This window comes from Sminthopsis crassicaudata, chromosome 1 (genome assembly GCF_048593235.1).
Source record: "Sminthopsis crassicaudata isolate SCR6 chromosome 1, ASM4859323v1, whole genome shotgun sequence".
NCBI lineage: Eukaryota > Metazoa > Chordata > Mammalia > Dasyuromorphia > Dasyuridae > Sminthopsis > Sminthopsis crassicaudata.
In genome coordinates, this window is record NC_133617.1 from 389,239,393 (window position 1) to 389,483,185 (window position 243,793).

General features: G+C 37.5%; 7 protein-coding genes and 1 long non-coding RNA gene across 15 annotated transcripts; 5 read left to right on the forward strand and 3 right to left on the reverse strand.

Annotated features, from left to right (window-relative positions):
• Window positions 1-24,723: 24,723 nt before the first annotated feature.
• Window positions 24,724-28,775, reverse strand: LOC141554431 (uncharacterized). The gene is made up of 3 exons (XR_012485872.1): window positions 28,307-28,775; window positions 26,978-27,052; window positions 24,724-26,571 (listed from the first exon to the last, which is right to left on the reverse strand). It is a non-coding gene; the product is annotated as an uncharacterized LOC141554431 (long non-coding RNA).
• A 75,356-nt stretch (window positions 28,776-104,131) lies between these two features.
• MEIOB (meiosis specific with OB-fold) lies at window positions 104,132-150,032 on the forward strand. Its single transcript, XM_074286329.1, has 14 exons — window positions 104,132-104,162; window positions 108,416-108,492; window positions 111,088-111,145; window positions 112,959-113,090; window positions 118,992-119,064; window positions 126,482-126,677; window positions 135,058-135,158; window positions 136,778-136,830; window positions 136,926-137,021; window positions 143,099-143,200; window positions 144,121-144,274; window positions 145,769-145,958; window positions 147,050-147,136; window positions 149,901-150,032. The coding sequence occupies exons 2-14, from the start codon at window positions 108,424-108,426 to the stop codon at window positions 150,030-150,032; spliced, it is 1,443 nt and encodes a 480-aa protein (XP_074142430.1). The 5' UTR covers window positions 104,132-104,162; window positions 108,416-108,423.
• Window positions 150,033-150,795: 763 nt separating this feature from the next.
• On the forward strand, window positions 150,796-179,901 carry HAGH (hydroxyacylglutathione hydrolase). Of its 4 annotated transcripts, none has more exons than XM_074279575.1 (9): window positions 150,796-151,002; window positions 166,122-166,297; window positions 166,815-166,879; window positions 172,126-172,243; window positions 173,003-173,111; window positions 175,486-175,589; window positions 176,134-176,235; window positions 178,231-178,310; window positions 179,572-179,901. In XM_074279575.1, exons 2-9 carry the CDS (start codon window positions 166,193-166,195, stop codon window positions 179,669-179,671), a joined length of 783 nt encoding a protein of 260 aa, XP_074135676.1. In that variant the 5' UTR covers window positions 150,796-151,002; window positions 166,122-166,192; the 3' UTR covers window positions 179,672-179,901. The 4 variants fall into 4 exon arrangements, with proteins under 4 accessions (XP_074135676.1, XP_074135674.1, XP_074135675.1 ...); XM_074279573.1 differs by lacking the exon at window positions 150,796-151,002 and adding an exon at window positions 162,060-162,198; XM_074279574.1 differs by lacking the exon at window positions 150,796-151,002 and adding an exon at window positions 162,128-162,366.
• Window positions 159,790-162,036, reverse strand: FAHD1 (fumarylacetoacetate hydrolase domain containing 1). The gene has a single exon (XM_074279576.1). It carries the CDS (start codon window positions 161,990-161,992, stop codon window positions 161,327-161,329), a length of 666 nt encoding a protein of 221 aa, XP_074135677.1. The 5' UTR covers window positions 161,993-162,036; the 3' UTR covers window positions 159,790-161,326.
• A 12,607-nt stretch (window positions 179,902-192,508) lies between the features above and the next one.
• Window positions 192,509-198,003, forward strand: IGFALS (insulin like growth factor binding protein acid labile subunit). The gene is made up of 2 exons (XM_074279577.1): window positions 192,509-192,728; window positions 195,169-198,003. Exons 1-2 carry the CDS (start codon window positions 192,713-192,715, stop codon window positions 196,980-196,982), a joined length of 1,830 nt encoding a protein of 609 aa, XP_074135678.1. The 5' UTR covers window positions 192,509-192,712; the 3' UTR covers window positions 196,983-198,003.
• Window positions 198,004-202,477: 4,474 nt separating this feature from the next.
• Window positions 202,478-214,807, reverse strand: NUBP2 (NUBP iron-sulfur cluster assembly factor 2, cytosolic). The gene is made up of 7 exons (XM_074279583.1): window positions 214,539-214,807; window positions 209,639-209,757; window positions 208,431-208,629; window positions 206,846-207,000; window positions 205,512-205,622; window positions 204,466-204,535; window positions 202,478-203,327 (listed from the first exon to the last, which is right to left on the reverse strand). The coding sequence occupies exons 1-7, from the start codon at window positions 214,552-214,554 to the stop codon at window positions 203,182-203,184; spliced, it is 816 nt and encodes a 271-aa protein (XP_074135684.1). The 5' UTR covers window positions 214,555-214,807; the 3' UTR covers window positions 202,478-203,181.
• SPSB3 (splA/ryanodine receptor domain and SOCS box containing 3) lies at window positions 214,346-230,446 on the forward strand. Of its 5 annotated transcripts, XM_074279582.1 has the most exons (8): window positions 214,629-215,128; window positions 221,306-221,374; window positions 221,938-222,078; window positions 227,469-227,646; window positions 228,268-228,455; window positions 228,566-228,668; window positions 228,976-229,101; window positions 229,460-230,446. In XM_074279582.1, the coding sequence occupies exons 3-8, from the start codon at window positions 221,950-221,952 to the stop codon at window positions 229,792-229,794; spliced, it is 1,059 nt and encodes a 352-aa protein (XP_074135683.1). In that variant the 5' UTR covers window positions 214,629-215,128; window positions 221,306-221,374; window positions 221,938-221,949; the 3' UTR covers window positions 229,795-230,446. The 5 variants fall into 5 exon arrangements, with proteins under 5 accessions (XP_074135682.1, XP_074135683.1, XP_074135679.1 ...); XM_074279581.1 differs by lacking the exons at window positions 214,629-215,128; window positions 221,306-221,374 and adding an exon at window positions 214,346-214,470; XM_074279578.1 differs by lacking the exon at window positions 221,306-221,374 and having other exon boundaries at window positions 214,761-215,128.
• Window positions 230,447-238,684: 8,238 nt separating this feature from the next.
• MRPS34 (mitochondrial ribosomal protein S34) lies at window positions 238,685-240,737 on the forward strand. Its single transcript, XM_074279584.1, has 3 exons — window positions 238,685-239,143; window positions 239,807-239,849; window positions 239,999-240,737. The coding sequence occupies exons 1-3, from the start codon at window positions 238,823-238,825 to the stop codon at window positions 240,274-240,276; spliced, it is 642 nt and encodes a 213-aa protein (XP_074135685.1). The 5' UTR covers window positions 238,685-238,822; the 3' UTR covers window positions 240,277-240,737.
• Window positions 240,738-243,793: the final 3,056 nt, after the last annotated feature.

The window sequence follows — 243,793 nt, forward strand, 5'->3', positions numbered from 1 at the left end:
AGATCCCTGGGTTTGGAGTCAGGAAGCTCTGAGTTCAAGATGCTTACTATCTGTATGACCATGAACAAGTCACTTAACCCTGTTTGCCTCAGTTTTCTCATCTATAAAATGAGCTGAAGAAGGAAATGACAACCTGCTCCATTATCTTTGCCAAGAAAATCCTATCTGAGGTCACATAGAGACATACTCTACTGAAACCAGTCAGCAACAATAACAACAAATTCTTATAGTCCTCGAGGCAATGGCAATACCTAGCTGATGATTTCAGACATCACTGACCAAATGGAACATTTGAATGCTGTACATACACAAGAAGAGTTGTGATAAGAATTGAGTAATACTTATAATAATAAATAATAATAATAATATTTATATAGTGCCTACTCTAGACACTATAATAAAGTTTCACTTGTCATCTCATGTGATCCGTATCACAGTCCTGGGAAGTAAGTGCTATTGTTAGCTCCATTTTACAGAAGAGGAAATTGTGGCAAACAAAGGTAAAGTGTGTCTGAGGCTGAATTTGAACTCAGGTCTTCCTGACCCAGAGTTCTTCCCATTGAGCCACTTACAGTATTCTGTAAACCTCTTTAGTTTATTTATCAGGACCTGCCATCCTGGATTTCTCATACATATCAAACATGATACCCAATCAAGGTCCAGGTACAGAAGATGGAAGGAAAAACAGGTGACAACATGGCTAAAAAGGCATGGTGGGACCCTGTAAGGACAGGATGGAGACCACTAAAGCTCAGAATAATCTGAGGCTGGTAAGAAAAGTCTAGGACAACAAGAAAGGGCTATTGTTTTTGTAGCCATAATCAGGGAAAAAGAAGGATCAAAGACAGGGCTGTGCTACAGCTTGAGGGTATATGGTGCATTGCTAATGGATAGGAGAGAAGACAGAACTACTTACTTCTTATTCTTATTATATTTCCTTTTCCAAGGAGAATACTCTTTGGATAGTAAAGGACAAAAATAGATAATAGGGGCTTGATAGGTCAGTAGATTGTAAAAGGACCCCTTATGTCCTTGATGAATTCAGGCGATCTGGTAAACTATATCCCAAGGTTCTGGGGAAAATACTGGATGTAATTGCAGAGCCACGAACAGTGATCTTTTGGAATATCATGGAGAAAGGAGGAATTGGTGCATGACTGGAAAAAGGTGATGCTCCTTTTAAAAAAAAATTGTGAGAAAATGGAATTTTCAAACTGCAGGTCATGAAGCTTCACGTTGGTTTCTGGCAAAATTCTATAATGCATTATTAAAAGGATGGTTAATGAACATCTCAGAAAGGAAGTGGTGATCACAAAGGGCCAGTATGGCTTCATCAAGGAACAGGTCATGCCAGACTAACCTCATTTCCTTTATTGACAGGATTGCTAACCTTCTAGATCATGGGAGTGCTATGGGTATCGTTTCCCTAGATTTTAGTCAAACATTTGACAAAGTCCATTGTGTTATTTTTTGGCAAGTAAATTAGAGAGCTACAGACTCCATGAGAGCACAGAATTATTTGAAGAGTAGTCATTAATGATTTTTTTTGTTTTGTTTTGAAGACAATGTTTAGTGGAAGGTCCTAAAGATCTGTTGTTGACCCTGTACTATTTAACGTTTTTATCAGTGATTTTGAGATCTCATGGTTATCAAACTTAAAATCAACATAAAGCTAAAAGGGACATTTCATATGTTCTATGGTAGAGTCAAGATTTTTTTTTAAAGTCTTCACATAATAGTGATTTTACTAGAATACAAGAGAATTTATTAGGATGTCTTACAATTGGGTTAAAAATCAACTTCACAAGTACAAGATGGAGGTGAATGGTTAGACAGCTATTTTAAAACGATCTGAAAATTGAATTGCAAACTATACAGGACTCAGTAGGGTAATAAATACAGCATCAAAAAAAGTGATATGCTCTTAGTCTTTATAACGAAAAGCATAGTGTCCTGGTCAGACAGAAAATTGTTGATTAGCTAGGGAGTATTTTGCTTTTGCTATTGTTTTGTTGAGTCATTTTTCAACTGTATCAAATCTTTATTACTCCATTTGGGGTTTTCTTAACACAGATACTGGCATGATTTGCCATTTTCTTCTCCAGCTCATTTTACAGATGAGGAAACTGAGGTAAACAGGATTAAATGATTTGCTCAGGGTTACATAACTAGTAAGTGTCTGAGGCTGGATTTGAACTCATGAAGAAGAGCTTTCCTGACTCCAAGCCAGGCAGTCTATCCACTGTGCCATCTAGCTGCCCAAGGACTAGTCTCATCAGACCACATATAGTGCACCACATTGAATTAGGAGGGAGGTGGGCAACCAGTATGTGTTAAATCCCTATCCTACAAGAATGGTTTGATGAAACCTGGGCAAGTTTAGTCTGGAGAAGAGAAGTTTTGGGGGGAACATAGCAGCGGCCTTCAAGTACTTAAAAAATCATCATGTGGAAGAGAAATGCAACCAGAGCACAGAAAGAGAAATGTTTAGAAGTTTCAAGTAAGTGAGTTTAGGCTTGATGTCAGGAAAGATTTTATGAATGGGCTGCCTCGGGAGCTGGTGGATTTTGCATCACTGGAGGTCTTCAAGCAAAATCAGAATGACCACTTTGGAAATATATTGTAGAATAGATTTTTGTCCTAAATAGCCTCTGAAATCTTTTCTGCCCTGAGATTCTGTGCAGAATAATAAAAGTAAAACAATCAGACATTACATTATAAGTGCAGCAGTAACAATCAATTCTAGACATTACACACAGAAAATAAATCTGTAATCACTCTGGCTTTTAAATGCCAGTTTAGGACTTATGTTGCCCAAATCCAGGCTACCACAACACTTGCCAGACAATCTTCAACCTGCTCCCACTTTTCAGTTCTCCTTTACTTGTCTTCCTGCATTAGCATACAAACTCTCTGAGGCAGAGATTGGCGGGTTTGCTTATATTTGTATCCCCTGGCTCTTAGCACAGTGTAAACTTTAGCACAGAGTAAAACTTTTTAAAATGTCCTCTCCCTCTCCTTCTCCCTCTTTCCCTTTCCCTCTCCCTCTCCCTGTCCCTCTCCCTCTCTCCTCTTTTCTCCCCCCTCCTTCCCTCTCTCTCACTTTGTTATTACTTTTATTATATTTGCTTTATCATTACAAACTTACATATCCTTTATGTTCTCTCTTCTATCTTATCACTGTGCTTTGCATATAATAAGTGCTTGATAAATGCATGCTGGATTGTGGGACTGGCATAGACATTATAGGTTTGGCAACAATATCTAATTAATCTTCCTCTTTTTTTTACCCACGTCTTTTAAAACAACATGCACAATATTTTGTAATTATGCACCATGTCAACACCTCCTCCCAGACTTTACCAGACAAAGGGCACTCCCACCCCTATCCAGAAAGGCCAACAGTCATTATTATATTTCTTTCACAGGGTATAAGACAGCTTACGTGTCTGTCTCCTTTTACATAGCTATGAAGGTCCAATCCTAGACTACATATTAGAATTTGTCTACAATTATTCAACTATGAACCACGGTACCTAGGAGGAAAACTGATTAGGAGGGCATCGATGTATTTCACAATGATGAAGTAGCTTAAGAAGCAATATAGAAGAGCGAATAGAAAGCTGTCATCAGAGTCAAAAAATATGTGTCCTGCCTCTAATACACACTGATCGTGTGACTCTGGGAATGCCAATGAGCTTATCAGTGCCCTGGGCAACTCCAAGACTGTAACTTGCTGAGCAGGTGCTAACCTGCACCAATGGAGATGGTTGCCTCACTGGGTTTTCCTTATACTGATAAAATCACAGATCTGGTTTAAAAAAAATATCTTGTGGGAGTTAACTTGGAGTGTTTAATTAGCATCCAAGAGGGGTGTCATCTCTCCCATCAAATCCTGGTTGAATTTAAAACAACATTGTGTGAATAGTTACAATTCTTGGTCCAAGGAATAGATCCATTCCTCTTACCAGTAAACATTGTTTACCAGATCCCACAAGACATCCCTGAATAGAAAATATTTATAAAATATTTCAGGATCTGGCAGTGGTAAGAGCCTAGCAAAGTCTGCCCTTGAAAGGTACAAATAATGCAGCTGGTATCATTCTAGGAAGAACAACAGGAAGAAGTTGGGACAGGTAATCAGGGGAGTTCTACGTACCTAAACCAGCCAATGGGAAAACTTTATTGGGGTACTTCTTCTCCTAACAATATTTGACATTGAACACAATTAAGACTGTAGACAAATGACCCCCACTTACATATAAAGCCCTTCACAACAATCTATCTTCCCAAACTTATTATATAGTCCTCCCCTTCTCACATTCTGCAGTCCAGCCTTTGTGCTGTTTCTTTTCTTTCTTTCTTTTTCTTTTCTTTTCCCTCTTTTTTTTTTAAATTTGGAGCATTTGTTTCTTTTATGTCTCTTTCACATGCCACTCTATCTCCTATCTCCATTCCTTTAAATTAGCTGTCTCCCATTCCCAGTATGCATTTCTTTCTTACCTCTGCTTCTTAGGATTCCTTGTTTCCTTTAAAATTCAGCTTAGCAGGGCCAGCTAATAGAATACCAGCCCTGAAGTCAGGAGGACCTGAGTTCAAATTTGACCTCAGACACTTAAAGCCTCTTAGCTGATCTTGTGCAAGTTACTTAACCCCAATAGCCTCAGCAAAAACAAATAAATAAATAAAAAAATTCAGCTTAAATGATGCCTTCCACATGAAACTTTTCATGAGCCTACCTATTATTTTGTTAGTATTATTAATAACTGTTTATATAAGGCTTTATTTGCAATGTTATTTACAAATATCCTCAAAACAACCTTTGGGAAGTAGGTTCTATTATTATCCCCATTTTACAGATGAGAAAACTGAGGCAAATAAAGGTTAAATGACTTGTTCAGGATCACCTAGCTAGTTTGAATTCAGGTTCTCCTGATTCTAGGCCTGTGTCACTTAGTTGCCACTGTATATATTTTGTATCTACTTGTATATGAATTTGTTGTCCATCCTGTTAGACCATAAACTCCTTGAGGGCAGATATGGTTTTGTTTTTGTTTTTATATCCATAGCAACTAGTTCAGTGCCTTTCACAGAGTAGGTACTTAATAAATGCTTATTGATCAAACATAACAGTAATTAAATCTGACAAGCAGGATTAATTCTCAAGCATCTGAAGGGCCACTACCACCTGCAACCCACGTCTTTGGTTTTGTAAGTTTTGGCTTCCTAAGAGCTGTTTTATTTGAGTTTTTAACAGACCAGTCGAATGTTCCATAATGTCATCCATTTGAAGGTGCTATGTGATATGTGGAAAGTATATTTTATCCTATGTTCCCAGGCTTATTCTTGGAATTCCTGAGCAGAAATCTGAAATCTCACATCAGAAGCTACAAAGTGCAGGATTCATGGCAATGTAGCAGACACACTGCTAAGTCCCAATGGTTTTTTTTTCCCCACTTTTGACAAGAAGACTGCTCTTCCTATGGAATTTTGCAATATTTGGGGTTCAAGGTTAAGTCAAGTATCCTGGCAACTAAAATAATTGTCCATGGTGATAAGGTTGGAATTAATAAATGGCATATTGGGATGTAAAGTACATATGCATTCTTTATCCTCTTTTCTATATCCATTCTGTCCATCCACCCATCACACTAGGTCCTGGAAATCCACGCATCTTGCAGTTAGAGCTTCTGTTTTAGTCATGTAAGCTGATAGATCTCATAATACTCTTCTTCAATGGTGGGACTTTTCTAGGTGGACAGACAAGAAGTCAAATGTCAATTTCATTTAACAAGATTCTCCCCAAAATTCCTGTTCCAGATCTCTATCTTCGATTTTCTACCCTTGCATTAGCCATGCCTGAGATCACTCAGCATATGTCATTAGCTATGACCTATAAATCAGTGTAAAAACACATCAAGTACCACTCTTATATTTTTCATGTCAATATATCATGAACTACTCTGAATTTAGCCCCTGGGATAATTTGCCTTCAATCCAAATAAATATGAATTGAGCATTGGGAGGTACCAACTCTGTATGTGAAACTTGTGCCAGTTATTATACCTAGTGTTATAACACATTTAGGCACATATGAGCTGACTATAGGACGCAACCACTGTCTCTGTAGAGAGACATACCCCCCACCATCGCTCCCTCAGTTACAATCCCACAACTCCTCTGTAGGTTCCCAATCCCACAAAGGGATTTTGGTTCCTATTTGGGTCCCTCAGAATCGATATCACTAGGTGGGAACTCAAGACGTAGACTGAAACGTGTTTCTAAACATGGCCAGTGTATGCTTATTTGTTACAAGGACTTTTTATTGTCTTTCTCTTGGGGGAGCGAGAATAGCAGTGCTTGTGATACTAAAAAAATAAATAAATAAAAAGGAAAGAAAAAAGAGTCACTGTAAAATTTCTTTTTCAAAAATATTAACAGACAGAGGTTTAGGGGGCACAAAAAAGTAGGACAGCTTTTATTATTAAAATTATTATTTAAAATAGGACAGAAATTATATTAAATTTGTTACATTATTTTAAAAAGACATGTTCTTGCTTTTATATTGAAGTCCTAATGTTTGCTGATGTTTACCAAAGAGCATCAGATTTGCTTCTGAATTAGAGAATAGGATTCCCTAAAATACTTGGGTGTTTCTCTTGCCTTCAGTGCAAGAGAATGTACAGAATGTACAGAAACGATCTCAGGGAATAATGAATGTAGGTCTGTAGATCTCATCGAAGGCATAATTCTTCCAGTTCCGTACTTGTATTGCCTGGTCATTGCCTCATCCCATCTCTGTTCAAATTTGGAAGTCTGGATAAGTGTCAGGAGGCAGAGGAATCACTGTCCCTCTTCCATGTTTTAGGAACACCTCCCCCAAGTCAGGGCTTGGGCAGAGACCTGACATGACAGAGAGCTAACTTTTCTTTCAAGCAAACATATTTAACTTGACCAGCGGAGCCTGAGCCTGCATTTCTGCTTCTGGTAATTTTCCAAGGATTCTGGCAACTTAGGTAGCTCTAGTTCTTTCCACTGAGTACAATCCTGCTTCTTTTCCTTTTGAACTTTGCTTAGAGAAAGAGACAGTAGCCAAACTGAGGAGGTTCTGAGTGATGTTTTGGAGAGAGAAAGTAAAGAATTGATCCCTGAGGCAAGCAGGGAGATGGCACTGATAGAGATCAGTTTAGCTCTCTTAGTTCCCCAGTCTTATTCATGAGATCATTTTCTTGAAACCATAAATGATCAGAAATTCTCACATGTCATATTCCAAAAGTCCTAGTGCAGTTTGAATCTTTAATAGCTTAAATATTAAGACTGAAGAGATTTCTGTTTCCTACCCTGGTCCTGAAAGCAGAGGATGGACCATATGACCTTCAAAGACTCATTTCATCAGCATGACACAGGGATTCAGGACACCTGGGTCTGAGTCTAGCTTCACTACTTTAGCTGTGTGATCTAGAATAGGTCATTTAGCTTTTTCTAAGCCTCATCTACATAACAGGGACAGAATTGATAAAGTACTCTCACAACTCAAAGTACAAAAATCGTTATCTCTCATTCAAATATTAGCCATTCTTTTCGTTAGAACCTTAATTCCCCCAAAACATCAGTGAAATAGTGCTGGTCCCTCCTGAAGCTAGTCAGTCACTCTCACAGTGCCCAGAGCCAAGCCTGTCCTGGGAAACTGAAGAAGGCCTGAGGTTGGGTGAGAAGCCACACTGGAGACCAGTAGCCCAGAGCCAGGCCTGGCACTGTCATTATCCCATTACAATACCGTAATGTTGCTTTTCCTGGGTCTGTGCCTCAGACTGTCCAAAGGGCTCTCATAGAACTTCAGTACAAACGGGTAGTACAGCAGGGCAGGCGGATATCATCCTCATTTGAGAAAGGAAAAACCCGAGCTTGGGGAGGTTAAGAGATTTGATTGTGGCCCTCCCCCCAACAAGTTAGTAGTGGGGGACAGACTAGAGCCGGGGTGGCCTGAGTCCTAGGTGGTCACCACTGTCACAAGAGGAGCTGGGTCAAATGTAATAGGGGAGAAGTTTGGACCCACAGATCCCAGGAGGACACCCAAGCAGGAAAGAAAGAACTCAGCACCTGGCCTCCTTCAGATAAGGAGCTAGGGCACTGGCCCTACTGTCTCCATTCTCACTGAGTCTGCATTGGAGAAACCTGAATGAACTTGTCCTTCTCTTATTGTCCCTCTCTCTGGGAGAGGAGGTAGGAAATTGGGGAAAGAGGGGGGCAGGTTCTGACTCTCAATAACTCATCCCTTCAGCTTTCCCATGCACTGATTGCTGAGAACAGGCAAAGCAGTACTGATAGGTACCTCCCATTGAAGGGCTACTAGTAAGTCCTTTCAATGACTTAAAGGGTGGATAGCATTTGAAGTGACTAAGAGGAGGGAACAGAGAAGAGGGAGAGGTGAGGGAACAGTATGAGCAGTGACTTGGAGGTAGGAGTGGACTTAGCATATGAGGAGATGAGTGAGGGAGGGTACTGTCAGGGAGCACTGAAGATTAAGTTGGAACCAGATTGTAGAGGGCCTTCAGCACCAGGCTAAAGAATTAGAAAGGTCTTAGTGTTGTTTGTCCTTCATTCTCAAAGAAGGCTAATGGTATCACTAGGGTGATGTCTTAATTTGCAAGTGAATTGGCTTTAAGGGAGGCAGAGCTGCCAGAGTCAGCCTGTCCCTTCCAGAGTCATCATGGAAGACGAGTGTCAAGACAAAAGTCAAGATAATTGGCAATGGCCCAAGATGCAATGGATGACCTTGGCCTTTCTAAATGACCTTTCCCAGGCCTCAGTTTATCTGAAGCAATATACATTCAATGACTAAGAGCTAGGTAAGACTTGAGACCAAAGATGTCTTAGAATGAATATAAATAAATAGTAATAGTTTTCCACTCTGGCCAGAAATTTTAAGGGTCTTCTGTCCTCCAGACTGATATTTTTGTGGTGGTAAGGAGTTTGAAAATGAGCTTGTGGATCATGAGGAGCTATTGGGGATTTTGAACTGAGCAGTGAGGCAATAAAAGGGAAAATGCTAAATGCCAGGATCCTGGGTCTCTAACAAGCAGGAGCTGTGTCTCCTTGGCTAGAGAATTCTGAGCTTCTCCATGGGACTTTCCACAGCCTCTGTGGCCTCTCACCTTGGCTGTGGCTCTGGATGCAGCATCCATCCACTTATTTGGCATTCACATTGAGGGTTGGAAGTTTCAGAAGCTAGAGCAGTTCAAAGGTGTTTGTGTGAGTTTTTTAAGGCAAGAGATTTATTTCCTAGCTTGGATTTCTGTCCAGAAATCACCTAAAGAGTTTTACTCCTAATGACTCCCATTTGTGTAAGAAAACTGCGTTTTATTCATTTACCCAGCAGCAAGATTCCTACCCTAAACCAGAGCCCCCATAGCAGAGAGCTTCCAGCCCCTCTTGCAAAGAGGAAATTTCCAAGTTGGAGAAGCTTGTTTTCAGACATGAAATGTGCTCTTTCGAAATGGTTCTCTGATCAAAGGGCTGGCACAGTGGGCACAGCCAATGAAGGCTCGACTCCTCCGTCTGCATGGGGCCCAGAGAGGGCCCACCAGCCCCACAACAGCCTTCCCAGCAGGAAACACCCCAGTCTGTCAACTCCAATGATATGGTTGGCTCCTGGCTCCCCCACCTCCCCACCCCACTCCATCCCACCCTTTTATCTTCTCCATTCGGAATAAAGACTCGAGTGAGAGTGTCCTCTTGTAATGTTTCAGAGGATGGGGAAAGGAGCAGAGAAAAGGCTTCATGAATGAAGGCAAAGAGAAGAATCATGGCCAGACTCCAGGTCTGGCTGAAAAAGTTTGCTCATAAACTTGAGCATTTCTGAAATGTACTCTTTCTCCTTCAGGCTGTCAGGATCTGCTTTGGTTCTTGAGGTGGAGGGGTGAATGTGTGAGACTCCCAAAATCCATTATGGAGACTTGACAAGCATTTGCCTAGTCCATTGCTATTTACAAAGCACTTTCCTCACAACACTCCTGTGAGGAACCCATGGCAAGTATTATTAGCCCCATTTTACAGCTGAGGAAACTGAGACTTGCATTTAGTTGTAAATCTTCTACTGTCAAAAGTGAGACCTGAACATGGTTCTCTTTTCCCACATTGCTCCTTGGGTAGCCAGAACACAGTTGCCTTCCCATCAGTCCCTAGAATCCCTAATGAGAGCCTGATATTTTTAAGATACCTACTTATGCTAAGAATTAGGTGGTTCCCAAACCCTAAGGACCAGGGGCATATCAAAAAGCATGAGGGGGATCAGTCTTATTCCCAATTTTGGAACAGATTTCGTGGCCACCCTAACCTTCTGCATGGTAGTGGTTTGTAAAGTCTGAGAGAGCCAGAATACTGGCCCAGATTCAGGTTTCACCATAAAAAGTCAGGCCTTAAATGCCTCCCTCCCCCTTTTCCATGACTGCAGAAAGCCTGTTAGCCCCTGGCCTTTCCTTTCCAGTGGCTCTGAGATCTCCACACATTTAGTCCCAGGGGCTTGTTCCTAAGGTCACTGGCTGGTCACAGATTTATTTGAGCAGGGTTGGCTGCTGGCAGAACATGAAATACTCTCCCCCCCAGAACATAAGCAAGTATATTAGGCTGTACAAAGAAGGAGAAGATCTTGCCCTTCTCTGCTTCTGACCCCCAGAATATGCCCCTAGTGCTTCCAGATTGGAGAAACTTAGGCCTTGCCCCCTGCTCTGTAAACCTTTCATCCCCATGTCAGGAACTATCTCTTTCTCCAAAAGATCTGTATCTGCCCCTCCACCTAGGCCTGGAGTTCTTATCCTTGTGTGTGTCTATGTATCTCCAAGATCTCATTGGTAGTTTTATGGAGCCTATGAACCCTTTCTCAGAATAATTTTTTAAAATACATAATATAAAATACACAGAACTACCAAGGAAAGAAATTCTATCCAAATACAGTTATCAAAAACAAATTTCTTTTAAAGTTCACAGACCCTGGTTAAAAACCCTTGCTGTGGGCCAAGTTGGACCTGAATTCTAAGCATCTTGGAGAGGTAGAAAGACAGCCCTGGCTGAGTCAGAAAGCTGCCCCAGTGTTAAGGCCCTGCTTTTTGTAAATGGATTTTCCTTGCCAGCGCTGGCTCTCATTTTCTAGGACATTTTGGTTGTTGACCAGCTGACTCCCATGAATATCATGCTCATTTTCTGTTTGCCCAGATGTAGATGTGCCATCTGGCTCTGCTCTGGGATATTTCTGTCCTCCTGATTTTGCTGGCTTACCTGGCCTGTGACTCATACTCCCCAGGCCCTTTGCCTTTTGTGTGTGGCAGGCTTTCTGGATCATGGCTGATCCCCTGGGCCAGCTGCCACCCACGACTCAACGTAATGCTCTGTGAGGGAGGCCATGGGCTCGATATGAAACACGGCTCAGCTGGGCACCTGCGTGATTAGTTCATTTAGTAAGCAATTTTTGGTCAGATAACAGACTTTACAGTAAGAGTTCTCAACCAGGGATCCAAGGAGAGTGAGCAGACTTCAAGGGGATTGCAAACTTGAAAGAGGAAAAAAGTTGCATGTTTATTTTCACTAATCTCTAATTGAAAGTTAATATTCCTTTCAAATATTAATTTTAGAAAACCCATTATTCTGAGAAGGGGTCCACGGGCTTCACCATTCTGCCAAAGGAGTCTGAGGCACAAAAAAAGTTAGAACGAGCTCAGAAAAACTTGGGATCATAAGATCACAGAATTAGAACAGAAGAGGCTTGAAAAGTCTAGTCCAAACTTTTCATTTTACAGCAGTGGTAACTGGGGCCCAGGGACATTAAGTAATTTTCTCACAAGTAGGAAGCACAGAGCCAAAAACCAGAACCTTGGTCCCCTATCTCACCATCCTGATCTCTATCTAGTATCATGGTGATAGGGAGTCTTTGCCCAGTGCCTGTAGTAGTGCTTAATCAATTGTTAGTTGACTAATTCTAGATATTTCTTTGAGCTTTGTCCAAGACTCCATGTAGGGGAGGTCCTTTTTATCAAAGGGACTAGGAATTGGGAGAAGTTCATGGTCTCTAGGACAAAATGATCAGCAGCTTTAAAAGATTTTTTCAATTGAAAAATAAATTTTCTATAGTATTTTATTTTCCAAATAAATTTTCTCCCTCTTACCCAAGACAGCAAGCAATCTGATATAGGTTAAATATACCTTTTAAACATATTTCCATATTTGTCATGTTGTGCAAGAAAAATCAGACCAAAAGGGGAAAAACCGTGAGAAATGAACAAAAAGATGAAAAGAGTATGCTTTGATTCACATTCAGTCTCCATAGTATTCTCTCTAGATGCAGATGGCTCGTTCCATCCCAAGACTGTTAGAATTGCTTTGAATCTCTGCATTATTGAAAAGAGCCAAGATCATCACAGCCGATCATCACATAATCTTCTTATTAGTTGTGTACATTGTTTTCTTGGTTCTCTTAACTTCACTCAGCATCAGTTCATGTAAGTCTTTCCAGGCTTTTCTGAAATTAGCCTGCTGATTATTTCTTATAGTACAATAATACTCCACTACATTCACATGCCATAACTTATTCAGCCATTCCCCAATATCAGCCCTTTTTTGAAAGAGCCTAAGATCTCTGTGCTGAACCCAGACCTGAGACTTGATCTTCTATCACTATCTATCAAATTAATAATGTATATAATAATGAATATAAAGTCTTTTGCAAACTTTTATGAATCATATAAATGTGCTTCTGTTGTTACTGCTACTATTACTACTACCAACAGGAGAGTGGGAGACACTAAGCCTAGCTCCTTGCTATCTACACTGCCCTTCTCTCATTTCTTAAATGTGTTCTCGTTTGCAAAGATGTCATTCCATATCTGTGAGGGGTCTGAGTGGGAAGCCAGAAAATCAATCTTGCTAACTCTACCCTCAGGGAAGTGCATGGAGTGGGGGACTCTTAAATGGCATGACCTAAATACATTATGTCTACCCTCACAGAAGGGGACCCTCTCCCGGACATCTTTCATAGGGACCTCAGTTCTATTGTCAGCTTTGCACCCAGAAGATACCACACACACAACAACAACAACAACAACAAAACAAACAAACAAACAAAAAAATAGTTAGATGGCATAGAGGATAGAGCACTGGGCCTAGGATTAAGACCTGAGTTCAAATATTGCCTCAGATACTTCCTAGCTTTGTAACCTGGGTAAGTTATTTAACCCTTGCCTGTCTCAGTTTCCTCAACTATAAAATAGAGATCAAAATAACAACTACATCTCAGGGTGGTGGTGAAGATTAAGTGGAATAATATTTGTTTTTTCCCCCAATTATCAATAGTATTTTATTTTTCAAATACATGTAAAGATAGTTTTCAACATCCATCCTTGTGAGATTTTTTTGTATGGAATAATATTTTTTATTATTATATATTTTTTATAACATTATCCCTTATATTCATTTTTCCAAATTATCCCTCCCCCTTCCTCTACTCCCTCCCCCCATGACAGGTAATCCCATACATTTTACATGTATTACAATATAACCTAGATACAATTCATGTGTGTAAATACCATTTTCTTGTTGCACATTAAGCATTAGATAGATTGTATGGAATAATATTTATGAAGTGTTTAATATAGTGCTTGGTCCATAGTAGGAAACTAATAATTTCTTCTTTCTTTCTTTTTCTCCCTCCCTCTCTCCCTTCTTTTCTCTCTCCCTCATTTCCTTCCTTCCTTTCTTCTTTCCTTCCTTCCTTACCTCTATCCCACTTTTCCATTTTCTTTCCTTTCTTTCTTCCTTCCAACCCTCCTTCCTTTCTTCCTTTCCTTTTTCCTTCCTTCTTTCCTTTTTTCTTTCCTTCCTTCCTGTCTGCCTTCCTTTCTTCCTTCCCTCCTTCCTTCCTTCCTTCTTCCCTCTTTCCTTTTCTTCTTTCTTTTCTTTCTCCCTTCCTTCTTTCCTCCCTTTCTTTCTTCTCTCCCTCTTTCCCTCCCTTCTTCCTTCCTTTCTTCCATCTATAGGAAGCCACTAGCAACTGTGGCAATGTGACATGACAGACAAAAAGCAAATATCCTCTTAAACTGTATTGGAAGAAGCAGCGTGATATAGAAGAGAGAACACTGGCACTGTAGTCAGAAGGACTGGATTCAAATCCCACCTCTGACACTTATTACCTAGATGACTTTAAGCATGTCATTTTATCTCTTGGGGGCCTCAATCTCCTCATCTATAGAATGAGGGCATTTGGGTTAAATGTTCTCTGAGGTCTCTCTTCCAGTCTTACATCTATAGTATTATGAACTCAGAATAAAGTCTGAGTCCTCTATTGTCCTCTACCTTGGTCAGACCACACCTGCAGCTGTGGGGTCTGTTCCAGATGTCACCATTTAGAAAGGCAAGTGGGAAAGTGTTCAGAAGAGGGGAACTTGGATAGTGAAGTGAATGGGAGCCTTGCCTTGGAAAGACTGGTTGCAAGAACTCAGGACGTTTAACTGAGAGAAGAGAAGATTTCAGAAGTATAGGTTAGCTGTGTTCAAGTATTGATTATTCTTTTGGACCCCAGCAGGCAGATGTAGGAGAAATTGGAGGAGGAATGATGTGGGGAACAGACAGAATGCAGGAAGGTTTAGGCTGGATGTAAAGAAAAAATCCCTAGTACTCAGCGCCATCCAAAACTGGAATAACGTTCCTCAGACAGCAGATAATGAGCTCTATATCGCTGGAGATGTTCAAATAGAAGCTCAATGGTTGTGCGCATGTTGCAGAGGAGATTTTGGTTCACACGTGGCTTGAGCTGGAGGTCCTCTGAAGCCCCTTCCCACTCTGAGATCTGAGATCCAGCTCTGAGACCTCTAGGGTCTGCTACTCTAGATCAGTCACTGGGTTTGGGGACCTGGGACTGATACTTCCTCATTTAGTCTTGTCTCCATATGCCATAAAAGTCTGCCACTGAGAATGCAGTCAGCCTTGAGGGTCAAACAATTAAATGAATAATTGTACTCCTTCAGAGACTGCCCAGTAATTTCTTTCCTCGGCAGCCTTCCTCAAGGAGCTGGCAAGTGAGTCCTTTCAAAAAGAGGAACCAGGGAGGGCTGAAATGATTATAAAACCTAATTGTAATTGGCAATTTCTTTAACATAAACATGATTGCTCTACTTTATTCAATATTTGGGACTCTGAACAAGAGAGAAATAATTAGGGATTTCACTTACAGTTCAATTTGTTTGCACACTCTGGGAATTTCTTATTCTTTCCAATAATAGTTACATACTGTATGTGTCGTTGGTCTCCACGGGTTTCCAAGTACACCCCACATATTAACTCTTTAATTTCTGAACATTCTTGAATGGACGGAGCAGACCTGATCACTTGGTTTCAAAGAGGCAGGTTATAAGCTGGAATTTCTTAGGGGACAAAATGGACTGGATGAAAACTGATTAGTGGGGGCGTTCTTATTCTGTTCTGGAGTTGAAGGAAGCAGCTCTGAGCTAGGCCCTGGATGCAATCATCTTTCTGGTGATAGACTGATCTCATTCTGGAGAGGGCTTCCAATCTGGGTTAGCCTCTTCCTTGTTACCTACAGTTCTCAAAATGACTCTCCCAAATTACCCCTGCCATCTGAACCAGGATCCACAAATCTAAGCTCTAGTCATAAACCGTGTTGTCCCTATATATAATCTGGGTCAGTTCAGAAAGGTGACCATAGTGGTATTTAGGGTCCATCTTATGCAGTATTGAGTAAGAGACATTGAATTTATATATATATATATATATAGCTACAGACATAGATATATTATACATCCCTCTCTCTCTGTCTCTGTCTCTCTGTCTTTCTCTCTCTCTCCATATATATATATATGATATACACACACACAGACTAGCAGACTCAGTGTCATCCTTCACCCCTCATAGTCTCTTACCCCCACCCCCATATCCAATTTGCTGACAAAATCTATCAATTTTACCTTTATAACATATCTCCTTTATTTTCCCCAATTATTGCAACAGCCTGTTGGTTGGTCTTCCTGCCACAAGTCTCTCCCCACTCTTGTTCATACTCTACTCATGATTTTTCTAAAAACCAGGTTCCTGACCATGTCACTCCCTTACTCAACAAGTTTCAGTGGCTCCCTAGTACCTCCAGGATCAAACATAAAATATTCTGGTGTTCAAAGCTCTTCATCATCTGATCACCCTAACACCTTTCTAGTTTTCTTATACCTCATACCAACTCCCACCCCAAATACTCTTCACTGCAGTAATTCTGGCTCCTTGCTGTTCCTCACACAAGAAACTCCATCTCCTGCCTTTGACCATTTTCGCTGGCTCTCCCTCATGCTTTCTTTCCATCTCCTGACTTCCCTGCCTTCCTTCAAGTCCTAGCTAAAAACCTCACTTTCCACAGGAAGTCTTTCTTGATCTTCCTTAATTCTACTGTTGATTATTTCCTTATTTGTTTGTCCAAGATTGTCTGTATAATGTCTACCCCAGTAGACTGTGAACGATGTCTTTTGCCTTTCTTTGGAGCCCCAAAATGCAGCACAGGGCATGGCACATGGTAAGTGCTTATTAAATGTTTATTGACGGACTGGGCTCAGTGATTGAGTCTGTCCCGGTCACTCTACAACTAGAGTATTGTACTCCATTTTTGCCCTCCTTATAAGGACTTTGACAGAGGTGGTGAGGGGACTTAAAATCATGTCCTATGAGGATGGATTAAAAAAATTGAGGGGGTTTAGTCCAGAGAAAACCTAGAATGGGTATGTTGGTCTCCTAGCACTAAAAGCCGGCCATCTCTTTCCTTTCTTGGCTATGCTTTTCCCATTCTCCCCATCCCCTGGCCCCCCAGCCTTTCTCCTTTAGTATCTCAGAGATGTCCCTAATCTCTTCCAGCCATCTTGCAGTGGGGCTGGGGCGAGGAGGAGGCTGGGAGACAGTGGGTGGGGAGGCCCAACTCCCTCACTTAGTTCATTATTTCGGGCCCAGGTGCTGCCTGGGACCCCAAATGGGCAGTCTGGCCCGGGAAATGCCGCTGTCGGCCGTCACCTTCTATTTCAGAGAACAGAGGCTGGGAAAGCGAAGGGGCCGGGAGGGCGGGAGCTCAGCCTCTCAGGAGGTAGCCCCACCCAGAGCCGGCAGCCCATGTGGCTTTGGAGAAATGATGGCCCCTTTAATGAGATAAATAACAACAGGGAGAGCAAAGCGTTCAAGAAACATGAAACAAGGAACCAAAGCGCCTGCTCCTGCTTCAGTTTAAGCTCCTGGCTTTGAGGGGAGAGGAATTCCTTTAATACTGCTTAATAGAAGCCACATTTTGTGAGCGCTTTGCTGGTCCAACCATATAAAAGAAGGCAGTCAACCAAAGCAGCTAATATAAAACTGTTGCCAGAAGAATTTCATAGGCAAGTATTCTGATTAAGGGAAAAAATAGATATGAAATTGGGCAATAGAGAACAATCAGTGACCTTGTTCTTTCTCTTCCCGGCCCTCTCTGCCTGGCTTCTGCTAGAACTCCTGGGGAAGATTTGGCCGGACTTGATAGCTTTCAGCAGGTCAGATCTTATCATCTTCTCTTCCGTCTTCCAAAAAGGAGACTGGCTATGAGCTATTATCTGATTGAAAACCAATCCAGAAACAAACGCTTTGGTTACCCCATTAAAAAATGAATTGCTGTCTCTGTCTCTGATTTCGTCTCTGTCTCCCTTTCTCTCACACATATCCCACCATCCCAGAAAGGATGATTAGTGGGCTGAGGGGATTCATCCTCCAAATATCCAACATTCCCTAAGTGAAACCTCTTGAGACATGCTGGCTCCATCACGCGCCCCTTCCCTGGGCACTGACCTGAGCTTCCAGCCTCGAAAACACTAGCTGACTCCATAATGAAAGGCCGGGTTTGCTCAGGGGGCTTCTTTCTGTCTCTCAGCCCCATTGGTGCTTTTGGGGGTCCACGGCTGGGGAATGAACATGGAAGAGCCCAGCAGCACTGTGGACTGAGCAGCTCTCCCTCAATCCTGGTGGGACAGAGCTCTGTTCTAGGGTTGTTGTGGAGATGGGGGGGATAACAATTCAGGGCAGTCCAACAGATATTTGCTAAGTGGATACTCTGAAAAACTAAGGATGTATGTTATTCCTCCAAGGGATCCCTCCACTCTAACTATGTGATTTAAGGAGTCCAGAGCATCAGTGTAGAAGTAGAGGGTATCTAATCTTCTCTCCATAAGTTTAACTCCCTCATTTTATTTTATTTTATTTTATTTAGAACTTTTTTCACAGTATATATGCATGAGCAATTTTTTTATATAATATTATCCCTTGTATTCATTTTTCCAAATTATCCCCTCTCTCCCTCTACTCCCTCCCCTTGATGACAGGTAATTCCATACATTTTACATGTGTTACAGTATAACCTAGATACAATATATGTGCGTAAATACCATTTTCTTGTTGCACATTAAGTATTAGATTCTGAAGGTATAAGTAACCTGTAACCCCCTCATTTTACAAATGAGGAAACTGAGTCCCAGCAAGGATCAATAGATTGCCTGGGATTGTGACATAAAGAATTTGGGAAACTCAGGAGATGGTGAAACACAAATAGCTATCAGAAGCAGAGAAAAAGAGAGAGAAATGGAAATTCAATAAGAAGTTTCAGGAAGAGGTTAAAACAAAGAATAAACCTGCCTGGAGAGGGTTTTTGAAAAGCATGGATAGGAACATGAACCTCAAATTTGATATAAAATGGCAGAAGTAAAGAATTTCCTCTGGAGGAGGAATGAGGCAGAGCAGAGATTGAGAGATACCTGCTCAACCCTGGTTATTAGGATCTGGCTCAGCTGGGGATATGAGCAATAGTAATAACAATAACTATATGCAATAAAATAATTATAATATTTACAATGATAGCAACAATTACCAATTATATTAATGATAATGGTAATAATAATGATGATGATAAATGTTATTATGGTTCAGTCATGTCTGACTCTTTGTGACCCCAGTTGGGGCTTTCTAAGCAAAGACACTAGGGGGGCTTGCCATGTCCTTCTCCAGCTCATTTTACAGATGAGAAAACTGAAGTAAACAGGATTAAATGATTGGCCCAGGGTCACACAGCTAACAAGTATCTGAGGCTGTCTGCATTTGAACTCAGGTCTTCTTAACTCCAAACCTAATATTCTATCCACTGGAACACCTAGCTGCCATATTATATATTCTATTCGATTATATTGTGGAGCTTTAAGGTCTATAAAGTACTTCACATTTGAGCTTCTGTATGATAGCTATCAATCATTATTGATAGTTGAAGAAATAGACTTAAAACAATAAAGTGTCTTCACTTTATGGTTCACAGGGTCACAAAATTAATAAGTATCTGAGGTAAGCTTTAAACTCAGGCCTTCCTAGTTCAACATCCAAAATTCCACCCACTCTCCCATGCTGCCTAGACAAGAGCAAGGTCAGAGAATAAGATGGTGACAGCAGAGACAAGGATCATTCAAAATGTGTGAGGAATGAAACATAGAGAAGGATCACTCATGGAGGGAACTCTCTTGGGGGGGAAATCCCTTCACTGATGCAGATAGCAATTGTGCTGCGACTTCTATTCTTGGAGATGGTGGGAAGGTGCTCAAGATCACCCAGCCAGTACATATAAGAGGTAGAACTTGAACCTAGGTTGTTGTAAGTCTGTCTACTCCTCTATCACTACCCCTTTTGCTTAGGACCATACATTAGTTAGAAGATTTCAATTTAATAAACATTTATAAAGTCCCTACTGTGTGCATGGAGACACAAAGTTTAGGTGAGAAGTGGTCTAGATCATGGACCACTTGGGTGGGCAAATCCCAGAGACCACCTACCCCACTATTCCTGCTTACCACCTCAAAAAACCCTCACTGGAATTAATGGGAAGGCAGGCGCCACTCCGGATGAGACGCCAATGAGGTACTGTCTGGTTTTTATTAAATATCATAAGTAAAGTATTAATTCTCACCAGAAAGAACAGTTTAGACAGTGTCACAATATAAACATTCATACTGCAAGGCATCAGTCTATGGGCCATCTGGGGGTCCCTCATGGTTCCTCTGCAGCCCCCAGACCACACTTGGAGATCTTCTGGTTTGGAAGGAGAAGGAGGAAAGATAATGAAACACTATCTCAACATCCCCCCAATGCACTCTTAGCCAAACCCTTGGGTTCTTTCCTCATGAGTGCTATTCAAATGCAGAACCAGGCAGCCAATAAAGATGGTGTTTCTATTTCCATGTGGCAAATGGATGGTGGTGGAGGGAGACAAGGTTGTTGCCCAATGAACGCTGAGCATGTTCAGAACTCTTTTTGGGAGAAGTTTATATTCTGGTGACATGCTCGGTGCAATTCAGTCATTAATCAAACTGGCTTGGTACATTATGAGCATCTCTCTGAGGATCACCTCACAGCTTTCCGAGATATTCAATTAGGCTCAGCAATCAATAGCGTTAGAAGGAAAAACTTGAGCGCTTAGTCTCCCATACAAGGGTTTAAAGTTCTTAAGAGTTAAGAGGAAGGTCTGAACAGACCGTCCTGACTTTGGGGAAGCTACCTCCTCTCCTGTTCCCTTCTTTGGGCCACCGTAGTCCTTAACAGAGCTCAAAACTATCAGAGCTGAGCTGGAATCTCCCCAAGCGAGCCCGCTCTTTTAGGCTTATCCTCACACACAGGCCTGCTGTCTATTCCCAGCTTCACCATTGATTTGCTGGGATGCTCACGCAGTGATTGCTACTCATGAGAATGACTGTATCCCAGCTACCTCAACTGTGAATGGCCAGTGGGCTGCTGCTCTCCCTTCCAGATCTGTGTATAACCCAGTGGTGTTGTCAATACTAATTGACCTCTCCTTCTCCAAAGAGTTTTTCTCTCTCATTTTTTGGTCTTATTCCTTTAATTTCATGTCTGTGAGCAGGGACAAGTTGGTGAGAGCCCAAAACTAATGCTTCTCTCCTGTGATTCTCTGTTTTGTCTTCCTCCCCATCCCTGAAACTCCTACCCCTACCTGGAACCAATAAGGTCCTGCACAGGGATGGGTATTACAATATTGATTGGCTTCCAGTCTTGTAAGTGCTATAAAAAATGACTTAAGAAATCTTCTCATTTGGCTCTTTTAAACAATGAAGTGAGTCAGGCCAATGGAAAGAGCCATCTGCATCCAGAGAAAGAACTATAGGACTGAATGTGGATCACAACACAGTATTTTCAGCCTTTTGTGGTTATTTGCTTTTTTTCTTTCTCATTTCCCCCCCTTTTTGATATGATTTTTCTTGTACATCATGATAAATATAGAAATGTGTTTAGAAAAATTGCACATGTTTAACCTATATTGCTACTTTCTGTCTAAGGGAAGTTTAGAGAGGGAGAAAAGTTTGGAACACAAGGTTTGGCAAGGTGAATGTTGAAAACTATCTTTGCATGTTTTTTTGAAATTAAAAGCTATTATAAAATATCTTATATAGCAGTGTCATTTTACAGAAACTAGGTTAAATTTTTTGGCCAAGGTCACACAAGAAGTTAACAGCAGAGAAGGACTTCAAACTCAGGGCCTATTATTCCAAATCCAGTATTTCTTCTACATGTCCATGCTGTGGTCTCCCCTAATTAGGATGTAAGCTTCTTGAGGACAGGGACTGCTTTTGCTTTTGGTCTCCATCCCTAGTACTTGGCATCATACTTGGCACATTGTATGCATTAAACTAACAATTATTGATGGATTGATTGCCTTTCCCCATTCCTTGAATTACCCTAGGTAAGTCACTTCTGCCCTCCCCCCAGTCCTCATTATTTTCTCACCTATAAAACAGGAAATTAATCCCTGCCCTGTCTCTCCCCCCACTACCCCCACCACCAAGATAATTGATGGGAAATCACCCTAAAGATAAAATTACTCCATAGCTTCAAGGGATGACTAGCAATAACAGCAATAAATCACTGTCTCCTTAGCCTAAATGGACCAGGTCTGGAAGCATTCATGAAGCTTCCCAAGATGCTTAATTTATTCCTGAGGTGTTGCTTGTGTACAAGGAAGCTATGGTTTTTCATCTACTAAAAAAATACACACAGAGCAGGCTTTGGGCTTCAGAGGCTAGAGTGGGGTTGATTAGGAGAGCCATGGGGGTACCCTACTATTGGGCTGTAGGTCAAAGGCCAAAACTGGGGAGCTCACTTAATTATTCTGCTGTTTCTAAATAGCTGGGTATTGAGTGACTTGTGGGACAAATATTTGGATGATGTTTGCCTGAGTTTTTTAGGCCTCCATCCAGATGTTCAGCTCTATGACCAGTTACTTTCCTGTATACTTTATGGTCACCCTCTGTCAAAGCTGGAGCCATTGTAAGGGAAAAGTGGTGTGGGAGAGGGGAAAGGCTCCCAAAACTAGAAAAGCAAAAGATCTGAGGAGATCCAGGACCTCAACAACTCAGATTCATTTCCCCCTGCTATGGCCTCTTCCTCCACTCTCCTCCCCATACCTCCTCTGCCAGCTTTTCCCTTTCCCTCGACACCTGGCAACCCTCTAGCCCAAGCATTTAGTTTTTCTTACAAGGATTTGTTGTTTCTCTTTACATACTTAGAGACCTAGTGAGAAACCCCGACCAGGCCAATTGCTTTCCAGGTAGGGGGTGTGTATTGCATGGGGTCCTCAAAAAATCATTAAGAGACTTTCAGTTCTAATTATAGTATATAGACTTTGTACTAGGGATATAGAATTATAAGCCCAAGGGACTTCAGTGGATTTGAAATATGTATTACCTACTTTTCAGCAAAAATAATATTAGTAACAAGTAACATTTACATAGTACTTTTTTTCTTTTAATATTTTTATTTCCCCAGTGACATGAAAAACAGTTTTTTTACATTTGTTTTTAAAACTTTGAGTTACACTATATGAGCAAAACTATAATACACTTTCCACATAAATAAAGTCAAATCTAAACAACTGGAAAAATATCAAGTTCTCTTGGACAGGTTGTGCAAATATAGTAAAGATGACAATAGTATCTAAACTAATCTATTTATTTAGTGCTATGCCAATAAAACTCCCAAGAAACTATTTTAATGACCTAGAAAAAATAACAACAAAATTCATCTAGAAGAACAAAAGGTCAAGAATTTAAAAGGAATTAATGAAGAGAAAAGTAAATGAAGGTGGTCTAGTAGTACCAGATCTAAAACTACATTATAAAGCAGTAGTCATCAAAACCATTTGGTATTGGCTAAGAAATAGACTAGTTGATCAGTGGAATAGGTTAGGTTCAAAGGACAAAATAGTCAATGATTTATAGCAATCTAATGTTTGACAAACCCAAAGACCCAGCTTTTGGGATAAGAATTCACTATTTGACAAAAACTGCTGGGAAAATTGGAAACTAGTATAGCAGAAAGTAAGCATAGATTTATACCTAACACCGTACACCAAGATAAGGTCGAAATGGGTTCATGATCTAATCATAAAGAATGATATTATAAACAAATTAAAAGAACATAGGGTAGTTGACCTCTCAGATTTGTGGAGGAGGAAGGAATTTGTGACCAAGGAAGAACTAGAGTTCATTATTGATCACAAAATAGATAATTTTGATTATATTAAGTTAAAAAGGTTTTATACAAACAAAACTAATGCAGACAAGATTAGAAGAGAAGCAATAAATTGGGAAAACATTTTTACATTCAAAGGTTCTGATAAAGGCCTCATTTCCAAAATATATTGATTCAACTTTATAAGAAAACAAGCCATTCTCCAATTGATAAATGGTCAAAGGATATGAATAACTTTCAAATGAAGAAATTGAAACTATTTCTAGTTATATGAGAAGGTGCTCTAAATCACTATTGATCAGAGAAATGCAAATTAAGACAACTCTGAAGTACCACTACACCTCTGTCAGGTTAGCTAATATGACAGGAAAACATAATGATGAATGCTGGAGGGGATGTGAGAAAAGTGGGACATTGATGCATTGTTGGTGGAGTTGTGAATGGATCCAGACATTCTGGAGAACAGTTTGGAACTATGCTCAAAAAGTTATCATATTGTGCATCCCTTTGATCCAGCAGTGTTTCTATTGGGCATATATACCAATGAGATCTTAAAGAAAGAAAAGGGACCTGTATGTACCAAAATCTTTGTGGCAGCCCTCTTTGTAGTGACCAGAAACTGGAAACTGAGTGGATGCCCATTAATTGGAGAATGGCTATATAAATTGTGGTATATAAATATTATGGAATATTATTGTTCTGTAAGAAATGACCAGCAGGATGATTTCAGAAAGACCTGGAGAGACTTACATGAACTGCTGCTGAGTGAAATGAGCAGAACCAGGAGATCAATTCTGACAGATATGGCCCTCTTCAACACTGAGATAATTCAAACCAGTTCCACTTGTTCAGTGATGAAGACAACCATCTATGCCCAGAGAGAGGACTGTGGGAACTGAGTGTGGATCACAACTCGGCATTTTCACTCTTTTTGTTGTTGTTTGCTTGTATTTTGTTTTGCTTCACTTTTTCTCTTGTGTGGCACAATAATTGTATAAATATGTATGCATATATTAGATTTAACACATATTTATACCATGTTTAACATAGATAGGACTACTTGCCATCTAGGGGAGGGCATGAGGGAATGGGGAGAAAATTGGAACACAGGGTTTTGCAAGATCTAATGTTGAAGAATTGTCCATGCATATGTTTTGAAAAATAAAAAGCTTTAATAAAAAAATAAAGCTAAAAAAACTTTGTCACAGATTCTCTCCCTTCCTCCCCACCTACTTAGTTCTTTTAAGACTTTACATAGCACTTTACATATATTATCTCATATGATCTTCACAAAAACCTGAAACGTACCATTATTGCTCCATTTTACAGATGAGGAAATTGAGGCAAGAGAGGTTGTGACTTTTCCAGCTAGTAACTGTTCCAAGTAAGATTCAAACTCAAGTTTTCTAAGTAAGACTTAGCTTAACTCAAATAAAATAACACCTTTAAAGCTATGTAATGCTACTTATTTTTATCATTAATTTGGATTCCATTTATTTGAAATCCAGTTAACTCAATAAATACTTATTAAGGGCATTACTTTGTGCAAGCACTTTGTTAAACATGGGAGGTGATGAGATGGAAGGGGGAGACAAAGGCACAAAGTTCCTGCCCTCAAGGAACTTACTTTCTACTTGGGGGATGCAATATGTACCCAGATAAGTAAGTCCAAATGAAGCCAGGACCATACAGTTTCATTAAGATTTATTTTGTTTCCTTAGCCATAGTTTTGCTTCACTGGAACCTTTTCCTCAGTCGTAGGACTGAATGTATGGATGATTCTATGCAGTGTGTCCCCACTACTGGGAATTCAAAGTCCCTATTCCCTGACTGAGGTTAATAACAGCACTTTAGTACAGGATAGAGGCCACATTTCCTTGAGAATCTAATTTTAGTAGCTTTATTTATTTACAAATAATTTGTTGATAACTTGTTGATTTGAAAAAATTGTTCTCACTTCTGAATGAAACACTGACCACCATCCACATACACCTTGTAACAGATAAATACAATTTAAATAAAAGAAATCAGCTTATTAACCATACTTAATCCCAGAATGCCTCAGTTCCCAGTTATATCTCCCCTTTTCTGAAAAGGAGACAAGCTACATTGATCATCAAATTATATGTTTAAAGCTGGAAGAGCTCCAAAGGTCATATCATTTCACAGATATGTAGAAAATGTTTTAATCAGCTTTAAAGAACGAACAATGCAAACTGCTGGTACCCAGTGGTATGATATAATGGAAAGAGCTGAATAAATAGACATGGAATCACAGGATCATAGATTTAGAAAAGGAACTCAGCCTTAAGAGGTCATCTGGCTCAAGTATCCATTATACAAATGGGCAAACTAAGGTCCAAAAAGACTAAATGACATGTTTTAGTAATAAAAGTAATGCTTGAACCCAGGACCTCAGACTCTTTCCATTGTACTACATACACTGCCTCAGAGGTCTGATTCCATTAATAGTCTTTTTCTTTTACATTATTGTAGTAAATGCATAAATTGTTTTCTTGATTCTGTCCATTCATATAAGTCTTCCAAGTTTCCTTGAATTCTTCCTATTTATAGTTGTATGTGTATGTGTTTTTAGTGGTATATAAAATATTTCATTCTGTTCACATCCCACAATTTGTTCAGCTGCTCTCCAACAACATTTTGCTTCCCAATTCTTTCTCTTCTCACAAAAAGGGCAGCTATAATTCTGTATATGTTGCAGTACCTGGAAAAAGAGAATCTTTAGTACTTCTTAACTCAGTCTAACTCCTAGCTCACAGAATGTCTTCTGAGTACCTCAGTCTCTGCCTCTCTCATTCTCTTTCTGTAGGTGACTTTGACCAAAGATGAATGAGTACAAATCTGTCAGCATTGAAGTCTGAAGCTAAGGCCTGCTTCTGCAATCATCAGTCTTGATGGCGGGGTGAGAAGAGTGATGGAGGAAATATTTAGGACAGTTGAGAGACAAGGCTCTGCCTTTGCAGCATTATGCAGATGTTTCTGTAGTTTTCATGTAAGGGAAAAAAATTGGAATTCACCAACCAAATAAATTATACCTATATTAAGAGTGCCAATTGTGAATGGTTTTATTTATCTGCAGATGGTTATTGGGTTCCTCTTCCCCTGAACTGTGCACAAATCACATAAAAAAGATCTTGCACGGGGCTCCCCAGCTTAATAAGGCCCTATTGTTTCTCTGTGAAACCCACTCTAACTCTTCTTTCCTCTCAGCTTCAGACCCCCCACTCTTGTGTTTTGCTCAGTACTGGTGGCCAGCTATTGGGAAAGAGACGGCAATAATACTAATGGAAACTTCCTGGCTATTTCGCCACATTTCAGCTATTGCCTTTTTTCGTCCATAACCTTTTGGTCTTGGACAGCCAGAGGGTCCCATTGATTTGCCTACCTTTCTCCCTTAGCTTCACTGAGTTTCTCATGTAATTACAGAGAAGACAGACCAGCATATTTGCATCTGCTGTTCCTGGAAAAAAAAATAAAGAAAAGAGAAACGAGAAAATAAAAAAAACAACTCATCTGATTCCTAATGCGATTTCTGAAAGCTGAACTAGCCTAAGGGATTGGCTTTATGTGGCTGAAGAAATTCTACTTATTAGTGGCCAATATCATCATGAAGAGGGCATGCAGAGGGTCATATTTGCACACTCTGTCCGCAGGCTCACAGGGAGCCATAGACTGTGACTATAAGTGCCCATTCTTCTAACATGAAAGAAATGTAAACACAGGATCGGCTCTAGAAGCCATTTTCTCCTGAATTTTCTGAACACAATTAAAGGAGGAATTAGAAAAGGAGGAAGGGAAATCGGTCAATAAAATAAACGTTGACTTTCATTTATCAAGCCCTTCCTCCTGAGGCTGGTCTCCATCTATCAAGACCTTTTTCCCCCTCCTGGGTTGGGGTTAAGGATGCTGAACATTGAGATGTAGTCATAGTTCCAGAGACTGACCTCTTCTATAGCTCTGAAAGAGATCCTGCTTCTGGGTGGTCGCAAATGCCTTTCCTAGCCATAGATAAATAATTATAATTCACATTTTTACAGCATTTTAAGGTATACAAAGCATTCACCTCACCACAACTCTATGTGGTAGACAGTGCAAGTGTTATTATTCCCATTTTATAGGAAAGGAAACTGAGGCTTAAAGGAATGAAATGATGGGGTACATGATTATATAGACATCGAGCTAGGATTAGAACCTAGAACTTTTGATTCCAGTACCAGTATTCTCTTCATTATACTATGCTGCCTTTTAGCCTCTGACAGCAAGTCCGTGTACTACCTTCCCTAAGTTTTTGTTTCCCATGTATACAATAAGATGGGTACCCAGTAGTCTGTGGTGTTTAATAAGATAGAACCTGAGGAATGAACTATACAAGTGTACGATACGCTGGTCTCTCTTCTCTGTAATTACAACAGTACTGAATTTGCAGTTAGAGAGCATGTGATCACCCAGGTAATGTCAGGGATGGAATCTGAACTCGAACCCTCTACCCTCAAACCCTGTCTTCTTTCTGTACTGGCTGGCTCCAGGCATCTTGATCCATATCTGGCCACTGGACCCAGATGGTTCTGGAGGGGAAAGTGAGGCAGGGGATCTTGCCCAGCCCTCCCTCCTTTAGTAATTCATTTGCATGTCATCCCATCACCTGCCTGATGTCATGGCCCTTTTCAAGAGCAAAGGACAAACAATAACCATACATGCTGCTTCTGCTACTTACCAGTTATGTTATCTTAGGCAGATCAATTCATCTTTGTGGGCCTCAGTTTCCTCATCTGCAAGCTGAAGAGGCTGACCTTAAGAGAAACTCAGAAACTGTAGAATGAGTGAGATCATGGGTCATTTGTTTTTTTGGTGAGTCATTTCGGAATGCTTTACCATTTCTTTCTCCAGCTCATTTGACAGATGAAGAAACTGAGGCAAACCGAGTTAAATGGCTTGCTTAGGGTCACACAAGTAGTAAGCTTCTAAAGCCAGATTTTAACTCAGAGAGATGAGTCTTCTTGACTGTCCACTAACACCTCTCTAATTCTACAGTCATTATAACAAGATGGCTTTTTAAATGTCATTTCGCTCAGCTCAAAACACTTTCTAGGTCTTGTTGGAGCCCAGAAACATCCCCCTGAGGTGGAAGGAAAAGCAAGTCAGCCATTGTGAGCCGGCAGGAGAACAGCTTACAATATGCACCATTTGATGCAGTGTGGGTGTGGCGCCCAATCAGACCTGTGTATTTGCTATCCTTTCATTTGAAGGCCTAAATTACCTTTCATTTCTAAATTATATTCACCTGTGCAAATATTTGTGGTTGGCCCAGCCAACTTCCCATCCCTTAATGTCCTGTCTTGGGTTGCCTCGGGGCTAGGGGTGTGTGGAGATGGGAGGGAGGAGGGAGGGATTGGGATTCTCTTAGGCAGAAGAACTATGTACTCTGACACAATGGATTTCACTCAGGCTGACTTTCCTTCTCTCCCCTCCCTTGGGAACCCGCGCAGTTTAGGCTGATAGACGCAGCACATTCGTGGACTTTCTGTGCATAAAAGGATACATGTGATGGGAATTATATATACCATTTAATCACGGTGTTTTACCTTAACCTCCCCCCCCCCCAACAATCTTAACAATAAGGAGATTCAGGCAGAGGCTGATGATACCTTGTTAGAACTATTATTTGGGAAGTTCTTGCTTTGGTAGTGTTGGAGAACCCTTCTAAATCTGAGATTTTAATATGGGATTCTAAAATCTGCCTTGAGAAATACCTCTCACGCACCCAGTTAAGCCATGATGTGGTTAAATGCCAGGACAAGGAGATGACAGGAGAATGTTTACAAAGGAGAGGAAAGGAACATTTTGGGTTTCTTCCTGCCTCCCAATATGCCTTACTGAGTCGTTTTATACATTCTCTATGCTTTTGTTTCTTCATCTGCAAAAATTGGGGACAATAATGCCCACCTCCCCCTCCTCCAGAAAAACACTTGATGCTCATAAAGAATTTGAAATGGTCAGATATTCCCACTACATAAATGGTGGGAATTCCTCCTTAGCAACACTCCCTAGAGTTAACATTTTCTCCTCCCCAATCCACAAACTACATGGGAACAAGATTTGACTCAGTGGAGAGAAAGTGTCATTTTTTCCTACTGAATGTAGGTGCCCGTCCCAAACTGAAAGCTGTGTTTCTCTAAGGCTGGCCCGCAGGCCATTCTGGTTATTTGTAGGTGGTGCTGAGAGCATGAGAAAGGAGAAGGGGAAGAGTGCATAAAATCAATGGTTTTGCTCTGCTGACAAAAATTATCTTGACAACATGAATACCAGAGCCCATTAAAACACTACTGACACAATTATTTACTATGAAGATGTACCTATTGATTTCGCAGTAATACGAATGAAATGCTGTGGGGCCAGTGACAGCAGAAAGGTCCTACAGATAAAATCTGCCAACAAGATTGTCTCCTCTGGAGCAGGGAGGCAATAGAGAGGGAGCTAAAAAAAAAGTTGATAGCCTATCCCCTTTCAGTTTCTGCTCCCTTCCTATGGAAAATCAAACTCAGCTCGTCAGCTAGCTGGCTTTAGAACAATGCTTTCCAAAGATCATTTTGACCAAATCTCAGGAAGATGTTCACTACGGAGCCAGATGAAGGGGGCCACAATTGTTGAGGCAGCTGGGAGAACTATCTCTGCCTAGTTGTGGTTGGATGAGAAAGGAGAACTGATTATTACTGCCTGGTCCCGCATTCAGATTGTGAAAGTTGTTTGATGGTTAGCTTGAAAAGCACCTGAATTCTTACCCTCCCATTGCTACAGCTGTGTCACTCATCAAGTGGATTGTGTGCAATTAAAATAGAAGGCAGAGTTGGTTGGAAAAACCAATTATAATGAACACATCAGATATCAATAGTCCAGCACAAACATAGTTCCCTATTGATTAATGCCAATCATTTCTGGCATCCATGTCTCTTAGCTCTTGTTTCCTACACCTTCAGGGACCTTTGTAAAATGTCAGTTTCTGCGCAGTTTGTGAAAGTGCATAGGGCTTGCATTTCAATCCCAGTGGATGATGCAATGTATGAGATTAAAGGAGCATTTCTTCCCTTTCATATTGGTCTCTTTCTAAGGTTTTACTCATGGAGGAAAGACTTTTTAGAAATACATAAGGGAAAAAAAAAAAGAACTAAAGGCTATAAAACTATGCATAGCTTTGATCCAGCAATGTCTCTACTGGATCATAAAAAAGGGAAAAGGACCCAGATGTGCAAAAATGTTTGTGGCAGCCCTTTTTGCAGTGGCAAGGACCTGGAAACTGAGTTAATGCCCATCAGTTGGGGAATGGCTAAATAAGTTGTGATACGAATATAATGGAATATTATTGTTTTAAACGAAATGATGAGTAGGCAGATTTCAGAAAACCATGGAAAGATTTACATGAACTGATGCTGAGTGAAGCGAGCAGAACCAGAAGAATATTGTACATATCAACAGCAACATTAAGTGATGATCAACTATGATAGACTTACCTCTTCTCAGCAATGCAGTGATCCAAGACAATTGCAATAGACTTGAGATGGAAAATCTCATCCACATCCAGAGAAACACAAAATTCAGAGACTGAATTTTACTTTTTCACTTTTTGTTTTTTCTTTCTTGTGGTTTTTCCTTTTGCCTTGATTTTTCTTTTATAATATGACTATTATGAAATCATGTTTTAAATGATTGCACATATTTGACCTATATTAGCTTGCTTGCTGTCTTGGGGAGAAGGAGGTAAAGGAGAAAGGGGAAAAATTTGGAACTCAAAATCTTACAGAAATGAATATTGAAAACTATCTTCACATGTCATTGGAAAAAATAAAATAGTATTAAGTGGGGGAAAAATAACAAAATAGCAAAAAAGAAATAAATGAATCTTTATCTCAATTGCTACCCAGCCTTAATCTCTGAATGGCTGTGGCTTCAAGCTGAGGCCTGTTGAAGACTTTAGCATTAAAAAGACCAAGGTCTCCTATTACATTCAGGGCCATCTCCTGTTGTTCTGATCTATATCTGGGCCCTAGACCCAGGTTGCTCTGGAGGGGACAGTGAGCCAGGTGACCTTGCACAGCCCTTCCTCACCCTTAAATCCAATCACTTCCATGTCATAGCATCACCTCCTTTTTGTCATGGTCCTCTTCAAGAATGAAGGACAAACAAGAAGAAGGGAGGGGATTTTATCAGAGCTGATGACAAGACATTGTGATGTTATTTTTAAGAAATATCTCATTAGTGTAAACTGTTAGCACTACTGTCTTTCTACCCAGGTTACTTATACCTTCGGAATCCAATTCTTACCCTGCAACAAGAAAATTGGATTTACACACATATATTGTATCTAGGTTATACTGTAACACATGTAAAATGTATGGGATTGCCTGTCATCTAGGGGAGGGAGTAGAGGGAGGGAGGGGAAAATTTGGAAAAGTGAATACAATGGATAATGTTGTAAAAAAAATTACCCATGCATATGTACTGTCAAAAAATTATAATTATAAAATTAATAAAAAAAGAAATATCTCATTAAATAATCTCTCAGTTCCTTTGGGCTCTCACATCTCTTTTGTTGAAAATTATTTTATCCAGTCTTTCTTAATGGAAGCTGTTATAGTAAAAAATTATGATACTCAAAACCTACCGGCCAAGCAGGGAAACAACTCTGAGTCAAGTGCATGTAAGCACATTTCTAAGCACTCTCCTTTGTTCAGACTGCTGCCCCAGCTCACTTACTGTACAGGTCTGAGATGGGAGTGGATGTTGGTTAGCTTTGTTTAATTGTGTTCTACATCAATTAAAAAAATTTGGCACAGACTACCTCTCGGGGAAGAACAAGGGGAATGAATGACATACCTACTGAGGTTGCAGGCTGCCCAAACATGGGCCCTGGGGAAATGGAATCCCTTTATAATAGGAATGATTGAACATATGTATGCATATCCTTCTGTTACCGACTTCAAAGGAACAATCTTAAAAGGAAAATTATTTCAGTGACTGGGACACTTGCGTGTTGTTAGAGTAAATTACATATCCTCTGTGAGCGAGTTTTTCAGGGGAAGGGGCCAGATCTAATGGAGCACTGGTCGAGGACAATTGAACACTGCAGGGCATTTAGGAGATGCTGGAGTCGTAGGTTGGAGGAAGTATAAATGAAAGTTCTCGTAAAGTTCTCAAAAGCCCTAGTCCAAAGGATGGAAGCTTTCTTGGTGGAGCATAAGGTAGGGACTGTCTAAAACAAGCTGGGCAGACTCCAAAGTGGCGAACAAAGAGAAGTTAGCCCTCGAGCACCAGGGCTCTCTGCAGTGGGAAGTTAATCTGCGTGACTCCAAGAGCTCAGAATTCCACCCAATAGCTATGCAGCTACACGAACACCACAAACCACATAAGAAGCTCCCTCGTTCCCTCCCTCCTTCTCTTCCTCTCTCTGTCTCTGTCTCCGTTTCTGTCTCTCCCTCTCTCTCTCTCTGTGTCTCTATCTCTCTTTCCTTCTGTCTCTTTTCTCTGTCTCCCTTTCTGTCTCTCTATCTTTCTATCTCTTCTCTCTCTCTCTGTCTCTGTCTCTCTCTCTCTGTCTCTCTCTGTCTCTGTCTCTCTCTCTCTCTGTGTCTCTATCTCTCTTTCCTTCTGTCTCTTTTCTCTGTCTCCCTTTCTGTCTCTCTATCTTTCTATCTCTTCTCTCTCTCTCTGTCTCTGTCTCTCTCTCTCTGTCTCTCTCTGTCTCTGTCTCTGTCTCTCTCTGTCTCTGTCTCTCTCTCTCTGTCTCTCTCTCTGTCTCTCTCTCTGTCTCTCTCTCTCTGTCTCTCTCTGTCTCTCCCTCTCTCTCTCTCTGTGTCTCTATCTCTCTTTCCTTCTGTCTCTTTTCTCTGTCTCCCTTTCTGTCTCTCTATCTTTCTATCTCTTCTCTCTCTCTCTGTCTCTGTCTCTCTCTCTCTGTCTCTCTCTGTCTCTGTCTCTGTCTCTCTCTGTCTCTGTCTCTGTCTCTCTCTCTCTCTCTCTCTCTCTCTCTCTCTCTCTCTCTCTCTCTCTCTCTCTCTCTCACACACACACACACACACACACACACACACACACACACACACACACACACACACACTCCTATCTCTCTGGCTCTGGCTCTTGTCTCTCTGTCTCTGTCTCTATCGATCTGTCTCTTTCTCTTTCCCTCTTCCTCTCTGTCTCTCTGTGTCTGTCTTTCTCTGTGTATTTTTGTCCTTCTCTGTCTGTCCTTTTTCCTCCCTCCCTCTCTCTCTGTTTCTGTCTGTCTGTCTATCTGTCTCTCTCTGTGTCTTGTCTTTTTCTTTGTGTCTGTTTCTCTGTGTGTCTCTATCTGTCCCTATTTGTCTTTCTCTGTATGTCTGTCAGTCTTTATCTCTGTATCTCTGCTCTCTGTCCATCTGTCCCTCCTCTCCTCTCCTCTCATTTCCTTTCTTTTCCTCTTGTTTCCTTTCCCCTCCTCTCATTTCCTACCCTCTCTTTCTCTGTCTCTTTGTGTCTCTTTATCTATCTGTCTGTCTGCCTTTCTTTGTTTTTATCTTTAGTCATTGCCTCCCAAACACCAATGGAAAACATTTGGGCAAAACCAACTTTATAAAAACTGACTGGGGGCAACTCAGTGGTGCAGCAAAGAGAGCACCAGCCTGAGAATCAGGAGAACCTGGTTAAAATCAGACCTCAAATGCTTGACACTTATCAGCTGTGGGGCTCTGGACAAATCGTTTTAACCTGATTGCCTCACCAAGAAAACAAACTCCCCAAAAGGCCTCACTGAGCATACTACATTTAACACATAGTTCCCTTCTCTATTAAGAAGAGAGAAGTATGTTTCATTATCTGTTCTCTAGGGTTGAGATTGATCATCATAATTAGTCAGAATTCAACTGCTGTTAATGATGTTTTCACATTTTCCTGGTCCTGCTTATTTCATTCAAGTTATTCACATTGGTGCTTTCTTATGGTGCAATAATATTCTATTACATTCATATACCATATTTTATTCAGTCATTCCCCAATAGATACCTACTTTGCTTCCAGTTGTTTGTTGTTGGTTTTGTTTTGTTTTGTTTTGTTTTTGCTACTGTGAAAAGTAGTACAATGAATATTCTCAGTGAATGAATTAATCTGTAAATGAAAAAAACATTCAATAAGATTTACTGGGCCAAGGAATTCTAGAAACTTCCTGCTCATCTAGTGTTTGACAAACCCAAAGATCCCAAATTTTGGGATAAGAATTCATTATTTGACAAAAACTGCTGGGAAAACTGGAAATTAGTATGGCAGAAACTAGGCGTTGACCCACATATAACACCACATACTTAGATAAGATCAAAATGGGTCCAAGATTTAGGCATAAAGAACGAAATCATAAATAAATTGGAGGAACATGGGATGGTTTACCTCTCAGACTTGTGGAGGAGGAAGGAGTTTGTGTCCAAGGGAGAACTAGAGACCATTATTGATCACAAAATAGAAAATTTTGATTACACCAAATTGAAAAGTTTCTGCACAAAAAAAAAAAAAACGAATGCAAACAAGATTAGAAGGGAAGTAACAAATTGGGAAAACATTTTTACAGTTAAAGGTTCTGATAAAGGCCTCATCTCCAAAATATACAGAGAATTGACTTTATAAGAAATCAAGCCATTCTCCAATTGATAAATGGTCAAATGATATGAACAGACAATTTTCAGATGATGAAATTAAAACTATTTCCACTCATATGAAAGAGTGTTCCAAATCTCTACTGATCAGAGAAATGCAAATTAAGACAACTCTGAGATATCATTACACACCTGTCAGATTGGCTAAGATGACAGGAACAAATAATGACAAATGTTGGAGGGGATGTGGGGAAACTGGGACACTAATACATTGCTGGTGGAGTTGTGAAAGAATTCATCCATTCTGGAGAGCAATCTGGAATTATGCTCAAAAAGTTATCAAGCTGTGCATGCCCTTTGATCCAGCAGTGCTACTACTTGGCTTATATCCCAAGGAAATACTAAAGAAGGGAAAGGGACCTATATGTGCCAAAATATTTGTGGCAGCCCTTTTCGTAGTGGCTAGAAACTGGAAGATGAATGGATGTCCATCAATTGGAGAATGGTTGGGTAAATTATGGTATATGAAGGTTATGGAATATTATTGTTCTGTAAGAAATGACCAGCAGGATGAATTCAGAAAGGCTTGGAGAGACTTACATCAACTGATGCTGAGTGAAACGAGCAGAATTAGGAGATCATTATACACTTCAACAATGATACTGTATGAGGATGTATTCTGATGGAAGTGGATATCTTCAACATAGAGAAGAGCTAATCCAATTCCAATTGATCAATGATGGACAGAATCAGCTACATCCAGAAAAGGAACACTGGGAAATGAGTGTAAACTGTGAGCACTGTTTTTTTTTTGTGTGTGTGTGTGTGTTGTTTTGTTTTGTTTTGTTTCTCTTCCCAGATTATTTTTACCTTGCGAATACAATCCTTCCTTTGCAACAACAACAACAAAATTTGGTTCTGCACATATATATTGTACCTAGGATATACTATAAGATATTTAATATGTATGGGAATGCCTGCCATCTAGGGGAGGGAGTGGAGGGAAGGAGGGGAAAAACTCAGAACAGAAGGGAGTACAAGAGATAATGTAAAAAAAATAATAATTTACCTATCTATATGTACTGTCAAAGAAAATGTTATAATTATAAAAATTAATAAAAAACAAAATTAAAAAAAAGAAACTTCCTGCTCTTGAAATCATGTTCTGAACAGGGAAGACGGCACATTTAGGAGGGTTCAGCTGCAGAACAGATAAAAAGGCACAGCCTTCCTAAGGTTTTAGCCACCCAGGGATTGCTTCGGTGTACGGCTGGTCAGAGGATGCCCGGTAATGCTGCAGGGTAGGTAGTAAGACTGAAAGGTCTGAGAAGCACAAACATGAGCAGGTTTAATGGTTCTCTATCTTACTGGAAAGACTGTAGTTGGTAGCTCCTTGCTTATCCAAGCAGGGTGAGCTATATTCCCTCCCCATGGTAAAGGGTCTGAAGCAACCTGGCCTACCACTTTCAGGAAGGTCAAGTAGACTTGTGAGAATCATGAATTCTAGATTTCCTTTTGCAGGGGGAAGAGGAGGAATGAGATGGAAAATGTCTAGTTAGGAGAGAAAAAGGGAAAGAGAGCACTCTTGGTACTTATTCTGGCAGGGTTCTAGGTAGCCTGGAGTTTTGGGGAAGAAGGGGAGGAGAAGGAGAGAAGGAGGAGGAGGAGGAGAAGGAGAGAGCCCCTTTATTGGTGACTGCTCCTTCCATATTTGAACATATGTGGGGTCTTCCTTCTGTTTTTGGTCCCCTTGAGGCTTATGGGATATATGGGATCTCGGGGCCACAGTGTATGCATAGTTTAGTGATATTTCCATATAATTGTGAATTGTTTTCTAATCAGCCAGAAACAATATACCAGAATGACTGTTTTCCCATAGTTCCTCCAGCATTGATTATTCTTGTCTTTTGCTTTAATTTGTGAGTCTCTTATCATGTGAGATTTGGATTAGTCTTTTCTATGATTGTAATGATTTGTATTTCTTCTTTTGGAAAGCATGTTTGTATCTTTTGGACGATTAACTCCTAGGATCTTCATCTCTTCTAGCAGTTGAAAGGATAAGGAACATAAAGATGATTATTTAAGATTCTCCTAAGTCAATCTGGAATTTACAGGGGAAAGTTCTATAGTTCATTCTTTTTAATTTTTAAAATTTTCATTAGTATTTTTCCCAAATACATGTAAAGATAGTTTTCACCATTCATTTTTGTAAGACTTTGTGTTCCAAATGTTTTCTCCCTCCCTTCCTTACCTCCCTCCTCCTCAAGACAGAAAGCAATCTGATCTAAGTTAATATTATAGCTCATTTTTTCTGGGCACACACAGTAGGACCATTTATTTAGTCATGACCCCTTGGCTCAGAATAACACATTCAGTCGGTCTTTCCTGAGTATTTGCTCCAATCCAAGTCTTCTTTTCTTATGTATCTACTTCCCTCTCTTAATAAACTCATCAATTCCCATGGGCTAAATTGTCATCTCTGCATAAGATGCCAAGATCTTTATGTATCATCCCTAATATCTCTCCTAAAACTTGCATCATCAGCTACATACTGGACATCTTCTACCTGGGTGTCCTATTGTTATCTCAAACTTAACATTTTGTAAAGAGCTTGCAGAAGGCAAGATTGAGAATCAGAGGAAGTAGATCCAAATCACAACTCTTCTTCTCATGTTGTATGACTTTGGTCAAGGTACTTCATCTCTCAGGACATTTTTTCTTTTGCAAGATAAAATCCCGAACGTTCCTTTTTTTGGTGGGTAAGATAGGGTTAAGGGACTTCTCCAGGATCATAGCTTGTAACTGTCTGAAATAAAATTAGAACTCCAAACCTCCTGACTCCAGGGCCTAATACTCTCTCGAGACATTGTGCCACCTAGATGCCCCTATCTCTACAACATCTCCTGCATTTGTCTTCTCCATTTGGTTACTACCCTTTTCCAGTCCCTCATCGCCTAGGGCCAGTCATCTGAGCTAATGCAAGAGTTTCTCAATTGGTCTCCCCACTTCCAAACTTTCCCTTCTCTAACCCATTCTCTAGGCAAGTGCCAAAATAATCTTTCTAACAAACAGGTTTAATTTTGTCACCTCCTTGCTCAAATATCTTCAGGGACTTTTTGTCGCCTCTAGAGTAAATGAAAACTTCTCAGCCTCTTACTTTCACAATTTCATTTCAGGCTATCTATCCAGACTTATTTTACCTAACTCCCCTTCGGGCACTGAACATTCCAAGCAAACCGTCCTCCTCCCCATTCCTCAGAATTATCATTCCATCTTTGCATAGGCTATGTGAAAGTGGTCTTCCTTCTCACCTCACTTAGAATCTTTAGTTTATGGCAAGCTACTGCTACAGGAAATCTTCACCTATGCTGAAAGCTCTGTCTGGTCTTAGGTTACTGTATATTTATTTACTTGTTTATATGTTGCATCCTCCAGTAAAATATGAGATCCTGCTCTGTCTTTACATCCTCAATGCCACATACAGTATCTTACTCTCTGTAAGTGATTAATAAATGTTCGTTGAATTGAATGTCATTGGTCCTCTTAGAAAATGAAGGACAAACACCAAGAAGAAGTATATTTATTTTATTTCACTTTACTTTATTGTGCTTTGAAGATTTATTTTTTTATTTTTTACAAATTTAAGGTTTGTGGCCATTGAGTCAGTCTATTCGGAGGTACCATTTTTCCACAGCATGTGTTCACATGGTATCTCTGTTACATTTTGATTATTCCTGCAATATTTCAAGCTTTTTCATGATGATTATATCTGTTATGGTGACCTGTTATCAGTGATCTTTAATGTTACTATTGCAGTTGTTTTGAGGTGTCATGCATTGTGCACATGTAAGACAGCAAATTTAATCAATAAATGTTGCATATGTTTTGATTGTTCCACCAACCAGCCATTTCCCCATTTCTCTCCCAATCCTAGGGCCTCCCTATTCCCTGCAATATCGAACAACATTTCATAAACTTAGTTGCTAAAGCAGCAGTAGGGTTTGAGAGAATTGACTCCAATTAAAAAAAAAAAAAAAGTTTTGCTATGGATAAAATGCTATCAAACAGCACTGAATGCTTCCTGTGAAAAGAAACATCAATGTGGCAAACTTTATTGTCTTATTTTAAGAAATTACCACAGCTGCTCTAACCTTCAACAACCATCAACCTGATCAATCAGCAGCCGTCAACAAGATGACAAGGTACTCTGCCAGCAAAAAGATTTTGACTGCTAAGGTCTCTAATAATAATCCTTTATATTTAGCAACAAAGTATTTAATTAAGATATGCATGTTATTTTTTCAGATATAATACTATTGCACACTTAATAGGCTACACATAGTATAAGCACAACTTTTGTGTGTATTTGAAAACAGAAAATTCCCATGACTCACTTCATTGTAATATTTACTTTATTGTGGTGCTCTGAATCCAAACCCACAGTATCTCTGAGGTATATTTATATAAGGGTGCTAAGAACTGGAATGTCTGTGTTGGTATTTTCCAATTACCAACTAATGAGATGAAAGTTCTTCCTCAAGTTACTGGAATTCGTTGTTTTTTTCTATTCATGTGCCATCAGTTATCTACATACACTAGCTATCCAATAGGAATATATTTTTTGTTTTTTATTATTTTTAAAGTTTCTTATTTTCAAAACATATGCAGTTTTAAACATTCACTCTTGCAAAACTTTTCGTTCCAAATTTTTTTCTCTCCCCTCCCCCTCACCTTCCCCTACACAAGTCATCCAATATGTTAAACATATGCAATTCTAGAAGTGTATTTTTGTAAATAAGATAAAAATTCTAAGTCAGAAAGATGACAGTAAAATAGTATTTTCAACAACAGTAAGTAAAGGACAAACAAAAAAAATATGAATAATTTGGATCTGGTTCTGTCGGAAATCTTAAAAATAAGTTTTTTGTGAAGAACCCACTCTGAGCTCGCTCTTCTAGCTCACACTGGACTAGGCAGATTGAGGTCCCAAAGGACAAAAACTACTCTTCCCTGTAGGATCCTAGGGGTAACTCTGAGGATTATATTTTCTAATACTGTTGTTTCCAAGTCCCTGTTCAGCATGTTCCCACTAATATCATTGAAACAGTTGATATAAATTCATTTTTAAAAATGATATTTAAGAAAGAATAGAAAGGAGAGATTATAAAAGCATCCACCAAACCAGAGCATGCTATTCCCTCACAAACACAAGGTCCCCTGGGAAAGGGGGGGCGCAATCAATAATAAATCAATAAAACCATGACCAATAAATCAATAAAAAATTAATATTAAGTGTCAAGTCCTGTGTTAAATGCCAAGATTACAAAAAGAGACAAAAGATTTCCTACCCTCAAAGATCTTATAATCTAATGGGGGAGCAATATGCAAACAAATATATACAAAACAAGCCATATACAGAATAAATAGGAAATAACTAATAGAGGAAAGACACTAGAATTTCGAGGGCTTAGGAGAGCTTCCTGTAGAAGGTGAGATTTTATTTAGGACTTAAGGGAAACCAGGGAGTCAGTAGCCAGACTGGATTAGGGAGAGGATCACTGGCTTATGAGGCAATATACATGGATATGCCTCCTGGCCCTGGAATGCTTTTCTCACTTTGCAGAACCTCCACCAAGCTCACTCCAGTGCGACATCACAATGGACTAATTGTTTTGGTGGATTGGGCTGGCTCTGCTGACAGGTCAGTCCACTGCTAGGCTGGGTCAAGCAGGTTGTTCATCCTTCTGCTGCTGGTCTCTGCTACGGGCCCCTGTTGTTGAGAGGACCTCTGAAGACCCTTTGGCCTGTCAAAGCTCACAAGGTCATAACCTCATCATTTCCAGCTCTGGATATCCATTCACCTAAGATCAGAGAAGAATAAACAGAAAAAAAAAAATAGTCACCTTGCTTTCACAGACACGTGGCAGCCAGGAAGGGAGATAAAGGCTGCTGCTGTCCTTCCCATGCCCACAGTTCACAGTAGTCTTCTTCCTTAGTCAAAAATTGCCATGAGAGAGAATAGGAGTTATTCCACTCAAAACTTGTGTGTGTGTGCACTCTCAGTTTCAGCTCTTCAGCCAACCAGAAAATTCATCACCCCCAAAGTACTAACCCCTTCAGGCACTTGTGGCTGGAAGAAGTCTCACCAAGCTTCCATGAATTGGATTAAAACTAGACAGGAAATATTGCACATGCTCAGGAAAGGAAAATTCCAATCATCCCCCAAGGAGTGATTCCTCATTAACTAAATCTTCCATTATATCAGATATCATTATATCTTCCATATATTAACAGTGCCTTTTGGGTAATTCAGGAAAATACCAGATGGGCAAGTGCAATGAATGCTGGCAAATGGGTAGAGCTGGTGTTCCCTGGATAGTAAGAGTTCAGAAGCTCTATTAACTGGGCCAAAGGAACAAGCTCCAAGAATGTGAGATGATAGTCCAATGTTCCTTGTGGATCTAAAGTGGTAAACATTGATCTGCCAAGAGGGATTTACCTTCCACTTTGGTGAGGTATCAGGAAGAAACCAGCTTGAAGAGTAGCTGTGTGGGAGAGAGTCTAACGTACAAGTCGAAAGACTTGAATAAGAATTCTAATTTATGTCTATGCACTTTCCTTACTACACCTCTGTGAGGTAACTGTGCAAATATTATTATTCCCATTTAAAGATGAAGAAACTGAGGTTTCTAGAGCATCTTCCTCTTCCCTTCCTTCTCCTTCTCTCACCTTTCCTCCTTTCCATCTCCTTCATATTTTTTACAAAACCACTTTAGAATCCAGTTTCCCTGTTTCTGGAGACACTGAATAAGGCTCAGTGCCTTACTATGGCCACTTTGGAGCTTAGTTCCCTTAGAGGCTGTGACATCACCTAACTAGTTCTTTCTAGAGTTGTGAATAATTCATTTGCACTTATCCCAGTTCAGCTCTCACCCAAAAACATTCCTTTTGGGGGGCAATGCTACCCTCTTACCTGAGTGAACTCCCCTGGTAAGCTCTGGCCCATCAGCCAGAAGGCAATGGGAATAGGGGATAGGGAAATACCCAGGTAGAATTCCTCCATTGGCCAAATTGAATATTAACTGTTCATTATTTTGCAAACTCATCATTTTATCTACCCCCATATATCTCTCTGTGAGGATGAGTCAAAGATCCTAAAGTAATGTTTTTAGTTTTAGTTTTAAAACAACAGGAGGGACAAGCTGAGGCAGGTCTAGAGCAGAGTGAAGAGGGAAGTAAAGGGACTTGAAACTATACAATTATTCATTGAAGGAAATGAAGATATTTAGGGAAGATTTTGTAGGTTCAGGGAAGAGAGGTCAGTCAGTGCATGACAACTGCACTCAAATATTTGGAGGACTGTCATATCGAAGAGATATTTGATTTATTCTACTTGGCCTTAGAGGGCAAAACTCAGACCAACGGATGCAAGTTATAGGGAGAAGATTTTGGTTAAATATAAGTGGGATTCCAGTCCTTAAAAGCATTTGTTGTGTGTCTGGTCTGATGGAGGGACCCATTTCTCCACTTAAGAGTATTACAGATATTCTCTGATTGTTTCTGGTCCAGTTACTGGAGAAAAGGGGCCTTTTGGCTGAAGCATATAAAAAAGGCTCCAAGCGAGAACCTTTTTTTTTTTCCCCCTGTTAATGCTGGGCAATGTAAGAATAACCCTCTAAATGCTAAGTTCTCTTCCAATCTTAAAATGATGTAATTCCCCCAAGTCTGCATTATTTTTCCCTATGGCCGGTGACAAGCTCATTCTAGATATTTAGCAAGTGTTTATATTTCGGTACCTCCATATGCAAAATGGAAAAAATTATTCTGGTCACTAAGGGTCTTTGAAAAGACCTTCAGATGAAAGCGTGCTTTCAAAGAACAAAGCCTTACTTTACCTTGTTTTTACATGTGGTCATTGCCAGAAATTAACAGCCAAAAACAAACAAACAAAAAAAAGGACAAAAACAAAAAAACAATAATAATAACCCCAAACCCCAGCAATACGAGCATTTACAAGGGGGTGTTTCCATGCCTCAGTTTGAGGGTCTAGAAAATCCTTTGGTTTGAACTAAGATCAAAACAAACCCTTGGTGGCCAGTGGTTTGAAAGATTTGAAGGACAGTCATGTAAATAAAAGGAAATGGAAAGGTTTAAATGGTGCCTTAGGCAGTTTTATGGAGTTGGAGTGGCATGAAGCATGAATGCCTGCAAGGATGGAACTACCCCCTCCACCTAGTTTTCAAAAGCTGTAGCAAAACGCTGCTTTTTAATCCTTTTTTTTTTTTTTGTATGTCTTCAAACAACCAAAAAGCCCCCAAAAAACAAAAACTATATAATTGGATTGGAAACATAGGATAGGGTTAAAGAAGAGTGTCACTATAATTTAGCTTGAACGGATGCCTATCCGTTTAAACATTAAGTGGGGGAAATAGCAGGATCAAAAATATTTTCCTAGTAAGTACAAGGTTTCCTGTGAATCATCAAATCATTCCTCCCTGATGCCCCTCCCCTCCCCCCACTATTGAAACCAACACTAGGATCAATCTTCAAGCTATTCCCTTGAAAGCAATAGAATCTGGGTTTGTTCCAGCTTTGTGAGTTTCTTAACAGGTAACCCCCAAGTCCAAGAAAGCTCCCAAAAGATTGAGAGTTTCTGAGATTTGCGTCTTCCCGGTTTGAGTCCAACATCTAGGCTTTCTTTAGTGTCAAAGGATCATTCCCTGAAAGTGTTTTTTTAGAGTCTATTTTGCAGGATTTTAAAGACATATTTTACCCATGAAGGCAGGTGCAGTCTGTTCCATTTTCATTCTTGCTGGATCATTTCCTCTTAGTACTCAGCAAAACTCTCTCCTGAATGTGTACCAGATGGAGTTCTGCTTTTACTAAGTTCTTAGAAAAAACATTGCATTAAGAAAGAACAACTGTATTTTCCTCCTTTTACCTGAATTTCCTTGGATCTCCCTAGAGGAGATTATCTCCCCCACAAAGCAAAACCCATCCTGAATTTTTTTTTTAAGCTTTCCACGTTCAGGGGGAGGAAAGGGAGAAGAAATTATAAAGGAAATTTGGAGAGTGTTAAAATTGTGAGAACGTCCAGAAGTTGAAAGTTAGGGAGAGGAAATTTGTGGGGACTTGTAAAAAGTTGGAGGAAGAGAAAAACCGGAGAAGGAGAAGAAGAAAGATTTAAAGTGAAGAAACTAAAGACAGACCCAAGCTAAAAGGAAGAAAAGGTGATGGATTATAAGAGGAAGGGCACTTAAGGAAAATGACAGGGAAATGGAGGAGAAAGTGAGAAGGAAATTATTAACACAAAAGTGACTCGAGGTGTTAACCTAGTGAGGAGAGCAATAGCTCCGGAACTGAATATCTTAACAGACCTTTAGTCATGGGAGTGCCCCAGAGGACTACCTCCAGGACTGATGGGAAGAAGGACCAAGGACTGAGGAGCTCACTTTCAAGAAATATGGAGTCAAAAGATTTTCAGTAACCTACAATAAAGTAGCAGCTAGATGGCACAGTGGCTGGAGTGCTGGGTCTGAAGCAAGAAAACTCATCTGCCTGAGTTTAAATCTGGCCTCAGACACTTATTAGCTGTGTGATCCTGGGCAAGTCCCTTCCCCCCATTTGCCTCAGTTTCCTTAGCTCTAAAATAAACTGGAGGACATGGCAAACCACTCCAGTATCTTTGCCCAAAAAATCCAAATGGGGTCACTGAGAGTTGAACACAACCGAAGGACAACAATCAACAGTAGAGTGAGTAATGCTTGTTTTTCTGACACAAGCAAGTGTTACCTATGGCCCAGGGCCTCACCAAGGACCCTGGGTTCACACGTATTAAGTTCAAACTTGGGGACCTGAATCAAAAGAGTCAGTGTCTCTCTTTGGCTCTTGCCCCCATCCAGGAAACTCTGGGGAAATCTCTTGAATAAAGTTTAGGCATAGCTCATGTTTAGATTTCTCTGAGAGTGGGTAATGGGGTCCACAACTCCCACATAGGTTTCCAGTGTACAATGTGGTTATTGTGCTTCAGAAAATCCTAATTTTACCCACCTTGGAAAAGCATAAGATAAAAAAGACTCACAGGAGACCATGATTAAATGCAGAAACATAAAGCGCCTACAAATCCACTAAACCTATCAGACTCCTCCTGCAAGGTAAAGATATTTTGGAGATCTGATGAACAAACTGTTCCCCTTCACATCAAATCTATACTGAACAATAGCGAAAGTAATAAGGTCCAGATCTCTTGCGCTTCCCTGTCGTGGCTTCTATTCTTCAGCTGTGGGATGATTGTTCCACTGAGGATGCTCTTCTTTTTCCAAGAATGGAGCTATTAATGCAATCTCCCTCTAAGAATCCAGTACCCAACTCTCAAACTTAGTGTAACCATAAAAACTCCAGTGCTTCTCGGAGTGCTGTTGGGCCCAGCGGGGTTGGGAACTTAACCTCTTCCTCTCAGCTCCAGACCCACAAATGTGCAGACTGGATTCTGTCCGGGAGGTGCTTAAGTCCTCTAAAGAAATGAGTTAGGCTTTTTCTCTAACTTTCTGGCTATTCAAACCCATAGTGAAAGCCTTTAAGCTTAGGTTTGGATCATTTCTTCCCCAAAGTGGGGAGCAGAAAAGGTATTCAAGGGACAACGAATCAGATATAGGACAGCTATTTATTTCCTCTACAAATAAAAAGAGATAACATAAGAGATTCAAAAACTTACAATGACAAAAAACTAAAAACAAAAATTATCACACAAATAATATACTCTCCAAAGAAGTAGAGACAAACATAAGAACATGAAGCAGTTTGTGAGGTTGCTGAATAGATGTCTTGCATTTTCAGTCCAGCAAATATCCCACAGATCTATTATATCTTTTGGCAAGTTAGGACAGGAGTTGGGGTTATCCTCTTGCCAATGATCATTGTCAGGGTGTCAATAGTCTCCTAACTTGCTAGCTGTGTGACCTTGGACAAGTCACTTAACCCCAATTACCTAAATAAAAACAAACAAAAAAAGTCTCCTCACACTGCTAAATGAAGAAATCCAAGGGAATCTCGAAATCTCTATGTCACCTGTCAGAGTAAGTCCAGCAGTAATAGCCAAGAGCCCTTTCCCTGCTGGAGGAAAGTTGAAAATCAAATAGCTAGCAATTCCCCAGAAGTTTTACTCCCTCTTCTTCCTGCTAATATGCATCAGAATCAGCTTCCAGGCTCAAGCTCCTATCTCCCCTCCTTTATTGCCTGCTCCTATTCAACCTAGAGAAAAACAATATTGAAGACTTCACTGGGTTGATGTACACAATTCTACATGATACTCTTCCTTTCTGGTATTGTGATAATGATCTTCTCCAAGAAATACTAGAATGCTTCTGAATACTCCTTCTACTACCAATCAATTCCACCTAAAGGAGCCAGAAACTCTTAAAGTTAAAAGTGGGTCCAATGCTAGAAATGCCCATCTCAAGATTATTATTCATTCACCCATACTCAGGAAAATAAAACAAAACAAGCTGAGGCAACCAGAAAAACTCAATTCAAGCTCACCTTAGACAGGATGTATCTTGGCTGCAATTTGCTTGCAGGAACTCTGTTTCTGGGAAAGGGGAAGAACACCAGTCCCTTTCCCTATTCCTTCAGAGAAAGTCTCAAATTTTTCTGATTTAAAGAGAGAGACATATAGTGCAGGGTCATTTCCCTTGAAAGGTTAAGTCAGTGGCTTTTCCTGTGAAGTGACCAAGAAGGCGATTGTTTTGTTATTTCAAAGTAGCAAATTCTCATGGTGTTGAATCACATCTTATCCCCAGAAGTTGTCAGAAGAGCTCCCCCAAAACACTCAAGAGATGAACCCATCCTTATGAATGTTTCATGGGATATAACCCCCACTACATTAGGAATTTAGAAATTAAAGAATTCCCAGTTTTTCAGGAATTCTAGAACTCAAGAAATTTCAATCCATTGGGAGTTCTCTTGAGCTTGAGGATTATCTATCAAGTAAACTACTAGGGTAAAAATATCCACCTTCAGGATCACTAATTTATGACCTGTGTTCAGAAAAAATAAAAACAAAAACATAAAGGCAGAATATAGGAACTCAAGGCCTGTGACCTCACTTTTCAGAATCTGGGTAAGCACAGGAAGCTTCTCATATATTTTTCTTACTGGTGACCATTTTCTATTACTGAGGGTAGGAGACAGGGAAAAGTGAAATCTCTTGCCTCTTCTTGCAGCACTTAGTTGTAGAAATCTAAGGAAGAGAAAACAATAATGCGAGAGAAAAAGCAAGGTGGAAACAGGGGAACACACATTTCCCTCTTACTGATCTTGGAGAAATTATTTCTTTCACAAGAGTGTATTTCCCTTAGTTCTTAGGAGCTTGCACAGGCAACCCCAGTCCATGGCAACCAACTGGAAAAGTTCCATGTGTTCTCTTAACAAGAAGAAAGAAAAAAGAAAAGGAGGAAGGAAGGAAAGAAGGAAAGAAGGAAGGAAGGAAGGAAGAAAGGAAGGAAGGAAGGAAGGAAGGAAGGAAGGAAGGAAGGAAGGAAGGAAGGAAGGAAGGAAGGAAGGAAGGAAAGGAGAGAAGGAAGGAAGGAAGGGTTATCCTTAAACACTGAAAATGTTATCTCATTTGATCCTCATAACAACTCTGTGAGGTAGGTGCTATTATCATAGCATATAATATATATCTATATCTATATCTATATCATCTATAGACATAGATATAGATATAGATATACCCATCACTCAAATTTTGAAGTGTAGTATTCTGGCTAGGACTTTTGAAAGTGAGAATACATCTCAAAGTTGAATCTTTGAGATCACAAATTTCTAAACTGAACTTTACCAACAAGAAAGGACAGGATCCTTCCTAGAAGATAAGATTAAAAAGGTTCAAAGAATGAACATCAGATTCATTCTCTCTACTCTATACTCTCCTTCAGATTAGGAGAGAGGATGAAGAATTCATTTTGTTTTTTTAGAAAGAAGGGTATAGCATTATATCTTCAAATTAATTTAGGGTAATGTCACCATTTTAAATTACAATGATGTGACCCAACCACTCTTTTTATATTTCTTCCTTCATAAAGGAAAAATGTTATCTTAAAGATATAAAGTAAAGAGTGTTTTATAAGTTATATTTATAGTCTAAGTGCCTCAGAGGGTTGGCCCTCAAATATTTTATGCACTTTTAGACATATTAAAACAAATTATTTTAAGTAGAATTTTTCTTACTATCATTTCCTCCTGGTTTGTATTATTTCTCTGTAGAAATGTGGATGATTTTTGTGGACTTAATTTTGTATCCTGTTCTTTACTGAAGCTATAAATCATCTTGATTAGTTTCTTCACTAATTCTCTTGGGTTTTCTAAGTAAACTATGATACAAAAAAGGATAATTTTGTATTTTATTTGCTGATGTTTATGCCTTTAATTATCTTTTCCTTGTCTTAATGCTAGCCTTTTCAGAACTAAAAGTAACAACTAAAGCATCTTTGCTTTATCCCTGTATTTGTTGGAAAAGCTTACAATATTTTTTCCACTGCAGATGTTAGCTTTTAACTTTAGAGATATAATTTTAAAGGTTTTATTGATGCCTTTTATTTTTTACAAAATAGTTATTTCTGGAATAATCACTTGTTAGGTATGTTGTAGAGATTATTCTTCAGGTTTGGATTGACCTAAAGGAACTCTAAGGTCTCTCCTTGCTCTGAGAGTTTGTGATTCTATAATGTTGGAGTTGTCAAATCCAGACTTCCAACAGCATGAGTTCAGGCAAGATCTTTCCTAGTTCACAAATCCCAGGTCTAGCCCTGGTCCTGTGACTCTGTATGGAACTGCTTTCATTTAACCAATGAGCAGGGGGTGATGATAGGTTTTGATTTCTAAAGGAAATGCTTTCCCTTAAGATTTATCCTTCTATGCACACATGTTAAAGACAGGTTTTTAAAGCATTCCATAGGGTATTCTGTATTAAAAGCTATGAACTGTAAAATACTGAATAATTGGTTACTATTGTTCTGCAGAGTAATCATCAGTATATTTTATGTTCATTAAATAATTATATGATAGCGTGTTATTATTGTCATTGTTAATGCCACTGAGTACTTAAACAGCAATTTATGCAGTGCTTGTTGTGAGAAAAGTGCTTTGTAAAACCTTAAAGCACTATATAAATTGATATTTTTATGATAAATTTTAATCATTTAGTGAAGTGGATCAGGAGAACAAAACTGAGGTGGGTAAAAGAGAATAGAATGCAAACGAAATAGTACAAGGATGGAAAGGAGCTGCTGAAAATAGGGGGAGGAATGGCAGCACCCAAACTTTGCAGCCATTCATCTGTAAGACATGGTGTGGTGCTTTTCACTGACTGAGGAGCAGTTGATCTAGGAAGCATGGTATCGTGTACTGCTTTAGAATCAGCAGAGACCTGATTCAGAACCAATTTCTATCACTATGTGATCCTGAGCAAGGTATTCCTCTTCTCTAAATTTCCATTTTCTCGTCTGTAAAAATGGAGATAATGATATTTAGAATACCTATGGTGGCCAACGTTTACTTTGCCCTCTTCTCCCTAATACTATTTCACTTGTTTTCATTAGCTTCCATTGTTGAAATTATCATCTCTGGAGTGACTCTCAAATTTACCCGTCCAACCTTCACCTCCCTCCAGATCTCTTATTGTTTGATAAGAAATGATGGTTGGGAGGGGATGTGGGAAAACTGGGACACTAATACATTGTTGGTGGAGTTGTGAAATGATCCAACCTTCTGGAGAACAATTTGTAACTCTGCCCAAAGTGCTATCAAACTGTGCATACCCTTTGATCCATCAGTGTTACTACTGGGCTTATATCCCAAAGAGATCTTAAAGGAGGGAAAAGGACCCACATGTGCAAAAGTGTTTGTGGCAGACCTCTTTGTAGTAATAAGGACCTGGAAACTGAGTGACTGCCCAGCAGTTGGGGGATAGTTGAATAAGTTATGATATATGATTATAATAGAATATTATTACTTTATAAAAAATGATCAACGGGATGGTTTCAGAAAGGCCTAGAAAGATTTACTTGAACTAAGCTGAATGAAACAATCAGAACCAGGAAAAACATTGTACACAGCAATAGCAAGACTGTGAAATGATCAACTGTGACAAACTTGCTTCTACTCAACCATTCAGTGATCCAAAGCAATTCTAATAAACTTTGGATGGAAAATGTCATTCAAAAATAGAGAACTATGAAAACAATATAAATCAACATATGCAATTTTTTTTCCTTTTTCTTCTTTTTCTTCTCTTGTGGCTTTCCCCTTTTGTTCTCATTTTTCTCTCCCAACATAATTCATAAGGAAATATGTATAACCCCCCAAAATGTTGTTTCTACATGTAACTGGGAAAATAATTTTTTTTCTAAAAAAAGAAAATAATGAACAGGATGATTTTGGAAAGACATGAATTGATGCTGAGTGAAGCAATCAGAACCAGGAAAAACATTGTACAGAGCAACAGCAAGATTATGTGATGATCAATTATGAAAGACTTATCTCTTCTCTGCAATTCAGTGATCTATGACAATTCCGATAAACTTTGGGTGGAAAACACCATCTGCATCCATAGAGGTTAAATAGGGGTTGAAGTGTACTGTTTTCACCTTTTTTTCCTTCTGTTTTTCTCTTTCTCATGATTTTTCCCTTTTGTTCTGATTTTTTTCTCCCAACATGACTTACATAGAAATAGGTGAAAAATGTACAAGTATAACATAAAAAGATAAAATCAAAATTGAAAAAAAAATTTGATCCCTTTTTATGTTTTCATTCTTCTTAATCTTACTATCCTCCATATACTCTGTGATCTAATAATACCAACCACCTTGCTATGAATAAGGCATTCCAGCTTCCCTCTCTAGATTATTGACCATGTAGATTGTATGTATGTCCACATGGATCTGTCTAAATGTGGCAGATATGAATAGATAATTCTGAAATTTCACCCACTCCTCTTCAAGGGAGACACTGTTTCCTACCAAGAAGAGAGCCCAGATTAAAGTCACAATGCTGGCTGCTCTGCTCTTCTCAGAGAGAGGACAGAAGAATAAAATTAAATCTTTCTGCCCCCTCCCCCAAAATGCTATTAGTATAAGAGAAATTTGTTTTGAAATCCACACCATTTTTCATGGTCACTATCCCTTGAGGAAAAGGTATCCCAATTTATATCCAAAAGCTTGACTATCTTCCCACCAAATATAGTTAAACAAGGACTATCACAAGAGTGAATACTAGATAAATTCATTTATCTAAATTGGTAGCCAGAAAAATAAATTATCCAGATTAGAAAAATCATAGAGATTAAAATGTATCAGGCTATATACAGATTGAATGAGTCCTCCCACTGGGAATAAGATCTCAGCTCAACCAAGAGGAAATTTCCCCAAATACAAGTTGAAAATAAGGACATTTTTGAGGTGTTGGGTCCTCTATATAGCAGCTTTTTCTTCGTCTCTTTCTCCATTCAGGGACCCCGGTCATTTGTGAATGCAAATATCCAGGCTTGAATCCCAGATTATACTATCCTAGAAGGGCTGTTGTAAAGAAAGCACTTTGTTTAAGAAAAAGATTACAGGATATTTTCATTCTCTATCCTCTGAATTAGCACCTGAACTCTGGGGAAAATCACCTATCCTGACAAGGAAAATAGGAGCTAAGCTATATTGTCCTTCTCTTTCTGTTTAGAGGATTTTGCCTTTGTCCCAGTCTCATTATTATAGTTTCCACAAAACATTTTTCCAGCTCGAACTAGATAATTTCCCTTAATTTTTTATTCTCCATATCTGCTTAGTCTTCTTCTCCTGAAAATCTTAGGATCTTATCCTGGCCTGAGACTAAGCTAGGAGACTCCCCTGATACAAATAGGTTTCTCCTTTTTCCATCCTATGAGAAATTTTCCAGAATTCCAACAAAAGTCTTCACTTTGTCTACTTCAGACTGGGGCCTCTGCTGTGTTTATATTCTCCATTTTCAAATATCTCCTCTAGAAATAGATTTCTTTGTACATGTGGTAACAAAAGTACTTCTGTACATAGTGAACAAAATAATGTAAATTAAAAGGAAGCCAAAATCTGAGTAGTTACAATGATCAATCTTGGACCTGAAGAATAGAAAATTAAACATTCCTCCCTTCTTTTGGTAGAAAGGCAGGGAACTCTGGAGACAAAATGTCGCATCCACTATTAGTCATAGTGTCAATCAGTATTGTTTAACTGTTTTTCCTTGTTATGGGGAAAGATTTAATACAAGATAGAGTGGTATATCTGCAAAAGAGTATTAAATAAAAAAGGCATCAACAAAACATATATGTACATTATGTATATATATATGTATATATGTCTCTGTGTGTGTCTGTATGTGTATATGTGTCTGTATAAAGACATTGTATACTTATGAATATGTATGTGTATACATATATTTTTATACATACATATATCTTTATTTCTAAATAGTCTATGGTTTTTTTCATTATTCTTTTAGTCACTTGCAGTTGTGATAGTTCTAAGATTATAGTATTTTATGATTTGTGACTGGAAATCACTAGATAGCATCACCAGGAGAAATGCTATATGGGTGTTTGTGACTGAAGGAAATTTGCGATTATTGAAAACCTCTATGCAATTTCACCAAGCATAACCTAGCTTATTCCCTCCTTCCTAAGCAATTTTGGGTCTAACTCATTATTCATTTGCAGTGCCTATCCAATATCTATGTATAGAAGTATTTTTAATATTATTTCTCATACATGTGCATATCTTCAGTGCCAAAAATTCCATTCTTCATGACACAGTTATTTATTTTGTGATAAGTCAAGTCATGTGTTACAGTAAAGATTCAAAGTCTTTGGTGCACAAAATACACAATTTTAAACCTTGCTTATGGCACATAAATGGCTTATCCTGGGTTTGCTGTGACAATCTTTCTAGGGACCAGGACTGGAAATCTGGGAATCATCTCTAGGTCTTTCCACCATCTTATTCCATTTTTCCATCCTTAATATTTTTGTACATGTGGTTCTTCTCTTACTAGAATTCACTTCCTCATCTGTCACAACCTGCCCATTTTTCAGGGCCCAGTTCAGATACTTACATCCACCAAAAGTCTCCCAAGATCTCCTCCAGTCCCCAGACTAAATGTGATGCTTCTCCCTTTCACTTTGCATTTTGTTTCTCCTTTTCTCAGGGCCCTAATCCTAGTCTAGATAATAAGATTTGTTAGATAATAGCAGCCAGGGACTGGGATCCATAAACTTATTTATCTTTGAATGAATACATCCACGGAGAGTCTAGCAGAAAGTAATTATTCAGTAAATGTTTGTTGAATAAATGAATAATCACAGTCAGAGTGGTAGTCTGTGGCCACTAGATCAGACAGAATTTTTCTCTTTGTGAAATGGAATTGAATTCACAGGCTTGGCGTCATTAGCATTGTACTTTATCCAAGTGACCTAACTGCCTGGGCCAAGTACAGGTTATAGGGCCATTACCACTAACACATTTTCATTAATAAGATATACTGCCCAATTCGCTATTCCCCACACACATTTAAGCACTATTAATTTTAACAGGAGCCTGTGTGTAAAGGGAAAGAGGAACCGGGCCAATCAGTATAAACTGAAAATCAGTTCATAATTTATCATTCAGAATTGTTCATTTCCACAAATGGCTGTAAGATTGATCTCTAGTGTTCATTTTCTAAGAAATAAGACACGCTAGAAAAGACCAAGTTGTAAACTGTATCATTAATGTATCTTAAAGAAATATTCTCTAAGAATTCCTTTTGTTTTGAAGCTATCAACAGCCATCTGGGGAAAAAAAATGCTCTAAATTACTAAATAATTAGAGAAATGAAAATTTAAGCAACTTTAACTTTCCATTTAGTACCTATTGCATTGGTAAAGATGACAAAAAGAGAAAATGACAATTCTTAGAGGAGATATGGGGAGAAAAAGGAACATTAGTTCAGTGTTGATATGGAGTTAAATTGATCCTACCATTCTGGAAAACATTTTTGGATCTATATCCCCAAAGTCACTAAATTTTGCATACCTTTTGATTCAGAGATATCACAACTAAATCTATACCCCCCAAAGAAATAAGAGAAAGTAGAAAAAGACTCACATCTACAAAAGTATTTATAACTGTTCTTTTTGTAGTTATAAAGAAGTAGAAAAAAAGGCATGCCCATCAATGAGAAAATAACTGAGAAAATTATGGTATATAAGTGTAATAAAATACTATTGAAAAATGACAAAAGACAGCTTCCTAAAGACCTGTATGAACTGCTGTAGATGAAAAGAAGCAGAAGCAGAATAATTTATACAAAAACAACAACACTGTAAAAAAAGGATTTAAGAACTCTGATTGATGCAATGAGCAACCATAATTCCAAAACACTGTTTATGGAGCATGCTACCCATCTCCTGAAAAAAGTTAAAATACAGAATAAGACATATTTTTGAATATAGCCATCTAGGTAAATTTGGAAAATGGAATAAGATGGTGGAAAGACCCAGAGATGATTCCCAGATTTCCAGTCTTGGTCCCTAGAACGATTGTCACAGCAAACCCAGGATAAGCCATTTATATGCTCTAAGCAAGGTTTAAAATTGTATATTTTGTGCACCAAAATTTGTTTTGCTTGATGATTCATATGTTACAAGAGTTTTTCAGTAAGGGCTGGAGAGGAGGAAGGAGGAAGAAAAAAAGTCAAATTGAAAATTAAAGAATGTAAATTTTTCTTACAGTATTTTAAACATGAAGCATAAAAAAGTATTCTTTTTAAAAAGATGATTCTTGCAAATGGAGAGTTAACAGCATGTAATAGAAAAGGTAAACTAAGAGCAGGGCAGGAATAACCTGCTGACATCTCCCAGATATCACACTATTCCCTACAATTAAATGCCAAATAAAAGACATAAGCTTGATCTTCCTTTAGGACAGCTCAGCTCATCCCCCATGAGAGGTACAGACATATTCAGCTTTATTGTTTTTCTATTTTGAGAACCAACCAAAAAGAGTCAAAAAAAATTTACTTATTATTTCTTTGCAAAAGTGTAAAATCATAGAATAGACTATATTGAATTTCATCAAAAATTTACTTGAATTTCTGTATTCAAAAGAAAGGTAACCTTTCAGGTGGTCTTAAAATCTGATATAGTAACCTAATATTCAAATAATTATTGTGTTGTTCAGTTTGTTTGTTTTTTCAGTCATGTCTAATTCTTTGTGACCCCATTTGGGCTTTTCTTGGAAGAGATAGTGGAGTGGTTTGCCATTTCCTTCTCCAGCTCATTTGACAGATAAGGAAACTGAGGCAAAAAGGGTAAAGTGACATAGCTTGTGTCTGAGGCCAGATTTTAATTTAAAAGTTGACATCAAGCCCAGCACTCTATTCACTGCACCACCTAACTCCTCTAATACTGAAACAATAACTGCAAAGTTCCCTCTCAATTATCTGAATTATTTTCAGTGCGGGTTTGTTGTTGTTATTATTTTGAGAGACAATTGTCCAGAGTCCCACAACCAGTAAGTGTTAAGTGTCTGAGGCCACATTTGAACTAAGGTCCTCCTGACTCTAGTTGCCCTTATCTGGATGATTTTCAAAGAAGATATAGTCTAAACTATTCTAAGATGAACCACAATTATCTTGGTGTTTGGACTACATACAGCTATTCTTTTAAAAATATTTCATTAATAGGTTTTTCTTTTCATTTTAATATCACTATCACTTCACAAAGACTCCTTTGTATCATTAGAACTTTCTATAACTATAATCTTCTAATTGCCAAATCTAATGGCTTTTCCCTTGATCTTCATTCTCCTTGACCTCTGTGTAGCCTTTGGCACTGTTAATCACTGTCTTCTCCTAGATTCTTCCCTTGTTTTCTTCCTACCTATCTGACCACTATTTCTCAATCTCTTTGCAATTTCATCTAGATCATGCTCAGTAACCATGGTTGTCCCACAGAGGTCTATGTAAGTTCTTTTTTTCTTCTCCCCCTATGCTATTTCACTCATTGTTCCTATCAGCTCTCAAAATTTCTCAAATCTACTTATTTAGTCCTAACCTCTCTGATGATTTCCAGTCTTGCATCTCCAATTGTATATTGGACATTTCCAACTGGAGTTCCCACATAAAATTAAATTCACTATATTAAAAACTGAATTCATTCTCTTTCCTCTAAAACCATCCCATTCCCAAAATCCCCTCTTATTGTTGAGGGGTACCAACAACTTCCCAATCACCCAGGTTTGCAACCCAGTTTCATCATCTTCTCTTCACACTCTGTCACCCCCTCCATATCCAATTTGTTGCTAAAGCCTGTCTATATAACTTCACAATGTATCTCCTATGCTCCTTCTTTTCTCTTATGACAGTGTCCCTATCCTGGTACAGGCCCTCAGCACCTCATGACTGGAATACAGCAATAGCCTATTGATTATTCTCCTTGACACATGTTAAACCTATATTGGATTACTTGCTGTTTAGGGGAGGGGGAAGGGGAGAGGGAGACAGGGAAAAAAATTTGGAACACACGATTTTCCAAGGATTATTCTCCCTGACACAAGTCTCTCCCCGTTTCAGTGCCTCCTTAGTCACTTAGTCACCAAAGTAATCTTCCTAATCGGTGATTATGACTGAGTTACCCCTCTCCCTTTATACAGTAAACTCCAGTGGCTCCCTATCACTTCCAGAATTAAGGATTATAATCTCTTTTTGGCATTCAAAACCTTCATATGTTGATCCCCATTTCCCTTTCCAGTTTTCCTACATTTTACATTCCCCTCCCCCTTTATTCTTGGATTCCTGTGACATTATTAGACCAGTGACCCCGGCCCCCTTGCGGTACCTTTGACAAAACTCTCCAACTATTCACTCTAGACATTTTTATTATCTGTCTCCCATATCTGGAATAGTCTCCCTTCTTACTTGTGTCTCCTGACTTCCTCTAAGTTCCAGTTAAAATCCCACCTTTTACAGGAAGTTTTTCCTAATCCCCTTTAATTCTAGTTCTTTCAACTGAGGCTACTCCCAATTTATACTGCACAGAGTTTACTTATCTGTAGTTGTTTGTATGTTGTATCTCCCATTAGATTGTGTGGTCTTTGAATGCAGGGACTGTCTTTTACCTTTCATTGTATTCCCAGCACTTAACATAGTGTTTGGCACACTTAGTGAATGTTTATTGACTGACCGATGTAACAAATGTTATCCAGTAAAACAAACCAACCCATTGACTGTGTCTGAAAATATGAAAAAAACAACAACAACAAAAAAAAAAAAAAAAAAAAAAAAAACCTGGCTTAGAGAAATGTAAATTTAAAAACTTTGAGGTATCATCTCACACCTCTCATATTAGCTAAGATGACAGGAAAAGGGAATGATAAATGTTGGAGATGTGGAAAAACTGGAACACTAATGCATTGTTAGTGGAGTTGTGAAATGGTCTAACCATTCTGAAAAGCAATTTGGATATCCAAACTGTGCATATCTTTGAGCCAACACTGTCTCTACTGTGTCGGTATCCCAAAGAGATCATAAAAAAGGGAAAAGGATCCACATGTGCAAATGTTTGTAATGGCTTTTTTTTTTTTTTTTAATAGTGATAAGGACCTAGAAATTGAGTAAATGCCCAGCGATTGGGGAATGGTTGAATAAGTTATGATATATTATTGTAATGGAACATTATTGTTCTATAAAAAATAAAAAATCACCTCATTGTTGAAAAGAGCCACGTCCCTCACAATTGATCATCACATAATCTTGTTTCTGTGTATAGTGTTCTCTTGGTTCTTCTCATTTCATTTAGCATCAGTTCATCTTAGTCTTTCCAGGCTTCAGAAAAACAAATATTAATGACTGTTCTTTAATGTCATTTTTCACTGATAAAATATCTATTTCAGATGTCAAACCATTTGACAACACAAGGATTTAGTGACAAGAACTTTCTTTTCTGGATCTTCAGTAAGCTGTAAGTATAGCTCCTGTAGGAGCAGTTAACAAGTTATATCCCTACAAGCACTGATTCCCAAGGTAATAGCTAAGAACTGGAAACATTGCTTTCTGAAGGTTTCTGGGTTCAGGATTCTGGGCCATCTCCATCAAGATCTGAGGGAAGAAGGTGATCAAAGTGGCAACAGTTCAATCAGTCTCTGCTGACACATACTATTTCCTTTTTCTTTCTCTCCCTCAAGGTACTTAGCTCCTTCATGTCTTGTATGTGATTGGTAAATGGTGGGGATGGCTGACCTTTTCTCCACAGATAGTGACTATGAGGGTTGGACTAGAAGTAGGAGCAGCGGTCTGGGAGATGCTGTCATTTCCTGGGCTTTTATGTCTATCTGACTGTTAATCATCAATTAATGCCAGTGGTGATAAAGAGGTGGGTTCCCTTTCCACAATGATTTCTCTTTGATGTCTCTTGAGTCTGGGTTAGAAGCCAGTCTGTTATTTTGGGGGTGTCACTATTTCCAAGGTTCTAGGGTTCAGAGTCTGGATTGTCTATCAAGACCTGAGAGGAAGTAGTGGTGATGGGAAGTATGACTTTCCCAGCTGGAAAAAGAAACTGAAGGACCAGGAAAGGAGAGGCCTCTTAGGATTGGGGAAATCCCAAGAACTTTGGTTCCTTGCTTTGGTAGAGTACAAGAGACTTTCACAGCTAGCTACCTCAAACTACATATGATCATTAGCACTTGGAAACTTGTTTGTCTCACTCTACTTAAGGAATGATCTCCTTGGACAGAATTTGCTGTCATATTTGAACAGGATTAATTCATCCCCTTCTATATGTCTTCCTCTCCCATGACTCATTGTTGCCTGGTGAACTACCATCACTGCCTTTAAATCTTCTTTATTAGCTGTCTTCTTTTATAATGGGTTTGTCTTCAGATAAGCTAATTTTCATTGCATTCTGATCAAGGGTTTGCTATAAATGAGTGAACCACATTATGGTGAGGGGAGGGAGGAGGACAAAGGGGAACTACTGGATAAATAGCTCTAGACTTAACTACAAACCTATGTTAAAGTTTATTAAACCCCCTTCTTTCTCTCTGGAGACACAGAACTCGCTGTTTATGTTTGTTTATTTTTCTCCAGAAATTAAACCCTACCAGGACACAGTTTCAATAAGAAAGATACTTCTAGTAAGATTCAACAGGATTTCTTTCAGAGATTGGGACATGTCCAGAGAACTTCTCATCAGTGTGCTTGGCTGATGGGAATTCCCCACATGGAGATGCTAAAGAATCTGATCCTATGATATTCATCATGATGTGCAATGGAAGTGCATTTAGGAGACTTGAGCATGTACAGGCGTTCTAAAACCAGTTTGAATCTGTTAATCATGTGGTCAGAAAGAACCTTTTTTAATTGGCTTTATAGCCAAATCTCAGAGCATCTTCCAAAAGGCTGAGTCAGCCTCAACCTAATCTCTTTGCCTCATTCCCTTTAACTGCTCTTAACTTTAGCTCCTTCCTTCATGGTCTTTGGTGACAATGTTGCAAGAGAAAAGGCTTTGAGGCCTTCTCCCCACCAAGGCTATGCTAAAAGTCCTCAATCCTTAGATTCTGTACTTTATTTTTTCATTTAGGTGAGGGAAATTAGTCTAGAGGTCAGAAGAACAAGCCACGGGAATCTGGAAATTATATTCTAGGCCAATTTTTGTACCTAGTCTAGTACTGATGTTCCAAGGAGCAAGGAGTGATCTTCAGGAGGGGTCTTCAGGGCCTCATCTGTACAAGGTCTCATGCTGCATGTGGATATAAATTTGGAGAAACCAATGTTATGTGAGAATGGTTCTAAGAGTGAATCTACTCTCCCCAGAGCCTGAGGAAGTATAGGAGATAATATGCCCCCAAAAGGTTGGGGAGAAAAATTTTTTTTGCTATATCTTTAAAATAAATATTCCTTAGTAAAAGTTAATTAATGTTAAGGAATTAAAAGGAACTGAGATAACTAGTCATTGGTACCTAACAATAGAAGAACCCAGCTGATAGAGGCTCAAGATGATAGCAGTAGAGAAAGGACATTCCAATCCCTCAGGGTACCCTAGATCCTTGAGGGGCAGATGTGGCCTGTTTAGCTCTGGAAAAAAGAGCCAGAGAATAAACTTACTACAGTTAAATCCAAACAAAGAGTAATCTAATTATCTGTTGATTCCTGGTCCAGACCAGGGAGGTCATCCAAATAATTCAATAAATGTTTGTAGGATTGAATTGAAGGGAGAGTAAACAAATTCTTCCAGAACAATCAGTACTATTCTTCTAGACTAGCACACTCCAAACTGTGGTCTTACAACAGATTTGTCCAATTTCTTCAAGATAGATTATATAAATCTCACATTGCCAAGCACTCAATAGTCATATACTGCTATTACTGTGTGATTTGGAAAGAGCAAATTGGTATATAGCCTCACAGACAAATAAACACCACTTCGTATTTAGATGGTGTGGGGATGACATCCAGTCCCACCTGCCAATGTGTTCTTTGGCTTTCATCATTGATCTTTTCTCACCTTTTTTCTCCCTCTGTTTTTTTCTCCTATCTCTGCTTTATATGCCTGGTATTAAAGAGTTAGATAGCAAGAGTCCCTGAGAAATTAAAGGTTAAAGAAAAATCCTCCCCCAAAACCAAGATCTCTGACAACCCAGAAACAAAAAAAAAACAACAACCAAAAAACCCAACCCCAAAAAAGTTAGCTTGCCAACTGAGAATAGATTTTGCAATGTGTGGATTACAGATAAATTCTATGCAAATACACTAGAGACTCTTTTGGTTCATACATCTGAATGTGGTCCTTGGGAATTTCATCTTGGAAACCAGTCTAGTCAGTTATGAATACATCAGATAATGAGGCCACTTTTCTCACTATAACTATTGAGATAAGTCTGGAGATACCCATTAATATTATACATAGCATAATTCATTCATGGTACAAGAGAGGAAGCATTTCTTAAAAAGAATTTTAGAAATTCATATATCCTAGTGATTTCTATGTTGTTTAAAAATAGAATTTTTGAAAGTTTATTTTTAATTTAAGAAAGTCATTGGCAGTGTACCCTTTGTACAACAGGATATTGCCAATAATGTCTACATATCTACCTTATAATATATTCATGCCTGAAGGACTTTGGGTGTCTAAGAAAAAGTAATTAGAACATAATTTAATTTTAAGAAAGCAATAGAACCTAATACATTCCAGAAATTATCAACATAAATCCACTACCCTGTAAATAAAACTCACATTCCATATAATATGAATTGAGAAGGAACTAAATCATCATGTTTAATTTTAGTTTTGAGTTTACCAAATATTCTATTTATTTTATATTTATTCTGTATGTTTCTTTTCTTACTTGTATGTTTTTTTATTTGTTGAAAAGAGCAGGAAAGCAGACATTTGTGTGAGAACACTGAGAAAAGCAATCCCTCACTAGCTGGGTAGAAACACAGACCACTCTGAGAGAATCTGAAAAAAAGCAACCAGCTCAGAGAAAAGAGCTCTATTGAAGGCAAAGATGGCTCAAATGTCTTGTTTCCCAGCAGCACATTTATATATAACTATTGTATAAACTTTGATGGTAAATGCTGAGTAACCCTGAATACTTACAATATTTGGCAACTATGGGATAATGAACTCTTGTGTTTGTGAGAGAAATCCTTAGGTAAAAGACAGTGACTTCACATCAGGAGTCACTGAGAAGTGGCTCAACCCAACAAGTAGTATAATGATACACACTATTCCTTAAAAATATCAACAGCATCGAAGCTCACAGTCCAGAGTTTTGAGCTTCCCCATGCACATGGATTTCCTCTATTGCGTTTCTCCTAGGAACAAGTTTGTGCCCACTATCCCCACCATGGATCTCATGTTGATAGGTGATAAAGTGTGACCCACATTTATTGGTTGACGTGTTTATTCTTATTTTTGCCTTCTGGCTTGGTGACTGCTTCATAATTGAGTCAATGGTGTCACCTTAACTGATTTATTTAAATAGGAAATAAACTAGTTGGAATTCAGAGGCTAGAGGTGTGACTAGTAGATATCTCATTCACAAGAGAGTTACCTCCAGAATCCAGAGTGAGTTGTAAGATGGTATGACCACCATTTCTGGGGAAATACCTTGACCTATTGGAGTAGGTACAGATAATGAACTAATTCTGGTCCAAAGAGAAAGAAATTGAATGTAGGGAAGAGAAGAGAAATAAGTGCCATGACTCATATACTACATATGTACAAGTTGCCTGTTCCCAGTAGAATATAAGCTCCTTAACAGTAGTTCAAGGGAGGCAGCTAGGTGGTGCAATGGATAGAGCACCAGCCTTGAATTCAGGAGGACCCGAGTTCAAATCTGGTCTCAGACACTTAATACTTCATAGCTGTGTGACCCTGGACTTAACCCCAGCCTCAAAAACAAAACAAAACAAAAAACAGTAGTTCAACATTTTATTTTGTCTCTATCCTTAGTGCCTAGGACGGTATTAATCACAAATTGGGTGCTTAATAAATAAATGGTTGCTGATTGGGCCTTTGAAATTTCTGACAGGAAAAGTTGCTATCAGGTTTAATATTCAGGCATTATGTTAATGAGGTCCCAGAAATAAATGCATATAATTGGTGAGAGGGCTTTTCATTTAGAATTAGGGATCCAAATGGGCAAATACCCCCAGATGTTCTGTACAGGTGTGATGGCAACCTGAATTGCTTTATTGTCACCAACTGAAGTAAGAATTCTATCTCCTTAGTGTATATTCAAGGGCTTTTGTTTGTTTGTTCCTCTTTTGGCAGCAAGGCTGTTTCAAAGTCATATGTTAAAGGAGAATATAGCTAGAAAAAACTTAGTCCAATTTTATGCAAAACCTTAAAAACCTAGCAACTAAAGATGGTTTTGAAGGCTATGTCTGACACACGAATTCATACAATGTGGTATAAGCCCTGATCTCTCAGAAAAAATAAAAGGAGATTGTACAGGTATGCAAATGGAAGAAGTGAAGCTACTCATCTTGAGCAGAAATATTTTTTATCCCATTAGACTAAAAAATACTTCATTTCAACAAAACACTTAAGCTTCAATTGTGTGTGAAGCACCATGCTACATATGAAGGGAAGTACCACTGTCTATAAGACACTGCCTCTGTTTTTGTTGATCCTGTGGTCTAATAGAAGATATGTGCACACATAACTATAGTGTGAAATATGTGCTAAACTCATTAAAAACATTTTTGTGAGGTCTGACATCTATTATCAACTGGGAAAGTTAGGGGAAGCTTCCTGGAGGAGGTGGTGTTTAAGGTAAGCTTAGAGAACCAGGTAGGAATTCAGCAGGAAAAAGAAGGGGAGATAGGGCATACCAGGCATAGGCTACAATTCTGAGCCCAGATATAAAGACTGGAAAGCACTGGAGTGAATTAGGAAGAAGATGGAGAAGAAGGGTTGGAGAAAGGCAGTCAAAAAAGGCAGTCCCAAACAGGGTTTTCCCAAAGGGCTTGGAGTTGTCCAGCTGAGAAAAGATACTATGATATTCAGTGCAGGGATTGTGATTTTCAGTGGAGGGAGTACTCTAGAATCTCTGTTCGCTATTTTAGCTTCATTCACACTCACATCCACTCGGTAGCAACATTTGTTGATGTGATAGGCTAGGAGAGTTGCTTACATTCGCAACATCTTGTAACTTAGGAGCAAAATTGTAACTACAGGCCAATTCCTAGGAAGGTTAAGGGTAGTAGTGCAAATTGGTGAAACCTACTCACTCACATTTTCTCTTCTGTGTCTGGACAGCCCATGCATGCAAGTCTAAAAGTATAGTTGGAGTCTGGGGACCCTGAATTTCAATACAGTTCAATTGAATATTTATCAAGTGCCTACTGTGTGTTACTGCTAGGTACTATAGAAGTTGCAAAATTAAGATGAAAATGTCTCCCTTCATGGGAGATAAAAAGACCATAAATATAATTATCATATAAAATTAGGCATGACCACCTATGCTAAAGAGGTACAAACATATGTAATATTTAAAGCGGGAAAGACTATTTTTAAAATAGTTTTTATTTACCAGATATATGCATGGGTAATTTTACAACATTGACAATTGCCAAATCTTTTGTTCTAATTTTTCCCCTCCTTCCCCCCGCCCCAGATGACAGGTTGACCAATACATGTTAAATGTGTTAAAGTATAAGTTAAATACAATATATGTATACATGACCAAACAATTGTTTTGCTGTCTAGAAAGAATCGGACTTTGAAATAGTGTACAATTAGCCTGTGAAGGAAATCAAAAATGCAGGCGAACAAAAATAGAGGGATTGGGAATTCTATGTAGTGGTTCATAGTCATCTCCCAGAGTTCTTTTGCTGGGTGTAGCTGCTTCAGTTCATTAATGCTCTATTGGAACTGATTTGGTTCATCTCATTGTTGAAAATGGCCACATCCATCAGAATTGATCATCATATAGTCTTGTTGTTGAAATGGGAAAGACTATTAATGACTATTGGCATTTGTTTTCTACTTTTAAAGTTAGGTGAAAGGGGGGAGGAAAGAATGCTCTAGATACAAAGAAAAATCTGAGCAAACTGAAATATGTATGGGAAATAGTATGTAATCACACCTGGCTAAGGAACAGGGGTGTGCCCAAAGAACTATCAAACTATGGATCCCCTTTGATCCAGCAATACCACTACCACCTGTATAACCCAAAGAGATTTTTTTAAATGGAAAAAAAACCTATTTGTACAAAAATATTTGTAGCAATTCTTTTTGTGGTTACTAAGAACTGGAAATTGCAAGGATATCCATCAGTTGGGGAATGGCTGAACAAGTTGTAGTATATAATTGCAATGGAATATTAATGTGATGAGCAAGATGACTTCAAAGAAACCTGGAAAGACTTATATGAACTGATCCAGAGTAAAGTGAGCAGAACCAGAAGAGAACATGGTGCACAGTAAAGGCAATACTGATGAACAGCTGTGAATAACTTAGTTGTTCTCAGCAATACAATGATCCAAATCAATCCCAAAAGACTCATGATTAAAAAAAAATGCTATCTACTTTGAGAGAAATAACTGATGTTGTCTAAATATAACCAAAGTATACTATTCACTATTCTTCACTTCTTTCCTTTTTTTTTTTTTTTTGAGTTTTCTTGCACAAAATTACTAATACAGAAACATTTTACATGATTGCATATGTATAACCTTTATCAGATTGCTTACTGTTTCATGGAGGGAGGAAAGCAGATAGAATAGAATTTGGAACTTGAGACTTTTTAAAAATAGAATGTTAAAAAATACATGTCAATAAAATTAGCTTCAAAAACAAACAAACAAAAATGAGTGTGAGATAGGACAGAATAGAATGGCAGTAAGTTGTGGAGGGCCAGACTATTTCATGGACATTAGAAAGCTTCTGAAGAATTTTAATCACAATAGTGATGAGACCAGGTCTATGCATAATAATAGTTAATCTGATGGTATTGGGTAAAATTTACAAAGATCATGTGATTTAGAAAAGTGGCCAGGCTAGAAAGAGTGTTTTTCTTAGGATGGCCGAAAATATAGGATCATTATTTTCTAAGATACACGGACACATTTGTAAGGGTGGGCACAAAGACTTACATGGCTTTGCTAAAACACGTATATAATAAAAGCAAGAATGAGGTGGGAAGATAATGACCTTTTTTCCAGAGCTTAATTTTCTTTTAATCCCTTTTTTCCCCTCTTCCTAATCATTTTCATGCTCCAGGAGAAAAAGAAAAGTTTGGGAATTGAAAAACATAACACTCCCAAATCCCAGAGCCCTTAACAATTTGCTGGAAGAATTCAATCTAATCTAAAAAATAAATGTTTAGCATCTACTATGTACCAAAGTACTGTGCTAAGCATTGGGACAATTAATAAAAAGAAAGTCCCTGCCCTAAAGGAGTTTACAATATGAGGGAGACAACACATAAAATGGGAGAGGAAAATGGTGGGAGAGATTAAGGAGTACCTGAAATGGGAGTATCTTGTTCTGCAGAATTGAAACAAGAACCTTTTGATTCTCCAGTCAGAAGGGAGAGGAAGCTGAGGGAAATGTCAATCAAGGTTTGAGTTGATAGTGTATATTTGTATAAAAGTGCATTGCATATTTCTGAGAAAAATATTTTTATTGCAATTTCTATTACTGATAAGGTCCTGGGTCAGTAGGTGGGGTTGACAGAAAAAGCCTGAAGTACTGATAAAATTATTCCCCAAGGCAAGCAAGGAAGGGCACTGAAGAAGATCAGTTCCACCTCTATGGAGGTCATGGGTAGCCCCATCTTGCTGTGCCCAATTAGAAATCCAATTTATGTCAAACTCCCAGCTTAAATTTCCCCTACATATCAGCCCATCGCTCATGCTGATATAAACTGAGACCTTTTGGGAGGAAGGGTTAGAGAGGCCCTACTGTGTCCTCTTTAATCTATGGGGGAAAGGTGATTGGGGTCTCAAATTCTCCTCTAGGAGGGGCACACCATTCTGTCCATAAGGGAAATTCCCAAGAGAAGTAATCTCATTCAATTTTCAATTGAATTGAATTGAAAAATAGTCTCCTAGATTCATCCCGTGATAGGCTCCCGGTTTGGGGCCAAAGATCAAAGCAGCCCCAATATATCTAGCGCTGTATGCCCAGACATCTCTGGAGAAGTCCTAACAAGATTTTGCCCACTGGTGAAGATATTTCCTTCTCAGTGCAAACCCATCTTTGCAATAGTCCTGAGAGGACCTAGACCACTAAGAAAGTTGTCTTCTTAGCAAAACTATCCTGCCAGGTTCTTTGCCCATTTAGCAAGCTGTCTTCTTAGTGTAAATAAATCCCTTTTTTTCCCACAGCCTTTGGGTTTTCCAATTCTTTCACAAAGAACCTGCAACATCAACCAGAAGGGATCTCTTACCCTCAATTCTCGCACCCTATCAATGCCATCTTTGCTGAATCCGTTTTAGGTTAGCCCACCATGGTGGCATTCTGCCTCATGGTGTCTTTCCTCTCATCCCCCCACCATGCCTCATGGTGTCTTTCTCCCTCTTATAGTTAACTCTTTCAGGATGCTGTATCCTACTATGGCTTTAGTTTATAGTCAATGGAGTTCTCCCACTTCATGGTACATTCCTTTAATGGATTCTTCTAAACTCTTTTTTTTTTTTTTTTTACTTTCCCAAATCTATTTCATATTTACCATTCCTGGTGTCTACTATATCTCCTCATTTTGTCTATAAGCCTTTCTCCTAAATAAACCTACTTTTTGCCAAAGAGAATGGCCATTGTGAGCAGAACCAGGAGATCATTATACATTTCAACAACGATATTGTATGAGGACATATTCTGATGGAAGTGGATATCTTCAACAAAGAGAAGATCTAACTCAGACCCAGTTAACAAAATCAGCTACACCCAGAAGAAACACTGGGAAATGAGTATAAACTGTTTGCACTTTTATCTTTCTTCCCAGGTTATTTTTACCTTCTGAATTCAATACTTCCTGTGCAAAAAGAAATTTCGGTTCTGCACACATATATTGTATCTAGGATATACTATAACACATTTAACATGTATGGGACTGCCTGTCATCTAGGGGAGAAGGTGGAGGGAAGGAGGGGAAAATTTGGAACAGAAGTGAGTGCAAGGGATAATGAAGTAAAAAATTACACATGCATATGTACTGTCAAAAAATTATAATTATAAAAATAATAAAAAATAAATAAAAGAAAAAAAGAAACATAAGAGAGGGAGAGGGAGAGAGAGACAGAGACAGAGACAGAGACAGAGACAGAGAGAGAGAGAGAGAGAGAGAGAGAGGCCATTGTGAATTCTTCACATGATTGAATCCCAATATTTGGTGCCAATTGTTCTCTTCAGTGTCATTGTTTGATGTCTGAACATCAACCTCATCATTTGATGCTAAACCTCAAATACATCATTGCTATTTGACTTTATTGAAAGGAAGCATGTGGAAGTGGATAGAGAGATGACTTTGAAGTCAGAAAAACTTTGGTTCAGTTGCTGCTTCTGTCTGATCTTGTTTATGTGACCCTAGACAAATCATTTAATTTTTAGGTGCGTCCAGGAATAGAGAAGGTAACAATTTATATCAATAGAAATTTTCTTACCTGGGAGTTCTTTTTATCACAGTCCAATCCCTATCCCTACCTATTTCATTAAATACTTCTGTTTTGAACTAGTTGCTCCTCTGACCAGTAAGAAGTGTAAATACATTGATAAGTTATAGTAGTGCTGTGGATAAGGATACAGAGAGTACCTTAAACTTGGTACAGACAGCCTTGTCTCAGAGATTCACTCTATGAATTGGTGCCTTCCTTCCAGTGCTATATATTAATTTTCTTTTTAAAAAGTTTTATTTAGTTCTTTTGGTTTTTTTCCTCACAATATTTTCTGACATGTACCACCCTTCCAAACACACACAAGAACTCTTCCTTTGTAACAAAACAAAACAGTTAAGCAAAACTGACCAAGTGATTCCATCTGGCAACATTCCATACCTTCCTTCTCTCATGTGTCTACCAAGAGGAGGAAAACATAGTTCTTCATCTCTTTAAAATCCATTCCTCTGGGACACTGATGCATTGTTGGTGGAGTTGAGAAAGAATCCAACCATTCTGGAGAGCAATCTGGAATTATGCCCAAAAAGGTATCAAGCTGTGCATACCCTTTGATCCAGCAGTGCTACTCCTGGGCTTATATCCCAAGGAAATACTAAAGAAGGGAAAGGGACCTGTATGTGCCAAAATGTTTGTGGCCGCTCTTTTTGTAGTGGCTAGAAACTGGAAAATGAATGGATGCCCATCAATTGGAGAATGGTTGGGTAAATTGTGGTATATGAAGGTTATGGAATATTATTGTTCTGTAAGAAATGACCAACAGGAGAAATACAGAGAGGCTTGGAGAGACTTACATCAACTGATGCTGAGTGAAACGAGCAGAACCAGAAGATCGCTGTCCACTTCAATGTTATATGAAGATGTATTCTGATGGAAGTGGATATCTTCAACATAAAGAAGATCCAATTCACTTCCAGTTGATCAATGATGGACAGAAATAACTACACCCAGAGAAGGAACACTGGGAATTGAGTATAAACTGTTTGCACTACTGTCTTTCTACCCAGGTTACTTATATCTTAGGAATCCAATTCTTACCGTGCAACAGAAAATTGGATTTACACACATATATTGTATCTAGGTTATACTGTAACACATGTAAAATGTATGGGATTGCCTGTCATCTAGGGGAGGGAGTAGAGGGAGGGAGGGGAAAATTTGGAAAAATGAATACAAGGGATAATGTAAAAAAAATTACTCATGCATATGTACTGTCAAAAAAAATTATAATTATAAAATTAATTTAAAAAAGAAAAGAAAAGAAGAAAAAGAAAAAAAGAAAAAGAAAATCCATTCCTTTGAAAAGTATTTTAGAGGCTTGGAGAAACTTACATGAATTGATGCTAAGTGAAATAAGCAGAACCAGGGAGATCATTATACATAGCCAACAAGATTATATGATGATCAACTCAGATAGACATGGCTCTCTTCAATAATGAGATGATTCAAACCAGTTCCAATTGTTCATTAATGAAGAGAATCAGTTCACAGACATCTCTGCAGCTTAGCTACTGCTAAGTGCAGCTTGCTAAGCTCTCAGAGAGAGAACTATGGGAAATGAGTGTGGACTACAACATAGCATTTCCACTCTTTCTGTTATTGTGTGCTTGTATTTTTGTTTTCCTTCTCAGGTTTTTTTTCTTTCTTTCTATATCCGATTTTTCTTGTGTAGCAAGATAACTGTATAAATATGTGTATATAGATTGGATTTAACATATATTTTAACATATTTAACATGTATTGGATTACTTGCCATCTAGGGGACGGGATGGGGAGAAGGAAGGAAAAAGTTGGAACAGAAGGTTTTGTAAGGGTCAGTGTTGAAAAATTACCCATGCATATATTTTGTCAATAAAAAGCTATAATAATAATGAAAGAGAGAGAGACAGAGACAGAGACAGAGAGACAAAGAGAGAGAGAGAGAGAGAGAGAGAGAGAGAGAGAGAGAGAGAGAGAGAGAGAGAGAGAGAGAGAAGGAAAAAAAAAAGAAAAGTACTCTTAGGAAAGTACCTTAAAGTTGTTCTCCTTATCAATTTCTCTGATCATTCATTTGAATTCTCTCTTTGTACTCAGTTATGATAAGACTCATCACAATTACAATTTTTATATACCCAAGTTTTCTGAAATAGTTTTGAATATAGCTTTTTGAAAGTTTGAAATAACTTTCTTTTTTAAAGTGATATTTGGCTTTCTGGTGCTATGCATTTCCTTATGTCACACATGGATAATGTCTATAATCTAATCTTCCAAGTCTGTCTTTAATGTAATTATAATCATACATAAATCTATCTAATCAACAGCTCATCACAAAATTCTCTCTCTTCTCTCCAAAGCACTTTCTTTAAATCTTTACCATTCACCTGTTCTCCATGGTAGATGTCAGAAAGTACATTGCTGGACAGGAAATGTTGTTCAACTCTCTAAATTCTCTGGGTCATTAACCAGACTTTATTTTTCTTACCAAGTATAAGTTTGAGTTTTTAAAATAAACATTTTGGCATTCCTGTAGCTAAGCTGCATGCATTCTATCAGCATTCTAAACCAGAAAGTTTGTGAAGTTTAACAATTACTTTACTGAAGCAATAGGGAGAAGATTTAGATTAAATTTCGCCCAATGTACCCAGCATCTGTTTCATTGCATCAACACCTGTATCAATGCTATTTAAAATGCCATTATTATTCAATCAACACTTCTGATTCTCACAAGAACAGGTATCAAATGAAGTCAAAGAACAATGAATACCTTTAAAATTTTCTATTTTTAATGCCTCAGCTGGCCAATTACATTAAATTACAGGTCTGTTCATTTCCCTTTATGTAGTATTCTACATGGAAGTGTGTATAAATATTACATTATTCCATTCAGTAACAGAGTGCAGAATGAGATCTTCCCCCCCCTTATAAAATTTAAATGTAAAAGTTTAAATGTAAAATAAGAGGATTGAATTAGATGATCTCTAAAATCTCTTCCAACTTTAAAGACTTTAAAGACTATGATCCTCTAACACCAAGCTTTTACACTTGGGGAGCTTGGTAAGATGATGGTCTTACAGAAAAAAAATTGGTAGGAATGATAAGTGAGTTAAATTAACACATTTTAGTACTTTCTGTAGTTTTAGTAATTTGGAATCAAGCACTATAGAACATGGTGACAGATCAAACTCAAAGATTAAATTTTTGCCTAGCAAATTGGTGATATATTCTAGAATCACAATAATTTTTACTAAGGGACAGAAAAATCTAATAAATAAATTAAATCTATGTCTAAGTTACTTATGGTAGAGATGAAAACCAGATGAGCTCTCATAAGAAAATTATATTAATCTTTAACAAATTACTGTGTGATTATGAGATGCTACCGGAAACCACTCACTATAGATGTAGCAGCAAAATTTGAATTGATTCCTAAAAACCTATTAGGCCCATTAACTACCATCAAGTGCTTAGGACAGGAGTATCAGTAAAGTCTTTTTTTATTAATTAATACAGGAAAAAGAAATTAAATCCACTTTCTGCTATGTCCTTTAAATAATTTTGTATTTACAAGCTCTGTTAACTTTGATTCTGTTAAAAATAACTTCTGAGAATCTGCTTAAATCCTTATAATTCAAGTGAAGAGACTTCAGTGTTTGCCTGTAGTGAACACTTTCAAGGGCAGCTGCTACACTGGTTGAGTTGCTTTTTTGTTTTTTTAAATAAAGCAATCAGGCTTGCACAGGGAGGAAACCTGGTAGGGAGGGAGAGATTGCAGAGACTAAGCTCCTGGGTGGCTGATAATTAAGATTTTCAGAAGGGAAGAGAAAAGCAGAGTCTTAGAGGTAAGAGAAAGCTGAGCTAGAGCTCTGGATAGCAAAAGAAAGAGTGAATAGATTAGTTGTCAGGAAGCAGAGGCTCTCCACTGAGACTGAGTGAGCCTTGGGGAGAAAGACAGCAATTAGGCTCTCCTTCGGGGGCAAAAAGAGTGCTGAGTCTGTCTTTAGGGAGACAGGCCATAAGGTCTTCCAGGAATGTTTTGGTGGGAATGGGGGCTGAGGAGATTGCTAAGCATAAAATGATTAGAGCAAGCTGTAGAGGAGGTGATGTTAGTACTAGAGTATGGAAGGTCAGATTGGTTATGAACAGGACATTAGTGCCAGAGCATCAGCATGAAGAGTTATCAATGGCTGGTTCTGAAACAATAGCTAGACCTAATATAATAAATGTGACCTCCAAAAGAACTCCACCCCTGGGAATTCAGTGAGTCATAGATGGGTACATTCTTATTGCAATATTATAATTGAGCCATCGAGTTCTTTACTCTCAGCAATAAGAAGCCAGGGACAGGTTTTGTGCAAGGGAATGACAACTCTAGATCTATGCATGAGGAAAGTAAATTCAGCAGTGGTGTAAAGTATTAATTAATGTGGAGAGACTGAAGTCCAAAGGAGACCTGTTAGGAGATTCTTACAATAGTTCAGGTGAGTGGAAGCAGAAATCTGAAGAAAGGAATGCATGTTAGAGATATTGAGGAATAGAATCTACAGGACTGCAATAACCAAGTGCATAAAAAAGATGGAAAAAAAAAGGCAGAGTCAAAATGAGATTTCTTGGAAAGAACCCTGGATTTGGAATTAGGAGTCAGATTTTGGCTAGGACTTTTGAATAAGTAGCTTCACCTCTCTGAGCCTCAGTCTTCCCAAGTGAGATATGAGAATGTTGTAAAATGAGAAGGCTGAATTTAAATCAAAGACTCCCAACTTTTTTGGTCTTGGTTTTCATTAAAGTTTCCCTAATTCAACTTCCCAAAGAGATTCTAGTGGTTACCATACATATGCATAAGGAGAAAATAATTAATTTTTCATAAAGAAAATTTATTTCAGTACATAGCTTTCCCCCCCTACTAACACTACTCGTTTTGTAATATTTCAATTGGTAATATCATTTTTAACAAAAATTTCTAACATTTCCTTTTATAAACATATACCCCAAGTTTGTAACTTCTGAATTGCATGAACTCTAAAATCTCTTCTAGTTTTAAATTATGTTAAATTAAGATTTCAAAAAGGGGAAAGTAGCTTTAATAACAATGTGAGTTACAAGTTACAAGAACATGTTGTGAGACTTTCTCCTATTTTCAATAGTTTGGAAATAGAGTCACCTTTAAAGGCTAATGTTAAATAAGTTCCCTATATTTCAATTCTTTTTCATCAACATGCCTGCCATTGTGATTTAGAATCACTCATTCTATTCCTAGAGTTTCAAAAATTCAAAAGCCATTCTTTGTGAAAGTTGAAATAATAGGAAAATAGCTCTAAGTGCTTTTAAAAACCAGATACTTTAGTTAGTCCAAACAGGAGAAGGAAGAGGAAAGGACACAAAGGCTAAGAATTGATGGTCTTGGTTACCAAGTTATTAAACATTCCAGTCCAGCTGCAGTGTCACCGATAAGTCCTACAACAGTTCCCTTGTTTTACTGGCCTTTTAACTAAACAATCACTTGTTGCCCTAAAGGTGTGGGAAGAAATGAAGTAAGCTTCAAGTTACACCTAACATTTAGGTCTGAGTGCAAACAGGCAATTAAAGCCAGAAAAGGGCCAAGAAGTGGGAACTTTTAGCAGATGTTTAGCACAGAGCCAGAAATCTGGCAGTGCTGAGCATTTGTTATAAGTTTTCTCTCCTTATGAGACAAAGATTATGGACAGTCCACTAAGCTTTTCCTATTGTCCTATTTCTGCTCTAGGCTGAAAATTCAGATCATGTGTGATGGGGATGTGAATCTTTGCTATTGTAGCTGAGTTACCCCCAGCAGTCCCCATCTGTGTTTCTTACCCGACTGATATTTCTAATGTTTTCACCAGACTTCTTTAAATCTTAGAGTAATGTGTATGGTCTGGTCCCGGTTTCTTTTTCTTTTTTGAGGGGAAGATGAAATAGAGAGGGAAAAATGGGAATGGAAAGTGTTTTTTTCTAGTCTCCTCAAAAAACTCAGGGGGAAGTGCTGAAGGAGTTTCTAGATGCTGAAGAAGAGGGGGGGGAAGTACTTATATAACCTGGTTGTCCAAAAGACCGGAATAAAAACAAGTTTTCAGAGTTGAACATAGGGGATTTTGTGTACTCAGTCACTTATGGGTCCTAAGTGAAAAGAAATGTGTTCAGTGGCTCAGAGGGCAGCCTGAAAAAACTAAAAATGTGTCAAGTAGCCGAAAGTCTACATGTTATCCCTGATTAACATTCAAACAAACATACTACTTTGCTGAAATACAGCAGTACTATAATTTAAATGTGGAAGAAAGAAAGGTGGGGGAAGAGAGAAAGAGACAGAGACAGAGACAGAAACACAGAAACAGATAGAAATAGAGACAAAGAGACAGAAAGACAAAAAGAGAGAGACAGAGAGGAATCACTCTGAGGAGCAATGAAATACAACCTTGCAACATGGAGGAGTATATCCCCAGAGATCTTGCCTTTTGCTAGCACTGTTAGCAACATGTACTATATAGATCTGAGTTGAACCTGGAGGTTGACTGCCTGGTGGGACCAAATTTTTTACTTGATTGGAAGGTGAGGCAATGCTCTTAAACTGTAGAGAAAGGGAAAAGAGATTTCTTGACCGCTTACAAACTCAGTTAAAAGTTCTTTTCATATTAATTTTGTTGTGTTGAAAAAAGCATATTCCTTTATTTGATAAATTATTAGATTAATTATTTACTAATCATTAAACAATTACAATTGTTTACAATTGTACTACAATTAACCACAATTAAGATGTCCTTATCATCCTTAGATGAGCAAGAATGATAAAATCCTATATTACAGGAGGAACACACATATAGAAAATAATATATGTATATGTATTTTTCTTTTTTGAGAGGTAGATGGAATAGAGAAAAAAATGATGGGAAATCAAAAGTTTTTATACACACATGCAAGCATTTCATTATGTTTTCAATAAAACAGTTTTTTATAATTACACAATTATTATTATATCAATACAGAAAAGTCTATGGATTTTTCTAAATTTCTAAATTTTAATTTTTTTGTCTTAACAAATTCAGCCTGGTCATTTAAGATGACCCAAATAGTGAAAATGACTTTGATTGTTTTGTTTAGTTTAAATTCTAAAAAAAAAAAAAAAAAAAAGCTATGCTTTATACTTTTTTAAAAAAAAGTTACTCCTTTGCTCATGAAAGAGATCTGGGGCTGTTTTGTGGGTAATAGAACAAGCCATATTTCTAGAATTAAGAATTCTGAAGTTCCTATACTGGGGGCAAAACTTAAGCAAAAAACATTTTCTGACATGCCTCCAGTATTTTACTTAATATATTTTATTTGTTTTAGGAAAGATTCTCTGCTATCAGGGTTACATGCACATTAAAGAATGGAAATGCTATGAAAATCTAGGAATTTACTATCTATAAATATTTACCTTTTTCTCTATCTTATTAACTTCTCACCATGGGATATTTGGTTTTAAAAAAAAAAGTACCATAAGTACTTTTGCTGAGCAAATTGCAATTGAGATGAGTCTTTTATTTCTAGAATCATCATGCCAAAAAAAAAAAAAAAAAAAAAAAAGGCAACAAAACCCTGGTCTCTTTGTCAATTTTGGCTGGAGCACAAGAGTATTTTAACTATAGTTTTGTTAGCACCACAGAGTTATAATTAACAAGGAGAAGAAAACCAACTATTCCAGAATTTCAGTTATATCAATTCCCTTCTCAAGTAGTTTCCAGTCTTGTAAGCCACTAATTTGTTTCTATAACAAAGTACTTCCACTGCCAGCCATCTAAGCCACACAAATATAGGTATCCTTCACTTTATATTTATAGATAGGTACCATCAATGTTGTAAAGCAAATTTATTTTCTTCTGATTTCTATTTTGAAATCAGAAATATATTTCTGTATCCAGAGTGCCCCCCAATGAACTGAGCTATAAGTTTTTGATGAAGAAAAAATTTCAAAGAATTACTAGAAACAGTAAGTTTGAATAATGACACCTACAAAATATTAACTATTTTCTTTCCTGCTTAGTTTGCAAAGAGAAATTCTACTTGGCTAATTTTCTTTTTCTGTATAACATTTTATTTTTCTCAATTATATGTAAAAACAACTTTAATATTCATTTTTAAAATTTTGAGTTCCAAAATCTCTCTTCCTCCCTCCTTCCATCCCTGAGACAGAGGGTGATTTGATACAGGTTGTACATGTGCAATCATGCTACTTGTTTAATTTTCAGGTAATCTTGTTACTTAACATGGCAGGTAAGAGGATAGCAAGACTCCTATTGAACTGTAGATGCCATAAGATCACAAATCTCACACTCTTGGAATTACATATTTTTAGTTTTATGTCACTATGAAGCACAGTCAGCAGCACACTGGATATGGGAAAAATGCAAAGACTAGCATCAAAATCTCCACATCAATTTTATCAATCTGACAAAAACTTTTGGCACCATCAATAGATCAGAAACCTGGAGAATAGAGTGCAAGTTTATATGTTCTGAGATGTTCATCTATTCTCTGACTAGTTAATCAAGTTTTGTGTCTGATAGTCCCTTGTCAAATCACTCCCTACTTAAAATAAGTTCACATCATCAGTCCAGTACTAATCTTTTTAATGCTATAATCTGTAAGGCTGAAAAAAAAAATAAAAAAAATAAAGGAAGTTGGCTCTTGAGAGTCAATATAAATTTTTGCTCATCTGGGAAATTTTTCTACCTCAACATCTTTCATATACCATATTTTAACTGGGATGTGCTGATGACAGACTCCTGGAAGCATACACAGAATTTGAATTACACTGTAGATTCAGCATGCAGTGTCAATCAACCAGAAACCAGCAGAGACTAGGGTTGAGTGCCATCTCACATCAAGCAAACATGACATATAGGAAAGCAGTCTTTGAATTCTGCTACATTGGTGGTATTTTGCTGATTATTTAAGAGATTTTCTGATCTCAGAATTAAAACATTTCAGGTCCAGAAAGGACATCAGAGATCATCTATTCCAAAAGATACCTGAGCATGAATTCTTTTTACAACATCTCCCACAATAGTCATCCAGCCTCTGTTTGAAGACTTCTGGTAACTGCTGAGGCAGCCCATTCACAAAATCTAGGATTTATAAGGGAGTTCAGAGTTTTCTAAACTAATCCAACCTATGCCTGAACAAGAATCCTCTTTACAATCTGAACAAATGACCATCCAACCTTTGCTTAAAGAATTCTAGTGAGAGGGAATTCATTACCTCCTGAGGCAGGTCATATTTTGTTAATATTTAGTCTTACGATGCTTGCGCATGTTGTTAATAGTTAGTCAGTGGTAGAACTCTAACTATAACTAACTTTAGTCTGACTTCTTCAATTTAGTCCTAGTATAGAATCAGAAAATCTTAAGAGTTTCAAGAGACATCAGGGATTACCTAGTCTAGTCCCCATCGGAAACATGCATGAACTCTCTTTATTACATTCTCCACAAATGTTCATTCAACCCCTTTGTGAACTTTTCAGGGAACATGGAACTCCTGTTATAATACAACCCTTTTTGTTTCTAGTTAGATCTAATTTTAGGAAATTTTTCCTAATTTTGAGTTAAATAGGGCGCTATTTGCAACAGTCCAGTCATCTCATTCATACTCAAGAATTTGACCTAACTATAGGAAAAACCGGGCAGACAAAAATGCCTATAGTCCAGATTACAATCTGTAAACACTTCTTTATTTATAAGATGGATGATCCACAGAATTAGTTCATTATTGTCTTTTTTTTTTCCCAACGGATGCTACAGATGACAATGTATTAGAATCAGAACTGAACAGGGTGAGCAGGTTTATTGCCTTTTGGAAATTATATAGTACTTTTAGTTTATTTTTATTGAGGCAAAAGCCTAGGTTTTTAATAATAGAATTCTTTTGGTGATGCTATATGCCTGCAAGTACTAGCATATCACAGCCTTTAAAGAATTAAAAGTGAAGGTATCCCAAAAAGTAATCAGGAGTTACATGATGATTACAAGTAGGTTATAACACATTACTAGTGATTTGTTGAGCAAGAAAAGTGGCATAAGGGATATCACAGAAAATGAATGTGGGTTGATCATGTAGCAAGAGCAAGGAATAGTTAGTGAAGAGTCTATGGGTTCAAGTGATAACCATGTGAAATCAAAAGATCAAGAGGAAAGTCCTTAGCATATTGGGTAGATTCCATGCAGAAGATAATAATAATAGCTAATATGTATACAGAGCTTTAAGGTTTGCAAATTACTCTACATATACATATGTATATACATATATAGCCATTAATTTGATTCTATCATTCGCACCTCACAACTCTATTATTGTTATTCAATAATTCTTCTTAATGTGGTCTAAAACCATAATGAATTATTTGGTTACCACATGTTGATTCACAATGATCTTATAGCCCATTGAGAGCCTAAGATTCTTTTTCACATCAATTGCTTTATAGCTATAACTTCTCAGTTCTGGATAGTGCAATTTTTGAATTTTTGAAACTGAGTGCATTGTTGATGGAGTTGTGAAATAATCCAACTATTCTGGAGAGCAATTTGAAACTATACCCAAAGGGTTATAAAACTGTGCATACTCTATGATACAACAGTGTCTCTACTGGGCCTGTATCCCAAAGAGATCATAAAAAAGGGGAAAAGATCCACATGCAAGGGAGAACAGCAGGGGAGGGAGGGAGAAAAATCTGGAATACAAGGTTCTGCAAAAGATCAATATTGAAAACTATCTTTGCATGTAATTTGAAAAATAAAAAGCTATTATTATTTTAAAAAGAAAAAAAAGAGGGTGAGAAGAAACATTCATCCAGGCTGACAATGAATTATTAATTGCCACTCTTTGGGTCTGGTCATTTGACCAATTTCAATTATAGTCGTGTGGCAAGTCCCTTAACTCCTCTGAATCTTAGACTTTATAAGTAAAATAATGGGGTTGGAGTAGGTACTTCTGTGCTCCCTTCCAGGTCTAAACTTATATATCCATCTAAACTATGTCTCTATATGTAAAGATTTGTAAAAGACTCACATATCTTGCTAAAACCCAGATAAATAATATCTTTAGTATTTTTCATGTTGATCAGTTTAGTAACCCTGTCAAAAAAGGAAAAGATGTTAGTCTGACATAGTTTGTCCTTAATAGATATTTTCAGGCCCATAGCAATTGCCACTTCCTTTTCTAAATATTAATAAATTATACTTTTATTACTCTAATATAGAATTTGTCCAATAATTGGTGATAGATTCACCAGCAAGTAGGCTCTGTTTCTTCCCTATTTTTGATTTTACTATCTTTCTTTGATGAAAAAACAAGCCAAATCAAATGTGCATTTAAACTATGGTAAATGGAAGACAGCATCTACTGTAATAGAATCTTTTCAAACATCATTCACTATTTGTTTATATAGACTCATAATCCTCTAACACCTTTCCTTTATAATTATGGCTCAAAGTATGTGAGTTTTCAAATTTTCTACACATTTTTCATACTTAGGTAAATAAAATGTCTTAAAACAATAAATATCTTTTGCTAATTGGACAGTGGGGCAAAATACTAATGAAAATAATAGCCACATGCTAAGTCTCCTTTTCTATTAATCAGGATCCCAAAGCCTTTGAAACAGACTTAGATTAGTGGTTTGTATTGTATAAAATGGTGACCTAAAAAAAAAAAAAACCGTACTGTCAGTTCCCAGGCATGCCATTTGTCACCAGCACAGTATAATTATAATGGACTTTATTGACATAATAAATATGAGAGCACAGGTGGTATCCATTTTCAGTTGTTTAATTGAAGAAATGAAAGATCCTGTAATGTGGAGTTGACACAGAGAATTTGTCAAGCCACACTAAAATTTTCAATAGCCATGACCTTAGGGTCACAAAATTACTGATCAAGAGGAAAAATTTTTATGATATAGAAGTGAATATTATTGATTTCTTTTATTTTTAGCTGTAACACAAATGGAGAGAATGACCTGCTTTCTACTGATGTTTCATCTGAAACCCACCAATTCTATCTTCAAATCAATACAAATAATGTCTAAAATTGTAAGGTATAATTCAGTTATGAAATGTGGTAGACATTTATTTCATGAGAGGGCTGAAGAATGTAAAGAGTTATGGAATTTTACTCTGTGACCAAGTTAATCTGAACATCCAGACAGTAAAAAAAAAAGAACTACGATAAAAAAAAAAAAAACAACTCTGTAGTACCATGCCGCAGACATAAATTTTCTTTTTTTTAAAGGTCTGAAATGTGTCAGTATAACACTTGATTTAAACATAAACATGAAAGCAGCTGTACAAATTTCTATGACCTTTTAAAACATCATAACCTATGCTGGCACTTTAACTCAAACAGCTGAATAAGAACTTGATCATTTCTAGCCTGTCATTTTTCCTCTTCCTTTATTTAGCAGTAGCAACAATTAATGAAGTCCTCTGTATCAAAGAAACCTTTTGTTGCTGTATTTCTTTCACAGTAACTCAAGCTTGATAAACTTGCATTTAAACACAGCTAATTGGCTTCAAGGATACCTTGTGTTTCCTCCTCACCAAACCAGAGCTTTAAAGATGGCAATTTTGACTATGGAAATTTCTAACTGTTCCCACCACAACTATATTTTGGATTTTCCTAAACTGGGAAGTCCAAAATTCTATAGGTCATAGATTCTTACTAGAATCCTGAGGAAAATTGTGATTCCATTTTAAATTTAAATTTGTCCATTGCCTTTGAATTAAGTATTCTTTTTTTGTTGTTGTTTGTTTCTTTCTTTAGCTCTTCAGAAATATAACAAAAAGGAGATTTAATCAAAGGCAATGAGCTTATTTAAGTAAACATGTACTCCAGTTTTTCTCAAAGTTCTAGCTTTCCTAAAAGGACATGGAGAGGTTTATGGAATATGTGAGAATACTATAATGAAAAGCCATTTAGGAGAATTGTAAAAGATATTATCAAATATGCATGATCACAAGTAAAGAGCAATCATATGGGAAGAGCAAAAGATAAATGGACATTCCATATGCTCCATTGGTTTCCATGTGGTGTCAAGAGGTTAGAGGAAGGTTTACAGTATATTTGGTGAATACCCTGTAGAAGATTTATAGGATGTGGAAGTGTTACACAGGATGAAAAGGGTAAACAGGCTGCAATCTGCACTGTTGGAGAGAGTACCCATGCCAATGGGATTATGGAGGTATCAAAATATCAAATATCAAGATATTTGTTATTTTCATCCGTGGAATTAGAACTATCAAATGATAGAGCTGAAAAAATATTTAGAGATAAAATTCAGCTCTCTCTTTTTACAGATAAGTAAATTGAGGCCCTGAACTTATGCTCTAGTGGAGGTAGGGGAAAAGACAAATATACCAAAAAAAACTGTAATGCAAAACTATATATGATAAGTTACCAAAGAAAAGAATAGCATTTTGATTATGGATCAAGTTAGAGAGAGATCACATCTAAGGGGGTCAGAAAAAGCTTCACAAAGGAGGTGGAACTTTGAAAAATAGGATTTTGGCTGGTAAAATTGAAAAGAAAGAACACTCCAAGTTGAGGAAACAGAACAAACAAAAAAGAGGTAGAAAAGCTCTAGCATTTTTCAGAGAATAATAAATAGCCCATTTTAGCTGAAACTTAAGTAAGAGATAGAGGAGTAGTAAGAGATAAAATTGTAAAGTTAAGATAGGATTATATATCACAGAAATCTTGTAAACCAGACTGAGGAGTCAACACTTAATTCTCTAGGCAAAGGAAGTCATGCAGATTTATGATTAGATAAGTCTTATTATTACTCTTGCTACTTGTATACTTGTCCCTGACTAGAAATCCAAGGAAGGAGTTAATAGTAAAACATATACCCTCAAGTATCTATATACAAATACAAATACAAACAAAGGTTTCAAACAAGAGGAACTAGTGGTTTTAATTCAAGGGGACATAAGTATCATACTAATACTTAGGAGAATGAAACTCAAGACCAAACTATGGTTCTAGATAGATAGGACAGATGGAAAAGAGCTGGAGAAGGTGTGGAAAAACTGACATTGATACTACTTGGAATCAGAGCAAGTAATAACTTTATTAGACTTATAGGTTTGGGGATCATACAATTCCTGTCACCCTCAGTGCTCCACCAGTAGCATAAGAGGCAGCTAGACATATGGTGAGCATATACTCTCAAGGAGAGCACTAGATATCAGGCATGGAGACTTAAATGGGATTCCAGTTACTGAGGAGATTATGTGGGTTCATCGGGTAGCAAAGAAACCAAGAACAGATTTGAGGAATAAAGCATGATAATATGGTTTTGTAAAGAACAGCTTTAGGAAATATATGTTTGGGAAACAGCCATTTTGGGAAAGTTTTTTGTATTCTACTTTTATACCAATCTTTATAAAACTTGCATGTGTTGTTCAGGGCATTCAGGAGTCAATGTTCAGGTGTGATTGGTAGTCATACATATAGTGTGCCTCTACAGGTAGATATGAGTATGGGGTAGAAGATACATTAAAAAGTTACACTTATATGGAAAAAATTCAAGAACTAGAAGAGGGAAACATGACAATGTTTTTGGGTGAAGGTATATTCAAAGACTAGAAAGGAAAAGCAAGTAGGATCCCATGGAATAAAATATGTCAAAGGAAATTAACCCTATAGAAGTGAATGAAGAATGAATTAAGAAGGATATTTTTTTTAAAAAATACATACAAAGAGAGTTGTCAGTATTCACCCTTACAAAACCTTGTGCTCCAAATTTTTCTGTCTCCTTTCTACCCCCCACAAGTATAATCCAATATAGATTTAACATGTGCAATTCTTCTACATATATTTTCACATCTATCATGCTATACATGAAAAATCAGATCAAAAGGGGGGAAAATGAGAAAGAAAAAAAAAGCAAGTAAACAACAAAAAAGGTAAAAATACTATGTTGTGATCCACATTCAGTCCCTTCGGTCCTCTTTCTGAATGCAGATGACTTCATCACACATCTATGGGAACTGGCCTGAATCATCTCATTATTGAAAAGAGCCAAGTCCAGCAGAGTTGATCATCACATAATCTTATTTCTGTATACGATGTTTTCTTGGTTCTATTCACTTCACTTAACATCAATTCATGTAAATCTCTCCAGGTCTCTCTGAAATCATCCTGCTGATTGTTTCTTACAGAACAATAAAATTCCATAATAAAGAATGAAATTCTTAAAGGGAAAATATTCCAATGGAGAAAAAAAAATATGATTTATCTGAAGAGATAAATGAGTTGCACAAGCAACTCATCAAACAATTCAGGTTTTAAAATATATGTGCAGAAGACAAAAACAAATCCAGAAAATGTATGACAAAATCCTGTAAAAATAGTCAGTTAGATACGCAAAAGCTCAGAATGAAGCTCGTAAAGTAGCTGAAAAAATAACAAAAATAGGTATTTTAGATTATACTAAAAAAAAAAAAAAAAAGGAAGATTAAAAATAGGACCTTTGCTTGGATTGAATAGGTTAATTTTAAATTATGAGAGATAAAGCAAATCTTCTTAATTCTTATTTTGTCTCTGTTTTCTCTCCAAAAGAGAAAAACTTTTACAACAGAAGTGATACACAAAAATAACTAACAGGGAATTGATTCCAAAGATAAATAAGTGAATAAGAGAACACTTACATGCCCTTGGCAACTTCAAATGCCTTGTCCCAAATGAACTGCATCCAAGAACTGGAAGATGAGATTGCTTAGCCACTGTTAATGATACTTAAAAGATCATAGGAAATATAGCATATGATTAGAGAAGAATAAATATACTTATTTTAAAAAATAAGGAAAGAGAATAGTCTAACCCTGTTTCCCAAAGAGATCATTAAAGAAAGGAAAAGGATCTATGTGTGCAAAAATGTCTGTAGTGGCAAGCCCTTTTTGTAGTGTTAAGGAACTGGAAAGTGATTGAATGCTCATCAGTTGGGAAATGGCTGAATAAGTTATGGTATATGAATGCTATGGAATATTATTGTTCTGTCAAAAGTGATCAACAGAATGATTTCAGAGAGACCTGGAGAAACTTACATGAATTGATGATGCTAAGTGAGTAGAACCAAGAGAACATTGTACACATCAACAACAGGACTTTAAGATGATCAATTCTGATGGATGTGACTCTTTTCAACAGTGAGATGATTCAGGCCAGTTCCAAGGGTCTTGTGATAGAGTCATCTGCACTCAGAGAGAGAACTGTGGGGTCAAAGTGTGGATCACAACATAGTATTTTTACCTTTTTTGTTGTTATTTGCTTGCTTTTTTCTCATTTTTTTTCTTTTTGATCTGGTTTTCCTTGTGCAGTGTGATAATTGTGGAGGTAGGTATAGAGGAATTGCACATATTTGACATATATTGGATTGCTTGCTGTCTAAGGGAGGAGTTGGAGAAAAAGGGAGGGAAAAAACTTGGAGAGCAGGATTTTGTAAGGTTCAATGTTGAAAGCTGTCTATGCATGTCTATTTGAAAATAAAAAGCTTAAAAAAATAAATTATAGGCCTACAAACTTTACTTTGATTTATAGAAAAATACTAGAAAAGATCCTTAAAGAAATAGTTGGTGAATATTCAGAAAAGGAAGAAGTAATTACAAAAAGCCAGCATGACTTCACAGTTCATGCCAGGCCAATCTCAGACAGAATAACTAAAGGAACAGATGAAAGAAATGCTGTGGGTAGTTTACTTAGATTTTATCAAAGCATTTGATAAAAGTTTCATAGATGGTGGATTAGAAGCAACTACCTACTTGAACACTCAACATTCCCCTCCAAAAAACTGGAAAATAACAACTCAAATCAAATTTTTAAATGGGAGAGGCAACAAAAGGTCAGAGTGAGACATTTTTATGGCCTAAGAAAACTTAAGAAGTCAGCAGAAGTCTGTGACACAAAGGTAGAAGCCTGTGCAGAGCCCACACATAAGGCCATGGCAACAGCTGCTTCAGTGATAGCAACAACAGCAGTTTTAAAAGGTTTCAGCCTAGAGATAATAAGGTAGTAAGGAAATTTGTCAGAAGGTGATTACAGTGACTTTGCTGGCACTAGATATGACTCTCCCAAGATCATACTTCCTTGAAAGCATGGAAACCTTGCAGACCCCCAGAATTAGCTCTGAAAATAGCAGCACAAAAAAGCTTGAAATTTGGGATAGTGCCTCCTCAACCTCAATTGAACAGACCCCAACTTTAGTATCGGACTCAAGGTCAAGAAAGTATTGGGAAAATAGCTAATAAAATATAAATTTGAACATAAGAAAGTTACTACATGTCAGGGAAGACTAAAATATAAATTCAGAAGAAGGCAACAATATAAAAACAGTTACCAAAAAAGCCTTAAAGAAAAATGCTTATTGGACCCAAGTCCAACAAGAATTCTTTAGAAGAGTTAAAGAAAGAGATAAGAGTGACAGAGAAAAAAATGAGGAGTAGTTAGTAGTTAGGTGATGCATTAAATAGAGCTCTGGAGTCAGGAGGATCTGAGTTCAAATCTTGACCTTGGGATTTTCTCAAAAAAGGAACAAAAAAAAAGAAGAAGAAAACTATGAAAACAAAATTAAAACCTTAATAGATAGGGAAGAAAATAGCACCGTAAAAAACAAAGCTGGTCTAATGGTAAAATAAACAAAACTTCACTGAAGAAAAGAACTTCTTAAAAAGTAGAATTGGCCAAATGGAAAAAGAGATAACAAAAATTTGCTGAGGAAAATGATTCCCTAAAAATAAGAATTAAGGAATCTAATGACGCCATGAGACATCAAGAAACAATAAAAGTAAAAAAGAATGAAAAAATGGAAGAAAATGTGAAATATCTCATCAGAAAAATAACTGATATATAAAATAGATCAAGCAGAGATAATATAAAATTATTGCACTACCTGAAAGCCATGATGAAAGAAAGAGCCTAGATATTATATTCAAGAAATTATCAGGGAAAACTTTCCTGACATCTTAAATCCAGAAAGTAAAATAGAAATATAGAAAGAATACATCAATCACCTCTAAATGAGAACCCAAAATGAAAATCCTTAGGAATATCATAGCCACAGCTTTCAGATCAAAGAGAAAAAATTTCAAGGAGCCAGAAATAATCAATTCAAATATAGTGCAATTAGAAAGCAAAGGAGTTAGAATTACCAACCAAGAAAAACCTTACCCAGTTAAATTGAGTATAATCTTGTGGAGGGTAGGGAAGGGGGAAGAGAGGTGGATATTTAATGATATAGAGGACTTTCAAGCATTCCTAATGAAAAGACCAGAGGTGAATCAAAAAGTTGACATTCAAACACAAGACTGAAGAGAAGCATAAAAAGATCACCATGAAAAAGTAATCATAAGGATCTCAATAAAACTAAGCTGTTTACATTCCTATATGGGAAGATGATATGTGTAACTCCCAAAACCTTTATTAGGAAAACTTTTTTAAAGTTTACATAGAGAATTCTGATGGAAGTGGATATCTTCAACATAAAGAAGATTCAACTCACTTCCAGATGATCAATGATGGACAGAAATAACTACACCCAGAGAAGGAACACTGGGAAGTGAATGTAAATTGTTAGCACTACTATCTATCTACCCAGGTTACTTATACCTTCGGAATCTAATACTTAATGTGCAACAAGAAAATGGTATTTACACACATATATTGTATCTGGGTTATATTGTAACATATGTAAAATGTATGGGATTGCCTGTCATTGGGGGGAGGGTGTGGAGGGAGGGGGGGATAATTTGGAAAAATGAATACAAGGGATAATATTATTTTTAAAAATTACTCATGCATATATACTGTGGGAAAAAAATCTAAATAAAATTTAAAAAAAAAAAAAGTTTACATAGAGAGAGGCTATGGGTGTGGGTCAATTATGTTGGAACAATCTCCAAAAAATAAAAGGGCAAAAAAGAGGAATACCCTATAGGGGTTCTCAAACTACGGCCCACGAGCCAAATGCGGCCCACTGAGGACATTTATGCAGCCCGCCGGGTTATGGCAAATGGGCTGAGGGGCTGAGACAGAGTGTGAGTTTTTATTTTTACTATAGTCCGGCCCTCTAACAGTCTGAGGGACAGTGAACTGGCCCCCTATTTAAAAAGTTTGAGGACCACTGCGCCTAATAGAAGGGGGAAGGGAGAAGTGGAATGAGGAAAATTTTCACTTACAGTGAAGGGAATTTAGCAAGGGGATATTGTATCAAGCAATACTTGAATCTCACTCTTATAGCAAGTTCCTTTAATCAAAGCCTCATTTCTCAAATAAATTGAGAGCAAATTAATTTTAAAAATTTTTGAATTATTCCCCAATTAATAAATGGCCAAAGGATATGAATAGGCAATTTTCAGATGAAGAAACAAAAGCTATCTATATCATAAAAATAAATACTCTAAATCACTATCACAATAGTGCAAATTAAATGCAAATTAAAGCAACTTTGTGGCATCACTTTAACCTATCAGAAATGACAAATTCTGGAAGAGATTAGGCTGAAGGGAAATATAGATGAACAAATGAACTGCTAGTGGAGTAGTGAATTGGTCCAACCATTCTGAAGTTTATTTGGAACTATGCCCAAAGGATTATAAAACTGCATACCTTTTGACCTAGCAATATTACTATTAGATCTGTATACTAAAGACATCAGAGAAAAAAGGAAAAGGATCTATTTATGCAAAAACATTTATAGTAACTTTTATATTACTTTAAATATTTTTCCAATTACATATAAAATTCTTAAACATTCTTTTTTAAAAAATTGAAATCCAAATTCTCTCCCTTCCTTCCCTCTCCATTCATTGAGAAGGCAAATAATTTGATATAGGTGAAATACAAGGGAAGCTAGATGGTACAGAGAATAGAGTTCTGGGCCTGGAGTCAAAAAGACTCATATCCTTGAATTCAAATCTGGTCTCAGACACTTACTAATTGTGTGACTCTGGCCAAGTCACTTGGCCTCCATTCCTAATTTATAAAATGAGTTTGAAAAGGAAATGGCTAAACTACTCAGTATCTTTGCCAAGAAAATCCTAAATGTGGGGAAGAGTCAACTATTACTGAAATTACTGAATAATATATGTGCAATCATACTGAATAATACACTTGCAGTCATCAAAGCATATTCCATATGGATCATATGATGAAAGCAAATACATTAATAAAAATCTAATAAGAAAAATAAAATTTTTTAAAGTTGCTTTGATCTGCATTCAAAGTCTATCAGTTCTTTCTATGTAGAGAGATAGCATTTTTCATTGTGACTCCTTGTCTTAAATCATTGCCTTGCTGAGAGTAGCTAAGTCCTATTCATAGTTGATCGTAGAATAATTTTGCTGTCACTGTGTACAATTTTCTCCTAGTTTTGCTCACTCCACTTTGTATCAGTTCAAATAAAGCTTTTTAGGTTTTTCTGAAAGCATCCTACACATCATTTCTTGTAGCACAATAGTACTCCATCACAATCATATGCCATTACAATGTTTAGTTATTTCCCAATCAATAGGCATCCCCTCCATTTCTAATTTTTTGCCACTAAAAATGGACCTGGTATATAGTAGGGGATGCTCATCAATTGGGAAATAGTTGAACAAGGGATGATATCTAATAGGGATAGAGTATTATGGTGCTATAGGAAATTATGTGTACCAAAGGATATTTTCAAAAAAAATCTGAAAAGACTTACATGAACTGATACTGAGTGAAGTGAGGAGAATTATAAAAACACCGTATATAATAACAGTAGTATTGTACTGTGATCAACTGTGAATGATCTAGCTATTTTCAGCAATACAATGATGTAAAACAACTCCAAAGGACTCAAGATGAAAAAAAATGCTATCCACTTCCAGGGAGAAAGAACTGATAAATTCTGCGTATAAATTGAAGTATAATTTTCTTATTTTATTTTTCTTTATTTTTTTTGAACTATGGCTAATATGGAAATAGGTTACATGATTTCACATGTATAAGTGGTATCAGATTGTTTGCCTTCTCAGTTAGTAGGAGAGAACTAAGAGAGAGGGAGACAATATGTAACTCAAAATTTAAAAAGAAAAGAATGTTTAAATAAATAATTTTTAAATTTTTATGATATACTATTCTTTAGAAGAATATTGAGAAGTATGAAATAGGTAATAATATAATCAGATAGATTTAAAACTGCTTGGCCGTACTCAAAGAATAGCTGTCAATGATTCAATGTCAACATGCCAAAGATATCTCTAGTAGAGGACCCCTGGGATCTGCACTTGGCTCTGTGCTATTTAACATTTTTGTCAATGACTTGGACAAAAACATAGATGGTAAGCTCATCAAATATACATGTGATAGAAAGCGAGGAGGGGCATAAAATACAAGAAGGGTGAGAGTGACACTCCAAAAGGATCTTGATAAACTAGAGCTTGGGGATAAATCTAATATGTAAAAATGAAAGAATTGCACTAGGGTACAAAAAAATAAACTTCCCAAATATAGATTATGGATGAAGAGGGCATCAATTGGGAATTAGCTGGATTAATGATGGTACAGCCTATGAATGTAATGGAATATTACTACACCATAAGAAATTATGTTTTAGAGATACATACAATGTAAACTACAAAATAAAATGAGCAAACAGGAGAAGAATTTATACAATAACAACATTGTAAAAGGCAACAACTTTGAAAAAAGACATAAGAACTTAGATCAAGGCAATGACCATGATTCCAGAGTAGACATGATAATTATGCACCTTCTGACAGAACTATTTAGGACTCAAAATGCTGAATTAGATATACATTTTGGGCCTGGATAAATGTTGGAATTTGCTTTGCTCAGTAGGGAATATTTGTTGTAAAGGTTGTATTTTTTTAAATTTCAGTGGAGTGAGTAGATAAGAGAGACAGGGCTAGAGATGGAATTTCTTTCCTTTGCAAATTAGAAGAGAACAGAAGGCCAGAAGGAATAAAAGATAAGGAGGATAGCTTGGAAAGTTGTACACTAAATTTGTCATATACTTTTTAATTTTTTCACAGTATTTTTTTTCAATTACATGTAAAACAGTTTCATCATTCATTTTTGTGAGATTTTTATTTCCAATTTTTTTCTCCCTCCTTTCTTTCCCTCCTCCCTCCCAAGACAACAAGCAATCTGATATACATTATATATGTACAATCATTTAAAACATATTTCCATATTAATCATATGTGAAAGAAAAATCAAAACAAAAGGGAAAAACCATGAGGAAGAATGTATGCTTCAATCCACATTCAATCTCCATAGTTCATTCTTTAGATGAGGATGGCATTTTTCATCAATTGGAATTGTGTTTGGATCACTGTATTTCTGAAAAGAGCTAAGTCTATCACAGTTGATCATCACACAATTTTGCTGTTACTGTATAATGTTCTCCTGATTCTGTTCATTTCACCCAACATCAGTTCATGTAAGTCTTTCTAGGCTTTCTTGAAATCCGCCTGCCATAAATTTCTTATAAAACAAAAATGGCCCATTACATTTATATATCACTTATTCAGCCATTCCCCAACTAATGGGGAATTTCCATTTCAATTTCCAATTCATTGACACCACAAAAAGAGATGCTACAAACACTTTTGCACATGTATATATCATATACTTTATTTTTTTTTTGCAAGGCAAGTGATTTGCTCAGGGTCACAGAGCTAGGAAGAGGGAACTATGAAGTGTTAAGTGTCTGAAGTCAAATTTGAACTTGGGTCCTTCTGACTCCATGCTTTATCCACTGCACCATCTAACAGGACCAGTATTGTAAAAGAAAAGTAAGCTCTACATGGTAGAGATTCATGGTTTCACATACAACCCTGCTATTATATATTTAAAAATTCTTTATTTAGCAAAGTAAAAATAAAATGAAATGAAAAAGTGTAAGATTGGGAAGGCATGGATAAACAATAGTTTTTCTGAAAAAGATCTGGAGATTTTAGCGGACTACAAGCTCACTATGAGTCAGAAGTGTATCATGGCAATTAAAAAAGTTAATATGATCTTGGGTTGCAACAGGGGTATAACTTCCAGGAACAGGGAAATGATAGTCCCACTGTACTCTGACCTTGTCAGACCTCATTTGGAGTATGGTGTTCAGTTCTGAAAGCCCCAGTTTTAAAAGGATATTGATAAGCTGGACAGTGAACAAAGAACCATATTTGGATCCTGAAGGGCAGAGGTGTGAAACCCATTGTGGGCTTCCTTGAAGGAATCTCATTAAAATATAATTGGAAAAATTTAACAAAATAAATAGAATAGATGTGATATTAATATATGGCTTACAAAGTCAATATGTAGCCCATAGGGATTCTTATGTATGGATAGGTGACCCCTTTATATATATATATATATATATCTTACCACTGGCAAAAGTCCTTCAATCCATTTCCTATAAGGACTGTTAAAGGAAACTGAACATCCTTAGCCTGGAGAATAGAAAACTTAAAAGGGAAATGCTAGCAATCTTTATGGATTTTTAGAAGTCACATAGAGGGATGAAATTGTTTTGTTTGGATCTAGAGGGCTATACTGGCAATAATATGTGACAGATATTTTTAAAAAAAAGATTTAGTTTAGCTCTTCCCCCCTTTTTTAAAAATTATTTTTTTTCCTTCTCTGTTCCAGATTTTTTCTCTCTCACCATCTGCTCCCCTCCCCATTGTAGAAAGTAAGCCGTACAATAACCATTATGTATGTGCAATAATACAAAACATTTCCATATTAGCTATGGTGGGGGAGGAGAGAGAAAATTAAAGAAAATGAAAAAAATATTCAGTTCATCAATTCTCCCTTTAGAGATGAATAGCATTTTTAGCATGAGTACTTTGGAATTATCATGGATCATTATATTAAAATAGCTAAGTCTTTCATAGTTGATTATCATTATAATATATATATTTTTACTATCTACAATGTTCTGGTTCTGCTTACTTCACTTTGTATCAGTTCATATAGGTTTTACCATGTTTTTCTGAAATATCCACCTCATCATTTTTTATAATACAACAGCACAATCATATACTACAACTTGTTCAGTCATCCTTTGATAGGCATCCCCTGAATTTCCAAATTTTTGCCACCACAAAAATATCTGCTACAAATATTTTTGTACATATAGGTTCTCTTTGGGAAATAAACCAAGTAAAATATTGCTGGGTTAATGAACATGCAAGTTTTATAGTCCTTTGGGCATAATCTAAATTGTTTTCTAGAATAATTGGACCAGTTTACAACTCTATCAACAATGCATCAGTTACCTATTTTCCTACAACCCCTCCAGAATTTATCATATACCATTTTTGTCATGTAGGCAATCTTATGTGTGACATGATATTCCAGAGTTATTTTAATTTTCATTTCTCTAATTATTAAGGATTCAGAGCATTTCTCCTAACTATTTATAGCTTTGATTTCTTCTTCTAAAAGCTGCCTGTTCAAATCCTTCAGCCAATTATCAATTGGAAAATGGCTTATATTTTTATTAATTTTTATCAGTTCCCTATATGTCTGAGAAATGATACCTTTATCAGAGAAACTTGCTATAAAGGTTTTCCCAGATTCCTTTTAATATTGACTACATTGTTTCTAATTTCATATAATCAAAATTATTCATTTTGCCTTTTATGATCCTCTCAATATTTTAGTCATAAACTCTTTTCTTATCCATGGATGTGACAGGTAACTTGTTCCCATATTCCTTATTTATTTATGATATTACCCTTTGTCTAAATCAAGTGCCTATTTTGATATTATTTTGTAAATGTATGAGATGTTGGTTTATGCCTAATATCTGACAGACTGTTTTCTAGTTTTCCCAGAAGTTTTTGTCAAGTAGTAAGTTCTAGTCCCAATAATTTAGATCTTTGAGCTTATTAAGTACTAAATTAAAGTGATCATTTATTTCTATATATTGTGTAGTTAATCTATTCCATTGATCAATTGCTCTATTTCTTACTAGTGCCACATTGTTTTGATGGCCATCTCTTTATAATATAGTTATTACTATTTAGCTTCATTTCTTTTTTTTTTCTACTGCTTCCCTTGATATTTTTTTCTTCCACATGCATTTTTTTTCCTAGTTCTATAAAATAATTCTTTGGTACTTTTGATTTGTATGACATTGAATAAGTAAATTGTTTTTATTTTATTGCCTGGTCTACCTAGGAATCATTAATATACAAATTTGTTTTGATGTCAGGGAAAAACTTCCTAACAATCAGAGCTATGGAAAAGTGAAATGAACTGACTAGAGAAGTGATGGTTTTTTTCTCCTTGGAGGTTTCAAGCTGGATGACCACTTGATGAATAAGTAATAACAGGAATTCATCTTGTACATGGGTTAGACTGAGATCTTTACAACCTGAAAATTCTGTTGATCAAAGTACTTCGAAAAGTTGTTTGCTTGTCACTGGCAATTAAGTGGACTTTACTGCCAAAGGAAAAAGTAGCAGATTTAAAGTCAGAGGATCTGAATTGAAATCTAAATTGTGTCACTTACTATCACTATGACTTTGGTCAAATCATTTAATCTCTATGGACCTGTTTCCTCATTTTTAAAATGAAGGGGCTAGACTATAATCTTTTAATTATGTATATGTGCATGTAATCTTTTAAGTTCTTTTAATGTCTAAATCTATTATCTTATTAGCAAAGAGGCCTAAGTCATTGATAAGGACCAGGCTCTCAGCATGGTAAGAACTGGACAAGGTCATTGGAGCTGGCTAATCTCCTAGGAACTAATCCTAAATTGGTGAGCACACAATTGGCCAGAGCAGAGACAACCCTTCCATGTTCCTTAAGGACAAAGACTATTTAATTTTTATATTTGTATTCTCGGTTCCAATCATAATTCATAATGATAAGCATATAAGTGCTTATAAAAATGTGTTGGTTCATTAATTCATCTCTCCTCAGGGTTCAGATAAAGAAGGATTTCTTTTTCCTCCTTCCTTCTATCCCTCTCCTCAACAGCAACTTCCTCTTTTACAATATGATGGACACTATTATATTTTCAGAGGCCTAGAAAATGTTTCCTAGACATGACACTTCCTCTAAGAATGGAAGTAAATCAGTGAGAGATAAAAAGTAAGTGTTGGAGAAGAGCAAGCAAGCAATATCTTGTAGGATAGAAAGAGGATCAAAGGAGCGATTCTATGTGATCTACTTGCAGACAAAGCTGGTCAAAGAGAATCATGACTATCAACAGTGACGGTTCAAGATGGCATGAGAGTGAGGATTCATCCACAAAGTAGATAATGAGTCTCACACCCACAGAATCTGGGACTCTGAGAAGTTTTTCTAGAACAAGAGAAGGTCAAATTTCAAATCACCTCTATAAGGAAAATGTCTACCAGGAGTGATAATATAACTTTTCTTCTTCAAACCCCCAAAATAGGTAAGAGAAGATGGGTATTGAAGTGAGGAAAACCTTAAGGTTTCAGAGAACACATCAGATTAATCTGATGGAGTAATGGCAGTTTCTCCTGCTAAAAAGAAAAGGCCCTGTGGAACCAACAAAAATTAAGAGAACCCTACTGATGTGAATGTCCTTAGGCCTAACAGTGAAAGAATTAGAGAAAAAAATTCTCATTGCTTATTTCAAGAGAGGGAAAGCCATAAGTACCATCACAAATAAAACTCTGGAAAAGTCAATGAAAACAGGAAAAATATTTCTGAATAAGATAACCTCAAAGTGAGCCTTCTATCTTTGATAAAAGGAAAGTCCAAACCAAAGAAGCCTATAGGGATATTAATAAAAGATAGAGGAACCAAATAGCATATAAAGTCCTAGTCAATGAAATCTTGGTAAATAGATCTCTAGACTTCAAATCTGGAGATCTGAGTCCAAATTCCACTCAGTTACTAACTTTCTAGCTCTATGATCCTAGGCAAGTCACAACTTCTCAGAGCCTTCATTTGCTCAACTATAAAACAGGGATAATAAAATTTGCACTACCTGCTTTACAGGGTTTCTGTGAGGAAAAGGCTTTGCAAATCTCAAACACTATATAAATGTGAATTTTTATTGATAAAGTGTGTAACTAAAAGGTAGAGAGGAGAGGAAGAAGGGAAGAGAAGCATCTCTCATTAAGGGGACGGCAGAAAGAAGGAAGAAGAAAAGGGGGAGGGGGAGAAAGACACAGAGACAGAAAGACAGAGACTGACAGCTGACAGAGGCAGAGACAGAGAGACAAAGACACACACAGAGACAGATAGGAAGAGAGGGAGGCAAGGAGAGAAGGAAAGGAAGAGGGAGAGAGAAGAAGGGAGGGGAGAGAGAGAGAGAGAGAGAGAGAGAGAGAGAGAGAGAGGAGAGAGAGAGAGAGAGAGAGAGAGAGAGAGAGAGAGAGAGAGAAGAGAGAGAGAGAGAGAGAGAGAGAGAGAGAGAGAGAGAGAGAGAGAGAGAGAGAGAGAGAGAGAGAGAGAGAGAGAGAGAGAGAGAGAGAGAGAGAGAACACTGAGGAGACCTAATACTCATGGCTTCTGCAAAGGAAAGATCCAAGCCAAGACAATCCCCTTATTGCCTACTTAGTAATTAGCTCTTCTTGTTCAAGAGCCAAATAAGAGGATTGTTTTGTCATCTTTTAAGTACCTAGGTCCTTCATCCCTGCATCATACACAGCCAGCCAAAAAAAGGTTCATCATCCCCAAAGCACCCAAGTGCTAAGCTATGTGGCCAAAAGTATGCAGGCAGGGAAGCTCTGAGTATATTCCATGCTCTCCCAGTAACACAAATAAGTATGCTAAAAAAAAAAAAAAAAACTATATTAAGAAATGGAAAATGAAATCCTAAGAACCAGAAATAAATATTAACATCTAAAAAAAATTTTTTTAATCCCAGGCAGACTTGAATTGAATACAGGTAAAACACATTTTTGTTTCTTTTCTGTGTTAATTCATTTGGCTCAGCCCTGTTAAATGCAACGGTTTTATATAAAATGTTGCTCCTTCTTTTATACGTTTATTTGGTTTTGTCTTTACTGTTGGTTATTAAGTTTATAATAAAAACATTTTTAAGTTCATTGACATTCCATTCTGCTTTTTTGATGTGGTTTAGCACCTGGATTTAAGAAGTGAGAAGATAAGTTGCATAAGCAGAGCTTGATGTCCCAGATGCAAATTAATAAATGATTACAAGTTGCAAAGATGATTCATAACTTTGTCAAATTCAGAATCTTTACCTAGTGTGTCTAACACTGTTCAGTTCCTGTGAGAATTTTCTCACATGAGATACTGAATCTGAAAAATACAGAGAATACTAGCTTCAATTATAATCCAAAGACACAGATACATTTGTCTTTATAAAAGTTTGTCCCACACTTGTCCATTTAAATACCATCATTTGTAAAAATCTTTTATATAACTGAAAATAAGTAAAAGTTATTCCTTGTTCTCTGTTTTGCAGAGAGGCATAAGATAAATTTCAGCTTAATTGTTATTCCAGGAAAAAGTTTGTCTCTTCATGCAAATGTGTTTTTCTTTTTTGAGATCATGAAAAAATATTAGTCAATCAATAAACATTTATTTTATGCCTATTCTATTCCAGCACTATGCTAAATGCTAGGCATATGAAGAAAGGCAAAAGTCAGTCTCTACATTCAGGGAGCATACTATCTAATTAAAGAGATAGCATATGCATACAAATATATATAAAAAAGCTTTATGTAGTATAAATGGAAAATAACCAATAGAGAGAAGAGACCAGAATTAAAAGGAGTCAAAAAAAAAAAAAAAAAAAAAAAAAAAAAAAAAAAAAGCTTTCCATAAAAGGTGGGATTTTAGCTTGGAACTAACTGAAAGAAGCTAGGGAAGCCAGAAGATGAGATGAGAGAGAACATTCCAGGCAGGAGGGACAATCCAGAGAAAATGGGCATACCGAAGAGACAGATTGTTTTATCTAAGAAACAGCAAGGAGACCAGTGTTACTGGATCTAGAAGAGTGGGTGTGAAAGGGAGACATACTGTATAAAAAGGACTAGAAAGGTGAAGTGGAGGGGAGGGTAACACATTATGAATGAAGGGCCTTGATTTTTGCATTTGATCCGGGGATAATAAGGTACCAAGATTCTCTGTGAGTTCATGGACCATAACATGCCAGGACTTAGAATATAGAAGGGCCTGGCTTGATATGGTTCTTGGAGTTCCAAAGAATCGGACAAGATTTGAACAATAGAAACAGAGTTTACTGAATGGGGAGAGAAGGAGTGAAAAGAGGGATAGTGTTTGTGTGTGTGTGTGTGTGTGTGTGTGTGTGTGTGTGTGTGTGTGTGTGTATGAGAGAGAGAGACAGAGAGAGAGACAGAGAGACAGAGAGACAGAGAGAGACAGAGACAGAGACAGAGACAGAGACAGAGACAGACAGAGAAACAAAGAAAGAAAGAGAGAGACCTGGTTAGGAGTCTGTATTTTAGGAAAATCACTTTGGTAGCTGAATAGATGATGGATTGAAGTGGTGGGAGACTTGTGGCAGGCAAACTAACCAGAAGGCTATTGCAGTAGTTCAGGAGTGAGGTGATGAGGGCTTATACCAGAATGGTAACAGTATCAAAGGAGAGAAGGAATATTTGTGGGATGTTGCAAATCAACAGGCAAAAGAAATACTGGCTGAAATTTCGCAGAGATGGAAAGATCAAATGAGGATTTTTTGAGGTTGGGAAAAACTTGAGAAGGTTTGTAGGCAATAGGAAAGGAGTACCAGTATACAGAAAGAGATTGAAGATAAGTGATAAGAGTGGAGATAATAGAGGGGACAATCTGCTGAAAGAAGTAGGATGGAATGTGCAGGTAGAGGGGGTTTACCTTGACAAGAAATAGGATTATTGAGTGATACAGGAGGGACAGAAGCAATAGTGAAAGAAGACATCTGAGTGATATGAGATGAGAAAGGGAGAAAAGGGAGTTCTCAGTGAATGTCCTCAATTTTTTCAGTATGAGGTAAGATTCTCAACTGAGAAGATGGGGGAGGAGGTGCCATAGGAAGTTTGAGGAGGGATTCAAAGGTTTGGAAGAGCTGCTGTGAGGAGTGGAATAGTGAGTTGATAAGGAAGGTGTAGGAGTTCCTAGTTAGCAGTGAGGGCTCAGCTGTGGTTATATAAATAAATTCATAGTGGGACTCAATCAGAATAGTTGCATGATTTTATCCACCTTCATTCATCAGCTTGTGTGTAGGAGCAAAGACAAAGGATATTGGGAGTTATCCAAGGCTAAGGCTTACTAGGACATAAGAGATGATATAAGAAAGAAAGAAACTCAAAAGAAGACAATATAGAGTTGACATAGTTCATCAAAGGGTCAAGACAGGGAAAGAAGGACTGGCTAGTACAGGGCTGATTGCCTAGCTACGAATTTTTAAAAAGTCTATTTACATTTTTCTATGCTATTTGATATTGATAATGCATTACATGATCATTAACAGTGGATTTCTGGTCTTATGAATTCAGGGGTTCAAGAAATCAGGACCAAAGAGAGAATTTTTCACTTTTTGGTGTTTTATAAGTATGATTCAGAACATAGTTGTTAGGTTACTTTTGAATAATTAAAGTTAATAAAAAGATAAGTCAATAGAGATGTATTTGAAAATAAATCATTAACAGTAAAATAAATTAAAACATCTCTAAGGTTTTACTTCATACCCTACAAATTGGCAGATAAAAAATTGGAAACAGGGAGTATTTTGGAGGGGTTGTAGAAAGACAAACTTTTAGTGAAGCTGTGAAATAGTCTGACTAATAGTGGCAGTATTGATTTCTTCAAAAGGGAAAAGGAGATGAAGGCATCCAGAGAATATCCATTACATCTCTAATGGAAATTATATGCAAGGTTTTATAAGGATGATTTTGAAAACTAATTTTGTATGTATTTTGAAAAATAACAAGCTATTTAAAAAAAAAAAAACAAAGTATGATGAATGCTATCAAAGACAGTCCCTACACAAACATTAATCTCTGCCTAATTTTACTATCACTGTTCAAGAAAATAAGAGAAAAAGTTCCCTCCAAATATCATGCACTTGGGTTCACTTCTAAAGTATCTTTCTCCCACAGTATCTTTTTTTTTTTTTTCGTATAACATGTACACATTGTGTATAGAAGAACTGCATAGGTTTAACATATATTGGATTACTTACTGTCTAGGGGAAGAAAGGGAGAAAAATTTTAAATACAAGGTTTTGCAAAGTGGATATTGAAAACTATCTGCATGTATTTTGAAAATAAAAGGCTATTAGCATAATATGTGCATAGTCAGATATTTTGAACATAAAAATTATTTTATTTTCATTATATCTGCATATAAGTAAGAAATTTCAAGTATGGTTTCATTACACATTTTAGATTGTCACAAGTTAACATATAAATAAGCTTCTGTTATCTTCATTATTGTGGAAGGAGGGAAACACATTTATCAAGCAATTATATGTTAGTCACTATGGTAAGCATTTTACAAATATTACCTCATTTGATCCATATAACAACCCTGAAAGGTAGGTGCTATCATTGCCCTATTTTACAATTGAAAAAATTGAAGCAAGTAAAGGGTAAATGACTTGTCCAAAGTCATGCAACTATTGCCTAAATCTGGATTTGAAATCAGATCTTTCTGACCCCAGATTCAGAGCTCTATCCCTTGTGCCATTTAGCTTGTCCACACTTCTATTCCCAGTCCAATACCAATTATTTTCCTCTGTTTCTTTGATTACTAAGAAAGCAAAGTCTTCATTGTCTAGGTGGCAGAACCCTTCTATGCTCTGTGTTGAATGTGTTTTTCTTGTATTTACCCAAATACTGACAATTGTTTTCCTAGAATTTGTTCACAAAAGTTATGTTTTTCTGAGGACACATGCTCCTGCTTGGCACCTAAAGTTGCTCCTATTTTCCATTTTTCCTACTTATGTTTTAAAGTCATTTGTTTTCTTCTGTTTTATACTTTCTCATATTTTCTAAATTCATTTACCCTAAAATAGTCTTTTTTCCTTTATAGCTTTTTCTTTTTCCTAAATGGTTTCACCTTATTCTCTTAAATAATGCTTCACATAAAGACCTTTCAACTTCCCATCTAAGATCCTTACACTCTACTCAGGAATTTACTTCTACATACACATTTCACATACATTTCAATTACACTGTATTTTTTTTTAACAGAACCTTTTGCATAAACATTAACTACAGTTAATTTTTTATTATTTTCATCAAATGATATAGTATTTAATATACTTGTATTCTTAGGAACTAGAGTTATACAGTAGAATTGATCTAAAATATCTTGACATTTGGGATACATAGAATAGATATAACTATAGAATTAGAATTTTAGAAAAGAGATGTTTATAACTATAATTTTAAACATAGAAAATAATGTCATAATTCATTATAGTTCCTCTAGTTTCCTGCACACACACATACACACACACATATATATGTATATGTATGCATATATCCATTATTAGTAGTACATGCATAGTGTATTTCCATAGATTTTTCCATATTGTCTTTATGATTGGATATGCACATGCTCTTGTGTTGATTATTTGGCAGCTGGCATGTTTCAAAGAAGTGACAGATATAGCCTGATACCATTTCTTTAGCCATACATGGAAGCTATTTCAGCCCTGACCTTTGTTCAGTCACCCTTGACTTTTTTATCAAGTCACAAGAGCTAGACATTTCTCCTCCTTATTTCTGTTCATGTACAAGCAAACTATATTGATAAGTCAATTCTACTGTTGAGAACAAAAACAATTTCATAGTGTTGTTACAAAAAAAAAGGAAATGAGTTCTTTACACATCAAAGGATACTAATTCATTATTAAAATAATTCAACTCTTTTAAGCTATTTATAGGAATCAAACAATGTTCATTGAAGTGTAATGATTTTTATAAAAAGCCTGATATGAGCTGGTAAGACTGATTATGCCTATTTAATTTCAGAAGTAGTTTTCAGTGAAAATTAATTTACTGCAATGAGTATGAAAAATAATAAAACAAATATTTGACTGTTATTCCTTTTTAAAATCTGCTTTTCATTAATTTACAAATAAAGAGAAACATTTCAATCCTTCAAAAATGCCACTTTAAACAATAAACTTAATTTATCCCATTGTAAAAGATTAATAACTGCTATTTTAAAGCCTATATTCTGATAATATTAAACAAAACTTAACTCTGGAAAATCTCTTGTAATACTGGATCAAAGTTTAGTTTTATAACATCAGGGCTCATTTTTTTAAGGTACTGTCAATAATTATAAACTAGTTTCACATGTATTACATTGCTATTCATTGTTTCAGTTGTGTCCAACTCTTTATGACCTCATTTGGGATTTTCTTGGCAAAAATAGTAGAGTAGTTTAACATTTCTTTTTTTTTAGCACATTTCATAGATGAGGAACTGAAGCATACAGGGATATGTGACTTGCCCAAGATCACATAGCTACTGACTGAGGTCACTCTCAATATTGTTGGTGACAAATTTAGTAGATCTGGCTTTTAAAAGAATATAACTTCTCTGACTCCTGATTATTAAAATATGTTTTAATATAGTAAATATAATATAGCTAAATTTTTGAAATAAATATTGTCAAAAGGTATCATTAAAGACAATGATAGCAATTTTTTTTCAATTTTACATGATTTAAAATCAGATGTTAAATACATTAAAAATACACCCATATTAAATTTCTGGTTGATGGAAGGTAAACTCTCTGACAACAAGAATTGTTGGTGTTTTTTTGGCTCTAGGGCCTAGAAGATAGATATAGCACATTGTTAAATGCTTATTGATGGATTTAATTGAAAGTTGAGCTAAAAGCCTCTACTGAAACACAATCACAGCTTGAATTTATTTCCACTATATATACTTAATTTATATTATCTTCATGTAACTAAAAGGGGAATGACCTAAATGATCGTAACCAATATCTGCATTTGAGAGCACCACAGAACAATCAGTGACCCTCTCTGACATATTTTTCCTTTATTTTTTTAAATATATGTAAAAATAGTTTTCAATATTTATTTTTGTAAGACTTTGTGTTCCAAATTTTTTCTTCCTCCCTCATCTCCCCACTCCCTAAGAAAGCAAGCAAGCAGACTATACAATCCTTTTAAACATATTTCATATTTGCCATATTGTGTAAGAAAAATCAGAAGAAAAAGAAGAAAAAAACAAGAAAGAAAAGGCAAACAAAAAAAAAGAAAAGAAAAAGGTGAAAATGGCATACTTTAATCTACATTCAGTCTCCATAGTTCTCTCTCTGGATGCAGATGACATTTTCCATCCCAAGTCTATTGGAATTGTCTTGGATCACCATATTGCTGACAAGTGCTAAATCGATCATAGCTGTTAGTGTGTACACTGTTCCTGGTTCTGCTCACTTCCTGCAGCATCAGTTCATGTAAGTCTGACATACACTTTGTAGACTGTGTAATAATGAATTGACAAATATTTGTATTGATTGAACACAATAGCTAGTATGTATATAGTATTTTAAGATTATCTCATTTGATTTTCATATCAACTTTATGAGCTTTATTATAATCCTATTTTATTGAAGAAACTGAGACTAAGAGGATCACCCCGCTCCAGTAACTCATAAAAGTCTTCAGCATGGTACAGATACAAAGCTTAGAAGAAAATGCTTTGTGATGCAAAGTACAGATATTTCCTGGGTCTAAGGCTTATAAAGTGGATCCTATTTGTCCCAGCAGCTCCTGGATGTGCTACCTACTCATCTAAGTTTGTTTATGCTTCTACTGCCTTTTTAATTTTTTTTAAGTAGCTTCCACTTGAAAGTTTTGACCAGCTCAAGAAAGAGTTAAACCTAAAAGCTTTTCATCTTCTCCCTAGTTGCAAGGTCTCAGGTTGTCACCCCAGCAGCAATAAGGGGAGGGGGCAATCCCGGTCCTTCCCCTCTCGCTGCCTCAGATTGCCTTCTGGACTTGCACTTTCTGAGGGAAAATCCCTCTCCAGACTATGCAGAAGGGAGTCATGGGCTAGAGTGCGCCTCTTTGGTCTTTAAGACTCCCCACATCTTTGTGGATCAAAGGATGGTATTTTCACCGTTTTTATTTGATTTTTTTCATTCTGGGTTTTTTCCCCCAATTTGGTCTGGTTTTTCTTGCACAACATGACAAATAGGGAAATATGTCTAAAGGAATTGCACATATTTAATTTAGATTGCTTTCTGTTTTAGGGAGGGGGGAGGAGTACGGGAGGGAGAAAAATTTGGAACACAAAGTCTTACAAAAATAAATGTTGAAAACTATCTTTACAAGTTTTGGGGGGAAATTTTGGAAAAAAATTTAAATTAAAAAAAGAGAGAACTTTGATTAAAAACAAAAACAAAAACAAAAAAACCCTCCTCATCTACCCTGATTCCTTGGGGCTTCCTTCTCACAGAAATAAATTAAACAGGTGGCCTAATACTCCCAGTCTGATCTCTCCAAAAATGGACAAGGGGAAAGTAGATAGCAGAGAAATTCCTAGCTGGGGGAACCAAGACCTCTAAAAGCCTTTGAGAAGCATACCGAGGCGCGCAAAGCGCCAACACACATGCGCGCTGGCCGCAGTAAAAGGAAGAAGGGAGCGCTCAAAGTCTCGCGAGGCTGACGGCGCGGGAAGTGGCACGCGGGCGAATGCTAGGCGCGAGCCTCGGAGAAGGCGGGAAGCGTTCGCTGCAGCTGCCGGGCCGTCTCTATACCGATTCCGACCCTTCTCCAAACCGACCCCTACCCAGAACTGGAAGCCCAAAGTGTCAGGGGTGGGTGCGACTCCCTCTAAGAAGCCGAATTTACGGGGGAGGGGACGGGCGACAGCGGGGTTCTCAGCTCAGGGGTCTCATCCTTAAAGAAGGCCTTTTTCTGTCAGAAAAGCAGCCCAGTCTTTGCCCACAGTGTTTCAGCTGAGCGCGACTGGCTTTTTAACAGCAGGCATTTATTCATTTAAATTCGTCAAAGAAACTAACTGTGGAGTCAGCTTATGGATCATGGATGGTTATGTAGGAAACTGTGAGATTCTGCTCGTGCATTTAATTTGTTAAATCGCATTCCGCCATCTCCAGTCGTCTTGATCTAGAGAAAAAAGTGACTGTGACTTTGCACAGCCCGCCCCTATTTAAATCTAATTCACCTGCAAGGCAAGACACTGACATAACATTTGTTAAATGCCTACTACGCATGCTCTATCCCCACGGAGAAAATGATAAATAAGATTTGGTCCGTCAGTATTATACTCATACATCGACTAAAGGCGACTGGGTTTAAAGAGAAGGGGGAAAAAGGCCCCTGTCGGAGGGGGGGAGGGGTTGGGCTGGGGAATGGGATAGTAGAACTCTTAGACACTGGAGAGAAAGCAAGTTTCCAAATCTGGAACCTTCGATTAGAATTCCTTTCCAACAAATAATGGCCTCCTCCCTCAGGGCCTTGGGCTCCTTCTTAGTTAAATGGCGAGTTAAAATAAAGTCTAAGAAAAGTTTGAGCCTAAGTGTCCCCCACTTTTACCCTTCTCCAAACAGTAAAACTTCTAACAAGGAGATGTCCTAATAAAGGAGGACTATCAGGTGCATAACTGTTGACTAACGTGCGCCAGTGAAAAGCATGCTTCAACAGGTCTAAAAGTAAGAGAACCTGGGTTCAAATAATCAGGGTTAGCTCTAAAGCCTTACTCAACACATGTAAACTTTCCTACTCTGAGCTTCCTTATTTTGATTTATCATACCAAGATTCTTCCATTCTCTCCTGAGGCCCAGATTTCAGGAGATCCTTGATCTTGAATTGGAAAAAAAATTTTTTTTAAAATATTGGTTTCCTTTATTATTCTATGTATTTTATGCATCTAAAATGCATATTCTGAGGAGACTAAAGGCTTTACCATAGGAGTCTGACACATACAAAAAGATTTAAAACACTTGACATAGAAATAAATATTCCTGTGAAATTTCTCATTTTATTATGTATCAAGCAAATAAAAATATGTTGAAAGGGGAGGAGTCATTATTATGGGCAGCAAAGTTAAATCTTTTATATCTTTTATCAATATATTTACATTGAACAAGTTGTACAGAGCAAAATTATGCAATCCTAGTCAAAGCATACTTCACATGCATTTTAAATAAGTCCTTTCTGAGATAGGTTTTTAATATTAAAATATTTAAATGAATATATAAAAAATAGTGTACTTTATTACAGAATTCAGAATGATCCCATCTTATACTATTTAAATGCCCTAAACAAGTCAGAATCAAAATTTTATTAGTCACAAATTGATTCAGACTTAGTAGATGGTCAGACTCAAAGAGTAGTGGACTAATAACTTAATATCAACTACAACTACAAGGCAGGAAAGCTATGATTAGCCCACGGTTGCCAAGATCTAGAAGTTTTTAGTGGTTGTTAAAAAAAAAAAAAAAAAAAAAAAAAAAAAGCTAATATGATCTTAGGCTGTATTTCAAAAAATGTTGTCCAGAAAAAGGGAGGTGATAGTACCACCGTTCCCTATCCTGGTGAAACTGGGTAATTAGTTGTAGGAGTCACATTTTAGAAAGTATATTGATAAACTGTAGGACAACTAGAACAAAGGTTCTTACCCTAGGGGTGATGAACTTTTTAAAAAAGAGATTTTGATAACTATCCATCTAATTGATTTTTTTTGTAATCCCATGTGTTTTATGCTTTCAAAAACATTATTTTAGCTTAGACTTCATCAGATTGACACAAAAACAGTTAAGAACCTTTGATCCAGAGAAAGGAAGCCAGCACGGTGAATTGCCTCTCATATAATAAGAGGATTGGCTGAAAGAAGCCAGGATGTTTATCCTGGAGAAGAAACTGTTTGTGGAAAATGATAGCTGACTTCAAATTTTTAAAGGGCTATCTTGCAGAAGAAGGATTACACTTTATCTGCTATGTCCTGGAAGGCAGAACCAGAAATGATAGATGGGAGATGCAAAGAGGCAAATTTAGATTTTCTATGAGGAAAAATATCCCAGCAATTTGTTATCCAAATGTAGTAAGGGTGTCTAAAGAGGTAGTGGACGCCCCCCCAATTTAAGCAAAAATTAAATGACCAGTTATCAATTATTGTAGAGGGCATTTTTGTTCAGCTTCAAGTTGGATTAAATGGTCTCTGAGGTTCCTTCTAATTCTAAGAGTCTGTGATTTTATGAGAAAAACACTAAAGGTAAATTTTATAAAGACATATTAGCATGAATCTTGGAAATTTCTGAGGGCTTTACAAATTAAGTGACAGAACTAGGTTTTGTACAAAGAACTTTAGTAACCAATACTTATCCCTCTACTGTCACATTGTTTTCCTTCAGTTATGGAGATCCCTGTGAAAGAGAGATCTTCCACTAGATTTTGGCAGGGTGCTTCATTGAAAAATAAAGGGGAAAAGACTAACATGTTCCCTGAGTTCTTTGGGGCCTATCCATGTTAAGAGATAGGAGATGCAAGTTATTCAAATAATACAAACACAAAAATGAAATTAGTTGTATGCTTAAATATTATTTAGCTAAGTAGTTGATGCCATCAAACTTGTGTTAATCTCAAATTATAAATAAATTTATTTTAGAACATTTCAAATATTTCATAGTCATTACATTGTAGAACTGAATCTGTATTCTTTGATTAACCTGTTTCTCTATTTCTAAAATATTTGCAGGTACAAACCACTTTAATTTTTTGTAGCTATTAAATAACACAAGCATATAACTATGTTCAAATAAGTTTATGTTCACTGAATCATAAAATCATAAATCTGGAAGAGACTTTGTGAGTTTTAGACCTTCAAGAAGATTAACTACTATCCCTCACAAGACTGATGGTCAGTGTTGGATTTTTTTTTTTTTAATACACACAGAGTACACATGCGTCTAGTAGTTACATTCCAAAAAATTCAGCAACAGATTCACAAATCTACTTCCAGTTCTATGACGTTATGAAATAATATGTTTGAAAAGTGCCAGGGATTTCAGAGTGAAAAAACACAATGAAGTCATTATCAGACCAAGCCTAATCTTCCTTCCAGAAAGATTTCACACAGGACAAAAAACTTAGAAATATCTATTACTCAGTCATTTTTCTCTAGCATCAGAGAACGTATACTAAAAATCATGACACCATTTAAATGGTACTCATGCCATAGGGAATACTCTGGTTAGAAATTTTTTTTTAAAAGCCTACAATAATGGAGTTCTCAGAGGGCTTATTCATAATGACTTGACAATAAATATATGGTCTTCCCTGAAAAAATCTGTGGTTTAGAAAGTGAAAAGTAACCACACATGTTAGTTTGAGAAAGCTAATATTTTCACTGCAGTGAACTGCAGTATAATGACTATATAAAATATAATGAATATAAAAGGTAACCCAAAATATCTTTATTATATTGTTCTCGAAAAAATGTTTATTGAATACATACTATGTAGCAGGTATTGTGTGGGTGATACAAAGATATATAAGATGTAATTATCTTCATGGAGCTTACAATCTAGTAAGAAATATATAAATTCTTTTTGAATGCCTCATTTAGGGTATTATCCATTTCTATGTGTATCTGACATATAATTTGGCTTGTGGTATAACTGAATGCAAAGAATGAAGGTGTTATAAATGTGATTTTGCTATATTTTTAAAAGTTAATACATTTTTTATATTGCTTTAAAGTTCATGAAACATTTTTTTCTTAGCAAATGACTCACTGAATTGTCCCTTACCTGAAAATTTTCACAGTATCCCCAAATTGCCAAATCATTTTTGGATAATAAAAGATCAACTTTAAAATGTAATTATGCCATGTAAAAAATGCAAAAGAATTTTTTCATTATTTTCTTTGTGGTTATATTTCTGGTTGTTTAACCTTTTCCCAGAGAATAGGTTATGTAATCATATAAGTAACATTATTAATATTAAATAATTTTTCTAAAGGAAAAATTTTCACTTTTTAACTATAAATTTTCTTGATGCATTTAAGCATTTATTTACATATCCAAATGATTTTTTTCTAAAATTACAGATAAAAGAATGGCAAACTCCTTTTTAGCACAGAACTTTATTACACTTTCAGATCTGCGACCAAATCTGGCCCGTCCTGTAAGTTTCATTGACATACTTCTTTTGTTATTTTCTATTGAAATTTTATATTACGAGATTACATTACTTCAAAATTATGTAATTCACATGTATATAGATATCCAATGCATTAGTATAATTGTTTGATATAAAGTACCCCAGCTTTTTTGTATATATTCTACAAAATGAAAACTAATGCTTCTGTTATCTATAGGGCAGTCTATGAGCTTGTATTGATTAATAACAATATAATTGGTAATTCATTTTTGAAATTATTAGAAACTTCTTTATATCATTTTAGTTGAATGTTGAATTGAGAGATTTAGTCAAACTCAGCATTATAAAACCAAAATATTTTTTGTACAGTATGTTCTCCAGGTGACTACAATTACAGATTTAGATTATGTTATTATGATGGATTTAAGGAAATATCTCAAGTATTCTTTCACAAGAAGCATGTTGAATTGAATTGTTGGATTGAAACATAAATTAATTTCACACTATAGGAATTCTCAATTTTCACAGAGGATATAAATGGTGGAAGAGAAAGAAGGGGGTGAGAAAAAAAAAGCTTTCTAGCTTGTTAGACTGAGCTCACAGCATGTCTACATTGTGATCCCAGGGTCTGGTCCTTAGCTTTGCAGGTTCTGAATCTTGATTTTATTAGTTCACCCAGTGGTGACAAAGCTCTGAGGAATCAATTCATGCTGACTAAACTCACTAGAGAAGGATTTATAAACCAGAATGCCACTTTATTAATTTATAATGGGTGATATATCAGGCAGGATTACTAGTACTGGTTATTTGCACAGGGCATTCCCTTCTAGTGGGTAGATCTACTCAGGAGACTGAAGTTATAGATCTGAAGGCTAATTGGTGACAATAGAATTAGAGCAAAGGCAGTTATTCTTAAGTGATATTTCTGTCAAGCCTGATGAATTACCTTTCTCTACTCTAGGGATATTTCTGTCTAGATAATTGTTAGTAGTGGTCATTACCATCAGATCACTTTCTCTCCTGGATAGTGCTCAAGAAATACAGAAATCTAACTCTTTGATTCTTTTTTTTTTTTTTTTCTAGACTCCATGAAAATCTCTATCCTTCTTTTGTGATGACATTAACTCAGATATTTTACAATTAATTAGATCACAACTTTTCTTACATTAAATATAATTTCATCTGCTTTGTGAGATTTAAGAGGCACTCTAATCACTTGCTAGGACTTGGGAATCCCCATAATCTTATCAGGAACATATTTACAAATAATTTCTTGGAGTCAATTTCTTCACAAAGCTAATCTTACTGATTTAATTTTGTTTTGCATTAGTGTTAATTTTTTTATTCTCTCCCCAAGTTCTTGAGCTGTATTTAATTTATAACTTGTGCTCCTATGTGCACATGCATACACACATAGACAAATGCACACCCTCATAGATGAATTAGATGGATTTATGGTTTCCTGAAATTTATATGTCAACTAAATGTGTCTATGCGTGTAAATTGAAGAAATTTAAATGTATAAGAGGAATGCTTTTTTTTTTTTTTAACAGAAAAGTCTGGAATGAATACATTTGTAAAGTGAAGAATCTCTCTTTATAAAGCAAATAATGACACATATACCCCTATTTACTTGTTTTCTAACTTTGGTTGTTTAGTTTTCTTAATGGAAGAAGTGCCTATAAATAACTTCCATCTTTTGAATTTCAAAGTTTAATCTTCAAGTTATAAATTGATTCCTAGTTGCTTGATTCAGAAGTCAAAAATTTTTTTCCAATATTTCAGCAAGCTGAGTTTCCCCAGTAAAGTTCAGAGGGGTTCCCTGTATTCATATAGAGTTAAAGAAATAGTAACATTAGTCAAAAATGCAAAGGGGTAGCCAGCAGTTCGGTTAGGATGTGGAATTCTTTAAAGTTTGAGTGCAACAAATTATTGCCACATGAACAACAGCTGCTAGAACTATTAATATAAGCATGGATTTATCCTTTGTAAGAAAAAGCTAGTAATCTTGGCTTTTTAAAAGTGTTTTAATTTTTTATTCTTTTTGGTAGACACTAAAATAAACAATAAAGTTTTAAAGAAGATATTTAATGACCTACCTAGATTTTAAGAACTAGAGCTTATAACTTTGATTTATCAGCTGCAATATTCAGGTTTTGTTACAATCTAATTTATGTTACTATCCAGCACGTTTAGATTAAGGGACGAAGCAATTTTATGTGAATTGTCAAAAAAAAAAAAAATCCTATATAAAAGAAAGCTTTGAAGGTCTTAGGAAATTAAATTGCATTATACATGTGCTTTGAATGAATTCAGTTAAGTATCTAAAGCATTGGACAGTTACTGTGCTCCACCTAGTGATTAAAAATAAAGTAGAAACATGGTTAGTGCTATATTATATTTGTAAGGCAGTTAGCTATCCGACTACTTTGTATTAGTCCTTATGCTATTTAATGTTTATATTGTTCATTTACATGCCACCCTAGAATAAATGCTTTTAAATTATTACTAGTCAAAAATATGTTTGTTATAACCAGTAAAATATAACAAGTCCATGAAATCAAATTTACCATGTACATCTGTGTTTAATATTGGTTCTATAACCTTTTTGTTTTTCAGAGTATAATCGGTATGGTTATTGGGAAAACAGATGTCAAAGGCTTTCCAGACAGAAAAAGTAGAGTTATATTTAACTCTTTATTTTTCATAAGCCGTAACTTAAGTTTGTATGATTAGATCCAAGGATATTTAAATGATTGAATTTGTCATGCATGTTAAACTCCTAAAGGGTAAAAACCATGTTTCTCTGTTTGATAAAGTGCCTAATTAAGAATCATGTACGGGAAAATACTCAAGAAATGTTATTTGATGATAAAAGTTATTTGATGTTTCTAGAGAATAATTATTCAAGCTTGTGGTTATAATACCAAAAACAACTAGCTGATTTGGTCAGTTTAATCAGTGAACTAGTTAATTAAGTGAAAAAAAGTTATTTAGGATTGAGTTATTTAAGACTGAGTTTGGAAAAATTCATTTGACTACATTTTTCATCTTTTAACTATTTCTACTATATCCTGCATTATTTTTAACTTTAATAATTATTCTCAGAACATGCATGAATACACAGTAACTTCTAAATATACTATTCAGATTTCAAGAAATTCAATTTATTTTCTCATATCCCTTGCAACTTTAGTGATCTATACCATCTTTTCTTAGTGATGTAAATTCTATGTAACTATGTCTATATGATTTCAAATAGCTTCTTTAAATGGAGTTGTCAGTCAGTTACATGTTTTGTTTTTGCATACTAAATAAGACCTCCAAATTCCACTAAAAATAATGTTTTTTTAAAATGTTATGCTTTCTTTTGACTTTTTTTCATCATGCTGACTAAACTAAATTTGCATTTTGCTTTTATACAGACATTGTTAAACTGGAATTAGATGTTTGAATATATACACTATCAAATTTTTGTGGATGACCAAAAGATGGCATACACAAATTGTGAAATTTTAAATATATAAATTTCAGGTTTTTTTCTCTTTCTATTTTCTACTTCCATTTATTTAAATTCTATAGCAAAGGAAGGAATAAACAAAGCTAAAGACTTAAATTCGTCAAGGATTCTGGCAGAAAAAGTTCCACTTTTATTTTACTCATTTTGATAATTGTGATTTATATTAATCTAACTTATGTAATCAATCCTACTATATTATATAATGTGCCTTTTATCTTTTATTTTCAGTTTTTTTTCTCCCATTCATTTTAAAGATCTGTAATGAAGAATTTTTTAAACAAATCAACAGCACTAATACATCTACATTAAAAAATATACATGCTTTGTACTATAAATCAGATCCCCAAATTTCACTAAGTATAAAGACAAAAGAATTACTAGAACAACATAAGGAATCCAGGCTGATTCCTAAGTGCTTCAAGGCAATCCTACTGCTACAGGAACCAGAAGTCATTAAAATATTTACTGACCCCTTGTGGTATTCATCAGGCCATCATTCAAAAGCACAAACCCTTTGTTCTGATTCAATACTTTGGAATTAAGACTACACAAAGTGAAAGAGAAAACTGAAGTAACTTTCTGAATCATTCAAGTTAAAAAAAAAAAAAAAAAAGACACACAAACTACACACACACACACACATAATGGACAGAAAATTGAGGAAAGGGAAGAGGGGGAAAAGGTTTGCCATGAATTCAGAATTGGCTCAATTCTCTACTTTTGTTTTACAAGTCAATAAATTACAACATATAATTTCACAGGATGAGAAGGTAGGTATAAATTGGGATCTGTACTAGTATAGGAAATTCACACAAATGAAATCCATCAAAGTATAAAGAATTTGTAATTGGTATATATTAATTGGGTACTGTGTACTTAGCATCTGGATTAATTCACACAATAATAAGAATTAATGGAACCAAACTTTTACATTTAAAAACTGAAAGCTTTATCTTTTTTTTTTTCTTAGATATTGGATCAGAAAGATACACTTTTAACTTCACCATTCGAGATTCACCAACTTATTTTATAAATGTAACATCCTGGGGAAAGGAAGATTATATCAAATCACTTTCCAGAAGCTTCAGAGTAGGTGATAGTGGTAAGTTATTTATTTTTCACCTATTGCTATGACAGTTCTTTCCTGTGACATTAATGTTTGCAGTCTAAATAAACTAGCTTTTCTTCTAAAGACATAAATTGAACTATTTTAATCCAGGTTTATTAGTTATATACATAATATAAGTCAAATAATTAAAATAAAACATATAAACTGCAAATTAGCATTTCCTTATCATAGGACCTCAGGATTGTAAGGGATTTCAGAAATTATCCAAGTTTGACCTTTACCTGAAATATGTATCCATTCTACCACATTCCTAACTGTCTGGCAGATGGTCATCTAGCCTCTAGGTAAACAATTTCCAGGACTAGAAACTCACTATCTATAAAAGATAGCACATTGTACCTTAAAGTGATTCTAAGTTATTAAAACCCCTCTCAGCCTCAGTTTTCTCCTCTGCAAAATGAAAATAATGCCTACATCTCATTGCTGTTTCCAGAATCAATGATATAAGGCTTAAGCATTACATAAAAACTAGCTATTATTATAAAGAAGTTTTTTCCTATGTTGAGGTAAGATCTATTTCCCTGGAGTTTCCATCCTTTAAGTACAATCTTCTCTGGATTTGCAGAACAATTCTAATCCACTTCCACACAATTTTTCCCTTTTCAACTATTCTCTCCCTAGCCCCATCCTAAAATCCACTGAACCTTATATGACATCCAGTTTATCATCACAGTAATTAATTTTAGCATTACTTTATTTGACACACTTCTTACTTAAATTTCATATTTTAGGAAACCTCTATTGTGGCCATGTTGATTCTTCAGTGCTACAGACTGAAGCTAGAATCAAGGAATCTTTTTTTTTTTTTTTTAACTCAAATACAGAATATTATGAATATTCACAAAGGTTTCCCCCTCCAGCCACAACTTACCCCCTCTGGAATAGCTTGCACCCACGAATTTTAAAACTTTTAACATTTTTCTTCCTTTTTGACATGATTTGCTTTAGGCCAGTAGAATTTCTGGCTAGATTGGCAAATTAGGATTTTTAAAGGTAGGTAGGGAAATGTAAGGTAAAGCTATAGGAAAATAACCAACAGATCTTTAGAGCATAGCAAAAAGGAAATTTGGGAGGTTAGAAAGCAGAACATATGGGAGACTAGAATTCTTAGATCTTCCTGGAAATGGAAAACAGCCTGCAGGATTCTGGGAATTGTAGTTTGGCAGTTCCGGCTGTGGAGGTTTAATGTGTGGGGCTAATGTATGTGCATAGCCCCTGGTACCATTTGGAAATATCTATTCTTCCCCCCCCCCAATCCTGTGTACTTATTATTCATCTGATATGGAGGGTTTATGCTTAGGATTTCTTGGTGGGATTATAGCCTGGGTTTGAAAAGGACTGGCCTGGTCTCTTTGTGAACATACAGGTAGCCAGAGTGCATATTACTAGTGTAGTGAGGGCCACCTGTGATAAGGGCTTGTCATTATGTGCCTGGAAGGCAGACAGAATAGATATTTCTAGCCTCTTCTTCCTCAACCCTTCTCCAGGGAAGAAATTCATCTTTTCCAGGAGGTGAAGCAGGAGGTTGGGGTCAGAGGCTGCTCTATTCTCCTTAGAGTGGGGAATGAGAGAAAAATTAGAATTAGATCTACCTGCTCCCTTAAATATTGTTCATCTGGGCATACAATCAGGTTTCCTCTAACTTCTGATCCCCTTGACATTTTTGTTATTAGAAGAAGGGAGACCTCAAGCTCTATATCCAAGACCTGACCTCTTTCCCACAAAATACCAGTTCCATAATATACACACATAGCAAATAGCAAAAAACACATTCATCCATATCTTAGTAAAACAAATCAGAAAAAATATACATAAGAGAATATAGAATAGAAATATAGAATAAAAGAGTTCTCCCATTGGGAGCAAAACAAGTCAGCTCAACCATTAGGAGTTAATATATACACTGTCAAATTTTTGTGGATGACCAAAAGATGGTATACACAAAATGTGAAATTTTAAATATATAAATTTCAGCTTTTAAATTTCTATTTATTTTCTACTAACATTTATTTGAATTCTACAGCACAGGAAGGAATAAGTAAAGCTAAAGACTTAAATTCCTGATTTTTCTTAGGGGGAAATTCCTCAAAATCTGTAGAGTAGCAAGCTGGATATGAGCATGATGGAGACCTTTAGCTTCTCATGTGTCTTCACAGAATCTTTTTCCTTTAGCAACCTGAAGCAAGACTAACCACTTCTATTTTCTTTCTTGAAGCTAGAAGTCAGAAGAACCTAGAGTATCTTGTCATTTGAACTGTCCTGAAGTTTGAGGAATTTAAAAGAATATTACTGGCCTTTGAAGAATAACAAGGGGTACTAATAAAGGCTGAGCTATCTCATATCACCAATTCTACCCAGCCTCTCATTTTCACACAGAGCAGGACATTCAACTCCAACAATGAGGAGAGTTCTATATCAATGGGCTTTGAGCAGGAGGTTACATTTCAATTTTTATTCTGGGATAAGATCCCCATCTAGAAAAATAATGTCCCAAAGTTAGATTATGGTCACCTCTTTGACCTATCCAATTCCATTTCCATATATAGTAGGAAGAATCAGGAAGTGAATCCACAGAGAAAAGATAATCATCCTAGGAAAAGACATATTTAATGTTAAGGTCTCTTAATAAAACTTCAGATTGTTTTAGTACCCAGAAGTGAATGAGCCAAAGGAGGTTAAAGCTTTATCTAAAGAAACAAATTCTAGAGCTGCTGGTGCTAGAGCAATTCTTGACCATCCTATCCAAAATGGTTCAAGATTTGGGTGAAGTCTCAACATCCAAGAATAGTAAGAAAGTGATAATCTGTCCCAAATGCCAGTTCAGCTCAACTTTTCCCAAAAGGAGAATACAAAGGATGATGCCATGAGACCTGAGTCCCTGAGAGCCAATAATCAAAAACCAGAGTCACTCAAGAATGTGAGCATGAACTTTACCTAGAAGGAAGGGAGACAACTGGACTTGGCTCAGAGGGACTTGTATGGGGATGTGCTGCTGGAGAACTATAGGAATCTACTTTTTCTGTCAGCTTTTTAAACAAAGATGATTTCCCATCTAGAGCAAAAGGAAATGCCAATGGATTCAAAAAAAGAAGAAGCCCTTAAAAATGCAAGTCCAGATTGGAAAACTATATACAGGTAGTTAGGTGGATAAAGCTCCAGGTCTGGAATCAGAAAGACCTTGGTTCAAATCTGACCTCAGACACTTACTAGCTGTGTTATCCTGGGCAAGTCACTTAATTAACCCTGTTTGCCTTAATTTCCTCATTTATAAAATTACCAAGAAAAGAAATGACAAAATGCTCCCCTATCTTTGGCAAAAACAAAGACAAAAAAAAATACAACCCCCCCAAAAAAACACCTAAGTGGGATCACAAAGAGTTAGACATAATGAACTGAATAATAACATATATGATGTATATATACACACTACTACACAAAAAATGGAGTAAGAAGTGCCATAAAATTTGTAGAAATGGTAGTTTTCTTAAAGAGCAGTGGAAAGGAATTGAAGGAAAGGTAAATTTGTTGCATTTTGGAGTAAGGCAGAGTTTGGTAGAACTAACAAAGGAGAAAAGCTTAGAATCATCTTTAGCCACTCCCTCTTTTGGAAGAGGACTGACTATTGCTCTCATCTTCCATAGGTTCTTATCTTTTCATGGCTTTCAAAAAGCCAGTAGGAGTATGTACATCTTTTATCTGGGAGCTCTTGGTTCTGAAGAAAAGCATAGGATAATAGATTTAGAACTAGAAGTTGCTTTAGAGGTCAAGTCCAATTTCTTCACTTTATAGATATAGTTCCCGAGAAATTAAGTGATTTGCTTAGGAAATTATAGATAAAAAGCCCCTGAGGCAGATTTTTCTGAGTAGCACTCTATTTACTGTACCACCTAGCCATCCCACAAATGTTCTGACTAGTTCTTGCTGTTCTATTTCTTGCCCAAACTCATGCCTTAATGATGGTTATTGAGTTGTGAATGTTCTTGATCCTAGAGCTCATAGGCTCATGGATTTAGTATAACTTCCTCATTTAACAGATGAGGTTAATTTTCTCAGAGAGGTTAAAGTGATTTTGTCCAAAGTGACATAAGTCTATTTCATCCAGGCTACTGACTTAAATGAAAACCAAATGACAAAACTAACTAGTTCCAGGGAGAAGCCCATGTCTACTCTAGCCCAACCTTCAATGGGTTTTAACTTGAACTCCATGTAATTTAGCCCTTAATAGCTAAGGTAAAATAAACTATCAAGTCCCAAGTTGGCCCCCTGGGCCTAGGGGGCAGTGAGTGCTTCTTGTAAATAACTGCTAATATCAAGACAACGATTACTACCTTGTACTCTGTCTTTTGGATCCTAAAGGGTTATTTTATCTTTTAATCAGTAAACTATGAATCCAGGACTGTGGTTATCTAAATTTTCTACTCACCTAGCTTTTAGCACAATTTTCTGCATATAATGAGTATTTAATAAATGTTGAATATAGATCTCAGCTCAGGCTCAGTTCAGTTTTCTTCATCCTCTCCCCAGTTATTATATATATATATATATGTATGTATGTAAGATAGAATTGTTATGGATGACTGTTAATTGAATGAGAACCAAAGAAAGTATTTGAAGTTATACAAGATTGTTGTAGGGAATCTGATGTTCAATTCTTGAAGTAATATTTCTGTTGGTCCTTCTCAGTTTAGGTACGAGCATAAAAAAATGCTACATGGCTGAAATCACTGTTTCCAACAGCCTACTAGTAGCTCTATCTGTGACAGTAACTCCAAGTAATTTTTTTAAAGAGAACAATAGTTATCATCCATTATGTTATCTTCAGAAGCTCTGAAATTTTAATATTGTCAGACTTCCCATCATGTTAACTTTAATCTTTGTTAGCCTCAATTGTGCTGATCTTTGAAATAAGAATAATAGTTTCTATCCTGCCAACAACAACAATGATAGTATCTTAGGGTTTACAAAGCCTTTTTTATGTTATCTTACTTAATCTTTACAACAGATAGCTCCACGAGCTAGATAGTGACGTATTATTATTCAACTTAAGGTTGAAAGTTAAAAAGCTAATAACAACTAGAATGGAACACAGGTCTTCTCTCACAAAGTTGTTATGATGACCAAATAATTTAACATCTGTGCATTGCTCTATAAATAGTAAAAACACTATGAACATATAAAGTACTTTTTTGTTGTTCTTCATCTTTATCTGTGATTTAATCAGTATGGGAAACTCCTATGCAAAGTCCTTCCACCAAGCTCAACAACTGTGTGAGGCACTGAGGTTGTGACTAGTCCACAGTTATACAACCAATATGTATCAGATGTCAGGACGTGAATCCAGCCTCTCAGAATATTAGTTCTGTTATTATTATAGAGACCCTCACACTTTTTAATGGTATTTGCTATAAGATCATATCTGTGCTGTAAATTTTGACTGAATAATATGACAGTTTTGTGTAAAAAAACAACAATAACAACAAATCTATAACCTTCATGATGTACTTAATTACAAAAGTTTCAAATATAAAGGAACATGTTTACGCAATTTGGGGAAAATAATGTTTCAAATTCACTACTATATGTGTCCATCCTTTATTTATTTATTTGTTTGTTTGTTTGTTTGTTTGTTTGTTTATTTATTTCTGAGGCTGGGGTTAAGTGACTTGCCCAGGGTCACACAGCTAGGAAGTGTTAAGTGTCTGAGATCAGATTTGAACTCGGGTCCTCCTGAATTCAAGGGTGGTGCTCTATCCACTGCACCACCTAGCTGCCCCCCATTCTTTTTTATTAAGAATAATTTCTTGTTGTTTTTTATTTATTTTTACTATGGCTAATATCATTTTGAATTATATTATACCTTTCTCTCTGTTTTAGTGATAATTGAAAATCCATTAGTGCAGACAAAGGAAATAGAAAAAGAAGAAAAATTCAATCCTACAACTCCAAGGTAAACTTAGAACAGAGACCTAGAATCTTTTTGGTACAATTAGGATGACTAATATTGTCTAAATATCAAATTAAACAGATTGCTACAAGGTGGTACACTTCATTTTGAAAACTTTAAGATTAATTCTACACCATGTAATTTCTCAGTGTTTATGTAAGTATGCAATGACTGGTATTGTATCATGAAAAGAAAATGTAACTTTTATTCTCAGAAAGATGATTCTGATTCTTAGTTTTTTACATTTTGGTAATGACATAATATGTAGGAAAAATAACTCTTAAAAAATTTGTCTTCTCACTGCTTCAGTATGAAGTTGCAATAATCCTTACCTTTTTTGGAGAAGTCAATATTAAGGAAACTTTTTGAAAAAAGATAAAAATCTTGTTTCAAGAACAATAATCCAATTATAAGGGCTGAGACATGAATCCCCATTAATATTGCCAACCATTGTACTTAAGATAGTTTTAGTATAACCTTTTGTTTTTAAATTACTTGGACCTCAAAGAGGATAGATATTGTGTGTTGTTCTTATAATCTCAAATAAGTACCTATATTTATCATTTCCTTTTATAAATATTGCCTTTATACTATCAACTGAGGATCATATAAAAATGCTATTTAGCATTCAGAATTTTTCATAACCTATTTCTCCTCCCATCCCTCTCACTTTTTCAGGCTTCTTTCACCTACTCTAACCCAAATACTCTGAAATCCAGTGACACTTTCTCCTGATTGTCCTCATCTCTTAACTCTTGGAATTTCTTTGGCTGTCCCACATGCCTGGAATGCTCTCCATCCTCATCTCTACCCCCACGCCTTCTGGGCTTTCTTCAAAGTCCTAGCTAAGATCATACTTTTTACTGGAAATCTTTCCTCATCCCTCTTAATTTTAATACCTTCCTTGTGTTTATTTCTTTTTTATCCCATATTTGGCTCATATATACATAGCTGTCTGCATGTTGCCTTCCCCTATGGACTGTCTTTTGCTTTTCTTTCTATTTCCAGTCTTTAGCATAGTGCCTAGCATACAATAAATGTTTAGTAAATGTTTACTGGCAAACTGACTAACCAACTAAAGAAGAATGTTACTAGGGGGATTGATGAATGGCAGAATAGCATAGTGGAAAGAACACTAGCTTTGGGGCCAGAGGATCTGAATCTAAGTTCTAGTTCTTCCTTTTATTACCTGTATAATGGGTAAGATCAAGATCACTTAACCTCTTTCTCTCTGGATCTAGTTTCTTAAGGAAATTGTAGTAGGCTATTTTTAAGGTCCTTTCCAGTTCTAATTTCTTTGATGATAAATGTGCAAAAAGCTTTTTTGTATGTGACAAGACTAGGGACTCATAGTGTTTTACAATCTTCCTTCCAACTTTCCTTTGTCCCCAGAATTCTAGCTTAAAGAGTTTACTTATGGACTTGAACCACAAATATCTACACATATTCTTCCTTGCATTTTTTCTCACATCATTTCTCCCAGATAGAATTCTTTAACCTCTATTTTATCCATCTAGCTTCAAGGTAAAATTCAATTATTATTTCCTTCATTACAAATTCATATGGATCTCTTCTTCTAAATTTCTATACCATTAATTTTCTGTACCATTCATTTGACATTTAATTATATGCTGCCTTTTGACTTAACTGTCATGAATTATCTTTAACATCTTATTTTTATATATCTCCTTAAATATAAATTTTGGTCTTTTATTATACTTTTTATTTTCAAAAATTAATAGTATTTTATTTTTTCCAATTACATATAAATAAAATTTTCAACTTTCATTTTTTGAAAGATTTTGAGTTCCAGTCTTTTCTCCATCCCTCCTTTCCTATTCTCCTTTCCAAAGATGGCAGGCCATCTGATATAGATTATACATGTGCAATCAAGTAAAATATATTTCCATGTTAGTCATGTTATGAAAGAAGAAACAGAACAAAAAGGGAAAAAGACATGAAACCTTCCCCTCTTAAAAAAAAAAAAAAAAAAAGTAAAGGTAGTATGCCTCTATCTGCATTCAGACTTTCAATTCTTTCTCTAAATATGTATAGTATTTTCCATCATGTGTCTTTTGGAATTGTCTTGGTGTATTAGACTTTTTTTTTTTTAAAGATTCCTGACTCTCCTTTGGTAGATATATTCCCAAATATTTTATACTATCGACTGTTATTTTGAATGGAATTTCTCTTTGTATCTCTTGCTGTTGGATTGTGTTGGTAATGTATAAAAATCCTGAGGATTTATGTGGATTTATTTTGTATCCTGCAACTTTGCTAAAATTCTGAATTATTTCTAATAGCTTTTTAGCAGAGTCTTTGGGGTTCTCTAAGTATACCATCATGTCATCTGCGAAAAGTGACAATTTGATTTCTTCATTTCCTACTCTAATTCCTTGAATCTCTTTCTCGGCTCTTATTGCCGAGGCTAGAGTTTCTAGTTACTATATTGAATAGTAATTACTATTACTAATATAGTAATTACTATATTGAATAGTAATTACTATATTACTATATTGAATAGTAATGGTGATAGAGGGCAACCTTGTTTCACTCCTGATCTTACAGGGAAAGGTTCTAGTTTATCACCATTACATATGATGTTTACTGAAGGTTTTAAATATATGCTCCTTATTATTTTAAGGAATAGTCCATTTATTCCTATACTCTCAAGCGTTTTTAGTAGGAATGGATGTTGGATTTTATCAAATGCTTTTTCTGCATCTATTGAGATGATCATATGGTTTTTATTAATTTGATTATTAATATGGTCAATTATACTAATAGTTTTCCTAATATTAAACCAGCCCTGCATTCCTGGTATAAATCCCACTTGGTCATAGTGTATTATCCTGGGGATGATTTTCTGAAGTCTATTTGCTAATATCTTATTTAAGATTTTAGCATCAATATTCATTAAGGAAATTGGTCTATAGTTTTCTTTCTCAGTTTTTGATCTACCTGGTTTAGGTATCAGTACCATGTCTGTGTCATAGAAGGAATTTGGTAGGACTCCTTCAATCCCTATTTTTTCAAATAGTTTACATAGCATTGGAGTTAGTTGTTCTTTAAATGTTTGGTAGAATTCACCTGTAAATCCATCTGGTCCTGGGGACTTTTTCTTAGGAAGTTGGTTAATAGCTTGTTCTATTTCTTTTTCTGAGATGGGACTATTTAGACTACTTACTTCTTCCTCTGTTAATCTGGGCAAGCTATATTTTTGAAGGTATTCTTCCATTTCATTTAAGTTATCGAATTTATTGGCATAAAGTTGAGCAAAGTAGCTCCTAACTATTGTTCTAATTTCCTCTTCATTAGTGGTGAGTTCACCCTTTTCATTTTCAAGACTATCAATTTGCTTTTTCTCTTTCCTTTTTTTAATCAGGTTTACTAAGGGTTTGTCTATTTTGTTGGTTTTTTCATAAAACCAACTCAGTTTTATTAATTAATTCAATATTTTTTTTACTTTCAATTTTATTAATCTCACCTTTTATTTTTTGAATTTCAAGTTTTGTATTTGTCTGGGGGTTTTTAGTTTGTTCCTTTTCTAGCAATTTTAGTTGTAAGCCCAATTCGTTGGCCCTCTCTTTCTCTATTTTATGCAAGTAGGCCTGTAGAGATATAAAACTTCCCCTTATTACTGCTTTGGCTGTATCCCACACATTTTGGTATGATGTCTCATTATTGTCATTTTCTTGGGTGAAGTTATTAATTATGTCTATGATTTGCTGTTTTACCCAATCATTCTTTAGTATAAGATTATTTAGTTTCCAATTATTTTTGGTCTATTTTCCCCTGGCTTTTTATTAAATGTTTGGGATAAGAATTCATTATTTGACAAAAACTGCTGGGAAAACTGGAAGTTAGTATGGCAGAAACTAGGCATGGACCCACATTTAACACCACATACTAAGATTAGATCAAAATGGGTCCAAGATTTAGGCATAAAGAACGAAATCATAAATAAATTGGAGGAACATGGGATGGTTTACCTCTCAGACTTGTGGAAGAGGAAGGAGTTTGTGTCCAAGGGAGAACTAGAGACCATTATTGATCACAAAATAGAACATTTTGATTACACCAAATTAAAAAGTTTCTGCACAAACAAAACTAATGCAAACAAGATTAGAAGGGAAGTAAAAATTGGGAAAAAATTTTTACAGTTAAAGGTTCTGATAAAGGCCTCATCTCCAAAATATACAGAGAATTGACTTTAATTTATAAGAAATCAAGCCATTCTCCAATTGATAAATGGTCAAAGGATATGAACAGACAATTTTCAGATGATGAAATTAAAACTATTTCCACTCATATGAAAGAGTGTTCCAAATCACTATTGATCAGAGAAATGCAAATTAAGACAACTCTGAGATATCATTACACATCTGTCAGATTGGCTAAGATGACAGGAACAAATAACGATGAATGTTGGAGGGACTGTGGGAAAACTGGGACACTGATGCATTGTTGGTGGAGTTGTGAAAGAATCCAACCATTCTGGAGAGCAATCTGGAATTATGCCCAAAAAGTTATCAAAATGTGCATACCCTTTGACCCAGCCATACTACTACTGGGCTTATACCCCAAGGAACTACTAAAGAAGGGAAAGGGACCTGTATGTGCCAAAATGTTTGTGGCAGCCCTTTTCATAGTGGCTAGAAGCTGGAAGATGAATGGATGTACATCAATTGGAGAATGGTTGGGTAAACTATGGTATATGAATGTTATGGAATATTATTGTTCTATAAGAAATGACCAACAGGAGAAATACAGAGAGGCTTGGAGAGACTTACATCAACTGATGCTGAGTGAAACGAGCAGAACCAGAAGATCATTATACACTTCAACAATGATAGTGTACGAGGATGTATGCTGATGGAAGTGGATTTCTTCAACATAGAGAAGAGCTAATCCAATTCCAATTGATTAATGATGGACAGAACCAGCTACATCCAGAAAAGGAACACTGGGAAATGAATGTAAACTGTTATTTTTACCTTCTGAATCCAATTCTTCCTGTGCAACAAAAAATTCGGTTCTACACACATATATTGTATCTAGAATATACTGTAATATATTTAACATAAATAAGACTGCTTGCCATCTGGGGGAGGGGGTTGGGGGAGGAAAGGAAAAAATCTGAATAGAAGTAAGTGCAAGGGATAATGTTGTAAAAAATTACCCATGCATATGTACTGTCAAAAAATGTTATAATTATAAAATAAAATAAAAATTAAAAAAAAAAAAAGATTCCTGATATAACGCCTTGCACTGAGTTGAGCAGATAGTATGCACTCAATGAATATTTAATGTTTTGATGTTTGGCTGAAAAATTTTTAAAATTTTTTGTAATTAAAAAATTAATGTACATGTATGAAGAAATTATACATGTACATTAATTAAAAAAACACATTTCCTTATGAATCATGTTGAGAAAGAAAAATCAGAACAAAAGGGGAAAACCATAAGAGAAAAAAAAAAACTGAAGAAAAAGAAAAAAAGTGAACATAGCATGTTAATTTACATTCAGTGTCCATAGTTCTCTCTCTGGATGCAGTTGACATTTTCCAGACAAAGTTTATTGAGATAGCTTTGGATCCCTAAAATTCTAAGAAGAACCAAGTCTTTTATAGATGAACATCACAAAATTTTGCTGTTATACTGTACACAATGTATTTTTATATATCTTATTTTGCTCAGCATCAGTACATGTAAATCTTTCTAGGCCTTTCAAAAATCAACTTGTTCATCATTTTTTATAAAATAATAATATTTCATTACTTTCATATGCCATTAACTTATTCAGCTATTCTCCAACTGATGGGCATCCACTCATTTTCCAATTCTTTGTCACCACAATAAGGGCTGCTACAAACATTTTTGCACATGTGGGTCTTTTCCTCTCTTTTATGATTTTCTTGGGATACAGACCCAGTAGTGACACTGCTGGATCAAAGGGTATGCATACTTTGCCCTTTTGGCATAGTTCCAAATTACGCTCCAAAATGGTTGGATCATTTCACAACTCCATAGCAATGCTTTAGTGTCCCAGTTTTCTCACATTCCCTCCAATATTTATCATCTTTTCCTTTCATCTTAACCAATCTGAGAGTTGTATGGTGCTACCGCAGAGTTGTCTTAATTTGTATTTTTCTAATCAATAGTGATTTAGAGCATTTTTTCCCTCTAACTATAAATGGCTTTAATTTCTTCATCTGAAAATTGTCTGTTCATATCCTTGACCATTTAGCAACTGGGGAATGACTTGTATTCTTATAAATTTGACACAGTTCTTTATATATTTTAGAAATGAGACTTTTATTAGAAGCACTGGCTGTAAGAAAATTTTCCCAGTTTTGTGCTTTCCTTTTAATCTAGTTTATGTTGTTTTGTTTGTGCAAACCCTTTTTAATTTAATGTAATCAAAGTTATCCATTTTGCATTACATAATGTTCTCTAGCTCTTTTTTGGTCATAAATTCCTTCCTTCTCCAAAAATTTGCTAGATAAACTATCCCTTGCTCTCTTAGTTTGCTTATGGCATCACCCTTTACATCTAAATCACGTACCCATGTTAACCTTATTTTGGTATGGGGTGTGAGAAGTAGGTCTATGGCTGAGCCAAAAATTAAATAGAACTTTTGTTCATGTTTTCAAGATTTTTTTAAAAGGTCAAGTATGGAGTGGATGCTAAATAAGTTATGGTATATGAATGATGTGGAATATTATTGTTCTATAAGAAATGATCAGGATGATTTCGGAAAGTACTGAAGAGACTTAAATGAACTGATGCTAAGTGAAGTGAGTAGAAACAAGAGAACATTGTACATGGCAACAAGAATATGTGGTAATCAGTTCTGATGGACTTGGCTCTTTTCAATAATGAGATGATTCAGGCAATTCCAATGGACTTCTAATGGAGAGAGTCATTCACATCCAGCAAAAGGACTAGGAGGACTGAATATAGATCACAACATAGTATTTTCACCTTTTTTGGTTGTTGTTTGCTGGTTTTTTCTTTCTTTTTAATTTTATTCTTTTTTATCTGATTTTTCTTGTGCAGCATGTGGAAATGTGGAAATATGTATAGAAAAATTTCACATGTTTATTAACATGTATTGGATTACTTGCTGTTTAGAAGAGAGAATGGGGCAAAGGGAGGGAGAGAGAAAAATTTGGAACACAAGGTTTTGCAAGGGTGAATGTTGAAAACTATCTGAATACATACTGAAAATAAACTATTATTTAAAGTTAAAAAATTAAAAGGGCAAGTATATATTAATATGTCATAAATGTAAATCCCTCAAAGCTAATTAAATTGTGAAATGTTAAACTAATTTCAAAATATTTATATGCAAAACAACTTGCTAATAACTCATTTGATATGTGTATAATTATGTGTTTGTATTTTTGCAATCTAGCTCCTATAAACTGTTACTCAGTGAGAATCATTCTGTGGTCAGAGTTTGCTCCAGCTATCAAGTGGACATTAAGTTGCTTTCTCTGTTGCATTTACCAATAAGAGATCCTCAGGATTACTATTCACTAGGTGATATTGTTGCAAATGGTCAGAACCTTGATGGAAAAATTATTAATGTGCTTGCAATAGTAAGATCGGTAAGTTTCAAGAACCATGGCAGGTAAAGCTATTTAATCTGGAATCTTGATGACTCAGTTTATTTTTTCTACTACATGTAAATTATGTCTGTTCTCAGTCTTATTTTATATTTCCATCTATAATCACTTGAATTGATTTAGGGAAAAGGAAAAATTCTCATTATGTGTTCATATGTATGAACTTTTTATATGTTTCATTTGAACACGAATCCAAAACAGTCACAGGAACTTAAATAACAGGTTTATGCTTTAAAGAAGTATAAGTTAATAAACAAAGGAAATTGGTAACACACCATGATACATTTATTTCCAGAATCACTCTGAAATAGAGGTAGAAAGGTAATAATACTGCTAATTGGCTTACGGTGGGCTAACAACTCAGTGTTGTTTCATTTTGGCCAATCTCAAAGTATTATAAAAATACACTATAGAAATATATAATCCTCCAAATGTGATCCTCTCCTACAGTATATCAGAACTAATTAGTCTCTAGCTAAAACTTGTATTACATTCTGATAATCACAACTTAAAGCAGTCATGAAGAAATTTAAAACTATTTAGAAGGGGGGAAAAGAAAATTATATTTTCTATAAAAAACAAACTATATTTAGAGAAGGCCAGAAAAATGGAGAAATTTCATAGAACTAAACTCATAAAGAAGAAATAAAGAAATAAGAATGAGAATGACTTAATGATTGTTTTAAAGTATGGAACAATTATTAGCATCTCTTTTTTACAGAAAAGCCCATTGAGGCTCAGAGGCATTAAGAGCTGCCCAAAGTCGAATTGCTAAAGTAGTAGAGAAGTATTAGAACCCAAGTCTGCTGTTTTCTATTCCATTGCTCTCTCCCAATTCCCACTGAATGACTTCAAATTTAGGAAGCTCTATCTAGTGACATGTGTACAAAGAAACTTTACCTATTGCACATAGATATTTTGTTCTTATTGAAAATGATAACCTGACAGTAATTTCTGCTATCAATTGCTCTATATAAAGTTGGAATTATTTATATGCAAAAAACAATGTAAATCATCAAACATATTAAATAGTTTATTATATTAGGTTACTATGCTATAAAATCCTACCTTTTGAAGATCTTATGGTTTGACAGTCAAAAAAAAAAACAATAAAAATAAATAATTTCAATGAGTAATAAAAAGGGTTCCTTCTAAGAAACTACTTTGGATACATAGGGAGCACACTGGTCAACTTAGTTTTTTAAAAGATATTTGCAGATGCAAGTAATAGAGGAAGACTATAAATGAGTTGCAAGACAGTGTCAAAAACTTTAAAACTTAGAATGAGCCAAGACTGGCAAGAAAACATAAGAAAAAAAGGAATTCTTTAAAAACTATGTTGTCACAAAAGGAGGATCAAGGAAAAAATAAGACTATTTCTTGGTATGGTAAAAGATATCCATATTCTTTTCTAATAATAATTCTCAAACAAGGATAGAGAGATAGAATAGTTAGCAGGGAGTTGAAACCCAGGACAAATGAAAAGATAAGATAGTATAAAGTTGTTTTAATTTGCACTTCTCTTCTCGGTGATTCGAAGCATCTTTTCAAATGGCTGTTAATAGCTTATATTTCTTCTTTTGAGGATTCCTTATTCACATCTTTTGACCATTTATCTATTGGGAAATGACTTTTATTCTCATTATATATTTGGACCAATTTCTTATATATCTTGTATATCAAATCTTTGTCAGTGAAGTTTGCTGCAAAGATTTTTCTGAGTTAACTTTCCCTTCTATTTTTAACTGCATTATGCTCACAGAGAATCTTTTAAATTCTATATACTCAGAATTGTACATTTCATCTGCTGTGATGATCTTGTAATACTCAGACCTTATTTGATCAAAAACTGTTCCCCTTTTCATAACTGTAAAAACTATCTCCTTTCTAGTTCCTCTAATATGTTTATGTTTAATAAGATGAAATTTGATAGGACTAAATATAAAATTCTATATTTATGAAGTTTTTTATTTTTTATTTAAAATTTTAATTTTAAAAAAATTCTGAACTTGACAATCATTAACAAACATGAGTATTTCCAGATAAATAGAAGAATAGAAAAAGAACAGTGTACATGAAACTGTGAATCTCTGTTGTATAAAACACATTTTAAAATAATATTGTATATTCAATATCTTAGTATAAAGTTTGCTACTACTCCTTATAGAGAGATGGTGCTGTGGGCCAGACTAAGATATACATTTTCAAATATAGTCAATGTACAGATTTGTTTTCCTGAACTTTGCTTATTTATTACAAGGGATACTTGTTTTTAATTTGGTAGGGAGGGATTTGTGAGGAAGAGGGAAACTGGTGATGGTGGTGCCTCCCTCCCCCCCCAAAAAAAAGAAGATAATTGTAGCATTTTTTAAGCATAGAAGAGAACAGGATGTTCAGGGGACAAACAAGCAATATAACTTTGAAACTAACATACTAAATTTTGAGTACATAAAGTTGCAAGCTTTGGTACACATAATATCAGTGCAGTTACAATTAGATGAAAAACAATTGGCTAGGGGAAGAAAATCTTGAAAAATTTAATCAATGCAATGATCAACCACACAACTCTGGGGACATTTTCATCTTTCTTACCTAGTGTGAGTACATTCTGCATATGAGTACATATGAGTATCTGAGTAGTTTTTTAGTGAAACACTTGTGACATGAGTTGCTCTAATTCATCAGAAGTGGTTGGCTTCCCTCAAATGATTCCTTAAGTCTATTGCAAGACAGCAATCATTCTATTTTATGGCAAGAGAGTATGATAACCATGTTATCCTCTAGATAGTGTTCTAGTCCATCATCAGTACAGTGACATCCTCAGTTTCTCTCTGGTTCAGGAGAGTTTCCCTTAAAAGTTTTCCTATTGGCCACCAGATGGCAGTCAACTGCAAATGCTTCACCTATTCCCCTTTCCTCCCCTCAGCAGTCCAAGCTTTGATTATGGCTCTGAACCATTTGGAAAAATTCCTTCTAGCCAAGTGTGAAAGGAGTCTAGGAGATATAATGGAACCTTGCTCAAAATATTAAACTATTAAATCCACAGATCATAAATAACCCACCTCATCTGGGCTCTTTTTCTTTTATTGTAGTCACCTGCATTCACAATGTCTCAGATCTTAAAAGTTGTGATCTTGTAGTTATTGTGCATAGAATGGGTGGAAGGAAGGAACTAGATCAAGTGCTCCTATGGAACCATCTGCATCTACCTGTCTTCCAATCCACTTCTGATTATTCTTCCAGATATCCAATTATGGCTGAGGGGACTCTTGGCAACACACCAATGGAAAAGAAATTTAAAAAGAGAATTCTATATATCATTTTTGGACCATGAGGTGGATACATGGGAAAGCAGGGAATACTGTGAAGAAATCAAACTCCTCCTTTGTTGAACCAGTGCAATAAGATCCACAATAGCTAGTGGTTTTAGCAATCAGGATATTCTCTGTCTGTGAGGTATCTTTGGATACTGTATCTTCAGGGTAATATTGGTTGTAGTTTCTGCTGATCACTGGCCACTACACCATCATATACATGGTAGCCTAGAAGTTCAAAACTAAAGTAGAAGAAAGGAAGCTAGATGAGATTGCTATAGCATATCATTTTCTCCTACTATAGGACTTGTTCTCATGATGATCAGGAGTTCACTGTATAAGAGGGGAAAGGTAGTTACTTATCCTTTCTTATGCCAAGAACATTCTTTGCCATTATCTCTCTCAGTTATCTCCCCATTTCCCATGTATATAATTCAAAGAGCTAAAAGTAAGCAGGAGTGTGCCACTAATGTTTGACAAAAAACTTTTAAGTTTAATCTGTGTTTTCAACATTTTCTCCATCACTTTCTTAAGTTTAGCTAATCTATAAAGCAATAAATCAATGCCAGACCCATTGTATTTTTCAGTTTTCAGGTAAAGATTGTAAAGGTCCTGTTGTCTCTTCAATTATAATCCTTCTCTGGGAGGGGATCTCTTTTCTGTAAAATCTTTTCCTCTGTGAGCAGGTTTCTTGGGAAGCTTCTGGAGCCTCCAGCCAGACTCTCTTCTTCCAGACTGCCATCCCAACTCTGTCCCAGACTAGCCTCTCCTTCCAGACCACCATCTAAACTCAATCTCTCAGTCAGACTAACTCTCCAGGCTCAATGCTGCCTCTTTTATCCTCCCAGAGAATGGGCCTGTGAGAACTCCCACAGCCAATGAACTTGCTCCTTTTAAAGGTGTAAACTCCTCTAAATATGTAAACTCCTCTTCAGAAGTCCAAAGGTGTAAACTCCCCTTAAAGGCCCGAACCAAAGGTATGAATTCTGAGCTAGAGAATTGTTTAGACAACCTGAGTTATTACCTTGTAATTCTAATAAAAGATGAATTTTTTTCAGTTCTTTGAACTTTGAACATAATTTTGTATGTGTAGGTCCTTTTCCTCTTTATTTGATATCTTTAAAGTACATGCCTAGTAAATCACTGAGACAAAGGGTATTGACATTTTAGTTATTTTAGGGGCATAATTCCAAACTGTTTTCCAGAATAGAAACTAGATCATTTAACTGGATCAATTTATAGATCTACCAACAGTGCATGAATATGCCTATTTTCTCATGACTTCTTCAGTATTTGTCATTATCATTTTTGGGTCAACTTTGCCAAACAGATGGGTTGGTTACCTTAGGTTAATTGGTAAAGCAACTTAGGGTTGCTCTAATTATTTTTCTAATTAGCAATATTTTGGAGCATTTTATATGGTTGTTGATACCTTAGATTTCTTCTTTTGAAAACGGTCTGTTCATAATATTTGACCATTTGTCTGTTGAGAATGGCTCTTATTTTTGTAAATTTAAATCAGTTTCTTTTATATTTGAGATAAGAGACCATTATCAGAAACTTCCTGCAAAAAAAAATTCCCCCATTGATGATTTCCCTTTTAATTTTAACTATTTAACATTATTTTTTGCTTGAACAAAAACTTTTAGGTTTGGATCTGTGTACACAAAATTATTTTTTTCCTTCTGTATTCCTCTCTGTCTCCCTTTTTTACATGAACTTTCTCCCATCCATAATTTTGATAGGTATTTTTTTTTTTGCTCCTCTAATTTATTTATAATGTAATCTTTTATATTTTTATAATATATCCCAGTCTCTCATTTAAAATCAGGTTAGCTACATTTCCCCTCAGTGGTTTTTGTAGGTAATTGCTGAGCTATTAGAGGTGACTCTTTATCTTTTTATTTATACTTTTTTGGTTTGTTTATAATTTCTTTTAGCCTTACTTCCTGAATTAATGCTTTGTGTCTGAATCAAGTTCTACTTACTTTTATAAGGAATGTTGGGGCCTTGTCTAGTCCTGATTTGTATAATCTAGAGAATGTAATGCTACTTTCTCTGATTATTAAATGCTATGTTCTTCAATGATCTTAGGGATGACTCGAGCCAGCTGAGCTGCAAACTTTTGTCATTCCCTAACCAATATAATCTAGGGAATGGTATAATGACTGTCCTTCCAGTCTTATCTTTTCAGCTGACACAGGTTTGGATCTGGCAATACCACTATAGACTTGCCCTTTATTGAAGCTCCAGTTAATAGCTGCTCAAGCATCTTCAGTTCTATCAGTTTACTGAAAAGCTCTTTAGGTTCAGAATGATAGAACTGCAGACTAATCCTTGATCCATGCTTCCTGCCCCATACACAGCTGCAGGCCTACCCTCTGTTCTTTGACTCTGCTTTGGGATCAGAGAGACTAAGCTATATAATTGCTTTGTTTTGCACTTCCAGGTACACAACTGTAGATTATGGCCCTCATCTTTGATCTATGCTGAAAGTTTTGAAAATCTGCTAGAGAATCAGAGCAACATAGTTGAAGAATCTCTCTTCTTCTTTCTCCCTGTCTTGGTATATAGCAACATGCCCCAGTCTTCATACATATTAGACTGGGACCCTGCTCCTAAATCAGAATAACAAAGCTGCCAGCTTACCCTTTCTCCATACTCGCAGGTCCAGTGCATAGACATAGGCCCTAGTTTCCATCTACATTTTAGAAGGTCTGAATGGACGTTTCTGGTTAGAACTAATCTCCAGTAACCACAGTAGCTATATCCTTATACTAATCTGGTTGTAAAGATAATCCACTGTGATTTCTCTTTGATTTTCTCAAGTGCCATTTGGTCTGGCTCTTTTCCTTGATCCTTGTTAGAACAGTTGTGGAAGAGAGTTGCCATTTTGTGCCAGTCTCTTAGCTTATGTTTTCAACAAAGACTCTCTGGCTAGGATATGCCACAAAATTTCTATGACTCATATTCCCATCCCAGTAAAACCTGGGAACATTAATATATTTCTTATTTTTCTCTCCCAAATGTGACCTTAAGTTCTCCTACAAAAAATGCAGGCTAATAAGACATCAATTCTATTAAAGTTTTTATTTAATCCAAGAATTCTTAAAGTGTGGTCCAGGTATTCCTGGGGAATCCTTTGGGAAGGAGTAGGTCTATGAAGTGAAAACTATTTTTACACTAAGATATTTAAATTATCTTTTATGGTAAATATCAATAGATATAACCAAACAGTAACCAAAAAGTCTTGAGTCTTCAATTATTTTTAAGAGTGTAAAGGAGTCCTGAGACCAATGTTAAAAGAAATCCTGGTTCAGGCTTTGCTCTGACTAAAAGGACAAATTCAGGTAAAGAAAGTTTAAACAGTTTTATTTAGCATGCCAAGCATTAAGTGGGACAGCCTTCATTCAAGCTGCACATTTTTATAGACAGCAATAAGCAACTTCCATATAAGGGCAAAAGTATTTTGATTGATTCTTATAAATATGAGAAACCAGTTTAGAGCCATCTCCCTTATTACAATATCATGGGAGACGGGATTAGTGAGCATTTCTCAGCCTTTATTCAGGATAGCCACTAAGTACTCAAAGTTTTAAATAAGGTTTTAAAATGGAGTCACCCAAACTAACTCAATACAAATAGCTGACTTTTCACACTAAAAAATTTAAGTTAATTTAATCAGATTTTAAAAATGAAGAATGGGCTCCTACAAAATGCCATTGCCCGTCAGGAAAATTCTCCATTTTTCAGAGAGCATCAAGCTTTCTTACCTAATGCTGTCTCTACCATCCCTCCTGGACCTACCCACAGTATTTGTGAATATATAAAGATAGATTCATGCATTTGGTTCCCTATTATTCTATTTAATAGCAGCAAGGAAAAAGTTTCTGGATTTGTGTCCATTGAAGTTGTTGGCTTGCTGACATATATTCCCTTGCCTATGTTTCTTTCTGCTCTTACTATCTGATATACTCTTTGAGGCTTTATTTCCCTTGTCCCTTATTCTTATTGAGACTATCTTTATAAACTGAATGATGCTGTAATCTGTAGATATCCTTCATCCATCTGGTTCTATCACTACTTTAGCATCTGTCTTATACTAACATCTCAATGCACATGTATTCTTCCAGAGCAATCTGTATGTGCAAAATGGTAATAGGAGTTGTTGTTGTTGTTTGTCCTTCATTCTTGAAGAGGACCATGACATTAAGGAGGTGATACCATGGCATGCAAGTGAATTAGACTGCAGTGAAGGAGGATTGTACAAGATCACCTACCTCACTTTCCCCTCCAGAGCCATCTAGGTCCAATGGCCAGATACAGATTGGGATGACTAGATAATGGATGAAGATAATGGAAGACCTTGGCCTTTTTAAACTAAGGTCTTCAATAGGTCTCAGTTTGAATAGGAGTAAGTTTTAGTGGATAGATGAGTTGTAGACATGTTAAGTTGGAGATATCAGCAAGCTATCCAGTTGGACATGTCTAGCAATAAGTTGGTATAAAATGAGGGATCTGGGAAGAGGTTGGAGCTACCTGTAAAAGTCTGGGAGACTCTTACATAGAGGTGATGAATGAAGGCACAGTAGTGATACAATCATTAAGGGATAAGAAAGGAGAAAGAATTGAGGAGGCCCAGAACAGAACCTTGTAAGTAATATAATATAAAGAGTACTGGACTTAGAAACTAGGAGTTAGAAGATCTATCTCTGAGTCCCCTGGGCAAATCAGTCTCTCTGACTCTTAACTTTGTCTGCATTATGAAGACAATAATGTCTGCTTTATATCACAGTTAGTTTGTTGTGAGAACCAAATAAGATAATGTCTGTGCAAGTACTGTATAAAGCATACAAAATTTGAAATATTTTATCATGCCAACTATTTTTAATCAAAAGCTTATCATTGTAAAATACTATTTATTAGTTTTAATGTTTTCATTTTTATATTTTAATACATAAGCCTTTTATATTTCAGTCAATCAACAAGTGTTTAAAATATTTATTTGATTATGAATGACATGTAATGGTTTTCTTTATTTTGTTAAGATTGGAGAGCCAAAATATTTTACCACCTCAGACAGAAGAAAGGGTCAAAGATGTGAAGTAAAGCTATATGATGAAACAGAGTCTTCTTTTGCACTGCTATGGTACACTGCTTTTTCTGTTTTGAACTATGCATGAAAGCATAAAATAAAAAAATAAAATCTATTTTGTTATTCTAATACTATATATTACTAAGAAGTACTTAAACTCATCAAGAGAAAAGAAATAAAATATAATAATAAAAGTTTTTTTTTTAATTGTTAGCATAGGAAAGTGGAAATAATGCCTTCAAATTTGAAAGTATTCACATCCTCATATGTTTACTATTATTCTGGATATGTACCATAACACTTTTCTTTGAACCTATTCTGTGGAACTGTCTCATATTGAGGTTCTAGTCAAGAATTAGAAGGAATCTTAGAGATCATTTAGTCCAAACTTATTTTCTAGATGAGAAAACTGAAACTCAAAGAGATTAGGTGATTTACCACAGATCACATAAGTAGGAAGTAACAAAGTCAGAATTTGAACCAGACTCTCTACCTCTAAGTTCATTCTTTCTGCTGAAACACAATAATAATAATAAACACTTTGGTTATTATTTTAAACTGTCATTTTGAGTGAATTATAGTTTATACAAAATAGTGTTTAGTGAAGTGTTTTAACAGGGTATACAATTTTCTTTAGAACTTGTCATTCTCTGAGAGTAAGTTATACTAAGTTCATAGAAAGATAATGCCAAATGTAAGCCATCAGAAATTCCATTCCGAAGATATATAAAGTATTATTAAGAGTTAAGAGATTCTGAAGAAAAAAATCCTGAGTAGGCTCCAGTCTCATGACATATACAGAGGAGGTGCATTAACTCTTACCAGGCTCTATTCTGCCATTTAATTCACAATGGCATTTGAGTCTAATGGCCTGAAAGAGTTAGTAATTGCCCATCATTAACTCAGGGAATGACAAGTTAGAAAAAATGCCAAAAGAAGACATGGTTTTAGAATAAATAAATAGATAGATGGATAGATAGATAGATAGACAGATAGATAGGTAGATTTCTAATTTATGATTTAAATATTTTATACAATAGATAAATAAGTTGCCCAAAATACGTGAGAAAATCATAAGATACTAGGTTAGGTATAACTTAAACATTCAGTAGTTTATTATTAAAAAAAATTTAGTTAGGATGGGAATGAATTTAGTGTGGAGCAATTTCCTTTACACATGTTATTTGTGGGGGTAGAGAAACTGGGGTTTTTTTTAGCTTTAATATATTCTAAACTAAATACTAATGTGATACAGTGGATAGAGTGCTGACCCTAGAATCAGGAGCAGTTAAGTTCAAATTTAACCTTAGACACTGACTAACTGTATGACCTTGAGCAATCAACCAAAGCCTATTTGCTTCAGTTTTCTTATTTATAAAATAAGCTGGAGAATGAAATGGCAAAACATTCCAATATCTTTTCCAAGAAGACATCAAAAGGGGTCATGAGGTGTCAGACTTAACTAAAATGAGTAATAACAACAAAATATTAATATAAAGAATAATTCTGCAAATATTAGTATCAGTAAAACTGCATTGGCTTTTAACAATTATACTAACAATGTAATAAGATGAGCAGTTCAACAGAATTGACATTCTCTAAAGCTGTAAACAGTGTTTTTATTAGTTTTTTCTAATATATTCATTCTTTTATTAATTTCCTTTTTTTTTTAGTTGGGATAATGAATCTATTCTACTTGCACAGAATTGGATACCACGAGAAACAGGTATAATACTCAATAGTTATACTCAGTATTTTTATGTTGTTTTAATCCATCAAACACTAAAATAATTTTTAAAAAATGTCTTTTTTACCACACAGTAATATTTGCTGCAGATTTAAGAATAAATTTTGATAAATTTCGAAACTCTATGATTGCAACTGTCATCTCAAAAACCATTATTACAGCTAATCCAGGTAAAAATCTTTAAAATCCCTTTCTGAAAATCACCTTTTGCAGGGTCTAGTGATATAAATGAAGTTTCATATAAAATGAGTCAATGACATGTGATAATTTTGATTATTTTAACATTTCCATGAGGTCTAATACTGGAATACTAGCGGTAGCTAGGTGGCGCAGTGGATAGGCTTGAAGAAAACTCATCATCCTGAGTTAAAATCTGGTCTCAAACACTTATTAGTGTGTGACACTGGGCAAGTCATTTAATCCTGATGGTTTCAATTCCTCATCTATAAAATAAGCTGGAGAAGAAAATGGCAAACCTCTCCAGTATCTTAGATGAGAAAATCCCAAATGGGATCCTGAAGAATTGGATACAACCAACAACAACAGCAGCCCGAGAATGTTTTAAATTGATGAGTTCATAAGCATTTCTTAAGGATATACTATGTTTTAGGTTACTGTGCTCAGCACTGTGAATAAAAAGACAAAGAAAGTCAATCCCAACTCTCAAGGAACTATTGGAGAATATATATGTATATATTTGTACACATATATACATAGATTATACATATGTATATGCACATACACATATATAAACACACATACACTCATACGTATATATTTGCTAACAAAAAAACAAAACAAAACAAAAAAACAACCCTAGAATAATAGCCCAAACTGTATTAATTGACTATTTGTCAATGACAAAATAGCATTGGGATCCATTTAAATGATCATATAAGACTATTTGAGAGAGAAAGCCAATTTGAATTATTTTAAAAATCTAAATTATATTATTTAAATCAATCCTATCAAAGTGAAATATAAATTATCTTTATGGACTGCCATTGGCTTAGATAAGCATAAAATAAATTATTTAATTTGTATTGTACTTGTTAAACATTTCCCAATTACATTTTAATTCTTGCAATAGTTCAGTGTTCTGCTGACTGAAAGAGCTTGACAACTCTGATTTTTAAATCAACTCAGTTCCCTTATTCTATTTGTTTTATAGCTTTTTATTTGCAAGATATATGCATGGGTAATTTTTCAGCATTGACAGTTGCAAACCTTTTGTTCCAACTTTTCCCCTCCTTTCTCCCACCCCTTCCCCCAGATGGCAGGTTGACCAATACATGTTAAATATGTTAAAGTATAAGTTAAGTATAATATATGTATACATGTTCATACAGTTATTTTGCTATACAAAAAGAATCGGACTTTGAAATTGTGTACAATTATTAACTTGTGAAGGAAATCAAAAATGCAGGTGGACAAAAATAGAGGGATTGGGAATTCTATGTGGGGGTTCATAGTCATCTCCCAGAGTTCTTTTGCTGGGTGTAGCTGGTTCAGTTCATTACTGCTCTATTGGTCAGTTCCCTTATTCTAAAGTGAATGTAGCATTAAGATTGTCCTTTTCTTCCAAACAGTAGAAATTAGTGTGGTTTAGTCCAGTTTTATGCAAGATTCTGTTGTTGAATCATTTTAGCCATGTCCAACTCTTCATGACCCCATTTGGGATTTTCTTAGAAAAGATACTGGGAGTGATTTGTCATTTCCTTCCTTGGAGCTGAGAATATTGAGGCAAACAGGGTAAGTGACTTGCTCAGGGTCACACAACTACTAAGTGTCTGAAGCCAGATTTTTTACTCAAAAAGATATATATATGCAGTTTGAGACAGTACTGAGGACTTGAGAGAAGATTAAGAGGAGCACCTATTTGAAAGTAGCGTAAAAGCACAAGTACTGATTGAAGATGGAGGAATGGCTATAAGATATTGTTGTCTATTCGGTTCATTTATTATTTCATAACTGTTTTCATGATTGTTTTCAGAGATTTGTAGAATAGAGCTGAAATCAAACTTTTTGGTGTCTATGGGAAAATTATATGCAGAGAGTGTGCCCATGTATTCTGTATGGAGGTATCTAAATGTGGTCTTATGGAGGAAATAGATATCTTTAAAGTCTCCTACCCCAACTTTTCCCCAAGGAAGACTTTGACTCCTGTCATAAGGGAAAGGAGAAAGTTGGGACCAGAAATTGGTCACTCTGTTCACCTCAGATAGAGGAAGTGCTATATTCACTAATTGTAGATATAATCCAAGGTTTTCTTGTTGACATCATCAATTCACATGGGTTCAACTATCAACTGGATCTACTCATCTACTCCTAATTTTTGTTCTGATTATTAATTCCACATCACCCTCTAGCTCTTGAACATTTCAATTTGAATATCCCCTAGACATTTCAAACTCCACATCCAAAACAGATCTCATTATCTTTTCCCTACAGCATAGGGCTGGTCATGTTATTTCCCACTCAGCAAACTGTAGCGATTCCCTAATCCTCTGACACTTGGTCTCTTCCTGGCTTTATAGGTTTCTTCTACTTTATTCAAATTCTGCAAGTCAGCCTTATTGACCCACATGACTGTAGATGTTCTCCATGAGTAGAAAACATTCCCTCCTTACCTCCATTTTAAAAAAAATTTATTGTTTTCTTCATTTTTCTGATTATGCATGTATAATAATTTTATATTAACATTTCTTTTTTATTTTTTTATTAAAGCTTTTTATTTTTCAAAACATATGTGTGGACAATTCTTTAACATTAGCCCTTGCAAAACCTTGTGTTCCAATTTTCCCTCCCTTCTCCCCGCCCTCCCCCAGATGGCAAATAGTCCAATATATATTAAACATGGCACAAATATATGTTAAATCCAATATATGAATATTATACAATTATTGTGCTGCATGAGAAAAATCAAATCAAACCAGTTAAAAAAAAAAAAGAAGAAGAAGAAGCAACAGCAGAATAAAATGCAAACAAGCAACAATGAAAACAGTGAAAGTGCTATATTGTAAACCACATTCAGTTCCCATAGTCCTCTCTCTGGGTTTAGATGGCTCTCTTCATCACTGAACAATTGGAATTGGTTTGAATCATCTCATTGTTGAAAAGAGCCACATCCATCAGAATTGATCATTGTTTAATCTTGTCTCTGTGTATAATGATCTCCTGGTTCTGCTCATTTCACTTAGGATCAGTACGTGCAAGTCTTTCCAGGACTCTCTAAAATCATCCTGCTGATCCTTTCTTATAGTACAATAATATTCCATAAAAATCGATGGGCATCCACTCAGTATCCAGTTTCTTGCCATTACAAAAAGGGCTTCCACAAACATTTTTGCACATGTGGGTCCCTTTCCCTCCTTTAAGATCTCTTTGGGATATAAGCCCAGTAGAAACACTGCTGGGTCAAAGGGTATGCACAGTTTGATAACTTTTTGAGCATAGTTCCAAACTGCTCTCCAGAATAGTTGGATCTGTTCACAGTTCCACCAACAATGTGTCAGTGTCCCAGTTTTCCCATATTCCCTCCAACATTCATCATTAGATAATTATTATTATCTATTATTATGATTATTATAAATTAGATAATTTTTTGTCATTTTAGCCAATCTCAGAGGTACATACACATTTCTTTTTTTTTTTCCCCCCCCGAGGCTGGGGTTAAGTGACTTGCCCAGGGTTACACAGCTAGGAAGCGTTAAGTGTCTGAGACCAGATTTGAACTCAGGTCCTCTTGAATTCAGGGCTGGTGCTCTATCCACTGCACCACCTAGCTGCCCCACATTTCTTTATGAATCTCACCTTCATCTTTTAAAATCCCTGATTTTCTTAAAAATTGAGTTCAACAGCTCTTTTTGTGGCAGCAAAGAATTGGAAAATAAATAGATGCCCATCAATTGGGGAATGGTTGAATAATTTATAGTATATGAAACTAATGAAATATTATTGTTCTACAAAAAGTGATGAACAAGCTAATTTTTAGAAAGGCCTGGAAAAGTGTACATGAACTGGTGCTAATTGAAACAAACAAAATCAGAAATACATTGTACACAGTAACAGCAAGATTGTACGATGATCAACTATGAAAGACTTAGTTCTTCTCAGCAATTCAGTGATCTAAGGCAATCCCAATAAATTTTGGATAGAAAACACCACCTGCATCCAGAAAGAGAACTATGGAGATTGAATATAAATCAACACATGCTATGTTCACGGTTTTTTCCCCTGTTTTTTCTTCTCTTTCTGCTTTTTTCCCTGTTGTTCTGATTTTTCTCTCCCAACATGATTCATAAAGAAATATATATCTTAAACATTAATATACATGTATAACAAATAAATGAAAGGAAAAGAGATCTCTTATCACTGCTTGCAATAAAAGATAATAATGAAAAAGTTTCAAATATTATAAGAATTACCAAAATGTGACACAAGACATTATTTAAGTTCATCCTGTTGGAAAAATTGATGCCAATAGACTTGTTCAAAGCAGAGTTGCCACAAAACTTCAATTTGTAAAAAATGCAATATTCATGAAGTGCAACAAAACAAAACAAAAATTGTCATATTCTTCATGAGGTCTTTTCTGGTTCTCTCCCACCTTCCTCCAATTTCCTTTCTCAAACTATCTTGAATTCATTTTACATATATTCTGTATACATTTGCATTTATGCATGTTTGTTTCCCCCATTAGAATGCAAGTTTCTGGAGTTTGGGGTCTATGTGATTTTTGTCTTTATATCCTCAGAATTTAAATAGTCCCTGGCACATAGTAATCCATTAATAAATAATTATTCATTTTATTTTATTTATTTTGAGATTATATCTCCCTATCCTGCCCAGTAAGGAAACTTAACAGCCATTCACAGTCAGGATCCCACTACTGATGTGCTGGGGAGCTTTGACCTATCCTATTTCTGAGCCAGTTTGCCCCATCTTAGTCATTCTAGTAGCTCCCTGCTCCCAAGATTCTCCATATTGATGCAAAACTTAGTATGATAACTAGATCATCTTAGCATACCATAGCTTAGACTTATTGAGACCAAATAGCTTCAGCCTCCTCAGCAGAAGACATTTCAAGTATTGAGCACTACATCTGGGTGTTGATTGGTTTGTAAAAATCCTGTCATGATAATCATTCATTCTACACTGAGTAATCTTTGTTTCAAATAAAACTCAATTGTAATATAAATAATTATATTTTTGAAAGACCATTCCATATTAATAACTTATTATAATGTAGATAGTTATCACAGAATTAGATTTTCTGTAATAAACAGCAAATTATAAATAACAAGTGCCTATAGAGAAAACAAGTAATAATGTTTAGTTATTAACAATTTAAAATATATGGAGAGAACCATCTGCATTCAGAAAAAGGACCATGGGGACTGAATGTGATCACAACATAATTTTTTTACCTTCTTGTTGTTGTTTGCTTTTTTTATTTTTTCCTTTTTGATCTGATTTTTCTTGTGCAGCACTGTAAATGTGGAAATATGTTTAGAAGAACTGCAGATGTTTAACCTATATTGGATTTCTCACTGTTTAGGGAAGGAGGTAGGGGGAAGAGATGGAGAAAAAATTGAGACACAAGGTTTGGCAACGGTGAAGGTTGAAAACTACATCTGCATGTATTTTTAAAATAAAAAGTTATTAAAATATATATCCTATAAATTTAGTTTCATAATCAAAATTTTGTTGCTACAATTTCTAAAAGTTTATTATTGATTTCTTTTTTGAGTGAATATTTTAGGAGTTCTTGAAGCACTTTATCCTTATTCTAATTTCTGCAGTTAATGAGCTACATCATATTTTTTGGATTAGAGAAAAACTGTATGGGAAAGGTAAAGTCCTGGCTATCCTAGGCAAGTTTTCTAGTTGACTCTTGTTAATTTAGCTTATGATTTTGAATGATTTCATGTTTTTACTATCCAGGATGACTCAAGAAGCAAAACGTCTAGGCAACTAAGTAATATAGTGAATAGATTGTTGGACCTGGAGTAAGGAAGTTCTGAATTCAATTCCTTTAGACACTTAATTAGCTGTGTGACTGGGCAAATTTTTACCTGCTTCAGTTTCCTTATCTATAATAATGGTAACTACTTTCTCGGGTTGTTGTGAAGATAAGATGAGATTATATTTGTAAAGTGATTTGTAAACCTTAAAGTGCTATATAGACACTAGCTATTAGTTCTATTTAGTGGGCAGCATTTATATGTTATTTTTCTTTTTTAAGACACACCAGAAGCTAATATCCTATCAAATTTTGCAAGAGAAAATGCAGAAGCAACAGCTCTAGATGATGATCTTGAGGCTCAATTAAAAGAATCTATAAATTGTAAGTAATTCTTTAAATGTTCCTTGAATTTTTGGACAGACCAAAATCTTATTCTTTGCAGCTTGGTTTGATGTAATGGAACTGTTAATTACAGCAAAGGAAATCATATTTATATTTTATAATTATACTATCTTCCCTAAAATAGGTGATGCTACTAGAATCTTTTATTTATTATTATCTGTAATGTAACTTAAGTACTCTATTTAGTCTTTTCTCTCATTTATGCAAAACTGGCTGGGGAAAAGAGACAGGTTTCACTTTGCTTTGAAATGAAACTTCCTAACAAAATTTAATAGATCAAAAGTCTTATCATTTCAGGGAACACTAATTGAGACATGTTTTCATCTCAGAAGACCAATGATTGAATTGACTTAGAAATGAAACTAATAGCTCACCATATAGATATGGTCACCGTGAGTTATGCCCAAAATAGATTTTGTTACTGGTTTTAATTTGTATATTGTAACATGTTCCGTGCCAACTTCTTTTGCTATTGGACTCACAATCACTAATTGACCAATATTTAGCAGCTATCTTATTATCCACAAGTAATGATTGGCATAGCAAGGTTTTATTTGAGTGAGAAAAATAATTTTAAATATATTAGAATATTTTGATATAGTTTAGAAACTACATTAATAAACAACAAAATTGTGAATGTTTTAGGATAGTAATAATTTATAAAGTAATATTCTAGAGAGAAGACAAAGTTAATGTGCATCTGAAAGTGCCTTATTGCATTTTTAATGAGTACCATATACAAAAATGTAGTGAATATTTTGAAATAAAAATATAATAAATTTCAAAACAATTAGTAAATGTTAACATTAGTTTGCTTTTCATTTTATATATGCTATATTAAAATTTATTTTGTTTTTAATTTTGTTAGAAATGAATGATATATGTCTTTTTACTTTTAGTACAGACAATAGTTGATATTTATACAGTAGAACAATTAAAGGCAGTAGCCTTGAAGAATGAGGGAAAAACTTACCCATTTTATGGCATTCTTTATGCTTACATTTCTACACTGAACATTGATAATGAAACTGTGAAAGTAGCACGAAACAGATGGTAAGCAACCAGGTTATTTTTAATAAATATATTTTTGTCTGAAAAAAAGTATTGTTAAAAATATAATGGGAGTTTTAGAAAAGAGAACTAAATTATTTGACATTGGAGTAAATAAGTGAATGAATATAAAAAAGCATTCATAAAATAAATGTTTATTATGTGCAAAGCACTGCTAAGTTCTGGAAATAAAAATAGAGATCATTACATATTTCAAATAATCATTCAGAAAATATATTTATAATGGCTAACTAGTTAAATTCAAACATTGGTCATGTATTTTAAAAATCCTATAATTTTAATAAATTAAAAATAAATAAGTATTGACAGGTTTTATTTGGAGTGATATACTGTTTAAAATTTTAATATGTGGTCAATTTTGTGACATTTACAAAAACTTAATAAAAAATAATGATAATCTCCCAACCTTTATTTCATAAACTATTTTCATAAGCCTTAATCTCTAAGATTTTACATCTTGGTGCCAAGAAATGCTAGGCCTTAGAGGGGGAAATGTTATTCAGCAATTTGCCCATGGATTAAAACCATAGCAAACTTCAGACCTATGCAAAGAAATTTTCTGAATTTTTATTGAAATAAAAAAAAGGGAAAATAGAGTTGCAATCTAAAGGTAGGAATTGTGTCTCTATGTGTATGAGAGAAACAAAAAGAGTAAGTTTAAAACTTTTGCTAAGTTATATATCAAATTATTTAAGCCATACATGTGGGGTTGATATTTTAAGTATTTGTTTGTTTGAGTTTTTTGGTGGTCTTTTGTTGTTGTTTTTGTTGAGGAAATTAGAAGTGATTTACCCAGGGTCACACGGCTAGTAAATGTTAAATGTCTGAGGTCAGATTTGAATTCAGGTTCTCCTGACTCCAGGCTTGGTACTCTATCCACTGTGCCATCTAGCTCCCAGTTGTGTTAATTTAAGTATTACAGTTATCCCTTTCAAATTTTGGGACCTAGAGGCATAGTGTGATTTGAAAAACCTGTGTAAAATCTTTTGACCTTCCCATCATATTGGAGAAGTTTTTTTTTTTTTTATTTGATTTGAATAAGAGATTTCCATTTAGAACAAAATATATTTTGAATAAAATTTATTTGTCAGTCCTTAAGATACAGTAATATTCATTTATCACAGATTTGCTCAATTAAATGCACAAATGTTTTGTTTTTCACAGATATGTTGTTATGAATCTGTGTACGAATCTTTTTGTATGTGTTTTTTTCTTGCTGTCAGTAACATCTTTGTATTTTAATGCCTATAGTGGAAACTCTGGATCAAATACATAGGTTTTTATTTACATAGTCTAAAAATTAGGAAAAAATGCTGGCCATACCTAGCTTTGTGACCATGGAGAGAACGTATAGTCTTTGTATTCCAGGAGTCTCTAAGATTATAATTTCAGAGAAGGTGCCAACCTATATTAAGAGAGAAAGTTTCCTTATCCAGGAGTTCCTATATATTATTTCTATTTTTCTGTCTTTTACAGTTCAGGCTGTGGTTATTTTGTCAGTGAAGCATCTAACACTTGTACATCTCCATTCTGCAACAAAAATTCTTCAGGATATAAATCTGTACTTCTCAGCTTTGATTTGCTGATTGATCTCACTGATCATACAGGCACTCTCCATTCCTGTAGCCTTACAGGAACTGTTGCTGAGGAAACTCTGGGCTTCACGGTAAATAATTTTTTAAAAGTTTATAAATATTTTCACACTGACCCATTTTTCTTAATTTTAAGAAAATTATTTTTTACATTACTATATTGTTTCCACATAGCTAAAGATATCAGTAAGGTTATTTTAACAAATACATTTATGCATAGGCTGGCCTATTTTAAACAAATTCTTTTTAAAGTCACACTGAACCATATATATATATATATATATATATATATATATATATATATATATATATATATATATATATATTTTAAATCATGATCATCTTGATCACAGTGACTGAGGACTTTGGTCAAAGAAGAAAATTATGCTTAAACATAATTCTTAAATAATAGTGGGTAAATTATGAGTTTGGGAGAATTCCATTAATCATAAGGTAGTTTGAAGTATTGATATTACGTTTCTTGAAAATGTTGTCTATGCTGTCAGGACTGAATGTGGATCACAGTGTAGTTTTTTCACCTTTTTTTGTTGTTAGCTTGCTTTTTGTTTTCTTTCTCATTTTTTTTCTTTTTGATCTGATTTTTCTTGTGCAACATGATAAATGTGGAAATATATATAGAAGAATTGTACATGTTTAACAAATATTGGATTAGTTATCATCTAGGGAGGAGAAAGGAAAGAGAAAATTTTGCAAGGGTGAATGTTGAAAACTATCTTTGCATATATTTTGCAAATAAAAAGCTATTATTAAAAAAAGAAGAAAATGTTTTCTATGTAGAAATTTATATAACATAATAATTAACAAAATTTGAATTTAATTAACTAGTGGCACTTGGACAGAGTATTAGTTTCTTAATGTAAAAAGTTCCTAGATATTTTTCAACACATCTTTGTCTCAAATGTTGTTTCTTCTATATGAAGGGGGAACATTTCCATATTAAGCAAGCTAATTGGTTGCCAATGAGTCATTCCTTATTCAGGTTCATGACCTTCTTTACCTTTCTTTCCTTACCACTCATATCAGAAGAACTGGTTAAAGATCAGTACAAATAAAATTCCATTTCCAGTTAGTAATTTTAAGTTTCATATTATCCTCATCTTACAGTTTCTATCTGTATTTAATATGTTTTATTTTTTTAAATTAGGTACATGAATTTCTTGCACTAACAGAAGAACAGAAAACAACAATAAAATGGCAATTTCTCTTGGAAAGAAGCAAAATTTATTTAAAAGTTGGTGAATTTTGTGATAATATTTTATGTTATAAATCCAAACAAGTTCTAGTAAGACAAATTCATCCCTCTTAGAGAAACTGACTTTGTATAATCTTTATATATAAACACAATAAATCAAAAAATTTATTATTTTAATGAAACCTGATATACAGATCTACGTATGTGCTAAAACACAAATGGAAAGATGATCATTGTCCACTACTCTGAAGAAAATAGATCAACAACAACAATGGCAAAACTATCTCCCCAAGTATAATAACCCTTAGTAAAGTAAATAATTAACATATACATGTTGGAATCAGTCATACTAAAATTCTTCATCTCTAGCTCTTATAAGAACACTTTTTATTTTATTTTATATGAGCAACTAATTGTCATTTAGACAATCTGTTATAAGACAGACATCACAACTAACTACCTGGGGAACATAGCTAGATCCTAACTTTTCTCTTAGGTCATTGGTGTGTATTATTAAATGAATTCTTGGTCATGCTTTGTTCCCTTGAGGCCAGAGGTCTCCTAACAAACTAATCAAGTAATCATCTAGTAAATTCACACTATAAACTTCATCTTTCTCTGGCGTGTTTATAATGTGTTTCCCATAAGGTGTGATCAATTTTGCTTTAAATGTTCCACAGTAGCAAGACATTAAAGGAATCTAGACACAGACATTAAAGGAACTTCAGTATTTACCTTTATATTAAAAGTACTAAAATTCAATTCCCAGTCCTGCATTTTCTGTCATAGAATCATTTTCAGCTTTTCATTTTTTCTCATCACCATATCCAATCAGTTGCCAAGTCTTATCAATTTTCTCTACAGGGAGTTTTGCAGACATCCTCTTTTCTCAACCCATGCAACCAGCACTCTAATTCAGACCCTCATCACTTCTTAACTGTACCATTGAAACAGGCTCCTAGTCTCCCTACCTTCTATTGCCACCAGGACAAAGTACACACTTCTCAGCTTAACATTTACAACCTTTCATAGCATGGTTCCAGATTATCTTTCTAGAATTATTTCCCATTATTCTTCTTCTCTTGCCAAACTGGTCTACTTATTGTTTCCTACATTTTTCCTTCTATATCTCCTAAATTTGTTTTTTGTTTTTGGTTTTTTTTTTGAGGCTGGGATTAAGTGACTTGCCCAGGGTCACACAGCTAGGAAGTGTTAAGTTATATCTCCTAAATTTGGAAGGCAAAACCTTACCATTTCTACCCCTTAGAAATCTTAGCTTCCTTCAGCCTAGTTCTTAGAGGTCTTTTCCAAATTCATTATATATACACTTTTCAATGTACATGCTATATCTCAGTGGAATATGAGCTCCTTTTTGGAAAGGACATTTAATTTTGTCTTTGTATAGTCAGAATGCTTGATAAATGTTTATTAAATTATTATGCTCTGTAGTACTTTTAAAAGGGATGTAAATTAAAATAATTTCAAAGCACATGTTAGGAACACGGATAAAGCTCAATATTCATCTAGTTCATATTTTTATTAAGAATTATGTTGTTCAACAATACTGTATGGAGATATATTCTGATTGAAGTGGATATCTTCAACATAAAGAAGATCCAATTCACTTCCAGTTGATCAATGATGGACAGAAACAGCTACTCCCAGAGAAGGAACACTGGGAAGTGAATGTAAATTGTTTGCACTACCGTCTTTCTACCCAGGTTACTTATACCTTCGGAATCCAATTCTTACCCTGCAACAAGAAAATTGGATTTACACACATATATTGTATCTAGGTTATACTGTAACACATTTAATATGTATGGGATTGCCTGTCATCTAGGGGAGGCAGTAGAGGGAGGGAGGGGAAAATTTGGAAAAATGAATACAAGGGATAATGTTGTAAAAAAAAAAAAAATTACTCATGCATATGTACTATCAAAAAAAATTATAATTAATTTAATAAAATTAATTTAAGGGGCAGCTAGGTGGCACAATGGATAGAACACCAGCCTTGAATTCAGGATGACCCGAGTTCAAATTTGAACTCAGACACTTAACACTTCCTAGCTGTGTGACCTGGGCAAGTCACTTAACCCCAGCCTCAAAAAAAAAAAATATCTATATATATATCTATCTATATCTATATATATCTATCTATATATTATATATATGTAATTAATTTTTTTAAATGTGAGGAAATTAAAAAAAAAAAAAAAAAGAATTATGTTGTTTTAGGCAGCTAGGTGTCATAATGGATAAAGTTCTGGCCCAGAAGTCAGGAGGACCTGAGTTCAAATATGACCTTACTAGCTATGTGATCCTGGGCAAGTCATTTAACCCTGCCTTGCCCCCTCCCCCCCAAAATTAGGTTGTTTCAACTTTTTTTTTTTTAAGTTTTATTGATGCCTTTTGTTTTTATACCGATGTTTTCCATTTTACCTCTACTGCCTACTCATTGAGGCTACTCTTAATAAAGAAAGGAAATAGTTTAACAGAACCCACACACATCAACCCTATGACAAGATATATAACATTCTATATAAACAGTCCTCCAAATCTTCAACTAAAGGGAAGAGATACATTTCCTCATCTCTTTTTCGGGGTCAAAATTATTCATTATAATTATTTCTTTTATCAATGACTATGTAAAATTGTGATCAGTTTTAGATTTAATATTGGGATCCTGATGTCCATAGATTTATATTTGCATTGGTTTGAGAACATATGTTAATGTTTATAAAGTTTACCATACAATTCTTCAAATACAAAGTATTAAAGTATTTTTTTTCCTCCCATACAGTTTGTATTATCACCCAAGGCAAGAAGTGGAATGAAAATTAATGTGCTTTCATGCAAGCTCGCTGATCCTGTTGAAGCCAGTAGAATATCATCTGGAAATAGTAATAAATTTGAAAATCTGAAAAGCTACTAGAAGTTTCAAGTATTTTGAAAAAGGAATGTTTTTTAAAAAGTGAAAAATATTTAAATTGTACTTTATTCAAATATTGTATCTTCTTGTTGCAGTAAATTCTTATAATATTTTCTCCTTGTAGATTAAACGACTATTTAAGATCAGTCTTTATAGGGTTGGACTGAGTTGCAGGAAAATAGTCACTGAGCTCACATTTTCTAAGACTCTATTTACTGGATTAGTACAATTTTTTTTTTTTTTTTGGGCAAAATTTTTTTTTTCACTAAGTTGGAACATGGTTCATCAAGACTAATAAACCTTATTGACCTTTCCTACAGGAATGTGTGAGTTCTTTACCTAGCCATTTTGTGCTTCCTATATCTTCCCCCGACAACCCTCAATTCTTTTATCTTTCCAGAAGAAAAATCTTAAAGCTCAAAATCTTATTTTAGAGTAGAGTGGATATGGCTCTCTAAAGTAGAAAAATAATATCTGTGACATGGAAAGAAAATTGTCAATGTCAGAATGAAAGTTGAAGTAGTCCAGTGACAGTATGGTACAACTAGTCTGTCAGTACCTTGGGGATGGGGAGAGGGCGGGGAGAATCTACATTCTATAATGACAAAACAGCATTATTCACATTTTACTGAAGGTTTAATGACTTGCAGATTTACATCTAAGCTTCTGAGTCACCTGGGAGGAGATTGGCTTCAAAAGTTTTACTACTTTAGAGAAGCGTTGTTGTCTCAGGAACTTTAAAGGTTTGGAAATTCCCAGGGATATTAAACTGTAAGCCTCTCTTAACTCTTTTTCTCACCTCTATACCAAAGAAGTTGATCAGTTAGAGACAGGGACAAATAGGTCTTGTGTCCCACTGTATTGAATTCAAACTTGAAAGATCAACTACTATAATCAACATTGTCCTACAGTCTGCAAGAATTATGTCAACATTTGAGGGTCAATAATTCAGCATCAAGACTCAAATTATAAAGTAAGTAAAAATCTTTTATAATCCTACTGTTAATAGACAGAACTTGTACGCAATTTATCAGGAAAACCATGCTTTATCATACTTTAGTAGAATGTCGTATTTTGGGATATATGACTAAATTCAAATCCATGTTAGGAAATTATCCTTTCAATATGGCACACTGGAAAGAACACTGAATTTGGGGTCAAAAGATGTGGATTCAAGGGCCTTTGACTCTCTGTCATTTACTTATATAGGGAACCATAGTTTCGTTCTTAAACTATGGTGATTTCTTCATCTTTAAAATTAATATAGGAATATCTGAATTAACTACTCCATAGTGTAGTTATTAGAAAATGGTTCATAAATCTTAAAGTTCTATATAAGATGTGAGTTATTGTTGTTAAGCTAATATCCTCTTGAAAATACACCAATACAGTAATGAAGGCCCTTAAATAGAGGTCATCTAATCCTGTCCCATCGTTTCACAGAACTGAAAACTGAGGTCCAAGGTAACCCAGGTATTGTAGGTCCTCAAACTATGACTGTGGTGATTCACCTCATAGTGTGGTTTCTATGATTCTTCTTACTGTTTTTAAAGGGATATGTTTGCTTAGAATTTTGAAATTGCAAGTCTTTCTTACTTTGGGAAATATAAATGAATTTTTTATTATTGTGAGAAAATATACTCATGTATGTTCATATTTAGAGATAGCCATATTAATAATAGAGATTGTGGATATTGGAAATTCATTCTCCCTCCCCTATAGAATCTGAATTAAACTCCTATTCTTATGGGAAAAAAAACCCAAACATAAATACCTCCATACAGCCTTTGATCTTTACTTGAGAAATCCAGTGCCAGTCTTCTGACAAAACACAGGCAATTTAAGCAGCAGAATTCTTTGGAAAGACCCATCTCTACCCAAGCAGCCCTAAAACAACTGAGATTCTATGTGATAGGGATTAATAAAACAATGATTTTGGCATTCCAAAGCAAAAATTCTTCATCACTGAGCTTCATGCTACCTCCAGAAGAGACCAGGGAAGCTCAGCTTCATTCATGCTCCATGGGATTCTTTCCTTTCCAGTTTAGATAATATGTTTTACATCTTGGTTTTTTTTTTAATTATTTGTTTAGTATTTTATTTTCCCCAAATTATATTGTAATTATGAATACAATTTTTAACATTTGTTTTAAAAGCTTGGAGTCCCAAATTCTTTCCCTCCTCTTTGAGTAATTAGATATAGATATATGTGCAAGTAATTAGATATAGATATATGTGTAGTCACGGAAAACATAATTCTCATATTAGTTACATCACAAAAGAAAAACATAGATTCCCCCCCCCCAAAAAAAAAAAACTTCATGAAAAATACAATTTTAAAAATATACTTCAATTTGTATTCATATATCATCAGTTCTTTCTCTGGGGGATCATATTTCTCATAAGTCCTCCGGAGTTATCTTGAATCATTGTAATGCTGAGAATAGCTATGTCATTCACAGCTGATCATTTATACAATATTGCTGTTGTTATGTACAATGTTCTTCTGATTCTACTCATTTCACTTTGCATCAGTTTATATAAGTCCTTCCAGGTTTTTTGAGAGTATCTTGCTTTTTTTTTTTTTCTCAAATATATTTTATTTTTCCAAAAACACATAGTTTTCAACATTCATTTTCTTTTTTTTTTTAATTTTTATACTTTTTATTGAAGATTTTTATTTTCAAAACATATACAAGGATAATTTTTCAACATTAACCCTTGAAAAACCTTGTGTTCTAATTTTCCTTCTATCCCCTTCCCTAGATTGCATATAATCCAATATATGTTAAACATGATTAAAAAAATATGTTAAATTTAATATATGCATACATATTTATACAATTATTGTGCTGCACAAGAAAAATCAAATCAAACCAGTTTTAAAGAAATAAAAAAGAAGCAGCAGAATAAAATATAAGCAAGCAACAACGAAAAGAGTGAAAATATGACGTGATCCACACTCAGATCCCACAGTCCTCTCTCTGGGTGTAGATGGCTCTATTCATCACTGAGCAATTGGAATTGGTTTGAATCACCTCATTGTTGAAAAAAGCCACATCATCAGAATTGATCCTCATATATATTGTTGTTGCTGTGTATAATGATCTCCTGGTTCTACTCATTTCACTTAGCATCAGTTTGTGTAAGTCTTTCCAGACCTCTCTGAAATCATCCTGCCGATCGTTTCTTATAGAACAGTAATATTCCATCATAATATTCATATACCATGACTTATTCAGCCATTCTCCTACTGATGGGCATCCACTTTCTAGTTTCTAGTCATTACAAAAAGGGCTGTCACAAACATTTGTCATTTTCCTTTTCTGTCCTATTAGCTGTCTAATAAGTGTGATGTAGTATTTTAGAACTGTTTTAATTTGCATTTCTCCAATCAATAGAGATTTAAAGCATTTTTTCATATGGCTATAGATAGGTTTAATTATTTCATCTGAAAACGGACTGTTCATATCTTTTTATCATTTATCAATTGGGGAATGACTTCACATTTCCCCTTGTTAACCAAACTTGAGTAAATGGGAAACATTTCAGTCCCTCTACTCTTATCCCTTTTAACCAATTACTTCAGTCAAAAATCCCAAAGTATAGATAGGTCTAGAAGCAGAGGTAAGAGATAGCACTTTGGTCCTCATTATTCACTATCCTGGAACCCACGAAGCATCTCTTACATAGGGCAGAGATGGAACTTTTTCTATTCAAAGAAAAAGCAGATGAAGAAAAGAAAAAGCTAGGTGGAGCAGTGGATAGAGCACCAGCCTTGAATTCAGGAGGACCTGAGTTCAAATATGATCTCAGACACTTAACACTTCCTAGCTGTATGACCCTGGGCAAGTCACTTAACCCCAGCCTCAGGGGGAAAAAAAAAAAAAAAAAGAAAGAAAGAAAGAAAAAGCAGGAGTGGGAAGGGGAGGAAAGAGACAAGAAAGCTGAAGCTCCAATTTTTCACCTGCTATACTATCACTTCAGTTTTGACACAGATTTGTAGGACTGCACTATTTTATTCTTTTTTTTTTATTTTATAGTTTTTATTTACCAGATACATGCATGGGTAATTTTACAGCATTGACAATTGCCAAACCTTTTATTCTAATTTTTCTCCTCTTCCCCTCCGCCCAGATGGCAGGTTGACCAATACATGTTAAATATGTTAAAGTATAAATTAAATACAATATATGTATACATGTCCAAACAGTGTTTTGCTGTACAAAAAGAATCAGACTTTGAAATTGCACTATCTTATTCTAATCTCCAATCTGCCTTAAACCACAGGTGGCTGTACAGAATCCCTTTTGATAAATCTCTTTTGGACACGGCTTATATATTAAATTCTTCCTTTGCCTTTTCCCCAGTTTGTACATTGTATTATCACATAATCACTCATTTGGAAAAATTTTCTGCCAAATGAAGGAATTCAGAGAGCCTTTAGCTACATTATGAAAGGCCCTATTTTAACAGCTTATAAAAAGGTAGATCCAGAATTAAAAACAGGTTCTCCTACTATACATCCAGCACCCTTCTTCTGTACTATGCTAGGGATTTGCATTTAAGATTGAAAACATTATAACCTTTTCAATGAAGGGATAAAGATCTTTCTATTTGAAGCTATGATATATAACTATGATATAAGAAGAATTAGTGCTACTAAGTCTAGACACAATTCCAAAATGAATTTACTGGTATATGGTAGTAATTTTTTACAATATTGCAATTTTGTTAATAAATTGATTGTAAATGGATACCTAAAACTCAGTATAAATTCATTCCCAGAACAGAAAATACTATTATCACCTTTAACTGCCAAAAAAAAAAAAAAAAAGAAATTTTCCCATCTTTTGGGCTACCATTCTTCTTGTCTCTATTTCTACTAGGATTTCTGTATTGCTGTCCCAGTCTCATATCATTTATTGTTCTACTTTTTATACTTCTTGAAATAAAACAGGTTAACTTTTGAACTTTGTCTTTCTAGCAGTACTTTTCCACTGTCCAAATTTTTGAAGATAGTCTTCCTTAAAATACAATTTACTAAGTATTCCAGTTTGATGCCTTATAGCCATATTAGGTTCAATAAATATTTTAACATACCTTTATCTAGCTTTGATATATGATTAACAATGAAAATGACATCTTAAAATAATTCATTTTAATCTTGGCTTCATCTAGTTTACTTACTGAATGAACTTAACCTGGAGTCTAGTCACCCAGTCTCAAAACCTTTGGATTATTTTTTCCTAATTCCTTTTCTCTGATAGCAAATTACCTAATTTTGTCCATTTCAATGTTAAAATCTGTTCCCTTGTCTACCACTACTGTGGTACAGAAGATTTCACTACCGTCTTCCTGGACTATAGTTTCAATAGTTTCTTAACAGGTATTTCCTTCCTCACTCTTGCTCTCTTTCAATCTATTGTTTGTTCATTATTAGAATAATTTTTTTAATGTGTCATATTTCTCAGATCATTAATCTTTAGTGGGTGACAGGTCCCTAACATCTATCATGTAAGCAGCCAGATTGTAAAAGGTTTTAAATGTCCAAGTAATTTGTAATTTATTCCAGAGGCATCTGAAAAGCATCAAAGTTCCTTGAATAGTGTTGTGATATGGCAAGACTTGTAATTTAAGAATTCATCTTTTTAAAAACAAATATTAAAAACTGTTTTAAATATAACTGGGAAGATATTTTATAAATTAAAACAAAAAGAATTCATTTTAATAGCTTTTTATTTTTCCAGATACATAGTTTTCAACATTCACCTTTGCAAAACCTTGTTTTTCTCCTTCCCCCTCCCCCATAAACAGCAAGCAATCCAATATAGATTATGCATGTGCAATTCTTCTAAACATATAAGAATTCGTCTTTAGGGAGATAGAGGTCAGTGAATTGTTTGTGCTCAGGAATGCCAAGATGTAGTGCTAAATCAACGTGGTGTCTGCACTGTCTGGCACCAGTATGGTAATCACCAGAAGCAGAAAAGCTATCAAGCTGCCTAAGGAGAAATAAACTAGTTCAGTTCATAAATGGAGCAGGTCAGAGCTCCCTTGACAATCAGTAGTGGGATAGGGGTCTATGATTAAATGTTGATGGGGAAATCCAAGGGAAAAAAGTTACAATCATTTTTCTAGTTCTGCACAGCATTAAGTGACAGGCAGAAAGGTATACAGACACTGGGGACAAGGTGTGGCCAGGAACACCAAGGTCACTCCAGCACGGGAAGAGGCTGTACACCAGGGTAGGAGGAGGTTCCAGACTTATTCTGACAAGAAGTCCCAGATCCAAGGAGGACTGAGGGTAGGTCCTACACCCAGGAGTGGCTCACCAGGGTGAGAAACAGTCTTATCCTGCGTATCAATCAAAAAGCTAATTCAGAATCATGCAGCAGTGATGTGTGGCCTAGACCCTGAGAGCAGAATAGGGTCTGAGTTGCACTTTCTGAAGCATGTAGAGAAATAAGCAGGGCAGCTTGACAGCATTAGGGTCTAGCAGCAGTTTACTATTGCTCAGAACTATCCCAGGTCAAAAAATCGCAGAGCTCAAACCAGGTAGTGGTCTGAGAGCAGTGACCAGACTTTTTTCATGGTCAAACCACTTTGGAAGCACTGAAAGTTTGCAAATCCCCTTTATGAATGTTTCTGAGAGAATGGAATAACATAACATTCAATACTCCAGGAAAAGAAAGAGCAGGACTGGCCCATATCTTCCCTCCAAAAATGCAGAGAGCTTAGCCTTAACATCAAGCCTGATGTCAAAAAGTTATGTGAAATAATGAGCATACAAAAGAATTCTATCATAGGGGCAGCTAGGTGGCGCAGTGTTTAGAGCACCAGCCCTGAATTCAGGAGTTCAAATCTGGTCTCAGACACTTAACACTTCCTAGCTGTGTGACCCTGGGCAAGTCACTTAACCTCAGCTTCAGAGAAAAAAAAAAAAAAAGGATTCTATCATAAAAAGTTAATACAGTTGTAGGGATGTTCAAGACACAAACCAAAAGAAGAGAATTACTCCAAAATATCTATAAGTAAATACTCATGTAAAAACACAGCCTGGAGAAAAATTCAACTAGAATTTTTGAAAGAAATGAAGCCGTTTTTTAAAAAGTTAATTTTATTAAACAAATAAAATGAAAATGCTAAAAGGAAAAAAAATGGGGACAATGAAGGGAAAAAAATAGAAAGGAAATTAGTAATTTAACACAAGAGATTAAAAAAAACTTTGCTCAAGCTAAAAGCTACCTGAAAATTGGGAAGACCAAATCAAAACCGGTGACTCCGTGAGACAACAAGAATATTAAAACAAAATCAAAAGTTTTTTTAAAAAGAAAATAAAAGGTATATCACAGCAAAAATAGCTGACCTGGAGAAAGGATCAAGAATAAAAAAAAAAAAAAAAAAAAAAAGAAAAGAAAAAGAATCCTGAAAATCATGAGCAAAAAAAGCCTAGACACTATTTTTCAAGAAATCATAAATCTGCTTAGATCTCTTAGAACAAGAGGAAAAAATACAAATATAGAGTTCACTGGTTAATTTTTTAAAGAAATCTCAAAATTAAAATCTCCCAAGAACATTATAGTCCAAAATCAGAGCTTTCAGGTCAAAAGAAAAATAGCTCAAACAACCAGAATGAAATGCAATTACTGAGGAGTTAAGTCAGAATCACATATGATTTAGCTGCCACCACTATGAAGAGGAGAGCTCAGAATATGATCTTTCAGAAGGCAAAGATACATTCTGTGAAAATAGAATGAACAATGAATGAGTTTACTTACTAGTCACCTTGATTTGCTTGAGCTCCCTTATTATAAAGGAGAAGCTGAACAACAATGAGGAAATTACCTCACATAAAGAAAATTATCTCATATAATCGGGGGTACAAATAGAAGACTATGTAGATGAGGAGAAAGGGGTGGCAGTAGTGGCTGACATTTGAATTTTTCTTCTGAATTGGTCAGAAGGAAAAATTATGCATATTCACATCTAGATACAGAAATACATTTCACTAAGCAGAGAAACAAGAAAGGGGAGGAGGGAAACACACTAAAAGAGTAATTAGATCAGCAAAACAAAATTTAAAATGTACAAAAATACTTAGTTCTTTTTGAGATGGCAAAGAATTAGAATCTGGAGGAGTATTTTCCATCAAGTGGAAAATGGCTGAACAAGTTACAGTGTAGAAATGTGACAGAATCCTATTGTGCTATAAGAAATGATGAAAGGGATGGCTTCAGAGAAATCTGGGAAGACTTGTATGAACTGATAAAGAATGAAGTGAAAAGAATCAGGAGAGCAATTTATACAACCATAAACAAAAGCTGAAAGGCTTTGGAGCTGTTCAGTGTGATGATTAATCACGATTCCAGAAGACTAATGATAAAACATGTTACCCACTTCCTGATAGAGAAGTGAAAGACACAGAAATGCAAAATAAGATATCTATTTCCTCTTTGTTGAGGCCAATGCAGAAATTTGTTTTGCTTGATTATATGTTTGTTATGAGAGTTTTCTTTATCTTGTTTCTTAAGAGGAAGGGAGGGAGAGAAGGCAGATTTGTGTTTCTTTGAAAAAAAATTTAATGAATTTGATAAAATTTATATCTTATAATATTAATTTTATATTTTATATATTAATTTATAATATATTATAAAATAATAAAATTTAATAAAATAGATGTAAACCTGACCTGTATCCTCAGTTAGTAAATGGTCTAAGAATATGACCAGACAGTTTTCAGAAAAAACAATCAAAGCTAACAAGAATCATATGAAAAACATGTTCTAAATCAAGGGAAAGTGCAAATTAAAATAATTTTGAGGCAAATAGTAGCTAATGTGACAGAAAAAGAAAATGACAAATGTTGAAGTAAATGAAGAAAAATTGGGACACCGATGCATTGTTGGTAAAATTGTGAACTGACCAATCATTCTGGAGAGCAATTTGGAATCATATCCAAAGAGCTATATAAAAATGTGCATATCCTTTGACCAAACAATAGTACTACTAGGTTTGTATCCTAAAAGGATCAAAGGAAAAGGAAAAACATATATATAAACAAAAATATTTGTAATAATTCTTATTGTTGTGGCAAAGAATTGGAAATTGAGGGGCTATCCATCATTTAAAGAATTGCTAAACAAAATATGATACATAATTGTGATGAAATAGTTATGCTATAAGAAGTGATAAGCAGAATGACCAGAAAAATTGGAAAAGACATATATAAACTGATGCAAAGCAAAGAAAGCAAAACTAGGAGAACATTGCACATAGTAACAGCAATATTATATGATGCTCAACTGTGAATAATTTAGTTATGCTCAGCAAAACAATGATCTAACAACTCCAAAAGACTCATGATTCTATCTACCTAGAGTCTGAATGAAGATTGAAACATATTTTTTTTATTTTTCTTTTGTTTGTTTTAGTCTGCTTTTCTTTTCTTTTCTTTTCTTTTTTTTTTTTTGCAACATGGCTAATATGAAAATGTTTTACATGATTTCATACGTATGATCTATATCAAATTGTTTTCCTTCTCAAGTTGGGGAAAGGGAAGGGAGAGAATTTGAAACTCAAAACTTTAGAAAAATGTAAAAATATTTTTTTAATAAAACTGAGAAATATTTAATGAAATAAATAGAAATATATTGCAGAGGATGGGGGTGGAGAAAGAAACCTGACCACATATCTCAAAACACACTAAAATGTATGATGATGTATTCATGTGAATAAAATATGGGGCTCTTGTCAAGAGTTGAGCATTTGAAATAAAATATATTTTAATGTAGCATTTATATATGGTACTTCTCCAAAATCATTTCCAATATCAGAAGTATTAATAAGTATCACAAGAATTCTAAAAGATTTTTAACCAGTCAGCTACTTACAAATCAGATTTCTGTCTTTTTCATTCAGTCAATAAATGTCTTTTGATTTGTCATCTTACAGAAGCTTTAACTGCTTATGCACATGAAAACATTTTTTTCCCTTGCTAACTGGGGAAGTCTAAAAACTCATGAGGGATGTGAAAAAAAATGATTTTCGTAATTATCAATAAGCCAAAATCAATGAATATACTAAAAATCTAGATTTTTCAGAGTTATCAGCAGATTCCAACTTGGATAATACAGCTTGAAATTATCAGTTCTTGACAATGCTGTTCCCATTACAGAACTCAGCTTCCTTTACCACACTCCAGAGATTTGAAACAATCACTTAAGAACTATTCCTATAGGACTGGAAAACACACACATATTGTCCTCCACTCATGGGCTTGCTCTGGAAAACCACATAGGCCCTGAAAATGACTGTACTGTAATCCACGATCCACCTCCCTTCTGACCTAAGTATAAAATCTTTGCACTTACTGCAACAGACAAGGCCCCTGTCCAGGAGAGCTTCCAGTTTGCAAACTGCATTCTTCACTTGAAAGTGATTAATTAAACCACAACTTGATTTTTAAAAACCTGTCTCTATACTTGCTTGGTGTTGCTCCAGTTATTCAGTTTAGAACCTAATACATTAAAATTCTACCAATTAAAACCCAGCCATATGTACATCTCCTCTGTGGTACATCTCCCTACATGCATTCAGAGAATGGAACAGTAAATAGCCAAAGTAGCTTTGTAAGTGCAGCTTCTCTTCAGATCTTCTCTCTTGCTGTTGGGAAAGGGAAGATACTATGACAACTGGCCCACTAAGTTAGAGTTAAAAATATAGCACTTAAGGAAGCTAGTAACAAAAAGTCAATACTATAAAAGTTCTCTTGCAACCCCAAATTCATGCAATTAGTCACAAGGTCACTTGAAAGAAGGAAGTATGGTTAGCTCCACAGGGCACAATTATTTTTATGGCATTTATGTCAACACTGCCCTCATAAAAAAAAACATGTCAATCTCAAAGGGCACTTCAACACATTAAGTCAAGCTAAAAATAAGAAGATAAATGGTTGGTTGGATGATTCTTTAGATTCCTTCATAACTCTAACAATTATCAATGGCTACACACAATTCTGACTATTTGAAGTATGATTCTCAAAATCTTTTTTTATTTCAATGTCTATATAAGGCAGAAATTACAAAATGATCCAAGGGGAGGGGGAATCTTATTCAGAAACAGTAACTCGGCTTGCAGAAAAACAGAGATCCCTGCTGACAATACAGGTACTCACAATCAAATTACTCTATTTCATCAGTCTCCTATCTATCCCCTCACTCATCGAAATTCATTAAAAAGTGAATCCGTTCATCAAGATTTGGCAGCTTGGGAACTAAAGCAATAGGTAGAACCTCTCAATGTTTTGATTTTTCCACTTTAAAGCTCATACTGACAATGCCATCTATTCCAGCCTGTATCTCATCATTTTCCTGGACAGGCCCAACTCCTTTCGGAGTCCCAGTCAAAATAATGTCCCCTTCTTCCAATGTCATTATCTTGGAGACATAGCTGATTATGAAGGGGATGGAGAAGATCATGTCCGACGTTTCTCCCTCCTGTCTCAGCTGGCCGTTGACCTTGAGCCAGAGCTTAAGCTTATGAGGGTCTGGGATCTTCTCCTTGGGCACGAACTTGCTGACTGGGCACGAGGACGTGAAGCTCTTGGCCAGGGTCCAGGGCAGCCCCTTCTTCTTGCACTCGTCCTGCACGTCTCTGGCAGTCATGTCCAGGCACAGGGCGTAGCCAGCCACGAAGCCCAAGGCCTCCGCCTCGGACACGGCGCACGTCCGCTTGCCCATCACCACCGCCAGCTCCAATTCGTGGTGCAGGTTGCGGCTGTAGGGGGGCATAAGGATCGGGGTACCCTCTGGAGCATAAGCAGTAGAAGGCTTCAGGAAGATCACTGGCTCGCTGAGGACTGCGCTCTTCATCTCCTTAACGTGATCCGCGTAGTTCCTTCCCACGCAAACGATGTTTTTGCCCCATTCCCAAAATCGGGGCAACTGACGAGATGCAGCCATGTCTAGAAGTCCGGAGCGAGCCAACCCAAGTGTCAACGTATCACGTGGACTCTGCCCAAGGGCAGTCACCTGACGCCTACGGCTACCCAACGGAGCCAAACTTTCTCGGAACTCTCCGTTCCATCGACGAAAGGAGACACCGTAAACTGCTCTCGACTTTCCTCCCCCCTCAGCTGGGGGCTGGGAGTCGCTGAACCCTGCTCCAGGTGACCGCAGTCTGGGAAGGTCGCAGCGGTGCTGCCCTTCCTGGCAGGGCCTGCTGCTCTGGAGGGAGGAGGACTCCCACGCCGGCCTCTATTTCATTGTCCCCCCAGCCGACGGTTCCCAGGGGTCCCCGGCGACCCCGCAACTACAACGACACTTCTCGGCGGCCGGTATTGGGGGGAGGGGCGAGCGGAGGGGGAGCTGGGGGCCGGAGCTCGGCAGCCGCGCTCTGATTGGCTTCGGTCGCGGGTCGGGGCGGAGGGAGCGGCGGGCGCGTGGCGAGGAGGCCAGCTGGGATTGGCTGAGGCGCGTCGATGACGAGAACGCGATGTCAGGGCTCGGCCTCTCAGAGCGTCCCGCTCCTCTTCCCTCCGGAACATGGTCTGGGGCTTTGGGCACCTGGGCCGCCGGAGCCTCGCTGTCCTGGGATCCACCTGGGCCAGGCGCGTTGTGGGTAGGTGAACGGAGACAGCCCGGCCCGGAGAGGAGAAGCCAGAAAGCTTCCGGGGCTAGCCCTCGGCCCCGGCTTGCCTGACAGGTGCTGCCGGCCGGTTCCCCGCAACTCCGCGACGGCGGACCGGTGGGACTTGCGTGCGGGGCCGGGATCGCCTTCATCTCCCAGATCTTTGCCACGCACGCCCTTGGCCCGGCCGGGGGAGGCCCGCAGATGTCAAGTCTGCTTTCTCCCGGCCCGGGACCCGGCTAGAAGAGGGCTGGCCAGCCCTCCCAGGCATCCCAGGGGCCGCGACTCGGGCTGGCGAGCCCAGAGTGCGGCGCTCTCTTCCCGGGATGGCGGGCCGGGGAGCCCCGGGCAGCATCCCGAAAGTGCCAGGCCTCCTCCGCTGCCTTCGGTTGTCCAGCTAGGGGGTTCAAATAAAATGTCTCCATCCACCGATGAGTCGGTGGCTAAGAAGACATCCCTAGCTTCGGGTTTGGACTCGGTTATGTAATCTAATGAACCTTTCAATGTTACAGCTGGGGGAGGGGACAAGGACACAAATAGAGTGGCCTAGCTTGGGCTCACTCCCCCAAAGTAAGGTACTGGTGAGAAGCAAAAGGCTGGGGCTCCAGTGCCGGGGTAGACAGTAAAGGTCCTGGGTCACTCCAGTGCAGCCCAGCCCTAGCATTGTGAAAGCCACCCTAGCATTTTCAGCCATGGAGGATTGATTCTGGAGAGTTATGCAAACTCCGACACCACAGCTGGTAATGTAATAGTACAAAGTACAGAGAAGCTAGCTTCTACTGGCGTTCTTGCAAGTACTCAAAGTCGGAATGCTTAAATATGAGATAGTCTTTTCTACAAGTAATGCTTAAAACTGCGGTCTCCCTGCAAGGTAGTGATTATGACAGATGCCACTGCTCTTATACAAGATTACAAGATCACACCAACACAAGCTCTTATCTGAAGGAGTATAATAATAATTTGGAATTAATAAAACGGTGTGAAACACAGAAAGATGATAGTGTGAGAAAAAGAAGTATCTTGAAGTCATGCTTTTTTTTTTTTTTTTTTTTTTTTTTTTTAAATCAATGACATCTGCCTCATCATTGGTAATCCCATTGGGATCCAGAATACAAGATTTAAAAAAAGGACTGAAAGTAGCTTGTCCATTAGGGAGAGGAGTTCTGAAGGGCTTGGATTTGATAAGGAAAAAATGTTTGTTACCAAAAGGCTGAAAAGTATTCTGGCATTTCAAGTCCCATTTCAGGAGCTCTTTCTTTCCATTTGGACTAGTATAGTAGCTGAGATCTCTGATATTTTTTCTTTGTGATCCAGACTAGCTAAGTTTTTTCTTTCTGTTCCTGCTTCTATGAAGGTCTCTCTTGCATGTGTAATAATAAAGCTTAAAGCTGCATTAAGATTTTTGATTAACTGTTTAACAACCATTTTTCTAAGTGACTGAAGAGGCTGTGTGATAGTGGATAAAGCCAGAACTTGGAATAAGGAAGACTGGTTTCAAATCCTACCTTAAACACTTCTTAGTAGAGTGAATCTGGGCCTGGGCTGTAGTTTCTCATCTCTGAAATCAAGGATCAGACTTAATGGCCTCAGGGTTTTCTTTCAGCTTTAAGTCTGATCCTATACATATTGAAGAAGGCAGTGAGTGTACTATTGATATAGTTGGGACTTTTAGCTTTTTGGTAACCATTTATGTTTTTATGATGTATGTATGTGCTTAGACACTCTGTCCAGTGGATTGCTGTATATAAATCTCAAATACTTTATATCTTGGAGTTTTTTTTCTCATAGGCAAGAGATTCATCCTATGTCACAGTCTTGCCCCACTGATATATGTGTTGGGCTATCTTACTGTTTTGAAATTGCCCTTTTGTCTTTGTATGCTTAGCAAGGAATTAGAGGGAAAGGCTAGGGCATGAATTTCAGCTGGGGGTTCAATTGCTACATTTCCCAGCACTGACTGACTCTCTCCTTTCATATTTGGCTACAGTATCTAAAAGTTTTTTAGTAGGACATGCAGTAGACATTGCCTTCCTTCTCTAGATATTTACATTTTTCAGGCTAGATAAGTGAGGCCGGAAGTTTGAAGTGGGAAAAATTACCTCATTGTGAAGGTTTCCTAAAAACTATACTTCTTTCTCCTCTTCTTCATGGATGCTTATCAAAACTATGGCATTAGTATTCATGCCTCTGTCAGTGGTCTTTTTCGGTGTTGAGCAGTAGTGCTTTATGTAGAAAAATGAAGGAAATTTTTTGATTGAGCTGGACAGCTATAGATAGATAAATTGCTTTCTTTGAAGTAGATGACTTTCTTTTAAAAGTTCATTTTAGATTAAATAGAAAAGATCTCTAGACTCAGTTGTGAGAAATACTACATTCCCAAAGAATAATCTTAGTTCTAATGGGAAACGTAAATTAACCCATTGAGGATTGAAGGTTTGGATCGAGAGAGAAAATAGTTAAGGGGAACAAGTTATATGTGTAGTATGAGTAAGTGAAATTTAAATGGCTTGGGGCAGCTACATAGCACAGTGGATAGAGCACCAGCCCTAAAGTCAGGAACCTGAGTTCAAATCTGGTCTCAGACACTTAATGCTTTCTGGCTGTGTGGCCCTGGGCAAGTCACTTAAATCCAATTGTCTCAGGGGGAAAAAAAAACATTTTGCTGCGCTGAGGCAAAGAAAATGAGAATTACATTAAAGCTCCAATTTTTTGTAAGGTCTGTAAAGATACTCAACTCTATGGTGCCTGCCTTGCAGCTTCTTTCACAAATGTCACTCTCTTGCTTGCCCAGCCATCATTCACACTGAAAGTTTCCCTATGAGGCATCAGCCCTACTAGTCTACTTTAACTGTAGAACTGACCACATATCAGTGGGACTTGGCATATTTTGCATTTTAAAAATACTTGTTCCCAAAAGAATTTTTAAAATATTTATTTTAGTTTTGATGATTCTTACTCTCTATACCTAAATTATGATACTATGGTGGAAAAAGATTAAACCTTGGAGATATTTTCTGGATTGTGAGTTTCTGCTCTTCTCTAGAATTAGCGTAACCACATTTGAACATTTTTTAAAATTGTTTCTCATTTGTTCTCCACATTTGGTGTTTTACTTTTCCCTTTTAAACTTCAGGTTTGTTTGGTCATTTTAATTATTTAATAAATGTCATCAAATGGCAATTTTTCATTTAATTTGATTCACATTTTGATGGATTGTTTTTCATTTCTTCAATGATTTGGCAATAAATTTGGGTCAAATGAAGATGCTCCTTTTTTACAAAATCCCAGAAAAATAGATAGATGTTGAATGTGTCAGGCCAAGGAGCATCTTCCTTACTCTCTTCTTCAAGATTAATGAGGCTTTATACTGGGGCTTGAAGGATTTATCTTTGATCTTCTACTCAGTTCAGTCATAATAAAATTCTCCCATTGACCTGCATTTGTATTATTTATATCTCCAAGGGTCAGCCATTCTGGGAGCTGTTTGTCAACATACCGACTTCAGAAAGTGTCAGATAATTGAACAGAGCAACATGAAGGTTGAGTTATTGCCAGCCCTAACTGATAACTACATGTACCTGATCATTGATGAAGATACAAAGGAAGCAGCCATTGTGGACCCAGTTCAACCCCAGAAGGTAATTTGAATGACCCTTATTCAAAGTTCCCCAGGAAGTCTTCTAGAGAGACAGGATTGGTGTTGGATCCTATGTAACATCACTGTATATAACCTCACTGGATGCAGAATTCCAGATACGTACAGAATGTAACCATGACACCTCCCTTTTGTTTCCTTCATCACATCCAGTTCCCCCATGTGGTTGACATGAAAATAATTTTGTGTGACCAGTAATTTTTGTGCATGTGACTAAAATGAGAATGAATCTTAGATTTTTATGGAAAAGTTTTACTATTATTATTTATTATTAAATTAAATTATTATTTATTATTAAATTAGTTTTATGGAAAAAAAGATTATTAAATCAGATTTCATAGCTGGGTAAGTGACCAAAAAAGAAGATGAAAAATATGTTTTGTACTTCTTTTTGCTTAATTAGTGAAGTCTACAATGTCATCTACTTCCAGGCTTATGTATTAGAGCTGGGGAGTAATTGGGGTTATGATCTTTTTGTTCTTTCCTGTATTTGGTTACAGGTTATGGAAACAGTGAAAAAACATGGAGTGAAACTGACCACTGTTCTTACTACCCATCACCATTGGTAAGAAATCTTTTTTCATTCTTTTTTTTTAAAACAAAATTTTACTGCTATTCCTTTTTTTACATCATCTAAATTTCCCCTTGCATCCTTCCCCCTATTTTCTTCCTAGATAGTTATCCCATACAACAAAGACATTTTCCTAAATGAAAAAGAGGGGAAGAAATGAAAATATCAGTAGATTGGATCAAAATATTGAAAAAATCTGACAGTATTATCTACAGTGTCCACATTTGTGGACCTCTCCATCTTTGCAAAGGAGAGTGGGGAATTGTCTTCTCAAATCTCTTCTTTAGGACCAAACTTGTTCTCTGTAATTCTGCAACATTTATTTTCCATTAATTATGGTGGTGGTTCTTTTAATTTACATTGTTGTAATCATTATGTTATGTTGGTTTTGGGGTTCTGCTTATTTTACTCTGCAACAGTTCATTTTAATTCTTTCTTTGTATTCTGTATTCATTATATTTATCATTTCTTACAGAATAATAATATTCCACTATATTCATTGACCACATTTATTTGGCAATTCCCCAGTTGATGGACATCTATGGTTTCTAGTTCTTTGCTACCACAAATAGTGCTGCTATAAATATTTTGGTGCATGTGAGGGTTTTTTTTTTTTTTTAATCAAATTTTACCCTTGGGGTATATGCCTAGGAGAATTTCTACTAGATCATAGGATTTGGACCTTTTAGTTGCTTTATATAATCCCAAATTGTTTTCCAAAAGAGTTTTTTTTTAATTTACAACTCTTATCAACAATGCATTAGCATGCCAGTTTTCTGCATTCATACCAACATTGATAATATTTAAGCAAGCATTTCCATAAAAATTGGTTTTTGCCTTTATAAATAGAGACTTTTGAGACTTGGGAAAAGATGTAACTCAGTGAATGTTCATTTTGATATTCCTTTGAGATGTTGAGCACATCTCTAACTAGGAAAGCACAAATTCTTTGAAGGGTCCTGAGGAGAGCATCAAGCAAGAATTTAAAATATCTGAATATATACCTTTCAATCTAATTCAACAAGCATTTATTAAGCAGATGCTATGTGCAAGACAAAGTGATAAGAAATAGTACTGGACTTCAAAGAGGGGAAATGTAGGAAAAAATGTAAACAGATTAATAAATAAATACAAGATAATTTGGGGGAGAAAGAGAAAGCACTAAGAATTAAGAGGAATCAGGAAACTTTCAGAAAGTATATAGCAGCTCTGCTCAACTTTGACACGAGCCAAGAGTTCTAAGCCCCAGAATTGAGAACAGAGCCCATTGCAGGCCTGGAAGGAGGCATGAGAAGGGAGATGGAGTGGTAAGTTCAGGACTGCTGTTGGTTTGGTTGGAATGAAGAGTATATGAGGGAGAGGAATAGGAAAGAATTCTAGAAAAGCATGGAGGAGCAAAGTTGTGGAAGTCCTTAAAATGCCAAGCTGAATTTGTATTTTTTTTGAGTAAAATAATACCATGGTCAGATCTTTGTATTATGAAGATTATCTTGGCAGTTGTGTAAGGGATAGATTTGGGTGAAAAGGGACTGTGAGCTCAAAGTTCAATTAGAGAGCTATTGCAGTAGTTCAGTTATAAGGTAATTTAAGCTCTGGAATAAGGTGGTAACTTTGCAAATGAAAACAAGGCAATAGATTTAAGAGTTGTAGAGACAAAATTGATAAGACCAGGGAACTAAATGCTTATGAAAGATGAGAGATTGGGAAGAGTCTGGAATGATGGAGGTTTTAAATCTAGCCAAGGTGACTGGAAGGATGTTGATACCCTAAAACAAAAATAGGGAAATTTGAAGGAGGGATACATTGAGGAAGAAAGATAATGAGTGTTGTTTTGGACATTTTGATTTTAAGTTGTTAATATAACATCTAGCAAGCTAGCTGTGTGCAGGTGTGAGATTGACAATGTGGGGACTGGTGGTCAGGAGAGAGTTTATAGCCAGAGGAAGCAAAGATCCTCCAAAGTAACTCTCAATGAGGGCAAATGACACACCCCCAAAATAATTGGTATTATCTTTATCTGACATATGAGAAAGTAAAATGACTTGCCTAAAGTCATAAGAATTTGATAACACTCTAGTTTCAGCCATAGGCTTAGATAGTGACTATCAATACAATTTTCTGTCCCTGAAGTATACTCCTGCAGGAGGTCTCTAATGTCCCAATTTTTCAGTCCTGTTTAATTCCACATATAATTGAGTGTGGGGTGATGAGCCTGACATGAACATGGAAAGCTTCCAGTGATATGTCTTAGGAGAATTGTTGCCTAATGCAGAGGGAGAGGAGGAAGATAGGTTCAGGAAATAAGACAATTTGAGGTGAGACAAAAGATACGGAGAAAATGCTTCTTTATTAGTTTCTTTTTTTTTTTTTTTTCTTTTGGAGGCCCTTCCTTCCATAATGATAGGCTCTGCCCTCCCTTATGATAGGCTCTTCCCAAATCATCATTAACTTACATAATGGAACTTTTGCCTTAAATTCCATAAAGAAATAAATTAAACTTTTTTAAGCATTTAAAAAAAAAACACCTAATGTCAAATGACTGAGCAAAGTTTGGAGATCTTCCTTTGATCAGCAAAAAGTGAACAGATCTTAACATAACTGAATGTTTTATGGCAATTTGTCTGCAAAAGGCTTTTTCTTATTTTTATGTAAAAAAAACTTTAGGGGTACTTAAACCTTTCTTCTTTGTTTTAATCTTATTTCTTTGCTTTAGAACAGAATATTTCTTGACTTCTTAGCAGATTGCCAACTTTGGAACAAACTACATAGATTTTTTTTTTCCAGTTATTGAGCCTAATACAACTACCTTCTTGTCTGTTTAAAAAATGTCCTTGAACCTTGTCACTGCAAGATCATACTGCTGTAACATGGCCTCAATTAGACTCCATTGTCCTTGTACCAGAAATTTCATTCTTTTGGCTTCTTTTTATTTTCATTAAAATAAGAACTTCAATCCCTACTTCATGGGAATATGATAAGGATTAGCTAATATTTGTAAAATGATAAGCCTAATGATTGATTTAAACAAACCTGTAACTGAACCATAAATTTAAAACCATCTAGGCCTATCCCCTCCTTTTAATCTCCTAGACTATCTGAGACAAATTATTTATAAAGATGTTAAGCAATATCAGGCCGAACAAAGGAACAAGTATTTCTTAAGCTTTTTTCTATGTGGGTGCTTGTGCTAAATATTGGAAGATACACATACAAGCGAACAGCAACAACAACAAAATCATCCCCTCCCTTCAAAGAGATTACTAATGGGAGGAGAAAACCCAGAAAAAGGAGCTGAAAAATAGGGAAGGACTTGGGGCAAGGGGACCTAGGCAGATAGATACCTCCTATAAGAAAGAAACTATATCATTTCTTTATCTGTCCCAGTGTTTAGCAGCTTTTTCTGTCAAAAAGATTTTCCCTTTGTCAATGCAAATTTGCTTTCTTGTTTAATTTAAATCCATTTCTTCTGATACTATTAGTTCACTTTGTTTCTGTTATCAGTCTTTTATATACTTGAAGAGAATTGTTCCTTTCTCCAGCCTTCCTTATTCCATATTAAATTACCCTTAATTCCTAGGCCCTATTCTTTAACCTTTAAGTTCATCTCAGTGTTCTCAGAATCTTTTTTCACAAAACTGGACTCCAGTTAGTAGCTGACCAAGCATAGTTACTTTTGTATGTCACATATGCCAGGATCAAATCAGTATTTTAAGTAATTACTGTGACCTCCTGGTTTTTAGTTATAATTCTCAGCCTCATTTCTCTGAAGTGAGCTTTTCTTCCCGAAGTATATACTGCATTAAAATATATCTTGCCACTAGACCCAGATGACTCTGGAGGAGAAACTGAGGTAAGTGACCTTTCACAGCCGTCCCTCATTTAAATCCAATTCACTTTCATGTCATGGTGTCAACTCCCTGATGTTATAGTTCTGTTCCAGACAGGGGGGCAGGTAGGTGGCTCAGTGAATAGAGTCCAGCCCTGAAGTCAAGAGCACCTGAGTTCAAATCTAACCTCAGACACTTATACTACTTCCTGGCTGTGTGATTCTGGGCAAGTCACTTAACCCCAACTGCCTCAGTCAAAAAAAAAAAAAAAAAAAGAGAGAGAGAGAGAGAGAGAGAGAGAGAGAGAGAGAGAGAGAGAGAGAGAGAGAATATGAAGGCCAGACATCTATACACTGCATTAAGCTAGCTCACAGTGAAATCTTTTAATTTCTAGCTGTGCCTTTCTGAATTTATGGCAAGAACAGTGCTCTGTGCTACAGTTTCCTCTTAAGGAGTTTTATTTTGTTTTTTAAGAAAGGTGCTGCCTAGCTTATCCCTGTAAATGAACTAGAGAGAAGTTAAAGGCAAGACTTCCAGGATCAAGAGTAGAGATTTCCCCCATCGTTAGAAACATTAGAATTCATCACTGAGACTTGTTTTTAGGTATGAGCATACTAGAGCTTTTCCAGGAATGGCAGGCATAGGGCTTAGAATCACACGCTTCCATGTCATATTGTTTTAGATTCATTACCAAACCCTAGGCAAGTCCCTAAAGCCCTTTTTGCTAATCTTTCACCTTCTCTGAAATGGAATCTAGACTAAATCCTTCTTTGTAAAACTTATGGTGAAACTTTGTCAAAAGGCACTAGAGAACTGTAGAGATTTTTCGTTAGCTTTGTTCAGCTACTCAGAAGGAACTACCTGAAGGCATGGGTCATGATTACCATGTGAGGTCCTACTGGAGATCATTACCATTTGTGAGTAGGTGTAATAAAGGCTTTTAAGATTACACGTGGCTGTTCTTGAGTGCGCTACTGGTTATTAAACTATAGATTCAAGAGATCGTGGCCAGAGACCTTTGAAGGCCTCAGAGGAGGCGAGCCGGGTAGAGTTCACACTGCAAAGGTCAGTGGTCAAAGGTACTCTGTTGGGCCTAGGACAGACTAGTAATTGTAACTGCCAGGAGGGTATTACCATTGATCAGATAAACAAAAAGGTTGTGGAAAGAGGAGTGGAAATCAAACTCATCGTCTCTGGATGAATGGTTTGGCACAGTTCCAACAAGGGAATTCTTCCCATTTGTGCTGAGGAACAAATGGATAAGGAATATATTGTGTTCTGCATTTGGAATGCATACTTACACTGGTTTTTTCTAAGACAAATGCAAATAAGATTTAAATCAAATTTTAAAAGCAAATAGTGTTCTTTTAATAAGCAGCAGGTGGCTATGGGTCTCCTATTTTTACCTTCTAGGGACCACGCTGGAGGCAATGAAAAGCTCGTAAAGATGGAACGTGGGTTGAAAGTGTATGGGGGAGATGATCGAGTTGGGGCCCTCACTCAAAAAGTGTCACATCTTACTATGCTTCAGGTAAAAAGAAACATGGAAAAGGTTTTGAAATGTGGTTTTACTTTGAATGTAGATCAGTGACTGACAAGACCAAAAATAGCCTAGGTAAAATGCCCAAAAAGCCAAACCTGGCACAATGAGCTTTTCTCATACTTATCCTATCAAAAGAAATTTTCCCTAGGAACAGGCCCAACACGTGACAGGGAAGGGCCCTTCTGTGTGTTTGAAGATGCCTGTTTGTTCCTGGCAGCCTTTTAGAGGGCTCCCATGCTGAAGTTTGAGATTAAGGACTTTGGAATTAATTGCCTTCTCTGCCCTGGAATAGGTTAACAACCAGAGAAGTTATACCTGGGCTGTATTTAAGTCACATCTGCCTAAAACTGACCATATTTGATTGAATTCTTCATTCTTGTCCCTAGGACTGCAATTTTCTTTCTCTGATTGATCAGAGGTGTTGGAGATCAAGTGATTTTCATTTAGTTCATTAAGCCGGCCAGAGTTCAGAATAATAAAACGGCCCTGAACTGGGAGTGGGGATCAGTTATCTTTGGATAATCATTCCTATCATCTCTGCATGACAACTTAGGGTTGGTAACCCCTCTCCATTTGTCCTTCCTCTTATGGTCTACATGTGCATCTCTTTGGTGGTGGTGGAGCATGTCAGAATATTTAAGCAAAGGTCCATATATGGACCATGAGAAATTTATATGAGGGTTTAGTTAGGCTTTGTGTGTTTCTTGAACTAATGTTTGGAGCCCACTGTTGCTTGCTTTATTCAAGGTGGGATCTCTCACTATCAAATGCCTGGCAACACCATGTCACACTTCTGGACACATCTGTTATTTTGTGAGTAAGCCCAATAGTTCAGAGCCACCTGCTGTTTTTACAGGTAAGTACAATGATATGTGTGGGCCAGCTGCTATCCCCCAGGCATGTACTTCATTGGCATATGTGCACATTTGAAGATGTCCAGCTGTTCAAGGAATGCCCAAGCTGGGTTTTGACAGTTACTGAACAAACAAACAAAAACAAAACAAAACAAAACAAAACAACAAAACCAGCAAATTTAGAAAACAGACTTATTTTTCCTATCTAATATCATACTAGGTTAGAAAGCAATACTCCACATAGTAAGAATGCATAGTCTGCCAGTCTCATAACACTAAAGATTATCTGCAAACTAGTGGGGGCACTGGGCAAAGAGAAATACCCAGATTTTAGGAAAGGAAATTCTCTAAACTTCTTTACTTCTGTCAGTATTTAGCAGCTTTCCCTGAGGAAAACAGGAAAAAGAAAATATGCTACATCTTAGGGAATATTAGGATGTCTTTGGGATCATACCTGTCTATTTTTCTTACCTAACATGAGAGGTCATCCTAGGATGACCTAGGATCAGAGTTGGAAAAGATCACTTCAGATACAAATCTTTCATTCTATTGAGAAAGAATCTGAAGCTGTGCACAAAGTCACGTAGGTAATAAACAGGTTCAGGATTCTCATCCAAACCCTAAGCTCCAAATGTAGCAGTTTCTAATCTAAGTGCTTTCGGATGAGAGAACAGGACCTATAGGAGCCACACGGCAGAATTGTTGGGGGAGAATGGCTCTCACTTTACATAGGGTCAAGAAGACCAAAGAATAGACAGAAATGAAGTGACTTGTCCAGATACTAAGGAGTCTTCTTTTAAGTTCCATAACTCAGCCAACCAAAAGAAAAGGTTGTGGCCATAGGAAGCAAGGGGCTGTCCTAGAGCTAGACTTCCTCTGGGTTTTTGTCAGTGGGGGATCATTAGTGAAATGAATCTCTCTGAGATCTTCAGCTTCCTTTGGTTTGCCCTCCTGATTAGGCTTTGGCTTTTTCTGAGGGACTTATTTGTATTCTGTACTTTTTCAGACAAATAGTATAAAAGGAAGAGATAAGTGCAAAAATCTCTCTCGAGGAAACATCAACATGCCCTGAGAAACTATCCCCAGTATTTTGTGTTTTATCTTTCTCCTTCTGGAAGAGTTTTTGGCCAAAGTCTTTTTCATAGGGAACTGCAGAATCAAATGATGGTGGGAGGAGTCAATTCTGGGATGTCTTCTTTGGTTACCATATTTGCTCCCCAATTAATGTGGTCCTTCCCAGTCAGGTAGCCATGGAGGGTCTATAGGCATTTAAGCAAGCCTCTATTACTCCCACTTCTCCTTTAGGAACAGAAATTATGTTAGTATCTCAATTGTGGCTCTTGACTTTCTATGAAAGAGAAAGTTTTTCTCCAATTACTGACTTTATGGAAAGGAACAAATTTTCTTGTGATAGGACCTTGTGTCCTGAAATTTGGACATCTGATCTGTATGCCTCTTGTGATCTGATCTCTTTGGTTATATTAAAGGAATGTGTTAATGAAGCGAAGGTCATGAGTCTAGTCTCATGGAGGTGACAGACTTCGCGTATTCATTGACCCCCTAACCCATTCTAACCACCATGTACATTCTGAAGCAGAGACTGGCAGATTTTGTTTGGTCTAATCATATTCTAGCTTTACACCCATTAGAAGAAAAACGATTCAAAGCACATTCTCTATCAAAAGCAGGTCAATCATGTCATTTTCACCTGTCGGCAGAACAGGTTTTATACATAGCATTTGCTCTGAATTAATCATAGGCAGTGTATAATTATAAAGACCAAGTTTGTCTGGAGAGATGAGCAAATGGACCTCCTTTCTTTCCTTGGAACAGTAAGGACCTGGTGGAATAGAACATTGCTTTGCTTTCTACATTTCATATGACTTTTTTGTTTGTTTGTTTTTTGCTATCAGAGTGAAAAACAGTGTTACTCAGTAGTAATGTAGTAGTAATTCTCAGTAGATGAGAACTGTCCTTGAAGCTAGAAAATCCTGGGTACAAGTCTCATGTCCAGTTCATACATACTGGCTATATGACCTTGGGAAATCATCTAATATCTCAGTGTTCTAGGCAGCTTTTTGAGACTAGAAATTTCAGAGAAAGTGCCAATCAGTATCTTCATTTGGGAATTTCCTATACCAATAAAATCATGAGCCCTCCCTATACAGGGTGAATGAGTGGGGGACAGCATGTATAAATATGACTGTGGAATAAAAGCAAAAAGTATCAAAATACTAATTTAAAAAGCATTAAAATAGACAATAACAATAAATAGTGCAGTAGCCCCCAGAGTCCTCAGCTGCTGGGTCATTCATGTGTCTTAGGTCTCACTGAACTTTGGTCTTTGGTCTCACCAAACAAGATTTTTTCTTTCAGGTGATACCTTATTTGTAGCTGGTTGTGGGAAGTTTTATGAAGGAACAGCAGATGAAATGTACAAAGCCCTGCTTGAAGTTTTGGGTCGTCTTCCCCCAGAAACGGTATGTTACACATTCTTAAGTATGTTAGTTATGCTAATATGTCATAAAGCAAGTTGCAATAGTTGCCTGTAGGCTCTGTGGGAAAGAGCTTAGTTACTCTTGCCTGAGACCCATAGGATAAGGAGAAATCCCTTTGCAAATTCTTACAAGCACAATCCTTTCTTCATCATTTCACCTTGGTTCTCTTCTTTTAGTTTCTAGCTATTCCCTCTTTATCCTATTCTCTTTATTTTCTGCTGGAATCATTTTGTTCCTAGGCATATGCATGCCATGCACCAGAGGTGGCCACCCCAGTGAGAGGCAGAAGTAGTTTTAACCACCTGTAAGCATTTCTTGAAAGCATTTCTACATATAAGCCGGCTATTGATGTATTTCTGTAAGGCCTAAAGATAAACTCAGGCAGGATATCACCTTACATAGGAGAAAGAGTAAATTAGTGTCGAATGTTGAATATCTTCATTTAAGAGAGTTTAGAAAGAGAAATTAATTCATCCCTTTGCACAATACCTGTTCTTAAAGATGGCATACTTTGTTCTTTCTGCAGAAGGTATACTGTGGTCATGAGTACACCATCAATAACCTCAAGTTTGCACGTCATGTTGAACCAAACAATGTTGCTATTCAAGAAAAATTGGCCTGGGCTAAGGTGAGTAAGATGAGTTTAGGAGAGGAATAATGTTCTCTCGAAATTGTTGAGAATTATGTGAGGGGGACAATTTGAATACAGGAATGGCCCTGGTCTAGGTATTTCTGTGTTCCCACTGGTACTATTTATTACTTTCAAATATACTTCATTTAGGGTGTGTAGTGTTCAGTAACTAGAGCTCCAACATGCAGTATCCTGGATTGTGTCAAACAACAAGCATTTAAGTACTTATGGCATGATACATTAAGTATTTTCTACGTTAATGTTCCAGACACTGTGCTAGATTTTAGGAATAAAAGTAAAAGATTAAGACAGTCCCTACTCTCAAGGAATTTACATTTTAATTGGGGGAAAACACAGAGGAGTGGAGGCAAGGCAATATTGTTGCCATAAAACCTGATTTCTGTGCAAACCTTCCCTCAAAAGCATGTATTTTTATTTTTTTTTTTTTGAGGCTGGGGTGAAGTGACTTGCCCGGGGTCACACAGCTAAGAAGTGTTAAGTGTCTGAGACCAGATTTGAACTCAGGTCCTCCTGAATTCAGGGCTGGTGCTCTATCCACTGCGCCACCTAACTGCCCCAAAAGCATGTATTTTTAAAAAGTCCATCAAGCTACCAGAGAATTATCTCCACAAAACGTAAATATTTGCTAGTTGTGTAAAAGTCATTGTTGTCTGTATAGAAATGACTTAGATTGTTACCCAACAGAAATCTATATTCTTCTCAGTCATTCTAAAATTTCTTGGATTGGGCTCATAGATGGTCCTAAAAATGCATTAATTTTCATTTTTATTCCCTTTCAGACTATTGACAGTAACTATGAGCCAAACTGTCTATTTAGTTTGACCATTTTTCTTTGCTCACTTTATGGTTAAATATTCAGGCAAGTGATGAATCCTGACTAGGGAATGAGAGCAGGGACCATTGGTGATGATGGATTGGGAGGCTAAGACCTAGTAAAGGAGGTGAGCTTATACCTTCTGAGTATTTCAGAATAACATTTCCTGAGGAACCTTTTCTAACTCATAGTCTCATATTTACTGATTGTTGAGGCAGTCTCCAATATAAACTGAGGCTTCCCTAAAGCACTAAAAGCATCAGATACACAATGCATTGAAATGGTCAAAGAACAGAATTACAGGATTGGAATAGATCTGAGAGGTCAGGCTATCCAACCTCCCACCCCATGTCTGTGGCATCCTGTGGTGTTCCTGTAAGTGGAAAGAGTCCTGGACTTAATGTCAAGGACACTTGATTTTGAATTTCATCTCAAATCCATCATTATCATAGATAAGTCACAGATGTAGGGGATTGTTTTCAGATATCCACTTTGTGAATTTTAAAGCATAATGGATATAAAATAGACTAGTTAATTTTATACAGTCTCAGTGGCTTATGATACTGCTGAAGAGTTCTTAGAAAATTCTTCATTCTAACAGATGATTTACTTTTTAGGTAATAGCTAGCATTAAAGTAATGGGGAATAAGAGGAAGGAGGAAGAAGTCCCTTTTGGGACGTGAGAGCTATTAAGAAAATTCTAGACTTAGAGCTGACAGAGACCACTGAGGTCATCTGGCCCAATGCCTTCATTTTATAGACAAGGGTCCCTAACTGAGGTGTAGAGGAGAAAGTGATTCTCTGACATCATGTGGGTCAGGAGGGACAGAATAGGGGCTTTGGGATGAAAAGCCTCTTATTCCAGATGTGGTCCCTGTTCTCTATGCCTCTGATGGAGATTTAAGAAGACAGTTTCCCTCTAATAATGAAACTCCTCATAAAAAAGGGGGACTCTCAATTAACTTTGTGAAATCTTTTATAAACTTTTGCAGTGCTTATTTCTAAACCCATTGCCCTCCTCTAATTATATTACATTTAAGTTCAGCAACAAAGTTTTTTAAGTCCAGTCTTTAAAAAACAACTACCCATTGTGAAATATTTCTTTCGAAATATTCAAAATACAAAATTCTTTTGAATTGTGATATATTTCTTTGAAGACAAAATGTGCTGTCGGAGAACCAGCTGTACCATCTACTCTTGCTGAGGAATTTACATACAACCCATTCATGCGAGTGAGGTAAGTGTGAGTACATGGACTTTTCTGTATGTGCCTTAAGGAGACATGATGAAGGCAATTCAAAGTTGGAGGAAAAAAAAAAAAAAAAAAAAAAGGATCTCAGATTCAAAGGGAGGAATTGAAGGAGTTTGACCATGGGAAAATTTCACTTGTTTAATCCATTTATATGGCTTAAGAAGGAGGAGCTCTTAGGATATGGCTCCACAAAGTTTTTTTGATCTATATGGGTCTGAACTCTGGCCATTCCATATTCTTGTTTGCTTGTTTCACTCCCAAAAGGAGGTTTCTGCAATATCCCTGAAAACGGAGGAACATTTTTTATGGGAATAAAAAGAAAGATAAATTCTTAACATTTCTGTGTCTGAAAGAGATGTGATGTGACCACTTGCTTATCAATACATTGACATGGAATTAGCAAGATCTGCCCAGCCAAAAAAGGTTTGGCAGTTTTCCTTTAAGTTGAAGAAATCTTTTTTGTGTGTGAACTTGTAGAGCCCTTCTAGATGATGTACAAGTGCATGTATACACACAAGCACATGTGCACACATCCTCTCTTCCCCAAAGGACTTAGGAGTTGGGGCAGCAACCAGTAGGCCTTTAATAATATCACAATGCTAGAGAAGTGACCAGACCTGGAGCTCATTCCCTACCCTTTTTTCCTTACTTGACAAAATTGCTAGTTAGGTCCTGCAACTTCAGAACCCGGGAGTGAAAGGTGATGACAGGAATATGTTGAACTTTAGGTTCTTATAACATTGCTTATGAGGGAAAAAAGGATGCTGAAAATGCCAACCCTCAGACTGCATCATGGAAGAAATCAGTTTTCAGGTGTTTGAAATTTAGTCTAAAAACATGCTACTGAAATAGTATCTTCACTTACTTGTGTTTGGAATGTTGATAAAAGAATTGGCAAGGTTACTAGGCTGACCAAAATTGAGTTGGCCCCCATTTATCCATCTCACTTTCCTCTATTTTGCAATAAAGGAAAACAAAACTAACCACTGAATAACATGATTTCATCTTCAAGAATATCAGCAGATTCCAAGTGGAATATTTTTCTTCATCTGTACTTTCATCAGCCTGGTTGGAGAGAGTGTGCTCTAAGGGGAGAGGGCTTCCCCAAGCCTGCTGCTCTTCCTTGGCATGTTTGGCTGCTTTCTGACCCCTTTCCTTTGGACTTGGGATGAGGGCAGTACCGAAGACAGTGTATGTGCCCGTTGCCATATACTGCACTCTGTGTCTCTTGCTTTGGTCTTGGCAGGGAGAAGACAGTACAGCAGCATGCTGGGGAGACTGACCCTGTGACGACCATGAGGGCCATTCGAAAGGAAAAAGATAATTTCAAGGTGCCCAAAGACTGAAGTTCCCCGCAGAAATGATCACAATGCAAATTTCTCCTGCTAGTCCTTTTTACAGTAACATGGGTATTCTGATGTTTTAGGTAATTAATTTCTGTTATTGTGGGAGAATCATTCTTCTTTGTGGTTTGTGTTTTATTTTAAAATTGTCTTTAAAAGCCCTTTGTTTCTTTTGCCAGACATTCTGTGGCATATTTATGAGATAAAAAATTTAAAGAATATTTATTCATAAATTTTTTGCTTTCAGATTCTGTAAATGATCAGTTGTGATTCTGCAAGCACACTTTCCTTAAGTGCTTAAGGGGAGAGGAGATAAGTATAATGTGGTCAATCCTATGCTTTTGTGAAATATCCTTATCCTGGAAATTGACCCCAACGAAAGGCCCCAGGCTTTGACTGTGGCTCAGCTTGCTTTTTGAGTTCTTTTCAACTCTTAAGTTCATATTTGTTCTAAATAAGTCTGGACAAATCCCAGGAAGACACTTGGGGGTCTGCTTCCAGAGGGAGGGAGAAGAAGGGTCTGGTCCATATTCCAGTTTAGCCTCTCTTCCTTCATTGCTTCTTTACAAAAGAAGTCTTTCTCATTGCTTCAAGTTAACCCAGCATTTAAAATGGGTCCTCCTTTATCAGTTTTTCACTGAGACCTTTCCCTACACTCAAGATAATTTCTAAGGCCAGCTAGTACTTGGAGTTAATGTTTTGCTGAATTATATGCCATTCTTTCTCCTGGCTTATTTGAATAGTAACAAAATTATTGAGGTCATGTCTTCTGTGAGGTTGGCCCCACCCCAACCTGACTAGGACTTAGAGGAGGTGAAAAAGGATCTTTGAGAGAATTATCTTGGTCTGAGAGATTTAAAAATTCAAAAGTTTGAAAACAACTTGAAACATTTAACATTTCTGTATATAGAAATTCAATTTTCAGATATTAAGGACTTTTAACTCCACCAGAGCCAAACAACCTGGACATACGCTTTGCAGTTTGCTCTGTCTGTTGACTTGACACAAATTGCCTATTTAGCCTCTATCTAAGAAGATACCTACAAGTAATTTTGGTCTGTCCAAGATAGTGTTATCATTATTAAACATTAAATGGCCTGACCTCTCGCTTCAGTGATAGACTGAAGTCCCATGGCAACCTGCAGTCCTTTTGATATAGCATTTGACAAAGATAATGCCATGTCTGTTCCCCTATTTGAACAGAAATGTGTCTGGGAAGATGAGAAATGGTTAATCAGCAGTGGCAAAGAATTCTTTGAAAATTCCATCCTTAACCAGTCTACATAACTCCTGTTTGCTCCTTCATGGCTCCATCATGAAACTGGTCTCCGTAACTGTTTTCCTCCAGTTGTGAAATAAGCAGTATTTTATGATGTTTTTCCAGCTATAGTGACTCACCCTGTCAAATGTCTTCAAAAACATATTCACAGGTTTGCCTTTTTATCAAAGGGAACTTGACATTTCTTTACCATAGACATATAGTTGCCATATGCAATGGATGCTCAAAGAGTAAGCCTTCTCCAACTTGGCTAATTGCATTTAAGCCCTAAAGTTCCAATGTCTCTCTTAATAATTTTGACCCAAAACATTGGTTTAGCATGATTCCTTTTGGACATGTTAATTCAGAGAATAAATTGTGAGTTCAGTATTGGCAGGATTTCATTAACATTTAATTTTTTTTTCTATGTTTCTTAGTGGGAGGGAAAAGGGGGTAGGTCAGGGCCTTCAAACACAACATGATTATCAAGTAAGGAGACCTAATTTCCATAAGTTACCATGGAAGTCTGTCTGTCTTATTTTTTTATGGCCACACCTGCATTTTGCTCAAAAGCCGGGCTCACAGAGGAGCCCTAAGAGCTCTCCTTCAGACCATAGGACTGCTGAGTGAGCTCTCCTCCAGTGATGAAGAAACCAAAACAGTGGGCACTTACTTGGGGGCTGTTCGGGTGACTTTTTTTTTGGTGGCAGTTAGTGGGCTGTGTTTTTTGGTTTGTTTTTAATGAGAAAGTGATTGGGAGCCCAGGGAGAGTTAGGTTGGCGTGATCACTTTTTTTTCTCTTTGCCTTGCCTATAAGTGAGGATGTAACCCTAGTTGTCTCCTCATCCTCCACAAAAATCCGACTCCGAGATTGGTGATGATTGAACAGAGCAGGTACGAGCGCTTGGAAGCTCCTTCAGCAGAAGCCAGAAGGAAGAAGTGAGGAAGACTGTCCTAAAGCTAGAAAAGGCTCCCAGAGAAGACACCAGGTCTCAATTTGGGGGTCTAGAAACAGTTAGAGGTGCTAAGCCTTACGACTCAGAGAAAGGGCTTTTTTCTCCTTTTGTCCCTTGCCCATCATCCGTTAGGAGGGTTCTTCAGTGTCCCCCAGCTTTGAGAACATTCTTGCTTTTCTGACTCCTCACCGTAGTCCTTTTGTGCCCAAGATAGAACCAGAACATGATTAGCTCTAACTGGCTGCCCGCCCATTTCTGCCCTCAGCAGTTCTCCAGCGTGGCCACTGTTACCCTGCAGTAGGAGGAGCTGGGGCTTAATACCACCCAAGCACTGACAGAAGGCCAGTAGTCTCAGACCCATTCCCCAAGTGCAGATCAGTCTGTAGGGTTGCTTAGATCTTATTCGGAAAACAGGTCAGGATCCCTGGGAAGTTGGGTAACTTCACCCTAGTCTTTTTAGGAGGTGCCGAGGTAGGGGGATGAAGTGGTCCCTGTTGTATAACTGCCTGTCAAGTGACTGGCAAGAAGAGAGCTTCCAGCACTCTAACTGCTTTTTTTTTCCCCAGCTCACAGACTTTCTAGTTACAAAGATTCATTTCTGCATTTGAAAGGCAGTGGGGATGGTAAATCTTCTGATTCTTTTTTTTTTTTTAATAAGTTTGAGTATAATTTTGTGAAAAATAGGCAGCCATTGGCTTGCCCCTTTTGTGCTATGCAAGGTGATGAAGCCGGTGTAAAAGCCCAGGGGAAGCTGTGAATCAGTGAGCCTGTGAGGGATGTATATCCATTCTCCTGTGGGAGGGGAGGAATTCCTGCTGTTCCCTGTTGGAGGGGAAGATGGAACCTGTGTCTGTTCTGCACTTTGAGCTCCTCAAAGAGAAGCACTGTGGAGTATTATTCTTGTTTCTGAATTAAATTTTATCTTCTGTGATAAGTGTTGAGTAGACATAGCGTGTAATGGTTTCACTAATAAACCTTTCACTGTTGAAAACAGAAGATTGCTGAATTGGATCTGTTGGTTTCTCTTACTTTGCTGTCTAGAATTGGAAATGTTTATCATTTGATTGCAAACCGCCCCCTGCTCTCCTTGTGGAAATCTGAGAAAAGAACCTTTGCAGGTTCAGATGGTTTTCATGGCCCCCCAAATTAGTCCTTGCTCCTTTACTCGGCCAATTAATACATGCAACTTACTGAAGGCCCCTGTAGGAACTATGCTATCTCCCTACATCTTCCTCTAGAATGGAAATCATATGGCCTTAGCCAACAGACATATAGGCCTAAGCATGATGCCTTGAGTTTACTAAGTTTCCTGAAGCTCCTTTCTATTTATGGTAGAAAACCTCCTACATGCCTCATTTAGCATTACAGATTGCCAGAGTTGGGGAGACCTCAAGGATTATCCCATGTAATACTTCCATGACACTAAAGCATTCAAGGATTTAGGATCCTTAGACCCTCTAGTTCTGATCCTAGCTAACATCACTGGACACAAGTTACTAAAATTTTTCCTTACCTAAAATGCATACATTATTTGCATGCTATAGTAAGAAATAACCAGTAGAATAATTTAATAGTGTCATCAAAAAAAATCATCCAAGAATTCTTAATGTTGAAAATTCAGGAGTATGGCTTGTTGGATAGTCTTGCTATATTTATGATTCAGGTCTCCACATTTTGGGCCCCTAAATGAGGATCTAAGGCACTGCTGGCTTTCTCAAGCCTCAGTAAAACTGGCTATTTGGGCTTTTCACGATCAGAACATTCCTGGTTACTCAACTGGGCATGCCTTCAGGAACCAGGTTACTTCCCTCTCTTACCCTATAGGCTAGTAGGCAACACAATTAAGGATGTGACTAATGTTCTGCAACTTCTGAGCTCCATGAAAATGGTTATTTCAACTCTTTTAGAATCCAAGAATCATAGATTATCAGTAGGGGAGGGACTTCTGTGATCATTTCACTCATTTTAGAGGAGAAAACTAAGATCCAGAGAGAAAGTAACTTTCCAATGTCACACAGTGAGTTAATGGTAGAATTGGGACTCCTGGAAGATTCAATATCCCTCTCTGAGAACCCAAGTGTCCTGAGTTCCAGTCAACTATTCTCTTTAACTGCACCACATGTTGGGGGGTTTGAGGTTCTATATCTAGGTTGTTGCCTTCCTGTGGATAGACTTTCAGAGAAGAAAACATGTCCCATATTTCTGCTAAGAAAATTCTCATAAAAAAGATGGCAGGATTTTGTACCAGGAATGAAGGGCTGATTTAATTTTTTGAAAATTTGTATTATAGGGGCAGCTAGGTGGCGCAATGGATAGAACACCAGCCCCGAATTCAGGAGGACCCGAGTTCAAATGTAGTCTCAGACACACTTTCTAGCTGTGTGACCCTGGGCAAGTCACTTAACCCCAGCCTCCAAAAAAAAAAAAACAAAGAAAGAAAATTTGTATTATATAATTGATCATATAAATAACAAAAACAACAAAAATTCTATATCATAAGATGTAACACCTATTCCTATATAAAACACTAGAAAACAAAAAAATAAGTGGAACATTACTTAAAATGATAAGTAGTACCTATCTAAAACCAACAGTCAGTGTTATCTATAATGGGAGTAAGTCAGAGGCCTTTCCTGTTACTATTAAATACCATGCCATAAATGATACTGTGCTATAGTAATAAAAAAAAGAACTGAAGGAATAAGGACTAGCAAAAAAAAAAAAAAAAAACTAGCAAAATTATCACTTTTTGCAGTTGATTTATATTATTAGGAAATCCTAGCATTGTTTAAAAAAAAAAAAACATAGCTAAAACAACAGCTTTACTAAAATTACAAAATAGAAACTACATCCATTCAAATCATCAACATTTCTGTTACTAAAAATCCAGCAAGAAGAAATAGAAATTCCATTTAAAATAACTACAGATCGTATAAAACACTGAGGAGTTGACCTGCCAAGATACATCCAGAAATGACATGAATACAGTAAAACATTCTCCACATAATTAAAGACATCTAAATAACTGGAGAAATATTAACTGCTTGTTAATGCTATCAAGCCAGCATAAGAAAAATGACCACATTTAATTAAAAAATCACTCGGTTCTTCACTTTTTTTCAGTAGTATCCTATTCTTTGGGACCTGGTAGAAGAACTTCAGAGTTTTGCTGGCAGGAGAAACTTGAGAATGATTTTTTTAGAAACTCAGTTTCTTTAAAGTGAATTGAAGATTGGTCTTTTCCTACCAAAATAGCAGAAATTAGTGTCATTTAACAAATAGTAGAGGAATTTGCAGTTTTTTTCTCTCCCTCATTTTACTGATGAGGAACTGGAGACAAACAGGATTAAGTGACTTGCCCAAGGTCATACAGCTAGTATCTCAGGGCAGATTTGAACTCTGGAAGATGAGATCTCCCTGACTCCAGGCCTAGTATTCTATCCACTGTGCCACCTATATGTTCCATATTCAAAAATATCAAAGATTCTCTACAAAAAAAAAAAAAAAAAAAATATATATATATATATATATATATATATATATATATATATATATATATATATATATATATTAAATGCTTACTATAATCCCAGGCATCGTGTTCTTTACAAACATTATTTCATTTGATGCTCATAATATTGGGAGCTAGGTGCTATTATTATTGCCATATTACAGCTAAGAAACTGAGGCAGACAGAGGTTAAAATAAATATATACTTGCCTTGCTAGAAGTGTAAGAGGCCACATTGGTGTTTCTGTCTCTAGGCCCAGTGCTATTCATGGCACCACCAAGCCAATAATTAGAGAAATATGAATTAAAACAGCTCTGAAGTACCACTTCACAGTCATGAAATTAACAAAGATAACAAAAAAGAAAATATAACATTCTGGGAGGGACTATGGGAAAACAAGTACTTTTTTTTTTTTTTTTTTTTTTTTTTAGGCAATTGGAGTTAAGTGACTTGCCCAAGGTTTCACAGCTAGGAAGTGTGAAGTGTCTGAAGCCGGATTTGAACTTAGGTCCTCCTGATTTCAGAGCTGGTGCTCTATCCACTGTGCCACCTAGCTGCCCAAGTACATTTTTCTCTTCCACCCTATTAATATATTTTTTTCCAATTACATGTAAAGATAATTTTCAATATTCATTTCTGTAAAGTGTTGTTTCCCAATTTTTTTCTCTCTTCCTCCTTTACCTCCTCCTTCCTCAAGATCACAAACAATCTGATATAGGTTATACATGTACAATCCTTTTAAACATATTTCCATGTTATGTTGTGAAAGAAAAATCAGAACAAAAGGGAAAAAACCACAAGAAAGAAAAAAAAGTAAAATTGGTTTGCTTTGATCCACATTCAGTTTCTATAGGTTCTTTCTCTGAATATGGCATTTTCCATCTCGTCTATTGGAATTGTCTTGGATCACTGTTTTGTTGAAAAGAGCTAAATCCATCATAACTGATCATCACACAGTGTTGCTGTTAGTATGTATGTTTTCTTGATTCTGCTCATTTCACTCAGCATCAATTCATGTTAAGTCCAGGTTTTTCTGAAATATGCTTATCATTTCCTGTAGAACAATAATATTCCATTACATTCCTATACTAGAACTTATTCAGCCATTCCCCAACTGATGAATATTCCCTTGCTACGGGAGAGCATTTGGTTTGGAGAACACTCAAACAGAATTCTCTTGAAGTCTTTCTTTCCACAAAGCAGAGAGGCCAAATAGCATGGGTGATTAATAGGCAATTAGGGTCAGAAGGAAGAAAGCTTATGTATTATAATTTTGGCTCTAAGCCATGTTAGGAATACTAAGGCTGCTAAAAACAGAATCTTTTTCAGACTGTAGCTTAACCACAGGATCTGTTAAAAACAGAGTTAGTCAAAACAGGAACTTGTTACCTGGGTTCAAGGAAAAGTCTACAGGGTAAGGATTCCTTCTGTGGGCTTAGCAGCTCTATAAACATATTAATGTTCAACTTGGTTATGTGGATTCAAGGAATAGTTTACAAGGCAAAAGTTCCTTCAATGAGCCCAGCGAGTCTAGACATAATTTTAGTGATTTTGCTAGTTTGGGGCTCAGGATTAAGATCCAGTATGTCCTTTATACCCTCAATTTCCAATTCCTTGCCACTACAAAAAGAGCTACTACAAACATTTTTTCCACATGTGGGTCCTTTTCCCTCTTTTAAGATCTCTGAGGGGGGCAGCTAGTTGGTACAGTAGCTAGAGCACCAGCCCTGAAGTCAGGAGGACCTGAGTTCAAATGTGGCCTCCGACACTTAACACTTATTAGCTGTGTGGACAAGTCACTTAGCCCAGCCTCAGGGGGAAAAAAAAAAATTCTTTGGGATAAAGACCTAGTAGTTGCACTGCTGGTTTGAAGGTTATACGTAGTTTATATCCCTTTGGCATAGTTAGTTACAAATTGCTCTCCAGAATGGTTGAATTAATTCACAACTTTACCAATAGCATATAATATCCTAGTGAAAAACAAGTATAGTAATAATTCTTTATGGAACTGTGAATGGTCCAGCAAAGCAATTCAGAACCATGTCCAAATTGTGCATATCCTTTGAGCCATCAATACTGCTAATAGGTTTCTACATCCAAAGAGATAAAAAAAGATCCATATGTACAAAAATATAGCAACTCGTTTTGTGGTCAATTGGAAACTGAGAAGGAGCCACAAATTGTCTGAACAAGTTATTGTTGATGTTATGGGGTACAAATTCTTCCCATACCAAGTCACCAGGATGATGGGGTTAGCCACCAAAATGATGAGTACAGGTGAGACCCCAAAGTATATTAAGGTTACAAGTTGGTGTTGAGAGTCATTCCAAAAGAATTTGTAGCCATAGACTTCCAAATCAAGAGGCAAAGATTTTATTACACTGTTACAAGCGGGCTGAATACATAATCTTAAAAAAGGAAAAGACAAGTTCCTTGGTGGAACTCAGAATTAACCAGGAGTACACCACTGACTCATATAGAAAAGTTAGCTATAATAAGGATATGCCATTGACTGGCAAGTTAACCCTAAAAAAGAATTAGAAAAGATCTACAAGAGCCGATCTTTTACAAGGGGAATATAATCTCCGGTTTGACATAATTTGGCTGGGATTAAATACAATAAGGTGAGGTTTCTGGAGACCTCTGCCTGGAGATGGGACTATAATTGAAAGTCCAGTTGAACAAAAGCCTAGATAAGAACAAAAAGTCTAACAAAATGGAAAGGGTCCGTATAATCCTATCAGTGCTCCTCCAGCTGGCCTCTGGGAGTAGCCAGGCTCCCAGATTGTTTACGAAGATTCAGGCTTTCTCTGTCAAGGTCCTTCTGGCTACTCAGAAATGTGATGGAGTGCTATTGTATAAGAAAGTGTAACGAAGGGCACAGTTTGGGAGAAACCTGGGAAATCTGCACAAATGGATACAAAGTGACCATGAGAGGCACGGAGAGCATGATATAACAAGAGCACAAAGAACTGGGACTGGGCAACATGCTGGCCACCACGATTCCAGAAGACTCATGCCGAACGAGACATACTATCCATCTCTTGATAGTGAGGTCATTATCTCAGTGCAGGCGCAGATTGGGGCACAAGCTCCATTCCTCCCGCCTTCCTCCAAAAAACCTAGGTGGTTTTTTTCTTTCCTCCCGCCCCATTCCACCCACATGTGATGAGCTCATGACATTGTCCTGAAGTTAGGGAGAAGGGCTCCTTGGCTAATGACCTACAAGTATTCTAGGATTGACACAGAATTGGGTTAATCTAAAGGCCTAGGGGAAAAATAATGGGAGTTTCTTTTGTTGATTGTTCTATGGGACCTGAGCTTTAGTGTTCCCTGAGAGGCTGACCTCTGCTTTTTCAGGTCTTAAACTAGAGAGGAAAGTTATGGTTGAAGAACTTTCTCGAGCTGAGTTTCTGAATCCTGAGAAGTCCCTAGTTTCAGTATTCCTGGCCCCAGAATCCCTGCTGAATCTGCACTTTCTACTGTGTAAACTGTCCTCAGGCCTTTCTGGGTGTGGACTTTCTCCCCGTGGATCTATAATTTCTCAGAATAGAAGCTGAGAAATGATCTGGAAAAGAATCAAAGCTCAATAAAGGGAAAAGAGATAAAGTTGATTGCCACTGAGCAATGTGTAGGTGGGAGAGCAGGGGACAAGGCCTGGGATTTTGGTGTGGGATGTCAGAAAAAAAGAAGCCTCAAATATTAAAGAGGGTGAAATAATGGGAGATCTAGAAGGCTTTCCCAGATCTGAAGGGGTTTTTCCCTGCCTTGCTGAGTTCAAGGGATTGATAGGGAGGAACAAAACTGCAAGGACTGGGGGGAGGGAGGCACAGGATCAGGGAGGCCAACAGGGTTGGCCTTTTCCTGGAAACCTGGCCATGTTCTCCACCTGGCTTGGACAAGTCTAATGGAGAAAAGGCCTAGATTCAGAGAGGAATCAGAAACCATCCCTGAAGTTCTAAATGGCCTGGTTGGACTGATCAAAGCCCCTCAGCGCCAACCAGAGGTCTGCTTTATGAGTCCTGGTCCTATTCTGAGTGAAGTAAAGAGCAAGCCTGGGGATATATATCCCCACATTATCCCTTTACTACACCCATTATAGTCATTATAATTATATTACATTATATTTATCTCATCCCTTCAGTTTACACACACGTTTGCAATCTTTTATATTAACTACACAAAGAGGTTCTAAAAATCTTGGGGTTATAGGCTGATAGAAGGTACAGTGGATAGTGTCAGCCCTGGAGTCAGGAGGACTTGAGTTCAAATATGGCCTCGGACATTCAACACTTCCTAGTTGTGTGACTGGACCCGTCACTTAATCCCAATAGCCTTCCAAAAAAAAATAAAAGAAAATTTTTGGGGTCCCTTGGATCTAATCTTTTCCCTTCAGCATCCATAATTCAAAAAATAGAAGGGAATTTGAGTGTTCACCTGCCACAAACTCATGGTTTCCCCAGATCCAAAGGTTCTGGCCAACCGGTATCAAACTTAGAATAAGCAAATTAGAAGAGAGATTGATTCATTTTGAGGGCAGGATCACTAAAGTGGGAAGGGGGTTTGGGTGAGCAATGACTATGAGATCCCGAGGACAGAAATGACCCAGGTCTTTGAAGGAAGTCGAGTTGGTAATCTTGGGGGCAGAACTCAAAAGTTAAAATGAGCATGTATGGTCAGAAGCTCAGAAAGTGCAGGAGGAGACAGAAGGAGTTTTAGGGACAAAGGTGATGAGTTGTTTTAGCCCAGGGTCAGTCCTAGAAAAAGACACATAAGTATTAGATAAGGATAATAAATTAACCAAACAAATCTGGCTAGAACAAAGGGGGAGCTATTAAATGGAAAGAGCCCAGATCTCTACTCTTTTCTAATGTTCCACCCTGCAAGATAATTGGGGTGAATGAATTTACAGCTCAGAGCTGTTGGGAGGACCTAATGAGGTAATAATACTAATTGAAAATTTACAAAGTTCTAACTATATGTCAGACATGGGGCTAAGAATTTTACAATCATCTCATTTGCTCCTCGATATAACCCTGGAAGGTAGTGCTATTGTTAGCCCCATTTTATAGATTAAGGAAAGTTAAAGCAAACTGACCTCTGGGTGATACTCATATCACCTAGACTATATCTTTTGGGACATCCTGCATATAAAACTCTTATGCAAATATAAGATTTCTAAAATGTATTATTATAATGACTAGTACAGAAGTCTTCTGGAAAGAACAGGTTTTAAAATCAAGGAGACTCGCACAGGATGTTTTCTTACATTTATGGTTTTGAGCAAGTCATTTAATCACTAGGCTTTCAGACATCAATCGATAAACATTCATTAAACTATGGATGCTATACTAAGCAGTGGGCATACGAAAAGAAGCAGATGAATGGATGGACTTAGCTGCCTATTTGTCCTTGTGTGGATCAGACCCGGAGGCCAGAACCTGGCCGGAGAGGGAGGGTCAGGTTTTCAGGATCCAGGGCCCAGCTGTAACTTGTGGAGCGCACAGTCCCTGAGCGCTCTGCTCTCCCCTCTCTCTGAGTGAGTCCCAGTGCGGAGAGGGCCAAGCCAGAGGCCTAGCAGGCAAAGCCTGAAGAGCCCTGAAAGTCTATGTTCTCCTGAGATAGACAGAAACACAGTATACACTGATAGAGGGATTGCTGTGGAGAGCGGACGTGTGCAGAGCTTCTGGAAGCTTGTGAAGCACTTACAAAGCTCCTGTGAGTGAAGGACTATAGGTATTATCCCCATTTTACAGATGAAGCTCAGAAAGATTATAGAAATTCCCCAGAGCTAACACAACACAAAAGGGTTGGGATTCATTCTTTTCTCCACTATTTTCATTCCCTTTCTTCCTCTCCTAATAGAAGCAGCGGTAGTGGTTGCTCTGGCCCACCCTCATAGTGTTCACAAATGTTTCCCGAGCTCAAGAAAGAGCCTTCAGCAGGCCAGAACTCCTAGATCTGGGAGCCAGGGGCTGGAGAACTCCTGGAGACACAGAAGAGGTCAGAAGGCTCAGCCAGAAGCTTTTTCTCCCAAAGCCCTGCTTTTATGCTAGGGCAGGTGGGGAAGCTTAGAAGGCTAGACCCGGGAGAAAGCCAGCTCCGGTGAGTTCTAGAGCGAGGGCACCTGAGGTGGCTTAGGAAATGACCCTCTGCCTGCGCTGCTCATGGGGAAAAAGAATCACCTCGCTTGCCTCCCTCTCTGACAGCTCAGCACCCCCAATGCGGGAGAAGAGCCACTGGGGAAAGCAAACATAGATTAGTGAATAACCCTGCCAGGCTTTCCTAGAAGAGGGGGCTGCTTGTGGCACCGGGGCCAGAGCTTGGGCAGCCACTGCGTCCCAGCCAGGAGGGGAGGAGACTGGGATCCTGGGGCTACAGTGGGGTCCCCGTAAGAGGCAGGGCCAGCCCGGGAACAGGGCACTGTCAGTCAGACAGCTCCCTTCTCTCACCTCCTCCAGGGATCCTAAAAAGCCCAAGGCAGCTGACACCAGCAGAACTCTTAGGAAACTTCAGTCTGAGGGCAGGTTGTCCCATTGATCCAAACCAGAAAGCCAGACTCATGGTGAAATACGATGGCAGCTTCTTGACCCCTGGCATACCCTGCCCCATTCAGAGTTGGGAGGAGGGACCTCTGAGGGAGCCCAGCAATCCCTCTTTTCCCAACTGCCCCCAAATCCCCTTGAGGGACCATTTGTCCAAGGCCCAGCATAAACTCTGATCCAATTTGAGAGCAGGAAGGATTCTTAGCTGCCCCCGAGTCACAGGTTGTACTTGGGTTTTTGGGGGTTTGGGGTGTGGGATCCTTGGGAGTTTGTATTAGTAAAGGGAGAGGGGTAACTTTCCAAAGTAGGCAATCGTTTAGCTTCCCAGGGGTCCACGGAACTAGCTGTTCAAGCTGGACTCCCCACACCTGCCAGGTATCTGCATGAGCCTTCCTGAGGCGGCGGAGTTGATCCTCACACTGCCCCCCCAGCCCAGAAGCCCCCCAGTCTGTCCCCGTCTCTGTCGAGCTGCTCTGGGCATCTGTTTTCAGTTAGAGATGCTGCTCCAGGCACTTCTGACTCAGCGGGAAAGAATTAGGGATAAGAAAAGGAACTTGGAGCAGCCCTTCTGCTAGGTGCCCCGCACCCGCCCAAACACACAGCCTCCTTCCACTTCCACCTGGCACCTGGAGGGTTAAAGGAACCTGGGCCAAGCTGGGCTGTGCTGGCTGGGTGTCAGGGTGGTTGCTGCACTACTAGCAGTGAGGAAATCCAGACAGCAGGAGCAGCATTGCTAGACGGGACCCTGCTGCCTAGCCTGGCCACTCCACTAGGATGACCCAGAGGAAAGGTAAGGCAGGGGGGTGGGAGGGTGGACAGGGGTACCCCATGCCCTGGAGACTGAGCAGGCTCCTATGGGAACTTCCTGCAGAGATAGACACCTTCCTCCACCCCCGACTTCTTTACTCCAAAATTGAAAGCGGGAGCATTGCTTGGGTCTCCTGGTTTTCTCCCTTTTCTGGGGAACAAGGGCTCTCTGTATCCAACTTCATCTTTCCAGGGACCCCACACCATGAACGGTCTATCCAGGTGCCTGGGTGCAGCCTCCAGCTCGGGGCTAGCTAGATTCCCATGGCTAGGGTGAGGAGGGGGAAGATGCTAGTATTCAGGCAACAAGCCCCCCAGAGCAGGGGAAGGATAGCAAGACTCCCAGGTGGTAGGTCCAGCCTCTCAGATGGAGAGGTGGCAGTTTGTGTGGAGCCAGGAATGTGGCTGTGGGGGGCCAGGGAAGGGCCCTGGAGGGTCTCTGGGCTGCTGCTTGGTTCTCTCTCCCCCATATACACATGGTCTTAAAGGAACAGAAGTGAATTTGAAGCTATAGGGGCTTATCCAGGAGCAGAGGGTAAGCTGAGGTCTTTGCCAACATCTCAAAAGGATTAAATTCCTATTTGGAGAAAATAGGAGTTTTCCCCTCCCTGTCAATCAGCCCCTTGGCCAGTGCTTTAAGGAGGTCCCTCTCCCAGCCATTCTGAGCCCTCAGAACAAGAGCAGGCTAAAGAGGGGGTAAGAACTCCCCCAGCTCCAGGCAGCGTCAGTGGATGTGCTTAGAGGATAACTGAGCCCCCTTGCATCTGCTGGGGCAGTCCAGGGTTCCCATAAGGGGCTCTAGTTCTTGGCCAGCCTTCCTCCAGCAGGACTGGCAGCTGGAAACCCAGAGTCCCTTAGCACCAGTCTCGTGCCTCAGGGGATAAGGACCCCTTCTGGTCTACAGAAGAAGTAGCATTGCACTCTGAGGCAAGAGATCAAGGTTCAAATCCTGGCTCTGCTACTTAGCTGGGTGACATACACCTAAGCCTCTGTGAACCTCAATTTCCCCATTTAAAGCCTTCCATGAATGGGCTGTAGGCATCCCTAAATACTACCTTGCTTTCATCGCCTTCTGCCATGAAATGATTCCATTGCCAATCCCATTGCCCCTAAAGCACCTACCTGGCTCTTTGTATGCCCCCTGGCCAAAGTTTTTAGGGTCTGAGGATATCCAACACTCCCTTGTGACTGGAAATTAGGAGTCCCCACAAACAATGCCCTTTGAGGGAGTGGAATGAGTTAGATTCAAAACCAGATCAGAGTTCAAATTCCAGTCTTTTCCTTCCTTCCTATTCAGTATGACCACTTCCATGTCTATAAATAAATCTGTCCAGTGCTTGCTTGAGTTTGGACAGATTCCTTCACCCACTGGGCCCCTGTTGCCTTCTGTGTAAAATGAGGTTAAGACTAGATTTCTAGTCTTTGAGGTCCGTCCCACTTCTAAATTCTGACTCTGTGGATTTCATCACTGTTTATTAAGAACTACATCCTAGGCGCCCAAGAGAGAAAATGGGTAACAAGATTTGGCCATTCACTAGGATGGAAAAGAAGTGAGATCCCAGGAACAAAAATGCAGGGAAGGAAGCTCGTGTTCTAGCGTGGAGGGGACAAAATACGTAAAAGTGCAGCATCCTTTTCCACTGTGGACTCCAGCATCCTGCTTTCTGGCTTTCTCCACCCCTCTCCCACTCTGAGCCTCCATGAAGGCTCAGGTCTCCAAGCCCCAGGCGCGAGAGCTAAGACGGGGTATTTTTATAGAACTTCTCAGGCCACATACCCTGAAACTTGGGGCCCCCGATGTCCCCACAAATGTTACAGGGGGAACAAGAGAGAGCCCTGGTCTGAAGAACGAGGGTGGGGATAAGGTGCTCCAATAGGGAGACAGTAAAACGCACCCCAGACTCAGAAGGATGCACTCTTTGTCTCTCCGAGGTATGAGGTCAGAGAGGGGATGGAACAAGGGGCTGACCGGGATGGAGATAGGGCAGGTGTTCTGAGGTGGAGCCCTGGCTCTGGAGGAGGACTCTTGCACAGAAGGACAAATACATGCCCATCAAAACAAGACGTGCTTGGGGCTGCATGACGATGTATGAGCTTGTTTCCTCCAGTAAAATGACAGGAGGGGAAGGTGTAATCAATACATTCACAAGGGGAAAGCGCCACAGAAAAAGAACTGGAAATGTTTGGGAGATTTTTAAGAGAACCAACTCTTTCATTTTAGAGGTTTTAGAAATCGGGAGATCCCAAAAGGACCGTCAGGAATCATACTGAGTGGGAGTGAGGAGAGAGATTGGCTGACTCCCCCAAAGCCGTGTTTCCTTTCACAGCCAAGATGGCTGTTTTACCTGTATTAATTTGAATGGGGGAACAGTAGTTGTTGGTCCTGGAGCCATCCCTAACTCAGGTTTTGTCCCGCCCCACAGGAGCCATTCCCCTGGCAGTGCAGCTGCTGCTGCTCCTCTGGGCAACGCTGGGCCCTGGAGCAGGGAGCTCCTCGAGCCCGGAAGGAGCAGAGGCTGGCGATCCCGAGCTCCTCAAGTGCCCGGGGGTCTGCACGTGCAGTTATGATGACTACAGTGAAGAGCTCAATGTCTACTGCAGCTCCAAAAATCTCACTCAGCTCCCCAGTGACCTGCCTGGCCCCACCAAGGCCCTATGGCTGGATGGCAACAACTTCACCACGCTCCCCACGGGGGCCTTCAAAAACCTCTCCAGCCTGGATTTCCTCAACCTGCAGAGCAGCCAGGTGGGCAGCCTCGAGCCGCACGCTTTCCATGGACTCAGGGCCCTCTATCACCTCCATCTGGAGCGAAACCGGCTCAAGTCCCTGGCCCCCAACACCTTCCTGCACACCCAGAACCTGGTGTCCCTGAGCCTCAACAACAACCACTTCAGCAAGGTGGAAGAGGGTCTCTTTGCAGGGCTGTCCAACCTCTGGGACTTAAACCTAGGCTGGAACTCGCTGGTGGTTCTCCCAGACACGCTGTTCCACGACCTGCCCAACCTGCGCGAGCTCGTCCTGGCCGGGAACAGGCTGGCTTACTTGCAGCCCCAGCTCTTCTGCAGCCTCACTGAGCTGCGGGAGCTGGACCTGAGCGGGAATGCTCTGAGGAGCATCAAGGCCAATGTCTTCATCAAGCTGCAGAAGCTGCAGAAGCTCTACCTGAGCCACAACCTCATCAGCACTGTGGCCCCCAGGGCTTTCCTGGGCCTCCGGTCCTTGCGCTGGCTGGACCTGTCTCACAACCGGATCGGCATCATCTTCGAGGAGACTTTCCTGGGCCTCCTCAGCCTGCATGTCCTGCGCCTGTCCAACAACGCCATCAGCAGTCTCCGGCCCAGGACCTTCAAAGACCTACAGATCCTGGAGGAGCTGCAGCTCGGGCACAACAAGATCAGGAGCCTGGGGGAGAGGACATTTGAGGGTCTGGGCCAATTGGAAGTCCTCACCCTGAACCACAATCAGATCCAGGACATCAAAGTTGGGGCATTCCCCGGCCTCTTCAATGTGGCTGTGATGAATCTGTCCAGCAACTGCATCAAAAGCCTCCCTGAGCAGGTCTTCAAGGGGCTTGGCAAACTGCACAGCCTCCACCTCGAGCGCAGCTGCCTCAACCGGGTCCAGCGGCACACGTTCTCAGGCCTCCCTGGTTTACGGAGACTCTTCTTGAAGCACAATAGCATCTCCGAGATCGAGGACCAGAGCCTGATGGAGCTGCACGAACTTTTGGAGCTGGACCTCACGGCCAACATGCTGGCACTCCTCTCCAGTCAGCTCTTCCAGGGTCTCCAGAACCTGGAGTACCTGCTTCTTTCCCACAACCAGCTGGCCCATCTCTCCCCAGATACCTTCAGCTCCCTCCAACGTCTGTTCTGGCTTGACCTCTCCCACAACCACATAGAAACCATAGCTGACAGCCTGTTTGCCCCTTTGGGGAATCTCAGGTATCTCAGCCTCAAGAACAACTCTCTTAGAACCTTCTCAGCCCAGCTCCCAGCCCTGGAACAACTGTGGTTGGAAGGAAACAGATGGAACTGCAGCTGTTCCCTAAAGGGGCTGAGGGATTTTTCCCTGCAAAAGCCCAGTGTGGTGCCTCGCTTTGTCCGAGCCATCCAAGAGCGGGACGACTGCCAGACTCCCGTGTACACCTATAATAACCTCACCTGTCAGAGCCCCCTCGAGGTGGCTGGCCTTGACCTGCGTGATGTGGGAGAAGACCATTTTGCTCACTGTTAACCCCATATCCAACTTTTCCTGAGTGGAACCAAAAGTCTGTGATGGTTATGCTGTGGAACCAATCCCACTTATTCCTTAGGGGTGACCCTTACTGTACCAGCCAAGAAAAAAAGATGAGCCAGTCCCCTGGTGGTCAAGCAAATAGTGTCTGAACATCTCAGAGAACTATGTGGTGCTCCTTCGGCCTCCATGGGAGACCAGAGCAGACAAAGGGATGACTTTGTAGTTCAACTTCTTTTTTTTTTTTTTTTTTTTTCATACTTCCATAGCGTTTCAACTCTAGTAGGGTTGCCTTGGCCTTTGGTTGGCCAAGGTACAAACAAGTTCTTTGGACTTTGCCATTCAACTTGGTCTTCTGTGGGTTTGGAACAGATGGTCACTGGCCCAGTCCCCAAAAGGTCTGTGACCACAAAGAATAGCAAATCACAATGGGGGAAGGGGGGCAGATGAAACAGTTTTTACTCCTATCCAATAAGATGCTCATTATCGATTAAAAGCGATTTCACAAAAAAAAAGCATAACATGTTCTCCTCCTTGAATCAAATGGAGACGATAAAAAGTGAGTTAGCCTAGATCAGAAAGAGTTGCTTCTCATTAGTCTTGACCGATCTTAGAATGCTCAAGTAGAAGGGAACACACAAAGGCCATCCAATTTCCCACACCTTCAGTAACCAAGCACCAATCAGCGTTTCTGATTTTTCTAAAAACTTCTTCAGAATTTACATACTCTGGTACCTACTTTGGAATCTTGACATTCAAATTCTTGTTTCTCATACTTCACCTCTTTTCTTTGGCTGTTTAAAATCTCTTTATGCTTTTCTTTTAGAATGCAATAGATTAGAACAGGTCAACATTCTTCTGCTAGGATTCTTTCATGCATTTGTTGACTGGTAGTAAATCGAGCTTTTCTTTTCTAGATTCTATCATTCTAATTCTTTAACTTTATAAGATCTACTTTCTTTTTTTTTCCCTTTTTAAAAAAAATTTATAATTATAAATATAAATTTTTTTTCGCAGTATATATGCATGAGTAATTTTTTTTATAACATTATCCCTTGTATTCATTTTTCCAAATTTTCCCCTCCCTCCCTCTACTCCCTCCCCTAGATGACAGGCAATCCCATACATTTTACATGTGTTACAGTATAACCTAGATACAATATATGTGTGTAAATCCAATTTTCTTGTTGCACGTTAAGAATTGGGTTCCGAAGGTATAAGTAACCTGGGTAGATAGACAGTAGTGCTAACGATTTACATTCACTTCCCAGTATTCCTTCTCTGGGTGTAGTTGTTTCTGTCCATCATTGATCAACTGGGAGTGAGTTGGATCTTCTTTATGTTGAAGATATCCACTTCCATCAGAATACATCTTCATACAACATTGTTGTTGAAGTGTACAGCGATCTTCTGGTTCTGCTCATTTCACTCAGCATCAGTTCATGTAAGGCTCTCCAAACCTTTCTGAATTCATCCTGCTGGTCATTTCTTACAGAGCAATAATATTCCATAACTTTCATATACCATAATTTACCCAACCATTCTCCAATTGATGGACATTCATTCATCTTCCAGTTTCTAGCCACTACGAAAAGGGCTGCCACAAACATTTTGGCACATACAGGTCCCTTTCCCCTCTTTAGTATGTATTTCTTTGGGATATAAGCCCAATATCAGCAATGCTGGATCAAAGGGTATGCACAGTTTGATCAAATTGTTAATCTTACAAATGAAAAGGGGGATCTTTCCACCACTGATGAGGAAATTAGAAAAATAATAAGGAGTTACTTTGCCCAACTTTATGCCAATAAATTTGATAACGTAAGTGAAATGGATGACTTCCTCCAAAAATATAGGCTCCCTAGATTAACAGAGGAGATAAATTGCTTAAATAGTCCCATTTCAGAAAAAGAAATAGAACAAGCTATTAATCAACTCCCCAGGAAAAAATCCCCAGGACCAGATGGAGTTACATGTGAATTCTACCAAACATTTAAAGAACAATTAGCCCTAATGTTATATAAACTATTTGAAAAAATAGGGGATGGAGTCCTACCAAACTCCTTTTATGACACAGACATGGTACTGATACCTAAACCATATAGATCGAAAACTGAGAAAGAAAACTATAGACCAATTTCCTTAATGAATATTGATGCTAAAATCTTAAATAAGATATTAGCAAAAAGACTTCAGAAAATCATCCCCAGGATAATATACTATGATCAAGTAGGATTTATACCAGGAATGCAGGGCTGGTTTAATATTAGGAAAACTATTAGTATAATTGACCATATTAATAATTAAATTAATAAAAACCATATGATCATCTCAATAGATGCAGAAAAAGCATTTGATAAAATCCAACATCCATTCCTACTAAAAATGCTTGAGAGTATAGGAATAAATGGACTATTCCTTAGAATAATCAGGAGCATATATTTACGACCATCAGTAAGCATAATATGCAATGGAGATAAACTAGAACCTTTCCCAGTAAGATCAGGAGTGAAAAAAGGTTGCCCACTATCACCATTACTATTCAATATTGTATTAGAAATGTTAGCCTCGGCAATAAGAGTCAAGAAAGAGATTAAAGGAATAAGAGTAGGTAATGAGGAAATCAAACTGTCACTCTTTGCAGATGATATGATGGTATACTTAGAAAACCCCAGAGATTCTAATAAAAAGTTATTAGAAGTAATTCACAACTTTAGCAAAGTTGCTGGATACAAAATAAATCCACATAAATCCTCAGCATTTTTATACATTATTAACAAAATGCAACAGCAAGAGATACAAAGAGAAATTCCATTCCAAACAAATGTTGAGAGTATAAAATATTTGGGAATCCATCTACCAAAGAAAAGTCAGGAATTATATGAGAAAAATTACAAAACACTTGCCACAAAAATAAAGTCAGATTTAAATAATTGGAAAGACATTCAGTGCTCTTGGATAGGCCGAGCGAATATAATAAAGATGACAATACTCCCCAAACTAATCTATTTATTTAGTGCTATACCAATCAGACTCCCAAGAAACTATTTTAATGACCCAGAAAAAGTAACAACAAAATTCATATGGAAGAATAAAAGGTCGAGAATTTCAAGGAAACTAATGAAAAAAAAAAGTCAGATGAAAGTGGTCTAGGTGTACCTGATCTAAAGCTATATTATATAGCAGCAGTCACCAAAACCATTTGGTATTGGCTAAGAAATAGACCAGTCGATCAGTGGAACAGATTAGGCATAAAGGACAAAAAAGGGTACATCTATAGCAATCTAATCTTTGACAGACCCAAAGATACCAACATTTGGGATAAAAATTCATTATTTGAAAAAAACTGTTGGGAAAACTGGAAATTAGTATGGAAGAAATTAGATATGGACCCACATTTAACACCATATACCAAGATAAAGGGATCCATGATTTATGCATAAAGAATGAGATAATAAATAGATTAGAGGAATAGTCTACCTCTCAGACCTGTGGAGGAGGAAGGAATTTATGACCAGAGGAGAACTAAAGATCATTATTGATCACAAAATAGAAGATTTTGAGTACATCAAACTAAAAAGTTTCTGTACAAACAATACTAATGCAAACAAGATTAGAATAGAAGTAACAAATTGGGAAAATATTTTTACAGTTAAAGGTTCTGATAAAGTTAAAGGTTCATTTCCAAAATATATAGAGAACTGACCCTAATTTATAAGAAATCAAACCATTCTCCAATTGATAAATGGTCAAAGGATATGAACAGACAATTCTCAGATGATGAAATTGAAATTATATCCACTCATATGAAAGAGCGTTCCAAATCACTACTGATCAGAGAAATGCAAATTAAGACAACTCTGAGATACCACTACACATCTGTCAGATTGGCTAAGATGACAGGAACAAATAATGATGAATGTTGGAGGGGATGTGGGAAAACTGGGACACTGATACATTGTTGGTGGAGTTGTGAAAGAATCCAGCCATTCTGGAGAGCAATTTGGAACTATGCCCAAAAAGTTATCAAACTGTGCATACCCTAAAAGATCTACTTTCTAACTCCTTAATAACTAATAGAATCATTTAAACAACTCTATTTTAACTTTTCAAAACAGTATACTTCTCAGGTTATGAGTCACAGAATTGAGCATGATTCTTGAGTAAAGGCAAGCTTGCATCAGACCAAATGTAAAGAATTTTTTGTCACTCTTTCTCTATACACACACACACACACACACGAGTAAATCTGGTTGTCTTGGTACTTTAAGCCCACATGATTCAAAGAAGAATGCTTCAAACAGCATCCTAAATTTACCTAATTTAAGAAAGCTAAAGACTCTAGAGCCCACCGTGCACTCAGACTTGTACTACTTTCTTAACCAAGCTCAATGGGTTTGAGAATTTGCCAAATCTATCCTCTCTGCTAAAAAGAAAAATGTTAGAAAGGTCACATGGTAAATAGGGAAATTGAAGCTATTGCTGGAAAAACTGTGTGGGGAAATCTAGCTAAATAGATATATTTCACTGAACTGGGTGCTTCTCCAGTCGATATATTAATAGATTGAGTTATGATCTCAGACACAAAAGTTCCAACAGAATTTCCTTCTGAAATCTGTAATCAGGGGCTCCTAGAATCTCAAACCTTCTCCCCAGCAGCACAATGGGCAAGATGGTTATGGGACAAATCTAAGAATACTATGTGTTGTAGGATTAAGTGAACATATAAAGAATTATACCAGAAAGCAGGTTTTTCTTTTTGTGTCCCATTTCATCTGCTTTCCTGACATCTCTTGCCTCCATCCTTTCATAACACGTCCTGTTCTAGTTCTACAAGACTGATGTGAAACAGGAGCAGAACCCATGTCCTCCTTTCCAACCCACATGTAGGAAACGTAGGATGTAGGAAAATACTGATAAGGTATGGATATTCCAACCTGTGGTGCTGTTTTTATCACCTAAATCTTCTCAGTCCATTATTTTCTAACATAATTTCTCAGCAGCAAACTGGAAGTGAACTCCTGCAAAGGAAAAAGTAGAACCCCATAGGAAAGAGGAAGTGCATGTATATTGGTTCTCTCAGGCTGAACAAAAAATTATGAAGGCTGAAGTTACTTTAAAAAAAAAAAAAAAAAGACATTATCATATTGTAAACAAATCCCTCTCACCTAAGCCACATTTCAGGAAGATACCCTGGTTTACTAGACTTTGAATGCCTTATTTACAAAGTTAAATAGTTACTTTAAGCAATCACATTCATGTTCTGCTAGTTATCACATAACTTTTCTATACTTAGGCTAACTTAGATCCAAATTTACTTTTACTATGTGACTCTTCAATCTACGTGAACTGGAGCTGTCTTTCCAGATGCAGATCTCACTTGTTACCAAAAGTTAAACAGAGGAAACTAAGAGCAAGACAAAAGATTAAAAAGAGTAAAAGGCAAGGAAGGAGAACTCACAAAAACATTTTTTTAAAAAAGAGATCAAAAGAGATCTATGAATTTCTTTAATTGAGAGCTTTTTTAAAGTTCCAAAGCATTCCTGAGGCATGTTTAACAATGAAGAAATCATATGGTGGGACCAGAGATATATTCCTTTAAACTACATGTTTCCAAATTATCATATGGATTTAATAGCCATATGGTACTTACACAGCTTAAAAGGGAACTACACCAAATACTTAGAAGCATTTAGTAGCACTGCATACAGAGCCAAGGAAAGTTGTCCATGGTATTATGCAATAACAGTTTTAGTACCAGAGGTAGAGAGAGAAATGACAATGTCATTTATGTTGGGATGTCTCTACAGTTAGCTACATTTTGGCTAAAGTCAGCATGCTTTCCATGGTCCTGTCTTGTAAAGAGCAGGTAAAACTTAGTACCATTAACCACTGTGGATCCACACTCTGAGCAGGAGGATGTTAAGGCTTGACATACTGCTAGGGAGGGTGGGAAGAAAACAAACAAGCCAATGGCCCAGACACAACAGCTACCTGGTCTTTAGGGAGCCTATTTTAATATCAATGAGACTGTAGAAATGACACTGGCTCCTCTGCACTGCGGGGTTCTGGATGATTCAGGCAGTTTCTTTAGAGGCCTTTTCTCTGTGGTGTTCTTCTGGTTACAACTCTTTTAAAGGTCTGTCTCCAAAAGCAGCAAAAAAGGAATCATAGTCGGCAAAAGCCTGAGATGTCTTCATTAGGAGGTTTGAGCCCATGTCCCATCCAAGATTTGCTGAGTGATGGAAATGAATGCAGGGAAAGCAGGGCTTTTAGGGAATTCCTGGATGAAGTCTTGGCCTTCCTCCAAACTCTTTGTGAGCTGAGGATCCAGGGGCACACAGCCTATAAGGGAAGAAAAAGAGGAAGTCAAAAGGGGATGCCTACCTCACAGCAAGCCTACACATAACAGGAAAGGGAAAGAAAGCATATGAAACCAGCAAGGTTTACACAAGGATTAAGTCACTTTCTGACACCTCTAAATTTGACTTTCTGACACTTCTAAATTTGTGATCATAACACAGATCTTCCCTAAGAATTTAGATTATTGCTCATGAGACCACAAGTCAATAAGAAATGACTCCATAGAAAATCAACATGAACAGGTTTGCATGGTTTAGCTGGAAGGGCCTTAGTTCTTTATAATCCAAGTGTTTGTAGTACAGTGAATGGCACACAGTAGAAATTTACAATAAATGAATTCAAATACCACCTCTGATGGTTACTACTCATGTGACCTCAGGAAAATCAGTTCATCTAGACCTCAGTTTCCTCATAAAATAAGAGTAGGGGAGGTTAAACTAGATAATCTGTGAGGTCTCTTCCAACCCCACAGCTCTATTGTTTTTCCCATTCAATATTATGAAGTAGAGTAAGCAGCAACTCTCTTATCTTTTATAAATGTCTGCCAGTTTGTATCCTTTTGTTTCAAGTCATTAAATTAAAACTATGCTTAGAACTGGGGAATTTGTGCCATTATTAATTTTTAATTCTGCTCTTTAAATTACCCAATGACTTTAGGCAGGACACAAGAGACAATTACAAAAATCTGTGATGGTGTGGGAAAACTTACCCCAGTTTTAATTCTCTTCATATTCAATTTATGATTGAGAATGAGGTACAAAGAATGCATCTGATATTCGATCCAGGACCTAAACTGAGGCAGCATGACACTGTAAACAACTTGATAAACTTGGATTCAACTGGCTCTAACTCCATCTGACTCTCACCAGTAGTTTGATTCTGGGCGATTAAGCTCTACATAGCTCAAGTAACTCCCTAGGACATAGTCATTATGTCACTTAGATTACAATCTGTTAGAAGAAGATATGCAAATAATCTAAGGTGATAATGAAACGGAATTACCCTTCAGTTCGGTGTCTCTAATCATACTAGAATGATTACAGAGAAAATATTTTCCAAGGACTCAGAAAACCAGAAAAAGTCACCCCATAAAGGTTCCTAAGTTTCATCTACTACTCACCTAAGAAGGGAACTTTTGCATGTCTGGCCAATTCTTCCCCACCTCCCTTAGAGAAAAGATTAGTACACTCCTAGAATCAGAGGAAACAAAAAGTTGAATAGGATCAGAGACCTACTTAAATTTTCTCACAGATGACATTCTTCAGATTAGAGAGGGGTAAGGGCAGAATAATAAGATAAGGGACCCTCAGAGTACAGATTAGGGGTTAGTAAAAGAGGCCAGAGGCCTCATCTGTTATTTGGTTTTATCTGTATGAAATACAAATGTTTTTTACATTTTAAAATAATTTTTAAAAACTTATCCAAATCATAAAAAAAATCACTATATTCAAATTGTAAAAATGAATATTCTTTGATTTTGTATATACATACATACACACGCACACACACATATATATATTTGCATTTAATGGTAGACATCTCTGGGAGAGGGGAAGGAAGAAAAAAGTTACATGATCATGTTAGTATATATTTTAAAGGAATAGCAAATTGTATATAATAGATTTGCAGTTTCACATACAATTTTTTTTCTATTCTACTATGTTAGTTCAGAATAAAAAATATATATATAAAAATAAAATAAAAATTCTCAGCTGCTAAGCCGAAAACAGGAAGAAGATTGGATTTGGCCTCTGATTGCCAAGTCAGTTTGTTGGTCACAGATTTAGGTGAAAATAGTTAACTGCAGAAGAAGAAATATTAATAGAAGATAGGCACTGAGAGCCATATATCATATATCATCTTGAATAGGTTCAGTTACATTTCATATACCTATGTTCATTTTTTTTTGAGATTGTTGGCCAAGTCCTGATTACCTCCAGGGCAAGCTTCTCTGAGCTAAATACATCAGAAGGAATGATAGTTTTATTCGATAAAGGTTGATAACACCTATTGTATGCAATGCATTATACTAGTGCATGAGAAAATGAAGATGGAGCAAGACATAGTTACTTTTCAGTTCCACTGAATCACTTTACTCTGCTAGGTTAATGAATTGCCTGGTGACAGAATGGTAAAAACCTTTAAAAAAACTTCCCCACAGCTCACCGAACAATGTGGACAGACAAAACCACTCATATTCTCCACAATTCCAAGTACTCGCAGCCCTGTCTTCTTACAAAAGGTGAGCTCTCTCCGGACATCACCCACAGATATTGCCTGTAGATAGAGGAGAAAAAAAAAAAAAAAAAGTCTATCATAAGTGAATTGGCATGTTTATAATAGGTTATAAAATAAAGAGAATACTGTCTTTTAGTTTCTTATTCCCATAGAGACATTATCTCAAAGTATTAAATGTTTTGTTAAAATCAGAGTAAGAAGAAAACAAATCAGCAAGCACAACATAAAGACATTAGATGAAGTGACTTTCAATTTTAGCACCAAAGAAAATGAGGCAGTATATTCTTCTGGACTGGATATTGAAAGAAGCATTTGCTTAAACTGGAGTCCAAGATCTTATTTTTTTTTCCTTCCAAATACATTTTAAGATTTTGTGTTTCAAAATTTTCTTCTTCTCCTCTTTACCTCTCCCCTCACCAAGATAACAAGCAAAACATATATACTCCTTTTAAATATATATCTATATTTACCATGGTGTGCAAGAAAAATCAGACCAAAAGGGGAAAAAAAATGAAAATACTATGATTTGATCCACATTTAGCAAGACCACTTTATTTTTTTTTTAATGCTTTGATAACAACTTTAATATAACTGGTTTCTCTTGTAACTTATGTGTTTTATTTTATTCATTTAAAAAAATTATTCTGCCCAATTCTTATTGTGCAACAAGAAATTTGGTTTTACACACATATATTGTATCTAGGATATACTGTAACACATTTATTATGTATGGGATTGCCTGTCATCTAGGGGAGAGAGTAGAGGGAGTGTGGGGAAAATTTGGAAAAGTGAATACAAGGGATAATGTTGTAAAAAAAAAAAAAAATTACCCATGCATATGTACTGTCAATAAAAATATAACTATAAAATTAATAAAAAATAAATTAAATAAATAAAAAAACAAAATAAAAAATAAAAACATTATTCTGAAAAGGGATCCAAAGGTTTTATCAGAGATCAAACAGGGTTCATGATACAAAAAATGTTTAAGAGCCCTGGAAATAGATGCTTCTTGTTGCTCAGTCATCAATCATGTGATTCTTTTAATACTATTTAGGGTTTTCTTAGCAAGGATACTTAAATGATTTGCCATGAGGAAACTGAGGCAAACAGGGTTAAATGACTCACCTAGGGTAGTTTCTAAAGCTGGATTTCAACTCAGGTCTTCCTAACTCCTGATTTGGTGTTATACAAAGCATATCACTTAGCTGCTTAGATGTTTCAAAGATCCAGGCAAAGAGACTCATGGTAACATAGCATACCTGGGGTGTAGTAACCAAAATAGCTCCCAGGGGTTTATAAGGGCGAAGAGCTTCCACAGCAGAAATGTGCTCATCAGAGGTCCCAGGCGGTGTATCCACAATGAGATAGTCCAAGTTACCCCAGGCCACATCAGAGACAAACTGTTTTATCAATGCTGCCAAAGCAAAAAAGATGGAGTCATGGGTCTCTTTCAGATTCTCTCCACTACTAATTATCTTTCAATTAATTCAGTGGTTGCCACCAAAGCTTCAGGCACCAAGGAGTTTTTGCTAGGGGTCTACACATCCATAAACAAACACAGATCCTTTAGACTGAAAATTACTTCTTTTTACATTACTATTTTTCAAATATTTGAAGATCCTAATATGATTACTTTTTTAAAAAATCCATTTAAAAAGTATTATTATTTTCTGTCCTAATGTGTTTTTTTTTTTTTTTTTCCACCAATAGAAACTAGTAATACAAGAAGCCACTACCTGGAGGTCTAGGGAATAAAAAGGTTGGAAACTACTACTCTACCTGGATTTAGATAAATAAGATTAAGTGACATTTCTTAAGGTACTATCTTAAAACGATTCTAAAAGCTGTCCTAAAACTCTTACATGAGGAATGACATTTCATTAGAGACAGCCAAAACCCAGAACTACCAAGCCTGCTGAATGTTCTGTCAGCACAAGGTAAGAGTTTTTGCTTTTGAATAAGAAGCATGAAAACCATAATGTTACCACTCAAAGAATATCAGATTCCAGGACTAGCTTTCGACAGAACTGTGACATCTGCCCTGTTCAACTTTTCTCCAGTTCTCTACTATTGCAATCCTTCAAGACTGCTCTGAAGGAATGTATACAAGGATCCTAGCTGATGGGAGCTTAAGACATGAGCACTGACAGCAGTATTTGTATGGTAACCTGATCCTTTCAAGGCCCAAAACAACAATTTTCTCAAATGGAATAGCAAGCACTGAATCTCATATTCAGAGGGCCAGTGAGCAGCACCTACTTGTGACAGTGGTCCTGCTCCTTGGAGATCTGTAGTACTGCCACAGAGGAGGGAGCTTCTATCTTGTCTACTAGGCCTAGGAGACAGGGATCAAAGCCAATCATCAGCTTCTATCATCCCTATGATCTCCCCAATCCCTTTAGTCAAAGCAATTTGGGCTCATTTTTATTCATATGAGCTGGGTGAAAACTAGAATTTTCTGGCTTTGAGATTACCAGGCTCTTAAATAGTAAAAGTAACAGAAATCAAGAAATAGATATACTTGGCCTTTTAAGAGTAGAAAAGCAAAGGCAAGCCTTTTAAATAAGCGATAAAACAAAACTGCATGTTTAAGTTCTAAATATTCCAGAACGTTCATTCTTTTCAATTTTTCTCTCTCAAATACCCAAAGGCTAGACACCTATAACTTAAGAAATAAGGAACTTAGCAGCTCCAGGAGGGAGATTGGATGGATCAGATGCATTCAAAGATACTTTGTAGCTCTGGATTCTCCTTGGGAAGGATTTAGCGTGGAGTCCTGCAAAATACCTAGCCAGCCAGCAGTGAGCAGCCAGAGCTATTGCTACAGCCCAAACACAGCCATACCATTTTTCTTGGGTCCTCTCCACACCACAGCCTCATCTGGCTTCTCCAGTAGGAAACCCACAGACATGAGGGAGATGGTTTGCTCTTGGTCCACAAACACAGGCACCCAGCCATTGTCACACTGGTGCACGGCCTTGTTTTGTACTTTTAGCATTCGGGGAATGCTGGGACCGCAGAGATCCACATCCAGAATCCCAACCTGTGATAAGACAGAGTCTAGTTCAGGCTAGTGAGGCAGTGTTTAAAAGATCTCATAGAGCAAAGTTTCTTTTAGTGGTTAGTACAAACAAATAAATAAACTAACAAACAAATAAAGTTAAGGTCAAATTCAAATCTACTGCCTCATCATTGGAGAAGTCACTCATGAGATTTGGGAATTCATGTTTTTTTTTTTTTAAATCTAAAGACTTTTTTAAAAAGAAGTCTTTCCCAGGCAAGATTAAGAATGTCCCACAGGGGTATATGAAGGTTATGGAATATTATTGCTCTGTAAGAAATGACCAGCAGGAGGAATACAGAGAGGCTTGGAGAGACTTAAATCAACTGTTGCTGAGTGAAATGAGCAGAACCAGAAGATCACTATACACTTCAACAACAATACTATATGAGGATGTATTCTGATGGAAGTGGAAATCTTCAACATAAAGAAGATCCAACTCACTTCCAGTTGATCAATGATGGACAGAGATAACTATACCCAGAGAAGGAAGACTGGGAAGCGAATGTAAATTGTTAGCACTACTGTCTATCTACCCAGGTTACTTATACCTTCGGAATCTAATACTTAATGTGCAACAAGAAAATGGTATTTACACACATATATTGTATCTAGTTTATATTGTAGCACATGTGAAATGTATGGGATTGCCTGCCATCGGGGGGGGGGGGGGGGAGGGAGGGAGTGGAGGGAGGGAGGGGATAATTTGGAAAAATGAATAAAAAAAAATAAAAATAAAAAAAGAATGTCCCACAGGGCAGCAGCAGCAGCAGGGGTTCAGAAAGTTCCATGCAGCCATGCCACTGGTCAAAGAAAGACTGATATTCAGTCCCTTAGGACTTCAAATCAAGCATATTAGCTACCATGAGAAAAGATCCAGCAACACTACATTTTACCTAATGAAAAGTTCCAATTGTTGCAAATGAAAGGAAACAAACTCAGCAAACACTGACAAGGCTAACTGGGCAGAGGAGAGAATGGCAATACTCACCTTCTTGCCTGAATGCCGGAGGGCCAGGGCCAGCTCTGTAGAAATGGTACTTTTCCCCACCCCTCCTTTTCCTGAAAGGACCAGGATGATCTGCCTGATGCCGGTAAGATTTCCTGTCTCTTAAAGAAATAAAGCAATATAATGTTTTGGTGAGTGAAATGAGGACGAAAACTTATATGCATTTAGTTTTTAATATATTTCTACCACTGTAGCCTCATAAAAACATTTATGTGTATCTTTGTAGCATCACCTTCATTTCCTAAATATATCCTGCTGTATAATCCCTTCTAGGGAGCTACTTTTTATAACAAATAATGAAAAATATTTTAAAAATCTTTTAAATAACTTAATCCTCCTCCTCCCCCATTATTACCACTAACCAATATACCAAACAAGTCAGAAATTAAAGATTCTACATTTACAGTCCCCCACTTCTGCAAAGGGAGAAATACGTTATCCTTATCTTTGGGATCAAGGTTAGACAAGATAGATTCATTGTTATCTTTTAACAAGTCTCTCGGCATCTACTCAGTATCTTCTTTCTTTTAGTCTTCAAATACCACTACAGATTAGTCTTCCTGGCACCTAGATCTGATCAACTCATTCCCTAGTTCAAATACCTTCAATGACTTTCTTCTACTTACTACACAAGGTCAAAGAAAGTGATTAGTCTACCATTCAATCTCTGCTGTCTTTTCTCACACTAAAGCCCTAGTCATATCTTATATTTTAGCCAAAATGACCTAAATTGCCATTCTTTGAAACATTCTTTATCCTTTCCCATTTTTATGATTTTCTTCAATCACAGCATTTCCTCTACTTAGAATCCCTCTGGCCCAGCTCAAAGTCAATTTAATTTTTTTTTAATTGTGAACTTAAACATGAAATAAAATGGCCATTCCCTTATATAAAGTAGAACAGAAAAATCATTCTATCTTAAATTGAAATAATCTATATGGCTTAGCTTCCTTAAAAGACATAAACTTACACACACAATAGATTCAACATCTAACTTTCAAAGTTATCCTGCTTACCTGTGTTTCCTCCTGTTTTCTTTTAGGTCTTTACATTCCTATCCTTAAAATATTTACTCTTGATTAGATTGAGAACCACAAAATAAGTCTTCCCCCCCCCCCCAGATTTTACCTCCTAAAGGAACTTAGTTTAAACTGGACCTTGGTCTCTAAAGTCCTTGCCCCCTTCCATAACAAAATTCATAACAAATTTATAACAAAAGGGCAAAACAGCCAGAATGAAGAGGTACTCTTTGCTTGGAGTGGTCAGGATCACATGACAAATCTTCATAGTAACACTTTCCTCTCCCTTGTACTTTGAATTCATGGGACATCCCCCAGAGTGGCAGGGTTGCTACCATAGTATCTTAATTAAAGACCCTTTATTCCTCTACTCACAGCTTTGGTATATAGAATTTTTTTTTTTTTTCTAAAGCATAAAAGGGGGCAGCTAGGTGGTGCAGTGTTTAGAGGTTGGACAACTTCCCTCTTTCTATTCCCTCTTCTCAAAAGAAAATAAAAACAAAATAATTATAACAAAATACAGTCAGGCAAAATAATTGTTTGTCATAACAAAAAAATCTAAGTCTTATTCTGCCCTGAGATTATCACTTCTCTTTGTAAGAAGACCATAGACACTCCTTAGTACTCTGGAATATATCTGATTAGAATTCTTAAGTCTTTCAAAATTGGCTATTATGAGATTGTTGTTATGGTATAAATTGTGGTTCTGTTCATTTCACTTTGCATGACTTCATAAAAATTTTGCCTAAGTCTCTTAGAAACCATTCTTTTTATAAAAATTTCTTGCAATATTCCATTATATATACACATGTGTGTATATTCACTATAATTTCTTTAGCTATTCCCCAAATGATAATTTCTGTTTATTTGCTAAACAAAAAAAGCTGTTATAAATATTTCTGGATGTGTTTTCTTTTTCTTTAGACCCTTTGGGGCATAAGCATAGTAGGGCACAATTTAAAAACATGTGCTTTCCAGAAAGGCTGTACTAATTCACAACTACACCAATGTACATCAGTGTGCCTGTTGTCAAAGAAGAAAATTAATATTGTACTTTGTCTTAGATAAAAAAAAATCTTTCAGAAATAATTTTAATTGATTTGATATTACATTAAGTCCAAAAATTTCTAGCTTAGAAAATTGTTCTAATTAACATAATCCCCACAGTGCCTTCAAACCCTTCTCTACTCCCCCAAAATTTAAAGCAACATTTATAGTAATGAATATAGAAAGGTTTTGAGTTAACATTCCAGAAAAATGACTTAATCTCCTTCTAAAATTCCTAAATTCCTTCCAGGACCCTCCCCTAAAGAAACAACCAACAACTTAATCCTTTTAAATAAAGGATGGGTGCTAGGCTAAAGGGAAAAATCAATAATCTTAGAAAGATAAGGGATACAACTACTAAGTTTAGCTTTTGTTCTTGACTATACATTTTCCTAAAGAGAAAATTCTGGAAAAGGTTTATTAATATGCTTCCACATCATGTTCCTAGAACCTTTCCAAAACCATCATTTTTCTTTTTTGTCATTTTTGCCAAGATAGATGTGAGGTATAACCCCAAAGTAGTTCATTTAATTAATCAGTGATTTGAAGCATAATGCTACACATCACTTAAGATTTCTTTCATTGAGAACCTCTTGTTCATATCCTTTGATATTCATTGGGGAATGGTTTGCTCATTTAAATATTTCATATATGAAATAACTCCTTATATTTCTTGGATGAGACTTTTATTGAAAAAGCTTGCTAAAAAGATTTTTTTTCCCCCTGAAGGGCTTTTCTTCTAGAAATATTAACTTGTTATTTGTTAGAAACCAAAAACACCTCTTTAATTTTATGTAATCAGAATTATCTGTCAGCTATGATCTCTACCTTGTTTGATTATAAACTTGTCTCTTCTCCATACTCTTTTCCCGTGCCTCCAATTTTTTATGTAACTTTGTATACTTGTCACATACTCACTTGAAACTATTAAAGGAGCATGTCTGTAAGAGCTAAAATCCATCTCCAGGATCTAGCTTGTGGCAGATCTTTGTAACAGCTAACAGTTAAGAATTGACACAACTAACTCCATTTTGTGTGTCTAATAGCAAAATGTCTCCTTCAATACAAAAGAAAATTCAAAGAACCCCCATTAGCGCCTCTTTATCCCATCCAATAATGAATGCAGTAGTAGCAAGTGATTAATTTTAGATTGTCTAATAAAGTGGATACTACAGTATTATAAAAGGCTACGCTAACAAGGACACATTCTTTCCTAAGTAACAATTTAATCATCCTTTCCTCATAAGAACAAAAGGGATCTGTGAAAGCTTTTTTGTTACTCTGGCTATATTAACTTTGGAGGAAAGAAAAAATATCTATCCATCCAGATCTATATTCACACATAAATAGACACACAGCAGTGATAGTGTATTATCTGATTTTATCTTGAGTAAACAGACTACAGTATCCTTGTACTTTTACTCAGCGATAGTTTATTTATTTTCAACAGTATTTTATTTTTCCAAATACATACATAGTTTTCAACATTCATCTTTGCAAAACTTTGTGTTTTGATTTTTTTCTCCCTTCCTCCCTTTCTAAGAAAAAAAAAAAAAGCAAGCAAAAACAACAAAAAAAGGTGAAAATACCATGCTGGGATCTACATTCAGTCTCCATAGTTTTCTCTTTGCATTCGGAGACCTCTTTCCTTTCCCAAGGCTATTGGAATTTGTGCTGATTTGGGAAGTAACTTAATAAGGACCCTGAAAATTCTCAATTCTCACGGCATTCATTCTGATATAACATGAGATGGGTCTCTATATTATTTCTAATACATTGAAATTGCTTCGGCTGAGAGAATGAAAATGATGTAAGATTTGGATCAAGAATCAAAGGAAAAAAGTTAACGGGAAACGAAATCTTATTCTATTTTCACTGTTGGAAATTATCCTGACCAATGTGAGCCAGCAACTCTGGTGACTTGTCAGTGCAGTGGGGGTCCCTCCTTCTCCCCACGCCAGACTGAGGCAGAGAAGGCACAAAGAGAAAGGCCTGGATTGACAGGGATAGGGGAGGGAACCCCAGCAATCCAGGACGGGGGCATGTTATTCTTGGGGGCCTGGGCTGAGAACCAGGCTTGTACATTCATCCTGGAGAGCAGGTGGGGGGAGGGGAGGAGGAAGGGGGAGAGTGTGTGTGTGACTCCCGCCTCCCACGGGCCCCCGGACGGAGCACCGGTTAGAGAGCTCCTGGAGAGCAGGGGCTTTTCGCCTCAGTTTCCTCGCTGCACGGCCTCGTACCTGGCCCGCAGGAGGAACTTCATAGGTATTAAAAGACTAACTGGTGGAGGGAGGGGAACTTAGGACGCAGGACCGGGGGAGGAAGGGTGGAGGAGGGTCCACTACTGCAGAGTCCCGCGGACTCGGGATGGTGGGTGCAGTAAGACAGACGGCGCGGGGTCACATGGGGAAGCTGGCCTGGCTGGGCAGAGACCAGGGCGCTAAGGTTGGGCCGCCTCCACTCGTCCCAGTCACACAGGCGCTCAATTCAAAGACTCACGCCCCCTCCGCCCTAGCTCACTACCAGAGGCTCTCAATTCAGGCACGGCCCTGACTCCACCCCTGGGCGGCGAGGGGAAGAACTCTCACCTCCCGCGGGGATGGGGGGGGGGGGAAAGGGGACTCCTCGCGCATGCTCAGGTTCTCGAGCAGAGCGAGCCGCCGACTTCCAGGGGGGAGCGCCTAGTCCACCTGGCTTCTGCGGGCCCGCCCCAACTCTGAACTGTGCAAGTGACTTACACCTTTCAAGGTAAGAGATTTGGGATAGCGAATCTCTCGGGAGAGGCTCTCGGAAGAGCTCCTCCTGAAGTCACTCACCGTGTGCGGCCTCCATTCTGCCGGGCGCTATCTCACGTCACAACTTCCGTCTCCATCTGCGTACACACACCCCCTTCCCTTCTCCCGCCTAGAGTGAGGGACGTTTCATCCAATCCGAAGCAACATCTCTTCCCTTCTCCCTCCCCTTTGTCCTTGTCTTCTCTTATTAACCAATCAAATCTCTAAAGGTGTGCCTGTACCCGGCCCCGGCCCCGGCCTCCTGGGAAATGGAGATGGGCTTTCTTCTAAATCCGAAAAATTGACTACTCTCTCAATTATTGGTCTTTGGGCCAATGTGCGTGGTAGACCTGGCTTTGAGTTGCTTCTGTTTCTCCTATGGACTCGCGGATTGATGATTGACAGAATTTTTAGCCATTGGCTCCGTGAACCCCTCCCCTCTCCCATTCCCCTGAGGGTGGCTTATCCAACGGAGATGGCGAACTGGGCCTGACACGCCTTCCCTCAGACGAGGGACCAATGGGAAGATGGGGGCGGGACTCAGGGGAGGAGATTGTTTACGTCTAGCTCGGGAGGGGAAAGTAGGTCAGAGCGCGGAACTGAAGCGGAGCGCGGCGGTGGCGGCGCCTGAGGTAAGATCGGCGCCTCTTGGGGTGGGGCCCTTGATGGCTTCGCGGTCCCCGCGTGTCCCCCGGTCCCTTCAGTCCCCAGCATGGGTTCCGCTTGCGCTTCCTGCTCCCTCGGCCCCTCAAGCCTCTCCTTCCGGATCTTCTTCGTCTTCGAAGGGGAGCGGACCGAACGGCTTGCACCGCCCAATGGGAGGGGGTGCCAGCGGTTGGTGCGGGAGGGCCCAGGATCGCGGGGCGGGGCGGAGGCCGGGTCCTGGTAGCCCCGGACTTCACTGCGGCCCAGTGGGCAGCCGCGGGTAGCTGGAGCGACGGGAGAAAGCGGCAGGAAACGGACCCACTCCTATGTGGAGGGGGTCCCGGCGAGCCTCGTGTTCGGCCCTTGTCGTTTGGTCGGAGGCCTGGGGATTTGGAGGGAAAAAGCTCCGGGGCCAGGCGGAGGAGGCGGGGCCGCAGGCTTACCCACCGCATGTGCGCGTGTCAGGCCCGGGGTCCCTAGATCGGCCGAGGTCGGCCCAGCCTTTTCTTGTGCTGTGTCCTTCCCTGTGGTCGGCACTGCCCGTGAGATTCCGCCGGCGGGTACCGGGCCTGAAAGTCCTGCCTTTGTTCCCACTTCGGCGGCCCCTGGACGGGAGACTGAGGCCGCGGCTTCATTGACCTCGGCCTCCCCCGGACTTGTCTCGAGCGAGCCGGCTCCTGTGGGTGTGGTTCGGGCATCCATCCCGGCCTCGCTCCTGCCCGGAATACCGCTCAGCCCCCTTTTCTTAAGTGGCCGATGGAGAGGTCAAGGGGCTGGCCCGGCCTGCGGCCTCGGTGAATCTGAAAGACCGGGAGCCCGATGTGGTCTATACCTCCCGTAGGCCCTGGAATGCGAGCAGGATTGGGGAGGGGGGGAGACGACAGCCCTCAGGTCCGCAGGCCAGGCCGGCGCTTTCCTGGGGCGTTTGTGTTGTGCTTTAAAGTGGGTTGGCAATTCTACAGGTGCTGCAGGGGAGGCATTGGAAGCATCAACTAACTGCGAGCTGGCGTGGAAGCGGGCATTATTATCTTGGCATATGGAGGGGAGGAAAAAAGTGTGAAAGAAACATGGAGGAGTACAGCCCCAGATGGAGAAGGCGCATGAAACCGAACTTGGCCCGGGAGGAGAGACACTTAACTCTGGGGCGGCCGAGAGTTGGGTGAAGGGTCCGAGTCGGGAGATCTAGCTTCTTCCAGTTTGGCTATCTGCATGCCCCCTCTCCCTCCCTCCCCCTTTTAGCCCTAAGTGTGATTAACATTGGGGAGGATTGTTGAGTCTCTTAATGTTACTTAACTCATTTCTTCGGATGGGTGGATTCTGAATCTTCTTGCCATCTGTTGCTTTGAATGTCTCGTTTGACTCCTCGCCCTACGGTAGTTTTCTGTGATTTTGAGGAAACTGGTGGGAAATAGCCTGGTGCTGTGGGGAAAGCACTAGACTTGGAATCAGAAAATCTAAGGTCAGATTCTGCCTCTAACTTAAATGTTTTACTCCCTGGGTTAGTCAGTTTTTTAGCCTCAGATTCTTCCTCAGAAGTGAAGATGATAATAGAGATACTTCCCCCTCACTCCAACTTTGTTAGGATCAAATAAGGAAATACATAATGTTAGTATTAAAAGTGCTGCAATTTAAAGTTAGGCCACGTGCCCACTTTGCCTCTCAATCTTGTCTCATTTATAAAATGGGGCTTTTACAAAATCAAGGGGTTGGTAAAGGTTTTAAAACATTGTAGTGGACAAGAAGTTTGAGGTGTTAAGTTAGGAGTTAGCAGGCTATGGGGGGTTTATTCATGTAGAAAAAACACTGGAGTTTGATCAAGAGATCGGGGTGGCAATTTATTCTTTTAAAAATATGTATATTTTTAATCCTAGTCATTTTCTCTACAGGGGAAAATATTTCCCCTGTAACAGCAGAACAATTAAGGGGAAGTTGTCTGTTAATTTATTCACTATGCTACTACTTATAGGTATGAGTGTTTTATCTCTTTGGAACTAGTATAGTTTAGTCAGAGTTAAAACACCCTTTTTAGAATCCCCTAATTGCCTGTTTTGACTGACCAGTTAAGGGACTTGTTCTGGGGTCAAAACAGGTATTAAACCCTTGAGATTAAATTTTCTGGAGACCCTGTGTTCAGATGTTCCCCCTAAGTCTTGCACCAATGTAGTGACCACTTAAAAGCACCCCTATCCCTTCCTCTCAGTTGGTTAGAGCTAGAGGTAGAAGTTTCAGTGGTGAGTGACCAGTTTTTTGTAGCCTGAAAGACCCACCCAGTCAAAGAAAAAAAGCATGGTTATATTTTAGGAATTGATATTATTGAAGTCAAGCTGAAATCTTTTTTTTTTTTTTTTCTGGCTCTACTTTCTTTGCTTTGCCTTCATGTTATCTTTCATAAGTTCATAAGGACTATTTTTGTCTGATCTGTGGTACAGCTCTCTGAGTCTATTCTTATCTGCCATAGTTGGACACATTACATTGTACCTTGCCGCTAACATAGTGATGTCATTTTTGGTTCTCTTCAAAAACTGAGGACAACCACCAATCAACAAATCTTATGTTTCTTAAGGCAGCTGGGACCCTATTTGAAGAGTGCTGCATTTGGAATCAAGAAGTTGTGTGACTAGACAATTCACATAACCTGTCCACTTCTATTTCTTTTTCTGTAAAATGGGAATAATAGCACCTACCTCCCAAGGTTGAGAGAATCAACATTTATAAAGTGCTTTTACTTTGAAGCACTATGTAATTGCTGACTGCTACTCTTGCCCTACTCAGCTTCACACCTCTTAGTGGTTCAGGTCTTTTAAAAGTTAGACTACCTACCTACAGGATGTTGTTTATAAAGTCTTAAGTGATATTTAAACAGTTGAACTGTATGAAACCACATTTTAGGGATCTTAGGTTTTTTCTCCTGATTGAGATTGTAAAATTCAGCTAATCTGCCTTTTATGTGCATACTAAGCAAGCATTGAATTACGAAAAAGGTGGGCTCTGATCTTTCTACTGCCCCTCCTTTTTCAGTCCTTACCCTGCCTCTCCTTATAGGAATAGTTCTTCCTGTGAAGAGATTATTGGAGATTATTTTAGTGGGAAGGCAATGATATTAAAAGGGGATTGGGAAAGGCTTCTTGCAGAAGATGAGATTTTAAATTGGGATTTGAATTCAAGAAACTTTCAGATAAGGAGAATTTTACTGAATCAATGTATGTAGAAAAGAGATTTTTTTTTTAATGGGAAAGGCTGAAGGAAGCCTTGTTAGCAGTGTCAGGAACATAGTAGCCTAATTGACAAATTTACCCAGAGAATTATATATTTGAAACTGCAGGTAATAGGGAGCCCATGGAGTAGAGTCTGAAATGTTGAGTACCTTGTCTAAGATAACAGCTAATAAATGTCAAACCTCGGATTTTTAATCTATGCCTTTGACTCCACATCTGGTCTTTCCAAGTGACACTGTCATGTTATGAATAGTCATGAAACTTAAGTGATTACATCCTAGATAGAAATACTGGTCTCACCTGACTTTTTCTAACAAAATGGAGTAGGAATTACTTTCACTTCCCCTGTCAATCTTCAAGGTACTATCTTAGATTTGTGATGGTTTTAGTGTTGGTTCTGACTGCCAGAAGTGTTTGTGCTTGGGATTCTTGTGTCCTTTATAAAGTATGTTGGTTTTGATATGGGTTAAAGATTCCTTTCAAATTCCCAGCCCCCATGAATCCCAATGGGAGATATCCGGGCTCTCCCAATCCCCACTCTAATGATCTGCTCAGATTTCCCCAACCCCCACCCTCAGCACAAACAGTTCCTTATCTAAAACCCATTGAATTCTATTTGATTCTAACCCTGGCCTAAACCAGCCAGGAGCCAACCTGGGACTCCACCCATGGGGCCCCTTCACCAAAAGTCCCCCATTATAAAAGAGGGAAACTGGAGTCCACTCTTTGCAGGAGCCTCAAACATGGCATCCTTACGCTGGTCATATCAGGGTTCCTGTCTTCCTGGCGTCTTTCTACCTTTACCCTTACTTCCAAACCCCAAATAAACCTCTTTTATTAATCTAGGTTTTCAGATCTGTAAATTCCTTTACAGGGGACTCTTGCACCGTTACTAGACCTCATTTAACTCTGTATCCTTGTGCTGAATCTAAAGGGGTTGCAGGAGAGCTCTATTTGACTCTCTGTACCCCAAACCTGCCTCTAGACCTCAATTAACCCTAATTAAATTCAGGTACCCCTTACCTAACTCTCATCAGTTTCAAGCTGCCCTATGGGTTGAATCCAGTGGGATTGAAGTTCTGGCTACTTCTATTTCTGGATTGTGTAAACTTGACAAATCATTTCTGCTCTTTTTTGCTGTCTTTTAAGGATTAGTGACTTTTTTTTAGAAGTGTTACACCTGAAGTGCTGTGGCTTTGAAATGGGTAGACAAAGGTGAGGACAAGTTCTGGGTGTTATGTCATCTTTGCAGTTTAAAAAGAAATAATGTGCAGAATTTACCTGCCCATGGCCCCACCCTCTTTATCTGAACTAAGCTGTTGTAAAGGCAGTGGAAGATCGGGTCAGAAATTCTATGCATTACTTGATGTCTCAATTCTGTTTGTGCTCTTGACTCTTGTTTTTGGTCTTAGTGATTAAAGTCTGGATTTGAATATGTCTCACTTGACTTCTTGTTTTTAACTATGAAGTAAGGAGGAACCTACACTTCCCCTATCCCAGTCTTCATAGTACTCAGATTTGTAATGATCTCCATGGTCCCTATCTCTGTTACTAGCATTCAACAATTAATATAATAGCTGACATAAAAATCTGTTAGAATTTGTAGCCCATGGGGCTGTGGTCAAAATAGTTACCTTGTTTATTTATGTGGTAGCTTTAGGTAGCTTTATGCCAGCTTGGGACTGAAAAAGAAAATGATAACTGTTTTCCCTTTTCCTTTGTAAACCCATTTTGTAGGGAATAGAGCTCAGCTCTATTGTTGGTAGATGGGAACTGTATTCTTAGAGGTGATTTCTGGGTCAGTGAAGCAACCCATTCTTTTTGTTGCTACAGGCTACTTCTTGCTTATGGGTCAAGCATGTTCTGTAACCTGTAGAAACCTTCCCACTCGGTCTGTATCTGGGACGCTTAAGGGAGATAGAGATTTCTCAAGTCAGAATGGGGTCTTCGGTGAGTGGGGTGCTTTTGGTTGAGCTGAGGAATCTGGTGGGGGGGGAATCGTCTGTTGGGTTATAGATTGGAAATATTGTCGTTATCATGTTGGTTTTAGGAAAGCTTAGAAGTAGTGGGTGAAAAGAACTGGACTTTAATAGGGAAGTTGTGAGGCCATTTTCAGTTTTCCTTCATCCCTGCTGGATGCTAAGAAATCTGTCTTTGCCTCTGGTCTCAGGTAGAAATTGCCTGCCTGTTTAGTACAATACTAGAAATTGGATGAGTTGCAAAAGATTATTAAATATGGTTCTTGCCCTAATGGAGGGTAGAAAGTATGTTAATAAAGGTAATTGATTGGATATAGTCTTGAAAGCTGTGCAGAGCTCTGAGATGTCTCAAAAACTATAATACTTGACAGTTTAATAATACCTTGAAGGAAGATTAATGAAACTTATCATTTCATTTCAGTCTCATAACCACCCTCTGAGGTAGAGTGTTGGGATTCTTCCATCTTACAAATGAGGAAACAGACTCAGAGAAGTTACATGGTCACATGACTACTAAATTTTGATTGTGGGGTTCAAATCCCCAAGTCTTATGCATCCATATTACTTCCTCCACCTTAACATGTGACTTCCCTGATACCTTTGAACTGTGTACTGTAGGAATTTATCCCCATTTTACAGATGGAGAAATTGTAGAGTCTGTAGAGCCAGGATCAGAAGCCAGATTTCTCTCCAAAGCCAGCTTAAATGCTCTTTTTAGCTGGCAGTTACCCAAGAGGTGGGAAACGGGAACAGATAGTCAGCATTCAGATTACAACACACTGGCTCCATATGCTTAAGTACAAATGAGAGTGGCCACCAATGATCATAGGGAAAATTCTCCCTAGCTGGAAAAAGTATTCTCTCCCCAGTCCACCATCTCTAATTTTCAGCTCTAATTAATCAAGATCTAAAATTCTCAAAAACATGAAAATACCTTGCATTGATTTATATTGTTTTCCATATTTGATAGGGACATTAGAAATCATCTGTGATGATACTGAGGCTAAGAGAAAGGAAATAACCTGACCTTCCAGTTATAGTAAGTGACAGACTGGGATTTGAACATTGTTCTTCTGACTCCAAATTCAGTAGTCTTTTTAAATTACAGTCTTGATGATGCAGGAGGTAGAGAATTATGGGGTGTTGGGCAGTAGCTGTGACTGACAAGCTCATTAGGTAGGACTGGGAGTGGGAAAATCCCTAGTGATCCTGTGGCTGAAGGTGTGCATAAGGGTGCGGCACTCATGCTAAAAAGGAAGAATGTGCAGCTGCTGGCTTTCTCAGTCAGTCTTAGGAGTGCATATGGGAGGAGTGCTGTCTTTGGCTGTGATCCTTCATCCTTTCTAGATGAAGGTAGAGTAGTTAGATACTAAAGAAGATAGCTCTGTGTTTCTAACAGCCTACTGCTGAGTCCCAAGAACTATATAGTTTTTATCAAAATCATGTTTTTGGGTAATCTGGCTATGAACTACTGTCCCTGTTGAAGAACTCATGGGACAATCATGGGGAAGTTTTAATTGCTCCTAGAGATTGAGTTCTGAGGAAGCTTCCCACATCACAGACTTCATCTTACCCGTGGCTTGTTTCTCTTTTTTATTCCAGATCTTCTCCACCATGGCCCGACGCACCCGCAGCAGCCGGGCCTGGCATTTTGTTCTGAGCGGGGCCCACCGGGAGGCAGATGCCCGAGCTGTGGCTTTGGCCTCTGGCACCACCAACTGGGGCTATGATTCCGATGGACAGGTGGGTCTCTGCTTTTTTCAGAGGAAGAGTTATTAGCAGGTTATTTTTAGTTCAGGCTTGAACATTTTCAGAAGGTATCTAAGGAAATGAGCTTCAGACATAGGAGGAATGGATAAGAGAAAAATCACAGGACCAAATTCTCTTATCCATCATTAGTTATTCTATACCAGGAGATTGGTAAAGTGTTTTGTTTTAAAATGCAAAAAAACAAAAACAAAAACTTAGTTCCAAGAAGTATGAAAAGAGCAGATTGGATCTAACCCTGCTAGTGGGCCCCTGTTAAACAAGCTCAAGATGCTGTTGCAGAGAGAAAATGCCGTTGTGGGGAAAATGAGGGATGGGAAGGAGTTTTGGGTCTATAATCAATGGTCTTGCCTTTTTTTTTTTTTTTTTTTTTTTTAACCTATAACCCTTGCTAAGTATTGTTAGATTTCTGTAATAGCATGTTTTCTCTTTGGGTAGGACTCATAGTTGGTGGTACTATATTGGGTATGTCTGCAGTGCTTGTTGCTTCATGTTTCTTTTTCTTAGTAGTTTAGGGGCCTAAAAAGATATACCTAGGACACTTCTGAAGGCAGAGAGAAGCAAGTCTATGAGGTTTTCCTAGAGGGGCCAAAAGAAGAGTGGAATAAGGAAGAAGTATCTATGTAGGCAGTAGGAGAGAATAAGGGCATATATTTCCTTACCAGGAATATAGCTGAGCTGTTAGGTTTTTATTCAAATAGCAAAGAAGTGTTTTCCTTTCTGCTATGTAGCTGAACATGAGTCTACAGTGCTTCAGTATAATGGCAAATTAGACACCTACGTTTTGAATGTTGTGTCACTAGACCATTGTCCTTGCTCTCATGTCACTGATAAGGACATGATCAGAGTTCTATACCCAGTTTTAGAATTGACTCTTATAGAAGGAAGGGGGGGGAAGTAGAAAACCCCATTTGTGATATATAAAATAGAGCTGAAGCAAGGAATGGAGAGGGTTGCTTTCTTCACCTGAAATTATGGGATGGGGAGGCTTGCTTGATAGTTCTAAGATTTGGGGGGAATTCTAAGATTATGACAGATACTGAAGGTGCTGCAACTTTGAGGTGTGTGCCCTAAAGAAGCTGGTTAGAATAGGAAATGTTCTTTTGTGTTGCTGAGGTAGTGGGTAAGACCATCCCATAACCTTATGTTTTTTTCTTTCTGAATCATAGCAACAGTGAATCCAAACAGATTTTCTTCCTCAAGTTTGGTTTCTTTCCAATTCTTTAAAAAAATTTTCATGCTGATATCTTTTACTGGGGATAGTGGGGGGAAATAAAACCCACACACCAGCATGAACCTTCCCTTGTGACATAGCAATCATGCAAAAACATCTTATATGCTGAATATATCAGATTATGTAAACAAAAAGGTACTGTGCCTTGAGCTTTTTCTGAAGATATCTAAGGAAAGGATGCCTCCTATTCTTGGGATTTTCAATAGTTTTCCAATTGCCTTGTTTTTATCTTTTTTTTAATCTTATTGTAATTGTTTATTGATCTTTTGTTTGTTTTGACCATCTTATGGCCCGGCCTACATTGCTGTACCTCTTTCAACTTAGATTAGCTAGTGGCCTTGAGAATTCACTCCTGTATGTTTCATCATAGGAAATGAGACTCATTATGTAGTGTTGCATAAGGGGAGTGAGGGTTATATGTGTTGACACTGTGTGGCTTAGAAATTTATAATATTTGCTCCAGTTGTTAGCACATACATTTACCATGCTGTTTTTACCTGTCATCTAATGGTTTACATTCCTTTTGCACCTTGCCTTCAATAACTTATGCAAAACATAAGGTCCCTCCCTTCTGTCTTAGAGAATCTCCAAGAACCTAAGCTGAATATGCTCTTTCAGGATCTAGCTTTCTCTTTAGGATTTAGCCCTTATGGGATCTTGATAAGTTGCAGATTAGTGTATTATTTTACTAGGCATTAGAATTGGACTGGGTGACTCTGAAAATGCTTCTCTCCAGTATTTTAGAAACCTGAGTAAGAATTACATTTAAACAGTTGGCAGCCTTATTGAAAATGCTCAGTGTTAGGTCTGAAGGCCTAATAGACAGAGTCTTTTAAATATCTCTAATTTCTCTCCAGTAAGGAAGTTTAAATACCTAGTTTCTATTCTAGTAGTCATCCCCTTTAAAAAAACAAAACACACAATTCAGGAACCCTAATTGCATTAAGTCAAGTCTTAACAGTCTGTATACATACAGTGTTTCCTACATATATGCCCCATCACTGCAAAAAAAAAAGTGGGGGGGGGAATTGAGGGCCTTCTTTGTTCTAAATAGTCAAGAACAGAGATCCTTGGGAAGACAGTGGACCTCTGGGTTCTGGAGAAAGAGTGGGTCTATATATTTTTGAGGCTGATTTTAGTCCCACTAGTATCTGGATGTTGGGATGTGGTGGTATAATGAAAGAATTCCAAAATGAATACAGTTGGATAAGAAATAAGATAACTGACACATCTTTCAGCTATTATAGTATTTGATCCCAACCACAATCTCGGGAGCTGAAGGTGGAATGATGGAAACCAAAGCAGGTTAAATGACTTTCCTAGGATCCCACAGCTTGTAAATAAATGTCTTTATATTTAGCTCTTGAAAATAGGTCCAGGGCTCTTTATGCTATACCACCTGGGGCCTTCTCTCAAAGATTAACTCTTGTTTTATCTTGGGGCTTGTTTATTCCCTAATTATTTGCCTATTTTTCTCCTATTCGAATATGATGTCCCATCTTTGAATCCCCAATTCCTGGCAAAGAGTAGGCACTTTATAAAGTTGACTTATCAACTTAAAGTTGTCCTTTGCTATTATTCCCTCAAGGCTCAGAACAAGCCAATTTCCTCTTTCAAATCCTAGTCTTTTAAAATAGAGCCATCCTTTCTCTACTAAGTCTGTTCTCCTAGGTAGGTATCTCGAGATCTCTAACCAGATCCCTTTAGATATTTACTATTGCATGTTGTCAAGTACAATGGATGGATTCATTATATTTGATGGATTCAATTTTTGTTTCACATTTTTTTTGTCAGAAGGAATGACGAGTGTAAAAGTTCTTAGTGTGTCAGGGCTTATTTGGAAGTGTGATTTAAAAAAACAGGCATCCATAAGATTTTGAAAAACCAAATCACAACTGTGGTGCTCATTCTTTTATAATAATAGAGGTGAACACAGACATCAGCTACAACTGGCCTATACCAGGATAGAGAAGAATTGTGGCTCCTCATTTACTAACCATGTGATTTACTAACTTAAGCACAACAATCTTTCAGAGCCTCGGTTTCTCCATCTTTTAAGGTTGAGACAATCCCTTTTTTGTCCTCATATAGCATATAAATATGAGCTATGAATATCAGGAAGAAAACCATAGGAAGACATTTGAATAAAATATCAGCATATTTTTCTGAAGGCACTTTTGGAAAAAGGGGCTAATTTTGCATTAAATTTACCTCTTGATAAGCAGCTTCTTTCCTCATTTGTAACAAAAGAGGTTGGGATGAACTTGATGTCCAGAGTCACACATTACCTGGATCATTTCCACTTTTTCATGGGTTTTGAGAGCTCTGTCAGGATGGCCTTTCAGTCTACAGCCACCTCCTTTCTATGTCAGGTGGTCAAATGCCAAAGTTAGATAATAAATCTCTGTAAGGTATCTGGGTGATGGGGCCATTAGAATTCCAAGGGCTAAGTTAAGACTAGAGCTTTCTCAAGGGATGTGACAGCTAGTTAAATCTGCTGGGATAGGTTTCAGTAATTTAGAATCAGATAAAGACTTGTGAGGCTCTCACAAGAACTCTGACTACCAGACCGCTGTGATTAGTCCTGATAATAATTTCCAGACTTGGTCACTTTCTTAGGACGATTAATTTTTACCCCACCATTAGATTCAACGTGGCTCTATATAGTTTGTATTCCTGATGTTCATCATTTGTGGCTAGTAATTCAGCTGCAGATTTCCTATCTCCTTAACACACCCTCTGTTCTTTTCTCATAACCATTCGTTTAGTAGTAAAGTTATAAGATGTAGAGTTTGAGGTCTAGTTCAACACCCTCTCATATAGGAGAAAACCAAAACCCAGAGACTTGAAGTGGTCCAAATCATGAGGAGCAGAAATGTGCTTTTAATGGAATATCAATCTCTTGGGAAATTGTACCTCTAGCTTCTCGGCCAAGCCCTAGTTAAATTAATTTTCCTTGTGCCACGAATTAAAATGTTTTGCTTAAAGTGTCTTTTTGTTTGTTTCTGTAAGACCTAGATTTCCCTTGTAGCTCTCCTCCCTCAAATTAACATCCTGATCCTTAATATAGGAACTTATATTGGGCTACCAGCAAGAAGTTGATGCTGAAGGATAAGTAGGTAGTAGTTCTGAGTTTTGATGAGTCATGGGATTGACTCCTAGGATTCCTAGCCATGGAATTTTTGGTCATCAGACATTGATTCTGCAACCATTGACAATAATACACTTATGACAAGAGGAATCCTCAGCATTTTCCAGAAGTGGGCAGGTAGCTCATGCTATCTGTAATGATTACTTAATAAATGCTGCCTGAAATTCCTTATGGCATCTTGACAATAACTACTATGTTTATGAATATTCAGGAACTATCCATAGGTTGTGAAAGCCCTTAGTAGACCTCTGATTTCCTGAGGATCCTCAGTCCCAGAGAAGTTCTTTATTAAAAATGTGGTGCTTAACTTTGCACTCATCCCAATTTCCATAAAGTAAAAGCTGGAAGTTGCTCAGTTTGGAGGGTGATTCAACATCTTAAAGCCTGTATGAAAATGTAATGTCATAGAGCTTGTTTAGTAACATTTATGATAATGTAATAATTCGCCTTTTCAAATAAGCTCTTAGGAGGTGGATTTTTCAGATAGAGCAGGGAAATCTATGTACATCCAAAAGCATAGGCACTCAGGAGAGAGAAGCAGGTAACTTGTTTTTTTGCAAGTGGTGTGTGTTACCTGTGTGGGACAGTCCTAGGCCAGGTATTCCAAGATTGTGGTTGGGATCAAATACTATAATAGTTGAAAGATGTGTCAGCTATCTTATTTCTTATCCAACTGCATTCATTTTGGAATTCTTTCATTATACCACCACGTCCCAACCTCCAGATACTAGTGGGACTAAAATCTCCAGAGGAAAGGAAGTATGATGTTCTCTGCTCTCCTGACTTCTTAGCACAGAAGATGATACTGGGAGCATGTTCCCCAAGCTGTCTGCCTACTCTACCAGTTAGAAGGGTAGGGAGGAATCCTAGTCATGCCTTTGTTGTCTTTTCTGTGCCTTTTCCTATGCCTTAGCCCATGGGCCACTACCATGTTTTGGACAGGCTGATGTCCTGACCTGCCCTTGGCTTCTTGTTTGACAGCACAGTGACTCAGACTCAGAGGCAGAGTTCCCTTCCCTGCCACCGTCCATCCCGAGTGCTGTGCCTGTGACTGGGGAATCCTACTGCGACTGTGAGAGCCAAAGCGAAACTCCGTACTGTGCCAGCCTCCATACCAGCCATCGAAGCAGGGACTGCCAGTGTGGCGAGGAAGATGACTGTAAGGGGCCTCCGGGTTTCCTGTGGGGACCCACAATAGCCAAAGTTAATTAGTTGTTAGCAATGATTTTCTTGGGGCTCTTGGTTGTTTTTAAGGTCTTCAGAGCCAGCCTGCCTGGACTCAGGTGGTAGTTGGCTTAATATTGCCTGCATTTGGTTCCCAGGCCAATGGAGTTTGGGAACTAGCTGGTCCTGTAGTAGTCTTTCACTTGTTATTTTCCCCCTTATTGGACAGCTGTAAAAAAATGCTCAGGGGTGGCAGCATTTTGCTTTATCAAAGGAAATTATAACAATGTCTAGAAATGAAGAGAAACTGTGAGGATACATCAGTAGCAAAACAGGATGTATCTCTTTACCTGACCGGGATCTGCTTTATGTAGCTAGATGAGGCGAAGGAACCTGGGGGGGGGGGTGTCTCTGGATTGGGCCTCCTAAGTTGTTCATTCAGCAGTGAATGTGATCCTGTTTTGCTGTTTTACTGGGTCTCTTTCTTGACCTGTTAGCATCAGTCTCACCAGCAGATGGTGTCAATAAAGAAAAATGTTAGGTTTGGCCTTGGGTATGTTGTGGGGTCAGTTCCTCTTGCTTGTCCCCAAGATAGACTCTTTTTCCTCCAACACAGATTTTGATTGGGTATGGGATGATCTGAACAAATCGACGGCCACTCTGCTAAGTTGTGACAACCGCAAAGTCAATTTCCACATGGAATATAGCTGTGGCACAGCAGCCATACGAGGGAACAAGGAACTATGTGAAGGCCAGCATTTTTGGGAAATTAAGATGACTTCCCCAGTCTACGGCACTGATATGGTATATTAGGGGAATGTGGGGGACACTGCTGTAGAACATGGGTGCTGATTACAGGACACCTCTCCCATGGCTTAGTGTTCTCCTTCCCTTCTCCCCACTGTTTCTGGTAGATGGTTGGTATTGGGACATCAGATGTAAATCTGGATAAGTACCGCCATACATTCTGCAGCTTGCTGGGCAAGGATGAAGACAGCTGGGGCCTTTCCTACACAGGTGAGCATATGAGGACTGATGAGAATGCAAGGAAAACGTGCTTGTTGCTAAGACTCAGGGAGGAGAAAATCTTACTAAAAGATGGGTTGGGGGGGGGTATGCCTACAGGTGACTGAAAGCTCTAGGTGGGTAGATTGGGGTAGAAGGTGGGGAGAAAGGATCAAAAATTGTAGGAAAGATCATGCTATATCTCTGTAGCATTTAAAAGATAGGGCTAGAAAAGGGAATTAGATTAGAAATGAAGCCCTAGAATTAGAATTGAGATCCACCAAATCTAGTCTGCCCTTCTTTGGAACTGCTGTTTCAGGACTTCTCCATCACAAGGGTGACAAGATGAGCTTCTCCTCACGGTTTGGCCAGGGTTCCATCATCGGGGTTCACCTAGACACTTGGCATGGGACACTGACCTTCTTCAAAAACAGGAAATGCATAGGTAAGGGTGAGAGCTGAAGCTTCAAGTTACAACATGGAATGTCTTTAACATGTGGATGACCTGAAGACACCTAGGGAGAACATGCTGTTGGCTCTGGAGCCTTAGAGCACAGCTAAATCAGAGGAGTCTGGAGTCTGTGGATCTGTGCTCCCTTTGGGTAGTTCTTCCCTAGGGAAAGAAAGGGGAGGGCCTTTGTAAGTGACCCTCTAACTCTTTGGTCTCCATCCTCAGATGCTTGGGTCCTGGTCTGTCTTGTCCTGGGCAGCGTAGATTAGGTCTAAGTACCCTGGGCTGTGTTCCCCAAGTAGAGGAGAGAGGCTAGTGACTCCCCTTTCACTCACCTCATGTCTCCTGCCAGGAGTTGCCGCCACCAAACTGCAGAACAAGAAATTCTACCCTATGGTTTGCTCTACTGCCGCCAAGAGCAGCATGAAGGTGATTCGTTCTTGTGCCAGCCTCACCTCCCTGCAGTATCTGTGTTGCTACCGTCTTCGCCAACTGCTGCCTGACTCTGGAGACACACTGGAAGGATTGCCTCTACCTCCTGGCCTCAAGCAGATGCTGCACAACAAACTGGGCTGGGTCCTGAGCATGAACTGTAGCCCCCTACCGTCACAGTCGCCCAAGGTGGCAGCATGCTCGGGGAGCCCAGAGGCCAAGCCATGTCAAAGGAAGAGGTGTCGACGGACTTAACTTATTTTCCAATGAAAACTGCCTTGTTGGGCTTGGGGTGGCTTCTCTTTCTTTTCCCTTTCCTCCACACACTCTTGGGACAAGAGGGAAGGTTGGGAGGGGAGGTTGCCCATCCCCTTCCTTGGGGACAGCTCCACTGGTTTGAATTTGCCAAGATACTCCCCTCATTCAGGAACTAGTTTAAGGACACAACACCTGCTCCTCACCTGGACTGGAAGACTGTGCCGTGAACCCAAGAGCATCAGCTTGGAAACAGATGATAACAGTAAGGCTCCCTGAGCCCTTATTCTGGACTTAGCCCAAGGGTCACTCCAGGTCCTCTGTAGGGTGGTGGAGATTGCAGTGCTATTGCCTCCATCGGGGGACAACATATGATCACTCCAATCACTCCTTTCTCAGGGGAGGGGAAGATAATGCTGCAGCCTAGCCTCAGTTGTTCTCAAATGTCCAGCTGAGAGGGGCAAGGAGAAAAGCCTGATTAATAAATATTGAGATGTATGTGTTCCCTCCCCACCCCTTGGGGCTTCAGAACTAGGATCTAGAATTTTTTTTTTTTTTAAACCTGCTTTTGCATGTTGTCAGCTTCTTTTCTGCTCCTGTATCAGAGACTGTATCAAATCACTGTAATAAAGTCAAAATAGTTTATATTGAATTACAGATGCCATAAGAGTAAATGGGCCCGTGATTAGGAGTTGGGTGGATGTGTGATATGTGAGGGGTGGTCCCAAGTACTGTTGTGATGTCTTTGGGGTAGGGAATTAGCCCTTTTTACTAATCAGAAGGCCGTGATTTTTGGTGGCAGTCAATAGCAGAATTTTGGCCTTGTGCCTCTGGAGAGCTAAGGGGTCTTAAGTGAATTGTAGAGGTTCATAGAATCTTGGCAAAATGGTGTGAGTTGCCAGGCACTTTAATCCCCTGCTTATTAAAATTGTAACTGCATCCTATCTAGGCTGGAAATGGTAAAATTCAAGAGTTCTCCTTTAAACTTTAGTGAACTCTTCATTGAAAAAGAAAAAAAAATCTTGGCCCAACAATAGCCAACAATTTATATCATCTGGCTCAGTTGTCATACTAGCCCTTTAGCTCTCGAAATAGTAAACAAGCCTTGTTCAGCTTTCTGATACTTCCCACTTCATTCCTTAATTACATTTCCTGCTTTGTTGCCCCTTTCATGTTTCTTGCCACCCACAATTTCTGCTGTGAAAAATTATTTCCCATGGCTTTATTCTTCTGCCTGGTTCCTTCTCCACATCAATGCTGGGCAGGAAGGCTTCAAGAAAAAGCCAATTGCTGTACTAACACTCCTGAAAAGCTGGGAAATGGAGGGGGAGGCTTTATTTATTTATTTATTTAACCTCCATGGGTTTTGGGGCAGCTAGGTGGCACAGGACCCGAGTTCAAATCTGATCTCAATCACTTAACACTTCCTAGCTATGTGACTCTGGGCAAGTCACTTAACCCTAGCCTCAGGGGAAAAAAAAAAAAAAACCTTTATGGGTTTAGCCAGAGAACAATCCACACAAAAAGTCAAGATTCCACAAAATGGAGACTCAAAGGGATAGATTTGGGCTGATTCTTCAGACATGAATCAGATAATCTTTCTTTACTGCAGTATCACTGAGCAGAGAAAGGCCTTCCTGCTCTGTTGCTTAAAGTGCATATGCCTAAAGGTGACCTATGATCATGTACAAGTTGGTAATTCCTACACCTTCCTTTCCCCTTATCCAGTAACGTGATACCAGCTTTTGAACCCTCTTGGTCTGGGGTTGGAAGGTGTAAGGGGAGAGGAGGGACAGTAATGATCATGACTTGGATTAAAATAAAGTCTTATCCTATCTCTGTTAGAAGATTTGACCAGCAGCCCATGACTCTTGAGTTGCATACTGTCTTTCCTTGGGTGCCCTGCTCAGCAAGCCTGTGCAAACTTGGTTTCCATTCTACTTAAGTCTACCTTGACTTAACTCCCCTGGCCACCCACTCCAATAGAGAGCCTGGTAGGTTTCAATTTGAATCATCATTGTCATTGCTTCTAAAAAGAGGCAGACCAAGGAATGATGTCAGAGAACTTAGATGCCCAAGGGGAAAGCACAGAACACAGAATTTTGTATTTTTAAGATGGTCTGACTCAGGATTGTGGATGTTGAGCCAGAAGGAGGGACACACTTTGGAGGTCGTTTGTTATGAATTGTCACTTTACAGATGAGTCTGGGGTCTCTACTACTCACTGTACAGATGAGAGTATACATGGGTAGAAGTTTCCTCAGCTGAACAATGAGTAATGAAATCAAGACTGGTAATGAGAACTGAATGCTTAGAATACAAAATTTCTGATTGTGTGCTGGTACAACTGTTATTCTAAAAGATTGGCTGCGATCTCTCCTAGGCCCACCCTGGCCAAGGCTTGAAACACTTGTACTGACTATAGGCAATAGCCTTTGTAGTTGCACACACATGCTGGCTTAGCTCCTGCTGTGAGTGCAGTTGTAATAACACTAAGGTTTGTGAAGGAGGAAGAGATAAAGGGACAAAAGGTACAGTTTAGGAGGGGGCAGTGCCCTACCAATCTAACATAATTTAGAAAGCAACTTAATAAAGGATCACAGATGACTGCAATTGCAAATAGTAATGTTCAGCAGCCCTTCCTGCCCAGCACTAGGGGGCAGTCCTTTAGAAAAAAGACCCTCAAAGCCGCTTGGAGCCTGAAATCAACCTCCCTAGTCTCTGCCACCTTTGAGCTGGATATCTGACTACTGCTGAACTCCCTTGGCACCAGATTGTGAGAGCCTGAGCAAAAAATTTCCTTTCTGGTTCATCCTTTTTTCCTCTCCCCACCCACAGAAAACTTCTATCTTGGTGTAGGATCCTTTGTGGTCTTAGTCTGGGATGGCTAACACTGAAAAAGACTTAAGGAAAGTCGATCTCACTAAGCATACTGCCGAATGATGGCTTTTCTTTGCATTCCCTTAAGGCCTCTGGAACAGCAAAGCAAGGAACTACTACTGATAATCCAGGTGGTAATGAGTAACCAGCAGCATTCTCAGATACAGTCCAAGGAACAGCCAGCAGTGAAATGACTCTGCCACCAAAAGAAAAGAGCTAGTGGTAGAACCCTCTCGTGAGAAAGAGCAATGAGGAAACTAGGGTCTTGTTTTGTGTCAAGTCTTATTTTTTTCTTCAATCAAGTCAGTAGTGTTTGTTGATGAACTTGAACTCTTTCTTGCTCATAATTTGTGACCACTGTATGAGGCCTCCAGTCCAGAGCCTTTACCACCCACCTTCTCTCCTTTTCGTCCCAAAGTTCCTAGAATATGCCAGTAATTCCTATTCTCCAACTCTTCGGGATCCTGTCCAGTTTAATGTCTACTCTCCAGAACTGCCTTTGCTGCTAAAATTGTATTGCAGGTCCAGCCCCTCCCTTTTTTTTCACTCAACTAAGACTTCCTTCTTTGCTCTAGAAAAAAAAAAAGAGTAGTTTTCCCCCCAGGGAGGATTAGGTGCCACAATGACAGTAGTGGGAGATAATTCAGTTAAAAGGAGATTTCTGAGCAATAGAGGGTGATTCCAGTTTATCATTGGAAGAGACTTGGACATCTTTTTCAGTCTGATCTGGTTCTTAGGGTGACTTTAACTTTAGATGTATGGGGGGGGGGGGGAGGAAGAACAGGACATGATTGGGAAATAATTTAGCATCCTGAGTAAAGGCTACCAGGAAGTAACCCTGACTTCCTCCTCCCTGGTACCTGTGCCAATGACATGAGGCTTTTGAAAAATTGATTTCAGGATATCAAGGACTTCTGAGCTTTTGCAACCCACAATGCAGCAGCAGAGCCAGTGGAGACTCCAGAGCTGTCATTAGGCTATTTGAGCCAGCAACTTACAGAAGAGTTGAAAAGTACTCCAAATTGCCTGGAAGTACTGCTAGAACCAGACCACGCCTGGGACAGATGGCATGGTGCAAATGGGAATATTGCTGAGGAGAAGGGGCATTTCCTGCTTTGAGGTTCTGAGGTATAGGAAAAGCACTGTGCACACAGATCTCTTCCAGGTGAGACTTTGTGGCTGGGGCTCAATGCCACCCTCACAATTTAGGGATCCCAAAGGCTCTTTTAGGACACTGGAACTAGCATTTTCTAACATAGGGCTGCTTAAATTTTCCACTTACCACCCCTCTTCACCTGAGAACTTTTCTCATGTTCTCAGGCATATAGGTATATAAAATAGGTGTACAAATCAAGCATTTACTGATTAAAAAAATCATGACTTTCACATTCAGTTAACAAGTTGTAAACAAGAGTTTTAAGAAGCAGGGTTTGGGAGGGGATTTTGGAGAGATGACAGATTAGATCAGAAAATTCCAAGCTCTCTAGATTCTCCTCTTCCCCTCCAGACAAAACAAAATTGTAAAAGAAACCAGTGAAAAACAAGAGTTGGGGCAGAATGGTGATACTCCCAGATTAAGTGGAGAAGATCTGAAAATCCCAGGACAGAGATTTGGCCACAGTGAAATGTTTACAGCTTCAGGCTAGTTCTGCTGAAACAGCAAGTGGAGATCCCTGGGGCTAGCTGTAGAGAAACTTTCCTCTCCCAGACAACATGGGTACTGGGAGTTCCGAGTCCTAGAAAATGCCAAGTTGTGCTGCTGAGATGAAGGAACCAGCACATTCGCAGTGGGGCCAAGAATGCTGGCTGTGATCACTTAGAGGAAGGTGGAATTCTTGGTTTGGGGTTCCAGGCCAGAGGGGAGAACCAAAGAACCCCATCCCTACTAAAGGAGCTCTTTCAAAACAAAACAAAACCAAAAGACTATAAAAAAGTGGTAATACAGAATAGGGAAGACCAAGGTTCATCTTCAGAGGATATTGACATAAAAGACTCAATCAATTCCAAAGAGTAATGTTAAATACTTATCGGCCCAGAAAGAATTTACAGAAGAATTCAAAAAAGATTTTAAAAATCAAATGAGATTAAGAGAAAAATCTTAAGAAAATAACAATTCAAGGGGGCAACTAGGTGGCACAGTGGATAGAGCACCAGCCCTGAATTCAGGAGGACTCGAGTTCAAATCTGGTCTCAGATACTTAACACTTCCTAGCTATGTGACCCTGGGCAAGTCACTTAACCCCAGCCTCAAAACAAAACAACAACAATAAAAAGAATAACAATTCAAGAAAAGCAAGATTATGAAAAGAAAACTAGAAAAGGAGATTCAGTCTAAAGGAAGAAAATGATTCTTTGAAAATTAAAATTGGACAAGAAATTCAGTTTAGTTAAAAGGAGACCTAGAAATAATAAAATATACAGAATGAAAAAATAGAAAAGAATGTGAGATCTCAAAAGAAAAACAGATCAAGAAGAGAAAACAAAGAACTGGAAAAGCTATGACCAAAAAAAGAATCCTGATATAATAATACATGAAATAATAAGAGAAAATTATCCTGATGTGCTAGAACAAGAGGGAATCACTGCTAAATTTCAACTCCCCCATCAGTTTTATAAGCAAAAACAACAGATAATCCAACAATTGGAACTACAATAAGGATTTTAGCAGTAGTTACAATAAAAGAACACAAGTCCTGGAGTTTTGATCAATAATCAAAAGAACTAGGTGTTGTGGCCGAAAATGTTTCCAGCAAAATTAAGTATAATACATATATAAGAGCCAACATCAAAGACTAATTTCAAGGGGCTTGATGAGGACAAACTTTTTATGTTTTATATGTGGAAAGGTAAATCATATGTAAGATTGTCTATTAGCAATTAGGTTAGGTAGTCCCAAAAAAAAAAAGACTGGGCTGAAGAGGCATTGGAGAGGAGTATGATGTGACTCTAAAAAGCAAAACCATGTAGAAAAAGGCAAAGAACAATTATACTATATGAATGAGGTACAAGAACAGGAATCAACAAAGAGGAATTAGATGGGGGAGGGGAACTGGTAGTTCTGAAATCCTGCTCACATAAGAGATAGTTTAAAAAGGGAACAATACATTATATATACCTAGAAAGATACAACACTCAAATCTATTTAAAAAGAAAAAATTAGGGGAGGTAATGAGATGTATAGAAGTATCTAAACTAATGTAAAAGACAAAAAGGTGGGGAGAGAGGATAAGAGAGAGATCTTCAGGTAGGGAGGAGGTTAAGTAATAGCAAGGCAAGCTAGAGAGTAGAAGTAAAATAGAAGAGTTAGCAAGAATAGGAAATGAGATATACACAAACAGTAACAATGACAGGAGTGGAATTAGAAAAAAAAGTAGGGGTGGTAATCATCAAAAGAAAAATCTATGTCAACCATATTAATAGTTTTAAATGTATGTATGTATGTATGTATGTATACATGTGTATATGTGTATGTATAAAACTTATTCAAAAATATATCCATACTTAACTCTAGCCTGCTTGGGGGATGTGTGGGGTAAAAAGTACATAGCAGAAAATAAGAAAATTACAAAGAAAAGATGGTCAGTTTTGAATATAATGCCTTCTATTATATATGCTTTCTCGAAATGGAAAGTGTTGTTACATATTTTGAATTTTCATAACTTTGCACATGACAATGTTTTTGTGTTTTCTTTTTTCTTTTTCTATTATCTATTTGAATTTTAAGTAAATACTTAAAAATTTTTTTTTTTTTTTTTTTTTTTTTGAAGCTGGATTCTAGGAAATCTGGGGTTGGGGAAATCAGGGAGAAAAGAACACTCTTGAGTTGACCAGAAGTCTCAGCTGCTGCTTGTAGTTCAGTGGGCCAGTCACTCTTCCTTCTCTACTCCTACTCAATACCACCTCCCTGATGAGAGTTGATGGAAGAAGTGAGGAGGGAAATGGGGAAGGAATCTTATCTATGACCAGTCACCTGGTTCTGGTACAAATTTTGACCATTCTGTAAAAATTTTTACTTTAGATTAAAGGTTGTTAATGTCAAAAAAAGAAATCCTTCTTGCATGCCATTCTTTCCTATTTGAAGGTTTAAGAATTGTAATCAGTAGAACCCATGGCACAAGGCTGAATAATACTGACCTAAAATGGAGCTACAGAGATGCAGATGACTTTTTTTGCAACAAAGAAGTGAAAATACTATGTTGTGATTCACATTCAATCCACGTAGTCCTCTTTTTGGATGTAGATGGCTCTGTCCGTTACAAGACTATTGGAATTGGCCTGAATCAAGAATTGATCATATAGTCTTCTTGTTACTGTGAACAACGATCTCCTGGTTCTGCTCATTTCACTCAGCATCAGTTCATGTAAGTCTCTCCAGGCCTTTCTGTATTCATCATGCTGGTCATTTCTTATAGAACAAGAATATTCCATAACACTTATATACCATAAATTTATTCAGCCTTTCTCCAATTGATGGGCATCCACTCACTTTCCTATTCTTTGCCATTACAGAAAGGACTGCCACAAACATTTTTGCACGTTTGAGTCCTTTTCCCTCCTTTAGGATACAGGCCCAGCAGTAACACTGCTGGGTCAAAGGGCATGCAGTTTGATAGATCTTTGGGCATAGTTCCATACTGCTTGGCAACAACTAGTTCAATCAGTTCACAATTCCACCAACAATGCATGAGTGTCCCAGTTTTCCCACATCCCCTCCAACATTCATCATTATTTGTTCCTGTCATCTTAGCCAGTCTGACAGGTGTGTAGTGGAATCTCAGAGTTGTCTTGATTTGCAATTCCATGAATTCAATTTTCTCTATGCAGAGGATTCCTCCATCTGTATGTCCTACTTAACTCTGCCTGCCTATGGACATTTTTACCCAAATGGCTTATAGGTATTTCCATATTCAGCATGTACACAAAAAACTATGGTGGTTTTCCTACGAGCCCACTCCTCTTCCAAGCATCCCCACTTTGATCGTGGGTGCTGCCATCTTTCAGTCCATCTCAGAATCACCCATAACTGTCTTCTCCTCGCCCCTACCCAATTCAGTTAGATGTCAAGTCTTTGTTCTAGTTCTACACCTCTTGTATTCCTCCTCCTTTCTTTTCACCAACCAAGTTGAGTCCTTTGTCACTTCTAAGCTAGTCTATCACCTTAAATAGGCTCCTACGTGGTTCTCCTTCCTCCAGTAACTTTTATTTGCAATCTGACATTCGCAGCTGTCAATGTGATATACCTAAAAGCACGGTCTAAAATGTTCCCAAAGCTCCCCGCGGCTCCCTTCTGTTTCTAAGATGAAAAACTCCTCTTTGGCTCCAGCTCACCCATTCAGACTTTGTTGCCACAATTCCCTTCCCAGAACCCTTGCCAGTCTGACCATCCTCACGGATGACATTCCACGTGTGGGCCTCGGTTCCACGTTTGCAACCAGCTGCTTCCCCATTTTTGTCTCCTAGAATCAAGCATCACTTCCTTCCACACGGCCCCGTCCCCACCTTATAGTGCCTTATTCGTATCCCGAAAATGCCTCGAATGTACAAGGATGGGATATAATATTCACACATTATTTTTGCTTTTGCGCAGCCCAGAAAAGTTTTCCCAAGGGGAGGCTTCGTATACCAGTGACAGGCTTCACGTGCGGCCCAGGGATTAAAACCAGCCGGAAAAAGGAAGGATGCCGCGGGTCTTCCATCCGGAAGTCCTGCAGATTTGGCCCAAACGCTCCGCCTCCCGTCGGCCACACCCCTTGAATTTCGCCATGTAGGCCCCACCCCGCCCCCAGCCTCCGTAGATCCGTGGTCCTTCTCTCAGTATCGTCCCCCGCGCCCCTCCTCCCAGGTTCCGTCAGCCCGTGTCCTCCGCTCCAATTCCCTTTGAATCTTCTCCTTTTAACCCCCTCAGCTGCTCTTCAGATAGTGGCCCCGAGTCACCACAGCCAGGGCTCTGCCTCCCTTTAAGCCACCTCGCTCCCAAACGTGCTCGAGTTATTTTCCTTCGGCGCGCGCCATCGGCCCCGGATGCCGGAGACACCAGGATGTTCCGGCTCTGGGCCGGGGTGGGCGGTGCTACGGCCTGGCGGAGAGCTGAGATTTCCGCTCTCCGGGCTTCAGGCCGGTGCGGAGACGGGAAGTCCAGGCCGGTGAGATGGCGCGGAAGAAAGTGCGGCCGAGACTGATCGCGGAGCTGGCCCGCAAGGTGCGCGCCTATCGGGAACTGAAGGCGCGGCCGCGGGACTCGGAGCGCTTCGCCCTGGACTACGAGACGATGACTCGTACACGTAGCGGCCGCCGCCTCCCCGAGAAAGCCTGGGCCGACGTGCGGCACGAGAGCCGCCTCTTGCAGCTGCTTAATCGACTGCCGTGCTTCGGCTTGGGTCGCCTCGTCACACGCAAGTCCTGGCTGTGGCAGCACGACGAGCCCTGCTACTGGCAACTCACCCGCGTCCGCGCCGATTACACGGCACCGGTGCGTGACTGGCCCGTCCCTGTCCTTGTCCCCACCCCGGGTGCTGCCCAGTCCGCCTGCCGGCCCGATTCATCCGTCCGGCCCCTCCCCCCACCAAGCCTCCTTGTCGTTGGGGGAGGGGACCGAGGGGCTTTCCCACAAGGTCACCCCGTGAGGGATCCAGGCCATGGAAGCCGGGTGCAGGACTTGACCTCTGCCTCTCCTGGTTTAAGTAATTGAGGGCGTCCAAGGGTCACACTTGTCATAGGCTAGTTACTTTCCTCCCGATTTGTCTCATTCTAATTTATATCTGATAGGTAGACTTACCTTTTCTGTGGTCAAGAGTAGAAGTAGCAGAAAAAAACAGGTTTTGACTCCCGATAATAATTAGCTGCTAGAATTGGACCGGGTGGCCCCTGGAGGAAGTGAATGAAATCCATCACAGGGGGTCTTAAAACACAGGCTGGATAACCTTAAAGTTGGACACACAGTGGGAATTCCTGGTCGTTTAGAGTCAGATTAGGTGTTCCCTGACATCCCCTCCATCTGTGAGAGTCTGATTCCATTTTTGTTATTTTTGATCACGTCCCCCCACTTCCCCTTGGCTGAAGGTGGAAAATATTTGGAGAAGAGGCCTTATGTCACTGGATTGACCTCACCTGAGGTTTTGCCATTTCTTTCTAGAATTTGGATCATGGAAAGGCCTGGGGGATCCTGACCTTCAGAGGTAAGGAAAGTAGGGGAGGGACACTTTTGAAACTGATTGCTCATTGGTGTTTCTATTTGTTTATGGGAGGGGAGAGAGAGACTGCCATATACTTAATGGTGTAAGACTGTGCCAGCAACAAACACCCTTTTGCTTCAACTGTTCTCCAGGTAAGACAGAGAGCGAAGAAAAGGAGATTGACCAGGTCATGTACCACGATTGGAGGTTGGTGCCTAAGCATGAGGAGGAAACCTTTAAGAACTTTATTCCTAAGCCCGAAGAAACTATCCGATATGTGCCTTACCCTCCTTTGCTCCGGGCAATGATTTTTGCAGAACGACAGAAGCAGGGCAACTTCAGCATTGAGGAGCCCATGATAGATTTGGAGAAAAGAATCTCTTTTCAAAAGCAAAATGCCAACAACCAAGCTGAAGGAACTCCAGTATAAAGGCCTTGAGCTGTTTGATCATGAGCAGTGTGAAATTACCTATAGAACACCTTTTTTTAATGAAGAATTTGTCCTGCAAACCAGTTTTATGTTATGTTTCTGGTAATGCACTGACTAATCTATGCCCATGAAATTCAGCAATAGTGGTGGGAAATGCAGGATTTTGTAAAGTCAGTGCTCCTTTTTATCACTGTACTATGACTGAGCCTCTTATTCCTTTAAAAAGTGTCAAGAGGTGTCCTTAGGAGAGATCATCAAGATGGAGATGTCTCAAGTGTTCAATAGTACATTGTGTTTGTATCTCAAAGCTGAATATTGGACTCTCCTAGGAGGCATCCAGATAGAGGCATGAAGCTGATGAAACTACCTGAGAATCTCCTTTACTGTGTTCTATTTGGCTTTTTGCTGGGAGCCAGAGCCTGGCTCTGTACAAATACAAATAAAGGCAAAGTCTTGCTGTCTGACTTGTCTGGTTCATGAATCATTAAGATCTAAACATGGGTAAGCTGAGTTTTTACTTGTGAGCTGTTGAGAAGGAAAGGCCTTGTGTAACTGTCTTGAGATTTTTAGCTGAATGCTGAGCCTTGGGGAAGTGAGGTCCACTAGCTTACTTGGGTAGATGACTTTCACAAATGCTAGAATGAAGAATGTAGGATGATAGATTATAAAATTCAGAATGTTATGGCAGGTTGTATATAGGAAGTTATAAAGATTATTACAGTAATAGTAATCATAGGCTATTTCTAGTTTTTTTTTTTTTTTGCTAAAGCAATTGGGGTTAAGTGACTTGCCCAGGGTTACACAGCTAGGAAGTGTTAAGTATCTGAGGTCAGATTTGAACTCTGGTCCTTCTGACTTTAGGGCTGGTGCTCTACCCTACTGTGCCACCTAGCTGCCCCTCATAGCCTATTTGTATTTTGCTTTATAATATTTAAAATCTAATCCAGTAAATATTTATTAAAGCACTTACTATGTGTTGGGACATATGCTCAGCACTGGAGATAAAATTAGTAAAAAAGATAGTCCCTGCCCTGGGCAGCTAGGTAGTATAGTAAATAGACCCCTAGGTTTGGAGTCAGGAAGACCCAGTTTAAATCCAACCTCAAGATATTAGCGAGGTGACTCTTATTGGGTAAGTCACTTAACCCTGTTTGCTTCATTTTTCTCATCTGTAAAATGATGTGGAGAAGGAAATGGCAAACCACTCCAGTACTTTTTACCAAGAAAACCCCAAATAGGATCATTAAGAGTTGGACATGACTAAACAACCACAAAGTTCCTCCCTTCAAAGATTTCATAATCAAAAGGGAAAGATGTCACAAAAGGAGTCAAGATGGGGGAGATTTCCTGTACTTGGTACTAGTAGGTAGAGGGGGACATGCAGTTTGATAAAAAGCAGATCAGTAGATACAAAGTGGAGTGAGCTGAAAGTCTAATTTTTACCCTCCAGCCCTCTAATCAAAAGAGAGGATGCTGAGGTAGCTGGTGATTGTCAAGGTTTAATTAGCAGCATGGTCAGGAGTTTAGAATTGATGACTTTATCCTTGATAGGACAACTGTTCCATGAAGGTAAAATCGTACAGATCAGATTTTTAATGGACTGAATGAATATAAGCTTGAGGGAAGGACTTCTCATTTTTTTTTTTTTTCCTGAACACAATGTATAGTATTTGTTATATAGGTTGTGTTTTTTTTTTTTAATTGAAGCTTTATATTTTCTATTGTTGTAATTCTAGATTTTATTTTTATTTATTTATTTTTTGACTCCTAGAATATTGTATTTTTTTTTTTTTTTTGAAGCTGGGGTTAAGTGACTTGCCCAGGGTCACACAGCTAGGAAGTGTTAAGTGTCTGAGACCAGATTTGAACTCGGGTCCTCCTGAATTCAGGGCTGGTGCTCTATCTACTGCACCACCTAGCTGCCCCTGAAGCTTTATATTTTCAAAACCCTTGCAAAACCTTATGTTCCACTTCCCTTCCCTTCCTCCCACCCCTCCCCTAAATGGCAAGTAATCCAATAGATGTTAAACATGATAAAAATATATGTTAAATCCAATATAGGCATACAAAAAAAAATCGGATCAAAAAGGGGAAAAAATGAGAAAGAAAATAAAATTCAAGCAAACAACAAATGAGGTAAAAATGCTATATTGTGATCCACATTTAGTTCCCACAAACTCTTGGCTGTAGATGGCTCTCATCATCACAAGATTATTGGAACTGGCCTGAATCATCTCTGTTGAAAAGAACCATGTCCATCAGAACTGATCATCATATAATCTTCCTGCTGTTGTGTATAATGATCTCCTGATTCTGCTCATTTCACTCAGCATCAGTTGATGTAAGTCTCTCCAGATCTTTCTGAAATCATCCTACTGGTCGTTTCTTACAGAACAATAATATTCCATAACATTCATATACCATAAAAAGTTTCCAGAGGGCTGCCATGCCCTCTTTGTATTAGCCAGAAATTGGAATCTGAGTGGATGCCCATCAATTGAAGAATGGCTGAATAAATTGTGGTATATGAATATTATGGAATATTATTGTTCTATAAGAAACGACCAATAGGATGATTTCAGAAAGGCCTGGAGAGACTTACATCAACTGATGCTGAGTGAAATGAGCAGAACCAGGAGATCATTATATACTTCAACAACAATACTATATGATGATCCATTCTGATGGACGTGGCCATTTTCAACAATGAGATGAACCAAATCAGTTTCAATAGAGCAATAATGAACTGAACCAGCTACATCCAGCAAAAGAACTCTGGGAGATGACTATGAAACACTATATAGAATTCCCAATCCCTCTATTTTTGTCCACCTGCATTTTGGATTTCCTTCACAGGTTAATTGTACATTATTTCAAAGTCTGATTCTTCTTGTGCAGCAAAATAACTGTATGGACATGTATACATATATTGTATTTAACATATTTAACATGTATGGGTCTACCTACCATCTAGGGGAGGGAGTAGGAGAAGTTGGAACAGATTTTGGAAGGGTCAATGCTGAAAAATTACCCATGCACATATCTTATAAATAAAGATCTATAAAAAAAAGGGGGGCTGTCACAAACATTTTGGCACATGTGGGTCCCTTTCCTCCACACATTGCAGTATCTCTTTGGGATATAAGCCCTGTAGAAATACTGCTGGATCAAAGGGTATGCACAGTTTGATAACTTTTTGAGCATAGTTCCAAATTGCTCTTCAGAATGGTTGGATCAGTTCACAACTCCACCAACAATGTATTAATGTTCCAGTTTTCCCACATCCCCTCCAACATTTTGTCCTCTTTTCCCAATAAGTATTTTATTAAGTACCTATATACCAGTTATGGAGCCTTTAAATACTGGGAAACAAAGAATGAAATAGTCTCTCCTTTCAAAAAGCTTATATTCTGTTGAGGAAGGCAATGTGAATATTATAAATATATTGTCACAACTAGCATTTGTATGATACTTTTGCTTTAAATGTTATCTCATTTGGTCCTGAGGTGTAGGTACT

Bases quoted from the DNA above. Each gene is read 5' to 3' on its own strand.
- MEIOB (XM_074286329.1), top strand. From the start codon at position 108,424: ATGGCAAACTCCTTTTTAGCACAGAACTTTATTACACTTTCAGATCTG. The intron at 136,831-136,925 runs GTATAATACTCA...TTTACCACACAG, and splicing joins TTGGATACCACGAGAAACAG to TAATATTTGCTGCAGATTTA. The intron at 143,201-144,120 runs GTAAGTAATTCT...TTTTACTTTTAG, and splicing joins ATTAAAAGAATCTATAAATT to TACAGACAATAGTTGATATT.
- FAHD1 (XM_074279576.1), bottom strand. From the start codon at position 161,992: ATGGCTGCATCTCGTCAGTTGCCCCGATTTTGGGAATGGGGCAAAAAC.
- HAGH (XM_074279572.1), top strand. From the start codon at position 162,575: ATGGTCTGGGGCTTTGGGCACCTGGGCCGCCGGAGCCTCGCTGTCCTG. The intron at 172,244-173,002 runs GTAAAAAGAAAC...GCTTTATTCAAG, and splicing joins CACATCTTACTATGCTTCAG to GTGGGATCTCTCACTATCAA. The intron at 173,112-175,485 runs GTAAGTACAATG...TTTTTCTTTCAG, and splicing joins GCCACCTGCTGTTTTTACAG to GTGATACCTTATTTGTAGCT.
- NUBP2 (XM_074279583.1), bottom strand. The intron at 208,630-209,638 runs GTGAGTATTGCC...GTCTTATCACAG, and splicing joins TCCGGCATTCAGGCAAGAAG to GTTGGGATTCTGGATGTGGA. The intron at 203,328-204,465 runs GTGAGTAGTAGA...CTTCCCTTATAG, and splicing joins TGCAAAAGTTCCCTTCTTAG to GCTGTGTGCCCCTGGATCCT.
- SPSB3 (XM_074279578.1), top strand. From the start codon at position 215,024: ATGGGGGCGGGACTCAGGGGAGGAGATTGTTTACGTCTAGCTCGGGAG. The intron at 227,647-228,267 runs GTAAGGGGCCTC...CCTCCAACACAG, and splicing joins GTGTGGCGAGGAAGATGACT to ATTTTGATTGGGTATGGGAT. The intron at 228,456-228,565 runs GTATATTAGGGG...TGTTTCTGGTAG, and splicing joins CAGTCTACGGCACTGATATG to ATGGTTGGTATTGGGACATC.
- MRPS34 (XM_074279584.1), top strand. From the start codon at position 238,823: ATGGCGCGGAAGAAAGTGCGGCCGAGACTGATCGCGGAGCTGGCCCGC. The intron at 239,144-239,806 runs GTGCGTGACTGG...ATTTCTTTCTAG, and splicing joins GCGCCGATTACACGGCACCG to AATTTGGATCATGGAAAGGC. The intron at 239,850-239,998 runs GTAAGGAAAGTA...ACTGTTCTCCAG, and splicing joins GGGGATCCTGACCTTCAGAG to GTAAGACAGAGAGCGAAGAA.